The 288,358-nt window shown below is 40.6% G+C and overlaps 6 protein-coding genes across 13 annotated transcripts in view; 4 read left to right on the forward strand and 2 right to left on the reverse strand.

Moving 5' to 3' along the window:
* Positions 1–6,657: 6,657 nt before the first annotated feature.
* Positions 6,658–70,125, forward strand: slc12a2 (solute carrier family 12 member 2). Of its 2 annotated transcripts, XM_029515308.1 has the most exons (27): positions 7,074–7,643; positions 31,557–31,676; positions 33,456–33,531; positions 35,196–35,291; positions 35,656–35,795; positions 36,601–36,711; positions 36,821–36,929; positions 37,021–37,148; positions 37,255–37,339; positions 37,430–37,584; positions 37,672–37,779; positions 37,880–38,003; positions 39,554–39,655; positions 43,235–43,390; positions 45,043–45,142; positions 46,294–46,405; positions 49,996–50,136; positions 51,109–51,215; positions 52,460–52,539; positions 53,299–53,442; positions 55,773–55,820; positions 57,642–57,764; positions 58,195–58,306; positions 63,742–63,828; positions 64,247–64,382; positions 64,592–64,659; positions 66,019–70,125. In XM_029515308.1, the coding sequence occupies exons 1-27, from the start codon at positions 7,074–7,076 to the stop codon at positions 66,152–66,154; spliced, it is 3,474 nt and encodes a 1,157-aa protein (XP_029371168.1). In that variant the 3' UTR covers positions 66,155–70,125. The 2 variants fall into 2 exon arrangements, with proteins under 2 accessions (XP_029371169.1, XP_029371168.1); XM_029515309.1 differs by lacking the exon at positions 55,773–55,820 and having other exon boundaries at positions 6,658–7,643; positions 66,019–66,154.
* Positions 70,126–70,717: 592 nt separating this feature from the next.
* On the reverse strand, positions 70,718–75,087 carry minar2 (membrane integral NOTCH2 associated receptor 2). The gene is made up of 3 exons (XM_029516397.1): positions 74,941–75,087; positions 72,442–72,690; positions 70,718–71,108 (listed from the first exon to the last, which is right to left on the reverse strand). Exons 1-3 carry the CDS (start codon positions 75,085–75,087, stop codon positions 70,908–70,910), a joined length of 597 nt encoding a protein of 198 aa, XP_029372257.1. The 3' UTR covers positions 70,718–70,907.
* A 15,773-nt stretch (positions 75,088–90,860) lies between these two features.
* On the forward strand, positions 90,861–94,127 carry ajm1 (apical junction component 1 homolog). Its single transcript, XM_029515313.1, has one exon. It carries the CDS (start codon positions 90,861–90,863, stop codon positions 94,125–94,127), a length of 3,267 nt encoding a protein of 1,088 aa, XP_029371173.1.
* A 7,949-nt stretch (positions 94,128–102,076) lies between these two features.
* On the reverse strand, positions 102,077–113,409 carry mapkap1 (MAPK associated protein 1). Of its 6 annotated transcripts, none has more exons than XM_029515331.1 (13): positions 113,278–113,409; positions 111,621–112,105; positions 109,927–109,968; positions 108,885–108,974; positions 108,569–108,714; positions 107,976–108,148; positions 107,700–107,876; positions 106,930–107,039; positions 106,210–106,317; positions 105,018–105,158; positions 104,225–104,362; positions 103,791–103,888; positions 102,077–103,198 (listed from the first exon to the last, which is right to left on the reverse strand). In XM_029515331.1, the coding sequence occupies exons 2-13, from the start codon at positions 111,901–111,903 to the stop codon at positions 103,076–103,078; spliced, it is 1,629 nt and encodes a 542-aa protein (XP_029371191.1). In that variant the 5' UTR covers positions 111,904–112,105; positions 113,278–113,409; the 3' UTR covers positions 102,077–103,075. The 6 variants fall into 6 exon arrangements, with proteins under 6 accessions (XP_029371191.1, XP_029371190.1, XP_029371189.1 ...); XM_029515330.1 differs by having other exon boundaries at positions 102,078–103,198; positions 108,569–108,717; positions 109,927–109,965; XM_029515329.1 differs by having other exon boundaries at positions 102,078–103,198; positions 108,569–108,717.
* A 457-nt stretch (positions 113,410–113,866) lies between these two features.
* Positions 113,867–221,296, forward strand: wdr7 (WD repeat domain 7). Of its 2 annotated transcripts, XM_029515305.1 has the most exons (30): positions 113,867–114,008; positions 115,419–115,590; positions 118,591–118,697; positions 119,139–119,217; positions 120,120–120,294; positions 120,527–120,603; positions 120,861–120,980; positions 121,090–121,235; positions 121,361–121,463; positions 128,722–128,872; positions 129,443–129,558; positions 129,764–129,896; positions 130,501–130,721; positions 131,795–131,990; positions 133,755–133,969; positions 142,356–142,589; positions 142,764–143,057; positions 145,889–146,085; positions 152,403–152,500; positions 161,650–161,768; positions 162,529–162,652; positions 167,738–167,851; positions 183,995–184,222; positions 192,784–192,970; positions 203,762–203,879; positions 204,438–204,587; positions 204,729–204,811; positions 205,711–205,810; positions 216,683–216,787; positions 217,700–221,296. In XM_029515305.1, the coding sequence occupies exons 2-30, from the start codon at positions 115,432–115,434 to the stop codon at positions 217,901–217,903; spliced, it is 4,353 nt and encodes a 1,450-aa protein (XP_029371165.1). In that variant the 5' UTR covers positions 113,867–114,008; positions 115,419–115,431; the 3' UTR covers positions 217,904–221,296. The 2 variants fall into 2 exon arrangements, with proteins under 2 accessions (XP_029371165.1, XP_029371166.1); XM_029515306.1 differs by lacking the exon at positions 113,867–114,008 and having other exon boundaries at positions 115,432–115,590; positions 128,725–128,872; positions 217,700–217,903.
* Positions 221,297–280,554: 59,258 nt separating this feature from the next.
* The window catches only part of st8sia3 (ST8 alpha-N-acetyl-neuraminide alpha-2,8-sialyltransferase 3), a 13,707-nt gene continuing 5,903 nt past the window's right edge, over positions 280,555–288,358 (forward strand). Inside the window, exons 1-2 of the mRNA XM_029515340.1 lie at positions 280,555–281,165; positions 287,907–288,026. Coding sequence (XP_029371200.1) covers positions 280,912–281,165; positions 287,907–288,026 — 374 coding nt within the window. The 5' untranslated portion in view covers positions 280,555–280,911. The remainder of the gene's footprint in view (positions 281,166–287,906; positions 288,027–288,358) is intronic.

The raw sequence follows: 288,358 nt of genomic DNA on the forward strand, positions 1-288,358 counted from the left end.
TTCCTCAGTTTTCTGCGTCCTCTGGGAGCTTCTGTTGTATTGAAAATGTTTCTCAGTTCCTTTGTGTTACATATATTTGCAGTGTTCAAACCTGATCTGAAAAAACTCTTGATTTTCTCCAAACCAGACCTTTGCGCCTCCCTCCTTTCTGATTTAAACCAAAGGTTACTTTCTTAGCTCCAAAAGGATCACAACACAGCAGCTCAGCTTCTTCCTGTTTTTAACAGTTGACATCATGTGACCCTGTTCCTTTTTATTGGCTGCTTGTCCTTTTAAGTATTGATGTTAAGATTTTCCTGATCACTGGGGCTACCAGCTACATAACAGCAGCTGGCACGCAGCTTAATCCCTGGGTTATGGATCATTTACACTTTCACTCTGGAACAAATTTTTTTAGATTTTTTTCTGATGTGAAAGCCTCTTTTTTTCATCTGTATATACTTTTTACTTTAATTTACTTTTTTACTGTGCTTGTTTACAGTGCATTAATATGTTTGATATATTGCTTCTGCACCTATAATCATTAATATCTATGCTGCCGTATACTGTTTGTCCTTCCTCTGTAATTCCATATTGTCTTGTCCTGTTTTACAGTGCAACTGCTTTTACTGTATTTGTCAAAGCACTTTAATATGAATAATAAGTTGTTAGATTTTTTTTCTGCTCCTGTGTTGTCACATTAGTGCAGATATTTACCTCATTGTTTGTTTGCATTGACGTTTCAGAGAAGAAAGGAGCCTGTTGAGAGAAGTGAAACTTCCCAGTGACCCAGAGGTTCAATTTGGTCTCAACAGTCAACTTCACAGGTGATAACATAACAATCAGGACTGAGCTGTCAGACATCTTGCAACTCAGCCCCTGTATGACGCTGCCTCACTGAGCTGCTACAGTGCAGCGAATCACAGCTCTATCCCACTGCATGGACTTTAACTTTCAATAATAATAGTAATAATTCATTACTGAAGAGTATTTCAGAAACAGAGCAATCGAGAGACTACAATGGAAAATACTGGCTTCCCCCAATGTTTTTAACTTATAAACATAAGTTTAAATATAAATATTTTATTATGGCTTTCTGATATGACTGTTTATCCAGTAATAGCATACAATTGTGAAAATATTGTTATTATTTACATATTTATTGGCTAATCACACTTTTTTCCTTGATAAGTTGTTAGTGTATCCTGGGATGGAGTCAAATTCTCTGTCTGAATTTTCAACTCAGTCTGCCCCTGGGTTTGGCAACTTACTGTTTTGTAGTTTTCCTCCCCTCTCAGGCCACCTTATAGATATGAGAGAAGGGGCGAGGCCTCAGTTATTGTGGTGCAAATGACAACAGCTCCAAGGCGATTTGGTGAATGCTGAATATTTGTTTACAGTGAAACTTGCCTGCAGGCCGACTGCAGATGAGTCTCTTACATCACCTACAGTTTTCTATGAGTGACAGTTACAGTTAGGGCAAGATGAGCAAGAAGACCCTCAGACACTCTGGTCCCACAGTGAACTGAAGTGAGTCTACAGAAACAGATAAAATGTGAATATCTGCCCTGAGAATTAAAAATACATGCCAAGTTTTGTGTAAATGTTCTGTCCCACTATGTATTTTTGTCTCTCTATAGGGCACATAGCGGCTCCAGAATAAGTGTGGTAGTTTTGAGATTATAAGAAACAGGAGACAAGCTGCTGGACAAGTGACTCATAACGTTGCAGCAACAGCTCTTTCTAAATGCCCCAGTAATTACAAATTTGAGCAATTATGTTCACACACCAGAAGGCTTACTTACTATTTGGTCTAGTACAGTGTGTTGTGCCATTTTGGGAATCTCTGCACTAATTTTCTCTTCTTGTACTTCAGTTATCATGTCCGCCCAATCTACCTAAATCAAAGGCAGATACAAAAGTGAACAACACTGAGAGACACATGTTGGAGTTCCCACTAATTGTGTGTTTTATCTGCATTCAAATGGTATTTCTGTACTGTACTGGGCACATGATGCCCAGCAGGTTTATTAACCCTTTTTTAAAACTCAGAATATTGGCATGTCATGTGATGTCACTAAATGGCTCCTTTAAGCTTTATAAGCTTCAAATATAAGCAATAATCTCATACAAATGTTTGAATAACAAAATGTGCTTTTGAATTCTAGGGAAAGCATATCTTTCAAGAGAAGCCAGCTCTATTTGAAATATAACTGTAGTGTTCTAACTGTGAGTCAGGAAATAATTTTCAGAGCAGACCTGTCAACCCTTCAATCATTTAGGATGAAAGCAAGTTTCTTCTTAGTGTGCAATCGTGTGTTGGAAACGTACTATTCTAGAAAAATTATTTTAATTGTTCAAATGAGATTTTGGCAGGAGTCAAATTTTTTTTAATTATTTGAACACACATGCGCCATTAAAGTGTGGAGGCTGTTATGCTGTTGGTAATGATCCCTTGCTAGAGAGAACAGCATTAACTGGATTAGAGGTCTTTCTGGCTAATGAGCTGGAAAAACTATCTGGGGGGTTTGACCTTCCATGCTGCTGTGTGAAGATATAGCAGAGCCTGTCACAATGTGATTGTCAGCATGACACCCTGCTGCAGTGTAAGCAACCAACAGAACCAGGGAAGGAAACTGTAGACCTGATGGAGGGTCATGCAGCATCTTAGAATGGGACCTTCTATGTCCATCTGTGACTGAGTTATCTGTCTGACCAATGAAATGTGGATGAAAGAAATTGTACATGATATTATTCTCACTCTTTGAGAAGCCATAAGCCTGAACAACTTCTGAGCCACTGACATGCATTCATTCTTCTTTAGCACATCTACAGTGTGTGTGCTTACTCTGTGGTATACCTCCCACCGGCCGACAGTTTTTGCAGTACATCAACATTATTCTGGTTACATTTCTAAAAGGATGATAAGATCAGGGACTGTGTACCATGTGGTACATATGGCTTTATCAAATTGCACACTTTATTGATTTTACAGTGTCTGCATTCAGGGAATCTGTCATTTATTCTTTTTGCTGGTTTAACTAGGTTTTACCTTCTGTTCCCTGGATCAGACCTCCCCTGACCAAAAGGAAGCAGCAATAAAAATGGCCTCATATTATGGCAAGCAGGGAGTGGATGAGGTTGGATTTGATTATTCTTTTGTATTCAATCATTTGAAACTTTAAGCTTTGTTGTTTTTTTTTTTTAATTCGATAGTTTTATCTGTTAGTCATTTATACCTTGCCCAATATTGTCTATGTGTAGGTTAGCCTTTGTGTAAGCCCCTATTTGTCATTTGTTAGTTCAGTTATGTTTTTAAGCGTTTGCTGTATGTTTGGTTGACCTTCATTTCATTTTATGGGCCTTGTGACAAAGCCCATAGGGCATGAATCATGTCATCTTTATACTCCTCAAACTCTCAGTGACCTTTCATGGCCATTCATTTCATTTGTTATTTGGTGGTTTGATGTTAGCAACCTGGATATGAGACGAGATCATTCCATCACCATCTCTTTTAATTTTGAACAATCAATATAGTCTGCTACCTCAGAAAAAGGCATTGTATTAGTCTAATTCTCATTGGTTGTTGTCAATATAGCACTGATTGTACTGCCAGAAGCTTGTTTGTGTTGGAAATACTCAATGTGGCACAGTATAAGGAACATTTATGACATCACAGCTTATATGTTGACCCAACAGTTGTGAGCCACAAATTTTCACTAAGCATGACCAGCTGTGTAAACTTTGCAACGTACCTTGTTTGAAGAGCAACAAATTGCTTTTGGCATTTAAAGATTGCAGACCACAAAATACTTTATCATTTGTTTCTGTTTATTTTGACAAACGTAAAAAATCATCCTTTCATAAACGCAGTCCCTTGATCAGCCTTCACCTTAACTAAGACTGGTAAGACCATAGTATTTTGTATTAATGGCCTTTGTAATAGTATCAAGTTGCTCTGTGAATATAAAATCAATAATTCTAATTCAGTTACCACCAAAAAGGCCAAATCTGATAATGGTGATTCAATTTTGAAGGGAAAAGTGGTGATGACTCACAAGGTATAATTATAAGGTATGTCATTTTCCTCTTAGCTCAGGAGCACTGATCTTCATGGCTGCTATAATTGACCTGCTTTAATTTGGCTTTGAGTTATATCTGTGTGTTTTTATTGTTTTTCAGATGGTTGAGAATTTAATTACTTTTAATAGGCCATAAGCCATGAATCATAATCAAAATACATTAGTGTATATAACCAGAACAGCATTATTTGGAGATCAGGCTATACTTGTGTGGTAGTGCAGGTATATAACAGCCTCTTCTATCCCCTGCTATGTTGGAAACCTTACTGAAGGGGTTTGCTGCTATTAAGCTGCAAGAGCTTCCTGAGGTCAAACAATGGTTTTGGTGATGAGATTTGGCTCACAGTTGGTGTTCAAAATCCCAAATGTGTTGGCTGAGGTTTGGTTGAGTTATCTCATTGCAAACTAGGAAAGCCAGTTCTTTTGGGGAGTACTCCAGCAGTAAGTAGAAACCAATCATGTTATGATTCTCCCTTATATTTTGTTGATAATTATTTTACTTAAATACATTTTTTGACTGTAGAATTTCAACATGTGGGGACGTTGCATAATTGCATAATTGTGACATTTTGAAAAATGTTGGTTTTACTTGCACCTGAGAAAAAAAATCTGTACATTTCCTCCATCACTGGACAAAACACTAAAGGTCCCGTATTGTATCACAGTAGACATCCATGTGGTCTTTCATTATCAATCAGAGCAAGGTTCTATATTAATAAAGTGAAAGTCTCAAAGGTCTCGGTCCAAAGAGAAAGGCTCACAGCCCTGTTCAGAGACTGAGCCAACTGTCAGGACTTCTGGAACATAGTGGTGTCACAACAATGCAGTGACCACCCCCTCCCAGACCACCTGTGCTAGGCAACCTGCTTAGCAGGATTAGGTTTCTCTTGGTGTCTGACACAGAGACACAAATATACATTTAAAGTGTGCCATCTCATAAGTCCATCTCATAAGTCCTCCCTTTAGACCCCACCAGCTCCTATGAGGAATATCAGGCTTTTTAGTTGCTAAATGCTTTCCATGTTCCTCAGCTTGTCTTTAACTTTGTCTGGGGTGTAAAGAGCTGACAGCCTATTCTTAGTATCTGCTGCGGAATGCAGGAATATATATGAAAGGGGTGGGAACAGGTTACACAGACTTCTTTGTTTGCTTTTATGCTACTTTGTGTGTTATTTTAGGCACACACATGCACACAATTTATTTGTTCCATTAACCATAACCCTGGGGAAGTGCCACATAAAAGTGATTTGTATTCATTTAATAATTTCAATATTATTTCACATCACCCCCTTGAAACACTTCAAAGTGTATACTTTTACAGATACTTTTATGTATATGATTTACATATTTTTTTTATGTAATATTTCTTTTAATAACCATTTTCAACCATTGCTTAGCATTTGGAGCATTTTGATTTGGTCTGCTGCTTTACTTGTATTTTCTTTATTGGTCAGGTTACCACAGTTAATGTCTAGCAAAGATTTAGTTCAGCTAAATCATTCACCGCATGGAGGAGGTGATCTAAAGATCTGTGTGTTTACTGAAGTACTGAAATTATATAGACCAAACAAAGTCGGAGGCCGAGTCAAAGACTCTCCTGCTGCTCCATATTAATTAATGTGCATTGCCATTGATGCACATTTGGATATTGTAAAGATAATTTTTATAATGCAGTTTTTTTTTTTACATGGGATGTTTTCCCATCTCTCTGATCTCACTGACAATGCATGAAACAGTAGTTATACGGGGTGTCCATAAAATCTCTTTACAACTTAAAAAATGATTACAAAAGCATATGTGTGGGAATTATTACAAAATTTGGAGTAGATATTTTAGAAGTTTTTTGCCTAATTCAATACACCTGTACATAGGCACCATTAGTTGCACAAAGCACATGATATCTTTAACATAACCCCACAGAAAGAAGTCCAGGGGAGTGATACTGGGTGAATGAGGTGGCCAGGCAATTGGGCCATCCCTTCCAATTACCACTACCTATTTCAACAAGGTACCTGAAATACACATATGCAATGTGATTAAAAACTTTGATAACCACTGAGTACATACAACAAATCTCATCAATTGCTTTTTGTAGTAATTTTTTTAATTGCAAAGAGACTTTATGGACACCCTGTACAACAGCTGCTTTACCATTATTACAGCAGGAAGGCTGCTCAGAGAGCCATGTGCCCACATGTGCACTGCAATTCCTGAGACAGAAGTGTAGCCCATCTGCGATCTGATGTAGGGGTGAACATATGTTTGGGGGCCTGGGGCCGAAGACACAGGTGTGGTGAATAAATCCAACTCTGGTTAGAGCCCTAAAAGGCTTGGGCCAGCTTTGCATGAATACACCATAAGAGAAGAAGTGTTCCCAGAGCCATACACTGAAGACAGTAGGATACACACGGTTTATTGTTTGGTCTATTGGTGCAGCCTGAGCCGCTCCCCTTCACCGCCCCTTCCCACGGGAGCCCAACGACGTAACTTCTCCTGTTTGAGCGTTGTGATGTCTTCTCGCGACATTTGCTTCGCCAAAGGAAAACAAAGAGGCGATTGATAACATCTCGCGAGGTCGCTCTCAGCGGGAGCCCCCCCTTCGGTGATGCCGACTGCAGTGTGTATATTACCAGGCAGAGAGGTGTCGGGAGTCTAGGAGGAGCTGCGGCAAGGTCGACACCAGCATCCTTCTCCGAACATCGGAAAAACGACAGCTGGACCGGGCTTAGTTTAGGCTCCGAGCGAGGGAAGGCGACCGGCGGAAAGAGGAGGAAGAGGAGAGCGGCCGAAAGTTTCCAGTCTGTAGCCTCATGTTCCGAGTTAGCTAACGAGCTATCGTTCTCTCCAGTCTCTGCGGCGGCTCCCCTGCGCCCTTCCTGCCCCGCTCAGACGGAACAGGTCGTGCTTTTCCCTGGGCGTCTCCCGGGTTTATGCTCTGCCCCGGCTTGTTTTACGGGCCAGAACGTGACTTTATTGTCAACGGTCTTCGTGTTTATTGGTATTGCTTGTGCCATGTCTGCGCTATCCTCCGCGCCTTCCGCCCCGTCAGAGAACACTGCGACAGAGGAAGATTTTCTGACCCCAGATGCGGGGCAGAGGCCACCCGGTCCAACGCCCAGTCAGAGCCGCTTCCAGGTGGACCTTGTGGCTGAGGCAGCGGGCGCCACCGATGACAAGTCGCCGAACTCTGACGCCTCCTCCACTGTCCCATCCGGAGGAAAATCTTCTCAAGAGTGTGCCGCCGCAGACCCAGGGGCAGGTGGAGAAGAAGCCAAAGGCCGGTTTCGCGTGGTGAACTTCGCGGATCCGAGCGCAGCCGGGAGCGCGGCCTCCCCGGAGGCGCCAACTGAGGGGCTGCAGAACGGGGACACTGTGATGAGTGAGACGAGCTTGCATTCTTCCACGGGGGGCCAGCATCACTATCATTATGACACCCACACCAACACCTATTACCTGAGGACTTTTGGTCACAACACCATCGATGCCGTGCCCAACATCGATTTCTACCGGCAGACAGCAGCGCCGCTTGGGGAGAAACTCATCAGACCCACCCTGTCGGAGCTGCACGACGAGCTGGACAAGGTAAGCCACCACAAGACTGCGAAAACGCGGAGTGACACAGTCATGACACCAGGTGGGTTTGCTGCTCTTAAAGTCCGGACAGAATCAGACATAGAGAATTAAGTCTTGGTAACAACAGGGGTCTGCAGCCTTTCCTCCCAGACGAAGATCAGGTCAAGATCATCACTAAACAGCGCACACTCTTCAGTCTTTCAAGGCCATGTGTTGTGGGCAGTGTTCTCCATGCTGCTTCTAGGTCAGAGTAAACCTGCATTACTACCTTGTTTTTCAGCAGCATGGGCAAATTAAGCCCAGACACACAGTCTGTGAAGAACCTGAGGTCTGTTACAGGTGTTGGGCTGAGGTTATTAATAGTTGGTTTAGTCTCAGCTGGCACACTGACTGAAAGTCCAAGCCCTTTTTTAATTGTGTGTAGTGAAAACTACCCCGAAGCTGTCTCTGTTTTATATAATACACTCATGTTTGTTTTTACAATGTAATTGCTGACAAATTACTTGAGATATAAATTTAAAATGCCCATTTTGCAATTAGAAGCAATCAGTTTTCTGAATCCAGGTAAGGGAAAATGAATGTTTTGTGAAAATCCCTACAAGACATGATTATATTTTTTGTCAGTGAAAATGAGATGCAAAATTTTACAACTTATTCCATTTGCATTGTCTGTGAAAATTAGCACAATATAGTCTTTACATTTGGCTGATGTATGAGTACCTCAAAATGCCCCTCATTATATTATAGTTGGAGGGGCTCAGCAGCGACTTTTTGAATCAAATTAGATTTGTATAGCACCAAATCATAACAAAGTTATATCACGGCACTTTACATATCGAGCAGGTCTAGACCAAACCCTTTATAAAATTATTTAAAGAGACCCAACAGATCCCCCGATGAGCAGGGAAGGAAAAACTTCCTTTTAAGAAGCAGAAACCTCGAGCAGAACCAGGCTCAGGGGGTGCAGCCATCTGCCTCGACCGGTTGGGTTGAGAGTGAGTGAGTGAGAGAGAGCGGCGTGGGGGGGCACAAAGTTGGGTACAGTAGAATACGCAACTAGAGTAATTTTGCTTGGAGTACTTGTGAGGTTTTACACTGATGTTTGGGATGAGATCAGGTCCACAGTGGGTCAGGATAAGGTGGAGTGCAGGGCTCTTTGCTGGCTTAAACCATGTCTTTATGGAGCCGCCTTTGTGTAGTGGGGCATTGTTCCTGTCACACAGAAAAGTGACAAACACTGACACACAACTGCTGACACCAACATTGAAGAACATTGTAAAAGGCAGTATCCACATACACATTTTTACACATTTGACCTCATGCATGTGGGCCTCGGTGTCCACACACTTTCAGTCACATGGCATGATTAGCTTTCTTCTTCCAACAAGGACTCCAAACAGAGCATCAACAAACAATTACGTTATGAATTATGAATTAAGACAGAAGTGTGTGGACACTGGCTAAAAATTGCAGTGTAATTGCAAAATCATCAATACATGCCTGACTTCCTAGCATTATCCATCAGTTGGTCAGTGGGTTTAACGGAAGTCCTCTTCAAAGATCAATCAGGGCAAGTGCTGACCTTCAACACATGTAGGACCTAAATGGAGATTGTCCATGTCAGATGCGTTCATACCTAATAGAAACTCTTCATCTGGTTTTGGCGAGAGGTGGTGCCTGGGTACAGTGTGGAGGAGGCAAGATAGAAACTTCATCAACATGCCCACTTGCTCACTGTGAATCTTCAAGATCTGCTATTTTCACATAGTGAACCTCAAGTGAAAATTACAGTGACTTACAGTTGTGACATTTCTTTAATGTTCACTTCATTTCATTTGGACGTGTGTGCTCTGTCATTCAGCTCCTCCAGGTGAAGTCTAGATAAGTTGTAGTTTTAAATGCTGTTAGTTTGAGCTTCATTGTGCCTTGTCATACAAGTGTTCTGCCTAGGCGAACTAAACAGTCAACCTGACTGGTTAGTTTCTGCTCTGTGGATGTTGTTTCAGAGAAATCAGGTACTGTGTATGGCTGGAAGGACACTTGGGTTTACCGTTATGTCACCAACAACTGTTCTTGGGAAACAATCTGGCTGAAGTAAATCATGTATACCCTGATTTCTCGGTTTTAAGAGTCATCTTTCCTAGAGCGCAGTGAACTGGAGTGTGTTTCACTGACCCTGAGTTGCCTTTAATTTGTCAAGGTTAGATTTTGATAAACTTCAAAGTGACTGTTGGCAGCAGTAGCCTGTCTAATGCATGATAGCCCTAATGAATTTGCAATGGTTTCTCACTCAGGCATACAGAGCTCTTCTTCTTGCTGTACTGTAAACAGCAGCTATGAATAGTAGAAGACATTCGTGAAATGTAGAATATAATCAGTGGCCACCTTTTTTAACTTTATATGTGGCACATTTACCCACTGAGGGACTAATAAAAGACTATCTTATCTCGTATCCCAAGTTCTGTTTTTAAAACAGAAGTATTAATGTAAACCAGCTGATACCGCGTTTGAGGCTGGTACTGATATTTGTGTGTTAAAGGTCTTGTATTGATGTGAGAATGAAGAGCGATTTCCATGTGTTTGCTCATATCTTGTGTCTAAGATCTATGCTAATACAGTGAAAGTCTCAAAGGTCTCAGTTCACTTAGAAATGCTCACAGTCTTGTGTTCAGAAACTGAGCCTTCAAACTGCCTTTCAGGACTTCTGGAATTTTGTGATGTCACAACAAAACAAAGAAAGCCCCAAGCCCACCTAAACCCCCAATTCAGCCTACTGGATTTATTTTCTCCCTTTTTTATCTGATATCTGCTGTATATTTTGATCGCACAGAAAGCAGTCAGGCATGTAGAAAAAAGGCATTCTTCTGCTCTTCTGTACACGGGTGCCCTCAAGGCTTATTTTACACAACTAACCAAGTTTATTTAGAGGCCTGAAAGGATGCAAAGACCAGTCAGGTTTATCATTTAGTCAAATGCCCACCACTTCTACTACTACTACTACTATTCCTTAAAAAAAAAAAAGAAAAAAAAAAGTACATTGCAAGAGTCATCTTTAAGTAACTTCCTATAGGCGGATCTTGCTCATGAATAGAGTTATTGAGTAGAGTTATTGGCTGGGTGAACTGGTTAAAACTGGTTAAAATTGTTGACAGTGTAAACTCCTGATATTGTGAACTGATGTATACAGTAGTTGCTCAGTTACATCTGAAGACTGAAGGTCAGCCATTACATTAGGGATTAAATTCATTTTTTAAATTTACTTTAAACCAAACGTGCTTGAATGTAGAATGTTTAATGTAATCTGGAACAGCTAGTATTGCATTCTAACCTATTAGGAACAAAAAATACTACCTGATTTTAATATATTAATTGAGGTTTAACTACACATCTAAAGCAATAAAAATCATCAGGGAACAGGCACCACCAATACCAGCGTCATAAATGAAAAAGGAAAGTGTGGGTGTGGGTGTGGTACAGTTGGTCTATTTAACTTTGAATTGGACCATCATTTTAAAAATGTACATAATTGTATACAAATTGAATACTTCAAACTACAGACTGAGACCATAATCTCACTAGGAAAATATGGACTGAGCTAGTATGTCAAGTGAGAAATAGGGTAAATTCCCATTTACCTCAGTACAATCACATTTCACTCCCCGATATCTAATGATCCTAATTAGAGAGACTGAAGGTGTAATGCTTTGCAGCACTTGCCTCAATTTACAGATCCACTTTTATAGATAGATTAATCATCTTTTCTCTATTGGTATTTTGACAGCAGCTACATTACTGCCAACTTCTGGCGCTTAATTTAGAAAGCAATATAGAAGAGTTTATGGGAATATGATGGCTCGGTCTATATTGAGTGTGATAGATGAAGTCGCTCAGTCTTGAGTCAGCTGAAGAGCTTATTTTCATTGTGAAATGGTTGAAACAGGACAAAAATTAGGACAGATCCAATTCATTTTAAAAAGGTAATTTTAACTTTGATAATGTAGAGTGATTTAATACTTTGCAAGAGGCCCAGTCTGTCCCAGCCAAGAACGACTATATCACTGTAGTGATCACATGACGGGTGAGTCCACATGGTCCACATTCCAGCGCTGATGGTGTTCATGCAGGGGAGCATTAACCAGATACCGACTTCATTCTTTGTACCTATAAAAGTGCAGCTGATGGACACAATAATAAAAACACTTCAAATAATAGAGGCACAGGTATCGTATAAGATGTATAATAGCCACTAGAAGATCAAAAGTGACTTCTAAGCGTCAATCTTCAAGCCAGTTAAAAACTCTTTAAATAGTCTTAAAATGAAATCGGAGCTCCATTGGTTCTCTCAAGTCTAATAATGTGCTAATTGCTTCTTGCGAGGGTGACAGGTGCCTCACACTGGCCCTAGATTCTTTTACAAATTTTGGACTTTGAAGAAGTTACTTGAGTGTTATCCATTTGTGCTTTGAACTATTTAGTCTACTTACAATAAATCTGCCTGAAGACAAGTTTAGAAATTTTGTTAAACATAACAAAGGAAGTGATAAAATGTTTGGGATGGTTGCGCTGTATCAACATGTCATGACTGCTGTTCTCTGTCCAGATGTGAATGGTTGGTGCCTACAATATTAATGGGATTTAAAAGAGACATCAACAAATCTGCTGTCCACAGTCTGAGCCCTTGTGAGAACTGACTATTATTAATAAATCAGAAGTAGCATATGGAGCGGCTGAACTAGTAGTGTTGACCTTGTTTCCAGTTTATCAAATTATGGAGCTAATACTACTGGCTGTTCAAGGGAAGGCCATTGTGAAGAATGCCGTGTTCACATTCCAGACCGAGATATGACCTGAATTAATCAATGAAATACCCTAGACATAAACAGAAAGAAACAGGGTTATGCTTTCTTAGAATATGGTTTCTCTTTTACTTGAATTATCTCAGGAAAACATGTTGGCACTGAACCAAAGCCAGCTACAGTGCCACTTGACCTTCTAGAGGATCTTCTGAAGTCTGCAGTTTTGAGTCTCATCTGTAGTTGTATGTTTTAAAGATTGTGTGCTATTGGACTGGTGTGTATTTTTGTTTACCTTTATTTTGGAGAAACAGAGAAATTTCAACTGACAAAGAAAATACTAAATCAGTGAAGCAAATACATTACAATAAATATATTGACAATAATCCCAAACATGAACTACATAAGGTTAACATGTTACACTTGCATAGTTTAATTTACAAATCAAATCATCACTCCATCATTATCTTTCAGTTCTTTCACACTCTTGTACTTTTTGGACTCAACCAAGGACCTGGCTTGAATCCAACTGAAGGTCTGTCCAGAGAGTGGTAATGTCTGTCCACATACTGTCCCCAGCAGACCTGACAGGCCACAAGAGGGTCTTGATGTGAAGGGCTCTTAAACATCAGATCCAAACAGCACTGGAAGTTGTTATTAGTGCCCAAGGTGCTTCAACTAGGTCCAAAGTAAAGTGTCTGAATACTTGTATTAATGTAATATTTTAGGGAATCTGGTTTGAACTGAGGGTAAACTTTACGAACACACCGTCCTTCCCTGCATTACCATGATTTTTCCTGTGTATGTGATCAGTTAGATATTAATAAATCTAAAGTTTTACTCTTTATTGCCCGTCACTGTTTGATATTGTTTATTGATCAGCCTTTATAAATCAAAAATTCCTAAAAAAATGAAATTGAAATATTTCCTCAAACAGATTGGATTATATAAACTCAACAGAATTGTTTACCAAATAATTCTGCATTGGTCAGGTTAAATGGTTCCATACATACTGATGTGCATGCAGACCTAGGACATTTACTGCCCTGAGACTTTCTAATATTATTGGAAATGGTGTGACCATGTAATACATTAGCACACAGGGTATAATGCAGCTCCCTATGTATAATGCATGTTGCTGTAGTAAGGGTAGTAAAATGCAGGCAACAGTACTGTGTAAGATGTTTCTTTCCTGGACTCAATTGGTTTGATTGCCTCCTGAGATGTGCTGGATGTAGGTTTCATTTGCCATTTAATCAAGGAGCTGACCCAACATAGCCTGAATGACACTCCAAAAGTTTGAGACTGAATATAAAATCATTGTGTATAATAATATTAGTTGGGTTTAGCTGTGAAGGTTCATACATAAAGATATGTACAAGCACTAGGTTCTTGATTTCTACTCAGTTGAGTGGTGTTTCCTTCAGCAGACATCAGTGTCCAAGATCACTGTCTGCAGTCATTGTTATGTAAATGGTTTAAAAAAAAAAAAAGTAAAAAACTGCTGTCAGTGCCTCTTAATCTCTGGAGCAGTTTATGAGATGGTCCCATTTCCAGATATTAAGTAGCTTGTGATGAAAAGCTGGTCTCATTTTCTCAAGGTCATATACTTGACAGAGGGCTTCTGTTGTACTCCCTGGTCAGAATACATTGGGCCTCAATCGTAAGCAACTAGTACTCTATTAGAAGTCAAGCTGGTTTCATTATTGCTGGTAGCAGGCCGCTATCAGTGCAGTGACAACAGGATTTAATTAACTGGCTCACATTCCTAAAGGTTGGACTGTTTGGCTCAATATCTGGTAAATGACTTTGAAATTAGGAGGGTTTGTGGTGGTTTGAAGGTCATGGTGACTCAAGCATTTCCAGTTTATCTAGTCTAATGGTCAAGAGTTACCCCTCTCTCTATGGCACACCCAGGTCAAAATGTGGCATGGAATTTCCACTCTATCAATTGACTGTAGCCCATAGACTTTTTTCTCAGCAATCAATGAGTCATTCAGCGTAGTGTCAGTGCAGTTACAGACTGACTGAGCGTCCTAATCATGGCGAAACAATTCAGGATCTTAAAACCTTTTTAGGGCAGTGATGGTTGCGTCCAAAAGTAGTGAATTTGTTAGACCTGGACATCACAAAAGGAACAGGCAGGACTGTCCTGCTCTCATGGGCCCAGGAAAAGGAAATATTAACAGCCTCACTGCAATGAGCTGTAGGTCCACATTGAAAGGCCAGAAGGGAAAGGGTGACAGGGCAGATTTATTCAGTCTAGAGCGGCCAAGCATAAACGTATTGCATTTAAATATTGACGTCTTGGTCCAGGGTATCAGCTCCACTGTGTCTGAAGCCAGGACATCATGCACATTTGTAACATTGTCCTGTTACTTTCTGAGTTAATGAGGTGTTTGGAAGAGCTCATTCTGAACTCACCTTAGTTTGAAAATGGCAACATCCTGTTTGAAAGACGTGGCTCAGTTTTTGCATTACTTTTTACAGTTGCACTTTTCTGGCCATTGACCATGACTAACTTCCAGGAGAGTGGAAACTGAAAAGTGTTTGAAGGTGCCTTGGTTCACCCACATCTGACCTGTGCACAACTCTTACCTAAACACATAGACACTTAGATCGTGCCAGATAGCTCTTAACATCTTTACTGATAAATGGGAACCAAATATCAAAATCTAATTCCATTGGTTTTACTTGAATAAGGTTCTCATGATTTTGGAATTTGTTTCAAGTTGGAACAGGGTTTTAGTTCCTGACCTCACAAAATTAGCTGAATAGATTTGATATTCCCTGCCTGCCTGTACTGTATCATGCACAATGGTCACATTGTGACATTGTGTCACATCTTTTTTCATTAAGGCCTGTCCACTCAGTGCTCTTAGATGATGGCTATTCCTATCTTTTTCCATTGAAGAAAAGAAATTGTCTCCAAATCACACTAAAATTGTGACTCAAATCTTTCACAATTTTGAATATCATGTGCACACATAAACTCTTTGAATCTTTCTAGAACTGGAGGCAGCACTGCAGCAGGACGCCTTTTTTTTTTTTTTGCCTTTTTCTTCTAGGATATAAATTCAAAAGCACAGATTACCCCAGGGTGAGTGCATGTGTGCTGATGTGAAGAATCAGCCTATTTGACCAAGACTAATGCGTTCTTTCTTTTATGGTAGTTGTTGTGTCCTCTGTCTCTGGGTGCATAGTTAATGAAAGATGCTGCTGTGGTCATCTCTGCCGCTCCAGCTCCAGTGAGAAATCTTAAGCCCCTCCCACTGACAGGAAGCTGAGATTTCAGGTGATTTGTGTGTCTGGAGGGGGACTGGGGTGAGCTGAGCTACCACCTGTTTCTTCAACATGCATGTGCAGTGTCTTTCTGGAACTCCTGATTTCAACTAGTTGTGTCTCCACTGCAGTCAGGAGATATTATATCCTAACTGTTAAATATGCTTGTGAAAACAGTCTGTAGTTTAATGTTTAAAAATGTAAAAATTCAAAAAAGAAAGTGTAACCACACTTTTAATGACTATCAACTGGTTATAACACCAATTTCAACTCAACATAATGTACAATCAGTGGGAGCCATTAGCTAGCCATGACTCACCTGTTGCGAAACCGTAATTTAAAAAGGTGTCTTGATATTTTCTTTTAAATGCAGCTTTTTACTGTCTCTCTGAGACCCTTCTGGTATCTCCTCGTTGGGTCCTTCTCCCTTGTCCAAGAAACACTCGGACTTCTATTTGTGGGCCTTTTTTGCACGCGTTAGCTTCCCAACTTAATGAGGCATGAAGAACACCTGGGGGTCAAGTGCGGGAGTGAGGTGTGGGCGAATGTGGCAATTTTTAATTCCAAAACACCCAGAAAACTATTGAAAATAAAATGCATAAAATTTTAAACAATTGTATTCTTTCGTTGCGGTCTGGTACCGTCCGCGGCCCAGGGGTTGGGGACCCCAGCTCTAAGGGATGCTTGCAAGTCGTGCTTTAGTCAAATCTTCATTAGTTGGACTAGTGACATCTTCATCAAGACCAAAGATGTCAAAGATACCATCAGGCTACAGGCACTCTCAAACTTGGATCAATAGATATTGGAGAAAAATTTTCAGTGGAATGATTCACAAGCGATAAGGAAGATATTACATCAAGTCTTGTTTTATCTTAGATTCAGTTTATCTTTATTTAGTTTTTTTTTCTGTCAAACTCATCAACATGTATACTGGGTTGTTGTGTTTTTTATTTATTTTTTTTTTTTTTATGTGCATGCGTCATCATACATTTGGGATCTTAGTGTTTCCTGAGCAGCAGTAAATTACAACTGCTGCAGAGTTTGCTGCTCTTTCCAGGAGATGCTGTGAGATTAGCTCACACAATGAAACCTCTGTCTGGGTATTAGGAGTTTCTTTTCCTTTCCCTCCCTCCCTTCTCCGGCTCCCCATGTTTCTGCCATGTTCCCCCTTCTCTTTGTTGTGCTGTCTGTACACAGAAACAGGAAGCGAAGGACATCCTGGGCTTCTGGTATGGCTTTCGAGAGGAGAAGGAGTCATTTTGTCTCAGACAGCCATGGCTGATAGCCTTACAGCTGTACTGCCTTACAACAGAAATGGACACCCACACAAACCTGTAAAACTCTCTGTCTCTGTCTGCAGAGGTGTGGTCTTCCTCTTCAAGCCCCACTCAAAGTGTGTCACATGGAACCTGATGGCAGACATAGCAACAACCCTGCCCCCTACAGAGACCATTTGTACCAGCTTACATGTACACTTTTTAAACTGGAGGTGCACAGATTTTTTTTTTTGGCACCATAGTAGCAGGTTTCCACCCCGACGTCTGCCTAAAGGTGCATTTGCGCACTCAGACCTTGTCATGAATGTTTTTAATGTTGTCTATTTAAAAAGTAATTATATTGTGGTACAGCTTCATTGTGTATGCTCATCAGTGTAGGCAACTGGTGGTGAATACAGATTTCGTTAAAAACCCAGTAAAACTGGAGTTTTCAGTTTGTGTGGAAAGGCAGGGCTTTAAAAGAAGGTTTTAAATAGACAAATGGAAAGACAACTAGACAAAAAAAAATCACATAATGTATACGAAGCATATGGCATAAAGGTTGTCCAAAAATGGATGATGGCTATATGAGGGAGGGAGAGAAAGAGAGATGTAAATATAGAGAGGTGCAGAGAGCAATGTATGGCGAGATGGAGTCAGACAGTGGAGGGAGAAAGAGATGGAGAGGGATGGATGTAAACATGGAAAGATAGAAAGAAATGCAGACAGACACAGAGAGAGCCATGGAGAGACAAACAGTAGTAAAGAGAAAAAAGACTGACAGAGATGGAGAGATTGCTACTTCATTTATCCTTGAGAAGAAATTCTGGTGTTCAGCTTAGTAGTGATTATATCAATAATAAACAATAAGTAGAGATGAGACAGTCGCTGCAGCTGAAAATGTTGCATGTAATGATGGAAAATGAAACAGGAATATGTTTCCATCACATTTCTAGTCTGTGTGGTGACTACAATTTCACAACCCACCAACAAATAAAGTCCTGATTTTTTTAAGTCAAAATTAGTCTGTGTTGAGCTGATGTATACTACATGTTTATCCTGTGGAGTAGACGGTTGACCAATCCCTTTGTTAGACAACCCTGAGACACATGCATGCCAACCAGTCCTTCCCACAAGACAATAAATTTTATTTTTGAAAATTTAGCAGATGGCCTTTGTTTTGTGTTTAGAGTCAAACACTAACTATTTTGACATGCCCTGCCACAGGAGCACAGAGCTGCACTGAGTATGATCCCAATCTGGAAAAGTAGGAACTGTGCTTTTACAGAGTAATTTGGATGTTTACAATTTTGGTCCCTTGTCCTACCTCCCAATTCTTAACCAACCGGATGAATGTTGAACCAACCAGTGCAATGTTACTTCAGTTATTGAGACATTTCCTCTAACACAGAATTTATGTGAATAATTTGACTGTGTAAAGCTGGACATGTTTCATTACAGACCCACATTTTGTGTAGGTCTGTACATTACATTACACTACATTACATTACATTACAGACCTACATTTGGTGTAGGTCTGTACATTACATTACACTACATTACAGACCTACATTTTGTGTAGGTCTGTAATGTAACACATAAAGTGTTAGAGGTTCATACAATACAGTCAGTTATCCTTGTGTTTTTGATTATAAAGCAGATAAAACACTGGACTTTGTTCAAAGGAGGCATCAGTGCATAGTGTCCCAAGTACATTTCCCGTTGCCTGCAGTCCTTGCTCCTGCAGCACTCTGCCCTGCATGTCAGGCAGAGTTTCCACTGCCAGCTCCGCTGAGCTTTTACGTAGGGGTTCAATCACCAACAGCACAGAGTGGAACAACAGACTCATTACTGTGATATTGGAGAGAAAGCAAAGACATATTAAAAGAATAGGCAGCACAGAGCTGACAGCCAACTTTGTATTTCCTAGCAAATAAATTATAAAATAGATAATTATCTCTTACACAGATTTGCACAGATTTCAGTGCTTTTTTTTTTTTTTTTTTTTTTTTTTTGAGCAGATAGTTTTTCATAGGGGTTGACAAATATGTTTTTTCAGAATCAACATTGATTGTAACTAATGAAGGAGACCAATAATTGATGTGCTTCTACAGTAAAAAGACATTTATCTACCTGCAATGCAATTTTTAGAAAAAGAAATTCACTCACTCACTCACAGGTTTCTGCTGCTTTTACAGACTTCCTCATAAGTTGGTTACACACCAGCCATTGCTAACCGTAGCTGCCTTTGGTGATAGCGTATACTCATGGTGTGTAAATCAGATGGTGTCTTGCGTGGGACATTATCAGATATCAGTTAAAAAAAAAATAATAATAATTTAAAAAATCCCGAATTTTGGTCCTTGACTTCTGTTGTTCCTTGAAGAAAAAATACTTCAGCTATGCTGGCTCCAGTGTCAGAAAAAAATGTTGCCAAGCCCTGATTTTCTCTAAGAATAAAAAACCAATATCATGTGTGCACTCATGTCCAAAAAGGAAGAGTCCTTCCTTTATTCCCCCCAATAACGTCCTGAGAAGAAAGTCCAGGCTCTTAAGTTTTCACCTTGAGCTGAGGGCACTGACAATGAGGGCTTGTATGGATCAATTACGAGTCATTAGTTCATACAGCTGATGTGTTCAGAAGGAAACTGTTTGTTTGGATCAAAGTTGTTTGGAGGTCAGGGTGATGTTACAGCAGGAACCTTTCTGTCTATCTAAGCAGAATAATCAGCTTCCCGTGAAATGGCATTGGATGGCATCATGGAAAAAAGAGCTGACGTCTTTTTATAAATATGTTTAAGAGCTTCCACGTGTGCGTCTTTGTATACACACATAAGGCACATGGCAGGATGTGGCCAAGGTTCCCAAGTGTTTCATTCAAGATAAAGCTGTTCCTGGTGGCTGGTCTTTGTTACACATGTGCACAAAGCATGTGTGATGGAAAATTTGAAAATGAACAATTCATGGGAGCAAAAACGTCACAGGAACTTTACAGAGTTCTGTTGTTACTGTCTGTTCTGCCTACAAATATGGACATAGTAATAGCTTTATATTAGTTTGGGATTTAATTATAATAATTGTAAATTAAATTGATCCAAAAATAATTTAAATGAAAAAACAGACAAATATAGCAGAGAGGGTGAATGCCATCATGGTCTGCACAATTGTAAGCAAGAGTTTAAAGATTTCTCCATAAACATGTGTTGCCGAATTGTTCCCATTGTTGTCAAGTGGTCCAAAAACCTTTAATGGTGAGTGTAGAACCTGCCCACCTGATTATTATTCTCATTCTCTGGGACATATTGACTTTCAATCAGTTCCTCCGATCTAGAGATGTGGACACTGTTGAATTTGGCTAAGGTCAGACCAACAGGCCAAAAGCAGGGTATGCATTAGTTTATGGCTACTGTGTAATTGACAGACTGTACCAACCCCTGAATAAGGATAGAGTACAGAACAAATCAGATCAACCATCACTCCTCCTCAGTTCCAGTTCCTCCACCAGATATGGTTTCTACTAGTTACCCAAAAAAAAAAAAAAAAAAATCCAAGAAGGCCCATCACCAAATTACATGGTAATACAAACACAGAGGCTGTTTTGTGGTTTGTAAAAGGCCCAATATAACTGCTCCGCTGTCCATTGCTTAAACATGAGCACTCAAATGATACTTAAGACGGCAATGTGGTGCCACTCAAGATAACCCTCTGTTACATACCTAGTTTTATTTTTTTATGTAGTTCTGCTAATGTAGTTTGATAAAATAGCAGAGAAATTCTGGTGAACTAATAATGGGCCTATGCAAACACATACACTCCGCTACCCCAATCTAGAACAGGTAAAATCGCTTCTTACTCTAAGCCCATTCACAGGTGCTATTATCTTCCAGGACAACAAAGCTCCTCACTGTCTACAGGTGCCTCAGTCGTCGCCCCTTTCACACTAATGCCACTGTCAAATAGTAATTCGACACAATTCCATAACAAAAATCCCTGCAGTGTGAGGCCAGTCCATTTCAACTCCATCAACAGACCTCAGTGGGCAGCAGGGAATCCAACTCTGGGAGAGTTTCAGCACAGTAAAAGAATAATGACCTGAGTGGTGTGAGGTTTTCCCAAACAATGGTGAGATGTCGGAAACGGTGGACATTTGATCGTTCCTCTCAGTCATTGGTTGAGTCATGTGGGGAGGGTGATGGATTGTCGGTGTGAAGCGGATTTCAGCTGGGCTCAGAAGTAGCAGAGTAAACTCAATGTTGAAATAGCAAATACACCATGCCTGTGTCCCCGATTAAGGATAGTTTGGTCCATGAAGACTTAGCTGTGGTAGCCTGGGAAGGCTGAAAAAAAAGTTAGACCGTCTTGCCTGCAGATGTTCACTTTGCGTCAGCGCCTGTGCCCATGTCACAACGTGCAGTTTCCTAGCAACCTCTTTTGCCTCTTTTTAACATATGTAGAGTTAGCTGAGCAACACCTTCCCATTCAAATGCATAGGAAATTGTGTCTAAACTTTTGACTGGTATTGTGTAATCCAGTATTTTGTTGTTAGCTTCCATGTTATTTTCATTACAATGTGCAACAAATCTTGTGATAGGTTTGACCATGTTGGATCCCTTGTTCCCCCATGTATTTGAAGGAGCCTTTGAGGTAGGACGGTCTAGGTGTAGTGCTAAGACCTCCTCAAATGCAGCCTCTAAAGGACAGGGTCCCTGGTGGGTGACACAGCTTAGTCTTACTTTTACTGAGCTTCCCTCACGAGTGAAACTGCTCTGCTTTAACAACAACCCCCTAACTCTAACGCTCCTTCAACAGGAGGGTTGTTTTGCAGAAGAAAAACGACAAATTAAGAATAATCGTTGTCATGTGATCATATAATGAGCTTTATCATTGGTCAGAAGCAAAATAAAGAACTTTTTCACCTACTGAGTTTTGGTGTAGCCATGAAATTGGTTCACTTCAGCTTGTGGCCTTTAATTCACAAGTTCTCTGCTCTTACGCAACCCAACACAATCCCCTCTGTTCAGCCTGTAGTGAAGTCTGTTTTTCCATCATGTAGAGCGTAATTCAGAAAGAAGCTGTCAGCTCCAACCCTACTCACACAAGCATGAACATTATTTGCTCTGATTAGGTGAGTTGCGTCAGTCCTGATAATTTATAGGGGCTGAAATACTCATGGTTAAGTGTGGATAAATGCAGAAGGTGCCAATGATTACTAGAAATTAGGTACTGTTTGTTCTAAAAGGTTCCTGAAAACCTAACTCTAAGTGGACTTTTTTGAATTCAGCTGCATCATCATTAGGACTTTTTTTTTTTTGCGTGTGTGTAACAATTCCTTTGGTCGCAAGTGGTGGTACAATTTGCATTGCCATGCTAAGCACTCGATGCTCTGTCGTTGTTGTGTAAAGCCAACCTTTGTGTTGCTTCACCCATGTGGATGATGTTAACTAACTCATTCTGCGCTTAGCAGTGAGAGCTCTCAGCCACAACACATACAGATCTTGCAGGGCTCCAGACTACCACCAAAATGCTCCTATGTAACTACTTTGTGTAATTCAAATAGAGGCATTAGTTTGAGCTCATAATGATCAGTAGGCCATTTCAGATGCTGTGTCAGCTTGTTTGGGTGAAAACAATATATCAAATCAAATGAAATCTATTCAATCAATTTATTTGTATAACGCCAAATCATAACAAAGTTACATCAAGGCACTTTACATGTAGAGCAGGTCTAGACCAAACTCTATAAATTTATTTAAAGAGACCCAACAGATCCCCCGATGAGCAAGCACTTGGCAACAGTGGCAAGGAAAAACTTCCTTTAAGAGGCAGAAACCTCGAGCAGAACCAGGCTCAGGGGGGGCAGCCATCTGCCTTGACCGGTTGGGTTGAGAGTGGGGGGGGGAGAGAGAAAAGCTCAGTCCTTCCCCCAGCAGTCTAGGCCTATAGCAGCATAGCTAAAGAGTAGAGGACTTTAACTTTTTAACTATAAGCTCTGTCATACAGGAAAGTTTTAAGCCTGGTCTTGAAAATTACTAAAGAGTCCGCCCCCCGGACTGATGCTGGAAGTTGGTTCCATAGAAGAGGAGCCTGATAACTGAAAGATCTGCCTCCAGATTTACTCTTGGAGACTCTAGGAACCACAAGTAAGAGTGGCCTGCTAGGACAGTAAGGAACTATGAGCTCTCTGAGATATGATGGAGCTTGGCCATTAAGAGCTTTATATGTTAAAAGAAGGATTTTGAATTCTACTCTCTCTTCTATATCCTCTCCTTAAATGGCCCAGTCACTCCCTTCTAACCTTCAATCACCACTAATGAGGATGTGGCTTTAACAACCAGCTACTACTACTTCACAATGAGAAAGCAGTTTACTGGTGAGGGGGAAGGGAGAGAAAAAAAAAAAAAAAAAAAAAAAAAAAAAAAAAATATATATATATATATATATATATATAAAGAGGCTAAACAAGGATGGTGGCTAACTGAGACATCATGACTCAAGCCCATTTTTCACTGGTCAATAAACATGAAAGACTTTATAACTTCTGGCTTTTGTAGGGATAGCAATAGCGACATTCCACACACATCTGTTCTGATGCTGTTAAACCAGAAACACAGTGACTATACCTTACTCTGAGAGTCACCTGAAACTCTTTAACTAGTTGATTAATCCCAAAACCAGAGTATACCTTCTAAAATGGTAGAAAAAGGCAATGAAACACTAATCAAGAAGAGAGTGGTTGAATAGACTGGGTGACAGTGAAGCTGTTCTTCCACTGACAACAATGGACACCTAAAAAAGAAAAAAAAAAACTGTGTACAAGTCACCAGGTAAGCTCTCAAAATTTCAAATTTGAAGATATATATGATAGGAAACCAGCTACCTACCCATTTTTTCAGCAGGTGGATAAGAGAATCATCCAGCAGAGGAGAATGAGATGATCATTATGTTTACTAACTGTAACTTCACAGCAGAAGATAACGTGTGCTCCACATGCTCCTCCCAGATCACACAGAAATTGAATCTCAATTCCTCTTCTGATGACATCAGGAAACACACAGGTGAAAAAAAAAAATCAATGCACAGGTGAATACAACTGGCTGAAAACTCAAACTGTAGAAACATGTGGCAGTAGCTGTGGCTCAAGAAGTGGAGCTGGTTGTTGACTAATGAGGTCATCAGTGGTTTGATGGTGATGTGTCCTAACCTCCATCAGTGTAGAAGTGTGATGTTTGACAATTTAAAATTGGTGTTATGTAAGTTAAGGCAGCTGTTCACCAGCTTGTAAGCTCTTTCTTTGATGAAAATACCTGCAATGATTTCTGGACTTAAATATAAACAATTTGGTTTTATTAGCACTCATGAATTCATATTTTCACCTCTTCCATGTTCCGTGTCCATCCCCTGTGTCTCTGTTGCAGATTAACTCATTGACAGATCTGTGTCATTTCCAAAACTTCATGAACCTGAGAAGGATGCTGAGCAGCTGGCACTAGTCCATTCCTGAGCCTCTATGTCAAAGAGAGAATTCAGTCAAAGCATTACAAATTAAACTTCAGCATTCTTTGAGTCTGTAGAGGACAAAAGCACACTAGTTTATTATACTCATAAGAAGAGGAAAATTAGAATCATTAGAGAACATATGAAAAGATAGAAGCAGGTTAGAGCCTGCCCCCCTTATAGGAATAAGTCATCTAGATGCCATCCGTGATGCTACACTGTGGCAGCAGACCTTGATGTCAGCATTAGATAACGTCATCAACAGCCTGACCTGGAATCTGAGTTGCCCAGCTGTTTAATTAATTTGTGCCAAGAACAGATGAAATTGTGTTTAATTGTGAGGCTGATCTAATGCCACGACCAAGATGCTGGAGATCAGTTTGCTTTCAGCTCTAATGCCATTGAATAGTCTGAAAAATCCTCATGTGATCTAAGAACTGAAACTATTGTTCTGTATCAATTTGCACATTCAAATGAGCTCTTGTGCAGAGTATCCTGGATGAGACCTTGACAGCCTTTGGTTTTCATGTAGATGATGGGAAGCTGTCCAGGTCTGATGGCTGCAAGGCCCCAAATCATGGAATTCCCTCCACCTTGCTTCACCCTTGGGTTAATGTTTTTTCACAGATCTTTTTACACCATAGACAATGCTGCATGTTTTTTTGTTTCACTTAACATGGTTGTATCTTGTTGTTGCCACCTCATTTGACCCCAGTCTCAGAGGTCCTGCAAGTTTTCTTCCAGGAGGGCAATGTGTGAGACCGTGAACACGTCAGGTTTATGGATGGGGTGTCTGACTAAAAAATTTGATTACATCATGTGTGAAATGGAATTTCATTTCCTGCTTTGCACCAGAAGCCTGGTTAGCTGTTGGATTAGTGTCAATGCCGCTCTTGCCAAGAATCCTATTTTTACACTGATACCTGATGTTTAGTTTAACAGACTGTGTGTTCTGTTAACTCTTTTGTGTTGTTCCATTGTTGAGTAGCAAGGCTAAGGGGCGGACAACAGTTTGCATCCTTCTATTGTCTTACTGAAGAGAGTTGGTATGTGTTTGTTGCTATTTAGGGTGATATTCTAGGCTTTTGCCAGTTCAATCAGGAAACCCAGGTTTTGAGCACAACTGGTTCATCATTTCTGTTCTACCATGTTTTACAATCATCTTATACAGTTGGATGTTGTGCAAGGCACCTTTGAGACATTTTGATGTGCAACGTAATAGTTTTAAAAAGCAAAATAAGCCATAAGGGTGAATATTATTGAACTTCTTTACAAAAATACACCAGCCACATTGGTTTGATAAGAGAATGGAAAATATCTGAAACAGTGATACCAGTGGACTAAATTAGTAAATCTCATCAACATACAGTATGCTTTGACCAACATCTATTGATGGCAATGACTGGCTGTTCTATTTACAAAGACAAAAATTTTAACTGTGGTGAAAATTTAAATTTTCTTGGACAAAATTGTTTTGGATTCAAGATTCCAGTGCTGATAATATTTGATTGATGGATATTTTTATGAACACAATGATCAGAAGGTTTCATTTGGATCTTCGTAAAATTTCTATCTATCTATTTATCCATCCATCCATCTATGCCACTTGTCCATGCAGGACCATGCTGTAGCCAATCCCATCCCAGCTGTGACTGGGCAAGGGCAGAACAGATTGTTATATTGGATATTGAAATAAGTATGTAGTACATTTAAACAGAAACCTGTGCTGGAGAGGGATTTTAGGAGTTTTGCTGAGTCACTGGAAGGATACAGATGGTGTCGTGACAGATGGCCCAGGTGAAATGATGCTAATGGATGACCAGATACCGCTCCCTCAGCTTAGGGCTTTATAGGCCAAAGGCCTGGGCATCTTAATTTACACCACCAACTGTAACAGAGAGTCTCTGCTACAGTAGGTGGTCATTAATGTTTCCTTTCTTCAGCTAAGCTCTGTCTGGTTATAAACATTAAATTCTCAAACTTTATGGTTGCACAAAGCAACGTGGAGCATTAGCTTTCAAAGACAAGATGGTTGGGACTCAGTTTGGAAACAGAAAAATATGAACAGGACTCTGTCTGTAAAATTAAGCCGATCCTAAAGAGCACTAAAGCTGCATTTAAGCTAATGACCAACGAGGGGCAACTCCACTGGTTTTAAGGAGTCAGATTATATTGAAGGTTATGTGAAAATGCTCCCACTTTTCATGGTTTCAATCTCTAATTACAGAGACATGTTCAGTGGCCTCCTCCTCAGCTCCACTTTCTCCTTGTATAGTTTCCACTGTCTTAAAAAAAAAAAAATTATATAATTACAAACTGGAGGCTTCAAAACAGCAGCTCACAAACCATTAGGTGGAATCATGCGATCAGCTCCTCATCTTTAAGGGAGATGAGGGAAAATTCCTTTTGAATTTATCCTGTACAGTGTACTTTGTATTTTACTCATTTGAAAAACATTTCTATTGATAAATCCAGCATAATGCACACTCAGTCTTTGATTACTATGACATACATGTGATATCACTCACTATGGACATAACTGTTCTGATCAGCGAACATGAATCCAAAGGCCGCACCTACATTACTACAGATCAATACGCATGTCCCGCACAGCAGGCAAAACTGATAGCATTGCTTCCTGTCCTCTGCTGTAAAATGACAGTAGTGTGAGAGGATCCATAAATCCAAGGTCATTCATATCCAGAGGAAACAGTCTATATGTTACAAGCCCATGAACATGTCAAGTAACTGAAAAATTTCAAAGAGTAGAATTCAACATAAATTGTAAATTGTGTTGTTATGTCAACTACATTTGACATGTCCAGTAAGTTATAATGGTAGTAGTCTGAAATAGCACGTAGGCAGACTGTGTGGCAGGGGAAATGCAATGTGCATGTCAGTAAGCTCATGAGTGAATAGGTGAATGTTTCCTGCAAGATTCCATTCTGTTATGGCACTGCAGACTCTGCATCAAATGTGTGCTCCTTACCACAGGATTAGGGTTGCGTGTGTGTGTGTGTGTGTGTTTTTTTTTTATTTATTATTATTATTATTTTATTTTTTTTTTTTTATATGCCCAACTGTGCAATTTGCAGGTAGGTAGGAGGAGCGACACAAACAGTGGGAGGTTCAGTCAGATGAGCCAGCACAGAGTGGGTTTCTGGTGATTTGATAGAAACTGAATCTTGGGCTATGTGTTTGGATCCTGGTTCCTATTACAGCAAGTTAAAAAAGAAGTGGACAAATGCTTGAAATATAGCTAAACCAGATTCATTCAACAGTCCGGTAATTGTAAAATAATAATCATGACTACAGATGTAATTGGGCTCTCACTCTGCCCAGTTTTCGGGCCCTAATAAATCAGCAAATAGGAAAACTCTACCTACATGTTATCTAACTGCAAAATCTTTTTTGTTACTGTTAATTGTGTTTGAGGCTAAAGACTGATTGACACACACACAAACTGTTTGATTAACCTGAAATGAAAGCCCCATATTAACAAAACTGCTGCAACAGCAGCTGTATTCCTTCATTAATGAGATCCTATTCAGTGACACAGGATGAGACTCTGCAAAACTTAAAAAAATAAAAATAAATAAATAAATAAAATCATTAGTAGGCCAGTATTCAGTTGGCACTTTCTACTGGTGCACGCACGTGGTTGTGAGTTTTGTAGAAAAACAGGGATGCATCCAAAAGAATAATGCTTTAGTATCTGTGACATACAGGTGTTTCCTGGAATGCAAATTGTGGACCAAATAAAGGTAAAAGATGTCTGTACTCCTGGAGAATAACCAGGGTTTAAAATTTGCACCTGCCACTTGCTAAATGTGGATAAAAATAATTAGACTTACTCGCCATTGGCTTGCTGATAAAATATGCCGCATACTTGCTTCACTAATAAGTGATTACTGTACACATTAAAACACACAGACACTACTGGTGTGATCGCATTTAAAATTTTTAATTTGTCCCTTAGAACCTTAAACCTGCATTCTATCTAACAGTGCCTTTATTATATGAATCAATTTACAAATGTGTAAATTGATTCATTCTGTTTCATTAATTCTGCCATTTATTTATTTATTTACTCAATGTTTAATACACTGAGTGTTCTTACTTTTAACTTTTGCTGGACTGTGTGCTGCCAACAAAATTACCATATTTTTCGCACTATAAGGCACATTTAAAATCCTTACATTTTCTAAAAAAACGGTAGTGCACCTTATGTATGAATTGTCGTGCTTACTGACCTTGAACCAATTTTATGTAGTACGCTGCACTCAAATCTGTCAAAATGTTTCGGTGTGACTGTGGTCAGTGATGAAGCCGCTCTGCTCGATGGATTGTCGGGAGTGCTTTTCTGTTGATTTCTTGCTGGAAACTGCTTAATTTACTGTTTTTCACAGCAGTCCACACACAATTCACCATGTAGAGTGAGTTGTTCATATTTCAACAAAATGCAACTCAATTGCTGAAATCACTTCACAAACTACTAAATAAATGCTTTTCTGTTGATTTCTTGCATGAAACTGCTTAATTTACTGTTTTTCAGCATTCCCAGCTGACATAGGGACGTGGTATTAACGTTGGACCTTGGTTGGATATGGGTTGAAACGTCACACAATGTTAGATAACTAATTATGTAGTACTGGGAACCAACCACCATCCAACATTTAATCAATGTTACCTTACTATAATTGGACGTCAAGTCAACGTTAGGTTTTTAACGTAAACCCAATTTTCAAATCCACAGCATAATCCAATTATAATCAAATGTTGCGATACAAAGTTGTTCCAACGTCACACTAACTTCAGGTGTTTGCTATCTCTGGCCACGGAGTACGCTTACCTCCACCACTTTTTGTAATACGGTACGTACTGTGCTTCAAAAAAATATTACTGTACATTAAAATGTGAGTGTATTTTTCTGTATTTGTCACAACTGAGCAATATTCTGAGTTATTGTGAATGAGGTGAATAAAGTTCCACTTACCTGACAGTTATGTTTCACTTTAAATATGTTTTATCATGCGCCTTATAACCTGGTGTGCCTTATATATGAAAATAGACCCGTTCATTGATATTGTGCCTTATGGTCTGCAAAGTACGGTACATTGTATTGTCTTACCAGAGCAATAACATAATCCTAAATTACATCAAGGCACTTTACATGTAGCGCAGGTCTAGACCAAACTCTTAATAAAATGATTTAGAGAGACACAACAGATCTCCCCCAATGAGCAAGCACTTGGTGACAGTGGCAAGGAAAAACTTCCTTTAAGAGGCAGAAACCTCAGGCAGAACCAGGCTCAGGCTCTGTTATGGCAGATGGCTGCACCCTCTCTCAATTTGAGTTGAGAGAGAGAGAGAGAGAGAGAGAGAGAGAGAGAGAGAGAGAGACACACATGGTGGGGGGTAAAGTTGGGTAGAGTAGGGAGAGATGAGAGCAGGAGGAGAGGATATTCAAAACAGGTGCAGGCAGGAACATATGATGCTGCATGAAGTTCATGGAGATGATGCTGGATGGAGTTAATGAAGATGTGGAAGCAGCAGGCGTTGCAGGGACATCGGGTAGTGATGATTCACCACCTGCAGGTTGAGGAGAGGAACTGGGAGAGACAGAGACTTTGGGAAAACATGGTTAGTAAATACAGTGCACATGCTTAGAACTGGGACAGACAGGGATTTAGGAGAAGCATGGTTATTGATATGTCGGCGCATGCAAGGGGAAACAGAGAGAGAGAGGGAGAGGTGCTCAGTCCTTCCCCCAGCAGTCTAAGCCTAAAGCAGCATAGCTAAAGACTAAATGAACTTTCACATTTTAACTATAAGCTCTGTCTTACAGGAAAGTTTTAAGCCTGGTCTTGAAAATTACTAAAGAGTCGGACCAATACTGGAAGTTGGTTCCATAGAAGAGGAGCCTGATAACTGAAAGATCTGCCTCCAAATTTACTTCTGTAGACTTAAAGAACCACAAGTAAACCTCCATCTAGAGAGCGGAGTGGCCAACTAGGTCAGTAGGGAAAGCATCTATCTATCTATGGTTGGAAGAAGACATCAGATTGTTTTTAAGTCGATGTGAAATTGGCCCCCAGTTTTCAAATTGTTATTATTACCCTAACCCAACCAGTTTAGAGTCATCAGTTAGACTAATGTGAAGTAGTGTTTTGGAAAATGAGGATGAAGGCCCTTTTAAGCAGGACAGCATAAGAACATTTTCAGCATATGTTTTGTCCTCACATGTTTCACATGTTCTATGTGTTGTAATGAGCTCTGTAGCCTCTAGCTAGCTGACTATCATATAAAATTATGGCATAAAAATTATGCTGATGACTCATTTTTGTTCAGCTGTTGAAAGGATAGTTGGAGCAGTTCTGAAGTCATGCTGTTAGGCTTATTTTAGTCTGACACCTTTCTCTGTACAATCCTGCAGCTCAGTGGAGGCAGGTAATGCTTTGAAAACCTTCACAATAAGTGCAGAGGAATGCTTTTGATCATCCTGAGGTCATTGCTGGAGCTATAAATGATAGTGGCGCAGTAACTGAGATCTCACCATTGTCTGTGAAGAGAGCGGAGGCTTTGTGTATTTTAACTGTTGCAGTAACACAACACCAGACTTCCTTTCTTGGTGCGTCAGTGTTTTTAAGAGCTGCTGTTGCCAAGAGGCATGTGACGTGTGTCAGCCAGAGGACCACAAATGCATGATATTATTCATACAAGTCAAATACATTCATTAATGCATTAATCTTCTATCGCGTATCTGTTTGTGGGTCGCAGGGGGGTAAACGCATGACATGATTATTGTTCTTGTGCTTTTCAAAGGCTTATTCATGTAGTTGTCTGATGGGAATGTAATCAAGTAAAATCTTTGCAAACAATTTTCACTGAGGGCCCATCTATATATAAACTTCTACTTGTATTTGATTTTGACAAGAATGGCTTTGTTGGAGACACTGGATCTTTATGAATCATCATTCACCTCTTTTAGATTAATCTGGCTCTGGTTTCACTGAGCAGGAGCTGAAGGAGTTTTGAGGTCTAGATTTCACAATGGCTCAGTGGATTAACACAATTTATTTCTCTGTGTTACTCAGGAGCCATTTGAGGATGGGTTCGCCAATGGAGAAGAGCTGACCCCAGCTGAGGAAGCTGCGGCCAAAGAAGCAGCCGAATCCAAAGGAGTGGTGAAGTTTGGCTGGATCAAAGGGGTCCTGGTGAGTTCCTCCTGAACTGTAGAGTTTTTTAAACATTGATTTTAATGATTCCTGAGTAAAACTTGTTATCGAAATCTCAATATGGCCTGATTCAATACTAAAATCAGAGTACAGTATTTAATAAATGTAAAATGTGGCGCAACCCAAAAAGGTATTCTGCCTGTGAAGTAGACCAACTAAAACTACATCAGCATATGCAGATTTTTTTTCATAAAAACATTCATCAATTTATTCATTTTCTACCACTTATCCGTTTCCGGGTCGCGGGGGGTGCGACTCACACTGGGTGAGGGTGGGGTCATCCTGGACAGGTCACCAGTCCATCGCAGGGCCAACACACAGAGACAGACATACAGCCACTCACATTCAGACCTATAGACAATTCAGAGTCACCAATTAAAACATGATGAACATGATGTCTTTGGACGGGAGGAAACCCACGCAGGCACGGGGAGAATATGCAAACTTCATGCAGAAAGGCCCAATGGAATTGACCCCTCTACCTTCCTGCTGTGAGCAACAGCGCTAACCACTATGCCGCTGTGCTGCCCCAAATACACTGCAGATCTTCCTATTTCTACTGTTGTATTGGGAGGTGTCGATAGTTAGGTGGCCATGGGAGTTCAACTCCCTGCAACTTAAGGAAATGTGCAAAAAAAAAAAGAAAAAAAGAAAAGCATAGAAACACAAATAAATTCACATCTTTGTTAATACAACACAAAAGAAGTGTTTTCAGGGGCATCCTCTACAAAGTGGCTGACCTGCTGAAACACTTAGTAAAGTAATGCTTTATGTGTGGGACACATGACACCTTCTACAATCTAAAAGATCTTTAGTGTAGTATGAGAAAGTTAAATTCACATCCAGAGTGTATAAACTGCCCAACTCAATGTTCCCTGAAGTTTTGCAGCTCTAATGATGAGGCGGCCTCACTGTTTGCTCAGGCCTCTTCTCAGGTCTATGATTAGAACAGATTTTGGACTGATCTTAATATTTCTCTGTGACCAGTAAAGCTCATAGTAGTGGACCTGAGCTACTTATTGTGCCACTACATAGAAGAATGTGAACTGCGAGTGTGAGGAGGTGACACTCTATGAAGGATTGTGGACCATGCGAGTGAATTACTGGTGGTTCAGAGAGCAGTTTGCTGGTTGGATCACACTCAGCTGTTTGATGTGTTTCATTTTATTGAAAGAACAGTCAAATAAGGATGAATTTTTCACATCAAGATGTGTCTGGATTGGATCATTCCTGCTTTTATTTTGACAGAACTGTTACTTACTTCCCCTCGAATGTAAACTTTGCACTAATTCTCATGTCTCCTGGTTTCTAACGGATTTTTTTTAATTTTTTTGTGGTGTGAGAGTAACTTGTATAACAGTGGGGTGTTAGCCCACAGGTATCACTTAATTCTATCTGATAAGGTTAGTCAGCCCACAGACAAAGTGTACACCATACGCACATTTATTATTTGTCTATTATAGTTCATTTGTTCGCGTTGCTGCCTCGATAGGAAAAAAACACAGTAGGGAGATGTTCCAATGCAGTGGATGGATTGATTGATCAGGTTGAAGAGGTATATGGCTAGATAGATAAGTAGACATCAATGGATGGTTTTTAAATGCGATTACAAGTGTTGACTGTCTTTTTAGCTGTTAGTAGCTCTCATTTTTTTCTTTGTCATCACCTAAAAATGAGGATTGAAAATCCTAATTATCTACTCTTATGAAATTTTCTGCTAGTTGTGCACCAACAGCAACTCTCATACCCATACTACAGGTCCGCTGCATGCTGAACATCTGGGGTGTGATGCTCTTCATCCGCATGACATGGATCGTGGGTCAGGCTGGAATTGGTAAGTAGAGAGCTGAGTCTTTGAATTAGAAAAAATCAGCGGTTCTGAACCCTTCCCAGCTCTGTGCAAATTGAGTTTTGGACACAGGAAGTTGTGTGCAGTCAGATTGTGGTTAAAGATGTGGCACTAAGGAGTAGGCTGTTTGTTTCTTTTCAAAAGAATTTTGTTTCTTGCATTACAGTTTCAGGCTGAGGAGCTAAAAAAAGTTTAACATTGGAACTGCAGTGCGTTACAGTTACAGTTACAGTGTTATTTTGTTTTAGATAATCTGAAACATCAGTCTGAGAATGTCACTCGGCTGCAACGTAATGAGGCTATATGCTCACTCCTTTCCTAAAACATCCATTCATTATCTTTAACTCTTATCCTTGGGTGTGTAGTGGGTGACATGGGACATTCCCAGCTGACATTAGTCAAGGTGGGGTGGTCCACCACGGACAGGTCACATATAGAGAAAACAAACATTCACACTCAAACATTTTAGTCACTCATTACAATATACTCATTATACTAGATTCTATCTAATGATCAGGGGTAGACTCCACTTGTTTAAAATCTCGGTCTCAAAATGGACTCATAGGCAACTGGACTCGTATTTGTCTAAGAAGACGTTGAAGACGTTTTGCCTCTTATCCAAGGGGCTTCATCAGTTCATGTTGGTTGGTCTACTAGCCGCACTAGTCTGACCAAGGCAGTGCAGAAGGACTGGCGGGGGGGGGGGGGGGTGCCCACACAGGAAAAACATGCAAGCTTCACAAGTAAGTGGGGTCAAAATAATTTTTGCACCACACCATGTTTTCAGGCTGTCCTAACGTGTGTGTGGACCCTACTAGTAGTTAAGTTAAGTTTCCAAGAAATTTATGCAAGTCTTTGTTATGTGTTTTTTGTGCGTGTGCTCACCTTTCAGGCACTTTTTGATGAACGTCATTAGAGCATTAGATCTGAATCGGTCCTATGACGACTAAACACAGACCAAACCAGTCTGGACTGGTATTGCCCTGTGAACACTGTCGGACCTGTGTCATGAGACTGCAGAGGTGTGTCGTGTGTAGGCAGCTTCAGATTGGTGTGATTTGACCCCTGACTACTGAGTGTTAATGTGATAATGTGGTAATGACTAATGGGTTGGTGTCTCACCACGATCCCTTAGGTTCATACAAGAGATTGGCTTAAGTATAACAGGATTTTTCACTGCGATAACCACAGATGTTCATTGTATCCAAATAACAAATTTAATGTCAAAAATAAACAAAATCAAATTTTAAACTGACTAAAGATTCTATTCAGACAATTTAAAGAGAAAATAAAACCAATTAGCTCTTTTATTGGTTTGGAGGAATAATGAGTAAAAAATTTAGCCACTGGTGGTTTTTTGATGCTTCTCATTTTCACTGTTACGCAGGCCACACACACAGACCAAACAGTGACATTGTTTCACTTTGATGTGACAGAGGTTGCATGTAACTGTTAAATTCATCCATGGTTGTGTAGAGGGCTCAGTGAGCAGTGTGGCACATCGCTGGTGTTTGCTCACATCTTGGTGCTCACTGGTTGGAGTCACACTCCACACACAAGCAAAATATCACCACTGAGTGACACATGAGGCAGACATGGCAGTGGTGACTTCACACAAAATTCACACTGAGCTTTTCTTTCTTCCACAGCACTCTCCTGTTTGATTGTTATCATGGCGACCATAGTGACAACTATTACTGGTCTCTCCACCTCCGCCATTGCCACTAATGGGTTTGTACGAGGAGGTAAATGTCATTGTCTTCGTCTTTAGTCAGAGAAAAAACACGGCTCTCATAACCTCATCCTGCTTACAGGGAGTAAACCACTATGACCAGCTTTCAGTCTTGACAACAGAGTCAGTGCTACAGAACCTCTCTCAGCCACAACATGAGGAGAATCCATGTCAATATCAAACATTATTTATTTACATGTAACAATTTGGAACATAATAATAACTATCAGCTGTGTGTGTGTGTTTGTTATACTTGCTTCAAGATCAATCCTGTTTTATTCAATTTATGAAGTCAATCCTTCCTATAAATTCATTTCAAAGTAGCTCCAATTTTCCCAGCTGTTGGCCTTTACCACTGTCTTTTTTTCTATTCCCAGGTGGCGCATACTACTTAATTTCCAGGAGTCTGGGACCAGAGTTTGGAGGCTCTATTGGTCTGATCTTTGCCTTTGCCAATGCAGTGGCTGTAGCCATGTATGTTGTGGGCTTTGCTGAGACTGTGGTACAGCTACTTACTGTAAGTCTTGCACCGCTTCATGCCACTTTCAGATATTTAGATAGACTGTCTGAGCCCTGCCACCCAAGGTCATGCAGATGGAGAAGCTCTTAACACCACTATTATTGTTATCAGTGCTCGTAATAGTGACTTTACAAGCATTGATTATTGACACTCCAACTGTTCATCAACCCATTAATTTGAGCGTTTCCTGGAGTTGTCCTGATCAAACAGCAGCTATCCTGGAATTCAATTCTTTTTCACTGTTGTGCTGTGAAGCAGCTAGCAGTGACTGTTTTAGAGCAGTGAAGAAGAATTGGTTTCTAGTCAATGGTGTCACATTAGCCCTTAGCCCTTAAGTGTTAGCTATCAGGCAATGTGTTCCTGGGAAATCCAACCAGTAAAAACGCAACATGTGCAGGATGTAACTCATTTTGAAGGAGTGGAACAAGCACAGAAGGTCGTATGTATTCATTCATTCATTCATTTTTAGGCTGGCAGTTTAGATTGACCTGTTATTCATGATTTTGATTGTGTTTCAAAAGAGGCCTGAATATTGTGTCACAAGTACAGATTTGGTGATACATGGTTAATTAATTAGTAATGGACCCTTCTTTTGTTTGTTTTATGTTGTTGCCTTCATCGTGCACTAAAAAAGTCAATCATCTATTAAAGGACAGGCCTGACTTAATGAAGCAATCAGCAGTCCAATTTATTACTGACCTGTATTTACAGTGTAATATCCTCTAAGGCAAGTGATGAAATTAAAAAAAAATTGTCTTTATTTATTTTCTGTCTGATGCCTGGGGCTTATATTGTGTCTTAGGGTGCAGATGCTCTCATGACGGATGAAACGAATGACATCCGGATCATCGGGACCATCACAGTCATCGTTCTCCTTGGCATCTCTGTGGCAGGAATGGAATGGGAGGCCAAGGTAAGAACAGGACTAGAATCAAACTCCCTCAGCCTCAGGGCACTCAGTTGAACTGATTCATTCTTTGGCCAGTGGTGTCCAACTCTTGGGTCAATTTTGTTGCCCTTAGGCCCAGATCTTCCTGCTGATTGTTCTCATCACAGCCATTATCAACTACTTCATTGGGAGCTTCATCACCATCAAGTCAAAGGAAGCTATGGGCTTCTTTGGCTATGACGGTAGGAAGCATTTTAGGAAGACTTATTGTTTATTTTAGATTGATTTATCTGCTGCCTTTCTACTGTGTTTAAACCTTTGTTTCCCCATCAGGCTCCATAATGTGGGAGAACATGGGTCCAGACTTTCGAAAAGAAGAGACATTCTTTTCTGTCTTTGCCATATTCTTCCCTGCAGCCACTGGAATTTTGGCTGGAGCCAACATTTCTGGGGACCTTGCTGTAGGTTGCCTATACTTATTTACAAAATATAATGCATCTGTAGGTATACAACATCTGAAGTGTATGCTGCTGTCTATTTTTTTGTTTGTTTGCTTGTTTGTTGCAGGACCCACAGCTGGCCATTCCCAGAGGAACACTTCTGGCCATATTAGTCACAGGAATAGTCTACCTGGGTGTTGCTATTTCAACAGGTACTGTGGTATCTACTGTTTATTCTGCTCTATGGTTATTCCTTTATTACTGATCAGATTGACATGTACAAAATCCCTGTGTCACAACAGGCTCCTGCATTGTGAGAGATGCCACTGGGAGTGGGAACGACACTGTCAGCTCTCAGTTTATGTCCAATTGCACGGGTGCTTCTTGCAAATTCGGCTATGACTTCTCTTTCTGCAGTGAAAATAAATGCCCCTATGGACTCCATAATGATTTCCAGGTATGAGGGAGTTTTCAAGGGATGTTTCAAACTATGATGTTGGTTTCAAGGTGATAAGGTTCTCTTTGCATTGAATTCTGTTTGTAGGTGATGAGCATGGTTTCTGGCTTTGGGCCCATCATCACTGCAGGAATCTTCTCTGCCACTCTGTCCTCAGCTCTGGCCTCTTTGGTCAGTGCACCAAAGGTTTTCCAGGTAAGGCCCACCTAAAGCACATCAAATGTTCTAATTTGTTCTAATGTGTTCCATTGAAAATCAGTGAGCATGAAGAACCCAACTTTTTCACTCCCCACAGGCCCTGTGTAAAGACAACATCTATCCCGGCCTGAGCTTGTTCGCCAAAGGTTATGGCAAGAACAACGAGCCCCTCCGAGGCTACATTCTTACATTTTTCATTGCTCTGGCCTTCATCCTTATTGGTATGGCTGCACATACTGCTCATTCACACCTAAACGGTTAGGCATTATTACTGTGTGTGATCCCAGTAGAAATGAGCCTAAAGGCTGTGGTCTCACAGACTTATTGGACTGAATCAATAACATAATGATTAACATTTCATTCAGATGTAACATTTCATTTGACAGGTTTGTAATTATAGTGTAAATATAGTTCATTTGGTGCAGTGTTTTCAAGGATATGATTACAATTTTTATAAACTCCTTAAGAAATCACATCCCAGTAAAGTGAAATATCTATATGACAGACTAGAAATAGGCAAAACCTAGAGAAGCAATTTGAGAATAGAAAATGACTCTTCTTTAAAATATTCCAAAAATGTAGTGTTGTCTCTAACTGTCTGAGCATATGTGTAGAGCTCTGCAGCACAGCGGAGAGCTGAAGATAAAGCTAAAGCTTTAAAATTAAATCTCCACTTTACATAATCTGGTTTAAATGTACATACATATCAAAATTCGTCACGATGAAAACTAATAAAACTCATAGTTTCATGTTGACATTCAAGGTGTACGGATTGATTTCCAAATTATCAATTATGTGTCAAGGAGCACAAAGGAAAACGTTCCACCATTAACTGGTGGAACTGATGTTTGACTGATCCTGCGTCATATTCTCAACATAAATCCTAACATCTAATTATCTGATCAGCGTAAACTGATGTACATTAAACTCAGAGGCTGTGGTTGCATAACTTTAGAAAAGAGCCACACCTTTACTGTGATTAGGTGCCATACATGTGCATCAGTGTGTAAACAAACATAAAACTACACCCATACATTAGGAACAGAAATGTAACTGACACAGCTCAAACACAACAGCAATCACACTATGTATATCAGTGGTGCATGTTTCCTATCTATTAATTCATAATTTTAATAATGCATAAGGTTGAGGATTTTACACTATCATTTTGTCTGTGAAAACGTCATTGATATCCATGGAAAATTGGTGTTGTAACTGAAGTGTTTCAAGCTTAACAGAATCTGAACCATATGAATTTGAATCACGTCAAATCACAAAATCAGCAGCAGTTGCTGGCTCCATGTCCATTGACCAAAGTTTTAACATGTTGACCATGGTGAGGTCCATAATTTAAGATCTCTGGAAATCCAGCCAAATTATGATGGCACACAATATCATGCTTTTGTAACGAGAATATATGTATAATTATTCTGTTTTGATTCTTACCTTGTATTTCAATCAAAGCAATGAAATGGGGGAAAAAAAGTTACATATGGTAGGAAATATTGTGATATTTAATATTATTGAGCAGAATGCTTAATGGTCCTCTGAGGCCCTTGGTATTTCTACTACACTTGATGCCAGCCTTTTGAGCTGCAGGACCCAGTGTCTGACTGATGGTTCTGTACTAAGGACTTGATACCAACGGGCCTCAGGGTCTTCACCCAGTAAGAAGTAATGGAGCTTTCTGATCTTTTGTCTGACAGGGCTGGAGAGCAGGAAGAGGTAGACTGGAGTTTGAGATCTAACCCCTTATGTTTTCCCATTGCAGCTGAGCTGAACACGATTGCCCCCATCATCTCCAACTTCTTCTTGGCTTCCTACGCCTTGATCAACTTCTCTGTGTTCCATGCCTCACTGGCCAACTCACCAGGTAAAACTAATAGCCCAAAACAGGAGAAAATAAGTCATTAGGTCCAGGACTAAGACAACAGAGGAGATGTCCCTTATTTTAAAAACAGAAGTTCATCAGCTGAGTCACGAGTCAGACTGTGATTAACAGTGATTGTGATGGCTTTCAAAAGGAATTACTTGTAGCACAGAGACATGAGAGAGCTTAGGGCCGGGTCACATCAGTACATCCAGGGAAAATCTGATCTCAAAATGAATGTGAATTTCCTCTTTACACCAAAGAAGCAGACAAATTAGCAGTTATGATTCCAACAGGGACTTTCATCAACAATTTAACAGTTGTCTGTTAGCATTAGGGCAATGTTCAGGTGCTGTATCGAGAGGTGCACACACGGACAACATGCGGACAGCATGCACAAATATATCAATCACAATTTAAAAGATTTGGAGAAAGTTGATTTTTATTTTTTTTGCAGTTAAAATATCAAAACTGATTTAACAAATTGTCAAGCGTCAGCTGCGACTGCTTTACAATTTCCTTCATTACTACTGCAACTGTAGCTTTAAACTGGACTGAATATCAACTCTTGGCTGTTAATGTAACTCAGATATTTACAACAATGTTTATTGAGATGCTACTTTAATCTTTACTCAGTCATTGTACCATTGGATCAAAACAGTGATTTTAAATGGCCAAGTGATGATGACGAGTGACAGTTGTGTTTTGCCTTTGGCGCCATGAAACCCTGTCAAGCATTATGTCACTGTCATTTTGTTGTTGCATCAGACCAGTTTGCCAGCAGCTGTAATGTAACTAGGACAATACACTATCATGAATTATCTCTGATCCTAAGTAGGTCTTGTCACTAAGGTGAGGGTCTGTTGTGCACATTACTAGAAACTGCTTTGTTATATTGTTATATTAAGTTATGAGTATGGTTTGTTCATCAAAATTCTGGAAAAAAAAAAATCACTTAGCTCCAGCTGTGTCCATCTGTGCAGATTGTTTTGGTTTTTATGGCTCCATATTTTCAGATGTCTCTTCTTCTTTTTTTTTTTTTTCTTTTTTTTTTTTTTTTAAAGATTGGAACGTAACTTGGGATGCATGGAATGGTGGTATTCTGAACTGTTCACTGACTTTATTAGATGATTGGATGAAGTGGTTTGATCAACAGCCACGATGAAACCAGGATGCTCAGAATCAGGTTCTATTACAGCAGTTGAACACTCCTTCTGTCTACACTAAGCTAGGTTGCAACCACATGTTGTCTGCATTACTCAAAATCTAAATTGTTGCTTGTCCCCACACCAAAAATCTCAACTAAATGTGTGATTTAGTGATTCAGTATTGAAAGGAAATTTTGATAAGAGATTAAAAATAATTTGAGTTCAATCCTGACTGTGCAGTGAAGGATGTAGAGCCCATGTTCTACATCATTAGGTTTCTTAATATCAGCTTGAGCAACTTTGCTGTAGCTATTTTGACAAAACCTGACTCCACCCTTCATCTCCCAGCCAATCCAAAAATAATCAGAAAGGAGGGGCATGTGTAGATGTTTAATAAAATGTAACTAACTGAGTGATATACATGTTTATACAATTGTTCTTGTACAGTCATCAAAAAAAAGGAAATTTTATATTATAGAGACCACCGTTTTTGCTTTGGTCTGTAAATGTCTTTATTTCTGCTGTAAGGTTAAACATTTTAACATGAGACACTCACTGTTGGAGTAATTGCATTGGCACTTGGTGGGGTTCAGTAAGGGGCAACAACACTAGATTCCGCTCTGGCCTTTTTAAAACTGTGATGGAAACATTGTTCCTACTGTGTTGGTGTAGTGACAGATCTTGGACAAATCTATCCAAATATAACCTGAACAATCTGCATAGATTTTTTTTTTTTTTTTAATATAATTTGGGTGAACTGACCCTTTAAACTGAAGACTGAATCGCTGAATGAAATGTTTTTTTATATATTGAGCTCTGTGCTTCTCTCTCCTTCAATACCAAACCTCTAGCAGAACTTCAGGTACAGATTCTTTATCTGTTTCTTATTCTCCAAGCGGGTCATATAATTCCATGGGCTTAAACGGTACATGACTCAGTCAAAGGGCAGCAATAATACACGTATTCCCTGCCTCTGTAATCAAAAACTATAAACCACATTTGGTGTTCTGGCCTCTTTGGGGCTAATCCGCTTCCTTTCCTGGGGACATATAAAATCCCTGCATGGTGCTGAAAGAAGCAACACCATCAATGTACCCTTTATGTCTTGTGGTTTGTTTTAGACTTTTTCATTGTGTAACCACGCACAGTCCACCTGCATCCCATCACTAAAATCCCACTAGTCTAGTTTCAGTGGTACCCAGTATATAAATCTGGTCCCTAACAGTCGGTGTAACTTCCTGGGCTCCAGTCTAACAGGCTGCTAACTCCCATTCTTTGCCACAACTTAAACCGTAACTTCCAACTTTAAATCCATACTTTTTAACAACATTTACTGAAGACAATGTTAACACAGACAATTATTGCAGAGGATTTCACTTATTGAGGTTTCCCCCAGCATTTCCTGAGTTTTCAGTTTGATGTAATATTGTCAAAAAAAATAAACAAAGGAGTTGGACCTCAGCTGAACCTCAAAGTTTTACTGTACAGGATTTTCCAAAACAAGAAATTAGCATATGGCTGGACAGTGATGTAAAAAGCTTCATGACACCTGGAGCAAACCTGCTGTTGCCACATCACACAGGATAGATGAACTGCAACACAACCCAGTCAGAGACAGACTGGGGTGGGTGGATAGAATTAACATGGTTAGCAGTAGATCAGAGCCTGGGTCTTTCTGAGGTCCAGTTTATCAGGTCCGATCAACGTTATTGAAACATATTTGCTTCATTGCTTAAGCCTCGCTTCCGTTGGATGTGATATGAGAGGTTTGCTGCAAATGCCAGAAATACTTCTGTCTGTTATTGCCTGCTACTTGACAGTTCAAATGTCATCCAAAGGGTGATGTCCAACTCAGCGACATGGCATTGGGCACAACTCAGGGAGAATGGAAAGTATATGACTGGCCCCTGCTTTTAGGGTCAAGCTAAAAACAATGTGGGTAAATGTAATCATTCAGTGTCGTCATTAATGCCATTAGAGGAGAGCCAGTCCTCCTGTATTTGCTTATTGTCTGAGCTGCAGAGTTTGAGCTCTTAGGGCCTGTTGCCGCAGCTCTTAAAAAAAGGTAGCAACCAGGCTGCTTTCTGTGTCATGGATACATTCAGAGATACACGTCTGTGCCATTGTGTGTGATTGGGGGCAACTCAATGACAAGCTCACTTGCCCAGCACGTCATCTCTCTCCTGCTCCTGTTTATTAAGCTGGGGAGGTGTGGTCAAATTTGACTGGTGCATTTACAAACAGCATCTGACAAATCCTGTATGGTATATCTTTAATATGAGGTGTATTTCCTCCGTTTACCGTAATCAATAATGTAGTAAACCTTATAATCCCCATACAGTGTGTGATTAGCACTGGGTTTGCTACTAGTTTGTTTTTAAAATGTCCTTTGTGCTGGTTGCTCTGTTGTGACTTGTGTTCATCGGTGCTGCAGGATGGCGCCCCAGCTTCAAATATTATAATATGTGGGTTTCTCTGGCTGGAGCCGTCCTGTGCTGCGTGGTGATGTTTGTCATCAACTGGTGGGCCGCTCTCCTCACTAACGTCATCGTCATGGGTCTCTACATCTATGTCAGCTACAAGAAGCCAGGTGAGTTCATGAGTACACTCTCTCAACACCCTTCCTGGGATATTGTTCGGGCCTACTTCTCTCAAGGGGTTGATGTACTGCAGAGTTCTCCTGGCATCCACGGTCGACACAGTGAGGGACAGCTCACCTTGTGGAAAAGTCAGCCTGGAAGTGGGGGCCAATTTAGAGGCTTCAACGTGGGCATAGAATATTTTAAAGGCATCTGAGGGATATGGATATCAGGGCCATTCACTGTCCCATTTGCTACAGTCAATGATGGTTTTAATGGCCTTCCACATGTTCCAGTGGTCATCGGTGAAAAGTTACCCTGAATTTTAAGAGCATAAACCACCTTTGCTCTTTTAACTATGGCCTTCAGGTTTGACTTGCTTTCCTCAGTGCCAGCATATCTGTAGATCTGAAGGCTGAATCCTGCACCTTCAGCAGGCTCACCATCTCTCCATTCAGCCAGGGTGTCTGTTAAGGCCAGAATGTGATCCTCCTATAACTGTAGACGGCTGACTCATATTTCTCCAGATCAACCTTCCCTCGTTGCTCCAGCACCTTGCAGTCCTGAAACAAGGGAACAGCTCTACTGAGTCACAAAGTAATTTTGTTTTGTGTAAGCCTATTGTGCCTGACCACAGGACGATGAGGGGGAATGAGCATGAGAGAAATATGGTTGGAAAAGCTCACATTGGTTGGGCCTCTTGCCTGTTGGTGTTCCAGGTCCAGTATGTTGTTTCCGCTGGTTACTATGGAGACATGTCCATCAGCTTAGCGTGATTACAGTCCAACAACACAAAGAATGCCTCCAGATGTTTGTTTTGGAGTGGTGCTATTGGTGCTAGCACTTTGGGGAACATACACAGTCACATTAAACACAGCTTTAAACTTCCGCCGAAGGTAGTGTGGCTGTCACTTCAGCATCAGATATCCCACTGCCTCTGAACAATAGCTGATAATAGTACAGTTGGTACACCAATCCTCATTGATACAGGTGGGTTTTCCCCAACAGCTGATTGGACTCAGCTCAGATGAAGAGTAGCCCCTCATTCTGGTAAGCTCCATCAGGCATGTTGTTATTTGGCTTTAGAAATAAAGGAAACATTTAGAGGAGGAGTTCTATTTTATTTACGATGAATTAATTGATTATTAGAATTGTGATTATTATTAATTTTTGATATTTTGACAGATGGACTGAAAAGGTATAAATGATACATATGTACATGTAGGCAGGGGGAAGAATGAAAGTGTTTGATAATAATTATAATGAGTGAAGAAGTATGTTTCCAGGGAGTGTTTTCAGCCACAGATGTAGGTTATAATTTTATGCTAAATAGGAAACAGGAAAACAAGGATTTTAAGATGCCGCACGTGTATATCAACTCTCAACAGTGTTGGACTGTTTATACTTTTCCTAAGTGAAAAATATATCACACTATTTAGTCATACACTGAGCCCTTAAACACACATCTTGCACCTCTTCAAACAGAGCTGGTCTTGGGCATCTGTGTGCACTCGGTTTGACCTGCAGCTACACACACAGAAGAGGCCTTCTCAGTGCCTGTAAAACCACATGAGCCTGGTGGCCTTTGGCCTAGTTGGATGACCTGTAAACACTCTTCCTAATCGCACTGTGTGTTTCTGCCTGCATGCATCCTCCCCTCCAGATGTGAACTGGGGCTCATCCACCCAGGCTCTGACCTACCACCAGGCCCTGACTCACACTCTGCACCTCAGTGGAGTGGAGGATCATATCAAGAACTTCAGGTACAAAAGAAAAAGAAGCACACGCAATAACTAAATATTCCTGTATTTGCTGTCAATAACACTAAACCAAGTGGTATGAGTACTTAATGCGACTAAAAGTGTAGATGGCCGCTAAGTAATGCTGATGCTCTAGGCTTTACAAGGCCTGTAGGAAAGATTTATTGAAATTTCACACTTTCAAAATTGTAAGCTATTTCTCATATCTGTTGTCTATGTACCATTATGATGTGTAAGGCTTGTGAATGGAAAAACGCAAGGCAACAAGGGGTGCTTAATTTGTCATAGCAAACTAATAGCTAAGGTATCAGAACACTGTCTAGATGTCTTTGAACACAACACAAGTCTCTTTCATGCTAATGATATTGCAGTAAAACTTAAAACTTTCTGTTGTGTGTAAAGTTTTAGTTTAGTCTCTTTTTTACGTGGTCTAAAGCCACCAATTAGATTTCAATTTTGTCAGTGTTTCATAGTTAACAGGCTGCTGATAACTGAAGACCTTCTGCTCAATCCAAGTGCAGGTTAGGTGTTGGTTTCATCCACATCTCCTCTCTGATGTTAGCTGATCATTTCAAAAGTATATAATAAAACATTACCTGTGACTGATGAACCTACAGGGGGAGGCAGAGTTATTACACTGAAGTTCAACAATCTTGAAAATAGACAATTTAATCATTGTTTAAGATGCTTGATTGTTTGGTAAATTCCTTCTAATAATTGTTAAACTAAGGATCTAAGCATGTGAAGTAGATGTAGTTTACGTCTTCATTTCAGTGGTCATTCTCCAGATTCTTTCATGTGCATGTAATGGTGCAATGCTGTTTCTGAAGATGTATTAGTGATGATGTTCCCATGGCAGCAAACCAAGCAGGAGATTAAAAGGTATCTAATGGTGTCCTCAGAATGACTCTGGAGTTGTTCTTAGCTCCTTCATGTCTGCTCTCATCACCTCCATTAAATCTCTAGGTGCTTAACAGATTTGCTTTGATGTGCGCTAGCCTGTCTCTGGGTTGCTGTTTTTTTTTGGGTGGGGGTTTTACGATATTATTTTTTTTCTTCTGTGCTCAGAAGACAAGAGGCAGCTGTAACATGTTTGGATATAAACACAAATTGTTGCTGACTTACTGATGTTTTCTGTCTTCTGTTTTCTGTAGACCCCAGTGTTTGGTCATGACGGGTTACCCTAACTCTCGGCCAGCTCTCCTGGATCTGGTCCACAGCTTCACCAAGAACGTTGGCCTCATGATCTGTGGTCACATTCGCACAGTGAGCTTCTTTCTCAATTTTTTTTCCCCCTGTGGTTTTTAAAAAGCTCTTAAGCCCATTAACGGTAACATGGGGCTTTCAGGTCAGGCCAATATTATTGATTAAATACTGGTGACGATTTCACTTTCAGACAATCTGACAATGGTTGACATGTCACACATTGTCACTACTATTTGGAACTACAAGTAAATCTTGTAGTCTTCAGGGTGTGGTTCGAACACCTTTAATGAATTAAGGGACTTATGCCACTTTGGGAATACAGAGATTGGATGGCCCTCAACAAGGCACCCCTCACCCCATACTCCCGCAGCACCTCCCACAACATATCCTGAGGAACCCGGTCATACGCCCTCTCCAAGTCCACAAAACATATGTAGACTGGATAGGCATACTCCCAGGCCCCCTCCAGGATACGTCCAAGAGTAAAGATCTGGTCCGTTGTTCCATGACCAGGACGGAATCCGCATTGCTCCTCTTCAATTTGAGGTTCCACAATCAGCTGGACCCTCCTTTCCAGCACCTTGGAGTAGACTTTCCCAGGGAGGCTGAGGAGTGTGATCCCCAGATAATTGGCACACATCCTCTGGTCCCCTTTTTTAAACAAGGGAACCACCACCCCGGTCTGCCACTCCTTTGGTACTGTTCCAGACTTCCATGCAATGTTGAAAAGGTGTGTCAACCACAACAGCCCCTCAACACCCAGAGCCTTCAACATTTCTGGACGGATCTCATCAATACCCGGGGCTTTGCCACTGTGGAGTTGTTCAACCACCTCAGTCATCTCTTCCCGGGAGATTGACGCTGATCCTCAATCATCCTCCAGCTCTGCCTCCACCCCAGAGGACGTGCAAGTTGGATTCAGGAGTTCCTCAAAGCGCTCTTTCCACCTGCCGATAACCTCCTCAGTCGAGGTCAACAGTGAACCATCCTTCCCATAAGTGGCTTAGATGTTCCCCCACTTTCCCTTCCTGAGATGCCGAATGGTTTTCCTTGAACCACCTTGGTGCCTCCCAACAGTCCTTCTCCATGCGTTCTCCGAATGGCAGCTCTTCGGGCCTGTCGGTACCCTGCAACTGCCTTGGGAGTCCCCCGGGCTAGCATGTCCCGCTAGGCCTCCTTCTTCATTAGGACGGCTGCCCTGACCACCGGTGGCCACCACGGTGTCTGAGGGTTACCACCCCTTGAGGCACCTAAAACCACAGCTCCCCGCAGCAGCTTCAGCAATGGAAGCTTTGTACATCGTCCACCCAAGTTCAATGTCCCCAACCTCCACAGGGATGCTAGAAAAAGCTCTGCTGGAGGTGGGAGTTGAAGGTTTGTCGGACCAAGGCCTCCTTGAGACGTTCCCAGTTCACCTGCACTACATGTTTGGGCTTGCCAGGTCTGTCCTGAGTCTTTCCTGGCCACCTCACCCAACTCACCACCAGGTGGTGATCAGTTGACAGCTCTGCCCTCAGATCAGATGACACGATCACAAAATCGATCAATGACCTTTGGCCTAGGGTGCGCTGGTACCAAGTACACTTATGAGCATCCTTATGCGTGAAGATGGTGTTTGTTATGGACATTCCGTGACTAGCACAGAAGTCCAACAACAATCCACCACTCAGGTTCAGATCAGGAAGGCCGTTCCTCCCAATCACGCCTCTACAGGTGCCCACGTGCGCGTTGAAGTCCTCCAATAGGACTATGGAGTCCCCTACCGGAGCCCCATACAGGACCCGATCCAGGGTCTCCAAGAAGGCCGAATACTCCGAACTGCTGTTTAGTGCATATGCACAAACAACAGTCAGAGTTTCCCCCCCAATAGCCCTGAGGCGTAGGGAGGCGACCCTCTCGTCTACCGGGGAGAACTCCAGTGTAGTGGCGCGCATCCGGGGGCTTGTGAGTATCCCCACACCCGCCCGGTGCCTCACCACAAGAGCAACTCCAGAGAAGAATAGAATCCAACCCCTCTCCAGGAGTAGGCATCCAGAACCCCGGCTGTGCGTAGAAGTAAGCCCCACCAGATCCAACTAGTAGCGCTCCACCTCCCGCACAAGCTCTGGCTCCTTCCCCCCCAGCAAGGTGACATTCCATGTCCCCAGAGTCAGCTTCTGTCGCCCAGGTCTGTGTCGTCGAGGCCGCCCACTTTCACTGCCACCCAAGTGGCAGCGCGCCCGACCCCATCGGTCATCCCCGCAAGTGGCGGGCCCACGAGGTGAAGAGAGTGCCTCACACAGAAGTCTAACTATTATTATAAATATTTTCCAACACACAGTTAACACATTAATACAAGTCTGCAGGAGCTAAAATAATCCTAAATTAGGAAATGCTCCTCTGAAGCTCTAACAAAAGGCTAAATAAGCATTAAAATCACCTGCCAGTGCTCGGTTGAGGTAGCTGTTAGATTATTTTGTATATGATATATTGTAGACAATCTTATTCTGCACTAGTAAGCTGTGATCAGAAAGATCTTTATCACAGTTTTGCCACAGAATGCAGTCAGTACTGTGTCAATTTGGGGCAGGATTCATTCACCTGTTCCGGAAAGTCAAATTTAGCTGCATTTTTTTCCTAGCTGTAGCGTGAGTGCTGGGTTTTCAAAGGTCAGTCTTGAAAAAAAAATGCACTAATGCAAAGGATATTTTTCCTTTTTTTTTTTTTTTTTTTTTTTTTAGCAAATACACCAACAAACTCAACATTATGATCATCTGTCCCCCTTTTGCTGCCCAGACCGTCCTGGCCCTGGAGCCCTGGCCTCTCCCATACCTCTGAAAATTAGCAGCAGATACTTAAAGTCTCTGTAGTTATGTCTCCAAGGATCAGACTTTAATGAATTTCAATACTAAGTGTTCCCCTACTGCCTGAAATATCTCATCAAATTCACAGGTGCTATCGTAACCAGATATTTGTTTTATCTGGCAGTGGTCATAACGAACCACTCAGACTGATTGTTACATTACTATATACCCTATATTCCCAAATCCAATATCCCTAATTGGCTTAAACATACATCAGATATGTCCATGCTTTAAAATCACTTATTTATATCACTTATCACTTACTTACTAATTTAAAGTTGATCTTATCTTTTAGTTATCATCACAGATATGTGATATTATTTTTTGTCTATCACGCTCAGACTGACTCTCTCTGAGTGCCCCTAGTGGTGACAGGGTGATGTTTGTTCCTGTACAGACACGCACATAGTAAAAAGCTTCTTACGAGTCCAGGCCAGGAGGAGTGGCTTCACAGTGAAAGGGCAATTTTGATTGGATGAATTTAGGTTCTGTGCTGTGCAGCATATCCAGCCTCTATTAGGATTGAGAGAGTCCCCAGCTTTAGTTAAAGCGTATAAACATTCCAAGCTAATGGTGCTGCAGTTTCCTGGCTGGAGAACAGCTTTGTGAACTCTTCTCTGCAGAAATAAACAAAGTCCCTAATGAGGAGATTCAAAGCAGAGCTTTGTTCTACATTTTCACTTCTTCAATCTATGAATAACTGAATACCTCTGCCCCTACAATCTAGTTTGTTTCAAACTTTTAGAATGATGCATGCCAGACAATGGTGTTTGTTACAGTATATTGTCCATGTGTTCTGCTTCATAGGGCTACAGAAGGCCAAACTTCAAAGACTTGGCTACAGACCAGTCCCGGTACCAGCGCTGGCTGTTGAGGAATGAGACCAAAGCCTTCTATACTCCAGTGTTTGCTGAGGACATGAGGCATGGCACACAGTACTTGCTGCAGGTGAGAGCAGCACTGCTGTGGAACGCTACTGGGACTCAGATCTCAGATGGATTCAAGCTGTAGTATCACTGAGTAAACGACACAAAACAGCACTGAGATAAGTCAGCAGTCTGTTAATTATTAAGAGTGATTAAGATGAATTCCCAGGATACATTGCTCAAGCCTCATGTAGACCTGCACAACTGCCAAAAACCAACAGTGTTGGCTCACGTTTGTTAGTTTTAAGAAGCACATGCTCCTAATAACACATTTCTCATTGTTGCTCAAAGGCAGAAAGGTCCGGACCAACATTTGTTGCTTTTTTAATTTAATTTATTTAATAGGGATGATGTAATGTCATGGTTTTAATGTTGAACATAAGTGATGCGTTTAAATCACTATTAACTTTCCTCCCTAGTGGGTCTATCAACTGTAGTCTCTCTCTCTCTCTCTCTCTCTCTCTCTCACACACACACACACACACACACACACACACACACACACACAGACCCATGACAAAGTATGACCCTTGTTTAGTATGATCAGCATGTATGTACAGTCAAGAAAGTAATACCGAAATACCAATGGTGAAATGTGAATTGTTGTGGCTATGCTCTTTAACTCAATTTATCACTGATTCATCACTGATCCAACAGATTGGAGTCAGCTCTACTGCTTATCCTTTTATGCATTTGAAGCCCGAGGCCAAAAATAACTATCAAGCATTGAATATTTTTAAACAATAATTGCTGAAAAACAAGAGCTGGGTACACCCTGGACAAGTTGCCAGCCCATTGCAGGGCCAACACATAGTACACAACAGTGCTAACCACTATACTGCTCTACTGCCAAGTTATCATCAGTGCTACTAAATAAGTGAAAAGTGAACTAATGAAGAAGTTAATCAGTATGAGAGTGAATGAGGTGAATCAGTGAGAGGCTGTGAGAAATCAAGGGACTAATTTGATTGTTGTCCTTCCTGTCCCTATCAAGGCTGCTGGCCTGGGTCGCCTCAAACCTAACACCCTGGTACTAGGCTTCAAAAACGACTGGAGAGATGGTGACATGATGAACGTGGAGACTTACATCAGTATGATTCAGTGAGTACAGCGGCTTTAAAGAGGAGCAGGTTACCAGCGACCTCTGCTAATGCTCTACTGAAATAACCTCAACAGTCAGACTGAAGAAAGGCCGTATTTTTATTTTTGAGTGTGGAAAACATGATCTTACATTTAAGGTGATTTAATATTTAGCCCAGTACTGTTAAAATACAGGCATTGTGAGGCATGTACACACTGGGCATCGGGCAACAGGCACTGTTATCTCATACCATATGTTATTAGTTCAGGAGTTCTGGTCTTGAGGTCAGGCTGGACTGAAACACATCATGACAGCTTTATGATTTTCTTTAAAAATTCCCGACTCTCTGACCTGACATCTTTCCCATAGATCTACATGTAGATGTCACTCTTGTCATTATTGCTACGGAAATGCAGGCCAGTTGAATTGAAGTGTATTAAAGCTGAGTTTTCAATTTGGCTATCAGCAATCTTTGTTTCTTGAAATCAAAAGAAATATTTAATATTAATATATTTAAAGGAGAAGATGAAGCTGAGGAGGAGTGAACGACGGATCTTACCTGCTCTGCTTTGTCCTGATCATCAGGCAGTTCTCTGGGTTCCCCTCAAAATGGGACCATAATTTAAAAAATTATCATGTTGTGTTGACTAATTGAAACTACAGATTGAGACCATAAACGCAGTAGGAAAATTTTTAATGAGTTAATAAATCAAGAGAGAAGAGGGAGCATGCTTTTATACAATGGCTTCCTGATAGTCATCTAGACCCCTTTATCTATAGTCGATGGAATCAACTTAACCTTCTTATCTTTATACTTGATGCCAACTGCTTACTTACATCTGCATTTGTCATGTTTTGCAATAATTTATGCAAGCATTTTTCCTTTCCTTTTTCACCTATCTGTATGTTACTGTGAGAACTTGTTCTATCAGTTCAGTGGTTGTTCATGTGAAATCCTGTTTCCCTGCTGCAGGCACTATCAGTCATGTGAAAGTATGCGTGAAAGACTTAAGCCGAAGCAGTTCCTCATTGTAGAGTGTGGGGATTATAGCTTTAGAGCTGAAGGTCAGAGATGGTCCAGCCTACAATATTAAAATCGCAGTTAATACACTGAGCAATGTGCTCTTTCCTTTCCATCTATTGAAAACTTTACACACTAAAAACCTGTTTGGTACAGATCTCTCAACAGTGTTTATTTGTTCTTGTTACCATTTCTAAGCCTCTCCACTGATGTGAATCTTGTATTTATGTTTTTCCCTCTCAGTGATGCCTTTGACTTTCAGTTTGGTGCTGTTATTCTGCGACTGAAAGAGGGTCTGGACGTGTCCCATATCCAGGGACAAGGTATCAACCACAGACACACATAACACAGTTCCATAGAAAACAATGTTTTTCCAGTATTGCTGTATAACACAATGTGGCAAATTTAACCACAGTGAGATATATTATATCAGATGGGGGTCTCCTGGGTATCATGGAAAAGGTTGTTTTTGTGTGTGTGTATTTTTGTATTTTCTTCTTCTTCTTCTTCTTCTTCTTCTTCTTCTTCTTCTTCTTCTTCTTCTTCTTCTTCTTCTTCTTCTTCTTCTTCTTCTTCTTCTTCTTCTTCTTCTTCTTCTTCTTCTTCTTCTTCTTCTTCTTCTTCTTCTTCTTCTTCTTCTTCTTCTTCTTCTTCTTCTTCTTCTTCTTCTTCTTCTTCTTCTCTTCTTCTTCTTCTTTCTTCTTCTTCTTCTTCTTCTTCTTCTTCTATTCTTCTTTCTTCTTCTTCTTCTTCTTCTTCTTCTTTCTTCTTCTTCTTCTTCTTCTTCTTCTCTTCTTCTTCTTCTTCTTCTTCTTCTTCTTCTTCTTCTTCTTCTTCTTCTTCTTCTTCTTCTTCTTCTTCTTCTTCTTCTTCTTCTTCTTCTTCTTCTTCTTCTTCTTCTTCTTCTTCTTCTTCTTCTTCTTCTAGCATTGCTACCTCTGCTACAATGCATTTGATTGTTTATATAAGAATTTGAATGGAGAAGAGATACTGCTCAACTCTGCAGTAGTCTTCTTTATTTTCTCACTGTTTCCCTTCTTCCCCACTCTCTCTGTCTTCTTTCTCCTCCCACTTCCTTGTAGATGACTTGCTCTCTTCCCAGGAGAAGTCCTCAGGGATGAAAGATGTGATCGTGTCCATAGACACCAGCAAAGACTCTGATGCTGAATCCTCCAAGCCTTCATCCAAGGCCACCAGCCTCCAGAACAGTCCTGCAATACAGAAAGGTTAGCAAGCCTCGGTATCTTTATTTTCCCCTTACCGCCCAGCAAACTATAAGCAAAACTTTGTTAATGTGGCAGAAGAGAAATGGGGAAAAAAAATGCATTTATGAAGTTATATTCATTTATTTGCATATTCACTTAAAATTAATGTATTATTTACCACATCCATGACTATTTAGTCTGTGCATGTGTTTGCTTTTATCTGTGCTGCTCCAACACCATTGACATTTTCACGTTTTCATTCAGGAAATCAGTTTAACACCATTCTCACGGGCCCATGTTAATCCATCAATAGCTTTCTTTATTTTGTCCCTGTATACACACGCACAGATGCACTGAGCCTTGACAGGAAGTCGCCTCAGTGACTTTAGTTGTCCCACTGGGCCCAGTTTTAGTCCACACTTGTCTTGGGGGCCATTTTGTGTGTGTGTGTGTGTGTGTGTGTGTGTGTGTGTGTGTGTGTGTGTGTGTGCGTGCGTGCGTGTGTGTGTGCAAAATAGCAGTCTTACTGGTCCCACCCAGATTGTGGGAACCAAACATTTGCAACAACAACCTGATCCCCAGACCTCATTCAGATTGGATTTAAAAGTACTGGTAGGACATTTGGTGCTGGTCAAGCTTTTTGGAAACCAACAACTTCACTGCTGTATGACTATAATATTGTCTTAGAGGTTAACTTGAACAGCGACCAACAGCACAAGATGAATGCCTTGATTTTGGATAATCCTCTTTGTCCCAGCCAGAGTTCCTGCCTGAGCCATCATTAAGACAGAATCTGTGTCCAGTTCTTCTCTCTGAATTCACTCTGACTCCCCATCCTCGCTGAGATTTATTTGAATCCATGCACAGTCTCAGTGGACTAGTTCAGCTTCAAGAATTAGAACTTATTCATGTGTATTTAATACTCTCTCATGTCTGTAGATATTGCTTAGCAATTGAGTATATATAGTCTTGGCTCAGACCTGCTGGTCTAATTTTGGCTGTTTTCAGATTTTAAAATATTAAAAGGTAAAAAATCAATTTAGATGCTATTTACAAGTTTTCCTTTTGCGACAAACACAGAAACATGCAAACACATTAACACCATCAACAAGGGTCTACAGTATGTAGCAGTCTTGGTAAAATGAAGGTTAGTATATGCTACATCTTGAGGGCAGAGTGAACATTACAGGGACAAGGAAATTACACTTCTAAGCACAACATCTGCATTACAGCTGCAATGTCTGTGACAGGATTGTCATGGATACTCAGTGGGCAGATGCTTTTATCCATCAGAAAGGTTTTGAAGTAGTTTAGGAAAGAGACATGGCTAAAGTTGGGTAGAATGCTGTCAGTTGAGACCTGATTTCTGTTATGCTTTTTCAATGCAAAGCAGCACAATAAGGTGACACATACAAAATAGTCAGGAAAGTATAGCTGCTCAGTAAACGTGACGTGAACCTGGACCAAGAAGTGAATCCGATGGTGATAATGCAAGGGACAGTCTGATGATGACAGTTGACAGGATGACAGTTCATTTACGCTGATGTGACAGGGACAAGCTGCACAGAGACCCTGGGATTGTCTGTTAATAACAACAGATACAGTTGGGTGTTGTCTGCATGAAAGGCCATACATGCAATCAATTAAAACCAATAAAGGCGGTGAAATCACAAAAACATGGGATTGCAGTCTGATCTTCAGGACACAAGGATTTAGGATTGAAGCCATAAGCCATGGGCCATGGTCTGTGGTTTCAATGCTAAACCATGGTCCAGGGCTATTTAGAGACCACAGATTGTGCTTTGACTGTAACGCAGCACAATTTATCAGTCAGAATAAGGATGTACTATATAGATCTAGAAATGGGTAGCCATTTGCTGTAGAATCACACCAGCCCAACAGATGCAGTAGTTGTGCAAAATATGCAGTTAATGTTGTTTAAAGTATAGCTTAGAGTCAACAATATTTTAAAATCTATTGGAAAGGTCTTGCTAAGTGTTGACCTGAACTCCAGCATTACTATGTATCCCCTGTTACTGACCAGGCCAGAAATCGAGGAGAAAATGTTCAATCTGTTGAAATGTCTGCAAGTCCAAAAGTATCAAAAGTTTTTGTGTTTCCATGAACCTAAACAGTCCCCAGTTAGAACACAGCTCACAGCTAACTCTTTCCTTAGGTTCATATATGTGTGCTTGCTTTGTTTTTTCTGGGATCGTTGTTAAAATTTTGTGTGAATGTAAATTTTCTTGATCTTATTTCTTGACAAAGAAACATTGATACTCAATTGATCACATCAAACCCTCTCACCTCAATTGTCATTATTTTCTCTCCTTTTGTCTCATATTTCCCAGATGACGATGATGATGGCAAAGCTACCACTCAACCCCTGTTGAAAAAAGGCAGGAGATCCACTTTATTGAGTTGCCTTAACGTCTCTCTTCTTTCTTTCTCTGCTTTGTTCTAGCTTTCTCCATCTCTGTTTATTCTCTCTGTTGTGCTACTTCCCTCTGAAGCCTTAGTTTCCTGTCCTTGTGGCCTCTGTTTCCAACAGCTCATTTTTCACAGTATATTTTGAATTCCTCACGACATACCGTCCTACACCCTGCTGTCTCTGTCTTGTGTCTCATGCTGTCTGTCCCATGTTTCAAGGCCTGCTGGCTTCTCAGCTTTAGAGAATAACATTTTGTCTTTTCCATTCCTACCTCTGCTTTCTCTAGCTTGTAGCTCAAGTCTAGTCTCTGAACCCATGCTGTGATGGTGCCTTTAACTAAGTCCAAGTCCTGAGTACTTATTTGGCAAGAGTGTGCCAACATTTCAATTTTCAAACTGATTCATCTCACTCTCTCACCCCAACTCTCTCTCTATCTCTCTCACTCTCACTATCTATGATGATGACTTTGTGTTGCTTTCACTTCCAGGACGAAAACTGCTCCTGTTTCCATGTTTCTGGCCCTGTCCACTAATTCCTGCTAATTCACAGCTTCTCTCCCTGTTTGTTTGCTGATGGGTGTTGATAGTGTCTCCCCTTTGGTTCATTAAGCCACAGTTAAATATCCTACCTATTGTATTTCAAAACCCTAACCCTATCATAGCTGCATTTAGACATTTATAGGTGTTTCATTCCTTTGTTTTCTTCTAATAAACTTGCAATTCCCATATAGTTGGAATCAACATAAACTCAGCTCATTACATTAATTGTTCCGTATTTTCTAGATAAAATACTGCACAGCAAAGATATCAAAGAGAAATTCAACACAGAATTTACACACAAGTGTTTCTGCTCATTCTTTCAAGCACCAATGATGAAAAATCAGTGCTAAAGCCTCTAATGCTCTAAATATGTTATTTATGATCTCTCTCTGTCTGTGTTTTGTCACCACAAAAAACTACTACCAACTTCTCATTATTCTGAGAACAGAAAAATACCAGGTTGATCCCAGAGACAACACAAACAGCTGACAGCGAAGCCCCTGAATGAGACACTGATTATTTGTGACATCACCAACTGACGTCAATAGGATCGTGCTATGGAGAGACACGATGCTCAACATTACTGTCAAAGATGGAGAATGAGAATCAATGGATAAACACACAGAAGTAAAGTAGCAAAGGGCCAGTGGGACTGAACTTTGTTCATGAGTTTTTCCTCTGAAATCCCAATGATGAATAAGAACTTTTTAGGAAGAGCTGATTGTCCAGTTGAATGAGAACATGCCTCAATCATACCAAAATACTCATTCATGAAGCAAAAGTGCAGACTTGCTACAGGATTATCAGTCTGTCACTCTCAGCTTTCTGGACTTAAACAATTCAGGCTACAATTTCTTAAAATTATAACCTTTTAATTTATAATTTAAATTATAATTTTAATTTATAATTTCTATCATTTCAAGTAAAACCTGCAAAACAACTTCTACAGTCCAGATCAAAAAACATCTAGAGGGGAGACACTGATGCAGCTGCTTTTAGTTTTATTACAACTCTTTCATTTTTGAAGTGCTAATCATCACTCGCGCATCACAATTGTCACATTGTCAGAAGTGACACGTCTATACACACAAGACTACTGTCCCACATGAGTCCCAATTTCAGGTCTCCCAACTGGACAACACATGAGTGTAGTTTAGCTTTTACTCAAGAGTTTTAAAGAAGTTTTCTTGTCATGTTGTTTGTGGGTGTTGTGGTGCGTGTATGCGTGCATGTGTGCATGTGTTTTATAGACAAGAGGAGTCCAACAATGCCGCTGAATGTGTCTGACCAGAGGCTACTGGAGGCCAGCCAGCAGTTCCAGAAGAAACAAGGGAAGGGCACTGTGGATGTGTGGTGGCTGTTTGATGATGGAGGTGAGTGCACATTTTCATCTGTCCAGTCATAGCATGAAATTAGTGGTGTAGCTCTGAAAAGCACAAAAAGACTGAGAAAATGATCCTTCATGTTGAGCATGAGCATGTTTAAAGCAGAGCAACATGGAATTCTGAGTGAGTCTTTAGCCACTGGATTCAGTCTGTTGGAGATCAGGGGGGTTTGAAATATTATATTTGTAAATTCTACATATGTAATAAATCCATGACTTGATCGACAGAACAGTGCAGTTTGTTCTACATACAGTATATTACAGATTGGGCAGCAGGTCTGTATTTCAGTGTCACATTCTCAGCTTGTGGACCTCTAAATTTGTGGAGACTCTAAACTGGTCAAGTTAGAGCTCCTGATTACAGGATTTGGCAATGTACCAAACCCTGTACTGAGAAAGACCTGTTGTGGCCTGTCTAGGTCTGACCCTGCTCATCCCCTACCTGCTTACCAACAAGAAGAGGTGGAAGGACTGCAAGATCCGTGTCTTCATCGGAGGCAAGATCAACAGGATCGATCATGACCGCCGGGCGTGAGTACTGCACTTTCTCCTCATCCCTGTCACATTTTAGATCATGAGAGATTACTCAGACGACAAGATGAAGGCCCACTGCTTCTTTTCAAATTTTCATCACTGTCACCGCTGCAACACTTCCTCCCCCCACCATTCTTACACCCATAGGTGTTGTAGACATTAGAAAGCCTTGTGAACACAGAGCAGTCATCTGCTTTCCCCCTCAGCACCACACTCCTTTGTTCAGCTGCTGCTGACAAAAGAACACATTCAGTTTTTTTGCAGCTTCAGGTTCACTGTGCTCTGTATGCATTTCCATTCTTACCCACCAGTTTTAAAACTGACTCCTCCAAAATGAGTCTGATGTGTTTAGACTTGAGTCTGCTCCCACCATGATCAGGCACAGTCAAACTACAGAATATTACTTATGATTGAGTTACCTGTGCATCACAATTAGAATTTATTCGCCATATACTTATTATAATAATATTAAAGAGCAGTTCTTCTCCAGTGGTCAGATTTGACTCCTCAGGAAGTGGCTGAAAGCTACGGGAAGTGGATTTTGTTCCCAGAAGGATTTCTCTGATTTCCGTCCATCATTCCACCTTTAAAAGCCACTTGTTAGAGCCTTGAAACAACATTCAGATTGTCCAGGCAAAAGCCCTCCCCCGTGAGTTAATGTCCAATCACTGTTGTGTCTCCACCCACTCACGGTGACTAACCTATCACACTGTTGGAACTGGAGCCGTTGCAGCTCACACACATGACAACGACAACTTTACCTCTGAATGCTCTGGACTCGCCATTGCTGCAGGCTATCTCTGATAGTTTGTGTGAGGCTGCTGTGCACGTGTTTGTGTGTAAACAAAACCTGCCTCTGGTTGTCTTACCATGAAATCTTACTCTACCTTCCAATCATCATCATTTACCTGGTTGCACCTCACCCCCCGACCCTCACCAAAAGAAAAAGAGAAAAAAAAAAAGAAAAAGAAGAAAAAAAAATACCTTTGCAGCTTGTGGCTGGCTGTCTGAGCGCCAAGTTGCATGGCAGCTTCAATAAGTTGCTTCACTAAGTTGCTTCACCACTTAACCAATTAACCCAAACAATCAATGGACAGTGGGGAGAACATTCAACTGCACACAGAGTGCGGGAACTGAACCCACAACCTTCTTGTTGTGGGGCAACTAACCACAATGCTGCCATGCTGCTTGACTGTAACTTTATTTGTGTTAGATACATCAGTCAGGGTTTGGTGGGGGGCTGCAGCCAATCCCAGGTGATATTGGATGAGGGTGTGGCACAGACTTGACAGGTCACCAGTCAATCTAAAGGCCCATATATAGAGACACAAACAATCACCTGCAGGCGGTTCTAAATCACTAATGAAGCTTAACATGCTTGTGCATGTGAGGAAGCTGGAAGGAACACTCAAGGCACACAAGAACATGCAAACCCCACACAGAAGAATCCCAGCAGAGGTGATAGATGTATTTCAGTTTGTCTTGAGGGTTTTGTCTGCCTGCTTATAGTGTGTCTGTTAACATGGCCTTATCATGTGCTACTCCCATCTCTGAAAAAGATGCCAAATATTATCTTCATCTACAATAAACCAAAGCCTTCAGAACAGAAAATGCACAAACATCTGTCACCCTCCACTGTCCTCAACACTCAACCACAAACAACATACAGACACTCTCTCGCTTGCTTTCCCCCACTCTCTCCATCTGTCATTGTCCCTTACAGCTGCTTCCTACCCCCTTTTGTTGGATAAAATTAGCTTGGACCGAGCAACCGTGCCTTTTATCTCTGTGTGAGCACACAGCACTGTGTGCAATTTTAAATTCACTTAGTGTTGCAAAAAACTGCAAAACTACATACTCAATATTTCACACAGTTTCTTCAATGAACTGTTTCAATGCTATTTCCTGCTTTAGTTCAACCAAAGTGGAAAAATGGCCTGATATGATTCAGATCAGAGTAATCTGTACTCATAAAATCTTCAACTTTCAGTACAGTCTCTGCTCTGAATTTCAGCAAATAGAGGGACCTCATTGTTCCTGTGTGCACCTGTTGGTTCATACTGGCAACAATAGTGGGGTTGCATATCTCTCTATGAGACATCTAGATACACAGGTTATGATACGATTCAAAAACTATATATTTTTAATACAGAATGATTCGATACAGTGTAGTACGATAACAATTTGATCCGATTCAATTCTACTGTTTCAACATTTGTTGATGTAGATGAAGACATTAATGTTACATTATAAAATAAAGAGGCAAACACGTCAATGTATTTATTTTTAGACATGGACCAAAAAAGCATGATGCCAATGGACATCATTTTTGGCAGGTAGGCAGGTGGAACATTTCAGCCTTGAGCATAGTGTTTTGAACACTTGAGGTAGGTAATAAAGGTGCAACATTTCAATGTAAACATGTTACAAACTGAAAACTAAGCAACAGTTACTAACGTTACCGTTGTCTGTTTTCCGTCATGGTAATGCCAGCTACGGAGCATGCGCGGGAGTCATTTTGGGGGCAGTCACGGCTCTCGCGTTGTTTTAGAGACGCAAACTGTAAAGCCCGATTGCTGACGCAACCGTATCTCTCGCTTGTCAAGCTGAATAACCGGGTGTATTGGTTTATCGTTCACAACCCAAAACAGTAGTAGTGCACACCACTGGTCTATTGATTTTTAAGATGCAAGTCTGAATTATTGTTCACATTAACTTACAACTGCAACAGCTTTAGGTCTATATATAAAACAAACGTTAACATAATGCACCAGGTTAAACGTTGAGTTTACAGAATGAGCTCCCTGAGTATGATGTGTTAGAGCTAAAATTCTTCAAATCAGGATCCTGTAAATCAGAGGAAGTGATCTTTCTGTTCTGTTGTTTTTATGTGGCAGTTTTTAACCATTATTAATTTATTTATCAACACATTTATTGTCCTTTTATGACCAACGATTGCTGGTGGAAGCAAAGAGAACTGTATTAATTGTTCTTAGCATAGCTCTTGTGAAGAATATCTGGCTCTTGTATCTTGTGTATGTGTGGACTGAGACTTTTTTGACCTCTATCACAAATAAAAGTCCTCCCAGGAACCAGGCTGACCCCCCAGGACTTGACAGCCAGTGTTCCTTCTAGGTGCTTTACTTAGTTGGGTTAGATATTGGCCTAGTTGCTCTGACTTTACTGATGAATAGTTATAGCATCTGCTTCTAATCAGAAACCAACTCATTAATATCAAAAAGAATACTGGTTTTAACAAAAAAAAAAAGAAGTCAAGAAATGAAAGTTATATAAAGTAAATGATTGCATCAGTATTCACCCTCTTCAGGTCTGTATTTAGTAGATGCACCTTTTGATCAGGGATGAAACGATTCCTCGGATAATTTGAGTATGTCGATTACAAAAAATGGTGGAGGAATTCCCTCAAGGAATCGTTTTAATTTCCCAGAATCCCCAGAAGCTGCTGTGTGGTAGGGTGATCTACTAACAGGGTAAAGTACCCTGATCTGAGTTTTTAGAAGCTGCAGAACTGAAAAAATTAGACTTTAAGACGAGAGAAGTGGCTACAGGCGCCGTCAGCTAATCATCAGTCTTAAATAATATATAATATAGTATAATATATAATTATATTTATAATTATATAATATATATATATATATATCACATAGCTTCATTATCTTTTTATTAGCTTTATAAAATTTAAAATTTCAACCCTCATGTCACAAAATATTCTAATGAAAGCTTGGCATGAGAAAAGTATCTAGTGAGGTCTAACTGCTTATTATTTATATTCCTTTTTGTCACGAATATCCACTCACACAATAATGAGAAATTACAGATCTATGGATGCCAGTAACTCTTTTTGTACACCAAGTTGTGTTCCACCATAAACCAGTCTTCAAGGCTCATATTTCTGTTCTGCAGCTTCTAAAATCGTAGATCAGGGTTCTTTACCCTGTTAGTAGATCACCCTACCACACAGCAGCTTTGGGGCATTTTTTTGAGTTTGCTGGCACACACAGAGTGACAAAAGACACCTTCACACAATACAAAGTCAATGGAGAGATCGCGCTGGGCGGGGCTTAGATGTGCTGTCTCTATGGAGGAAAGATGTGACGACGACTAAAGCGATGATAAAGATAAATGTTGATTGTCTAAAAAATGAAACCAATTGGTCATTCATCTTCAGTGAAATGCCTTATTTTGTCTTGTATATTTATAATTACTCTTTAAACAAAAATATATTTTATCCAATCATCAATCAATTTTATACATCAATTCAGTAGAATACTCGATTACTAAAATATTCGATAGCAACAGCCCTACCGTTTGATTGCACTGAGTCTGTGTGGATATGTCCCAATCATACTGGCACATCTGGGCACTGCAAGTTTTATGCATTTTTCGTTGCAAAACTGCTCCAACTCTATCAGGTTGCTCGGGGATCAGGCATGAACAGCATTTGAACAGCTCAAGTCCAGCCACAAATTCCGGATTGGATTGAGATCTGGTCTTTGACTTGACCAATCCAGAACATTCACTTTGTTGTCTTTGAACCGTTTTGTGGTATGTTTTGGATCATAGTTTTGCTGGAAAATAAGTCTCTTGAATCAGATATTTTTCTGCATTCATGTTCCCCTCTACCTTTACAAGCCTTCCGGGGCCTACTGCTGAGAAGCATCCCCAGAGAATCAGATTTTATTGTCACCGTATGCTTCATGGTGGAGCTGGTGTGTTTGTGGTGATGTTCACCAAACATAGCATTTAGTCTAATGATCAAAAAGCTAAATGTTTGTCTCACACGACCAAAGAATCTTCTTCCAATTAACTTTGGAGTCTCCCACATTCCTTTGGACTAATTCCAGGCAAGATTTCATGTGAGCTTTTCTGAACAGTGGCTTTCTCTTTGCCACTCTCCCATTTAGCTTCAACTGCTGAAGAACCTGTGCAATAGATTTTGCATGTACAGTCACTCCCATCTGACTCTGAACTCCTACAGAGATCGTAGGTGTCTTGGTGGCTGCCCTCACCAGTCTTCTTGATGTCCAATCCCCCTGTTTGTGAAGATGGCCAGCTAGTAGATTTAGACAAATGCCATACTCCTTCCAATTCTTAATGTTGGATATTGTAATGTTGCTGGGACATACTGTAGTATAAAACTTTTCATATTTGATGAGTAATCCTCTCAGGTGCTTTGTCTCTTTGAAGTTGGAGATGGAGGAAATGACTCATACACAGAGAATGCTGCAGCGTTCCCTGTAAACTCCCACCTTCCTGCCCCCTTCCTCCCAGAGCCTCCATGATCCAACAGACAGCTAAAGAAGCTTGTTCGGAATGACTCAGTGCTCTTATCTCTGTCTACAGCTCCTTGGATTGAAAATTTCTTCCAGCTGGTTTCTATCTAAAAGCACTTTGTTTTTATGTCTGTGCAGGATGGCCACTCTGTTGAGCAAGTTCAGAATAGACTTCTCGGACATCACTGTGCTGGGAGACATCAACACCAAGCCAAAGAAGGAGAAGTAGGTCTTCTTCGATAACCCTCACCAACTTTTCCACAACAAAGTTACTCTCTCATTGAGTCCCATTGCTTCTTTGTCTTTTTTTTTTTATTATTTCTCAACAGTTGTTAATCTGCTTTCAGTGACATCGTCTCAGATGTCTGTTTCACATTAATTGCCCATGAACGAAAACTATGTCTACGGGGTCACTGGAAGACTTTTGACCTAACAACAGAAAACATGTTCAAACATGGTGACACTTTTGGTGTTACTGCAGATTTGAAGTAATCAGTGATTGTATTAATTGGTTTAATTGGTTTAACCCATCCCTTCAGTCACAAGCTTAACCATGGCATTCTGTATAAAGGAAGTTAATGATAGGAGATGATACTGTGATTATGTCCATCCACCCATTAATCATGGCACTGTTGTTGTGTAGCTTGTTGGCCTTTGAGGAGCTGATCGAGCCATATCGGCTGAAGGAGGATGACATGGAGCAGGACGCAGCTGAGAGGCTAAAAAACAGTGAACCATGGAGGATCACAGACAATGAGTTGGAGCTTTACCGCGCCAAGGTCAGCACCCTCCCCTCCTCATAGCTCCTTCTATTCAACAGTGTTACAACAAAGTTGTAAATGTCCATATGAATTCATCTTCCAAAGCCTCTATAGCAGAAGAAAATATTTGCTGCAGCACAGTTTACCTGCAGGTGGAGTCAGATCCACAGTAGCTGCTGAGAATAATCTGGAAAGTTGATAACTGAGTGTGTTTGTTTTGTTTTCAGACTAATCGTCAGATCAGACTCAACGAGCTACTGAAGGAGCACTCGAGCACAGCCAACCTCATTGTCATGTAAGCTGCTCTCTGTGTGTTCTTGAATAACTCAGTAGTTATGACATATATATATACATACACACACACACACACACACACACACTACTCACAATAAGTTAGGGATATTGTTATTTACATAAGTGCTTTTCCTATTTGGTCTGAATTTTAATGAAAAAAGTAAAAGTTCCATTTGATATTACTAATAATGAATGAGAAGAAACACCATTTTCATTAGTTTAATATTTATTACCCCAAAAATTTTGACAATAAGAAGGATAGCCCCAAATAACAAAAATTGACAATGTCAGTAGCAGGCGTTTCCACCATTTGCCGCAATGACAGCTTGACAGTGATGTCTCATAGGCATGTTGTTCTGAGGCAATGAGTTCCACTCTTCCACAAGTGCTACACGCAGTTCTGCCAGGTTACGTGGGGGTGGGGTACGATCATTTAGTCTCTGCTTCAGCTGGTCCCAGACGTGCTCTATGGGGTTCAGGTCAGGGGACATTGCTGGCCATACCATATGAGGCACTCCGACCTCCTGAAGTCGAGCTGTGACAATTCTGGCACAATGTGGTGGAGCATTATCATCCATGAACAGAAAGTTGGGGGTGTGCTGGCAGAATTGGGGGATGATGATGGGTTCTATGATGTCTCTGAGGTAAGAACGTGCAGTGACTGAGCCATGTACAAAAACCAAATCTGTTTTGAGCTGACTGGTGATGCCTGCCCAGACTGTTGCACCTCCTCCACTGACACCAAAACACCGCTGTGAACGTTTGCAGTGGGCACAAGACCATGTGACCTGGACAATGCAGCAGTGGTCTACCGTCCTGTTCTCCTGTTCACTGATGAGTGTCGGGTCACCTTGCACAGAAATGATCGTCGTCAGCATTGCTGGAGAGCGATACGCTGAGGTCAACATGGTCCCCGGGGTTCGCTTTGGTGGAGGAGGTGCAACAGTCTGGGCAGGCATCACCGTAAATGACAGAAAGTTCTTCATGACTAAGTCAAACAGTTTTTTACTCGAAATACGAGTTGTTACGCAGCACCTCAGGCAGCATCAAAATCTCAGCTCCTATTGTCTGGAGGCAGGAGACACTTAAGGACAGATGGACCAATGATTATGTGTCAGTATGGCTGAGCTATATAACTTCAAGTCATTGCAGCCAGTGGAAGTAGATGCCATACCAGGCTTTCTTTGAAGGGTGATAATGGAAAGAAATCCCAGACTGATCCCAGTTACATACCTACCAAAATAAATAGCATACAATAAAAATGACCAAAAAAGGTATTATCGAACATTTATTTTTCCAGCATCAAACAATATCAGTGAAATAGACTGTTGTTGTTCTTTCCTCCTCTTCCTGCTTGTAGGAGCCTGCCGTTGGCCAGGAAGGGCGCCGTGTCCAGCGCTCTCTACATGGCCTGGCTGGAGGTGCTTTCGAAGGACCTGCCACCCATCCTCCTGGTGCGCGGCAACCACCAGAGTGTTCTCACCTTCTACTCTTAAAGGCACACACAGAAGAAAATCTAATTTTTAAGTCATCCTTATCTGCCCCTGGGTGCAGACATACACACAAACACACACAAATATACACATCCAAGTTCTAGTCCACACCTAAAGGTGCACTACATAAACATCAGAGACAGTAAATGAAAAGCCGCTCACAGCCACTGGTGGAAGCAGAGCTGGTAATGTGAATAAAGCTGAAGGAAGAGATGCTGGTTGAGATTTGTAAATGCTCTACAAGGGGAGGAGGAATGTCAGGGTTGGGATGGGTGGAGTTTGTGAAATTTCCCACTCTGCTCCTCCTTTCACTTTTTTCCAAGCTGTCTGGATTTTCCTCTGTAGCTCTAGTTTCTTCTAATTATTCTCAGTTTTCATTCAAGTTAATTTCTCTCAGGCTCCAGACCAGTTGTGCACAATGTTCATGTTGTCCGCCTCATGAATATCTTGATGTCATACTTGTTGAGTTGGTCTGACCAGTTGTGTTTGTGATGCAGCAATAATCGCCCTGTTGTGTTTTCCCACGCGAATGCTTTGCAACACCTCCTAAAGCCTTATGGATGTGCCTTCCAGGTGAATCAGATGAAGTAATCCCTATCCAGATTGACAATATTACCTATTATTATATGGGTGGATAATAGTTTGTTTTATTGAGTTTTTAATGTGATTTCTTCTTAGTTGAAGCATTGTAGTAATGCCGGTGGATTGCATGGATTTAATGAAGGGTGTCCACTTGATTTCAGAAAGACTTTGTCATTTCTGTTTAACTCTAATCATCATATTGGTTTTGGGCCATAGCATTTACATTTTTTTGTTTTATTTTAAAAGCTGTTGAATATTTACTGTTGCCTCAACTATGTGACACAAGACACAATTTATCCTTTAGGGGTAGCACCTAAAATATCTTAGTAGAGGACATTAGTTTTTCTCCTGCCTCGTCAGATCAAAGATCAACTCTCCACATAGCTGTTGATTGACTGAATTAAGTTGTTTTTTTTTTTTTTTTTTGTCTTTCTTCTTCCAAATGTTCTTTCCCTGTAAAGAGAATTAGTTTGATCCAGCATTTTTGTTAAAACTTTGCCTTAATGCTAGAATTAACAATTGTCTTGAGCTCCTTTCCTATTATAAGCCATACTGGCTAGTGGTTTATGGGTAAACTCACAACAATCCATTAGTAGTGTTTCAGCACAGCTGTCTTCTCTGAATATGCTGCTGTATATGCACCTTCATTTTTCTTCCCATAATCCAACTATTACAGATTGGGTACGGCTGCAGCAGGCTACTTCTGTCTGCTACTAGACAGACTGCTGGTCCTCTGCTCAAACTGAGATGGGCAGAGAGCACGAGGCATGCAAGTTTCCCGCTGGATGAATGTTTCAAGGCTGAGTTAAGCTATACCTCTATGCACATGAGCTTGTGTTGAAATGTCCATCACTCCCCAGGCACCGCATAGAGACCAGTTGGGTTTAAAACACTGATGCTCTGAATAGGTCAAGGGTATTTTACTCTGCTGTGTTCAAAGAGAACAGCCACATGTCCACAGGGTGCAGATTATTTACTCATAACCACACAGCTCTGACAAAACTACTCTAAATTAAACTGGTTTCTGCTGTTACTGAGCTGCAGCTGATGCGTTCTGGAGAAGTAAAGTTACTTTTACTTTGAAGATGTCTTTAGACTGATCCCAAACTGAATTTTACTGGTGCAAGTGTTTATTGACACAAAGCAAAGGTACTCATGGAGGTAAAGACAAATTTTTTTCATGTGATGAAAATGGCAAAATGGAAAAAAAAAAAACAAAAGACCTGTGCTCTCAGTGAACACAGATCTGTTCAGTCTTAAATCCCCTAAAGGTTCATTTAATACACTCTCCATGATAGAAATGTTCTACATGCCCTGAAAAGGGAATAGTCCATTTGAATTGTGGGTTACCTGAGAAGCCTAGTTATGAGCAGGATGAAATTTTCCTTCCTGTCCAGTTAATCAGAACTGGGGATTATCAATCACTGGTCAGAAACTGCCACAGCACTGATGGAACACAGGGTTCTTTTTATTCGTAACCTCTATCTTTTATTTCCCCCCCGAGAGCGTGTTAGCATTTAGCTTTTTACTTTCACGTATGCTGTCTTTTAATGTATGCAATTTCAAAAGAGGAATGTGACACAATGCTTGGTTTAGTTGAATGTACTGTATAATAATGAACACTTGCTAGGAAGTAGCACACATAGTCTCCTTTTCTCTTGCATTTTCTTATATATGAATTGTAGTTAGCATGGCACAGTGAGCCTCACTGTGCTGTTAGCATTCTTAGAGCTAGAATCCCAGCAAGCATTTGAGTACATATATACATTCAATACATACAACTATATGCTCACTGATGTATTAAATATACCTTCAGTGCTTTTCAAATATGTGAGGAAAAGTCACGTTTTTAAAAACTGAGGGCACAGACCCTGGCACAGAAGTCATTGAAGACAAAAGCATCCCCCAAGAGCCAAAATGTCTTCCTAGCTGTAAGTATGAGCAGTGGATTCCTGGACCTGATCTGGGTGAGACCTGTGAAAAAATCTTCCCCAACCTGATCCAGACACAGATCCAGTGCCGATAAGAGTCCTGTCAGTCTGTTTGGAGTATTCTGCCAAATCCTGAATTAGGCCAAAAAAGCTATCTAATAAAATCTAAATCTCTCTACCTCTGTTACTGCTTTTGGCCATAAAAAAAGAAGAATCAGTTTTACCCCACTTAATGAAAGTACAACACAAAATCAGTGACAGATCCTACAGATATAATTACTGAATGACTTCCTGTTGGTACAGAGTAGTGCAGTTTCCTGTCTCCTAACTAAACCAACATGTGGACTGTAACTCACATTTGTGTCATTTCTCAGAACTTCCATGACAGAGAAAGTTTTTGACATTTAGGGCAGTTGTTGTGACCTATAAAAATCAAGGAATGTATCTTTAAAGTGGGTTGACTGCTCTGCTGTGAAGCGTTCACACTCCCTTGTTGTTTGAGAGAAATGTTACAAACAAGAACACGGGTTACTCTATATTTGTACATTAAAGAAAAAAATTATATCTATATACATATAAATGTATCAGTCTGAGCTGGAGAGGATCTTTGTCTTTAATATGTAACATTAAATGAAACAGAAGATCCTCCTGTCGACATTGTGCAACCAAATATTGGTGTTTGTGTCTTGTTTTCTTCATTTATGTCCTGATAGATAGACTCTGAAGCTCTAAGTCTAATAATATACTGTTCTCTGAAGAAACCAAACTTCACCTGTGCTCATACATCAGCCGCCACATCACGTGACGTGCTCTAATCATAGTGCATCAATTTTTCCTTCTTTCTTTTTTTTTTTTGCCAAAGCCCGTTACTCTCCAGCCCCCGTCTCCTGTCACGTGCTGAGCCACGATGATGGATGATTGTGTAATAAAAACCATTAACTGGTCTTAATATCTCATGGTGGTGTGCGTCTCATCCACACTGCAAACTTAATCTAACCTGTACATAAACTTTGTAGTCAAATGACGTAAATTAAGGGATCGGGAAAAACTGTCGAATTTCAACATGGAGCAAGATATTTATTTTAGTGTAGACTCCTCTCTGCTCTTCTTTCTTTAATATTTTGGTTTAGTTGTACGTTGATTTGCATGTTGATTTTTCTTCTCTTTTGCTTTTGATGCTTTTTGATTTTAGTTGTCTTTTTTCCTTCTCTGAGTCTGCATTTCTATTTTTTTTTCAATGCCTTTTGTAGAAAAGACATCATGACAAAGGTAGATCAGATCTGTTTTCTCCTGCTTTCACACAAATGTTGGTGGAATAGACCCAGCTAGTTGAAGCAGTAATGTTTTGATACACTGTACTGTTAACAGTTACCAATATGCTTTTTCTAACATTTTAACATTTATGATTACCAATACTTTGTACATCTTTATTGCAATAAATAAAACAAATGAAATCAGTCACACTTAAAGTCTCCTTTTGTGCTTGGTTTTATTTATAAAGTCAAGTTGTAAGCAATGTGGGGAAGGAGGAAGGTGGCCTCCCACAGCGACTGATATCCTCTAACATGGTGGTTCCCACCCTGTGGGCAGCAGTGCATCAGAAAAGTTATCAGTGAACCTCCATGCTGGGTCCCATGGCGGTGGGAACCAATCCCAGCTGACCCAGGGAGAGAGCAGGGCTCTCTCTGGAGAGACTCGTCGCCCTTCATCCATTCAATCAGCTGCATCTCTTCTTAAACAACAAAAACTAGACTTCATGGGTTTATGGCCTTTATAGACTTCTTATCATGAAAAAAGAAACACAATTCAAGACAATAGAGAAAAAAAAAAAACTTACATACATTTGCAAATTAATTTCATTTCTAGGTGACTGGTGAAGACCAAAGCAGCTGTTGGAATGGCTGTTTGGGCATCTGCTCCTAGCAGTTGTAACCACACAATGATGTCACTGTTCTGACATCACTGCAGGTCAGATATTAAACCACCAGAGGGCAGAATCAAATCAAAAATCTAATTAATTTAGCATTGATTCTGAACAATTACTTTTAGGCATTTTGCACATATAGCGGACAGTGGCAGAAAAAAACTTCCTTTATGACAGGAACTTTAGTATGATCGTATGCTAGACAATCAGCATCCAACATGAATCCACTTGTTTCCTGGAGTTCTCTATCAAAATAAGACCAGGGAACTATGACACAACTCTAAAAGGATATGAGCTGCAGTGACAGCATTGTCGTCCATCAGTTTTTCTTTTGTAGAACAACAACTGGTACAATAATAACAATGAGAATGGCACAAACACACAAAATGACCGAAGAAAGAATTTTACAAAGTCTTTTTCTTTTCAGTTCTGCTTCTGCCTTCTTCAGTAAGGAGTCAAACCCTGGAGTATAAATATCCTCTAGCCAAAAGTCCATGTTTTCAGGTGTCTTCTCTTCCTCCTTCAAGGACAATGAAAATGCACAAAAATGACAACAAATCAGTTTGAACCAGCCCATAGCCTCAAGTTTGTGTGAAAGCTTCTAAACAAAATTCAATGCAATTGAAATCTAGTCATAATGAAGTCAGACCCCAATTAAATGTTGTATAAAAAAAAAAATATATATATATATAAATGTTTTAATATAATAACAATATGATGAAAATAAATACCAATTTTTCCCTTGTAGGTTATATAATATTGATCTGTAGCCGTAAAATGTGATTTGCCACCACGTCAGTTCAACCTCAACATGCACCAACAAACTGGAGCAACAGTGAGGCGTAAAAGGCCTGAATGGCCAGAAGGTAACAGGGATTAATTGAATCTGAGGGCTCAAAACACATGCAAATGCACAAATGTGCTGCAAATTCTGACAACACAACCAAACCAACACAGCTGAAGTGAGAATGTGCCATAGACATGTTCAGGTCTCTCTAGGTTCTAGATTGGGCCCAGATCAGGGGCCCTCACAGATATTCACACAGTTGGCACCTGTCGGACCAGATTTTCATCAGGCCAACATTCCCAGCAGCTACACAGCATGATGCTGCCAGGACTGATTGGCTTATGATAGTCGGTGTCCTTACAATGATCAAATTTTCAAGAATTAAAACACTGAAGTTAAATTATTTAAAATATGTTGCAGTGGCTCCCATACAGTTGTCTGTCTCTTTCTGTAATCACCATTCTGGAGTAATGCCCCGCCCACAGCACCATTTGATTGTTTTTTTGTTTTAAGTCACAGCCTATCAATACTGAAGGCATCTGTGTTCACACACAGACACAGGCTGCAACAGGAAATGAAACAGCAGCTGCAGCATAGGAATAGACCCTGAGTCAACATCCCTGATGTCATCCATTGGTTGTTTAGCTCCTACTGAAGCCTTCAGTTTATAACATGGCCTTCAGCCATCAGCCATTCAGGAAGAGTGGGGGTTGGAGCTGACCTGCCCAGTACCCGACCCAGATTGTGTGGTACAGTCAGCCATACCCCTGAAACCTCTAAATGTCATCATCTTGATCATAGAGACTCAAACCATAAACTCATTAGAAAACAAATTACTGAGCTAATAAGTCAGAATTAGAGACATTTTCCCATAGACTTCAGTACAATCTGACTCCTTTTTCCCATCGGTAGATTCACTCTCTTAGGGTTATTAGATAGACTGAAGGTTTAAGACTCTTTATTGACTATATTTTGTAGACCCAGAGTGTTTTAAAATTTCATTTGAGTCAAGGGTTAGGGTTAGGGTTAGTAAAGTAAAGTAAAGTGACTTGTGTCTCCACATTACCTTTAAATAATTTGCCAGGTTGCCATGGATGGTTTGTGTGTCATACTCCTTGACTGTCCAGGAAGGCTTGGACTTGTCATTGTCCACCAGGTTCGTGGATCTCCCATCTGAGTACAGAGGGTTGTTTTTAATGTTGGACTTCACTGTGACAGGGGTGATGTGTTTCTCCAGGTATCTGTCCACAAACACCACAGGACTGCCCTCTGGGGATGGAGGAGCGCTGCTCTCAGTCCTCATGCGTCGCTCCCTCTGTGGAGACAATCAGCATATTTTATAAGAATAACATAAGACAAAGTGCCACATACACAAATTGAATATAAAAACATATTGTGTTCCTATATGTGATATATTTGTACATTTACAATCAGAAATTTGTAGAAAAAAAAAACATATAAAACCTATAAGAAATGTAGACACACACACACATATATATATATAAACAACAAAACCATACAATAAGAAGAGTGAAGAGTTACTATTGTAAAGAAACACAAAAGACTGTGAAAGATAGAAGAAGAATCATGGAGATTTTATTCATGACATCTCATTCCAGGTTTCAGGGCAGGGAAAGGAGAGTCGACCTGTAAGAGGCACGATCCTGGGTGTTTATTTAGCAAACACCTGAGCATACCCCTGAGATGGACTGAATCATGATCCCATGGCTCGTCTGCTCATTAATAGATCTGTGGCCCAGGCTACACACACAGACACCGTGGGCCTGTAGGTGGGCCTGTAAGTGTGGCTGGGGATTGTGACTGCTTTGTTGTGTGCTTGTTTGAAGGCTCTCTATCTGAATACAGACTGTGAGTATTTGTCTGTGGACTGAGAACTTTGATACGTTCACTGTACGCTACACACTATACAACCTTCATTTTTCATTTATCTTCTACCGCTTATCCGGGCCGTGGGGGGTGCTGGAGCCATTCCAGCTCACTCTGGACAATTTTTACAATAATGTCTCAGGGTGTGTGTGTAAAATAATTAGTCTTGTGTCTAAAGACATATGTCTGTCTGTGTATATTCTCATTCACACAGGTCACAGTAATATTCGGCCAACAATTGAACTGCAACTGAACTCAGGACTTGGGTTTTGTCAAAGACATTTTACCTTCATCAATTCCTAATGTTTCAGCCTGACTGGTCTGATGCACGCACTCCCGCGCACACACTTCTGGAACACTCACAAAATTTCTGCCAAGGAATTTTCTAGTTTAACTTAATAGCGATAACAAAGTTAGGCTAAATCCACATGACTACATCATAATTTTAAAATAGCTATAAAAATAGCTTTTTATAACATACAAATCTGGTTATGGGGTAAAAACCTGATTCGTAACAGACAGTGGCAGGGCCAGAAAACTTTCAGTGGGGTGGCCAGGATGGAGCCTGAAATAATTTGGGTGTGGCATAGAAATCACTACTGCACAAATATAAAAAAGCTGAAAGTACGGCGCTATATGCTTGGACTATACACATTTACAAATGCACTGCGATATAGACTCTTTTAATCAACAGATTATTTATATTTTTATATTCATACATGTTTTTAAACTGTGTAGAGTTGAGTTGATTGATTGTTGCTGACTGTTGTATATATGTTGTATGTAGGGCCTGCTCCTGGGAAGTGACACAGAATTTCAGCTGTGATGATAAGGCATTCTGTTCCATTCTATGATACATATAATACATGTAATAAATTGCCTGCTAAAGTTATGAAACCAAGACAGATTCATAAGTAAATTAAAATAGAACTATATCGTTTAGCACTTTAACTTTAAACTTTATTTTAAGCACGACAGATAGAAAACACGTACATGAAGTATTTTTAGAAATGATATTAAAATGCATTTAGGCAGTTCACAGGCTATCTCATTTATGTCTCCTCTTCGGTGAAACAATACATATGGTAAATGGGGAGGGGGGGGGGGGGGGGGGGCACCAGCAAAGACTTTGGGAATGTGTCACTTCCTGTTTCATTTTGTAGTCTATGTACTGTTGTGTTGTCGTTTCTTTTGCGTCCTGGTTTTTTCCCTCCTTTGTGATTGCCGTCTCCACCCTAATGTCTTTTACCTGTCTTGTTCCCTAGTGTATTTTTACCCGGCCTCATTCCCCATGTCTTTGTCAGAGTGTCTGCATCCTTTGTGAGTAGCTTTCCGCTGTTTTTACTTGTGTATGTTTGCCCAGACCTTTAAACTTCTTAAAAGATCACATAATCATAATTTGTTCGTAAACTATACTGATTCCTTATTACTGAATTCATAATTACTTTTTGGTTTTCAGACAAACCATCACAACTCTTCTTGTTGACCTACAGCTCTGAGGTCAACCATCCCTCTGTGTTTCGGTCCCTGTCTGTGTTAACTTCTTGTTCAGTTTGCACATCTACACAGATCCAGTCTGTGATGATTAAACATGTAAATCATTGATATTGAATTTTTCTGAATAATTCAAACATGAGAAGCCATTACACAAGGATGAACAGAGAGTTAGAGTCTGTACCTGAGAGTAGACCCTGTTTTGCCAGTGTCTTTGACCAGACATGATCGCCCCGACCTGGAACATGCCATGTGTGGCTGGCAGCATCCTGACATCTAGCTGGAGGAATTTCTCTGGGTGGTTGTTGTTGGGCAGAACAGAGATGTCCATCCTGCCTCTGATAGACTGACTGTTGCACTGAGCTGCTGCCAAGCTGGGTGGACGTACTCACTACAACCCGCAAATAATTCATGAAGAGCAAGATATTTATGACCCTGTATCACTTACAGGTGTGTTGTAACCCAACCCAGCCCTCAAGACTAAGAATCAACAATGTCAGCAAAGAGAGACAGAGAGAGAGAAAGAGAAGTCTCACCACAGCCACCACCGCTTCCTCATTCCTACTCTCTTATCGAGCAGTTGTTCTTATAAGTTGATGTTCATATTAGTGTGAAAACTTTATTTGTCCTTATTTTAAGTCACAGAATTATATTGACTGCCTTTTCCCATTTTGATTCATTAGCTGATTATTACATGCAAATATTTCAGTATTTCAGGCTGATTTTGAGAATATACTTTTGTCTGAGCCCACAATAGCAATTGGATTCATTATAGCTTGCTTTCTGTACATCCTGACCCGCTGCTTATGATAGTTCACCTCTGATCTGAGCCTCCTTCTTGACACTTGTGACATGAGTTGAAGCTGAAGACTCATCATCATGTTTCACTCCAGTGGGTCATCAGTTTCCTTCTCCTCCAGCGCCACCATCAGGTCAGAGTCTGTACTGAAACTAACAAATCTAAATCCAAACAGCTTCAGCTATAGAGTTAATGAGATATTTAGCTTTAGAATGTTTATTCACATTCAGTGTTTAACACGATTGAATTTTCTTTGTACTTTAGTCGTAGTAGTAAAGAGCTGTGATTTGCCCGGGGACTTAGTTCACGAGTAGAGAGTGCACACTTTGCACGCAGAGGCCCAGGATTTAAACCCCAGCCAGAACACAAAAGCCAGTGGTTGTGACCGTCCCACGCCCAGATAAATGGGAAGGTCTGAGCAGGAAAGCCATTTAGTGAAAAAAATCCAAAAAAAAACGGTGGGCAAATCAGTCATGGAAGACATGGAGCTGACTTGCTGTGGTGACCCCAAATAGCGAAAAGCTGAGGGGGGCGGAGCTGTGATTTGAAAAGATGTATAATATGGATCACATTTATCAATGAGATCACCATCTCAGTCACTTCATGGCTGTTTAATAGACACAAATGACCAACATTTGTACTAAAATCATTATAAAGTGACTGAGTATAAACACATAAGTCCTTTATCGATTGTTGCTTTACATTTTATTATATGTATATATAACATTATACATTCATTTTACAAGGTGTTTAACAAATGTTTTCACCGGTTTCCAATAATCATCATCTCATCATTGTTTGAAGTTAATCCTTATTTATTACAGAGAGTAATCTTGCAATAAATCCACATCAAGGTTATGTTGCATTCATGATAATCACCTGAACCTGAAGCCAACCTGCTGAGCACAGACCTGATCCTAAACCCGAACCAGGTCTTAATCTCTTTCTGCTCCCTGATGCTCATCACAGGAAGAAGGGAATGAGGGAGGGCGGGAGAGAGAGGGAGGGGGCTGCGGCGGGGTTGCGCCATCTAGGCTTAGCTCCAGAGATGTAGGGGTCGGGGGAGGACCGAGTCTCAGCAGTTACGCGGATATTTCACTTTCCCCTTCTGCACATGTCCGATGTCGTCATCGGGAAAGCACCATCCTCGACGGAAGCCATGGAAGAGCTGAGGCTGGAGCTGCGGACGGATGCGGTAAGAAGTGCAGCTTTTCCTTTGCAGTCCGTGTTGTTGCACTGCAGGGACTCACTTACCAGATGATGCGTTTTACCACCAAAGCCCGCACCGCGCCGTCCCCGTCTGTATATCTCTGATGGGTTTGACTGCGGCGGTCAGATCGTGCTCTGTCTGATTTCTGGTGTTATATGTTGAAGCAGGTTCAGGCTGAATGAAGGTGTTTCCCTGCTGGGTGCTGTTGGACTAACGTGTTTCATCCTCAACCCTGACATCATCCTCATCCTCATCAGGAGTCATGCTCCAGGCGGCAGCAGCTGTACGCAGCGTCAATGCGCCTGTCAGGACTTGATGCTCAGCTCTGATGCCAGCGTTGATTAGATGGGAAACAGGCAGGTGTCCAGCACTGCACTGGTGCAGTGACACACAGGTTGCTCAGCATGCTCTGGTTCTGTCACGGCTGCTAGAGTAGCCAGATGTTGCAGAGCTGCACAATATATACATACACATGAATATACAGAGCAGCCTGCAGCATCCAGCTGGCCTGGATCCTGCCGGAAGCTGCTCCAATAGGAGAAACACATTCATGAGTGAAGAACTGCAGGTGATCCCCTTCACTTTCACTCTGGCATTGACTTAGTGCAAACATGTTATGTCCAAGGGGGTGGGGGGCTGTTTTGAATCAATACTTTTGCACTAAGGCCACTATTACCTGCTGGAAGACAGCTACATGTCTCACTCGTGGGCTTGCTAACTGTGATCATGACAACAGAATAGATGGAATAGAGACAGGCAGGGTTTCCACAGAGTCCCATGGCACTTGCACGATTTCCATGGAACCACAGCACGCTAACATTCACTTAAAACAAGTGCTGGACAAATTGGAAATTGTGAAACCTCAAGATAAAGTTGTACACTGTCACCCAAATGTTCTAACACGGAGAACCCGCAGCACATTTCACAAATGTGCTCCTTCATCTGCATCGTTGTATTGCTGCTTTAGAGGGAATAATGAAAGTTGTTTTTGTCAGCACTGCCCTGCAGTTAGGTGGCAGAATAGTACAATGGTTCAATAATAACAGCCAACCGTTATTCATTTCTGTGTCTACACTGCATATATTATCAGTATAACCTACTGTCTGACATATGAACATGCATGCATGCACATTGAAGCTTTCTGATCACTTTTGTGTAGCTGTGTCCTTAACTCTTCCACATTCCTGCTCTTTGTAGATGCTGGGAATTATTTCCATCATCTCAGAGATCCTTCAATCTATTGCAGACATGTCTAAAACCTGGCTAAGGAGTCGCCAGCTGTCATCCAGCCTACACAGTTTCTACACAGGGTGTGGATGGAGGTTGGGGTTTATTAGCTTGTATGAATTTCATGTCCTGTGAAAATCCAACAGATTTATCACAGTCTTAAGTCTAACTTAAGTATAACCAAGCAGATCTGACTGGGCTTAACCAATTGTATCTACACAGACATCACACGGACAGAACACTGTCAACTGCAGCTACTGCATGTTAAAGATTACAGGGACAGAGTCAATTTAATATGTGTTTTTGTTTCATTTAACCCAGAGAAAAGATCAGATTCAAGGTTTGTCTCTAAGAAAGTCAAACAGAAAGACATGTTGACGTTTCATTCATACATGTTTAACTGTTAGTTAAAGCTATTATTTATCTTCTCAGTGATGATGTTCAGGTTCTCTGGTCTCCGAGGCCTGCCAAGGATCAGACTCTAAGGACTGGGCTTATCTGACTTAGACTTTGACTCGTTTCGTTGGCTCATAGGGCTGGCGTTGTTGGCATCTTCACCTCTATCTCTCTTAGGAGGATAGCGGCACTGAATAAAAAGTCAGTCAATTTTCAGGACCTGATTGTAGTGGCTTCCTCTCATTCAACATCTCAGCTCAACATCACACCAAAACACATTCCAGTGCTTAGGTCTGCATTTCCTCTACTCCGACGACTGGAGAACCTGATTGATTGACACCAGGGGCAGGAAAAGGGGGTGGGACAGAGCAGTGTCAACCAAAGTTAAAAAAGCTTAGAGGAAACTATCTGGCCAATCCCATTAAACATCCCTGCCCACCTCTCTAGCTCAGTACTCGCATAACGCAATGGGCCAGTCAATCGAGACACATAATCAATGTGCTGCTGTTTTTTGTCTCTTCTTGGCCCAGTTGTCCAGCAGCAAAGTCCCCTACCAAAATGCCCAGTCCACCAGTACTGGTGTAGTATTCATGTTATATGGAGAGTTTACAGTATCATAACCAATCACAGAGTGGACCCAATACTGGTCTGAGAGGAGAAGCCAACTGGAACCCAACCTGTATACGGAACAGGCCTTTATTCCCATCAGTGTCTAAGTAACTTGATGCTACATCGTGTTTCATGTCTGTTTTTATTAGTGGCGCCTACAGCAAGTAGCACGATGGTGCTTGCAGTTTCCGGTATCATTTATTTGAGCAGCAAATGTTGCTGGCAGTGTCAGCGTTGCTGCATAACATATGGTCTGGTTTGCACAGGGTGAATTTATTCAGTTGTTTTAATTGGGTGGTTGACAGCCACTTTCACTGAGTCTCATAACAACTTTTTCCAATCTGAGAACTTCACAGGTGTGTCCAACAAAATATCAGTTTTGGTCTGAGGTGCTGGTGGTCTAGTCTACAGCCTAATTTCTCCGAGCGTTTCTGCTATCTAACCTTGACCATAACTTCAAAAGCTGGATTTGCAGAATGATGCAAGAACAAAATGTGATTTTGCTGATGTATTTGTAGGCACCCAGCAAACAGTGAATATGATTCATACTTATGCTGAGTAATCCAACACATACAGAACTCAGAATACTACTGCTACCACAAAGATAAAAAATCTCACACATAACACACACAACCCATATCCAGAGCTGATGTCTGTCATCATGGCTCATGAGATGATGCAGCTATAAGTAGCTGCTGTGTGAGTCTCATCTGTTGTTGAGATATTTTTAAAGCGTTTTAGATTTTTTTTTTTATTTACAGGGAATAATATGCTAGCAACACTTTCAAATACCAACGTTGTAGATAACACAGGCCTTCCAACAAATGCTGCAAGGACCTTAGGCATCTTGGGCGGGACTAAACTACAGTGGCAGATTTATCTCCAATATGGCCACTACATCATGAGCTTCGAAGAGACTCGTGAGATAGTCCTGCAAATGGATACGGGAAATGGCGAAGGAAACAGCATTTATAGAGCTGAAGAGTCAGCTAGCTCTGATGTAATGGCATACTTTAGTCAAGAGGCCCAGTCATGTGATACCAAAGGCTGCTCCACTGGAATGAGGAACAAAAGCAAGAGATGGAGCACTTACAGACAGAACAAAGTTATCTATGCTTAGAAAGAGCAAACTCTTACCTTCATCTGGTCAATATAAGTTTTGGCCTTATTTGCCATGGTTACCAATATGTAGTATCAATTTTAATACAATGGAAGTAAAAGGAATTACACTTGTGTCTCTTTAAATAATCCTAGAAGAATTTAATCTAGTGGGGCTGTTTGTAAAGTCCCTTGATGTAACTGTTATGATTTGGAACTATAAATACATTTGATTTGTTAGTGCTGTTGCCCCACAATAAGAAGGTATCAGGATTGATTCCCGGACCTGGGGCCTTTCTGTGTGGAGTTTGCATGTCCTCCCACAGTCCAAAGACATCATGTTTGGGTTAACTGGTGACTCTAAATGGTCCGTAGGTAGTGTGAGTGTGAGTGGTTGTTGGTCTCTGTCTGTCTCTGTGTGTTGGCCCTGTGATGGACTGCTGACCTGGCCAGGGTGACCCACCCTCACCCAGTGTGAGCTAGAAGTGGCTCCAGCACCCCCAATGACCCGGAAACGGGTAAGTGGTAGAAGATGGAGTTAGTTTTGACACAATAACTGATCAGTCAAATCAGAAATACAAGTCCTTGTATTTCACTGTCACAGTCAAATGTCCATTGTTAGAATACAATCCAGAAAGTTGCTTCAATCATTAGATCATTGGTGAATACTAGTTGCTGGGGTTGAGCCGGATACTCGGCTGAAACGAGTATCCGGTTCGGATACAGCAATTTTGACGAGTACGGGTACTGTGATAGGACAGAGCGCAACGCGTCATACTCCGAAAGCCACGCCCACCGGAGGGTAACACAATCGGCAGCACAATTTAAAAAACACTGTCCAGTAGTTTAAAACATTATTTCAACATGTTAAATTAGTATTTTAACACGCTAGCTGTAGAAAAAACTCACATATGTGGGTCTTTCTCATTGTCCTTTCTGCTTGCCTTAATTTTTATGGAGAAATGGCCGGAGGTGACAAACTATGGAGTCCCGCGGTAAGATCATCATTTAACTTAATAGCGATAAAAAAAAGTTGGGCTACATCCACACTACGACATTATCATTTTAAAATAGCTTTTTATAACCCAAACGTTTCAAATCTGCCCCACTTTTTGGGATTATGGCGTAAAAATTAGATTCATCACAGAAGCGGTGCTTGTGTGACAGACAGGGCTGCAGGCATCCCGCATCACGTTTCTCATTCTCACTGTTTCCTCACCGAGTCAGGTGTAATACAAATGAAGCTGTAAATAAAAATACATTGAGGCTTACAATAAATATAGCGATTTCTGCCCAACCCATATCAATTTCAACCGCGCCCACTTTCAGTTTAAGTCCCACCCCCTGAGTACGTGTACGGATACAGATAATGTGGATGGTTGAACAGATACGGATATAGATAGCAGTGTACTCGCTCATCCCTTATAATTACTGATAACTGGCAACAAAACAAAATATTAGTATTAGCACTGATAACAATATTAATAATACTTATACTACCACTACTACTATTATAAACAACCACAATAATAATGAAAGACCAAGTCTCTACATGTAAATTCTCAACGGGAGCATGGTAAATAATCTCAAGAGAATGCAATGATACGCTCTCAGATGCCACTCTTAAAATCTGTGAGAATAAACTATACGCACCTTCTAATGGAAAGCTGGTGACAAAACCACACAAACTGGACATGATTCTGATTGTTGTAGAATATTATGTTTCTGCGGCAGAGGGAGACATTGTTGGTTGCCCTGCTAGTTGATGAATGATAATATTTCAGCTGGAAGGACATTTAAGCACATTCACCAGTTAGAGCTGATTAGAGTCTGAGGGGTGAAATTTGATGGCCAAGGTCACTGTGACCTTACAAACACAAAATCATACCCAATAACAATAGGAATAAGATTAATCAAATGTCTTACTGGATAAAACAATGAAGTGATGACATTTTATATGCAAAAAGTGAAGGTCACTATGACATCAAAATGTATTGCAAAAACCCTTCTGGCCATTTTCACTGGTATGATGTGTTTTGTTGTGATGGGATCACAACAAATGACCATCATCAGCAACTCAAACCTTCAAATGTGTAAAATATATTCAAATGGCTAAATTGCAACCAACACAAAAACCACTGAACCAGATGTCAGCCAGTATTCTGTTTTTATTCAGGGGAATAATCAACAGCTTAATAATGAGCCAAACAGTTAAGATTTAAGGCTAAGAACCAACCTTACGCTTCACTGGTCCATTGCTGAAGGGACTTAAATAACAACATTTCACATTCTCTCAGGCTTGAAAGACTTAATTATTTAACCCTCAACTAAGAGCTTCTTCAGTGCAGGGTGACAGGTCACAGAGCACAGAAAAGGTTTAGTTCTGTAAAATGGAGCTTCTCACCTATTCTTAGTGCAATGTTCAGTGTCATGACCTTTCCTCTGGACACAACGTACAAGTGTACTGCTGGTTGTATGAGCTGGAGAGTGGATGAGTGGATGAATTACATGTGACCTAATTTTTCCTGAGCAACAGAGTGGAAGACATGGTCAGCTATTTTTTTCTCTCCTCTCTGAACTTTGTTGACTCTAAAATGTTTCTGTGAATGGTCCATATTAGGTGGCCTTGGTACATTTGGTTACAAACATAACAGCTTAACACACCTCACTGTAAACATTTCTTTACCTAAGAAAAGGAAGTGAAATTGTGGGATCAAAGTAGAAAATAGGACAGACCCCTGGATCTGAAGGTTTAAACACTGTTAAATCCTCTCCTCAGATTAACAAGGTTTTTGCATATGAAACGTTGAAACAAGAAATTTAGAAAATTGTGTGGAAGCTAATGTATGCTTCTTTTTTCTATGAGGAGCCTTGATCACAACCATCCAATGCCTGCAGGAGGGAATTTCAGAACACTTAGTGTAGTTAGCTTCTCCTACTTGTTTTGTTGTTTGTTAGCTTGTAACTGACTGAACCAGTGTTAGTGGGTGTACTTGTGCTAACTCTGACCCTCTGTACTGTCAAGATTTCAAGTTTATTTAACCCTGTCCCTTGTCCCCACTGGTAGACAGGTTTACAGGATTGACTCCTTATTTTTGTGATGTATGAATCCCTGACTGTCTGAATCTCCTTTTTTGAGACTGTCAGTGGTTCTCAGCAGTTTTTATCACTGTAGCAATTATTTTACTTGTCATTTCTATTTGCATACAAATAGAAATATGTGACATCAAGGACCTGGATGTTAACAAGGGTTTAAATGAGGTTGAAATCTTGATTTTGTTAAAAAGAAAGCCTTGAAAGAAACATTGGGTGAATTCATGAAGAAAGCCCTGCTCCATGATGATCTGTTTTTTTCTCTTTAAGGTTTAGGATTGGCCTAGATTATGCAGCTCAGTGTAAAATGTTTAAATTCTAAATACTGTTGATTCTCTATTAATGTTTACTGCTTTATATGCTTCAGCTGAAAGAATATTTTATACAGACGGTATATAGGAGCTTAATACACAGATAATTGGTCCTGATTTGCTTATATACATATATTCCATTATTTTTTGATGTCTGTTGTGTTGCTTCAACAGACTAATTGGTATTTTAAAGGATGGAGGTTGCAAATGAAAGCAGGCAATCCTAGGATGCAGTGTGATATACTGATTACTGATACACCTGTTTATGTCATGTATCTGAAGTTAGTTTATTCAGTAAGTACTGACATTTTCATCCTCCACATCGCATCACAGCTTCCTGCAGTGTTCAGGGCTTTGGGAAAACTCAAAAAGATCAGATAAAAACACTTTTGTTCTGTGTGCTCATCATCTCACCATGTGATCTTGGTTAGTTGTGCCATGTGCTGTATGTGTCCATATCTGTTGGACCAGTCTGAGTCAAAAGTCCACTCCATCCCAATCCATCCCAAATAAGAATGTCCTCTACAATGACCCCAACATCATGGTACAAGAAGAACATAAACTGGTCCACGAATATTTCTCTGCTCCAAACTCATTCAGTTAATAGCACATGATATACTGGAATAAATTCCAGTATATCATGGAAAACACATGTATTATAGTAGCCTATGGGCGAATCACAGTGTCGTGCTGTGTGTTGGGGGAGGGGGAGTCTAGAGAGGATGAATTAGTTCTGCCCAGGGAGTCAGGCATTTTCTAGGGTGTTCAGTGCCAATGGTGCAGTATTGCAGTGCACTGAGTTGAGCTCTATAGAAAATAGCCACTATGCACAATAAAAGCCTCTGCTCTCTCTGCTCACTGACCATGAGTAAAACCACTACACTTCCACTGGAGACGTGACATCCATTATACTGGACAGTCATTCATTTTGTCTTGAGCGAAATCAGTTTTAGGCATTAACCAGCTCTTTGTTGTGTCGCCACGTTACAGATTGAAGAAATTATCCCCTTTATTGGGACTTTCAGTGAAAACTGAATCACTGTATCACTGTTAGGATTTTTACTGTCAGTAATGGGAACACAAACACTGACCACAGTGTAAAAGCAGAATAACATTCATGACAGGGAGACTTCCACATCCCTATATTATTGCTTTTCATTGGCTTTACTGACAGGCTTCTGAAATATTGACTGCATCTCTTTCCACAGACGTGCTATGTATTGTTTTCAGGATACAGTTGTGTCATTGCAAGTACTAAACTGTTTTTATGAGAATGTTTCATAAAACATGAATGAGCATCAGCACTTCAGGGATGTATAAACAAATCTTGATGTTTGATGGGAAATTCTGAGCCAAACTCTGGTCTAAATATGCAAAGGAAAAATAAAACAAACTAAATCATATTTAGATTTAGTCAATATCAGGATTCAACTTCTAGATCTGTCAGCAAAAGCTGTTTTCTTATTTTATTCCTTCAATGTCAGCGGGTCAGAAAGTTTCTAGCTGGAGTGGGATTCACCTCCTCTTCACACCAAAATGATCAGCTGATTTCAAACAGTAAGTCACTGATTCAAACAGATGAACCATGAGAATTATTACTGTTTATGTTTTTGGATCGACCACAGCAATAGGTCCAGACCTATGCAAAGGACTTGCTGACTGTCATCTGAATGTCATGTGACTGAGATGAGGCATATTTCATAATACTGGTAACAAAAGTTAACCAGTGTAATCATGCTACTGCAGCCACTAATTAAAACAGACGTAACTTTATGTACCACTGGCACATGGAGGAGAAGAAAAGCAGTTATCAGTAAAGAAAAAACTTCACTGTCTCCACAGACTGGGAGATAAATCCTGACTGGGCTCAGTTGGTGCTGGTCTCATCTATTTATTTAGTGGAGCCCTTTGAGATGAAAACGTGGATATTCAGTTGAAGAAATCCTGGGCGGTCTCTTTGAGGTCTGCACTGTCAGTTCGTGTGTGGGCTGAGCCTGTGTTTATAGTATATATCACAAGCACACATTGCCAGCCCAGCTGCACCTGACACAGAAGTCTGACACGTGACTTTCTTTCCTGGTTTAGGTTGCCATGATTATACTATTTCTTTACATAGAAAAGTATTTTGCTGCCGTGTAATAGTTTAAAACCTCATGGCTATAGCCTTTAAGGTCACAATACTTTGTTTGTTGGTTAGTTTGTTAGTAACTTTTTTCTTTAGTAAGTTTTTCTTTAGTTTATTTTTAGAATTTGATTTGACATTAAAATTTTGCAGGATTGCAGTTGAAAATTGACACCTCTCCGGGAGCCATCACCTTATTGTGGTGGAGAGGTTTGTGTTCCCCAATGAACCTGGGAGCTGTGTGGTTGAGAGCCATGTGCTGCTGATAGGGTCTCGCCGGGTCTCAGGCGAGGGGCCAGACAAAGAATGGTTCAAAACACCCCATGATAGATAGAGGAGGGATGAAGGTTACCCTGACTGGAGGAAGTCCAGGGCTCATGTCTGGGGCATGGAGGGCCCGTCAGCGAGCACCTGGTGGCCAGGTCTGCCATGGGGCCCGGTCGGGTACAGTCCAAAAGAGCGATGCGTCATCCTCCCCCATCATGGACCCACCACCTGTGTGAGAAACTGCTGGCGTCAGATACACTACCATATGGGTGGCCATGATAGTGAGGGGCCTCAGCAACCCAAACCTGGGCGATGTAGGCTGGCAATGGGGACATGGAACATCACGTCTGGTAAGGAAGGGGATGGAGCTTGTGTGCAAGGCGGAGCGCTACCGGTTGGATCTGGTGGGACTTGCCTATATGCCTAGTCTCAGCTCTGGATCCAAAATCCTGGAGAGGGGCTGGACGTTATTCTTCTCTAGAGTGGGTGGGGTGTGGGGATACTCAAAAGTCCTCAGCTGAGTACCACTATGTTGAAGTTTATTCTAGTAGACCAGATTGTCGCCTCCCTACACTTGAAGGTTGGGGGAAAACTCTTACTATGAATATGCACCGAACAGCAGTTCAGAGTATTTGGCCTTCTTGGAGACCCTGTCTGGAGCCCTGTATAGGGCTCTGCTGGGGGACTCTGTGGTACTGCTGGGACACTTCAACATGCACATTGGTAATGACAGAGATACCTGGAGAGGTGTGATTGGGAGGAACGGCCTCCCAGATCTGAACCCGAGTGGTGTTCTGTTATTAGATTTGTGTGCTAGCCTCAATTTGTTAATAATGAACACCGTGTTTGAACACAAGGATGCACATAAGTGCACTTGATACAAGAGCACCCAAGGCTGAAGGTCAATGATTTTGTAATCGTGTCATCTGACCTGAGACTGTGTGTTTTGGACAATCAGGGGGAGGCCCCTATCCATACAGCTTTTGATTCTCACCTCCGAAAGAGAACTTTTTATGCATTCCCTGGGGAGGCTGGGGGCATTGAACCTGAATGGCCGATGATCAAAACTCAAAAAGGTGCAGGGGAATCTTGCACATCCACATCCACATCCTGCTTCAAGGGGCAGTAACCCAAGGACACCTTTGTGGAGATTGGTGGTTAGGAAAGCTTTCCAGATGAAGAATGAATCTTTTAGGGATATGTTGTCCTTGGGGACTCCTGAGGCAGTTGTGATTTACTGACAGGCCCTAAGGGCAGCAACCATGGGTGTGGCAGAGGCAAAGCAGTGGGTGTGGGAGGAGTTTGGTGAGGCCATGGAGAAAGATTTTCGGATAGCCCCAAGGCATTTCTCATTGTCTGTCACTTCAGGAGGGGTTAATGGGGGACCATCCAAGCTGGGTACACCGAGGACGGAACACTGTTGAGGAGGTAATAGGATGGTGGAAAGAACACTTTGGGGTGCCTCTAAGCCCCACTAATCCACCCTCTGTAACAGAGACAGAGCTAGAGGATGATGGGAAATCATCATCAGTTTCCCTGGGTGAAGTCACTAAGGTAGTTGGACAGCTCCACAGTGGCAAAGCCCCAGGGGTTGACAAGATACGCCCTGCAATGCTGATGGCTCTGGGTGTTGAGGGGCTGTCTTGGTTGTCACTCCTCATCAACATGCGTGGAAGTCTGGAAAGGAGTGGTAGATTTGGGTGGTGTGTTGTCTCTTCAAGAAAGGGGGCCAGAGGGTGTGTGCCATTTACAAAGGCATGACAGGGGCATGACTGTGTGCTTTGGGCACTCGGGTAACGAGAGGGGCAGCACTGTCAACTGACCATCATCTGGTGGGGAGTTTGGTCAGATGGCAGGGGAAACATCTGGGGGAGGCCCCTGTCCATGCAGCTTTGGATTCTCACCTCCGAAAGAGTTTTGCTGAAAAGGATGCCACCAGAGTGCCAACTATGAGGCGACCTCATGGCAGACCCAGGACCAAGTGGAGTGATTACACCTCCGGACTGGCCTAGGAGCGCCTTGTGGGTCCCCCAGTCAGAGTTAGCTGAGGGTGACAGGGAAAGAGAAGTCTGAGAACTCCTTGCTAAAGCTCTTACCCACCCAGCCCGACTTCAGATAAGCGGTTGAAGTTGGATTGATGGATGGATGGATATTTGTTCCACTATACATGAAGTTTTTACAATACGGTGGACCAGAGCAACATATGCAGTCTTTGTCAGCATTATATTTGAATACTATATATAATCTTTGCTCATGTGTGAACTCCTGCACACTGATAACTGCATTCTTTTAAAAGAGCATTTACAAATGTGCATTTGGCACAGGATTTTATGAAGACATCATCCATGTCAACACCACAGTCAGTCTCCATCTGCTCCATTCTGAGCGTCTGCTCGACCAGTTGCTCGATCTGGGTCAGCTCCTTCTCTCATGGGTTACAGCAGCTTGTATTTTTCATTATTATGTAAGCTGTTTTGTCATTTCTGCATCTTTGTAACCTCAATTTTTTAATGTCTTACATTCTTCAGACAGTGTTTCAATAAATACAAATTAACATGTTGCAAAGAACAAATACCAAAATGCATATTTTGGAATTATCAAAGAATCGGTCAAACAACTTGATTTTATACTTTTTGATGAATTTTTATAGTTCACAATCACCAAGTGTCCTCTCAGAAGTTCCAGATTGTCGAAGATTAAATCTGCAAATTGCATATACCGACACTCTTTATTGCTGCCTTTTGAATCACATGCTCAATTCATTGCATGCTCAGTCACTGTGATGAGCGGCAGAGAACAGTCATCAATGGTTTGTGAGTAACTGACTTATATTTATCATGCTGTGTGTGGCACAGCCAAGTGTTGAACTGAAGCATATGGATCAGATCCAAAGCCTCTGTGCTGGCTGCTTGCTGATGTCATGTCTACAAGGCCAAGAGAATACAAATGAAGCCCTTTTCCCTGAGAGAGCTGCTTTACTGACCTTCCCTGCTTCTACATCTCTCATCATGTGTTTGCTGTCAGTCTCACCTGCTGCCTCTGCACAGACTGGCTCTCCCATAGCAGCATGATGGCCACTGACCTCGTCATCCCCTCTTCATTAGCATCCTCCCCTTATCCCCTCTTTAGCTGCCATAGCAGCTCTGGTTAAAGCCTAGAAATACCCAAAACATTAAATGGATCTGGTCTTGCACTGCTCGGAAAGTGAGGACATTTTCTGCGGTCTCACTTCCTCACACATCTTTATGGGGCTTAGTTTTAAGGTTCAGGTCAGAGTTAGCTTTGTGTTACCGTCAGAGGGTCAGCAGGATTATATTGAAAGCACTCAAATCAACTGTCTATCCATGATGATTGATTAGGTGGCTTTTTTTACCACCTTAAACTCTTTTTATTTGTGAAAATTGACTTTTCGCATATAAGACCAACCAACATGACTGAAGAACAACAGCCAGCTGAATAATTGGCTACTGTTACGTATTACACTAAATATCCCAGAGAAATGTGCAGGGCAATGGATTCTCTTATTTATCTAAATGAATTACCGAAATCATAAAAATTCAGGTGTGGACTTTACTGTGTAGAGTCAAAGTTAATTTAATAGTTAAGGTTTGAATAAGGGCTATAAAATGCAATATGTCCATCACATATTGTGAGTGTTGCCACAGAGAGCAGTAGAAGTTTGTGTGTGTTTTCCAATTTAGCAAATTTGCATTGGCCTGAATGTGATGAAGACACAGCTCTGTGTGTGCCTTCTGCTCACAGCTAATGAATAAACAACGAATACTAACTACAAATAAGAGAGTTGCGATGTTGTATTTGCATACAACATCCTCAACAACATAATCTGATGTTGAGGATGATGGTGCCAACAAAATTACCCCTCTTTCAATAATATGTCTCTATGGCACATATGGTATTTAAGATGTTGGCTCAATTATAGCAGCACAGGCACATACAATTACTTCATGTGTCTGTGCTGAATACTTTATTACAGATTTAGATATTTATATTTGGGCCTACTTTTGATCCCATTGCTATTATTGTAGAGCCCATGAACTCAGAACAGTAAAAAACTTATTTTAAACTTCAAATGAGAAATTCTGTCAAAATATGAGACGGATCACACCATAGTTTGTCCAAAGCTATTCAAGCTTCAGTGGCCCCATGAGTATTCAGCATTTTTGAAGTGCAGAGACTTTGAAGTTTGTAAATGCTTTTAGTTTGGGTCACTTTTCAGCAAAAGAGATCCCATTTGTATGGAGGTCACATTTTAGCACAACCAAAAAAAAAAAAAATAAAAAGATGCTGCGTGTTGTTTTATTTTCTCTCTCAAGTTCTATTTTATTTAATATTTCTGTGTAATCTCGATCATATGGTTTGAATTAGTTTCCATTCTTAAATATTCCTAGACATTACTGAATAACATACATAGCACTTTATGATTCATGGCCTGGGGACAGAGTTTCAGTAACTCCTGCATCACCTGAAATTAAATTAAAAAATATCTTCAGTGCTGTTTCCTAATAAAGGATAGTTGTGAGCATGAATACATTTGCAATTCAGCTCTATGCCTGTTTAGTTGCATGTGCAGTAAATCCATTTTTTCATCACTTCAAAATAACACAAATGTTAGAGGAAGTTTTTGGACCAGTTTCCGTTGTGTTTACATGTGCTTCGCCTTGACATCTCTTTGAAGAGATGACTGACATCATCATCATGGGGGGTTGCAGCTGCTCCTCCATTGCTTGATTATCTTGTGGTTTGTGCATATTTGAGTTTAGACATAATTTTCTCCTATATGCAACTGAATCCAAAACCATCTTTCAACAATGTAAGCCATAGTGAATTGTATTTCCTCTTCTTTACCGTGGGTAATTGGTCGAATGTTACTGACTGAAATTCTTTGTTATTTTTCCAGGCAACAACAGCATTAAAACAACTTAATGGAGAAAAGTAGAGGAGTCCCATTAAGATGACACGCACAGACCCGCTTGACATAATCGTATCAACTGTGCATCGAGATATAAAAGTGATTCCCATTTCTTCACACTACAAGTCCTTGCAACCCTCCGAACAATGTGATTCCATAAATTACAGCATACTGGAGGACAGTAAAAGCAAAGTCAATAAGAGGCACTGCCGTACCTTTGACTATAGGTCATTGGAGTACCCCAAATCAGAAAAATTCTCAATGGAGTCCCCATACAGAAAGGCTGATAGGCATGCTGCTAACCCAGATGTTGCATGGAATGCCTTGGGCCGCCAGCAGAGATACCGCTTTTCTGCTCCAGACATTTTTAGCCATAGGTTAACTCCTCAACCGGTAGCTGCTGATATGCCCAGTGAAATAGTTGCCCCTGAACAAAAACGAAGAACCAGGTCAAAAAGTGCCACTCGGGTTCAGACCAGTCTCACGCCTGTGTCTTTTGAAGGGTCCTCATCATCAGGCAGGAAGGGGAGGGAGTCTCAACGGGCTCCAAGAGATTCTCGCTGGAGACCAGAGGTATCACCAAGAAGGGAGTCATCCTATGCAGCTACTAGGGCTCACATGCATGAAGTACATCCCATTAAGTTACAACCTCAAATGAGTGACAACAGTAAATATTCACCTCACTTTGCTGCTGATCATGCAGAGGATGGAGGGTTGGATAAACCAGCAACTAGTCCTCATGTCAGGTGTCGGGTGGACATCAAACCTGATGAAGGAATGCATCACTCAGGACGGAAACAAGCTACACATCAAGCGGACATACCCTGGCATAAGCAGCACAGTAGGAGTCTAACTGTACCACGCCATTTTTCCTACTCTAGAACTCCAACTCCCACTGACTCCTTAGGTACAGAGGGTAGGCAAACTTATCAATATTCCCGCAGCATGCCAAATAGTTACTTGCAACCTATGGAGATTCCATTACAAAGAATGCCTTCATCAGGTGATTATTATGGAAGGGAACGAAGAGCTCATTCAAGTCCTAATGTGCCAACCAAGTTCTTTTATGCAGATGACCCAGGGAGATATGTCACCACTGCTCCTCCTCAACCAACTTCTTACTTTCACGATGAACGTTACACACCTGGGCAGACGTATTCTCCAAAAGTGCAGTATGTGCAAGATCCAAGGACTCAAATGATGCAAGCTGTATCTGCAAGGCCCTATTATCATGAGGTAGAGCCCTACCCTTACCCTGTGCAGACAGGTTACCCCAAACCCTATACAGCAACTGAACCAGGACCATACATCATACAGACACCTCCAACTAGAATATTTTATGGGGATGATCCAAGGTCTTATCAAATCCAGACTGCTCCTCCAAGATTTTATTATTCCAGCGACATGTATGCAATGCCACCTGAGCACCATATCCCAGCAAGGGCATATTACACAGAGGGCCGAAGACATGCTAGAGTTATTCAGGCACAAACAGATGACTGGTATGGCTCAGATGCATCTGGTTATTCCACCAATCCTGCCTCTTATGTATCTCAAGTCACTCCAACCAGAGTCCGGCAGGAGCCTGTATTAGCCACTTGGTATGCCAACCCATGTGTAGAAACTCAACGAATTGGTACAGATTCTAAATCTTACTCTCGATCTTGGGACAATATTCTCAACTCTCGTGTAGAAAGAGAGCAACCCATCCCTGTACAGCGAGGGCAGAGTTATGATGATCTGCTTGACTCCAGGAAGCCTGGCACAGCTTCATGTGACAAACCACAACCAGTAGTAGTCAATCTCTCCAGTTCACCAAGACGCTACGCAGCCTTATCAATGTCTGACAATTCACTAATTGACAAAAGTCCAACAGAGATGCCAAAGAGCAGTGCAAGTAAACTCTGGTTTGTCACCCCTGAGATAACAATCACTGACAATGATATTCGACCAGGAAACCTTAATAAGGCTGAAGGACGGTCTGCTAGTTGGGACATTCTTGACTCCAGAAGTACTGAGGGTCCAGAGCTTACTCAGTGTGACTTTGAAAGCTCAACCAAAGAGAAGACACACGACAACGCCTCACTACAGCAAAGCCTAGAACAACTTGACGAGCTTCTGGCAGATCTCGTGACTGACTACAAGCCACCCAGTAGAAGGGCAAGTGAGGATATTCTGGACCAGTTGAAGAAGTTAATTGATGAGGAGGAAGCGGTATCTCTGTCCAGAAAGAGTTCAAAAGCAGGTACGCGGGAACCACCTCCTCTTGACAAGCAGCCAACCTCAATAAGAATGAATCCTGATCCTTTTCGAGATATGGACGGGACCAGTGATGCAATGAAAAGTGCAGATGAGTGCTCCCCTGACCAGAGCCCAGATGAGGATGACACAATGATGTGCTCAAACAACAAATGTCGAAGGACAGAGACTCTGTTCAATGCTTGCCTATATTTTAAATCTTGTCACAGCTGCTACACCTATTACTGCTCTCGTAACTGTCGCAGGGAGGACTGGGATATTCATAAAGAAAGCTGCCTATATGGACGAATCGGAAGTACATGTCGTCACATCATCAAACACTGCCGGGAGACTGTTGAAGTCCACAAAGCCTTCTCCCGTATTGCCAAAGTTGGGTACCTTTCTCGAGGTAGAGGAGTTCTCTTCCTTGGTTTTCCAAATCCTGCGTCATCCAGCAACTTCCTGCAGTCTGGCCTGGATAGTCTACTTATGTCTCCAACATACCTGTCGCTTCGGGAGCTTGAAAGCTTCAAAGACAACCTGGGGGAGTACTGCAAGGAGCTGCAGGAAGCTGGTAAAGAGTATGACCCTAACGAATGTTTCATCTTGAATGTATCAATAGCTGTTGGTGAACAATTGCCTGATGGGCCATCACCAAGGAACCAAGCTCCAACTGTCAGAAAATATGCAAAAGTTGCCCTGGCTTCTTTCAGCCCTGAGAGGAAGGTTCACAAGAAAGAGAGTGACATGGAAACGCTGATCCTCACTCCACCACCAGGAACAGCAGATATAGACAAAGAAGGAGAGGAAGGGAGGAAGGCCAGGGAAATCTGTTTTATCAATATACAGCGAGAGCTGAGGATTCGAGGGGTTTTCCTACGCCATGAATACCCACAGGTGTATCAGCAGCTCTGTGAGTTTGTGGAAAGTAACCGAAGGTTCACACCCACAACTATCTATCCCATCGATAAGAGGACCGGAAAACAGTTTATGTGCATGATTATGGCTGCCTCCGAGCCAAGGACTTTGGATTGGGTTGGTACGCCACATCTCCTTGATGACATTATTTAAGTGCAGCTTTTGTTGTAAATATATATGTATAAAAATACATATATATTGTTACACATATTTATATATTAATCCAATTACAAACATTTGTAGATAAGTATTTTGTTATCAAAATGATATATATTCATGTCTGCTTGGTCAGTATTATTCATTATCAGAATATTTCCTGTCAGGTGCTGAATGAGTACAGTACATTATTTATTTTGATGTTTTTAACAACTACATACTTTTTATCCACCACAAGTCATTCATTTGTATCCTGGTCATGTACTGTTACAATACATTCCCTTTGGTTGGGATGATCTAAAATGACGTGCTGGTTTTCAAATGATTAGCAACTACTGTATGTTGTTTGTAACTCGGTCTCTTTAAATGACAGTCCATCACAGCATGACTATTTTTCATATACATACAGTGCATTCAGAAAGTATTCAATTCAATTTTTCTTCAATCTTCAATTTTTTCACTTTTTGCTGAACTTTCATGCTAAAATAGTTGTAACTATTTTTCTTTCTCAAAAAATTAACCTTGATAACTTATAACAAAATAAAAAAGAAAAATACAGGGAAAAGCTATATGATGTCCAAATGATTATTCAAACATTGATCGCAAAATGAGACTGTAGTCTTGGGCCTGATGCAAGAAGCTTTGCAAATCTCTCTGCAGCTTCTAGGAGCTGTCCCTGAGCCAATCCTAAACATGCATGTAATTGCAAATAACTTTCCCAATGCACTGTACCTTTTAGAAAATATGAAAATTATTTTCCTAACTACATAAATACTTTCTATGCAAAGTTGCTTCACAAGTCACCACCACAGTTCTCATTATATTATATTATATTATATATGTACGTTATACCATTTTTGCTAAATTTCAGATTTAATTTTGAAAATTTTAGTTGCAACATAAATCCTCATCATTAGAAAATAATGAAAAAACTGGAAAGAAATAGTTGTTCTACTTGAAACAAAATAAAAAAATAGACATGAAATCTTCTTGTTGATTAGGAAGGTGAACATATTAAGAGTCAACATTTTCCTCTTCACTGAGTCCAATGAGACACTTAGGATAGAGATTAATTGCAGTAGTCCTGCAATTCTGCTCTGCAGATCTGCTGGAGCAGTGTTGGGCTTAAGAGGAACCTTCACAATGGAAATTGAAATGGTGCCAGTTACCAGCCACACAGTAGGTGTTGGCCTGTACTGTTCAGTTTTAAACACTGTGAAAAGTGAGTTCTCTACAAAAAATCATGCAATTTCCTACAACACTGAAGTTGATGAGTGGTATTTTTAGATATATTTAAAAATTAAAATATATGAATTAGCAGCTGGAGTTACTGTACTTAGAGCAAAGTTTGCCATATTTGGCACAGTAGCTATACGGTACACAAATGCTTGAAGATGACTTTAGTTGTGTATTTGTGCTGCACTAGGTTTATTGTGTGTGAGTTATACTGTCCTTTTCCATTTTAGCAGATCAGAACCATATATATTGCTCACCGGGCGCAGAACATTTAGAAAGATCAATATATCATTTTATCAATGCAACTCAACCATGTTGCATCGTTCTTCTTTACATTTCCTCATTTTATTTTTGTAGCATCCTCAATCACTAATTTCCTGCTAGCATATTTGAAACTTACAGCTGAACTTTAGAAAAAGCCAATATTGTGTGATTGAAATGTTTGAAATGATTGAAAATGATTTAAAACTGAAACTGTTTGACAAATGAGTTAACTAATGAGGAAGAAGTGAAAGAGCAGTTTTCAAACTGTCCTCATTAAAAGTCAAACAAGCGGTTTCTCACAATCATTAATCATTCTTCCCTATTTAAACATTTTCCCTTATGAAATCAGATTTCCTTGGAGTTTTCAAGACAAAGTATAATGAAACTTGAAGCACATACAATGAAGTCCACTGTAGTTTGGCTGACAAGATGTGCTGTACAGAGAAATGTTGCTGCATGTGATTCTGTTTTTTATGCTCTGATCTTATTTAACAAGACACTGATGATAGAAACTTGCTCGATGAATGGATTTGTGAAAGTGAAAACTACTATGCTGTGTATGAAAAAAACAAAAACTAATGAATTTTCCATGTGTCAAAGGCAAAGAAGAAGAGACCTCAGCAAAATGTCAAGAAAAATAATGTAATCTTGTATTTTTTTATACTTTCAGCATATGTGTCTTAGTGTGTCTATTTATAGAGCATATCTAATAAATGGAATGGGAACTCAGCCAGTTCTTGAGGTGAATATGTTGTTATCAACAGGCCAATTTAAAATTTATATATTCTGTTTTTTACATGAAGAACTTTGTTGTCTTTGAGATGTGTACATATCATTTGTATTTTTCAGACAAAAATAGTGGTAACACTAGACAAAATTTTGCATGCAAATTTTGATGTTCATCTGAAAATTACTGGCTTTCGTGCACATGAGCGAGAAATCTAGCAATTTATTATTAATGCTACTTACCTTTTAGGGTTATTTGGTCCAAACTAGATGAGGGGTTTGGTACACCCTCTATTACAGGGCTGACATATTCAAACTCACACCCAGGAGGAGTCAGACTGTAGGATGGAGTCAAAGTACCCAGAGTGGACTTACACAGGCACAGGGAGAACATGCAAACTCAAAACAAAAACTGACTTCCTGGACTTGAACCCAATACTTTGTTGTTGTAAGGGAACAGTGTTAACTACTGCGTCACAATGTGTAGAAAACACTTCAGGAAAAGGAAGGTGGTTAGGAAATAGGGAGAAGTTTGTAGTGTAGGGAGGTGTTAAGGTTAAAAAGGTTAAAAGCATCTCTAACACCCAGGTACCATGAATGCTGCTTCGCTGTGTAGTTTTACACACCTTAGCCTCGGGTAAGATCAGAAAACACTAAGTGTTTCATTGGAAGGACTCTTGTCTGATATATAAAGTAATTTCCAGTTTACTGGCCCAGTCTGCAAAACTCCAGGTTACATTAGGACCAAGTATGCGAAGGCCACTGGTGTCCAACACTGCATACAGAACTGCATACAGTTTCTTTCAGCCTAATATTACTATCAGCCTAGTATGAATAGACATAGATATAGATATAGACATAAAAACTACATGAAAACGAACAGGTTCTCTTTTAAGCCTGTCTAAGCTATTAAAAAAGTAGAGGGCAATACTTTATGAATAATAAGCCCACACTGCACACCACAGCATTTCTACTGCCACACAATCCTGATAAACATAAAAATAAAGACGAGATAATGATTAGTTTAGTTTTCCTCTGCCCCTCTTCTGTCTCTCTTCCTGTTCTCAGGTACCTCAGTGGGACTTGATGGAGCCTTGGATGAGCTGAGCCTCCTTGTCACTGTGACCTCCATCAGTCCTACATCCCTGCACGCAGCACATTTGATCTCACTATCACTCAATAAGTCGTCGAACTTCCTTAGGCATCTGCCACAGTTGGGATGGGAGATGGGGGAGGGGGAGTGGTGGGCCTCATTCTGTTGGCTGAGTATCAAGCTGCTCTGCTCAGCATCTTTTGTGGCTGCTGGCAGCGTGACAGAGTGCATTCACATTAGCAGACTGTAGTTCATTCAAGAGAGCTGCTGAACTGTAGACACAGTCAATACCAGGACTCTGAAAAGCCACCAATGAATGTACGTGTTCACACAGAATGTAGGCCATGAGAGTGAAAGAGTCTAAATTGAGAGAGGAAGTGGCCAGGCTCTCACAGTTCTGGCTGAGCATTTCCTTTTAGTCCACCATAAGCACAATGCTTATCATTTAGAAAAGTCTTCATCAATTCAAAAGACTTGACAGTGGAATTTAACCAGCTTGTAACAAACCCAAAAAGTTTCAACAATTTCATCTCAGGAAAGTCATGTCCTCCTTTGATCAGATGACGGGGGGATGGACCCAATCCCTGCTGACAGTAGCTTCAAATTAAACTGGACATGGTTGCGTGAACGGTGGTGAATAACACATTCCTCTTGCTCTTGTCCGTTCTTCAGGTAAGTCATTGGGACATGATGGTGTCTCAGACTCTGATAATGCAAATCCTCCCCATTTCCTTGACGTCTATCATAACTGGCCACACAGTGGTGCAATTGCAACAACCTCACATGTGAAGTGACATGTGAACCTTCTACAGTCAGATTTAATGTTTGACAATTTGGTAATTTTTTTGTATTGGATTAAAAAAAATAAAAAAATAAATAAAAATAAAAAAATCAATAACTCTGGAACAGTACCTTGCTGTTTAAAAGTTAATATGGCCTTGTTATGCTTGAGATTTTTCAAGTAATTTCTACCCATCACTATTTGAGAATGGAAATGGATTGTAATAAGATATTTTTGGTTCTTTGCCACAGTGCACACCAACTGCATTTATTTATTCATATTTAAAATGAATGAGAAACTGTCTCAATATGATCACACTCATAAAGGTTTGCCAACCAATCAGTAAAGCAATACATAAATAATTAATCAATTAATCAAAAGCGATTCAGTTGTTCCTGTGATCAGACAATGATTTTTACCTTGACACATTTCCACTGCAGTCTGCAGTCTTCTTCAGAGAAGACATGCATGTTTAAATTGTCTGTAGGTCTGAGTGTGAGTGTGAGTGTGAGTGGTTGTTGGTCTCTGTCTGTCTCTGTGTGTTGGTCCTGTGATAGACTGGTGACCTGTCTAGGGTGTACCCTGCCTCTTGAACGTTGGCTGGAATTGGCTCCAGCACCCCTGCAACCCAGAAACGGATAAGCGGTGGAAGATTGATTGATTGATTGATTAATTAATTAATTTGCGGTCAAAAGCACCACAAGGCCCTTTTAGTAGAAACAAAACAAAACAAAAAAAGATAAATCCAAAATAAAATCCAATGAAATCAGATCAGATTTATTTGTATAGTGCCAATTCATGACAAAGTTACATCAAGGCACTAGAGCAGTGAGAGGGAGGGGGGACTTGATAGCGAGCAAAGTATATACCATGTGTGAGATATGTGAGATTTTAAAAGAGAAGAGAATTTCACGTAAGAATGGAGCTGTGCAAACCTGTCACTCACAAATTTGGCCCCATCAGGTGGGTTATAATTAAGGAAAGCTTCCTTTACATTACACCCTCCCTCACAATGTCATTACAGATATGTTTGGTCTGAGGCTGCGTCTCTGGGTCAGTCGTCTTTAAAGTCAACTCTCACTTAAAGTTCTGCCGATCAGCCAATGAACCTGTCATCAATATAAGCCAAGAAATTGTGTTGGTCCCTGAATACCTGTTAATCCATTGCCCATTATTTGCTTTATCCTTAAACTGGGGTTCATTATATAGCACACCAGCAGCAGTTCAACAGAGTTGTTTCACAGTCTTGACTGTGAGACCAGCTAAGGCTCTGCTAAAACTTTGTCAAACATAAAAAACAGCAACTATTTCTGCTATATAATGACATATGAACTCCTCACAGAACCAAGGACCTTTCAACTATAGGTGGCAGCGCCCCATCGTGCCACCCTTAATTGTTCATTTAATATTTATTCCTATTATTTTTTTGACTTGTAGCTATCCATAATTTAAAGCCAAAAAGAAGAGAATATTTTACATAAAAAAAACAAACTGGAAAGATTGTTGTGACAGGACCACAACTCAATAGGGGGAAAATTGCAAGGGGAATTAGAATCTTTTGAAATATATTAAAATTGTCTTAAACTGTTCAAACTGGAATTTTTAACCTTCAGCTCACCTGATTATAAAAAATGTTAACAATCCTGACTCTCTGAAATCAAATTATTTATATAGCGCCAAATGATAACAAACTTACATCAAGACACTTTACATATAGAGCAGGTCTAGACCAAACTCTTCATAAAATCTAAATCACTACAGTTTATCAGTTTAGGTAATGTAGCCAGTAAATCAATTCTAATAAAATTCAGTGAAAACCATTTGGTCATTTGAATTCAGGAGAACATCTGTCTCCAGATGATTTTTTTTCCATTGATGCTTGATATTTCCTGTAAAAAAAAATTTCTCATTCAATATAACAAAAACATTACACAATAAAAATACACACAACACAAAAGGAGTGGCCCAGTACTGCAAGATGGGCACTAAGCCCCTGCCCAGCTGTCTGTTGGCAGGTCAGTGGCCCAACCCAGCACCCAGCATCAGCACCAGGAGTGAGAGAGAGTGCAGAGTAAAACAAAAAAAAAAACAAAACATAACAGCTTCTCATTATGAATACATATCATAGTACATCCCCATCCGTTTGTTCCTTATTCAAGAGTGACATGACTTGACTCAATGATTTTTTTATGATCACTGCCCAGATTTTGCAGAACAGATGCTGCTTGTTCCAGATAATCTTTAAACCAACTTTCTCACCCTCCAATTGATGAGTATTGTTTGTTTAACTGAAAGAAAAGCTAAATCTAACAAATGCTGAAGTTCCTTTGAGGTTACTTCATCTACATATTTCCCAGTAGACCCACTGGACATAACAGAAAATTACTCATTTTAAGTAATTTGCACAAAAACATCTCGTAACATTTAACCAAAAATATCTCTGGGCAATGCCACAGCAAATGCATTAGAATGCCCTTCATCCCACACCCATGCCAACACTTATCTGAAACATTACAGTTAATTTTCTTGAGTTAATCTGGAGTGATGTAGGATCTGTTCAGAATCTTAATTACCTTACACATTTAGAGAGATCATTTGAGTGACTCAAGATTGCTTCCCAATGGGTCTGCTGTGAAGTGTAAACCCAAATCTCTCTTCCATTGAGCTTTTGTGGATGCAGTATATTTAGAAAAAATACAACATAATAATCGGTCATTGATGCTTGATCTTAAATTTCCATGAATGCATTACGTGATCTTATAAAGGTGTGACTGTTTGTAAAGCTACAATGTGAAACATCAACCAAAGGGCAGTGAAATGTCCTCAGCTGATCTTCTTTCAGGCTCTTTGAAGGCAGTAGCTTAGTGCCATTGGTTTGACCCCCACCTGCTGGCTGCTATGTGTTGATACAGGAAAATGTGTGGTTCAAAAGGACCACTCATTTAGTTACACTGCAACTATACACTGACATCTATAGTATGTGTGTAGTGAGCTGCACTTCCTCTACTGGCCATCGTGTTTAGACGAAAAAAAAAAGTATTCAGGTTCTCTCCTGGGTAAGAACCACACTGTTGGTCAGTGCAGGTGCAAAACACACTGAAAGAGTTAATGCTGACTCAAATTATTCCCCACTGTCATGCGCAACTGCAAACACACTCTAAGTGACTTATAATGACATCTACACTTCTTCTCGATCTGTGAATAAGAGTCTGCAGGATTCCAGATCAGTCAATCAAATGGATATCTCTAGGGATGGGAACCAACCCCAGTTCTTAATCAAACTGGTGGGGAGAGAACTCAGATATACCTAAACAACAGAAACCTTGCTGAGCAGAAAGAGTAGGTCTTCAACCACATATTTTCTCACTGCTCTGTGACTAACCCTGCTGACTGATGCTCCTTTTTGCTGTGAGGGAAAACGATTTTTCCTCCCCACTGGGAGATCACTGAAAATAGTCCTAATTCTATTTTGTTATTTCCCACGTCTGTATGTAATATTACTTAGGGTTAAAATTGGGATAAAGTTGATGGTCAGATTACATGAGCTTCATCACAGGTAGCTGGTTAAAAATGCTAACTTCAGTAGAAGAGACTTGATAAACAAGGCTAATGTTGGCTATGGAGCAAGAGCAAAAATCATAAAATGTGACTGTTAAGATTTGGGATAATGTAGGCTTAGGGTGAGATAATGACAAACACATCATACATGTCAACCTGTGTCTTCATCATCAGGTTCATGGTCTTCAACAGGTGGGTGCCTCAGCTCCAGCACCAACCAAAGACAGAGCCTCACATCACGACAGTGAGGCTGAAGGATGAAAAGCAATGGCTGTTAGCAGGGACAAAATAAAGACTACACCTCCATGTGTGTCAACATTGACACGTTTTAATATTCCTCTTATCTGTTGCCATCTTATCAAAGCTTTCACACAAACATATTGTTTAAAATCCTAAAAATGTGTTGTGATCACACCTGAATCAGCCCTGTCTTTACACTCACCTGACAGTTTATTAGGAACAGTGAGCTAAAAATCAGTGCACCCTGCCTATATCTATCTGCAATAGCTATTTTTGTTTGAGATGTGTTGAATAATTCTGTAGTCTGAACTGTTCAGCAGTGTTTCTATTACACTGTCCATCCTATGTTTACCATTTAAAAAACAGAAATTCCACTCTGTATCATACAACACAATCAAAAACTACAGATTGACCATTCTCCAAATGAATGCCTTAACTATTGGATTAGCTTTAGCTTTAACTTGGTATACCTAATAAACTGACATCTGAGTGTAGATGACAATCTGGCAGCAAAGTACTGATCAGTTTTTAAAAATCCAGAGTTGTTTCGTCATTATCATTTGATTTCCTGAATGTAAAATGTCTTTGTACAGAGCAATAAAAAAGAAAAAGGTTTTGTTAAATCTGTTAACAATAGAGGAGTGAAGCACAGATTGTGTTTTGCTTCGCTGTCAATGTGTTGAACCTGTACAAATTCATCCAGAAGCATGAAGCTTAAACTCAGATGAAGTGAACAAACAAAAAGCTGATGGCAACACGACAGCTGAAATCTGTCCTGCAAGTCCTCCACCTTTTTAGATGACATTTGTTTTTGCTCGTTCTCGCCTCATTTGCAGTTTTAGAGGCATCTGTTTCACTCAACTGAAGCAGAGATAAGTCTGTGTGCTCTGTTCACTGCCTGTTGCTCTCCGACTGTCATTACTGTCCAGTCTGCCTCCACATCCATTTCACCTGACTACGTCTGGGTATGAGACTCAGACCAGGCCTTGTTTATACGTCTATCTGTGCTTATTGAGACAGATGGGTATCAGAGCAGCTTCAATCTGCCTACTGGCTAGTCTTCTTGTCCTTCTGAAAGCTGAAGCTGGTCCGGCGGCTCAGTTTCCGCTGCTTCTGGGCAAAGTAATCAGCCCGAGAGCTGCTCGCCCGGGACTCCAGGATGTAGTTTACCTGAATAACAAAAAAATTTAAATGTTGGTGTGAAATGTTTATATCTCATACTTCCACCAAAGCAAAACAATTATTCACATCTCTCTACGTCTTGTCACGGAAGAACAAGATGAAGTAGCCTGATACAGTACTAGCACATATAGCAGCACAACTTGACTACATTTCAGTAATTCTACATTTCTTCCACATTTGCTTCTCATCTGTTTTCTCTTTTTATATACCATCTGTACTGGAAAAGTTTGAGATATATTATAGCATACACATCAGACTCAAAAACCACTGTTGACTAAGAAAGGACCAACTAATGCTTCTAACTTATTCAAACATCTTCCGGTCATTCTGCTTGTGTCTAACAGTGTATGTGTTGTTTGTACACCTATAAAAGGTATGCTTTATGCTGCTTTGTGGAAGAGTCTTCCAATTAACTGCAAAAAGGAATAGAGTTGGATCACTTCCTCTGTTTTTTGTTAATACCAGACTGTCTGCTCTGTCATGGTAGCTACCAACTATTGATCCATTTTGCCACATACAATGAGTTTAACAGATGTTTACAGTGTTCAGCCCTTTTCCCTTGAAAACAAAGAAAATTCACCTTCAGCACAATCTCATTGACAGTAGCAGCATCAGACTCAAAGTAGAGAGGCTTGTAATCATGGTTGCTGAGATAGGTAAGCTTAAATATTGCATGACCTGTAAGACAGAGAGGAAAATTAAATTATTTCTGACAACAGCAAAAATGTACAGATCACACTTGTCGACATTGCGTCATTGTGTGAATTCATAGACAAACTGTGGAAGTGTTGGTTCTCCTCAGAGTCACACCATCTGTTGACAAGGAAGTAATTGTGTTTCTGTTTGAATCATTCAAACTGTCCAGAATGAATCCCGGATTTCTACATTATTTCTCCTCTTAGAAGTGGTGAGGTTTATGAGTCATAAACTTGGAGAAACACAAACTCAATCTGTGTGGAATGGACTGCGTGAAGAATGGAAGACAGTGAGAAACTGTATCCTTGCTTGACTCACTGGGACTTCTCTCCTCCACCAGGTCACAGGCACAGAGGTGGTCTGAGTCAATTGAGATGGGTTTCTGCCGAATCCAAAACTTAGTACTGGCCTTCTGATTGGTGACAGGGTCGATCTCCACCTTTTCCCCTGAAATGCCTGAAGCAACGGTTGTGTGTCAATTCATGAATGATAAACACATTCCACACTAACCTAGCAATAAGTTAAAGAAGAATTGGAGGTTTATGAATTTCATCAGGGCCAAACAGAACTGCTTCACTACAATATAGTAGAAACATGTTTGGTGCTTTGGTGTCTCTCTGGATCTGTCTCACAATGTCATCCACATAATGGTTGTAAGAAAAATATCTCAACAATTAATGGATGAATTTTCATTCATTCAAGCTCTCTCTCATGGTGAACTATGATAACTTCTATTAACTTCCATTTTTATCAGATCAGATTTCATTTTCTCCTATACTTCATATTTTTGGTTCAGCATATCATCATCTCATCAACGTCTCTTCAGTAGTTATGAGACTAAAATGCTGAATATTAAAACAAAATGACACCTGTTTAACATCAGTATGTTATCATCACTGGAAGAATATTGGAGTTGGAAGTGGAAATAGGCTGGAAGTTTCAAGCCAACTGAGCTGGTGAATCTACTGTTGGCTGCAGCTAATATGATCTGCTAGTTTGGTTCCAGTTGTCATCACAGCTACAGTTTGAAAGTTGCCTGTTCAACTGAGATGCTATCTTTGAAATTTGTCAGCACTACAAACAATCTAAAAAAAAAGTGAGCATTATCTACCTAGCTGGACATCTGTGGTGAAGCGCAGTTTGTGGATCATACTGATCTTGAAGGACTTATAGTGGTGACTGCTCAGCATGTCCTGGACTGTGGTGATGTCAATAGGTGGGTCCTCCTCTGAACTCTCCTCACCCCTGGAGCCTTGAGACAAAGGGAAACAACCCCCCACAAAAAAAAAAAACGAATTAACAAACAAAAAACCAAAACAGAATTAAAATACATTTGCAGTCTTGAATCAGGCCTTTTATAGAATTTATTGTCAAAGATTCCATTGTGATCATGACTATGAGGAGGTGACTCCACTCAGCCAAGTCTTACTTCTCACTCGATTTACCTGCTCAACAAACATTTTCTCAGGTCTCAGTTTCTTCAAGTTTTCTTCAATGCAACATGGTGGAAATCTTATTTAAATTATATCCTGATTTAGAGGAAAATAGACCATAAAGCAAGGTATTGATTAGGGAATGTGGCTACTGTGTGATTGACAGACTGTACCACATAATCAGGATAGAGTACAGAGCAATTTGAAACCAGAGCTCACACCTCCTCAGCTCCATCATCTTCTCAGAATATGTTTTCTTCTTGTTTGGAGAAAAAAAAAAAACTAACATAGTGACATCATGGCGCTTTGACACTTGGTATCTTGTACCTGTCACAGGAAGAGGTGGGAAGTTCATTTAATCTTTTAAACCATAGATGGAGCAAAATATTCTGTGGGAAAAACCTCTTTGAATCAATTATATTCAAGAATCCAGAGATGCTGAAATATATCTATCCCCTTAGGTTGACAAAAATACAGTCAGTCTGATATAATGATGACAGTCAAAATCAACCTGAGGTACATACACCTGACAGACCACAAAAAGGCAAAAAAGGAGAAAACTCAGGACCACAATGGACAAATTTCAATAGCCAGACTGACTAATGATTATCAAGGACAGGCCATCTCTGCAGACTCTGTGGACCACTGTTAAACAACTCTCAATATAATTTGTTAGAAATTGTGTGGACCTAATTATTTTAGAGCCCTTTGTTCTGTCTTCAGACCAACCTATATTAAGATGTGAAACGTGAGTGTTCCATTTACAGATAAGTCAGCTAAGATATGGAGTTAGACCAGAGATGGATTGTTCACTGACAACATTAGTTATTTGTGGTAGAGGGATCCCACTAAGCCATTTGGACAACCTACTGTTTTCTCTGACCAGGCAGAACTCCAGGGTGCTCTGGGTCTCTAGTGTGGAGTCCAGGTCAACTGAGACATTTGGCTCTGTCTGCTTCTCCAGACGATACATGGGCCCTGTTGGAAAGAAATGGAGTGTGGTGATAGCGATACACCTCAGCTTTTCTTTCTCTGAGGTAATGTAAGTGTATCAATAGCTGCTGACTGTTTGTGAATGCTGATGCACACAGCTCTGTGTTTTTTTTGTTGATGTGTATGTGTGCACAAAGGCTGGGAGGGTTATGAACTGAATAATTCTGTACCTGCAGCTCTTCTCTTGTCTAAAATTTGTACAGGGACATACACAGTAGTTTGATAATTTCTCAATTTCTGTGTCAATTCAAACTAAAATAAATGAAATGCACTTTATGAATGAAATGTATCATTAGGAAAATAAACATTAAATTGTGCAGCGTTGTGACCAAGCAATGTGTTTGAATGCATATTACTAGTGTGCTAGGTGAGATAGAACCAAACTACCCAAGGACAAACTTAATGGAGTTTCTCAGGGAAAAAGCCAACATCACACCTTCCTGTATCTGCTATTGTCAGTGTATGGCAACTGCTGTTTCTGACCTGCCACAAAAAAGCAGTCTGTGTGTGTGTGTGTGTTTGCACCAGCAGAAATGAAAACCAAGACATTTTGCAGCTGCATCCCAGTGTGTTCTTGGTCAGAGGGCCTTTTCTTACCTGAGCCTTTCTGTGAGCCTTTCCTCTTCTTCAGTGCTTTCTGGAGGATTTCTTTCATGGTTACCTTCAAACTGTCCACAGGGATCAGAGAGAAGCCATGAGCAGCATTTCTACAGTGAGAAAAGCAGAAAAGGTTAATCATGCCTCTGGGTCTTTACCTCCATCATCCAGATGAAGAAGATTTGTGTGACCACTGAGTAAGCTTAGCGTACTCCTGACATCCACCCAACACATCTAAAATGGAAACTTTCAGAAACCCTGATGGACCTGTTTTCATTTAAAAACTCAAGCAAAAATGGAGACCTTTACAAATGGTTTTGTAGACCCTAGTCTCTCTGTGATTCTGTGTCCTCAGTCACAGCTCTAAGTAGTGAATACAACCATGGATACAAGTGTTCTGACTATTGTCGTCTTTGTAAATTTTACATTTTAACAACAGAGCTGTTTTAGCTGTTGGTGATTTATATATCCTGCACGTAACTAGCTGCAGAATTTGACACTCAAATTCAATGACAATGTTTTCAACGCAAATCTTCATGTAGGAGACTTTGAGGTTGAAACTGAATTATAATCAAATTGATTTATAAGACACCTCAGACAGTAAAGGAGTATTTTTTTTTTTTTTTTGGAAAACCTTACAATATCCAAAGCACTAAGTATTGTTTGGTTCAGCCATGATGTCAGTACATACAACACTCTCAGCAAGGCAGATGGTGTGCAGCATTACTCCATACTGTACCACAGGAGAATAAATGTCATGATCTACTTACATTCTGACAAACAGTGACTGTCTGGAGGCGAGGCCAGGTGAGGAGTATTTTTCCACCAATGCCAGAGTGCTGAAGCCAAACTTGTGGATTGGCTCATTGGAGTCGAGGGGAGGGAAGTCTGTGTCCACTTCGCCATCATCTTCCGCGATATGGAGGCAGTAGGCATTGACATTCTCACTTTGAAGGGACATGACAGCATTGAGAGAGGAGAGCATATCACACTTATCATCAGTACTGACAGTCCAGCAAAACTGGTTTTGCCATGTTTGTACTCACTTAAGTTTGGGTTCTCGCCCCTCGCTTGTGTATTGCCAACAGATGAGGCCGATGAGGTCGTGGACACGAGCATTGGCAATAGTCACCACTGTCATTGGATGTAATTTCTCCTGAGCCAGCTGCATTGACAGGTACACGTCAATCTTTTTTGTAGCTGTTGTGCCAATGTGGCCCTAAAATAAACCAGAAACAAACCAATTACATACAGTAAAGTGGCCAAGGTGAACATCAGTTAATCATAAGAGAGAAACCATTGCCTGTACATGAATATCATTTATCCTCATTCATAAATTCATATGGGGACTAGTCTATAGAAACTGAGGTGGCATATTCCAATAGCTTTGGCTGCACTGCAAGGCTCAGAATGTAATGACAAACAATTCCACAGCAAGTATAATCTCTGTTATTCTGGTCATGTTGAATGACCTTTGTCATGAATACTGTTTAAAAACAAATGGTATCTTTCTCTGGGAAAAAAAACCTTCTTCACTCTCACATTGTGTGAGGTGAAGCTGCAAAAAAAAAAAAAAGGTAAATTGAAGTCAACTAATCCCAAAATCAAAGAAACAGCATTTTAAAGTTTAGGAATTCACCTTGCCATCAAATTTGGAGTACTCATTGAAGGGGTTATTGAGCTGCTGGGGACATTGCTCCAGCCGCAGTGACAGGGTTGATTTGGTGCCAGTTGTCCGTGGCCTGTCTTTAAAATCCCGTTTTTCAAAAAGGGACCCCAGGTCCTCTGCTGGAATGAGAAGATTGGTGCAAAATAATTAATTATTTGCAATCCGCTGAACTTGAATACATCATATTTTCAAACATCATATTTTGTTTTTGCAAAACTAGTCTTAGTTGCAGCTTTGACATTATTAGTGAATATTTTGACACGTATAAAATTTGAATCAACATTACCTGACTGGGAGGAAGTCCTCTCTTTCCACTGAATGTTTTTACATTTGATTTGGTTTTGCCGTTCTTTCCTCAGCCGCTCAAGTCTTTGGGCTGAAAATAAATAACAAGCATGTTTTTATTTTTTGCCACACAAAGGAAGTAAAACACTGAGAACCTGATGAAAAAGAACATTTTCATTGTTATGTAAAATACACTATGAAAATATGGGTACATTGTCCAAGATGCCCTTGAGAGAAAAGCCAAAGAAAAACATTTCATTTGTCATGTGAAGTTTGACTGACATGCTTCACCTGATGAAGTCAATCAAACACACAAACACCATATCTGTGTTTGCATACATCTTGTATGTAAGCACCATAGACTTCAATTTATACTCTGCTTAAAAGGAGATGACTTGGCGTATGTGCAGTAGAAGAGCATCGCCCATGAGTCTACGTGGTTGTAACAATTGACAAATATGCTAATTATTTGTTGGTGGACAGGTGACAGCATGGACACTCTGACCAGTCTGCAGCTACACAGCCCCAAACGTAACAAACTGTGATGCTCTGTGTGATCTGACATCTTCCTTACCACTGCACACCATTAACATCCCACAAAGCTGCTGTGTTAAGGATGCTTTGATCCAGTGGTCCATTTGGTTCTTTTAAAAGTCACTTCCTCACACTTTACTACTTTACTTCTGCAACGCATCAACTTCTGGACTAAATGTTTATTTGTTGCCTGATATGGCAAACAGATAACCAATGTTATTCATTTCACCTCTAAGTGGTCATAATATTATGGCTCGTCAGTGTGGTAGTGACATTGAGAGTGTTCTTAGTTTACAATATTAACAGGGAGAATGGATGCTTCCATCCAAGGGTTAGGGTTACTCACTCCAGCTGTAACAGTGAACTGAGAGAGTTGAGAAAGGCACATTTTAAGTTACATTGCATACACATAATAGCAATTTGAAAAAGCCAAGAATGTATGTGAGATGCTACAGATTCTCTTATATGGCACTATTGGTGAAGATTTTTATCCATCCTGGTTATCTTACCAGCAGCCCCAGGCTTCCCACGGCTGTCTTGTTGGAGTCCTGCTGAGACAGCCACTGCAGGTCAGTACTCAATCTCATATCTGAAAGTCTCAGAGGATTTCTGCTTTCTACCCACAACCCAGAACCATGACCAGCACGCCACCCGACCTAATACAATGGGGGTGGGAGCCAAAAGGAGATGCACAGTTTTCCTTTGGACTCCCTCTATCACCAAAACCACAGCCAGCTTCAAAATAAAGCGTCTGGACCTTAGAATAAATGTATAATCAATACACTCAGCTACAACAAATCATATAATACACCCACATCCCAACATGAACAGTCAATATTTATTTCATGACTGATTTATTGATTTAATGGTGACAAACCTTGAGATTCAATAAGCTATCGGAAGAACATTGTTAATAAATCTGTTTTATGATAAACATGGTCTGTGATAATTAATAGAAACCAATACTTTATTTTAGAGTTGAATATTTTGCAAAATAAATCAAATTGTGTTTGTTTCTCTATCTTCAAAAGGTTCTTGAAAACCTCTCTTTTCAGAGACCACCTTTTCTTTCAAAAACCTTCATGTGACTAACTGGCACTTATGTTGCTCTCCCTTATTTGATCTCCTGCACTTACTTTATACCTACACTAAGGCACCACTGATGTTCCTCATTGTAAGTGGCTTTGCAAAAAAGCCTACAACAAATGAGTACACATGATGCAATTTTGATATTGTGATTATGATAAAAGTCATGATTTAAATTGAAATGACAATTTTAGTATTTTTTTCACTGAAAAAAATTATACTGATATAATTTTTATTGGGGCTATTATCAAAAAATATGCAACTTTGATTTTTCTCTGTACTTTTCAACTCATTTATAATCTGGTGTAAACACAGAATATATTGAAGTTGGGGTAACTGTAAGTAACGCTAAGTTTGCTTTGCCATTTGAAGCAAACCATTGTTTAGTTTCATAATTCTGTCTTCAAAATAAAAAGTGGCTCACACAAGGTTTGGTTGTATCCAAACGTCCTTCACCTAACAACCTGGTTGTAGCAGATTGCTGATGCTTTGTCTGATGTGAGCTAGTGCACCTTTCCACTCCCCATAACCCTCCATGACTCTTGGCTTCCTGTGACCCTGACTGTGGCTCATTGATTTTCCTTCTTTGGACAACTTTTGGTAGATCCTGACCACTGCAGAACAGGAACATCTCAAAGAGCTGCAGTGTTGGAGATGCTCTGACTAAGTGGTCAGAGCATCTCCAGTGGTGTAGGCACATACCATGTTACGTCAACAGCTTCACTTCAATTCCACTTTCTTTTGAATGTAATTCCTTGATTTATATTTAGTTCTACAGTGTCAATTTTCTACTCAAGGGCAGACTAACAAGAGCAATCAGACATAAAAAATATATATTGGCATATAAAAGGTGTATTAATCATAGTAAACAATTATTAACATTCACAATGAACTACAATCTAACCCCATGCTTTCCACCCATACGGCAACAGCCTTAAATAGCACACACAATTGGACTTGAGCCTCACTAAACCACTGGCCCAGATTTTACACACAAGCCCCCTCCAATCAACAGCAGAACTGGCTTTCTGGGTGCCCCAGTCATATTGACTGGAGGGTAGTGTGCCTGACAGAAAGCTTGCACTGCTAACTAGCTACACCTGGGAGATGAGCCTACCTGTGTTAGAACGCCGCCGAATACCAAAGTCCCAGCTGGAGGTGATGTCCATGGACTGGGAAAGGTCACAAGCATGATTGTCTGTCACACTGCTGCCCTCTTCGCCCATGGAAACTGACCCTGCTGGCCCACAGCTGCTGCCGGGCACCAGAGCCAGCTGGCATTTCTCAAGATCCACATCCTGGTCTATTAGCACCATCTCACACATTCCTGTATCATCACTGGTCACATGAGACTGTCTAATATGGGCCAGGATAATGGCTGGATTATCCAAGAAAGCCATTTTCTCTGCTTTATGAAGTTCAGCTTCTATCTTTGGATGTATAATCTTTGTCTCACGTCTTGCCTATGCCTGAGGAGCTGTAGCACTTTCTTTTTAGTCTCTCTGTCAAAGGCTTGAAACAGTGGTTGACAAGGGGAAAATGGTCATCTTGTCCATCTCTGATTATTCTCTTGCTGCTCCAAGGTAGGAAAGGTGTCAGTGCCTGTTTGGGGGCAGAGCAGTTATTACATTGTGCAGACTGAAGCTTGAGAATCTGATTAAAAAATGAATGTAAACATTTGGCACTCCATAGTTCTAGAGTTCACTTATGTATAGGAGGAGAGAACTCCCTTGATGGTTCACAACATGAAATGAAAAGCATTGTATGGATCTGGAAAGAGCAACACAAAAACTAGCACCAGTCTTTCTCAAAATATGGGCTATTCTATGTTGTCTTAACAAAGAACTAATAAATCGAACTAAAGAAAAGCCTGACAGCATAGTCCTACTAGGACAAGCTTGGAGTCACTCAACAGTCAAAATAATTTTGTAGATCTGTTATTGAGATAACAATGGTGTCTTGCCATTGACTCCCTGAACTAAGTGTTAGCCATTTAACTGTAAACAAATGGTTTTTTTCACTTTCATAAGTATTTACACTGTGAACACAAGGCTGTTGATATTTTAGACAATGTGATGAGAACTGTGACGGACAAATCAAATCCACCCAACGGTGTTGAATTAGCCCGTTTGATACCCACGTTAGCATGACAAAGACAGGATGTTATAGCACTGTTTATCATTTAATGTTAGCAAACAAACATCAAATTACCAGTAGTATAATTTTACAACCATATCAAATAGCCCTCATTGTGTGCAAGGCCTTTAATTGATGTTTGACAGCCAGTTTCTGCAAAGAACTTCTTCGACTGAGTACTCCAGCTAATGCTAAGTTAGCTTTGTCACTAAAAACAAACCATGCACGTTTACAGTCTTACGGTCCTCGTCTTTAAAGCAAAATGCGCTTTCCAAACATATCCAAGTCCGGATATGCTTTAAATACTATCACCAAACAATACATGTGGACTAAATTCATTGTAGGTAGTGTGACGTTAGCTGGTATAGCCATTGTGTTTGTTAGCTATTCTGAACCTTGCCATCTGCCAATTTAAAAGCAGGTTAAACTGAATCGCTGTTAACTCGGTAAAAGTAGCAGAAATGTGTGCAACAAGTAGCCATTCCTTTCTTTGCGACAAATGTTTGTACTTATTGTATTGGCTGCACCTAGGTAGCTCATAAGCTTGTTAAGGGTAAAGTCAGTAAAGCTTGGTTAGCTGGCTGTAGTTAGCTGTTACTACAGCTCCACAGAGTAGTTAGTTCATGACGACGTCCCACCTTTAGACATCCCATCCGAAGAAATTTCCACACAGCCTCATTTTATGAAGGGATACTCCCCATCGCGACAATTCCTCTCTTCATTCGTCGTGATGCTACATGGCTGGATCATCTGTACTTTGCCTTTCTGTGTTGGCTCGGTTTCACTTCCGTTTCCATTTCTTCAAAGTCAAAGACGGTGACTATCACGACGGTATCACATTAGCTTGAAGCTAATGTGCAAAATAGAGACAGACATTTTTTAACGTTTTTATGCTATATCATATTCAACAAAATGCACTCCTTTTAATCAGTCAAATGATTTGGTTAAATGTATACGGTATTCACTTGACAAACTCACATGGACGCTTAGATTGGATCACCTGAGACAGCTTGCGAGATATAACACGTTACGTCCGTCATGAAAACGCTGAGGGGACGTCTTATTGAAGTTTATATTTTTGAATGTAAAACATAGCAAAAAATATGATTGTTGGGCAAAATTATCCTTACAATGAAAATTTGTACTCGGAACATTAATGCTGCACGTTTTTTATTCTGAAAATTCGAAGCCGGAAACGTCACTGGATTCTCTGGTGATCAGCTGACTGAGTAGATCGGTCAGTCGGTGGGACTGCAGCTAAAAATACGCCAAAAAGAATAATAATACGTGTTTCTTTCCGTCCGGAAGGACGCCCTCGCCGCCAGGCTACCAGTCGGAAGGCAATGTTTCAGTAGGACTCATTTTTTTGGTATGTTATCCACAATTTTCAACGTTATGTTTTGGTTCTTTTAGTCGTGTTGCTAACCTCGGAAGTCGCGACATTGCAGGTGTAACTTAGCCTTAGCGCTTCCTAGATCAGCGAACGCGTCCTTTAGCTGCCCATAATTCAGTATCTTACTCCCGGGGCTCTGGGGTATGTGACCGGTCCGCGGTGGACTGTGCTTTTAATGTATGCTGAAAGAACTGTCTTGTCTGTAGACCTGGATTAAACACCACATGTAATCATTTAAATACAGCTGTAAAACACTAACTGTGTGTACTGCGTGTTGGTAATTTTCATGAGGCTCACTTTGGGAGAGCACAATGAGAGTTGAGTAGAGATTTGAGCCTCTGTCCCAAAGGTTGCGCGTGTCTTTTTACTCTAATTTGTATTGGTATAACAAGCATGCTAAATGTTAGCATGTTAGCATGTAACATCTTTAGTGTTAGACTAGTCCTGCTGTCTAATCACACTGACCTAGATGTAATGCAGACTTACACTTCAGTCTGGAACCCAAATGAATGTGTCATTCTGATTCTGTGTCAGAGGTCTTGACTGACTTCAACCCTCTGGAGGTTGAAGTTAGTGATTTTCTTGACGTGTGTTGAATATTACAGATGGAAGCGTTGTTAAATTTTACAGTTGGTTATTTAGCATGATTAAGGACAAAGACTCAATCAGTTTGCAGTTCCTTTACATACTTAGGAGCAATTCTTATACGCTGATATGGCAATCACGCCACGTCTAGTGCCTCACAGCAAGAAGGCTGTGGGTTTGAATTTGAGTTTCTGGCTCCTTTCTCCCTAGACCCATGTAAATTGCCAATAGGATTGCTATGGGCAATTGATAAATATCCAATCCGTCTGTACAGTACATGCTGTTATTGCATTTCACGGTGTTGCACTGCCTAAAATTAGCATCTCTCAGTTCTCTTGATGAAGGTGCTGGCACCAGGTATAGCTGTAGGTCAATCTGTGCAAGTAATGAGAAAGTTAAAGTGAGGAGTGTGTCAAATTTCAAATTCTACAAGAGAGGAAAACACAAACTTTAACAAAATTTGTGACCTGATTGTTGCTATCAAAAAGGTTGATATTATGTCGAGTAAGTCAATTGGTAAAGTAATCAGTCTCTTCACTCAGCTGTACACAAATCATATGGCATAAAACTTGTTGCCCTTTTTCAGTGTTCCTTTCCAAGACTGAGACGAGCAGCTCAATGCCAAACTTTGGACTGACATATAAAGATTAGCACATGATTTATTTTTGGTCACTGTGCAGAGCTGTTGTCAATGCGGCACCTGTGCTGCTGGTCTTCAGATCTATGTTTTAAATTTTAATCTTTCTTTCTGTCTCATTGTGTGCAGGAACATTGTTTTAACTGACCATCTCTTTTTTCCAGAAACATCAGCAAAATGTCCGGAAACAGCCTGGTTCTACCCATAGTGCTTTGGGGCCGCACCGCCCCCACCCACTGCATTAGCAGCCTGCTGGTGATGGATGACTTTAGCACCATCATCACTGGCTGCCATGATGGACAGATTTGCCTTTGGGACATGACACCTGAGCTAGAGGTAAGGGTAGTGCTGGGCGGTATATGGTTGAACTGTTAAGCTGAAGAGGGATGGAATAACACCATCTCTGAGTCAAATTAACCAATTTTGAATGAAATTGTGAGTAAGCTTCTTTGCAAACTATTCTGAAGTCAGATATTCTGTTGTCTGTATTTTTAAGTGAGGTGGGTATGAGACATGACAGGCATCTTACTTTTGTTAGGGTGCATTACATGTGAATAATACAGTCTGTGGCAAATTCACTGGTCAGTGTTAGACCAGGAATATTTGTTTTATTTCTACAATAGCATTCTTGTGTTGTAATCTAAGTCAGCGTTATGGAATATAACTAAAAAGAGTCTCGGTTCATAGCTGGGTGAACCGGGTGATATTAAGCATAGCCTAGCTAGCCGCCTAAGATTTTGCTGGTGGACATAAATACAGTACAAGAATATTCTATTCACAAAATACAGCCAATAGTAATGTTCAATGTTACTTGTGAAAAGTAATCTCCCGAGCCATGTTTTCAATGGTTTGCTGATTTAAACAGGAATATTCTGCACAGTGCTCTGGGGAGGGGAGTGATACAGAGCGCTGAGTAGAACTGTGTGATCATGGAGAGACAGAAATCATATTCTGTTGCGTAAATAAAATAAATAACATTTCTAGGCTGTTTAATAAAAGCACAAGGTAGCTATGGATTAAACTAACCTTACGAATGGGGGGCGTGTGTGCGTGTGTGCCCCCCCCCCCCCGGAACAGTGTAATATAATGGTAGGGGAAACACTGCTGCTGCTAGGCATCTAGTAGGATGACCCATCCAAGATGGCGGCCACATTTCTTGTACCCCAGCAGCCAATGCTGCGTCTGCTCTGTATATGTCTATGGGTATGGTGACACATTAGTGCCAAAAAACACTTGTGCGATAAAACATACATTTGGTTGTATTATATTATTTCACACATGTAGATATTAACTGCGAGCGCGCAAATTATATCTGTGCATGTGCACTCAGAGGAAACTGCTCCTCCAGTGAGGAGGAATATGTGGCTTGCTCTCTCACTCAAAACCCTTGGCACAATGGGGGAGGGAACCAAGGGCCAGTGAGACACCCAATTTGGTTCCCACATTGGAATTCCCGTTCCCCCTTGAAAAGCCATCTTAACTGATGCCACCCGCAGGACCAATCCAGAACAATTCTACAATTCTACGGAAACCAAAGCGGTACAAAATGACTGACGATTTGCATGAGATTGCAGCGAAAATTAGATTTCCCTATTGGTTTGGTCTTTTGTTATTTCAATCAGTATTGCCAGTCATTGTTTTTAATGGAAGAGTTAATTATATATTTGTAATTTGTAAGCTCCGAGTTGACGCCTATTGATTTGTTTAGAATTTTGAATGAATGAATAAATACCATGCTTTGTTGTTGAATTGTTATTGTGTCTATGCAACAGTTCAACTTGTCAATCATCACAATGACAATTATGGGCATGTCGTACAACATAGGCGGGTTTTTAGGAAAAAATATTTTAAGTGTTCAATGAATGGATCATTGATTTTTGTATAATGTACTTATTAATCATGTACTTATTTGGAGCTAACCTTGGGTGTAACCTAATCCCCAACCCAATTTCCCAAGGGGTGCAAAGTTGATAAATTTGGGTGGCCAGGATGCGCGTTGGTCACGTGAATGTGTGTTCATGCTGATAAAATGGACAAATTTATGTTTGATGCGTTTGTGAATTAAAGGAGCAGAAATATATAATTCGCAGGCGCTCCACCCGTTTCCGAATGAATGGTAAGCAATCGTAATGCTACACGTCAAAAGCAATGTCATCAATTTGTCAGTTGAGTATGCTAACCAGTAAACCAGCAGCCCATTTTGAATCGACTAACTAGTGTAAGTGATTCAACAGTGAGGTTTACTTAACGTAGGCTACTCTCGCATAGCTAGGCGAGCTGGCATCCATTTACACAAATATTGACAATGAATGGTTCAACAACTGCAACAACAAAAACGTTTTTGAGCCTACACAGCACAGTTTAAACCTTTCCCAATACACAGGCAACAATTGGCAGGTGTCTTAAACTCTTAGACATAATAGCATTTCTGTCACACTTCACTCTCTGAACCTTTTGATCAGTTTCAGTAGGAGCTGGTTTCCGAAGTTAACAGAGTCTATCCGGCTTCGTTTGGTGTGACTATTATGAGGAGTGTAAAGAGTGTAAACACATGGCACACACTGACTCCACAAGTCACAACATTCCAGTCAGCCTCAATTTATCCAACTGAAATACTGTTGAAGGACCTCAATAAGCAGAAATAATAAAATAGAATAGGCAAAATGACATAAATACCGCATGCAAAATAACTGCGTGGGATTTGCACAAAATTGCAAGAGACTAGAGTGAAGTGGATGCATCTGTAAAGGGTTAGGCCTGACACTTATCATACGAATACATTTTCATTCAGGTATTTGCCCCCTTGCTCGTCAGCCTATTTTTGCACTATTTACCGACGAGCTAACATGACAATTTTCAAAGGAAGCTAGCTCTGTCTCATTTTAATATCAGGCTAACCAATGGCAGTGACAATATCTTTGTGGATTTATTTTAGCCAAACTTATAACCTTAACACCTCTTCCGAGGTTGAAGGGAACATCTCAGTTGTTGCTATATTATATTTATCATGATATTTATTATTAGAGCAATCCTGCCCTGATATTGCTTGATTCCTCAAATATAATCCAACAAATGAGAATCATGTAATTCCTTAAGAGTAAATGCCAGTTAAAGTTCCAAAGAAGGTCTAACAATTTCAACACCAGGAAATGGTCTGGTCTGCCCTTGGTCCTCTAAGAATTCTGTTACATGACTATAGCAGTAAAATGGCCTCTTTATTAGAACAAATACGTAAGTTAGAATAGATGTGATGAGGATTTATGTGATTGTGATGGAGAGTGAAGGGACAAAAGCTGGAAAAATGCTCTCTACCTTTCTCCTCTCCTCTCTTCTCAGATTTGTCCAAGAGCCATGTTGTTTGGACACACAGCCTCCATCACTTGTCTGTCCAAAGCCAGTGCATGCAGTGACAAGCAGTACATTGTCAGTGCATCAGAGAGCGGGTGAGTACATGTTCATCATACATGTATGCACTTCTTAGAACATCCACAGCTGTGGAGCAAACTGTTGGGTATGTGCTTGTCATGTTAAGAAAGATTTAGATCTTATTTTATTATTGTTATTACATTCATTGTTACTTTTTTGTCACTCTTTTTAGATTATAGTCATCCTAGTAGTAGGAAAAAATCTAAATTTTACCAATTTTGCATTACTGGTTGATGATATTGAATCATGGAGATTGTCAAAGTAGGAGCTAACTGTAAGTCAAGTGACTTGTGAGTCTCTTGGCTATCTTACCTCGGCAACACTGAAAACATTCATTAATTATTATCAACCGTTGAGGGGAGAAAACAATAGTTGTTGATAATTGTCTTTATTTTGCAACAATTTTGTAAAAAATCTCTCATTATTGAACTGCAGATTAGTTTTTGCTCATGTTTCAGGGAGATGTGCTTATGGGATGTGAACGATGGACGCTGTATCGAGTTCACCAAGCTGGCCTGTGCTCACACAGGCATACAAGTAAGACACACACTCTCGCCTTGCACCGTCTCAAATAGAAGCTTTGATTTTAAATACAGGCCAAGTCTAACATAAACAGGCAAGTGTAAGTCTGTTACTGATGAAGGAGAGGCAGGCAGTTGGTTCTTCATTATTACATGAAGTCAAATGGTCAATTAATCAGAATATGAAGTGCACAAAAATATAAATGCTGCACTTTTGTTTTCGCTTTTTCATGAGATAAAGTGAAAGGTCTAAGACTTTATCCAAGCCTACAAATATCAAATCTTACTCATAAACCCCAACCCCAGAGATCCACCTTTTAGTCACAAATGTCTTTTTTTTCTGCTTCTTCCAAATAAAACCTATATGCATTCAAGTGGTCATTCATAGCGACCACACCAGGACCAATGAGTGGCTCCTGATCAGACTTCAGCAGAGCTTGATGAGGAGCTGATCATTTGAATCAGGCGTGTTGGAGCAGGAAAATGTCTAAAACATGCAGGACAATGGTCCTCTAGGACCAGATTTGGAGACCTCTGCTGTAAGCTAAAAAAAACAAACAGACAAACAAACCAGATGGCTGACTGCCAAATTAGAAACTGGAAGCTTCAAAACTGCTGTTCACAAATCAATGGGTGACATCATGCAACCAGGGAATGGCCCCCTCATGATTATTAGATAAAATGCATTGGTTTCACTTTGCAGCATCTGTTGTTTTATTATATACAGTCTAGGGTGTAGTCGCATATCAGGCCTTGACTCTGTTTCTACCCCGGAACTATTATTTAATGTGTTTATATTAAGAGGCTCAGGACAGGGATTTGCTGGAGGCCTCAGAAGGGTGGTATTTGATTGTTCTCTCCTTGCCTGATTTTTTTATTTTTTTTTTTTTTTGTCTGTATTCCTCCATCATTCTCCAGTTCTATCAATTCACCATTGGCACTCAAAGGGAGGGACGTCTGATTTGCAATGGCCATTACCCAGAAATCCTTGTGGTAGATGCCACCAGCCTGGAGGTCCTGTACTCGCTGGTGTCAAAGATCTCTCCTGATTGGATTAGCTCCATGAGCATAATCCGTTCACACCGCACGCAAGGTGAGAGCTGCAGGTGGAGATGAAAAAGACTACCGAAGGCCAGACTGTCACACTTCTAAACCGCATAATAACAATAATAATACTGTTATAAACACCATGAAATAGTTATATGAGCACCGCACAGAACATCTGGAGTTTAACAGAGATATAATGCAAATATTCCATTACTGACCCTCCTTTAATATTAATGCTGTTTGTTTCATTGACACTAACTCAGTCACTCTCTCTGTAGAGGACACAGTGGTGGCGGTGTCAGTGACCGGGATTTTGAAGGTCTGGATCATCACAGCTGAGGTCAGCAAGATGCAGGTACACTGCCATTTGTTCAGCGTTGTGTCACATGTCTTTACTGCTTGAAAAATTTGTGATTGGATGTCAAGATGAAAAAAGGTCTTTACAGTATTATTACAGTAAAAAAAAAATTTGCAGATTTACCCTTGGTCAAAAAGAAATGTCTACATTTGCAAATTCTGGTTTCTGCCAGCTGGATATAAACTATGTTTCCAGTCTCAAATATTTGTGTCAGCTCATGTTTTAAATTGTAATCAGTGTGATTGTGTGTTCAGGACCTGGATCCAGTGTTTGAGGAAGAGTCCAAGCCCATCTACTGTCAGGGCTGTCAAAGTATATCCTTCTGCACCTTCACTCAAAGCAGTCTGCTGGTTGTCTGCTCCAAGTACTGGAGGGTAAGAGTCTACAGGACCACTAAGTACCTGGATACTGGCCAGGGCCTGATATGATAGTTTAATTGATACAAGTCTATGTGCTCCTCTCTTCTCACTACGTGCGTGCCAGGTATTTGATGCAGGTGACTACTCGTTACTTTGCTCAGTGCCCAGTAACAATGACCAGACCTGGACCGGAGGAGAGTTCATCGCTGCAGATAAAGTCATCATCTGGACAGAAGATGGTTGCAGTTACATCTACAAGCTGCCTGCCAGGTAAATCTTAAGCAGCTGATGCCACAGCTTGCTACCATACATCAACAGAAGAGCAGCACAGAGTGATTGGGACTGATCTGATCGTGTCCTCAAAATACTTAATATTTAATGCGTTTGCTCCCCAGTTGTCTGCCTGCCAGTGAACATTTCCGAAGTGATGTTGGGAAAACCAAAGAAGGCTCGATCCCCCCTCTGGTCTACAGCATTGTTAATCGCACAGACAAACAGGTTAGTCCTCTGCCCTTTACTCTTTCTGACTCTTCAGGGCACAGATAGAAGGTAGGAAGCTTTCACTAACTGTGTGATATTATTTGAAACTGAAGGAAAAAATAAAAATGGGATAACACTTCACCACAACACCACCACCAACACAAAATGCACATGCACGTATGCATACATAACTCTACTTGGCCAAATTGTGAAAACTGTAATATCTTTTCAAAATGTTTCTTGGTAAAGATAGAGGAACAGTAGTGTGGACAATTGTAGTGAAATCCACAAATTCTTACATTGCATTAAATGAAATCAAATCAGATGTATTTGTATAGCACCAAATCATAACAAAGTTACATGCTCTATATGTAAAGTGCCTTGATGTAACTTTGTTATGATTTGGCGCTGTACAAATACATCTGATTTGATTTTGATTTTGATTTTGATTTAATTTGATTCTTAAGCCTGGTCTTGAAAATTACTAAAGAGTCCACCCCCCGGACCGATACTGGAAGTTGGTTCCATAGAAGAGGAGCCTGATAACTGAAAGATCTGCCTCCAGATTTACTCTTGGAGACTTTAGGAACCACAAGGAAACCTCCATCTAGAGAGCGGAGTGGCCTACTAAGACAGTAAGGAACTATGAGCTCTCTGAGATATGATGGAGCTTGGCCATTAAGAGCTTTATATGTTAAAAGAAGTCCAAAATTACTCCAAGGTTTCTAAAAGTGGAGCTGGAAGCCAAAGTGATGCTGTCCAGACTGATGAGATGATTAGATAGTATTTTTCTGAGATGCTTAGGGCCAAGTACAATAACTTCAAAATAAATAGTTTCTGAAAATTCAAGATTATGAAGCAACTCAGCAAAGTGCTAATTGCTAAAGTTTGCTGCACACTAGCAAAAGAAAAAGGTAGTATCTGAGGCTGTGGGGGCATTCGAAATCTTATATCGGTATAATACAATAAAATATATTATACAACATGAAAAGATGCCATATTCTAGCTTTTACTTCAAGTTAATTCATTGCAAACCAGTCTGTATTCACCTGTTAAACAGCTAACTAACAGCTAGAGCAGCATCTTATTCTGCTATGCAGGCTTTTTGAGTTTGAGGGAGGGACACATGAACCTGTTCTCCATCTGACCGTAACCATAACCATTGTTATCAACTACAGTCCAAGATAGTGTTTTTCCAGTCTCCCCCTGTGGACCAGAGCCATGGTAAGTCAGGGCAGGCTGGCCAATAGTGACTGATCTTTCAAATCCATAAAGCATCACACAAATAGATAAATACTTCATGTGAACTGGAAAAAAACTGATCGGATGTAACACAGTTTGTAGAGATAAGAGTATCAGCAACCAGAAAAACACCTGAATCAGAACTTGAGTTTGACTGTGACCTCCCTTGTTTTCAGATATGCAATGATACATGAAGCTGAACAATGCGATCATATAGCATTCTCTAGCCACAATTTTTAGGCTGACGTAAAAGCACACCAAACACTAACAGTTGCAATCTAGATGGATTTTACATAATTCCAAAGAGAACTGTGATTAGTTTGTTGATGGTAGCAAACTGAAATAGTCATATTGCCAGGGCTCACTTCAGACACATGGAGCAGACCTATTTTTGTGAGTTCCACCTCACATGCTGGAGTCATAAAGAAGACCTGAGTTAACAAATCAGCTGTGGCACAAATGCAATATGACATGTATGAATAATGAATAAAAATAATGAAAATAACCAATAATAAAAAAAAGTTTAAGTAGTAATTGGGGAATGAAAACAGCTGTTGTGTTAAAGTGCAAGTTCTGGCAGCAGAGTGATAACTCTTGTATGACTGCTTCGGAAATGCACATTGTGCATATTCATTTGTTGTACAGGTAAATAAAAACCCTGCTCAGAATTCTTGAATGAAACCAGAGTCTGCTTTAAGTATCTGTGCCTTTCATTCTTTGATTATTATCTTTTACATAAAAATAAACCAAATGTCTAGTCTTCAGATTAGTTTTTATGAATTTTAGTTAATCAGTAAGTTTTTCTTTTAAATCAAGGATTGGTTTAATCCATGTATATGAATCTGACCCCTGGTGTTTCATCTATATTTCTGATTGCATTTTGGATCCTCAGTATGTTGTTATGTATGTACTGTAATTTATTGTCTTGTTGATTTATTGTCTGTGCCTTCGTGTTGTTTTTGTTTTTTCATTCTGTCTTCTGATACCACCGTGCCCCCTCCCCCTTCTTCCGACCTCCTTACTCCTCTCAAAAGGAAGGAGAAGGGGGTGAGGATGAAGTGGCTGTGGAGGTGATGTGCCTCCCTGCCAGCGGGTGGGACTTGGAGCTCTACGCCCCAGAGCTGCTTTACCACCACCAGCCTCTAGAGGCGCCAGTAAGCCCAAGAAAATGCATACTGAAAAGAAAAGACAGGAAGAAGAAGATTGTGACCCTCTTGGCTGAGTTGCAAAAGATAAAGTTGAAATACTTCTAGTAATTTAGCCTTTTTTAGTTTCAAATATTCAATTCAAATGTCTTCAATTCCAAACTGGCGTTTTTGTTTCAAAAGAAAACATCTGGTTTACACAAAGTGGTTCTCATTAGATGTGTGTGCATGAAATAAACAGCCTGAGAGAGTTTGTACCATAACACTGCTTTAGCATATTTTAAAGCAATAACTACAAATTTCATTCATATTTCTTGTTCTATAAGCAGCGTTATTTCGACAAACGACAGCCAAAGGTGGACATCATACAGTACAGGCCAAAAGTTTGGATACACTTTCCTGTTCTTTTGAATGAGAAGGTGTGTCCAAACTTTTGGCCTGTACTGTATAAAAGATGTGAAATTAGTTGATGATGTTTTTGTTTATTAGAGACTAAAGCACAGAGGATACAGTATTCATTTTTTTGCCAATAAATTAGTTCCATTAGATTCATTGCAATCAGATGAAGAAGAACAAATCATTTTCTGTTGAGTGAACTCCCAGTTTTATGATATAGCAGGTTCACTTCTTTAGTGAGCTTCAGTCACAGCATCGGCCATTAGCAACATTTTACAGTTGGACACACTTTCCTATTAATTTGAATGAGAAAGTGTGTCCAAACTTTTGACTGGTAGTGTATTTTTTTCAGTCATTGATAAAAATCTTTCAGTTAATTTATTGATGTAGAATTCTTTTAAAATCTATATCAATAAATTAATATATGGATATCGTGAACAACCCAGTACTGAGAAAATATAAAGAAGCTTAGAAGGCTATGTTTCTTGTCTTACCACAGCAGGCTATAATCTGACACAACTTAAACTTGAATAACTAGAATTAATTATCGATCTTGTTCAACTATAAAATCATATGAAATCATCAGTTGCATGAAAGGAAAGTGCAGAAGCAGTGGTATGGTGTGGGTGGTTTCAGATTGGGAGAAACGTTGGCTCTGGGGTGAGCTGTTAAATTAAAGAGGGTTAGTTAAAATATCATTGTGTTTAATTTTTCACATAAGAGATTTTTTTTTTTTTTTTTAAGTTATGACTTTGCAGCTCAGCCAGAAAGTGATGGTTGGATGAGAGGAACAAACTGAGAGAACAGCACCTGTCATACTTACATCCACTCTGTGGCTCACATTCCCCCTCTACTGTGCTAGAAGACAGGGGACTCTTCCATGGTAGTGCCACAGCAATTATGTTTGTGCATAAAAAAAAAAAATTACATAAGAAAGTAACGAAAAGATAGAAATTAAAACGTATTTATTGTGTGATAAATTGATCAATTGCAGCAAATATTGGCATGTTAAGCGTCTGACTTAAACGATGTCCGCAGAGCTGAGGCATCTTGAATGTTTATGTCACAGGCAAGGAGCAGAGAAATGAAATGTTTCAGGTGTTATATTTTCCATCTTTATTATATAGATATCTTTAAAATAACACATTAACGCACAGTCCAAAGCAATACTGCCCCTAAAAAGCAAATCGAAATTTATCAAGCAGTTAGATGAGGGTTGAACTCGATTCTGTAAAATATTTCATATAGCAGCAAATATCTCAGACAAAGCCTTTGTAAATTACTTAATACCATTAAATATTTTCAACAAGCTTAATCCAGTTTTTCTTGATATCACAAATAGGTTCAAAGGTGACTTGATTTAAAATCTGCAGATGCCTGTGAAAAGGTGAAAAACAGGTAGTTAGCAGATTAGAGGTGTTTGTGGAGTCATGCTTCAGTTGTTGGAGTTGGAGTGTGAGCCGCTGAGTGGATGACATGAAGGTGAACTGTTTTGTTCGCTCCTCTCTCTGTTTTCCTTCCTGCCTGTCTGACAAACTGAACTCATTCTGGTTCACCTGGTTTCATGCTCTCCTCCCACTAAAACAAATGTTCCTCCTTCAAAAACACCATCATCCTCCTCATCTGTCTTCATACTGATGAATATCCATGCAATGTCCCCATGCTGCTTTTTAACAAACAATGCCTTGCTGAGTCCCTGAGATGAAGGCAAACCAAAGATACACAGTGAGGACTGACAGGAGTACTTGACATTTTGGATTGAATGTTTTCTTATATCCACCAGCCAGCTTTTGCTTTGGATTCCAAACTTTATGTAACTTAAAGGCAACATTCATGATGCTAGATAAATTTAGAGATGCGAAACCTTTGAACCAAAGAAATCTTAGCTTGTGTGATTACCCCCTCCCTCCGAAATCGCACACGCACACTCACTTGCTGACCAGAGCTGATAAAACACAAATAAACAAAAAAAATAACTTCTCTTTAAGTCCCCTCGTGTGGATCCTCTGTTTCCCCTTCTCTTCTGCTGTCTACTCACCTATGTATTAGCATCTTACATCAAGATGTGTTTTGGTTTGTGTGTGTTGGTTTATGAGTGGTTGTGTGTTTATAGACAACATCCGGTTGCTCTTTGCATACACTGACTGACCAACTGCTTGTTATACACACTGGACACCTCACCCAATAAATTATGTAGTTGCCATGGTGATAGCAGCCCATCTCACTCACACACACAAAGGTTCACTAGCTATCACCTAGTCCACGATTAGCATAAAAACAGTGCTTACTGTCCACTGCTGTTTTAGGGTCACTGGATAAGGGCTAACCCAGGATATTTTATTATATATTGTATATATTTAGATTTTAGATATTTTATATTATTTGACCCTCTTGACTCTGGCCACAGTACCTGTGTGTCAGAATGGCCTGGTGTGAAACCTCTCAGGTTATTGGCTATAAATAAACAGAGGGATTAAGAATCGAACTTAAGACTGTTTGCGAGTTATCGCAAAATGTAAGGAAATCCACAGTGAAGCAGAAATGCTGTTGACTTTGGCTCCAAATTCCCCAATATCCAAATCCAATCCAGCATCCATGGAGGCTCCACCTCACAACTTCTAGGACTCAAAGAATCTGCACTTAACTCATGATCAAGACACCACAGCTCACCTTCAATGGTCTAGAGGAGTCCAGACCTCCATGGTCAGGGAAATTTTGGCGGCAAAAGGGATATTAGACAATGTCATTGTGATGTTATGGCCAATTGGTACGATTGTCACCCCCTACACCTGTGACCCAACTCTAAATCACTGAGCTTTCACTGCTTAATGCCACCAATAATAATCAATAATAGTAAAGTCAGTCCAGTTAAAGTCACATCTCAGTATCTTTAACGTGTGATTCTGTCTGTAAATGAGGATTTTAGCAGAAGATACCATTTGAAACCCTTGAAAATGACAAGAACCATATATGTTGAATTTTTAAACTGTATTAAAAAAAACTACGTTGGTGCAAAACCAGACAGATCAGGTCTTGACTTGAAACTCTGCTACCACTGAGACAAATTTACAGTTTGGGAGATTCATGAGTATATCATTAGTCCTGCTCAGTTCTGTTGTCCATGGTTAGGACCAAGACAAGCTAAGCTGTCCCCTTCATTATTCCTCAGTGACTTCTGAACTGATCTTGTTGCCTTTTACAATATTGGAAATTATGATATAAATGCAGCAGTATGTGTTTTCTCCAGGAGAGGTCAGCCTTATCAAGAGTTCCAGAATTGGTCTGACCTCTGATTGGGCCCAGAGATTTTAACGATGCCTCTCTTGGCCACTGCGCCTGTGAGCATGTTCTTGTGTTCTCATGAGTTCTTGTGATCCTGATCCTGACAGAACTTACACAATCTTTCACTTTGTCCTACTTACACCCCGAAGCCCTGGTGAGTTTGCCACATCATGTCTAAACCTGGCTTCCATGTATCCAGAGTGATAGCTATGATGCAAGTGTCCATGCCTATGGCTATTGATTTTGTCCATGCTTTCCTTCAATGGATGGATGTTTTACCTCACAGTGCTACTGAACTGAGCAAAGGGAAGCTCACCTGGTAAGAGGTCAGAGATAGTCAGTGTAGAAGACACTAGGGGCTGATTTCACAATGCTGACTGGCTCAGATACAACAACTAGTCAGACTTCAGATAAACGTCTACATTCATCAACTGCTCATAGCACTGAAGGTCTTGACTTACTTTAACTGGATTGTGGTAGAATCTATTCTATGTTAATTAAATCCTAAGAAGAACAAAATATGACAGAATAAGCAACCACATCCAGCCTCTGAGCTCCATTTCATCAAGCAGAACCTTTTTTAGGCATATCATGTGACCAATATGTCTTTGTGAAGTTGGTCCCTGATCTAGTCCAGGAGGGGAGTATTGGGAATGTCGTATGACTTTTGATGGAAGGAATCATTTATGTTGAAGTTAAGTAGTTCAAATATTAATTTTTTAAGGGTCAAAGTTAAGTGTTATTTTGTCGCTGCAGCTGGTAACAGATAGTCACTGGCCATTTGACCTATCTGTACCTGTAGATGTAACCCTTCCAAGGCAGAATACAGTGAGGGTGGAATTTTTGTCACCTACATTTGCTTTTATCTCATCTTTACACTTCATGGCAATGTAGTGTTTCTCCATTTTAAGGCCAGTGAAAGGACAAATTAAACCTCAACATTGCCTGCAGACTAGTCAGAGGTCTAAGTAATTTAGAGAAAACTAGCTACTACTTTTCTGCAGTTTGTTGTATGTTATTTCTTATTGTATGAAGACAACTAGGCAACTACATAATCAAAACACTACACTTATGATAAACCTGGACCTCTGACATAGAGCCAATAGGCTTTGGGGAAAACACTCAAATCCCATATAATAGTGCTAGTGGTCTGATGGATTTTGGATTTCACGTTTTCAGTGGTGTTTTGTTTTTTTTGTCCTGCCATCCAGCAGCTTCTCATCTGTGCTCCTGTGACTCGGTTCTTCTTCGGCCGGCGTGAGCCCTTCCACAAACTGCTGATCCAGGGAGACTCGGCAGGCAGACTGTCCCTGTGGAGCATCCCAGACACCTCGCCTCTGCAGCCCCTGTCCACTGCTGCTGGTGAAGACACTGTCCCTTTTTTTTTTATTTTTTATTTTTTATTTTTTTTGTAGTATTACTGTACTAAAGAAGCACACCCTGCTTATAATTGAAAGGCGATGCAACAGTGATAATACTGTGTAGCTCTGCACTCAAAATGGTAGTCCAAAAAAAAAAAAAAAAAAAAATGTATTTATTTATTTATTTATTTATTTATTTATTTATTTATTTTCTTTTATTTGGTATACAAAATATAATATACCAAAAACTGCGTGCTTTGCATGCAGAAGCCCCAGGTTCAAACCCCAGTCACAAGGCAAAGTGGTGATAGGCTTGTGTCAGTCCCAAGCCCAGATAAATGGGTTTGCAGGGTTGCTGCAGCATGGGTATCCGGTGTTAAAACTGTAGCCCAATCAATCCTTTTCCTTCCAACGCCTGGTGACAAGCCACCCAGATAATTGTGTATCTCACAATGTGAGCCATTTAGTTAGAAATTAAGGCCCTCAGTAATACACAGCATTGTTATAATACACCTTGGGTTAATGCCTTCTTAAGCCATCTAATGGTCTTTGATTCTGTCTCTCTCTGCAGAGCTGCAGGTGTCTTCCAACATCAGTCTTCAGGAAGCATTTGATAACTTGACCCCTGTGTCTGCTGGGATCATTGACCAGCTCAGTGTCCTGCCTGGCAAAGACGAACCCATTAAGGTTTTAATCCAGACTGCACTTTTTTTTTTTTTTGAGATTCTAACCAAACTGAGGTGTTTGAGGAGTCAAATATACTCTAGAAATTCACAGATTTAAAATTTGGTGCTTGTCTTCAATTTTGTTGAATTTTCATTGAGAACAGAATTTCTCCATCCAATGGTTGTCAGAGGATTTTTACTCAGCTTATACTTTTGGTGTCCTTCAGGTGACGGCCAGCGTATACATCCCCTCTCAGGGTCGACTGGTTTGTGGCAGAGAAGACGGAAGCATCATCCTGGTTCCTGCCACTCAGACCGCCATCGTTCAACTCCTGCAGGGGGAGCACATGCTGCGGAGAGGTGAGGGATGGACACAGGGAAAGCAGAAACCATAGACAGTAGATGTGGTCTAATTGTTTTCCTACTGAGTCTATGACATCGGTGTCTAATTTCAAGTCTTCTTTAATGCAACAAAGAAAGTAATTTTTTGACTGAAGGTCCCATTTAGAGGAAAACAGACCAAAATATAGGGGGATGTATTAGGGTCGTGGCTACTGTGTGATTGACAGACAATCAGGATAGAGTACAGAACATGTCAGATCCAACCCTCACTCCTCAGCTCCACCTTTTCCACCAAATATGGCTTTTACTGGTTTTGAGGGAGGCTTCAAAACTGCACCTCACAAACAGGAGGAAGATGCTAATAGGTGACGACAGGTAGACAGTAGGTTGGAGTGGAATCTCTTAATTAATTAGGAATTTGGCTGTATCTGGTATTTCAGGGCCCACTTTACATAAGAGCAAAACAATAAGAGCAAAACAATAAAGAAAATACTCTGTAAACACCCCTGGACACTAATGAACTCATTTCATACACAAAGTCTAAATCTCTCTGTTGGTGACTCGTCCATCACCAGTATCTGCCTTATGTCCAGTCTGAATGTTATGTCTGTCTCCCTTGCAGGCTGGCCACCCCATCGTACCCTGCGAGGCCACCGGAACAAGGTGACGTGTGTCCTGTATCCATACCAAATCTCCCCCCGCTATGACCAGCGCTCATTGGTGTCTGGAGGAGTGGACTTCTCTGTTATTGTCTGGGACATTTTCACTGGAGAGATGAAACACATCTTCTGTGTTCATGGTGGAGAGATCACGCAGCTAATCATTCCCCCTGAAAACTGCAGCGTAAGACACATTTCTTTTTCTTTCTCATCTTCTTATGTCTAATGATTGTATTTTTGGCCTCAACCCTTTCATTTTCTTTCTCAGTTTCCTCATTTTGAGGTGCGTTTGTTACTTTACTGAAAAAGTGGTGTTCTGCTCCTGCATTACATTTAAATGTTACGGAGTTGATGTCGTTGATGTGGAAATAACTTTCATGTGCAAAACACTGAAAGGGCTTGTTTTGTTTGAATTACTTTACAATCAAATGAGAACTGTGTTGTTACCATCAAAATCAAGTTAATGCTGGTGTGTTGTTGGAGTGTGCCCACAATGACTGACCTATCATACTGAATTTAAAGAAGACGGCTCTTTTGAGTTTTTCAAAATCAGTGAAGGCACACATAAAATATTTAAGTTTTGAAGATGGGTGTCCTCATGCAGAAAACAGCTGGCCTACTGAACATGTGCAATTAGTTGTGTTTTCAAAGTAAAATCACTGCACTGGTGGTCAGTCACTGGCATAGTGAGAACTGTTTGGTAGGAATGTGTATGTATAAATTAAGTATGATGCATGATACAAACAAGGTAGGGACACAATCATAGACCCTGTGCAGACTAGGTTTTAATGTCTGATCACAAGTAAACAGCTCAAAGTTTGCAAGTGGTAATGCACCTCAGACCTGATGTTGAGAGAGAGTCAATCACTTGGGCCATCTGTAAGTGTGGACTACATCCGGACACATTGTTTCTATGGTGTGAAAACATATCCTACCCCCTCTCTTCCCGTCCCACTCTGTCTCTTTCTCAATATATATCCCTCTTCCTCGTACTTTTTCCTCCCTCTCTCATGTCTGGATAGAGGATTTTAGAATTTTGATGTGGTCAAAGCAGTGAGCTGCTGTCTGGCCAAGTGTTTATATTTCCACTAGGGAGCACCAGAGTCATAAATTCATAATACTGGTTAGAAAGTTTTGAGGTTGGCTCCAGATTCGATGAAATCATCACCTCATGATGTAGAGTATCACCATCTTATCCTCACACTTAGGTACATTAGTTTTAATGGTTATTGCAGCCTGTGTTTGTTTCTACTGCAGACTCGGGTACAGCATTGTGTCTGCTCAGTAGCCAGCGACCACTCTGTTGGCCTGCTGAGTCTCCGGGAGAGGAAGTGCATCATGCTTGCATCCCGACACCTTTTCCCCATCCAAGTCATCAAGTGGCGTCCAGCAGATGACTACCTGGTTGTCGGATGCTCTGATGGCTCTGTCTATGTCTGGCAGATGGATACAGGTGAGAAATTAAAGACTGGGTAGGGGATGGACCCTCTAGAGTCTGAAGATTTATTAGAATTGTTTTGTTATTCAAAACAAGCCTATCTCTGTCTGATGGAACCACATCCTGGTATCATGTCTGCTCTTGACAAACAGACTTGCAACTCATAGGGGTTGTCTCATTTCAGTAAAAGAGTACAGTTGTGGAAGTATTCCTTTAAATCTTGGGTCTCACTTTACTCCTCTGCGCTCTCTGTATTTTGTTCGTTTTTACCAAGACAAAATAATCAGCAGTGAACATATACAGCGCATGGCACAGCGGTAACATTAGCTTGAATCATGAGCAGCCACGTGGGCCTGTCTGTCTGTCTGTCGGTCTCTCTCTCTCTCTCTCTCTGTGTGTGTGTGTGTGTGTGTGTGTGTTGTGTGTGTGTGTGTGTGTGTGTGTGTGTGTGTGTGTGTGTGTGTGTGTGTGTGTGTGTGTGTGTGTGTGTGTGTGTGTGTGTGTGTGTGTGTGTGTGTGTGTGTGTGTGTGTGTGTGTGTGGGGTTATGAGGCCTGCAAGCCATGGCCCTATTACATGTCCAACGCCTGACTTCACACACACATTGCTCAATTTCACACTTAGCTAACCTGCAATCTCCCAGGACCCCACCTCATTCAGGTGGCGTGTGCACACAAACACACACAGAGACAGACACACACACACAGGTGTAATGGACCCACTTCTCTACTCACTCAATACCAGAGATGTCAGCTGTGTCTGTCTCTAATGATGTCTCTCTCTAAACCTTTCTCTCTGTCTGTAAAGGCAGAGGGAGAAGACTCTGTCTGTGACCTGAATCATAGTCAAGAGACAATAGGTGATGATACTCAGCATCAGGACAAACTGGGTGAGAGATGGTATGAGAGGGGGTTTGAAAGATTGATTAAATAGAAAGGAGAGAGCAGGAATGAGACTAGAGAGATTGATAGAAGCAGAGACAAGTGGAAATCAAAAGACAAAGCAGGGATGAGATGAGGCTAGCCGGCTAAACTCTACTTACCCTGTTACACTATACGGCCAAAGGTATATGGCCATACAAATCAAATATACATGATACTATATTATCAGTGAGGTCCAGTACTGATGCTGGGTGATAATTACACCTTCAGACCCATTTAAGCCCTGACAAAAAATGGGACGCACCAGCAGTGCATTTAATTGGCGGATGGTTTAGGTCAGGATGGTTCAAGCAAATGTGCAAAGTTGATGTTTTAGGGTGAGAGTGGCGTTCGGAAGTGTAAGGTGATGTCTGAAAGTAAGTTCATCCCCCATCCAGAAAAAAGTGTCAATTCTTATTCATTACCTGGTGTGAAGTAGACAGTTTCATTGTTTTAATATAGGGATGCCAATTATTGATGAATGATGAATGATTAATCGATAAGCAGCAATTTTCCTGAGAACCTGAATTTTCCTTAGTAGTAATATAGTTGTTCTATCTAAAACCTAAAAAGCTAAATATTTTTGATTATTTATGATGCACTGAATAAAAAAAAAATGCACGTCATAGTCCCTAATCAATTATTTATTACCATTTAAGACACAGTCATATCCTGGACGATGTTTTGACCTCTTCATATTTGTGCATTTTTACATGTCTGTTGCATTCAGGTATGTCAGGCATGCAGAATGGTCAATTAATTGACAGTTAATTTAATTAATTCTTTTCAGAAATTTACTTATAGTCGATTAATTACCATCCTTCTTTCACTACCTTTGGTTCACTTGTTTCTGTTCTCAGGAGCCTTGGATCGCTGTGTGATGGGTATAACAGCAGTGGAGATCCTCAACGCCTGCGATGAGCTAGCTCCAGCCACCGTGGATGCTCTGAGCCACCCTGCTGTTAACTTGAAGCAGGCGATGACTCGCCGCAGTTTGGCAGCACTGAAGAACATGGCCCAGCACAAACTGCAGGCACTTGCCACCAACCTGCTGGCTGCTGACAACGCTGATAAGGTACACACTCCCTGTAGGATGACTTTATGGTCTATGAGAACTAGTTTTTAAGATGCCCTAACATGTTGGTAATTAAAAGTGTTTATACATGACCTCATCACTGCTGAAAAGTGAAGATGTTTAAAAAATGGCACAAATAGTTGTGTATGAAGTTAAAAGCAAGAACCAGAAGTTCACGGGCTCACCATCCAGGCCATGGGTGGTGCTGGACGCAATTCCAATTAACGTTACTGGGGGCGGGGTACACCCTGGACAGGTTGCTAGTCTCTCGCAAGGTCAGTACGTATAGGAATATTCATTCATTCATTCATCTATCTTCAACTGCTTATCCATTTCAGGGTTGAGGGTGCTAGAGCTAATCCCAGCTCACATTAGGCAAGGACGGGATCACCCTGGACAGTTCGCCAACGCACAGAGACAGACAGAGACAAACAACCACTCACACTCAAACCTAAAAGACAATTTAGAGTCACCACTTAATCCAAACATGATGTCTTTTGGACAGTGGGAGGAAACCCACTCAGGAACAGGGAGAACTCTGCATAGAAAGGCCCCAGACCATGAACCAAACCTGCAACGTGCTGCCCCATATAGAGACAGACAGAGATGAATGACCACTCACACTCACGCCTATGAACAATATAGAGTCAAGTGGACAACGTAGACATGCATGTCTTTGGACTGTGCGAGCACCCAGAAACCCATGCAGGCACACAGAGAGCATGCAAACTCCACACAGAAAGGTCCCAAGCCTGGGAATCAAACCCGCAACCATCTTGCTGTGAGGGAACAGCAATCATTAATCAAACTACCAGTAATTAGTTATTTGAAATCCATCCAGCATCCATTTGGTCATGATAACCAATTCATGAAAGCAATGATAAACTGCTGATGTTGACAATGTGAAGTTTACCCTCACCATGTTATATGAGCATGTTGGAACAGTTTACATGTTTGGCTTGTTTCACGTAAACCCTGAATTCAGTTCATTTTACCTGAAAGCTACTGATTAAACCCCTGTTCAGCCAATACCACACAGAGCAGGCTAGTTTTGAGCAAAGAGTGTGCATAGAGTAGTGATTCTAATGCAATGGCAGCATGGTGGAACAGTGGGTACTGTTGTTGCTCCACGACAACCTTGTGGGTTCGGTTCCTAGTTTGCTCCCACCGTCCAAAGACATACATGTTCAGGTTAATCGGTGACTTTACATTGCCCGTAGATCTGAGTGTGAGTGGTTGTTCATCTCTGTCTGAGTCTACATGTTGGCCCCTTGATATCCAGGGTGTACCCCGCCTTCACCCAATGTGAGCTGGGTTTGGCTTTAGCACTCCTCGTGACCCGGAAACAGACAAGCAGTAGAAGATGACTGAATGAAAGTGGGTCAAAGAGATAAACAGCAGTAAAATGCTTCTGAATCAGGATATAAAAAAAAAGAGAAGCTTTTCAGAGCTATGGTAAACTGTGGCAGTGCAACTAGAATGCGAGACATTAAATCTAAGTCTGTGAGGTGCCTGCGTCCATATGAACCTCATGGTTCGTTGGGTTGGTTGGTTTGTTTGTTCTGAGAAACGTAGGTGTGTGCAAAAGTAGGATTTTCTTCTCATTTTTCAGCAGTTTGTTTGTTTGGTATTGAAATCTGAGTTATAAGATTTCAATGCTGATCAAAAAAAGCTCAGTACTAGAGAATCTCCTTTTCTGTAACATAGGCTGGTTTGATTACACCAGCCTGCGTGCCAATGTTCCTACCCATGTGTAATCAGACACACTTAATCTTAGTGGGACAAAAATTTTGTGACTATGCAACTGTGGCGGTAATTGTCCAATTCAGTTACTCAGTCAACACCTTGCTCAGACGTTTTGTGCTGCTTTTTCCTTTAATTTGCCCCTAACACTTCACTTTCCATTACAATAATTTTCTACATGACCAAATTTTGCCACAATGGCAAACGCAAACAGAGACACACACACAGGTTAGAGAGGTGATATCTTCCAATGCTGGGTTAGAATTGATTTAGATCTGAGTGATCTGATAACTGTGACCAATACACACACACACACACAGGACAGTCATGTGGGTCAGATAGCTGGCTAGAGTCACAGACCAATTAAAACACTGCTGGAGATGTACCTAAGGCCAACACTTCAGCTACTGTGAGACTACAAATGTCTCCCTGCAAAGGGTGAACATGTTAAATGCCAGAAAGTGTGGTGCTTCTTTCCTTTGTTTCTGACTTTCCAGGCAGGCAGCGGGGATCCAATGCTGCCTGCTGAATGGATTTTCAGTTTGATCCACTGTTTTTACCAGGTAGCAGTGTCCACTGCTCAACAATGAAAGCAACACTGAATAGCTAAACCCGATAGTTCCTTTAATGACCACTAGACTCATTAGTGAATCATTCACCAGAGAGTCCCATGTGGGATTCAGGGGCAGATTTAGGCACAGCCAAAATTGAACAGCTCCTCATAAACAAGTGAGCGACATCATAGAGGCTATGTACATCTAAATTTACAGTCTTTGGTTTTGTGGGGAAAACAGTTAGCTTAGCTTGCTGTATTGAATAAAACTTGAAACAAATGACTGAGACCATAAAGCCATGAGAAAAGAAAGAAAGAAAGAAGAAAATAAAAGAGCTCACAGTCAAACAGATTTTTCTATGCTCAACTGTTTGTAGAGCCCAAGTCAGAAAGGAAGCAGAGTAAATGTTAGCCTTCGATTAATGTGGTAGACGCAGACATAGATCCAATGGGATGATGCTTTGTTTCTGCTGATGTGGATGTAGAAAAGTGTTTGCTGATGTGAGCTGTAAAAGAAATCAAGCCTGAAAGTCCTTTTTTTTTTTTACATGGTGAAGTCAAGACAGGTATTCTCACCGTTCTCACTAATGTCGCTAATCTGAGGAAGAATAACTTCTTTCAGGTCATATTGAACACTTGATAAATAAACACAAGAAATGAGATCACTGAATGAAGAATACCTTTTTTTTTTTTTAACATGGGCCAGCTTTTCTGAGTTGATGTTCACTTGCGAGACTTGGATGATGTGATCTGTCCTGACAGAGCAAACCCTGCCCACCAGGACCTCCGAGCATAGAAAACAAACAGAATGAATAATTTAGAGTTTGGAGAGCGTTTAGTTCAGCTGCTATAGTTCGTCTTTTACAGTTTCATTTTGCTCAGCATCCTCTCTCATCATGTGTTTGCTTTGCCCCGTCCTTCCCTCCAACAGGTAACCTTTGTGTTGTTTCTTTCCCCCTTTTTGTGTGTTTGATTTATTGTCTGTTTCTCCTGGATTTTTCCTGCCCTAACTGCCCATAATCACAGCTCTTCTCCGAAAACAGCAGCAGCTGCAATCTTTTCTCTTTCTTCCGTTAGAAATGCATCACTCTTTTCTGCCTCTCACCTCTGTGTCTTTTCTCCCTCATATCTACTCAAATTATGGGTCCAAACCACCCACTATCCTTTGTGTGCGGGTGTGTGGAGGGTTTGTGTCCTCCCCTGCTGGGTGTAATGACATATAATGACCATGAAATGCCAGACTATCAACCTGAACATTAAACCTGTCCAGCTGCAAGTTATCTGTTTGTGTTTGTTTGCTGTTCACAGATTTCAGGTTTGTGTGTGAGGAGGTGGATGTGTGACTTTGACTTTGTCCTCTGGCAGTTCTGCTGAACTTTCTAATCTAAACTAATGTTTGTATCATGGTGGTGACAAACAAAACCAAAGCTGAAACGAATGGCTTCTTATAATGGGATTATTATTTTAATAAGCAAAGACTGTCCTGTTGGTTCATCTGTTCCTAAGTGTGTGTGTGTGTGTGTGTGTATATATATGTATTATATAAATACATATATCTGTATTTTTTTCTCTTCACAAAGGAGGAGGGGGAAGTGCCTCTGTCAAGCTGTGATCTCACACACACACACACACACACACACACACACACACACACACACACACACACATATTCCCTCCTCTCTGGGCAGCCACGTTACTTCCTGGTTCTGTTTTTCTGTTTTGGCTCATTGGTTAATCAGCCTGTATCCGGTTGGAGTTTGTGAGTGCACTGTTTTCAGCATCAAGCTCTTTGGTCTGTTAGGTCCAGAATGTTATTGCCTGTTTTTCAGTAAAGCAAAATCTCTCTCTCTCTCTCTCTCTCTCTCTCTATCTATATATATCTATATATATCTATATATATATATATATATATATATATATATATATATATATATATATATATATATATATATATATATATATATATATACACACACACACACACACACACACACACACACACACACACACACACACACACACACACACACACACACACCTCAAAAGACACAAATGAGAAACATAATAGATACAGCAGCTAGAGCTCAAGCTATTGTAGCTTTCAGAAGCAGCACCATGCTGCCAACAGAAGAGGGCAGTAAATTCATGCACAAACATTTCACTGCTTTTTATGGGCACTGAGATCAGGAGTAAGGAGATGTTGATGCCAGTGTCTAATTGATTTTGAATTTCAGCTTAAACTCATCAGTCACTGTTTGCCTCTCTTATTCTGACACCATATTTGAAAAAGAAAATATTTGAATTTTATTGAGGAAAAAAGTTGTATTTGAAGACTGTTCATACATTCATCTGCTGTAATCGATAAATTTATTTGAAAGGAAAACTACATACACATGGATTCTACTGTTTTTATTAAATTATTTTATTTTAATAGTAATAATAATAATGCACTATTAAGTCTGGGCGATAAAATGATAACAATAATTCTCGCCAAATAACTTTTCTTCGATATAAATATAAGACATGGTCGATAGAACTCATTCCGTGTTTTCACAGACAACATGAACAGCCAAGGATAATGAGAAAAGCTCCGTGCCGAGCCAATCATGCAGCTGGAATAGAGTTACAGCCACGTCAGGCTAGGTTGACTCACACACAGAGAGAGTAGGTGATGTGGCCGGCTTAAACGTAAGCACGTGCTTGGAGTAGGAGCAAAATACATGAAAATGGCAGAAAATGTTAACACGAGCGACAGAGTCCCAGAAGAAGACACCCCAACAGACACAGCCAAGGCCCAAAAGATGAGGACATTGTTGAGAAGAAAGGTCCAAGGAATTCGGTGGTGTGGGGGGATATTTTGGCTATTTAAAGTCTGACAAGAAGCAGAATAGCATGCACGGCAAATTGTGCCGAGCTTTTGACTGGCCAGAATTTAGACTTTTCAATTTTGTCATACCTATTTTATTTTTTTGTATTTGACCAAATAATTTAGTTGTTGATTTGTTTGTCTTCTCCTGTAACACTTAAAGCTTCTGACTGGTCAGAATTAAGATTTTAGTTTATTATATAATTATTTTATTTATTTGTATTACAGTTATAAGATCTGTAGTACATTTCATATTTTAATTTCTGACAAAAAATAAATAATATTTAAACCAATATTAATATGGCATCTTCACATCTCACATACTGTAGGAGTAAAAAGGAACCTTTAAAATTGACAGAAATAGTAAATAAATATGTACTGTTAGCAGTTGATAATAACAGTATATGCTTTTCCTTTTTTATGTGTAAGTATGAAATGGTTCTAGGTCTTTTCCCTTCAAAGGGGAATCTGGGTTGTTTCAGATTCAGATAAATGTTAACTTCATCACAAAGATGAACTGCCTGTCACATGATGAAATCCATCCTGAACTCAACTCCTACCTCAAACTTCACACTTTTCATGTACATCCCATCAAATTAATTGGATTTCAAAGCTACATATTTACTCCAGGCTAGACCAGTTTCTTTTTCTTATCCTTAAGTCGATTGCGCCCTTCCTTTACAGGATACAAGATACAATATTCACTGACACTAGTAGATATATATATACAGTAGATAGAGAAACTATTTACTGCATGTTTGTATTCAATGTGTTAATTGGATATAAAGGATATGCAATGACAATGTGTGTATTTGTGTTTATGTGTGTTAGAGTACTGTCTTGACACACACAAAAAGAAGGGCCCTGCAGGACAAGACCTTAAGGGTTACTGCCCAATGGCTATAGGATGCTGCTATTCTGGATGTGAGTGCATTTGAAGTGTGTGTTTGTGTGTGTGTGTGTGTGTGTGGAGGTAAGATAAGATAAGACAAGACACTGAATTTGCATTATGATTACATCCACATTTTCTGCTTCCTTCACTAACAAGATCTTAACTTTTTAAAAATGTAAATCTTTTTTTTTTTTTTTTTTTGTCCAATTCTGATTTACATCACCAAGTAACCAAGTAATTCTATTGCTTCTACTTCTTATAATTTTTATTTGGCCTCATAGAAGGTTTGCATGTCCATTCACTCACAATTTCTTCAGAAACACATTTGTGTGTTTGTTGTTCTCGTCCCCATGTGTAATATGGATTTTTCCCTTTCGATGGCAGTGTTCATCCACCAAAGGGAGACACACAATTGGACAGACTCTCACACACACACACACACACACACACACACACACACACACACACACACACACACACACACACACACACACACTAACACACAGACACATACACACTGGGTAAAGGCTCAAATATCTGTTCAAAATCCTTCAAGCAATGATGCCTTAGCACCTTGTATGATCATAATGGTCGCTGACGATCGGTCACAGACAACATGTCAACTGTTGTTCACCAGCTGCACCCATCACAGCGTGCATACAGTGTTTTACACACACAGTAAACACATGCATATGTGTTCTGCTGCTGGCATATTGTGTCTCTCAATTTCTGTCACACTTTTTCATCCAGCTCAATTCAGTAGCTTTGTTGGTGCAAAAGCTGAAAAATAGAAAAAGCAATATATTGAAATATATTGAATTGTTACTGTAGAATTTAAATCTCAACAGTAACAGTATAAACAGAAACTGACAAACAAACAAAACACTAGGACAACAGCAGAAGCCTTTAGATCTGGGACTATTAAAGTAGTACATCCTCATTGTTAACACATAGTTATAACAGTCTATAACAATCTATCAGTTGATTGGCTGATTGAGCAATGATGCTTTGTTTTAACTGAACTTTGTGTACACTGTCAGGCCAATGTGAGACCATCTAAACCCTTATCATCATATCGTCTTTTTTTTTTTTTTTTTTTTTTTTGGTTCCCTCCCTTCCTGTCCTCCCTCAGTCACAGTCTTAACTGGATCATTGTTGATCGCACTGATCAGGCAATTAACATGTAAACAAGCAGCATTGTTCTGTGTACGGCTCCACACAGGGGCCTCTGCTAATAAGATTAATATTGAAGGACTTGTTAGTATTGGAACCATTTACATCTAATGCGTCTGTTTGCTGTGTTTCTTTTGTATGCAGCGTGTTTTGTGTTCATAGGAATTATTTATGTTATATATATTTTAATATTGACAACAGGTCAAATGAATTTATTGTGTAAAAGATGTCCCTGACAATGACCTCTTACATTCTTTAAGAACAAACTTCACCTTTTTATTCCAGGCTCTAGAGCATTCACCAGACTGAGTAGAATCTTAATTTAGAAACTTATCTCAGGAGCTGATCGAGACAAAACCAGAGCAAAATGGAGAACTTGCTTTGATTTGGCTGGATGTGGTACATTTTCACAAACATGTTTGCCATAACAACTGGCGATCGTGTGTTAGATGTTTTCGGTGCTCCCTATAAAATATAATAGAAAACAATGTAAAGTTGGGGTCAAAAAAGAAAATCAGAGGAGTTGTAAGCCTCTATCCCTTTCCTGTAATCTGTTAGGCTATAGATTCAACTTTCCTCCAATACAAGATGATATTTTTTTTAAATGATGGTCCCATTTAGAGGAAAATAGAAAATTCAGCAGGGGATACATTAGGGCAGGGGTGTCAATGTTAATCTTACAAGGGGCCAAAACTCAAAGCACACTTTAGGGGATGTGGCTGCTATGTGATTGACAGACTGTACCACACAGTTTGTGAACTGCTGTTTTGAGGCTTGCAGTTGGTAGTTTGACAGTTACCATGTTTGTTTTTTGCAACCATATTATATTATAATACCGTATTACACCATAATCTGCCAGGTTTTGCTGAGGATGCAAAGCAAAAATCCTTTGCTGAAAAAACTGTTAAAATTTGTTTGACTTTGGTGGCCTACAATAGCAATGAAGGCCCACGCCTTTGTAGACTGTGTCCTCTGAAGGATATAGCCCCTGAACGGGACACAGCTTATATCCCAAAATGGAGTGCCACCATCTGACTCATGAATTGACTCTGTGATATTTTCCTATTTCGACGGGAACAACAGCCTAGGTGAACACAGCCAAAGTTCGTAAATGTTCATTACTGTTCCCTACAAGTCTTATTCTCTCTCTCTTGTCTAGGGCAACCTTCCAAAGTACTCCCATAATGCCCTGGTGGTCCAGGCGATGAAGACCAATCTGACAGACCCAGACATGCATGTACTGTTCTTTGACGTAGAGGCAGTCATCATCCAGCTGCTGACGGAGGAAGCCCAACGACCAAACCCCACACTGGTATCACCAGAGACGCTGCAGAAGAGCCAGGCTGGAGCTGAAAAAGGGGGGTCCTTCCTGGCAAACAAGATCTTTAAACAGGTCGGTAGGCAAAATGAGTCATTTCAATACTGCTTTTCTGTTTTTGGTTGGCTATAAAGCTAAATATTTTTAGGAAGGGAAATTTTTATGCAAGTTGTGCATCATTCTTTTGTGTCTTTCTTCTCTTTGTATTATTTCAGTATTTATATTAAAATTGTCTTTGGTCCACCCCAGGTGAAGGAGACAATGAAGGAGACCATAAAGGAGCACCTGCTGGATGAGGATGAGGAGGAGGAGGAGGAGATGAGGAGGCGTGAGGAGAAGTCAAAGTCTTTGAGTCTGTTGGAGTACAATCTGACAATGGACACGGCCAAACTCTTCATGTCTTGCCTGCATGCCTGGGGCCTCAATGACCAGTTGGACGGCATCTGTCTGGAACGACTGGGCATGCTCAGACCGCACTGCCCCATCTCTTTCGGCCTGATCTCCAGAGGGGGTCACATGTCACTCATGCTCCCCACCTTCAAGGTAGTACAGCTTTCATACACTGAATGGCATGAGGCTCTCATTTGAAAACTAACAATTAATGGTTCAAAAATAACTATTTATATTATTGTAAAATTTATTACTCAGAAATTATTTATATTCCACCACATTCTCCCAAAGTTCTATTCATTTGAAACACGCTGTGGGTAAACTGCAGATGATTTCCTTCTCAGATTTAATGATGTCTAAGCCTCAATCTGAATCTTGAAAATGAATAGATATACTTGCTTCATCTGATCAGAATCTCTTGAAAGTTTTTCAAAGGTCGCGGTCATCGAGCTCTGTTGAATATCCAGCATTGAGCTAAGTGGAGTTCACTGCTTCACTTCTGGGATGTTCTGAATTAGAATCAGAAAGCTAAGTTAGAAATGCTTCACTTAAAATAATCAAAGGTCATTACTTCATTCATTCATCTTCTACCGCATATCCAGTTAGATTAGGTTAGGTTCCTGGGCCTGGGGCCTTTCTGTGCAGAGACTGTGTGTTCCTCCCACCATCCAAAGACATCATGTTTGGGTTGATTGCTGACTCTAAATTGTCCATAGGTCTGAGTGTGAGTGGTTTGCTTGTCTCTCTGTCTGTCTCTGTATGTTTGCCCTGCAATGGACTGGTGACCAATCTAGGTTGTACCCCCCCCCTTGCTTGAATAAGAAGCAAATCCTATAGAAACAAACTAAAACTGACAAATGGATCAACACTGTAATTATCTTGTTCTTTTTAAAAAAAAAAAAAAAACCCAACCCTGTTAAAAACAGGGTTGGGGTCAAAATGCTAAAAATAATAAGCTATATCAAACTTCTTGGCTCAGTGGCAAAACCTCTGCAAATTTAACTTAAAACCAAAGAAAGTAAACTTTTTCCTCTGCACTCCTCTCCATTCCTTTCCCTGTCTCCTTCCTCTCCTCTTTTGTCCCTCCACTCTTCTTCTCCCTCTCCTTTCTCCTCTACTCCACTCCTCCCTCTCCTCCTTTTAGTCTACCACAAGCTGGTTATAAAAAATTATGTGCAGTAATTTTTCCCAGTCTTGGAGTGAAGAAACATCCCTGCAGCAGAGGCCTGCAGGGTTGTGTTTAGCTTGACAGACAGGTTGGCCACAGCTGGGAAGGAAGCTAACATGTAAAATCCAAATTTAATAAATAACAAATTTAAATGAATCATTCTTTAGCTCTTTGGGTTCATACATGGAATTCAGGTATGGCCATGGATGATCATGGAAAGAGGGAGCAGCCAGCCAAAGCCATGACTGGCAGTGCACAGCTACAGCGGATCCCCTTTCCTCTCCTGCTTGAATATTACCTGTAAGCTCACTCCCCAAACTAAGTGGCACATGCGGAGAGCTATGGCAACATCGTAAGAACAGAAGAGATGCACATGAAGGAATTCTCTAACGTGAATGTAACAAGTAAAAAATGTAGTGGAGTCAAAGTACAATGTTTTAAAAAAATAAATCACTCAAGTAAAGTACAGATCCTCAAAAACTGCACAGTGCTCAAGTAAATTTACTTGGTTACTGTCCACCACTGACCCTGCCCTTGCCCAATGTGAGCTGGGATTGGCTCCTGCGCCTCCCTTACCTGGAAATGGATAAGCGGTTTAATATGAATGAATGAATGAGTGAAGAAATGCATGTCTTTGGTGGACTGTGGGTGGATTCATCTTCTTTCCAATGATCACAGAGGAGCTTCAGATATTACACTAAGTGGTGTGTCTGGAGCACCTTCATAGAGAAGCTTCACAAAGTGCTCAGCCATCAGTCAATAATATCAGTTCTGTCTGTCCTTTGATACTATTTGTTGTTTTAGTCAGTGGCATATAAAACCTAACAGAGTGTTTGAGCTGAGTAACCTCCCAGGGCCTAGGTTAGACAGATTTATTTACATGGCGACAAATCATTCCAAAGTTACCCCTGGCACTTTACACAGAGCAGGTCTAGATCAAACTTTTATTTGAAAGTGGAGGAAAAACATGCAGAAATCTCTGACAGAACCAGACTCATGGTAGGCTGAGCCATCTGCCTTGACTGGTTGAGTTGAGAGAGATTGAGAGGGGGAGAAAGCGGAGGGACAGAGGGAGAGCAAAAGATAGAAGAGAAATGAAGAATTGGGAAATTTACCTTTCCTGAAAAAAAAATTACACTCTGGACTTATCTTAATTCAATTCCAACAGAGAAGGGGAAGAGGGAGAGAGTGAGGAATGAAACGAGAACGATGGCAGGAGGAAAGAGAACATAGTAAAACACAAGCAAAAAGTGCAGATGTAAACGGAATAAATGAGTGACATTACTAAACGTATCAGCAATAAGTTCAAATAACACTACTGTTTTAATGACAGTAATAGTAAAAATAATAACCAAAAGTAGCAGTTGCAGGAACAAGGAACAGAGAGGATCTACCATCTATATGAAGAGATAACGAGTGGTTCAGGGTCACATGAGCCAGCCCTAACTATAGGCTTTCTAAAAGAGGAATGTTTTCAGCTTAGTCTTGAAAGAAGAGAAAGCCCCCCCGGACTGATACTTAGAAGTTGGCTAACCCTAACCCACATAGGAGGAGATTGATCATTGAAAGATCTCCCTCCAGATTTCCTCTTGCAGATGGGATATTAACCTCCACCCGGAGAGTGACGTGACCAAGTAGGACAATATGAAACTATGAGCTCTCTGAGATGTGATGGAGTTGCATCATTAAGAGCTTTGTATGCAAGGAGAAGGATTTTAAAGTCCTCCTTCATGTGACAAGCCACGTTGACTTGTTCACACCACACACTAGTATATCTAGGGCTCAACCTTGCTTTTTGCTCTGTTTTTTTTCCCAGGAGTCCTTGCTGTGTCAGTTGTCCCTGGCAACAGGCCGTAAGCTGACTCTATCGGACATTGTGGGGAAGGGGACGTATGGTGTGTCGAGGGCCGTCACCACACAGCACCTCTTATCTGTCATTTCACTGGCGAACACTCTGATGGGAATGACCAACGCCACCTTTGTCGGGGAGCACATGAAGAAAGCCCCAGCCAGGTAGCAAACACGAAAACACACACAGGGACTCACAAAAGTGAATATAGTCCTTTTTCTTGCTAATGTTTACCTAGTTCAAAAAAGCTCTATGTCTGAAATTGTGGGAGTTAGTGCCAAATGCTTAGTGGAAGCTCTGCTGGACATGAAAGCAGTTTACTTCCCATTAAAAAAGAGACAAAATACTGTCTAAAAATTGATACAAATAAGAAATGGATTCAGATTGAAGAGATCTAAATTTTGATCATAATCTCCTAACACATACATTTTACAAGAGTGAAATTAGCTTTTAGGTACTAAATTCCTCTTGAAAACCTTTGCTTAGTTGTTGGAGATTTTCTTATTTCCTTAAACACAGTCAGTTTTCTAGCATCTAGTGGTTGTTAGATGAACCACAGATCTGATGAGACTGGATTATCTTGATTGACCAAATTTCTGAACTGAAGCAAACTGTGTGAAATCTTTTTGAGCCTGCTGGACGTCATCAGTCAATGAAGTCATTCTGAATTGGGGCATATGTCACAGACATACAACCACATGTCTGCTTTAAACACTAACATGCGCTTCAAACATCTGCACCACAGATTACCCACACAAATGTCCATATGCAACCAGATATTTGTTGAGAGCATCGTAAAAACTATGAACGATCTTGATTCAGGCAGCAAAACAAACCCTTGATCCAGCATCAGTGAGTCCATCTGAAAAACAAAATAATAACCCAAACAAGCAATAGCAGACACTGAATTTGAAGCACAGGAACACTCAGTTCTCATACACAATGATGTATTCAACTCCTGTCAAGCCTGTGTGTGTGTGTGTGGCTGATTGTTTAGTCCTTCTGAGCTCTCATTGTGCTGTGAAAGATTTAACATGGAGGTCATGGTCCTGCTGCTGTAACACCAACACACCAATACACACCAACATTTCATCATTTCGTCAACCCTACACAGAATAACCCTGCAGGGATGGAGCGAGAGAGAAGCAGTGTGTGTGTTTGTAATGTAGGAAAAAAAAAAAGACAGCTTCCTCCGTTTTTGATTTTGCTTTGTGATTAATCTCGATGTTCCTCCTTTAGTGTAGTTCTTTTAAACAATCCCCCTGATAAACATCCAGTGTTTAATCTTATTAATTTCTATATAATTATTCAGTATAATATTAACATGGGGTGCAAGAAAAAAAAAATCAGCCAACACCATGAATGAGTATTTCTCATTAGACTGCAGCGAATAAAATATGCAAACTATACTAACTATACTGTTCTGATACATCTGCTAGACTCAGCAATCGCCTGATCAGATCAGACATGAAGTTGAGTCTGATATATCCTTTCCATCTTGATGCTCTCTGCTCTTTCACACATTAACCTGGAGCAAGCAGATGGTGGGCGGGGCCCAAAAATTCTTTAAGTAAAAATGTTAAAGGTTCAGGTTCTCCAGGCTGAGTCTGTTAAGGCTGCAAGGCAAATGTTGTAAGCTCTGAGTTAAAGTGCTGAATCTCTTCCAAGGATATCGAAGTAGAAGCTCTCAAAGAAAAGTACACATCCAAGGTTCAGGTCCTAAGCCAGCAGAAGGATTTTCTAGCAATGCTGAAATCTATTTGGTGCCACTGACCATTGTTGCTCCAACATTTTAGTGTCTCAAATTCTCAGAACAATAACAACTGGCAGGGGCACCAGGAGACCAGTTTAGACCACTGCCAGCCATGTCAGCACCCACAGTTCTTGTGTTCAAAGCAGACAAACAATGAAAAATCCACTGTGTCTGTCCCCAGCTGAATTTTTCATCTCATGCTGCCTTGCCATTGATTTCCACAAAACACAAATGATGAAAAACATTTTGATGCTCCGTAATTACAACATGGAGGTAAGCAGAACAGGAAGTGACACCATAAGATCAAGCACTATAGAGCACCATAGCCAGAGGAAGTTCCAGGGGTGTTTACTTGCAAAGAAATATGTCTGTGGTGAGTCTGGATCAGAAGTAGTGTGCAGCTACAGATGCTGGAAACTCTTTCATGAAGTCAAGCAAACGTCCGGCTCTCTTACCCTCAGCACTCCAAACCAGTGGCTTTGAATATTTGAAGGTGTTTGGGTTTTTGACTATTCCATGTTCCCTCTCTTACATTTATGATGATGGAAGCGGTTCCTCCTTGGGTGCTAGAGTTTGAAAAGAAGTTTTCCTGAAGTTTTAGTGTTTAAGTATTTCATTGCAGCTACCACAACAACTAAATCCAACTCAAGCTTGTGCTTTTCCATGTGAGTAGAGCAGGATACCCTTTAGATTGGAAAATTACCCACAAAATAATAATCACAAGAACATCCAAAGTTTTTCCTACTCCTTTATTTGCTAATGTCAGTGTTAAAATGGCTGCTTACTGTAGGAAATGTATAATGAACATGAGCATTAAAGATGGAAGTAGACCCATTATCCACACACAGCCGTGCACATTGTTTATTGACACACTCTCCAATAAATGCATACACTACCTGCCTGATATGATTAAATGAGTTTGGTTCTTTACCATTTGAGCTCCAGTCACAACTGAGATGAATTTTTTTAAGGTATATATATATATATATACATAAGTATTTTTGTTTTTTTATTTATTTATTTATTTTATTTAAATAAAACACACCCAGTCTTCAATTTCCAGCTAGCATCAGAGGGTGTATTGACAGTGTACAGGGAGCTTGTCTACCCCAATGACTTTGTGTGATGCCTTTACCTGTCAAAAATAAAAAAAAAACAGTAATTTCTTTGATCTAAAAGTCTCTAAAATACGTTGACTGTATTAAGTGCACAGATTTGTCTATAATCTATACAAATGTGTGCAGTACCAGTTACAAGTTTGGACAAATGTTTCTAATAATTTGAATGCGAAAGTAGGTCCAAACATTTGACTGGTGCTTTATGAATGAGTGTCTCATTCAGAGCAACAAAAATAGCCAATGCCAATTAATTAAAAAATGTGTTTCTTTGATCTCAGAGTGAGGTTGTGTTGTACTGTCCATCCAGTGGAAACACAAAACAAAACTTGCACTGAAAATGTGCTATCTGTTTCTGGGTCAAAGGGGGTGCTGGAACCAATCCCAGCCAAAGTTCTTGGTGAGGGCGGGGTACACCCTGGAGAGGTCAGCAGTCTATTGCAGGACGAACACACAGAGACAGACAGAGACGAACAGCTACACACACTCAGACCTACAGGCAATTTTGAGTCACCAGTCAATCTAGGCATGCGTGTCTTTGGATTGTGGGAGGAAACTGGAGTAAGGACCACTAACCTTCTTGCTGTGAGGCAACACTACTAACAACCATGCTTGAGAATTTCTTCCCCCTGTACCTTTTAGATTAGAGTAATAATACCTTGGGGGCAACATCAGTACTGGAGGGGTGATACAGTAACCACTGAATCTCTTCATGTACACACTGTGACAGAGTTGGATAGAAAATGTTAAGCACTCACACGCATAAATACCTTTTCCTGGGATGTATCAGTGAAAGCGTGTTTGCATTTCTTTGTTTTCCCTGCACCACTACAGACCAATGTGATTATGTGAGTAAGGGGTTGTTGCTGTGCTTCTTTGTTTGTCTGTTAAAGTGAAAGGCAGTGAGAACAGGTGTGCGTGCATGTGCGTGTGTTGGGTGGGAGAGTAAGGTGCACATGATTTTGTGCTACATTTCCTGAATGGATCTACCTTCCTCCTCTGTGTAAAAGAAAAGGACAGTGTGTGTGTATATGCGTGTTATCATTTAGACAGAAGCACATACATTATCTGTCTGTGATCATTACATTCCAGGACTTATTTATTTTCCTTTTTGGATTTTGTCTTCTTCAGTACAAAGGCTTTTAGATTTTTACTTCGAAATAACACTTCCAGAGCTGCTTTTTGACACCTTTATCATTTCACATTTTTCTGATTCAAATGAATTCATTCCAGAACTTGAAAGTAATTTTATATTTCTTATATGAGCCCCCCCTCAACAGAAACCAAAGGCTGTCTTGTATATAGAATAATTGGTTTTACCAAACTAATGGGGATACTAATAAAAACCTTAAAAACCTTTATATGGAATGGAGTAATAATAGTATTATGTAAATATTACATGTTTAGTAATGCATATTAAATATATTGGTGGACTGAACAAAGCGTGGGTTCAAAATTAAAATTGCCAAATGTATATTTGGAAAACTAATGGAGGATCCATCAAGCAAGAATGAAATGTCTGGTTCAGGGAAGTGAGGTGCAGCACACAGGTCTTGTACCTGGTGAGATGCATGAGGAGCCCAGCCAGGAGGCAATCCACCGTGCACAGTCCCTCCACATACCAGAGCCTCCTAATCCTGGCAGTATACTTCTGCAGCGGTGGATTAAGTGGCCCCCAGCCAACCAAAGGAGCGAGTGGCTGCATTTTGACTAGGTGTCCAACATCAGAGGTCAACAGTTGACTCCGAACACTAACCACCATCATCATCAGCTATGCCTCAGAGAGATGTGGCCAGATTCAGAAGGGATACACCAAGACCACCTCATACACCATGAACCACAGGACCACCAAAATAGATCAACTTTGTCAGGAGCTTAAGCCCTCAAGAAATGGTACAAAAAGTCTGCTGATGAGGAGAAACAGTTACTAGCAGAACTGCAAAACATCATGCAGAAGAAGCCAATGGTCCTCTGCAAAGCAGAGTGGCACAGGAGGTCGAGAGAGAGAGCCAGGAAACAGGAACCTTTATTACCTGGTTTACCTTGGCTTTATGAAACAACTTCTTGGGGACTCAACAGAGGAAGTGAATCGCTTCCTCCAAGACACCTTGAGAGACCCAGTGATTGGGCAGGAGTTGGGCCCCAATTGGCCCTGACCAACTCTATCCCGCCAAGAACAGGGTGCAATCAGGAGGAACCAAGCCTAAAGGAGGTGGAAGAGATCATCAAGGACACTCGATCCACATCTACTCCAGGTCCCAGTGGTGTACCTTACTTCATCCATGTGTGGTGCCCAAGGCTTCTCCGGCACCTCTGGAAGATCTTGAAGGTGATCTTGAGCTTGAAAGATACCACCGCTATCCAGAAGTGCACGCAACAGCTTAAAATGTGGCTCACCAAGGTTGACAGGTCTGGTCTACCTGGTAGATTTAAAGCCTGGATCTAGCAGCATTCCATACTGGCCAGAGTATTGTGGCTCCTGCTGTTCTACACAGCCCCAATAACAACAGTTGAGTCCCTCGAAAGGAAGGTAGGCGGCTTTCTCTAGAAGTGGCTGGACTTTCCATGCAGACTCACCAGCACAGCATTGTAACGGACCAACAACACCATGCAGCTACCGTTCAGTGGACTCAAAGAAGAGTTCATGGTGGCTCGCACCCAGGAAGTCCTCCAGTACAAGGCTTCCAGTGATACTAAAGTGTCAGCAGCCAGAATTGCGGTGAATAGCATAGAAGGCAGCGGAGGTGGTAGAGTCACACCTGAGACAAAAGGCATTGATGGGCAATGTGGCAATTGGCAGAGCAGGTCTGGGCTACCTCCAAAGGACCAAAGTTGGCAAGGCCTAGGGCAAGGAGAGACATCACCTTCTCCAGGAAGAGGTCCAAGGTATGGAGGAAGAGTGAGTGAGAAAGGCAGTGGGACTCCAGCAGCAGGGAGCGTGGACCAGATGGTCAAGCATGATGCTTGACCATCTACAGTGCCTTTCCAAGCCCAGCAACCTCCATATCTGGAGAAGTACCGAGATGCCCTCCTGCCCACTTTGCTCTGGAAAAGGCTCGTTCAAACATCTCCTCAGTGGCTGTCCAAAGGCTCTGGCAGATGGCCGCTTTCCGTGGCGACATCACCAGGTGCTTAAGGCAGTTGTTGAGAATTTAGCACCAGTTACTGTCGCTGTTTAAAGTTTGTAAGCTGTAGATTTCAGACTGTAATGTGTTGCCTGGCAACAGTTATTGATCACTCCATTGATTGTTGTATTGGAAGTATTTGTGTGTCTCTGAAAATTTAGACGCCTCTAGTCTGTTCAGACTCCGGATTGTGTCCTCCACCCAAAATTCAATAGGCTGGAGCCTGAAAAGAGACACAGACAATCTAACACACACACACACACACACACACACTCTGTGAGATTCAAGTAGCTGATTTCAGGAAACTGAAACACAAAAACATTGTTTTTATGGAGTCCTGGTTTTATGTATGTTTTTCTGAGAGTGGGTTTCTTTGTTTTTGCTTTGTGTGTGTGTGTGTGTGCGTGCGTGTGTGTGCGTGCGTATTGGTCCTCCTCTCTCCTCCTTCCTTTAATATTTCATGCCCCCTCTTTGTGATCCTCCTCCAGGCCTCCCAGACCAGGAGGAACCCCAGAGTCTCAGCGCAGGACGCCAGCCGCCCCCTCTCAGCCCTCCTGCCCGGCGCTACAGGCCCAGATCAAACAAGGTAACTACAAAAGAGAGGGGCACTCACTTCACACATCCCAAGGGCCCTGTGAGGGAGGGAGTTGATAATGCAGCCCACTGGCAATAAAACCCTCAGAGAGTTACAGAAAAAACTGAAATATCACAGGAGGAAGATGCTGCTGTTTCCTCAGTCAGCAGGTCTATACTGCTGTTTTTTTAAACCAGAGCACCGTTGAAACTTGACCTGGATTGAAACAAGCTCAGTAACTGGTCTCTCTCCTAAATTAGATGAAGCCCTGACTTTGTAAAATTGCCCTTTTAGTACAGGGAATTCTGTAGTTTAACCCCAGTCTCTGCTGTCAGCGACTCAGTTATTTTGATTGTTTCAGATTTCATCACAGAGAGATTCATACCGGAAATACTGAGACTTTCATCATAAAGGACATCAGTCTTTTTAAATTGCTTTCGCAGTTCTAATATTGTCATTATACTGTTAAAAATCCAGAATCCAGTCAGAAAGAGTGTGTACAAGGTTTTTCTAATGGTTTGTGGAAGATACTGACAGTGGGGTATCAGGTCAGAGAGCATGTGTATGGAACATGCGCTCTTGGTGTGAGGACTTTTGGCACAATTTTTACTGTGGAGAAAGTTGAATGAAATTTTAATTCTTACATGTTTTTCCTGAGTTTCTATGAGTAATGTGCAACAAATACAGTAGCTTTTAAATTTGTTGTGACATTGAATATGAGGTTCTCTGTTTGTGTGACAACACATGGTAAATATTATTGATATTGATGATTTGAAATCTGCCACAACTAACCAGTTGGTGGTAAACTACAAACACATTGCAAGTGGAAATTGTGATTGATTCTGTAGGCTATGAGTTCAGGTTACTTTTCAAGATGGAAACAGTAATAAGTGAGAGTATAAGAACTCTGGATGAAACAAATTCAACAAGACAAAGAAAGAAAAATTAAATGAAGAGAAAAAGAATTTCACTTAGTAAAGGTAAGAAAAGACGTTCAGTTTTTCATTGTGGAAAGAAATCTACTCTGGGTCACTGTAGGGGACATTTTAACCAGCCGTTACCATCTGCCCACTGCACACGCGCGCACACACACACACACACACACACACACACACACACACACACACACACACACACACACACACACACACTCTCTCTCTCTCTCTCTCTCTCTCTAACTAACTACATGTAAGACAAGCACGTACAAGTACAGCAAGTACAAACACTGACACACTTGGTCTGTGAAAACACATGCACGCAAATACACACGTGCGCAGCCTTCACCCTCACTCTCTCACACACACACACTTGTGTCATGGGTGGCACCCCCGGGTGTTGGCTGGAGGCGGAGTTTCAGCACTATTGTCACGCCTTAATGGAGGCCAAGCGTGACAAGCGTTTGGACTTATTCATGCCACACGCCTATTCAGCACCATTCAGAGGGAACCCTTGGCCATGACCTCTGCTCAGCCAGATACTCCAAACTGGCACGTGTCTCTCGCTCTCTCTCTCTCTCTCTCTCTCTCTCTGTGTCTGTGTATGTGAGTGTGAGTGAGACGGTCTTTGAAGGAGAGTGCTTTTAACCCTGCTCACCATCTTTTCACATGGAAATAAATGAGGTGGTCCCTCTAATATACTGCAGCATATAGAGAGAGATAAGCAGAGATTGTTGGTTGTTTGACCTTAATTTAAAACACTTATACTGTCATCAATAAATATGTTTTTGTTTTTCCAGGGCAGCTTCAGCTAATTATTGAGGAATGGTGGCTCATGGAATAATAAATGAATAGGATATGGGATGTCATTAAATTAAATAACATTCTAAATTACTGCAAACCCAAGGCTTGTTTTATAAGTTTAATTTTCCTTCAGGTTCACAAAGAATGGAACACACTTTGTCAACGGCGCTACTAAGATTGAATTGCAGCAAGTATGTCTTCACAACTGACACTTAAAAATGATTTTCATCTTTGAAAAGAAGTTTGATGTTTCCACATCAATGCCTTTTAGCAGTGATGTTACAGATTGTAGCCAACTGAATACTTCTCCCCTCTTCCCTACCTTTTTGAGAGGGTAGGAAAACATCCTGTGGTTTTCTCTCAAGCAAGTGTTTGGTTTGTCCATTCTGGGCTACTGTAGAAACATGGCCTTGCGGCATAGCAAGATCCCTGAAAGAAGACACAAAATCAAGACTCCTGTAATGTAATGTAACATAACGTAATGTTACATGACTCTAACCTAAGGAGCTTACGGTGTCTTGAATTCATCCTGAGCTAACAAAAACACTAATATTCTTCAGTTCAGATAATACACTAATGAACACTTAAATACAAAAATGGCATTGCACCTCCCCCAGTATTTCCCCCTAAGTCCTACACAGTGGTTCTTTAAATAGACCGCGATTATAAATTATAACAATTTCTTTACATTTGAGCAGATTTTGCATGTAGATCGAACATATTTAGCTTTTTATCATTTATTTCAACAGTAATACTGCTTTTTGTTTTTACGCGTTAAAAGTATTGAGCCTGACTTGAGAATAAACAGCAGCACTTGCATTGATGTGCAGAGAAAATCTATCAAACTTTTAGAGAGGAATAGTTTATTAACTTAAGGAAAAACAAGGAAGTAATGTGTACTCTTCATGCACTGTGGTGGTTTTGGACTTAGAATGTTATGTTATTTAATATATACTACTACTACTTGTGTCTTTTAATACTTCTCAGACTTGCATTAATAAAAGTGCAAGTTTTGGGTAGTATGGTTGTGATTTATTTAACCACTGGACATGTACTAGCATGGGTGTGTTAATTGGATTTACATTCTTTAGTGTGACCGTTTGTAGGAAGAATCCTCAGAATAGATAAAAGTACTTAAGCATCGGCTGCATATAAGATGATGTTATGATGTTGCTGAAGTAGATGCAAACATATTCAATCCACTCATACAACAAATATCCATTTCAATCTTAAAGTTTAGCCACCTCAGTGCTATGAATCTCAATGCGATCTCTCTTCTCTATATCTTCCCACCTTCACACTGTAGTTCACTGCATGGCTTCAGTGTGCTGCCTGTCTACAGGAAAACAAAACCCACTTTCTTCAGTGCTTCTTTCAATGTACTTTCACTTGATCTCTCCATTGTGTGCACATCTTTATATCACTCATTCCTCATTCCTCTCTTTTCTCTCTTTTACCACCAACTGATATGATGCTGCTGTATCTGTTTTCTCTGTTGTCTCTGTGCTACATGTTTTCTCTGTGTTGGTTGAACAGTTTGTTGGCAATGTTTTAAATAGTACCTGTTACATTTTGTTTCTTTGCAGGTTCAGTGTGAACACAAAAGTTGTGCACTATCTATTTCTGTAGTTAGGTATATTGTCCTATCTTCGTGAGAAATATAGGGATTTCAGTATTTCTCTGTCAATTACTGTCAATGAGAAGCACGAGAAGTGTAATGTATCAAATATGAAATGTCATACCAAATTACTTAATCATTTCATCTCCACAGTCTTAAGTTTTCAGGTTTCATCAAGAAACATCCATACTATATTTTTTTTTTATTTGACACAGTACTTTAGTAGAACAAGTACTTTGTTCATCCAGAAAATTCAAGGCAATTTATTCTGTTTGCAAAATAAGTCATTTTTACTCTTTTTTTTTTTTAATTATTATTCCCCCCAAGTAAATTCCCTGATGATTACATGCTAATAAATTTCACCCTACAGCCTGAAAACTTAGTGTCATGGTCCAGGATTTCTTTTCAGTATAGCTTTGTTTGGGTGCAGTTGGGCTTTAATCTTTGAACTCACAGCTAACTTTTCATCTCTTTACTAAATGGTTGCTGGAAAATTAAGTCTTGTATTGGTAGTTTATTTCAACAGGTGATTGAAAAATATGTTTTGTTTTGTTTTTTCAGGACATCTCTGTTGTAATTTTGGGTTATTTATTTATTTTCAAAGTTTCCCTTTTTTTTCGTATTATTCTCTTCAGTGTATTGTCATTTTCATGTTAGCATTTTGGGGTTTGATTCACCTTCCTGTGAGAGGACTGTTCGCTTAAGGAAGCCCAGATCAAATATTTACTTACTACTACTACTACTACTTCATTCATCCGCATTAGAACACAAATCCTGGATACGCATGTAATTATTTGTATCACTAACACACACATAATGTGTTTGACACATGGGTTTTCCTTAAACTAAATGATATACAGATATACAGTATCATGCTTATCATTTTGTCTTTTCACAGAAGTAAACAGGCTACATTAAACTGAAATATCATGATTAGTTTTACTTATTTATTTTTTATCAATAATATACCAACTTTTTACTTGATATATATTGTGGAAAGTCTAACTGTGAATTTGTCAGTCATGTTTTCTAGCCAGAAAAGTTGGAAATCTACAGTCTACAATGGCATGCAACACACATTAGCATACATCCATTTACTGTAATCTTGATTTGGACAATTATAAACAGTGTCCACCAGATCCTCCTGCCAAAGGTCCAGGGGGAAAATTTATCAGGTGACTGATTCACCTCATGAAATATGTGTCATGTACACACAGATGTGGAAAATAAAGATGTAGAGGTCAGTATGCCTGACTTGCAGTTATTTTGTATATTATTTTATTTTTATTTTTATACCATAACAAGTATGTTTTCCCTGTAATTTTAACCTGATCATATTTTCAACAAGGAGGAACTGAAAGAATGAAATGCATATTTTACAGAATCATTCAAGATTCTTGTCTTGTTGAGTCCAGGGCTTATTTTGAAATTGATTATTCTTCTCCCAAAGACAATTAAAATATGTTGTATCTGTTCTTTTTAGAGGAGGTCTTTTCAGCTTTGATGAACCCAATATATTAGTAATTCCATTGCCAAAAACAATTTTATGCATTGTTAATTTATTTTATTACTATAGATTTCTCATGCAAAGATTTTTTCCTTTTTTTCTGTTCTTTATTGTATTCTTCCCTGCTGTCTGACTGCTTGTGTCTCTTCTCTGTTTGATATTGTTTCTATTCATATATTTATCTTCCTAACCTGTTCTTTCATTCTTGACTATCTCTCTCCTTCTCTTCCTTTACAAGCTGCTGTAGCTGCCGCAGCCAGCACTGGCACTGCTGCTACTACTTCTACTGCTGGGGCTCTGGGGGCTCCTTGGGGCCTTCCCCAGGGGGCCCCTGGTTCCCCCAGCCCCGTTCCTGCTTCTCATAACGTCCCCTCAGTCAATGAAGGTACAGACTGAACTGACGGATACCACTTAGGAAACGTCTAGCACCCATACTCTTTTTTTTTTTTTTTCCCCCAGTCTCTTATCTATGTCTTTGGAGATCTTCTGCTTCTTAGATCCTCTTTCTGGCTACCCTTCCTCTTTCTTTATATTTCTTTCTTCTCTCCTCCACATATATATTTTTTAGTTATTCATTTTCTACTCCTGTTCCATTTTTCTGTGTCCTCACTTAACTGTCTATTTCATCGTGATTTTTCATCTTCCTTCGCTTCATACTATTAGCTATTCACCTTCCTTTTTTATGTGTTTCTTCCTGTCTTCATCACCTCATTCCCCTTCGATTGCATCAGTCTTGTTTTTCCCCTGCAGCCAGTGTTTGGTTTTCATCTCAGGTGCCTCCAGTTTTTTTCCAGTGTCTTTGTTCTTGTTTTGGTCTATAGCACTGTCTGCTTTTCTGTCTGTCTATCATGGCTGAGTTCAGTTCACTTTCCATATAGTTAGTTAAAGAAATGAATGGCTTTGTGTATCTATATTTATATGCTGCAGAAAACTTGGTAAAGGTGTTTTTATTGTGGTCATAAGAAATTTAACCAGTCTTAAGATTTATTTATGTGTGTGTGTGTGTATATATATATACACATATTGAGATATACATATACACACATATACACACACACACATATATATATATATATATATATATATATATATATAAATATATATATATATATACACATACATATGTGTGTGTGTATATGTATATCTCAATATTAGTTATTCTCTGATTCTATAAAAAGAAAAAAACCAACACAAATTATCCTTAACATCATCATTGCATTTATTATAAACACAAAGAGGCTGGGACTGTTTGTATCAAACCACCAGGCAACCACTAATACTTGGTATGACGAAATGTTGAGAAGCAGTCGTGTCAACTGCAAGCAAGCAGGGTAATGTTTGGAAATGATACAGTTGAAAGTGCATTGACCCAGTTGTTATGTTCTGGTCTTTTGTCTTTTTTTAATACATGTGTTGTGCACACCTATTGTGTTTTCTGTCTGTCTGAGTGTACATATGTCCTGATGTTTCAGTGTCAGTGTGGTTACTGTTTGCATGCTTGCTATTTCCACCTGATGAGGTAGGCACTGTCAGAAAAATTACTTAAACCAATCAAATTTAAAAAAGATAACAAAATGTCCATAGCAATGGCCGTTAGCTTTCCAGCTGTTTTCACCTGCAGCACATCCACCTTATAGTGTGATGATTATGATACAGACTTTTTGTATTAACCATTTAAAATTTTATTGTAAATGAAAGACATCATTATAGGATTTAATGTTATTTAGGATTCTTTTCTGATCATTTCAATTAAGGCTGATGTGTTTTGTTTTTTTTTTATTTTTAAACTGAAATTTAAATGTTTTGTTAACAGGATGGTGGCTTTTACCATGGATGGCTCCAGCCCTGTCTGCACATGTAATGAATGTGTTCTCAAATTCACATTCTCAAAAAAAGCCATTTTTTTGGTTTGTGTAGGGAAATCGAGTGCCTTTCCAAATTAATGATCCTTTGTTTGCAATTTTCATGGACAAAAATAAAGCAGATTAGGATATTTAACATTTAGTTTTATAGCAGAAAACATTTGAATCATGAAAAAAAGAGGCTTCCTTACTAGACAGTACATGTAAAAATCTCTTAGAACAAAAGTGACCTTCAATTTTCAGTAGAGGTGAATAGCACTGGTAGCCAATATGTCAACAAAACACTGCCCTGCAGAAACCCAAGTATTGTTTTTACTACTTTGTGTAATCGTCCTAATACACAAAATCAATCTGGTATCTGTTCACAACAACTGTTTTTAGGTGACTTGTAATCTTTTATGGTACCGTCTGGGTTTTTTATTTTTCATTTACTTTGTTTCTGTTTTTATACAATGCAATTTTTATGCTGCAGGGTAAACAAGTTCTACAAGAGATTTCTGAACTCAATGGGATCACCTCCTTTAATCAAATTTGAAATAATAACTAAAAAAGGTTATTTGTTGGCAACAACAGTACCTTTAGCTTTTAGCAGCTTCTGCAGCTAAACAGCAGTAGTAACTAGTACTTGACGTTTGGGCATCAGTAGACATACTAGTAGTTAGTAGTAGTTGTGGAAGCTATATTAACTGTACAAGTTAACACTAGCTGCAGTGGCAGTCTCAACAAGGGTTGTTGGCAGCACCAAAAGTAGTAACTGTTGTTAGCAGCAATATTTGTTATTGTAGCAAAGGACACATATTTTGACGCATAGAATGGTCATGATAAAGCACATTTTTATCTGGGGATAACAATTTAAGCATAAAATAAAAAATACCAGTAAAACATCTTGTATTGCTACAGGGAATAGCCCAGGGAATGAAGTATCCTTACGGTCTGGTGAAAAAGCAGGTATTGAAAAGAATGAGTAAAACAAATCTCTTTTAATCCCACCATTTGAGTTCATGGTGGTATCATAACTCATTTTAGTAGTAGTAGCTCAAGAAAGCTTCCTGGATCAGCAGGTGGACCAACTGAACTGCTTCAGTATTTGTGGTGGAAATTTGGGAAACAGCCTGAATAGGATGGTGAGGTTAAGTATTGTAGGTGGAAATGGAAGGTAGGACTTCAATGAAATGAATAAAATTTTTGAAGGTTTCTGCACGACAGTGATGTGGCTAGAGGTTGACGGATTATCATGGGTGTTATGGTTAAAGAAAGGTGCATAACACTTGGCAAAATAATTGATATTTTATTTTCATCAGAGTCGTCACATTTGTTAATCTGTCAGCCTCTATATCTAGTCTTCCTGAATGCAGTACTGTATGTTTACTCTACAGTTTGTATTTCACTGGTAGAGGTAAGTTTACATGGTTTCCCTGGCAAAGAAATTTGTGTGGAATTTCTTTCTTGCTTAAAAGCCTTTCTATGTTTATCACACGCTTGCATCTACATGCATCTCCTCTGGAAAACATATATTGAACCAATATATGTGAATAAAGTGCCTTGTTTATGTTGAGTATCAGCAAATGAACATTTCAGTCCATTCTTTGTCACACACTTGTAAAAGCTGGTTTGTATATCTCTGGTAGGTGTAAAATGTGACTGTACATCATTTTGGCTCAGACTGATTTAGCCAGTTTTCTTTGTCAGCCACTCAGGGTAAAACAGTACGTGTACATGTGCCAGTTGTTCTGAATACGCTCAAGGTTTTCAGATGTTTCTGTCTGTCCCTCCACTCAGTGCAGTGTTGTTGAATGATATGACACACTTTAATGCGTCATGCCAAGGTGTCATAATTTCGCTTCACCTGACATAGTTGTATATCTGTTGTTGACACAGCCAGAAACACTCAGGCTCTGGTTAGCAGAATAAGAACTTCTCTCTCACCAAGACTGTAAATAATAGCGTCAGTAATATTCCTATCCTGTGTTTAACTTGTTAGTGGGTTTTTTTTTCCAGAGGACTCATGAATACTAAATCGGTATGCAGAAGGATGTGAGAAACTCACTGCTGTCAAATGGAAACATGTTTTCTTACAGCATGAATAGAAAATCTGACAGAAACATGCTAACAAGTAATGATGATTTACTTTGACAAACATTCATTGGCTTTCATTCTGATTATCACTGAAGAAGATAGATCAGTTTGCAGGTGAGAGATGGTGCAGTTTTAACATCAGATATAAGGCAACACAAAGCACCTTCAGTCACCTTTTCCACCAAGATTACAACATAAAGTGGTTTAGCACTTCAATCCAGGGACATTGTTGCTGTCAGGGAAGTGCTGGTAGAGGTTGAGCAGAACTCAACAGGAGAACAGCTGCTTTCAGGTATTTATAGATTTATTCACTGACCCTCCATATACTCTTTCCTGACATTGTGTCTTTGTGTGTGTAGGTTGGAGTCAGCTGGCAGCCATGCACTGTGTGATGCTTCCTGACTTACTGGGCCTGGACAAGTTCAGACCTCCACTGCTGGAGATGTTGGCGAGGAGATGGCAGGACCGCTGTCTGGAGGTAACACATACAGACACACAACACAGTGTGTTTTTATTTTTTATTTTTTATTTTATTTTTTTTAGACAACTACAAGAATTGTTTTAGGTGACAGTGGTTATCCCTTGTTATGTTTTTAGGATCAAGTCATTTATGTTTGTAATAAGCATATTATATACCAGCCTGGAATATAATGTATCACCATCATCAACACCACCACCAACATAATAATGTGCCAAAACATAAACAGATCCATCAAGGCCAGTGTCAATATACTGATAAATGAGTTCAGACTAGATTTAGGCTGTCTTTTGCTGCCATTTAAACCTGAAACAGTAAAGTTAGAGGTACGCTTGTCTGGTTTGTGGATTAGTACCCACTCTGACCTGTTAACATGTCCAGCTGTGGTCTTGGACTCCCTTTGCTCCTGTTTCAGGATCAAACCTAGTGTGGTTGACTGGGGAGGCAGATGATGCCCACATACGACCACAGTGGGGTTCACTGTCTTTTTCACTTGGGCGATCGCTCTGACACAGCAACAGCGATCTTTTTATTCTTCCCTCACGACCAAACAACCAGTACAGCCCACTAGGAAATTTCATACTTCCTAATAAAATAAAGATTGTTCTTGAGTCCAAGCCAAGTCTCAAGTACAGTCTCTGTACAGTCACTGTGACATCAACTTATGTTCACCTCAAGTCCCCAACATGAGACCTCATACTGTAATGCTTAGAGTCTCTGCTCCAATTTGTACCTGTACTCTGTCTACTCTGATTTTTAGGTACGTGAAGCAGCACAGGCCCTTTTGCTGGCTGAGTTGAGAAGGATTGGCCAGTCAGGACGCAAGGACACCATTGACATGTGGGCTCCCTACCTCCCTCAGTATGTGGACACCGTCAGCTCTCGTGAGTGTCCCACACTTTATTTGACGTAGATAGAAGTCACTGTTTGGTTGTGATGGTGATGAGCACAATGCAGCTTTGTGTCATTTTTGCTGACTGAATGGATGACTGTCTTATTTCATCACTGAGTTGTAGTTTTTGGTACACATTTGCGAGTTACAGTCTCCAGTGTTGCTACCTTAGTGCATCTTGCCAGATTTGATTATGTTTCTAAAGAGACTTGGTAAAACCCTGATCCAGGTCTGGACCTTGTTAGGGCTATACATCTTACAGACAGTCAGCTGGTTCTACTCTGGTTTCCTGGCTGCTTAGGGACTGTAGGAATTGCAGCAAATAACTACTTTTATTTGATGTATGATTTATTAATAAAGGAGACAGAGGAATAACAGAATCACAGAAGAGTCAATACTAACTGCTTAAGAAACAAGTAGATAAATACCAGCAACAGGAAATAAGACAATATCATGAGTTTTGCATGCAACTTGTAAGTTAGGAGTAAGAAAACTGTGTACTTAAATCCAGCTGTGCATAGCAAATAGTGACATAAAAACATGAAAAGCTGTTACCTTCTTGAGCTGAGGTGAATAAAGACTGTAACTGTAGTGGATCCAGACAGAGGCTTTGCTCTGCGTGAGGAGAAAGATATTCTGTCTCTTCTAACTTTCTCTCTGAGCAGTTAATACAGCTGGAATCACAGCTCAGTCTTGCTTTTTCATGAACATCAGCACTTGGACACAAGAGGTCCAGACATGTACAAGGTTTTGACTTAGTCTCTCTTGGTCCATGTCCAGCTCTCTTTATTCCCAATGGACTCTCTCTAACTCTCACTCTTTCTCTGTAGGTCTATAGTTAGACCTGCTGATGGGAAGAAAGGTGAATCTCCACCTTCTTTTACTAGAAACAGCCTTCTGAATTGTGTGTGTGTGTGTGTGTGTGTGTGTGTGTGTTCAGAAGTGCTCTGTGGTTGCAGAGGATGCTGGGGGTCTCTCAGGGGAACAGTTGCCATGGAAATGGGCACCGGTCAGTGTTGTATTACCATAGCAGTACCACAGGCAGGGGAGGTGGTGGGTGTGATGGACCAGTGACCTCAGGGGATGAGGGAGGATGGAGGGGGAGGGAACAGACACAGAGAGAGAGATAGAGTGAGGTTAAAGGGTCATTGAATTTGATCTGTGTGCTGCACAGCAGGACTGAAAGGAACAGTAAGATGATGCCCGCCGGTCCTGGAAATCCTGAATATCAGGGGAGAGTCAGGGAATTTGTTGAATCCCCTAGAGAAGTCCTTTGAGCGTGATTCTCTGCTTGGCTCTGTCTGTTGTTAAATGCAACATGTCATTCTTACACATTTCCCGCCCCATGAAATGGGCTGTGTCAACCAGTTTTTTTGTTACAGCGTTTGTTTTCCAACACATCCTTTATGGTTTCTAACTGAGCTCACATCAAACTGAGGCAACAATGAAGTATGCATTTGTTTTATCCTTCAGTCAGGGTCCTGTGGGAAAGAAACTTTTGGCCATGGTGATTTTATTTCAAGCCAGTAGAACCCTTATTTGGGGTAGAAGGTGGCAATAAGGAGGAGTGACAGCTGGATTTGCCCTGCTCTGTACTCTATCATGATTGGGTTTTAAAATTCTGGAAACTACAGACTGAATCAATTGATCAACAGTTGAAGTTGCACACAGCTGTTGTGTACTTATTGTGGCCATGGTCATTAAATAGAATGGAGGTTTAAGGCTCCTCAGCATTAACTTCACTTTTCAGACCCAGAGTCTCCAACCACTATTTATAGTCTCTTGCTGGTGTGTGAAAGAATGGGATTTTGTTTAGGTTAAATAGTCTCTTCTATTCAAACAACAGAGAAGACAGAAGCATCTTAATAAGTTTAGGTCAGCACGGTTAGCATGGTTGCTATATTAGCGAGGGCTGAACACATTCAAATGAAACCGTACTGAGTTTATTTTGATAGATAGTGACAAATGGATAGTTGGGTTTATCCTTTATCATCAACTCTGTAAAGGATACTGATGTGGTTGTTGATAGATGCATTTCTTTATGTCCAGAGAACATGACACACAGACTAGCTGGTCTTTAGCACCACAAAATTTTATTCCTGTCTGCTGTGACACATTTCACTCTTACAAGAAACCTGCTGCTGCCTCCTCTGATTTGTGTATTACAGTTTGTGTGATTTTTATTTTTTTCATAATATTGAAGTAATAAATATTCATCATAAACTGTTCTGTACAACACAACACAACTCACACACTGACTGTGTTGTCATTCACATGGGAGGATCAGTATAACTTAAGTGGAGTTATTTCGCACTGTTGACACTATCATCAGATAGGCACTCTGTAGTCCTCTTGAGCCTCTCTCTCTCTGACATACTCACACACAGCCAGCTACTCCAGCAGCAGAGTGTTTGGAGGAAAACACCGGTATTTATCCATTAGCTTTTAGTGCCTAGAAAATGTCAGTGAGTCCGTGGCAGAGTCCCACTGTCGCAGCATGGGGCTGACCACACACACACACACACACACACACACACACACACACACACACACACACACACACACACACAGCAGTGGCTGTGCCTGACCTTTCAGCTTTCATGGAAGTGTTTAAATGCCTTTAACACAAAGGAAACAGGAATTGTTAACCTGCACTCAGAGATAGAGACAGAAAGGGAGAGAAATGAGATGCATAGAAAAAGGAAGAATGGGACAGAAAGTGGGAGTAGGGCAGAAAGCAAGACAGCGAGTGAGAGACAGAGAAAAATAGAGAGACAAGAAATGAGATTGCTCGCATCCTGTCCATCATCAACGCAACTGTGTCTTTTGAAGTGTCTTCAACAGTGCATGGTGGGACCTGGTTCACTCGCATCAGATTATTCCCGTCAGTTTCCTGTGTGTATTAGTGCAGACTGGGGTGGATACAGCTTCCTGTAATGATGGGGATGGAGAAGTGTGTCTGGCCGCAAACCCATCGACATGCTGCTGTAGCACTGACCAATAGAAAACATGAGTGTGAAGCTTTCATCTTTGAGGTGTAAGACGTCCTCAGTAATGGGGGGGGGGGGGTGCCCAGGAGAAAGGACACAAGGCTGGGGAGCGGAAAAAGTCCGCCTTGGGGGGTCTGGACTGAGGGAGACAGGGTCCACACACTTAACGTTCTCATATTCACACACTTGATTAAAGAAAGTCCCTTCCATTGTCCACCTTGACACGCATGAATACACGCAGTTTTAAGGGCCAAACTGTTCATGAGAAGCAGCTGTTTCTTTGATCACTGAGCAGCAGTCCCCCCCGCCGCCCCTGCTTTTAGTTAACTGTGTAAGTCTATCACCAAATTCTGTGTTTTTCCCTCATCAAGCTGCTGCTGTTAAAGATGTGCCTTCTCCTCACTGTCCTCTTTTCTGCTGTTTACCTTCGTCATACATCTTTCTCATGCTGTTCTTCCTTTTATAGACATTTCTTTATCCTTTTTCCCTTTTTTCCTTCCCTCCCTCCTTCCTTCCTTCCTTCCCTTCTTCCCTCCTCCTCTCATATTTGTTCTGCAACCAATCACTATAATCTGTTAATTATCATATCTATTAAATATCTTTCCTTTATTTACATTCCTCCTCCTCCTCTCCCTTTTCCGTTTTCTTTTTTGTTCTCTCCTTTCCTCCTGACTTGATCTTTCATGTACTCTTTCCTCCCTGCTTCTCTCCTCTAAATGTTTATTTGTCTTTCCTTTGCTGGGAGGATGGGGGAAGTTGAGTTATTATATAAAATTATTATAGATGTAATAAGCTAAATGATAAGGAAGTGTGATTTTGAACAGAGGAGCACAAGCAACAGCCAGAAGAGAGAGGAGAAGGTCCTGGAGGTCAATAAGGCATGCTGGGAGCCATGTGTCATGGCTGACATGACAAGCTTGACCTTGGAGCAGTGCAGTGCCCCACCCCCCCACCCCCCACCCCCCATTAAGCGCCCCTCTTTTGCCTCCTTTAAATGAACCTAAAGAACATGGATGACTTAGCCAAGCACTGCACAGGGGTTTACAATACATTACACCAATGATAATTACAAAAATATAAACACAACTCTAGTTTTTGCTCCCATTTTTCACAGGTTGAAATTAAGATTTATCAGGCTCTGAGCTATGGACAGTTTAGTATAATAAAATAAAACTGCACATTTTTCCAGTATTACCTTTATTTATTACAATTTAACACTCCACTCCATATTTAATAACAACACAATTCTGGCTTATGTCAATCAAGCTCATTTGAATTGACCTGAAAGGGACCTGTTTCTATAGAAACACAGTTTGGCCTTTTATAGTCCAATCACAGAGATTATTTTAATTAAGTTCAATTAAGTTTTTATCACTTTAACATTTGAGATGGATAGTGAAGCAAACAGGCTGAGTCCTGGCTTCCTGTGTGTGTGTGTATGTGTGTGTGGTGATTTAAAGCTGTACGAAGTCATTTTGCTGTCAGCAGGGTGTGTGTATGTGTGTGAGCAGGTTAATTGGAACATGAAGCACCATGTTAACCAGGATAAATCAATGTAATTATACATAGTGTAATTACAGTTTTTTTTACCCCCCACCCAACACACACACACTCTGATTAGCTGGTTATTGTTTTCTTGCTTAGGGAGTCATAGGGTTTCTGTGTGTTTGCACAACTGTGCACGCATGTGTGTAATTCATTAATTAGCTTGTTTTCTCACCGATTAGTTTACCACTACAACTCTGTACCTTTAGCTGCCTCATTCATTAGCATGACATCATTCATTAGCCCTGGTCACTAATGAATAGCCTCTCTTAATTGGCAATGGAAAGATAAGGTCTAAATGAAAGCACTAAATATAGTGTGTGTCTGTGTGTGTTCATGTCCATTAATTCTCTAGATAACAAGGAGGCCCAATAAACCTTTATTGGCTTTTTAACCAAGACACTTGGCCTGATGATACAAACACCAAACCTTGTCTGACACAAACTGTGCCATCGGTCATCACCCTTATGGTCAGCCTTTTCCAGCACCGGCTGATATTTAATAATCATAAAAAATATCTTTCTCTTCCTCTCCTTCTTCAGCTGGGACGAACACAGAACCCTCTCCTCCAGCCCTGCCCCCTCCTGAGACTCAGCCAGTAGAAACCAAGGCTCCGGAGGAGGAAATGGAAGTCACAGATGACGACATCACAGCAGGTGCGAACGGGCAATGTCATTGAGAGAAGAAAGAGTCACTAAATCACTAGAGTTTAGTTTCTTCTAAAAATTTTAAACTGATTCAGGAACAGTTTCTTGGTTAAAGTAGAGTGCATTTTATCAAACACATGATTCGCGAGTCCATTTCTTTATCAGGTAAATGGCATGAAATTACACAGTTCAGACCTCATGAAAAGGCTATACATCTCTTCAACAACACAGAAACGTAGTTCTTTTAAACGGGAGTTTGTTGCCTTGTCACATCTTGTTTTCCTGTTGTCTCCATACTTTGATAACTATGTTTTCTGAGTGAAGACTACACTGATGCATCTACCATCCAGTGCTCAGCTTATAAATACAAACCACTCAACATCAAGAAAGCCTTCTATGCATAAAAGAAAATTGCTTGTTGGTCATGAGGAGAGTTTTTTCAGTTTTTCGAAAGTTCTGTTGATGCTAGCTAAGCTAAGCTAATGAATTTTGCTGCCAAAACAGCCCTGACCTGTCAAAGCCTAGATTCCACAAGACTCTTGAAGGTGTGCTGAGGTATCTGGTACCAAGGTGTTAGCAGCAGATCGTTTAAGTCCTTTAAGTTGTGAGGTGGGGCCTCCATTGTTCAGACTTTCTTATCCAGCACATCCCACAGATACTGAATTGGATTGAGATCTGGGGAATTTGGAGGCCACGTCGACACCTCAAACATACTGTTGTGCTCCTCAAACCATTCCTGAGTCCATTATCCTGCTGAAGGAGACAACAGCCATCTATTTGCATGAAATGGTGTACACATGCTGCAAAAAGGCTTAGATAGGTGGTATGTGTAGAAGTATCATCTACATGGATGGTAAACTACCCAGGTAAGCTATGCGCATGGCCATCCATGTGATGTAAAACGAAATGTGATTTATCAGACTAGGCCTTCTTCCTCCCTTGTTCCATGGGCCAGTGATGCTCGCTTGCCCATTGTTGGTGATTTCCAGGGTGCACAGGGGTTAGAATTGGAACTCTGCTTGTTATATGCTTATGCAGCCACGTACACAACTAACTGTGATCAATTGCGCACTGTGTATTCTGACACCTTTCTATCAGAACCACTGTTAACTTCTTCAGCAAATTGGGCAACAGAAGCTGCAGTTTCTGAGATGCTCTGACGCTGTCGTCTAGCATTACAATTCGGCCCTTGTCAAATCCTTACACTTGCCCTAATATATCCCTCCCACTAGGAGGTGCCTCAATGTAGAGATAATCAGTGTTACTCACGTCAATGTTATCAATGATTGCTGTATAGAAATGTTCTATACAAGTAAAAGGCAACTGAAAATGTGTTTTGTAGGAAACATAACTGAGACCAGATTATTTTCTATCATACGAGGATAGTCTGCTCTTCATTTACATATTTGGAAAGTTCCAAGTATTTCCACACTGCCTGTGCCATTCCAGGACAACCTGTTCATCACCATCATCATCATCATCATCATCATCATCTTCTTCATCCGCTTATCTGGGGCTGGGTCGCAGAGGTAGCAGCTCCAGCAGACGACCCCAAACTTCCTTTTCCCCGGCCACATTGGCCAGCTCTGACTGGGGATCCCAAGGCGCTCCCAGGGCAGTGTGGAGATATAATCTCCCCACCTGGTCCTCGGCCTGCCCTGTGGCCTCCTCCCAGCTGAACATGCCAGGAACACCTCCCTTGGGAGGCGTCCAGGTGGCATCCTTATCAGATGCCCGAACCACCTCAACTGGCTCCTTTCCATGCAAAGGAGCAGTGGTTCTACTCTGAGCTCCTCACCCTATCTCTAAGGGAGAAAGAAGCCAGCTATGAGGAAGCTCATTTCGGTCGCTTGATCTTGTTCTTTCGGTCATGACTGTAGGTGAGGGTAGGAATGAAGATTGACCTGAAAATCAAGATCGAGACAACATATCCTGAGGAACCCGGTCATACGCCCTCTCCAAGTCCATAAAACACATGTAGACTGGATAGGCATACTCCCATGCCCCCTCCAGGATACATGCGAGAGTAAAGATCTGGTCCGTTGTTCCACGACCAGGACGGAATCCGCATTGCTCCTCTTCAATCTGAGGTTCGACAATCAGCTGGACCCTCCTTTCCAGCACCTTCGAGTGGACTTTCCCAGGGAGGCTGAGGAGTGTGATCCCCAGATAATTGGCATCCTCTGGTCCTCCTTTTTAAACAAGGGAACCACCACCCCGGTCTGCCACTCCTTTGGTACTGTTCCAGACTTCCATGCAATGTTGAGAAGGTGTGTCAACCACAACAGCCCCTCAACACCCAGAGCCTTCAACATTTCTGGACGGATCTCATCAACCCCTGGGGCTTTGCCACTGTGGAGTTGTGCAACCACCTCAGTGATCTCCTCCCGGGAGATCATCACTGATCCCCTCCTTATCCTCCAGCTCTGCCTCCACCCCAGAGGATGTGCAAGTTGGATTCAGGAGTTCCTCAAAGTGCTCATTCCACCTTCCGACTACCTCCTCAGTTGAGGTCAACAGTGAACCATCCTTGTCATAGATTGCTTGGATGTTTCCCCGCTTTCCCCTGCTGAGATACCGAACAGTTTTCCAGAAACACCTCCGTGCCTCCCGAAAGTCCTTCTCCAAACTCCTCCCACACCCACTGCTTTGCCTCCCTCACCGCTGAGGCTGCAGCCCTTCGGGCCTGTCGGTGCCTTGAAACCTTGCAACACATGTAACACCATCATCTTTTATTTACATTACCTAAAATGCAACATTTGGACATACTGGTGCGTGGTAGAGCACGTACTGTCAAGACTTAGTCCTGACAACAGCAGCCCAAATTCATTCCCTCCCCGATCTTCTTATTTCTCTCACTGCAGCTACTGTTACAAGTTCTGCTTCTGAACATAATCCAGCCAGAAATGCAGTGCCACCACAATTTAATTGGAAATGAATATAAATCTGAGCTGGATGATCAGATCTGGGATGAGTATATGATCAGGTTGATAGTCTCAGACGAGGTCTGCTGCTCTACCTTGTTGGCATTTACGACATTTGTGCTGTAAATTCAGAGACTTGTCTCCCTAGTGGTCTATGGAGCCTCAGCTGGTTTCATATGAGAGACACTGGAAACTCATTTATCATTTATGTGTTGGACAATTCAGGTGTTTTGCTCTGGTGACTCTGAATGTAGGTTAATAATGCTCAGTGTGTCCGTGTGTGTATATATTAATCAGCGCCCCACTGCTCATGTGCACCACCAGTGTTCTGTGACCTGCATAGTGTTAAAAGCAGTTTGGTGTTTCATGTGCACCCATTCTCTTTTTCTTGTGCTCTTTCTCTTTCTCTCTCTCTCTCTATCTTTCTAAAGTGAGAAGTTATTTTCTCCACAAAACCTTGACACCAGGACAGATAGACAAACCACTCATTTTTCTGCTCCATTTATCTTTTGTCACGTGTCAAATGTGTAACCATGACAAAAACATGCAGGTGGGTCAAGCAACACTTTGCCATCTCATATCTGGAGAGTTTTCATAGGAAGTTAAAATGAGCAAAAGCTGCTGTGAATGATTACACTCTCATTAAGAAACATCAAATTATAACAAGGATATTTTTATTATTCACATGGTTTCAGTCATATGAAGTGTTGAGTGAAAAAGGTTCTTTACTGTCTCTTCTTTCTTCCTCCCTCCATCCTTCTCTCAGACCAGTCAATACCGCTGACGTGTGTGACAATTTATCATTTCTCACAGCTCATTTTTCTCCTATTGACAGCACTACTTTTTCATTCAGTCTCTGCAGTATTAAATCTGCTAGCAGACGGTTCACACATAGAGCAGCCTCAGAAATTTTCACTACTGCTGAGGGGAAAAAACCAAACAAACAAGTAGTGTGTTGAAAGATTTCTTTTTGTTTTGCTGTCCCTCTGCTCCAACCCTCCTTCGTTCCTTCCGTATCTCTGTTTTGGTGATTTTTAAGTGTTAAGAATCGTGGCTGAGGATGTGTTGTATGTGGAATCCTTCAGCTGTCAGAGGTCAGAGGAACAGCTGCTCGCATGTGATTTGTGATAGCACTAAGCAAGTGAAAGGTCTTTCCTATGTCATAACATCATGTTTGATCATGTTTATCAGCTGTTTTTTTTGTCTATTGGTTTGAAAAGAAAACAGTCATTGGCATAGTTTTAATTAAGGTAATATTTGCAATAACACTTTTACACCTGCAATGACGCGTGTTGAATATCTTCTTGTTAATTAAATAATTAGGTGTGGCGATGCTGTGAAAGTGTCTGTCACATGAGAACTTAAAAGGAGAAGCATGGCCTCACTTTGGAGAAGCTGAAAGCACAATGGAACCATACACATATTGAGATTATTGACTTAATTGACTGATAAATTAGGTGCTATAAACCCTATTAAAAAAAAATGACCTCCATCCATCGTCATCCGCTTATCCGAGGTCAGGTTGCAGACTTTTCTTTCCCCTGGCCACATTGAACAACTCTGACTGTGGAATCCTGAGGCATTCCCTGGCCAGAGCTGAGATATAATCTCTCCACCTGTGCCTCGGTCTGCTCCGGGGCCTCCTCCCAGCTAGACATGCCTGCTCTACTCTGAGCTCCTCACCCTATCTCTAAGGGAGAAGCCAGCTATGAGGAAGCTCATTTCGGTCGCTTGATCTTGTTCTTGTTCTTTTGGTCATGACTGTAGGTGAGGGAAGGAATGGAGATTGACCTGAATATCAAGAACTTTGCTTTCCGGCTATTTTCTTTACAGTGACTGCAGGACTAGTCCGGTCCACCCCCGCTTACACCCCCACCCATTTGGCAGGGTACCCGACACTATCTATCTTCCCTGCGGACGGTGGGTCCACGGGGTGGGAGGCGTAATCCATGTGGCTTTTTCGGGCTTGGCCCGGTTGGGCGTTGTGGCAGACCCAACGACCAGGCGTTCTTACACAGGCTCCCCAACTGGCCCTGACTCCAAATGGGCTTCCTCTGGGCAGGATCTTCTTGTTCCCTGTTGGGTTGCTCATGGAGTCTTTGTGGACCATTCTTTGTCTGGCCCCTCGCCTGAGACCATTTGCCATGGGAGACCCTACCAGGAGCATGAAGCTACAGACAACATAGCTCCCAGGTTCACAGGGACACGCAAACCACTCCACCATGATAAAGTGATGGTCCCCGGAGACGTAATGACCTCTCCATGTGAAGAAATTCATTATAAGTTAGTTAACACTTTGATAACTGATTCATCCTAAAAAGTTGTTTCTAAAGATGCGCAAGAAACAAATGGATGATCTACTGCTTAACTCTGTATTACATCATTGGGGACTACTGCTTGGACACTAGTGACGAACCATTCTCACTATGTTCTGACATTTTATCAATGAAGACAAAGGACAGACTGACATGCTGTCAGAGTAACATCTCACAGATGAGTTGACGCCAAAAGTCATGCAGCTCAGTTAGAGGATATTATACTTGCATTAAAACAGTTGTTGGTCACTCTAATCGTTCCTCCTGTCTAGACCGAGGGTTGATGAATTAATGGGAGGGGGGAGTAAGAGGAGACAAATGGAAGGGGAAAAATAGAGATGAAAAGAGAGGACAAAGGACACAGACAGCTATAGAATCCCTTGGCTACAGGCTGTTACCAGGGCGATAGACTCATCAACTCACACGTACACGCTCACTCACTCACAAACCTGTGTGTGTGTGCAATTATGTCCCTGCCAGTGTCAAGGGATGTCATTAAGATGTGCAGCACCATCCTCCTCATTCACTCACTTGCTCACTCACTTACTCACTCACTCACACACCAATGGAGAATCATTGAATCGCCACTATACAAATGATTTCCTGGTAATCGTCTAACATTGTTTTGATAAATGTCTCGGTCAAACTCTGTCATCTCTGAGCCATGTGTAAACAGATAGTAGAATCAAACACAACCTAAGGATCCACTAATTTGGAATGCTCATAGTTTGGATACCAATGTCAAAAGACCCCTATTTAATACATATATTTATCTGTTTATTTAAGCCTAAAAAATTATTGCAAGTTCAATCATTTGTAGTGATGTGGAGATGCAACGAATATAAAACATAGTTCGCATAATTAACTAACAATACTCTGTGAAAGCATTTGAGCACCGAGGAAGTGATTCAGATAATTGTTTGTTCATGGTCTGATGTGCCACAACAAAATTCATGACATAATTTTTCCATTCATGTTGGCAACTATGATCTTAGTTAGAATAATCACTTTTGCATTTTATTTCAGAGAAAAAATATAAAAATATTACTGCAGCATCTCAGTAGCAAACATTACCCAGCGACGTAATGACCCATTTTACCGATAAGAAATTGCCCTTATATGACCTTATTTTGATTTTGATTATATTTCCATAGCTATCTAGCTGTAGTGTCAGGTATGCCTTTTTTCAGTAGTGACAAGGGCATACTCAAACAGATTGAAACGGAGATTTCATTTAGAATCCATCAACTTCATTAATAATTGAGGGAGCTTCTGCAGAAAGATTGGGAAAAAGACCAACAAAACAAAGCAAACAATGACGTGTTTCAAAAGTGCCTTCTGTTTATTAATTCACCAACTAATGTTTGGTCGGTATTTGAGGCCTTTCTTTTAATCACAATACGCATCAGATCTAAAGTAATAATCAATGAACTGTACATATAATTTTGAACAAAAGGGAGCATTGGACTCTGGATCGGATTCAGTGTAGGGTGAAGCAGTTTGCCTGTTGTTTTTTATCATTCACTTATGCTTCTGGTTGTTCAGACAATAATCACATTGGTAACTACAGTGACTTCACAGCAACATAAAACATCTAAATACTGTTAAAACCTAATCCTATCAGTGTAAGTCAGTAAAATGCCTCTACACTGGAGGGGAGGCTGCCTCCACTAAGACCATACCTCCTCCATCCTCTCCATCACAGGCAGGGGAGACTGCAAGGAGGTCAAAGGTTGCTGCTGGACACAGTCTGAACTCCACACTTGTTCTGTCTGCACTTGCAGGCATTTTGTCTTCTTATGGATTCAGGATCCAACAGACAATCAGTTGATTGAATGTAGGCAACAGATGAGATACTAAACTAGTCTTTTAGTTTTAAGTTAATGTTTGATCTTTGTATTTAAAGTACAAATCAATGAGGTGTATATTATGTACTTTTCATTACTCGTACAGGAAACATTCAGTCAGATGGAAATGTAATAATTACACACTACTGAAGTTAATACGGAGGGATCTATTTTCTTTTTCACCTGTCTCTCTCCCTCTGACTTCTTCCACATCCTGCATTCACAGCAGAACATATAGAGGTCAGATGTCAAAGGTCATGCTGACCTTCACCTCGTGGTGTCATTAGTCCCGTTGTGATTTGGTTAGCTGAAACGCTAGCCTCCACTGTTAATCTAATATCAGAGCCTGGAGGTCATTTGGGTCAGATCACATTTCTCCTCAGAACAGATTGAACTTATGGAGAGAAAAATGTTTCAAGCTGCAATTCAGTATGCTCTGATTGTTTGTGATGACTGCGTTGCTGCTGTTTTACACAACCAGGGTACCAGCTGGTGTATGGGAACATTATAACATTACAGGCAGGAGCGTTCTCACCTGCAGGAGTTATTGTCCAAATGTTGTGAATGTACAGGAATGCATTTCTGGGGCCTTAATACAGAAATATCATCGAGGTAAGTGGAAGCATAGAATGGAATGGAATAGTGTGGTATGTTATAGTATAGGATAGTATAGCATAGCACCATACTGTATGGTGTAATGTATTATGGTAGAGCAAATAACTATGTGATGGACTATATGTTAAGGCATAGAACATAACAATATGGTGTGCTATGATATAGTGCAGCAAAGTATGGTCAGTTGTAATATATGTTTTTATTATAATGATCTTATAATATGACAGACACAGACAGATGGTGACAGAGAAACAGACAGGCACATACAGGGAGATACTGACTTAATGGGTGTTCTCAGGCCTGTGGGCAGATTCAGATGTTAATACTGGTCACATTGATCAGTATGATGCTCAGTTTTCACCTCAGAAAATCGCCTTTTGTCACCACATACTCATAAAACAGAAAACACACACTCTGTAATTAGCTGAAATGGAATTGGGGAATGGGACAAAGCCAGAGACAGAAAGAAGTCTGACTGTACACAATTCAGATGATCACAGTCGGCACACATAATGTAAAGATTTGTGTCTTTCCACTTGTCACTTGGCGAGTATTTCCATATACAATGAGGTCTCTCGAGCCCACCATCACTCCCTCTCTCTGTCTCTTTCAATCAAGTATAATGTTTGATGGAACAAGTCGTACACTGAAGGGGTTGATTATGAGTATGTAAATCTGAAGTTAGAAGGATCTAAAAAGCAGAGGACCATCCTCCATCAGTGTTTCTCTTCTTTATTACTCTCATACTCACTCTTGCCCAGTTGTCAAATTTTCTGTTTCATTTGCTTTGCTGTGAGCTATGACCCAGTTCAGAAAATATTGAGTTGAGATATTCTCAGGTTGTTTGGATTTGCACCACATAGACCTGCTTGTTATGTCTAATCCGATCAGATTAACCATCGGACATCTTGAATTGATCTAAGACTCCACAAAAACTATAAATCTCTAATCAGCCATCTCATTTGTCCTCCATTTCTTAGCAGGGAAATGGGCTACTTAGTCACTTCATTAGAATCTGTTGGATTCAAATAAAATATTTTGATATGTAACACGGCAAGGTATGTAGAATCCTGTATTTTCCTGTTTGTAGTTTAAACTCAAGCCAGACGAGAGAACTTTGTCGCTGCAGCATTCATTTACAACAAACAGCCTAAAATGCACATACACAGCAATGTATAATCAGAGCCAAACTACCATCTTTTAACTAGCAACTTAAAGACCCCTTAACCCAAAAATTTTGTTTTTCAAATTATTAACATGTCTATGTAGTGTTTGGGTTCTGCTACAAGACATTTCAGCTGCGAAGTCTTGAGTGTGCGCCATAACTGAGCATTTTAGATTTGAAAATGCAGTTTCAAAACCAGATCTGAAAAAGTTGGATTCAGTTTTTCAGCTCCTCAGTTGGATTTCATACGTCACATATCCTAGCAACCAATCCCGTGGATTTTCTTTACCAGTTCATTTACATAATATATTCAAAGATGTTTTTAGTGTTTTTAGTGTTTTTAGCTTCTTTGAGAGCTTTTTTAAACAAATTTTTTGTGGGAAAGCAATTTCAATCAAAAAATTGTCATAGCAGAGCATTTTTACACATTTTACATTTTTTGGGTTAGGGGTCTTTAACTCTCCACTCCCCTGCCACTGGGGGCTAAAAATAAGAATGTAAAATTAAAATGTCAAAATACACCTAATAGAAACCGAAATTCATTCCCTCAGTGTGTGATGGGAAGCTAATTTCCCTTTGCCTCTCACTCTAAATTATGGGGCTTTTCATCAAGTGGAGGTGAAATCTTATTTTGTCACATGGTTTCGATTGTTGTGAATGTAACTAAGCTGTGGCGCTTTGATAATTCCTATTTTTTGAAGAAGCATTGTGATGGGGGCCGTCACTGTCAAAGAACTTCTCTTTTGGAACAGATTCAGCTTAAAATGCCTATGACTGCCTATGACTCATAACAAATTATTGACCTTTTCATTTCTTCTGGACTGAGGTGATATTTTAAGCTTTGTGAATTACTGTAAAAACAAAAACACAAAAATAAGAGTTCAACAGTTTGGACAGAGATGGCCACTACTTTCAAGAGTTCTCACCTACTTGCCTTTTAGCCTTAAAATGCTAAAACGCCTGTTTTTGGATTTCAGTCATATTTTGAGAACTTCTGCAATGTTTGCAATGAGTTATGTCATTTCATCATGACACAGGAGGTTTAATCTCCTCATTCCTCCCAATAATATCCATGCAATCATGGGGAGCGGTCCTCCTCCTCTAAATTCCGTCAGTACAATCTTGGCATAATGAACTATCTACCAGATGCTCCCAGCAAACTGTTGGAGGATCTGTTGTTCAACAGAAAGTCTCATATAACACCCATTTTAATATCTCCACACTGACCTCCTTTTGATTTTACAATCAATTTTTTATTGTGAGTTCTCACTTTTAGAGCTTTGCATTGCCTGCCCACAAAGTACAATCACATACCCCCTTCATGCACACAAGTGGATTTCGAACCTCCTCAACACTTTAAAACTGGGGGAGATTGTCCCAGGAGTCCGTTGACTCTTCAAATGAAAGCCTCATACAGGGTTTTTAGTAACCAGTTTTGAGGTTTTCCACACTTTCTTTTGATGTCATGTCTTCCTTGATGTAGGACCCAAAACCAGCAGAGATGTGTGACTGAAGGTCGAGTTCGAGCAGCAGGTTGTTTCTGCCTGTTTTCCCTCTTCCTACAAACATATATTCACTTTGTGGTATCTTATGTGGCCCCCCCTCAGACCCACCACCCCAGTACTGCTGTAATTGAGGCATTTTTTTTCCAGTGGAGCAGATGCTCCATCTGGGTCTTAAGATGGTAAAATACACTTAACCTTCAGGTGGACTCGAACAGTTGGAAGGGCAGCAACTCAAATCTTTTTTCTCTATCAACTTAATTGTGTTTTCAATTATTTCCCCAGATTTTCTGTCTCTTGACATTTGCTGTAAGGACAGTGCTCAGTGCAGGACAGTGCCCCCCCCCTAAACCCCACTCCCTCCCACCGCCCCTCACACCCACCCCACTCTTTTGTTTTAGAGAGTTTTATCCTGATCCAGAGACATGGAAAGGCCTGTCTTTTGCTAGAAGCTGCCTCCACAGTTGGATGTGTTTGCGTGCTTGTTTTTGAGTCTTTTTGGGTTTGACCTTTTTTGCTAAATCTCTTCTCTCACAGAGCTTTTCTGTGTGCCGTTCATTTTCTTCTGCCCTCCTCCATCGTTCTCACATCAGTTCCCTGCTGGTATTGATCCCTTCGCTCAGTCCCTGGTGATCAGGTTTTACCAGTCTCCCATTGATTACCAATAGAGGCAGAGCTGAGGTGCATGATGGGAACTAGTGGGGTTGTAGTGTTAGAGGGTAGAGAGGGGAAGGTTGTTGGTTTCATGTCCTCAGTTGCATAAAAAGCAGACATCTCATAGTTTTTCTTATCGTATAAACATCCTGTAAATGTGTTTTTAGAGCAAATTTTGATATTACCATGTCTAATTTATTAGACTTTTCATTATATTCATTTTTCATATATTTCCCAACTACAGGGACAGTTTTCTGTTGAAAATATGTCAATATGTAAATTATACTCTGCTAGATAGACTAGGGATGTATTTCTATCATATATTAGATATTAAAGCTTCATAGGGGAACTTCCATAAGTTTTTCAATATGGACCGCTCACACTCACACTCACACTCACACTCAGACCTACAAACAATTTAGAGTCACCTTTGGATGGTGGGAGGAAACCCACGCAGACACAGGGAGGACATGCAAACTCCACACAGAAAGGCTCCGGGCCAGGAACCAAACCCAAAACTGTCTTGCTGTGAGGCAATAACAGATTGTGTTGTATTATATATGTTGTATTATGTGTGTTATCAGTTAAAAATGTGTGATATGTATGTAAATACACTGATGTATAGAAAGTTTTCTCTTTTTTTAATGATAAATTCATATTTTACAATGATAGCACAGACTCCACAGGTTGTTGCATATGGCCCCTTTTTTAATAGATTCCTTCCTTTATGGATAATGTCATTTCAGCCAGAAAGCCTTTTTATCCTGATCCATTTTTGTTTTTTATGAAGATTTAGCTGAGCAGAGGCGAGCAGAAAGGGGAGCTCATCCATCCCGCTCTTTTAGTTTATTGGGTTATGTTAGGGAGTAGGTTGGCCAACAAATAGGATTTAGATAAAATGTTATTATAATAGATCTGCTGGTCAAGAAGAAAGCAGATCAATAAGCTTCAAAAATCAATCAGTCTATCCTCACAGGCCAAGAGGCAGCAGGTAAACAGAAGTGATGCTACCTGCAGACTGTCTGGGGATAATGATCACAAGAACAAAAGTTTGAGGCATCTGTGATTCTTGAAAACATCTTTTATTAACAAGAGCATGACACGTTCTTTATGTGTCTTTATTCAGATGCTTTCACTTGTGATAATATCATATCTATACCTCTTCTGACAATAGTGCCGTCCGCCTTGTTTGTAATGACAGAACAACACCTTATATACCTCACCAAGTTTCTTCAGTATGGCTCTATATTCTCTATGCTCTCCATCTATCCAACCTGTTTTATGAGCCTGATATCTCAGTAACACCTTAGGAAATGTCGTCTTCTCTTGCCAACATTAATTTGGAATCAAAGATGAACAGATTTTAGTGCAGTTTTAATGGTCAGAGGTCAATGTGACCTGACAAGAAATATTTAAGACCATAACCCAAGAATTTATGCCGATTATGGCACAATTTGATCACCAAAAAGGTGAAAGGTCGACATAATGTTCTGCAACACTTATAGACATTACTTTAATTGTATAACTCAGGAAGCAGAGATATGGTCTGGGTCTGTGACTGTGGCTTGGCAGGTTGGCAGAGGGATACACCCACCATGTGATGAGTTTAGTTTTATCTTATATTTGTTCATTCATTTTCTACTGCTTTTCCATTTCTGTGCTGCGGGGGTTGTTAGAGCCAGCTCACATTGGGTGAGGGCAGGGTACACCCTGAACAGATCACCAGTCCATCACAGGACGAGGGAGAACATACAAACTCCGCACAGAAAGGTGACCATCTCGTTGTGGCGCAACAGCCACCACTATGCCGCTGTGCTGCCCATATTATGATTGTATAGAATTAAATGAAAACATGTTTATGAATCTGACTATGGACACATAAGAATTCCCAACCACACTCAGTCAGGACTAAACTCATTACTACCTACCTATCCATATTGATAAAAGGAGACTTTCAAACTCTGCCCTTTTCCTATTTAAAAATTCACTAAGTATGTTGAAATTAGGTGCTTAATGGAAAGATGGAGCAATGAATATAACTGAATATAACAATATACATGTGTTCAGAGCGAGACGCTTATCACACATAAGGTTTGGACCAATCTGGACAATGTGTGCACAATACAGAAGAGGACTTCATCCTCATGGCGATTTTCAATTGTTTTTTTTTTTTTACCAAGCTTAGGTCCTTGAATGGACACAAAAACAAAGCTGCTCCAATGCTTCTTCAGCTGCATTTCCTGAGACTCACGTCAAATTAACTGTATTGAAGGATGAAGGTAAAGTAGCATTTGTTGTCATTTGAACCATCAGTGTCCAGTCACACGTAGCAGATAAAAATATTCTGTAAAACCATAAACACTCTATAATAGACTTGTGTTTTGTTTTTTTTTTTGGGGGGGGGGGGGTTGAGTAAACACTTTCCTATTGAATTTATGGTGTCAGTCTCTAGTTTCAAGTCTTTTAAACGATGATCCCATTTAGCGGTAAATAGAGCATAAAGCAGAGGCGTTGCTACTGTGTGAACGACAGACTGAACCACTCAACAAGTATAGAGTACAGAGGAGGTAAGATCCAGCCCCCACTCCTCCTCAGCTCCGCCTTCTACTGGTAAAAACAAAAAACAAACAAAAAAAAAACAGGAGGGCTGGCCGAAAAAATAACAAACTCAAGTTCAAATAGGTAGCTCATAAACTGACTGGTGACGTAAGGTGGATTGACCGTTCATGATAAAAAGAGAAAGGTGTAATAGAGCCCCCATTTTCATCCGTCTGTATGGAAGAAGCAAAGGACAGCAAGGGAAGCCAGCAGTCAGTTGTCTACCATAACATCTGATCATTGCTTACCGATTATAGGTGGTAAAGACACCAACAGTCATATTTATTGCATCACACATTGAACACATGCTTTTCACATATTTAGCATATCTAATGGTTATCTAATGGTTCAGATGGATGCTCACTTAGTTATTCTACCACCTGAACCAAGTTTGTATGCCCCCCATCTGAATCCGTTTGTCTCTCCACTTTCTCATTTTCCTGTAAATCTCAACTTTTTACTAATTCTTGTTTGGAGTCTATCTCTAATTCTGTTATCTACTGGCCTAGTCTAGCCTGGGGGATGGATGCCATCTGTAATCCATTTATCAGAGCTGGCCAGTGGGCCTTCTTCCAAGTGACAGCTGGCCTTTAGCAATCTCATTATAAGAGCACCAGGATATAGTATGGAAATATAGGGGGAGGGGGCTTCAGGGTCTGAAAGTGGAACAAGGAGCGAACAAACTACATTTCTAAGGCGGTACTCCTGAAGACCCACTGTTTTAGTTTATCTTTTTTGCTGTATTGCTTTTTTTGTTTTTGGGGATTCACAGTTTGTCTCATCAGATCTTGAGGGTGGGGCTCTGTTTCCCTTCACACTGCACTGAGTTTAACATTCCAGCAGAACATTTATATTTAATTAAGGCCTATTTTCCTTCAAATGGGATCAAATGGGATAATTTCAAAAGTGAACATCATGTTGTATTGAAGACTTGAAACTAGAGATGGAAAACTGATCTACAGCTGAACTTGCACACAGCTGGTGGAACAGGCCGCTGCTCTGCTTCCTCAAGAGTAATATTATGTCTCATCGGAGTGCTGCAGTTTCATCTGACATCAGGAGTACTGCAGGAAACCCCACTGATGTCAAAAATTATTTAATCATCAGGCCTAAACATTTCAAATTTTTCCCCAAGCCGTGCTCAGCGTCTCTCTTTGTCCTCTGAGCAGTAAGCACTTCCCTCATCAAGGATCACTTTATGTGGACAAATCCAGCTTTTGTGAATAGAAAACTGCATGAATGAGCGAGCAAGAGTGAGTGAGTGAGTGATTGATTGTGTGTTTATCGTCTGATGTGTGTAGGGAGCTACTGCTTCCATACAGATCCATGACAATGCTGTGCTTGCTCATCCAGAGAGAAGTGAAATAAGAATTTAAATCAGGGCGGACTCTGTGTGTGGGCACAGTATCAGAGTTCCGTTCTTATCTTGGACCAAAAACCCACATAAAAAATGTGTGTGTGCGCTATGAGGAAACAGTCACATTTGAGTTTTCCTCCTGGAGCTGCTGCAGTCCCCCATTGTGTAGACACAGTTACAAGAGCACACACAAAAGAGGTTATTTTGGGGTCGTCTTGGGGAACACAAGTGAAGGACACACCCACATACATACAAACCGCATGTCCAAATCCTTCCAGTGGTCCTCTGTGTGTCCATCTGTGTGTGCATGGGTGTTTGCACTGTGACTAAAGGCTTTCAGTGGGACAATAAGGTGTGTGTGTGTGATGTGTGCTTGTTTTTTTTTTTTTTTACACTTTCTCAGCATGAAAAGGAAGAAAGAAAAGAAAAATAATTAAGGACATCTAGTCCTCCCAACTCAAACATCTGAAGAAGAAAATAAAATAATTTAAACCAGAACTAAACTGATTCTATTTCTTTAAGTAAAGTCACTACAATTTTGCTGAAACCAGCATTTACATGTCTGATTTCTTTCAGATTCTTCAAGTATGGATTTAAGTTATTGTGGTCTATTTATTTATTTATGTACAATTTCAAAGAAATGCTTGATATTTCCAGTTGAGTGAATAAATTCTTATGAGTAACTAACCTCACAAAGAATGTGAGTTCATCAGCTTTGAATTCATTGGATTGGACAATGTTTTTTATGTCTTTCTCTAAGTTGAACTTAGGCCTTTCTGTGTACTACTCCAAACCCACACCAAGGTACTTCCAAGTTCCTAAGAACTTGAAGCACCCAGCAGCACACAAACAACATTAGGACTGCTTAAGTCCAGCAACAACTGTGGGAATCCCACTTTTGACTAGAAAACACTGGTTGCAGTGTTGTATTGAAGGCAGGACACCAACATACTACATACAACAAATTGTTTTTATGTAGTATGCAGGTTTTGTCCAAGTGAAAGTTAATTTTCCATGTCCAGGAGCTCTGTCTATAGTTAAGGGCCACTAAAACCAGACTGTAAAAAAAATCTCATCACATTTAGCTCATCAATCATCAATTATGAATTGAAATATATACTAAATAAGTAAAGAATCATGTAACAAGCATGTTCTTTTCTCTGTCTCACCACCAGGTTGTTTGTCCAACCTTCCACCAAATGCCAAGAAGATCTCCAATTCCTATGAGGAGCGCCGTAAGCAGGCCACTGCCATTGTGCTTCTTGGGGTCATTGGGGCAGAGTTTGGTGCTGAGATTGAGCCACCAAAGGGTTCAGCACGGGCTCGAACCGGTGGACAGGCACCCGAAGGCTTTGGCCTGACAAGTGGAGGGTCATCTAACTATTCACTGGCCAGGCACACATGTAAGTAAAGGCAACACACACATGCACTGAAGAGTAAAGACCAACACCGACACTGCTGAGCAGCATGCCCACTGGGATGATAGAATAGAATATGCTTTATCATCATTGGACACTTGTTATAATGAGATTGGTTCGGGATACACCTATACCATAGTGCATTAAAGAAGGTACAGGTTTAGTTAGACAGCGAAACCTTGTAAAGGTTCAGTACAATTTTCTTGTGAACTTAATGTTTCTTAAAAATAAGTTTTGAGTATATGTGATTCAATTTTTTTCCCCTGCACTCTTTGGCTATGTATTGCTTCCCCACCATCCTGCTCTACCTTTGGTTTCTTACTGTTGATGCCAACTGCCTCTTGTTGAATGGATCCTAATAACTTTGACATTCCCCTTGGCTGGTCCTGTTTAGTCTTTTAATTTATGACCAGATACTTGACTCATCAACCTGAACTGAACTGAACAGTACCATTTAGGCCCAAGCATTACGACGGCCTGTCAACTGGTCAAACAACTAACATCAGGCTTCTGTTGATAAATCAAATCAAATTTATTTGTATAAAGCCAAATCATAACAAAGTTACATCAAGGCATTTTACATATAGAGCAGGTCTAGACCAAACTCTTTATAAATTTATTTAAAGAGAGCCAACAGATACCCCGATGAGCAAGCACTTGGTGACAGTGGCAAGGGAAAACTTCCTTTAAGAGGCAGAAACCTCGAGCAGAACCAGGCTCAGGGGGGGCGGCCATCTGCCTCGACCGGTTGGGTTGAGAATGGGAGAGAGAGAGTGAGGTGGGGGGGGTGGGCTTCCATCTGCTATCACACCCAGGTCACATGACTCTGCAGCAGATGTCAGTATTTATTGCTCCAGTTCTGATTGGCATTGATACTAACACTTCCCCCAGACAAATATGCTCCAAGCCCTACTCTCTGCTGTAACATTGCTGAGGACTGATACCCCAGAAACAAAATGGCTATTTATTTACTCAGAGACTGAGCTGCAGCCATGATTAAGTTTTTAAACACAATCACCAAAGTGTCTCACACCCAGGCTTCAACACACAAACTAAGGAATGAGACATGACATCTCTTTTAGCAGTATGCAGGATGGCTAACAGTTCACTCTCACTCCTCTGTGTGTGCACGTGTGCCCGTGTACCCACATTCTGTCGCTACATATGGTTACATCATGTGTGTCTTCTCTGGCAAAATAAGCTTGCAGTATAAAAAGAATCTCGGCTGTCTTACTTTGGCAGGTTTACATTGGCTATATGATACAGTTTGTTCTTGCTGTTCATGCCATGTTACTGTGGCTCTTGTTTTAAGCCCCCATTTGATTGGATCAAAGTTCTCAGACCTCAAATGTCACACCAACACGTCATGCCATACATACACATGCACATATCATGCCATGGGTATGTGTGGCCTAAAGTGTTTAGATCTTCATGTGTTGTTCTTGAATTATGGTTTGTCCAAAATCAGAGCTGCACAACTGAAAAAGTAGGAACTTCGGTCTTGGATTAGAGGTGAGGGGAGAGATGGAATTGATTTTCATCCACCAAGCTTGACACCTTAAGGAGCTCGGCACTGACTTGTACACTCACCTCCACGCGCACACACACACACACACACACACACACACACACACCAACTCACTGAGCCTGGCCTGTGCCATACTGTGCCTGCAGCGTTGGACCTTGGTGAGCATCAAACCTGCACTAAGCAGAGCTGTTCTTCCATCCCGCTGATTCTGAGCTCTGATTGGCTGCCTCTGGGGCATCCGCCCAGTGACACAGCCTGCGCCCTCCCTGATAGGCTGTGGAGCATGACGCTGCACAGTTGGACCTGGCCACAGCACTCAGCTCACCTGTGTGGATTCACACACACACACACACACACACACACACACACACACACACACACACACACTCATAGATAGCCTATGTCATCAGATTAAAACTATTTCTAGACTTAATTGATCCCCTTGAGCAGCTTTTTAAAATCTTCCACAGGCTGTGGTGATGATACCCAACCCTTTTTACTGAATAAACCAAACTGTTTAAAATTCATTTAGTGGTCAGTGTTGGGGACATTATGTTTTCTGGTAAAAACCTTGACCAACATTTATTCGGACTCATGGATCAGCACACTAATTATGACCTAATTATGACCCTGGAATGTCTGTAACCATAAAGAAATTATAACATTTCACATGTCAAAGGTCAATTTCAAAAATCATACTGCAACAGTGATTGGATTTTGTTTTTTTACGGAAGTTTCATTCACTGAAATGTCACCCAAGAATAAAATGCGGGATCTCAGAAATGTATCATATTAAAGCTGTCAGCATGGTCAAAAAATTGACAAACCAGGAGAGGTTTGATTTTGGGGTTAAATAAGTTGAAAATTAATTCTTTCCAAGTCAAAATTCAAGTGTTACATTGTAAAATGTATAACATTGTTTTTAAGTTGCGCAGAAGCTTCTACGGCAGTGGTTTGCTAGCTATAATATCTGTCCAACCAAATGGTTTTGATTTCAGACTGAGAGCCTTACTTTAATCTACAACATTCAAATAGACAGTCTGCTTCCACTTGAAGATGCAATGCTCATACACATTGAGAAACTTTTATTAAGTAGTCAGGCTGTGAGCTGGACTCTTAGTTGAAATCCATGGTAGTGCAATAGATTTACATAATTTTGGAAAGAGTTACCCATCAAAATTGCAAAATAAAATAGCCAGACAATTATTTCAATGCTAATTTTTAGAAGCAAAATTTGGTTTTATTCTGAAAGGTCTGATCAAATGATGCTGTTGCTCACTCTAAAAACCTCTGAAACAGCCAAAAGCAATGGACATTTAAAATAAGGAAAGAAAAGTGTCAAAAAAAATGTTGACTGCAACTTTTTGCTCATTTTATCTATAAATGAGCCAGAAAGGTGTCCTGTGAGTAAATGTGTTTGCCCATTTTTCCCGAACAGTTAGAGCCTTCAATATCTGGCAGTTTACATACTTTTAACAACAAAGGAGCTGATTTGCGGACTTTGGGCTCCAGTATGAGCGTGAGTATGTAGCGAATCTACATTGGCTGTGAAGTGCAGCTTCTCCGCTTTCATAAACCATTGGAATTACTCCAACAGAACAGACATTTGCGAACTTGTGGTATTAGGAAGTGCATTTGTGCAAAGGCACTGCTGGTGGCATGTTCACCTTCAAAACGTTAATCTTACCTCGACTTAACTTGAGATTTACATTGCTAGTTATCTTAAATATTAAACTTAAATGTTAAGCTGCAGAACAGCGAAAAACCACAAGACCAAACAGTTTCCCCAGTGCTATGGATGTTAGGATGCTTAGGAAAAATTCTGAGTCAAGTATTTATTATAACAAGACTAACAAGACAAGATGTAAAGTGAATGATAAATATTTATTACTCACAACATGGAAAGGAAACAAGTTTTCTTCTCTCCTGCTCACAGAGACCTAGTTCAGAAAAATTCAAATGTTTAATTACTAGATCAAATGATGTTTGTCTTCCTTCACGTAACACCAGAACATCACTGCGGCTCATAGCGTCTGACTGTCTGGCACAATTTGCCAATAAAGGGGGACTGACTCAGTAGGAAAATGAGAAGATCCTCCCCAATTACAGTAGCAATTTTATCAATGGTTTTTAATTAGCTATTTATCATGAGCTGACCCCAGGCCAAACTTACTTGATCACCTGTACATGATGTTTTATATTATATGCATAGAGACTTGGAGAATAAAGAAGCACCAGCCTCTTATAACCGTTGAATTAAACACTAATCTCTAAGTCATCGGTGTAGTGATTGTATTGAACTCCGTGGGAATTTTCTACTGAGAGGGTACTGATGTTTAAAAATACCCGAATTTTGCTTCAAGTTTATGGAAAATTAGGATTGTTGCTGGACATCATACAAGAAACAGATTCGACTGTGTATGAACAACAACAATCTCTCATTTCAGAGACATATTTTGTTGGCCCAACCATCTAACTGCACTGTCATCGTTCACACAGCTAGTGGAAGTCGCTGTCATTTCGTTGTAAACATATGCTGTATTACAGCTGTGAACAAACCAACAATAATCTACTAGCTGCTCCTTTAACCCTCTGTACAGACCCTTTACGATATTTTATTGCGAAAAGTCAAATAGACAGTAACAGACCATGACGAAAAGCTTGTTGCAGAGGAGTTTATTTGACGTTTACTCTTTCTTTTTCTTATTTCCTATTTCGGCTTTCATTTCTCCCTCTTTCCCCTTTCTTCCTCAGTCTGTCATTTCCCTGCTCTCATTCAGTTTGTTGTTTTTCCTTCCTCCTTCCCCTCTCAATCTCCCCCCTTCTCCTCTCTATTATGAAATTGAAAGATGGATCGGTATTGTTGGCATATAGCGCAGTACTTGATGAATGAGAGCTGTCCACCTAGAGAGAGGGAGGGTTCGGTAGTCTATACTGCAGAGTATAGATTGATGTTTTCATATTGCAATGGGGGGAAATGCAGGGGAGATGGTGGGAGACATGGAGCCTAAGGATGGAAGGAATGATGCAAGAACAGATGATGACAGAGGAAGGAGAATATGTGGATGGACAGGATAAAAGAGACAAACATCAGTCCAACCTCACAGGACCATGATGCTAACAGTACTGTACATGTCAGAGTACCTTGTGCAGCCCATTCAATGAACAGCAGCATTGTAAAGGTAAATATTCAACAAAGGCAGCTGAGGGGAGGAACTGCTCATGGCTGTGAGACTGGCTGTGACTCAGTTTATTTCATTTATTAAATTTATCAAAACTGTTACAGGACAAAATTAAGAACTTGTATGTCATTTTATACCACATATAGATATTTCTTTGATTTGTTTGATTTTCAATTAGTATTCTTCAAGCTGATCTTCTCCTGCAATGGTTAAATGGCTCCTAACAGAAAAAGCTCCATCAACTATTCTGATTTACTCTGTCCCTCTTTTGCTAATAATTGCTGATCATTAGTGGAGGGAAACATTTTGATGGACATTTCTCAAAGATTTCTGATAAAAATTTGTTGACATTGCTGGACAACTGTGACTTTTGGAAACTTCAAAGTGTCAGAACCTTGTATTCAATAATTATAGACACTGAAAGTGCTCATGATCATTTTGGGATCAGGTTTCTCTGGAGGCTGACCATCTGTCGCAGGACTTGGCTCCTCCTATCACTGATATTGTGTCTGGGCTGGTTGTCAGACAGACATTATTTTCTTCTCTAATTACACTGACTTAATTACAAATCTTTGTATCAACAAACTATTTGTTTTTACTGTAACGATGAAGCATTTGATCCTAGTAGTGTTCAATAACTGTACAGGGAGAGGATCATTGTTGTTTTTAAGAAAACTCTGGGCTTAAAAGTTGTTGAAGTTCTTCATATTTCAACCCACTCATTATTGCCTTGTGCCTTGATGTTAAACAAAATGATAGAGGGTAAAAGATAACAGGCTATATTCAAATATAAAATATACTTATTCCCACCTCAGCACCCAGTAATGTACTGGTTTTCCAAAGATGATGATCAGGCACATTTTTGGTATTTTGCTGTCTTGAGGCAGTAAAAAACAATCAACCAACAAACTTGTCTGAAGTCAATGGGCCAGTATTTCACTCTTATTTTAAGAGCTCATTATCAAGAGAGTAATATATGGCTACATAGGTGGACAATCAGGATCTCCCACATAGTATTTCTTACTCCTCGACAGTAAACACATCTACCCACAGAGCAATTAAGAGACAGAGGACCACCTTTCTACAGCTGTTGTTATGAGTTATTATGATCATTTATGGCAGATGCTTTAGGCTGAGCCCAGAAATAGGACCCTTTATGATCAGTAACATCTTACACATCGTATGATTCACCACCTTGTAGACTCAGCGCTGACAGGCAGTTGTGACCACCAACATCGTAGTTAGGCAGCAACATGCTAGTGCTGTCTAATTACCTTGTCTGTCAGTAGACAAGATACTAACAGATGAGCTAATGCATTTAATAAAATGTTTAATCATGGGAGCACTCAACACAGCTTCTCTTCCTCTTTTTGTAATATTCTTTCTCTTTTTCTCTCATTAGCCAGTCTGATCTGGCTCTCATCCACTAACCAAGTCCCCAACATTGATTTACCTTCACCTTTCATTTAGCCTCAAACAGAGAGAGAGCAGGAGTGGTCAGGAAAGAAAGGGAAAGGAAAGTAGAGAGCCTCTGGTTGGTTGACCTTGCTTGGTAAACTTAAAACGTGACCAATCTGTCGATACTTCAACTCTTAGCTTCTCTCCCTTCTTCCCCCCCCCACACTCTAATCACCCTCTGTGTGTTAATGTGACATTTTTACTGCTCTAACTAACAGCTCATTATTGCAGACTGATGCTTTGTCAATAGCTATTGGCTCATTTGGTCCTGTCCGGCCTTTAAACAAAGATGTCCACAGTGAGAAATGGACTGGAGTCCAGACCACCTCCCTCACTTCCTGTTCACTTACTAAGAGGGGAGGAATTGTAAATTTGAATTTGGCTCTATCCAGTTAGATCATTGATTGTTAATGGCCATCTGTAATATAAATCCTAACAAGGCTGCTTCTAACACCACCAAATTCACTACACACACACGTCCCACAACCACAACCACAACCACAATGGCACTGTCACCTCTTAACAAACATGCAACATGTGCAATTGCTGAAGTAGGTGTCTGTTTAAAAAAATATATATTTATTTATTTATTTTTTGCTCTTTCTTGCTAAAATGACTCAACAATCTCAGTACTTATTTGAAGAGGAGAACACTGGCCACAGAAAATGTGTAACTTAAGTATGTGAAAATTCATGATTTACTACAATCATTAACAAGAGGTCAAAAGTCACTCAGCCCTGCATCATCAATGTTACTTATACTCTGTTGTTTGTATGCATACTGATGAATTAACAAAACCTTGATTGATTTGAACATTTACTGGTGTTTCTTGATCACCATCTTAGGGTCAAAGGTCACCACCCAATCACTGACTCAGTCACAACACGTCGGCAACACACCCCACCACCTCATCTCTGTTAGACTCTTTGACTCAAGAGCATTAGCCATAACAGATAACCACATTAGCTAGGTTGACCATCGCCTATACTCCCATAATGATGTAGCACAGCAATGCTAACATAGTTAGTAGTATATTTGTCATTGCTCCTATATTTTAAAGCGGTCATAGCAGCTATGCTAACACAGTTAGCCTCTACCTATATCTTTCATAGTCCCATCCATAGGCTGTCTGTGTAGATATAAACCAATAAGGAAGTGGCTTTGCCGTTTAAGACAGACTGACGATAAAATGCCAGAAGATCCAGATGATGAGATTATCTTTGTGTGCCTGGAGACTGGAAGACCTTTAGAGTCGCTCCAGGATTATGAGTACTTTTATTCATAATAATTTACATTTAAAGTGAAAATACAATGATTCTCTGATCTGAGTGGATTCAGACAATAGAAGAAGGTAATATCCTTCATGATGAACAAATGACTGTTGACAGATTTAAATCGACAGTGAATGCCCAGTGCAATCTATACCGGCATCACCAACCTTAAAGAAATAAATAAATGCAAGGTACCTTCCTTGATTAGGAAAATAATAACGATTTCAGATGCTTCTTTTCTGCTGATGTTCCTGCATGTTTTTCAGCACCAGAGACCAGATCTTTAAACCAATGCTCTCTGTCCACTTTTTTCAGAGATTTTATCTTTGTGTAGCACATTGGGAGGAATATGCTCAAAGCTCTGGATCTCTCCTAAGGCTACTCTGGGTACGACCTGCATAGAGAGACAGACAAGACACCTAGTGGGGAAAAGGGAAGGGGGTGTATAAATGTGTATGTGGTTTGTTGAGGGATGGGGAATGTTTTCTGCAGTCTTAATGGTCAGTCCGTCCCCACAGAGACTGGCTCAAATGTCAGGTCAGCTATGAAGTGACCCCTCATCCTGCTCACTGTCTTTATCGAATGAGCGTGTGTGTGTGTGTGTGTGAGAGAGAGTGAGTGTCTGTAGCAGAAATGTTGTTCCATTTTAACCAAAGTGTCCTATTAGAAAGTTGTATTTGGTTAAAGTGATCCTTTTTTTTTTTCTTTTTTTTTTTTTAATAAACAGGTATAATGTCTTCATGGGAAATACCATAGTTTCCATTTCCATCGTGTAGCCCTGTTTCTGCCATGGTCTGAAACTCTACAGTGTTACTGAAGTCCCACAGAACTGACATGGTCTTGGGGATTTAACCGTAATCTGTCTAAATGTAAAGACAATATGAGGATGAGGAAGGGAATATGTTTTTTGTTTTGTTTTGTTTGAGATTAGAGGTGAAAAATAACCAATAAGATGATCTAAGACCATTGACATTAATTTTTCAGAAATTGTGTCTTATTTAGTCTGCAGAGAAACTATGAAAAGACAATAATGAAATCATGGTAATAAAACTGTTACTGCCGTTTTCATAGCAAACCCTCAGACTCCACTGTTTCTACCATTTACAGGTAAGGCACTGACCTTCCTGCTCCTGCAGCCCCCCAGTCCCAAACTCCCCCCCCATAGCACCATCCGCCGCACTGCAATCGATCTGATTGGTCGAGGCTTCACTGTCTGGGAGCCGTATATGGACGTGTCGGCAGTGCTCATGGGACTGCTGGAGCTCTGTGCTGATGCAGAGAAGCAGCTGGCCAAGTGAGTCCACACACAGACACACACACACACACACACAGTGCAGCATGGTGGTTAGTGCTGTGGCACCACAGTAAGAAGGTTGAGGGTTCAACTCCCAGGCCTGGAGCCTTTCTGTGTGGAGTTTGCATCTTCTCCCCGTGCTTGGGTGGGTTTCTTCTGGGTACTCTGGTTTCCTCCCACCATCAAAAGACATCATGTTTAGGTTGACTGTTGACTCTAAATTGTCCGTAGGTATGACTGAGTGTAAGTGGTTGTTTGTCCCTGTCTGTGTGTTGACCTGTCCCGGGTGACCCCACCGAAACCCAATGTGAGCTGGGATTGGCTCTGGCACCCCCATGACCCCAAAGTGGATAAGCGGTTGAAGATGAATGAATGAATTAATGATATGTCAATGATATGAATTTCACATCAGGAAACCTTCTGTCAAGGAGTGAACAGACTTCAGAATGGACTTGAGTTGGACCAAAGACCTGGTTTGAGATTGGCTTTGACAAGATGAGGGACTTAACTTTGGCTATTGCCGGTCACAGGTGCTTCCCTCACTGCTCAAAGCAGAGAAATCTCTAATATTAGTTGTGGTGTCGCTCCATCTCATTCGTGATGTCATAAGTCATAAGTGATGTCATAGCCTCTCCGCTGCTTATTTTGAAGTTTCATGTTTCTTATCCTATTTCTCTATCTTGGCAGTTTTGCGCTCTGTCTCTGAAAAAGTAGATTTCAATAACTAAATGTCTGGATCTTCACTTATTTTTTCACTGTGGTACTTCATAATCCTTGAGAAGTTTTTGTGATGTAAATAATAATTGCTTACTTATTTTATCCATCCACGCCGTCTGCAACCAAAAGTTAAGTAAAGGGTCTAATGACTAATGTATTTAAACAAATAAAATTAATGAATGAATCAATCTTATTAATTTAAACCAAAACTTATTTCATTTTCTCTTTTGGAGGTCTAAATAATAAAAAAAAATATATATATATTTGTTAGAGAAGGTGAAGCTGAGGATGAGTGAAGGGTGGATTTCATCTACAGTATAATCTCACTACAGACTAATTGAGAAGTAGCACCATTTTCACACAAATATGACACACAATGCACACACAATACAATTGGTTGTAAACACAAGTCAGATTGTATTTACAACCAATGGTGTCTCCCCCTGATGGCCATTAGATAGAATGAAGGTTTAAGGCCCTTCAGCTTTGGCTTCACTTTACAGACCCAGAGTCTGTCCACTTTTATTGACAGTCAGTCCTGTGGGGCTGGTTTGTTGTTTGTGTTTGTTTGTGTGTTCAGAGTTTGCCAGAATATAGAGCTCGCACACCAATACACACTCTCACACACACTCGCTCACAGACATACACAGAAACACTTAACCACTATAAAGCTGAAACACTGGCCTATGGCAGCCAGGCTGTAATCCAATTGCAAGACAATATGATGATGTAATGATGTCTGCATTACTCTGACATGTGAGTCCTCTGTCTGTGTGTTTGTGTATTAGTCTGTGTTCATGTGGTGTTGTGATCCGCTTTCTGTTTCTTCACTCCAAGGAAAACACCACTGACCTCGCACACTAAAACCCGACTATACACTCATGTAAGTGTGTGTGTGTGTGTGTGTGCATTGTTATGTAAATGTGGTTGTAGTGAAGCCAGTAGCATCTGCAGAGTGAGTCTGAAGTCAGAAAAAGTGATTTTGAAAGTGAAAAATACTGCAGGCATGGATTTGTGTTGTGGGTGATATAGGTGCCAGATTTCGACAAGGAAGAAGAATGTTTCATTTTTTTTCTTCCCAGGCTTTTAAAAAGGTTTAAAGGTCTAAAGAGGTGAAATTACCATAAAATACCAAAAATGAAAGAGACAACAGAATATAAACACTTGTTTCCATCATCTACTTTATAGCCATGAGATCTTTGTGTGAATGCAAAGCTGCAGTTGATTCATAGAATCAATTGATTTCTATCAAAGTCTCCAAAGCTCTCAGTTGCTTCAGTTTGACTCTCTCAGAAAGCAGTGGTTGGTGTTTGACGACAGATGTTGACAGTAGCAGAGTCCACTTCACAACCAACAGTGATGAGGTCAAAGGTCACAGCTCCCTTCAAACAGGTCAAATAGATAAACAGAGGATCTAAACACAGTGCTCCACATTACCATGTCCAACCTGGAGCAGAAAGGAGTGAGGTTGCTGTTCATAGGCTTTAGCTCGGCCTTTAATACCATTGTCCCTGGGATACAGGACCTGCATCTCCAAGAACACCTGTGTTTGTGGATCAAAGACTGTTTGACCAACCGTCCAAGAGCAATGAGACTCAGCACTCACACCTCCCCAGCCCTAACACTCAACACAGGATATATACTCCCTCTACAACTGTGACTGCACACCGAGTCATTCCACCAGCACCATAATCAAGTTTGCAGATGACATAGCAGTCGTTTGTTTAATCTCAAACAGCGATGAATCTGCGTGCAAGGATGAGGTCTACAGACTGACAGGCTCGTGTGCAGGAAACAGCCTCTCCTTGAACACAAAAAAGACAAAGGAGGTGGAACCAGGATGTGCACCTGCCTCTCAAGGTAGGAGATCAGGGGTGGAGCAGGTGAACAGCTTTAAGTTTCTGGGGACCTACATCAGCAGTGAACTAAAATGGACCACAAACACCACTGCTGCAGTTAGGAAGGCCCAGAAAAGACTTTACTTCCTCCGATCACTGAGGAAGAACCACATCTCTCCCAGTCTGCTGAAGACTTTTTATCTCTGCTCAGTAGAGAGCATACTGACTTACTCCATCCTGGCAGGGTTTGGGAACTGCTCTGAGGCAGACAGGCAGCTCTCCAGAGGGAAGTGAAGTCAGTACAGAAAATCATTGGACTCCCCCAAAAGGCATCTAGAGGTCCCATTGCTACAATCCCAGGGCTTGTAGGAACATCAAAGACACCACCCATTCCAGTCCCATTGCTCCCCTCCTGCCCCGTCCAAATAGCTTCATGAACTGTCACCATTAACTCCATTAAATGCACTTTTAAGGACAATTATTTTTGTATATCCACTTGTACTGTTTATTATTATTTATTATTAGGAATGAAAGTGTGCGTATGAAAGATGATGATGTTGTTACGTGAGCTTTTGTATTGCCCACAATGCAATGACGTTAAAGTCATTTCAATTCAATTCAGTTCAGCAAGAATGGGGAAGTTGTGGTTAGGATGAAGCAGCATTTATTAAAGTGAAGGTCACAGGCTCAATAGAGAGGGTTGTTCAGTAAGTCTGTCTCTGTGTGTGTGTGTGTGTGTGTGTGTGTGTGTGTGTGTGTGTGTGTGTGTGTGTGTGTGTGTGTGTGCGCGTGCGTGCGTGCGCCATCCTCCTTGCTGAAATCTAACTGGCCAAAATGAGTTGATCGTATTAAGGATGAAACTCAAGCCGGTTAAATGAGTATAGATATGTCTGCTGTAAGTGTGTATGTCTGTATGTACAGTACTGTATGTGTGTTTATGTGACAGTAAATTTTTACTAGAATAGAAAGTAACAAGATTTTCAAACCAAAATGTAAGCAGGATGAACACACTACAGCTTGTTTTACCAACGTGTAATTCCTCCTGAAACTGTTACAAGTGTTTCAACACCAAATCATTTTAATAATGAGAATAATGTAAATATAAGTATCTGGAATAGGAATAGTGTAGAGTGATATCTTTGTGTAGTTATTAAATCAATACAGGATTTTATTGCTTTATTTGTAGCTAAAGTGTTAGATGAGTTACTCTGTTTTATTGTTTAAAGTTAAACACACAGGCTGACACATCTGCTGCTGGTGTCTCTCGACCATACTCTTATCTGAATGTGGTGGTGGGTGATGCGGAATTGCATTGGCTTATGGGAGACGCTGTCTTCTCCTGGTCTGATTCCTTTGGGGTCAGTGGTTCAGGTGTTTTTTATTTATAGCTGAGGCCCCTAAAAAAAAAAAACGACTGATTTTTCCTTCTCTAATACCGACTGATCATTCTTGGAAGAAATCATTAAATATCAATATATCAGATGAAGGTGTGACAGTAGACAGTGTCATAAAATGGACAGTCAAATCATTGTGCTCAGATTTGGATATGAGTTGAATTACTGTTTAAAACAACACGTTCCCCTTCATTTCTCTGTAGCACTGTGACCTCAGGTGGTCAGCAGACCATATGTTGACAAAGGCTGATTTAGAAGGATAAAGCTAACAGGACCAGCAACACAACTGCCAGGCACACACAAGCAGTGTGTTCCCCATGTAGCATCAGTGATGGTCCTCCATAATTTCTGATTGCCAAAATCTCACACTTGCAAACACAGACACACAGATTTATGACCATGTATTATTGATAATATGCTGTCTGCAGCTGTGTGTTGTTGCCTCCTGGTGTTTCTGAAGTAAACAGTGAGAGGGCTGATCAATGGGGCACACAATAATCAGATCAGTGTATGACAAACAGAGAGAGAGAGAGAGGGAATCCATGAATACACACACACTGCCACTGTCTGTGTCAGTATTCCATCACTGGTAAATTTGATGAGCTGAATGCTTGATTGCCTAAAAATGGAGTGTTCACAAATACATGCAGACACACAGAGGGTGTATTTCCATGCAGCTGACTTTCAGTGAAGCTTTTTTGTTCCTGATGCACCCAACCAATGGTCAATACACTCCTCACAGAGCGGTGTGTGCGCTAATCCCCTCTCAATAGGCAGAGATTTTAAAATGCTCCTGGTGTTGAACATTTCAGACACACAGGGGGTGGGGGGGACAACAAAATGAAACAATACAGCTTCACCAGTATGCTCTGTATATGCATGCCCGTGTGTGTTATAACAACAATACAGTGTCTTAAGGCGCATGTTCCCTTTGAGACTTCCACCTTGTCGGTCTGAGTCAGTCAGGGTCAATCAGCCATCGTGATGGGCACATTACGCTTAATGGCAAAAAAACACTTCTGTCATCGGTTCCTCTGGTTATCAAATAAATAGAAAAAATGAAATGTCAGATACTTTGAAAACCTCAGAGTTCGCAAAAATGTAAAAATGTGTGACCATGTCGAATGACCTAATGGCTTAAAACGGCTCTTGTTGACTGGTCAATGCTTCCCTCCCTGCTCTCTTCTCAATGATGTGTTTCATGATACCACTGCAGGGATAAACGCATACTTTAATGTGTGTGTGTGTGTAAGGGATAAAGAAATCAGATATATATTTCACATGCAGGGGTAAATAGCCTGTTACACTGTGTTTTTGTGCCTGTTATTGAAGGTTGAATATGTGTGCTTATAAGCAACCTGCAGAGATGTGTTTATGTTGTCAATATATGAACGCAACAGGATGTTTCTACACTTCAATAATGATCACAAAGCACGCTGTAAGAAAAAAAAACAACTTTGTGTTTGAATGTTATAGTTCAGTTAGTTTGGCCTTTTTTGAAAAACTGTTTATTCAGCTGATCAGAGGTAAGCACCACTTAAGAAAATAAAGATGGCTACTAGTGAAAACCCGCAGTAGCCTGGGTAATATCTAAACATCGATCTGGATGCAGTCCAGTTGTGCTACAGTATATGATAACATCGAGGTAGAGGTTAGGGCAATAATATTGTTGCATCAAAGTTTGATCCATAATTATTATATTTTATTTTATGCATCAGGTATGGATGATGCTATGAAGCACTAACATTGTGAGTATTTGCATCACACGAGTTGTGAAATTGATGAAGATATTTTTATTTCTATGTTTCCATGTCAGTGACAGTCAGAGATATATGTACACACATCTGTCTTCGTGCCATGATATCTCTTACACATTGAGGGAAATGTAAAAAATGTGGCAGTTCAAACTTTAAATTGAACTCAAAGACAAACTGATTGGTGTCAAAGATTAGTGTTACCTCAAAAAAAATTTTTTTTAACCATTACTCAACAGGGATGCAGGCATGGATGTGTAACTGGTCTGAGTGGCAGATGGACATTACCACAAGGTGCTAATTCTTGGCTGAACTGGCTCTGTCGTCCTGCTTGTATGAATTTTCTGAAGGTTGCGGTGTGTTGAGCTCTCAATGACACTGTATAATTGTAGAGGGTGACAACTGAAAACCTAGGAATCAAAACCAAAAAATTCCAAATTCCAAATTCCAATTCCAGGAACTGCAGTATCATGACATTTGCTATTATTAAATATTCTATTATCCAAAATACAAAGATCAGGCTTAAAGTTCTGACCACTGACAGGTGAAGTGGAGGACACTGGTGATCTCCTCATCATGGCACCGTTGGTAGGTGGAATATATTAGGCAGCATTTTATCCTCAAAGTTGATCGGTTAAAGGCAGGAAAAATGGGTAGTGTAAGGATTCAAGCAAGTTTATCAGGTGGTTTATCAGGTGGTAACCCAGCCTTTCTTCTGTCAGTCATCCTGTTTAACTTGTTATCCATCTGCAGGGGTTATCCACCTCTGTTAGCCAGCCCCTATCATTATATGAGACATTCAGTCATCAGCCTCCATGTATCTCTAAAAACATGATTATTTACCTGCAGGGACACCTGAAGCGTGCCTCTGAAACACACTCAAAGCTGTCTGCTGCCATGCCAACTGTGCTGTGGTTTCTCGCTGATGATTTGCTTGTTGGTCTGTGGTTTGAGACAGTCTGGTGTGCTGCGTGGGAGAAAATACAGGATGTTTTCCATTGAAACAACTGAGCTGAACTTTTCATTTCAGATATACTGTGAAAGCACAACTTTAACGCCAATGTCACTTGATCAGATTGTTTTCTGGTGCTGCGTCTTCTTTGTATCATTGTGATGCTCATGAGGCCAAAGGGCATGGTGACTGCCACAGCCATAATACAATTCTAAGGCTAACACAAAGGTGAGCTTCATGCTTTAGGCCATCATCTTTAAGCCATCAGTCTGTCAGCCTTTTGCTTAGTCAGCTATCCAGTTACCTTGTCTGCGACTTGCTGAGCAAACCAGTCGGTAACAGCGTCCCTAAAGCAGTCAGTCATGTAGGTGAGTGGCTCTCATCATGTGACTGAGGTTATTCAGTCCTCCCTCACACACAAAAATCAATACTTCCAATCCTTGCTGTGTGTTTATGTCTGTGACTCAGTATTGACTGGATAATGTCAGCGTGATCAGGTTCACACACCCTGAGCCCTGTGTGTGTGTGTTGTCAGTTTTATCATTTCAATCTGAACTCATTCAGTTGTCCATTTTACTGAAATTATTTTATGACGTAGACATCAGCCATCATGTTAAAATATAAATTCTACATCAGAAATGGCCTGGAACAGTTATGTCTGTTTGGGTCAGTTGTCAATCCCAGCTCACACTGGGTGAGGGCTGGGTGCACCCAGCACAGGTCATCATTCCATCTCAGGGCCAACACACAGAGGCAGACAGAGACCAACAACCACTCACACTCAGACCTACAGACAATTTAGAGTTGCCAATTAACCCAAACATGATGTCTTTGGATGGTGTTAGGAAACACACACAGGAGAACATCTAAAATCCACAGAGAACAGCCCCAGGCCGGGAACCGAACGCAGGACCTTCTAGTTGTGAGGCAACAACACTAACCATGCTGTCCCTCTTTTCTAATGTATATACTCTGCTGCCACAAGCTAATCCAACCCAAGTGAAATTCCACGTTTATGAACACATTTTTTTTTTTTTTTTTTTTTTATGAATTAATGTTTTTGAGAGGCCTATTTTTTCTAAAATACATGATGGTTACAAGTTGTCTCTTTGTTTTGTTAATCACAATAAGCAAACATAATGCTCTGTAACACAAGACCAGACTCAACATATATACATAATATAATATATAATAATATAATATAATATAATATATAATATATACATATATACATATATACATAACATCAATGATATATCATGGTCATTGTTCACAAGAGAGAAAATGAAGTAAAAGAATGTGACAAAAGAAAAGCCTAGCCTTCAAATATATGTGGTCAAGATATCATAGATGATTAGTCTAAAGTTGATATAATTAAATGGTAAAATATAAACTGCTGACAAACATTGTTACCACTGTTTATTAGAAAGAAATGGGCCTTAAACTTCATTATATAGATCAATAATATGTTTTAGCATTGGGGTCATAGTCCTTTATGACCCTCTGCATGTATGTGCTTGATCAAAAAGAGTTGAAACGCATCCCAATTCCTGGTCACGTACAACACCAGTTCTACCTAAGACCTCAGTGACACTGTAAATTGTAGACATACATTAGACTTCATCGAGAAACTGTATAATGAACACTTTATTTTTTTTTTTGGATAAGACTTTTTATTTTTGGCCTTTCAGTCTCTATAAAATTGGAAAGGTGGAAGAGTGACAGGACATAGGAGAGAAAGAGTAGGGAATGACATGCAGCAAATAACACCGATCCAGTGTCAGTCACCTACGAGGGCTTGCAGCATCCTGTTTATGGGGTGTGGGGTCTACCAACTACACCACTGGTGTCTCAGTAGACACATTTTTTTCCTTTTATGACAGTGATAAAATGTGTAAGTGAATATCTGTGTGTGTGTGTGTTGTTCTATGACTGTAATCATAATCCAGATTATTTCATTACATGTTCTAAATGTTGGCAATTAACCTCACTGGTTCTCAGTACAATCAGCTCCTTGCTCTCCTGCTGTCTTATATCAACATGGTCAGTGTTTCCAATTATAGCCACCTCTCTAAATTAAATTAAACATCTCAATATTGTTGATATATTGCCAATATATTACCAGTATTAATTACAGGATCTGTAGCTGTGATCTGTAATCAGAGGAGATGAATCGTGTAGCACAGACATCCGTTCACCCATCACTCCCTCCCTTTTTCTCTCCACCTCACTCTCTCTCTCCCCAGAGTCATTTGTTAACAAGGTGGCCTTGCTCAGGCTCTCTCTCTCTCTTTTTTACACACACACACACACACACACACACACACACACACACGCACAATCACTCTTCGAAGGGTGTGTGGCCAGCTGTTAGGGTGTGTGTGTTTCTAATTCCTGTTGCATTGTGGGAGTCCATTATGCTGTCGTCCGGTGAATGGCTCCCATTGACTCGGCCTTGACATTATAAGCTGCTCGGTAATCTCTTCACTCCATATATTAGTAAGGCTGGATCTTTCCGTCTATGCCGCTCACTATCTCACTACCTTACTCTTGTCCTCTCTCTCTAAAATTATTCCTTTCAACTGTCTCTTTTTCTATCTGTTTGGGTTTTTTGAAATAAGTATGTTTAAAGGATAAGAAGAGTAGGCTTAGATTTTATACATTTCTTATTTCCAGCAAATCCTATGATAAAGATACAACCCAGCATTTTCTCCAGGATTCATCCTGGAGATAATGCTGTATCTGTATCAAAGGGTGATGAGTCTCATGTCCCATGGAGCTTCACTGTTATTCAAAAAATATTTAGTAACATGTTCCTTCAGTATCAGTTGTTTATTTTGAGTGCCCTTATATTTCACAAGGTGCCTAGAGTTAAAATTCATTATTTATTAATATCTTCCTGCATGTTGGGGCAGCATATGTGGTCTTATCAACGCAAATGTCAACCCCCCATAATGTGTAAGGTTCATGGGTTTAGGCTTCTGCTTACTGTCTTCCGTAGGAGACATAAAACACAACAAATACAATCCAGCAGACAAAATACAGTAAACGAAAACAACCATTTGGCATTTTTAAGCTATTAGAAAACATCTCTGGAGGAGAAGTTGGAGCTGAGGAAGAGTAAGGGCTGGACCTGACCTCCCGTGTTCTCTAATCTGTGTGGTACAGTCTGTCAATCACACAGTTGCCACAGCCCAATGCATATTCTACTCCATAGTCTCTAAATGGGACCATCATTTTGAGAAAATATCATGTTGTTCTGAAGTACACTTGAAACTAGGGAATTAAATAATAAACTAATTTGGAAAATATTGAATGAGCTAATTAAGAGAGAATTAGAGACACTTTTCCATTAACTTCAATACAATGTGACTTGTTTTTACAACCAGTGGACTTATCCTCCAGTGGTTATTAGGTAGAAGGCAGGCTTCACTTTTCAACTCTGGAGCGAACATATAGTCCACGAATCCACCCTTGAAATCATTAAGAAAAGTGCATTTTGCCATTCAGACCCCAAATGTGCACATGAAAACTGAAGATGTATTCAAGAAAAATATGTTACGAGCAACAGGAAAAACAGAGAGTCAGTTGTCATTGTAAATCTGCCACAGGAATCACAGACACAGTTGAGTTTGATTTTAAATGTGGCAACACACTGAAAGAAGCTGATTATTTTAATGATTTGAGTACATGAGAACATAGTTTAGGCCTTAAAAGCTTGTTGGTTGTGACTCAGTACATTAGAGTTTAGACTTGAGACTGACTAATGACTAGTTAAACAATGACTTCTGTTTCATACAACTATCTAAATAATGTTGAATAAAAGTGGCCTATTCTTTCAGGAAATTAAAAATACTTCAGAAAAATGAAACCATCTTGGTTTCAAACTTATAGTAGAAAATTTAGTTGAATGAACCAAAATTTCAATGTTTTTCATATAAAATGAAAATGTAAATACATCGTTAATAAGACTTTTCCTTTAAATCTGATTGTGTCTCTTGCCCCCCTTAACTTTCTTTTTGGTTGAGTGAATAACCTCTAAGTTTTCTAATGTACAAAAAAAAAATCCCTCAGTTGTTTCTATCTGCACTGAATTACAATTACATACTTTCTAATTTTGCTCCCTCTCTCCACAGTATCACCATGGGTTTACCTCTCAACCCGCCAGCAGATTCAGCTCGCTCTGCCCGCCACGCCCTCTCTCTGATCGCAACCGCCAGGCCACCTGCCTTCATCACCACTATTGCAAGAGAGGTGAGACCAAACCATTGAAATGTTACCGCAAAAATACACCATCGTCAAAATGTTCTCCAACTTCTTGTGTGTTGCAGTCACACTGACAAAATGTTCTTCTCAAGTGTTTGGTCAGATTCAGACATATATTCCTGTTTATTGATTGCAGATTGTCAGCTATAGTAGAAGATTTCTTGTTTTGTCATTTTGATCACACACTGAAAATTTAGGATTGCCTCAAAAGTCATATGTCATATCAGCGCTGTTATCAAAAACAAAACTAGATCAGGACCTAGTACAGGTCTGCAATTCCTGTGGTTGAATCCAGATTTTTCTAACCACAATATTATCTAACAAACATAAATGAAAGAAAGAGAGGTGCGATTCCAGCTTTGCTGAATTATTTCCTTCATGCCATTCCCTTTCCCACTCTTGTTTCCTATCAAGAAATATAAAACTTTAAAATACATGCAAGCCCAATTTAATGTGTCTTTCCATGTGGTGTTTTTCAAGTACAGACATCTCTCCTCAGTGATCACTTAAATGTATATTTTGTGCATATATATTTCTGTTTTCCAGGTTCATCGATACAATGCAGCACAGGCCAACTCTCAATCGCAGCAGAACGTTCACACCACTACTCTGGCTAGAGCCAAGACAGAGATCCTGCGAGTGATTGACATCCTGATAGAGAAGATGCCTGGAGATGTTGTGGATCTTCTGGTCGAGGTAACCAATTTAAAAAGTGAAAACTTGCATATTACATCACTGATATTGAACAGGAACACCGTGTTCCAAAGTCCCAGTGAAGAAGAGCCACATACATGTTCTTGATTCTGATATCTGACTTTAACGCACATTCTTCTTCAGGTGATGGATATCATCATGTATTGTATTGAAGGCTCTCTGGTGAAGAAGAAAGGACTGCAGGAGTGTTTCCCGGCTATCTGCAAGTAAGTGTATGCGCATGGATGCGTTAACAAGCCTCCTATGTTTCTATATCAGGTTAGCTGGAGTTTAGGCAGTGACCACTGGGTGTCTGAACTGACTGTCAGGTCACAGCTGACAGATATCAGCCTCAAGGCATGTGGCTAGCAACTTAATCTGGGTGGGAAAGAATGCATTTATGTCTCTTTCCTGCCTTCTCTCACCTCAAAGTGACAATATTGTGTGTGTTACACTTATAATCATGTTTACGACCAAAACAGTGCAGTATATGAATGGTTGCATGTAAATCCATTCAAGTTCAACAGAGCTGATAAGAAGCACAAAGTTAGTCATCAACTAGTTGAGTTCACCCTGTGCTCATCTGACAAGATACCTGCACATTCATGTGAGGCAGACTGAGGTTTTGATTATGAGCATCAGCATCAGAACCAGGATTTAAGATCAAACTGTGATACCTGGGCTGAAATGACATTCAACAAGGTGAAATGAAGTGGGTTGAATTTTCCTAGACGACTTAATCAGGTAAGTAATGGAAGTAATCAGGTTTTTCAATACAACTAAACCTGCTAATAAAAACCTCTTCCACCATTGACATGTTTGCTGCTCTGCATGCACAGTTAATACACACAACTGTGGTAAGCAGTGTCATCAGAGCATGGATGCGCACACACACAGAGAGAACCACAGGGCATGGAGAGTGAGCAGTGCAAACTGAGATGACGGGTCTGTCAAGTCTCATCTCTGGGCTGTTCCTGAAAAAGAGTTGTTTGTGAGACATTTCAATCAGTGATTGTGTATTTTTAATTTGAAGTTATTTTAGCACTTAAGTTCATTGAGAGGAAGGTACAGCTTTGCTGTTTTGGGTGAAACTGAATGTTAATGTGCCTGTCGTCCACTTCTCCAGGTTTTACATGGTCGGTTACTGTGACCGCAGTCACCGCATTGCTGTTGGTGCTCGCCAGGGTTCAGTGGTGCTGTACGACGTTCGTACTGGAAAATGTCAGGTACTTTCAACACATGACACGGATCATCTCAGCATCTCTGCTGTTCCATCACTGTTTAGTTTCTGATTGACACTAATGTCCAGCTCTCACCTGCTCCTCAGTTTTATCCTTTTATCTGTCATTCTTTTCATCCATCACTTCAATATGTCTATCAGTTGTCTATATCCATCCATCTGCCCATTTATCGGTTAGTGGGCCTGTTAGGGACTGGAGGACAAACCCAGATTCTTACTGATTACATGGACATGTGCGGACACGATCCGTGTGCATTGGTAGGGCAGTTGTGAATAGCAAAAATTTGGGAGTGAAATTAAAAAGCATAATTTTTAATGTCTTTGCATGAATATTGTCTGACCCGTTATTTATTATAGCGATTATTCAGCCAATATTGCAGTATTTTGGACTATCCCATCTTTGTTAGGTAATGTAAGGGAGTGAATGCATACTGCAGCTGGTGGCTTGCTCCAATAAAATCATGTAGGTGGTGAGGTGATGGTTAAGGTGGAAGAAGTAGACTAAATAAGTTTTTTCATTTTTTTCCCCCCATTTGTAAACTGTTTTGTAAACATCCCTTTGTGAAAGTTTTATTGATTTTTTTTTTTTTTTTTTTTTTTTTTTTATTATTATTCATATTATAGAAACCACATTTTGCTGCTCACTTCAGAGTTTCTTAAAGTATGTTAAGCATAACACCTCATTTAACAGTTAAATGTATCATGATTATGGGGTGAATTGTAATGTGTTGCATCTGTATCATTACTGTAACATATCATTGGCACTGTATGAGATATTTATCATTGACCTAAGATTCACAGCCTTAGTGCCTATGAATCATCTATCATTCTTCCCATTTATTCTTCCTTTTACTCATCCTTATTTCTTCTTTGTTCTTTTCAGAAATTGTGGCATGAGATTCTAACTGCCTTTAATCTGAGTATTTGTTCTTCACCCATCTTTACATCTTTCTAGCCATCTATGACAATGAGGCCCTCCTCACAGAGGAGAAAGGAGGACAGGGTTTTCCCCTCCTTACTTGTTTTTTTTTTTTTCTGCAATTGATTAATAATGAAGCGATGACTCTCTTATTCATGTTTTTCCCTTTGCACATGCTAACATTTTATTGTTTGTTTGATTGTGCAATGTATGTTTCTGCATGTTTTACCTGCCTTTACGTTTGTATGTCTTTCTGTGTGAGTGTGTCTGTTGGCAATTTGCTGTGTATTGATTTGCAGTAACCTGAGCAGTCTAGTCTGGTGGAGGGGGTCATTTATATCTGATAACAGCACTGTCCCCTGTTCACCCAACATCTAGTTTGATTGTGTGTGCATGCGCGCATGTGTGTAGAAGTTAGTGTGCTCAGTATAAAGACTCAAGATTGTTTATTAAGTGGAATAATTAACATCAATGGATACTGACTTTGCAAGAACTATGAGTCTGGGTGCATGTTGGAATAATTTCAAGTATTTAATTTCAAACATAAAATAAAGCTATGGTATGTGTCCTTTAGGTTCTATTTGCTCTGATTACAGTATTCATATTTATTTTGATACTCATTCTAACTTCCGGCCAATTAGTTCAACAGGAAAAAGAAATCAGAGTGTTAGATGCAACATTTTAAATCAAATCAAATCAGATTTATTTGTATAGCGCCAAATCATAACAAAGTTACATCAAGGCACTTTACATATAGAGCAGGTCTAGACCAAACTCTTTATAAATTTATTTAAAGAGACCCAACAGATCCCCTGATGAGCAAGCACTTGGCAACAGTGGCAAGGAAAAACTTCCTTTAAGAGGCAGAAACCTCGAGCAGAACCAGGCTCAGGGGGGGGCGGCCATCTGCCTCGACCGGTTGGGTTGAGAGTGGGAGAGAGAGAGGGTGACATAGGCATTGGGGGGGGGGGTGTATAGGCAGGAACATGTTGCTGCATGAAGTTCATGGAGTTGAGCTGTAGTACAGAATCCATGAAATATGGGACCAGCAGGTGTTGCAGGAACATGGGATGGCGATGAGTCACCACCTGCAGGATGAGGACAGGCAGAGAGAGGAGAGGAACTGGGAGAGACAGAGACTTTGGCAGAACATGGTTAGTAAATGCAGTATAAATGCTTAGAACTGGGTGAAACTGTGTTTTTTAAGGATAGTTCTTATCAGCGCATGCAAGGGGGGAGGAGGGAGAGCGAGCGAGAGGGAGGGAGAGAGAAAGAGGGAGAGGGGGAGAGAGGTTGACAGACAGAGAGAGAGAGAGAGAGAGAGAGAGAAGCTCAGTCCTTCCCCCAGCAGTCTAGGCCTACAGCAGCATAGCTAAAGGACTTTAACTTTTTAACTATAAACTCTGTCATACAGGAAAGTTTTAAGCCTGGTCTGATCTGCCTCCAGATTTACTCTTGGAGACTTTAGCAACCACAAGGAAATCTCCATCTAGAGAGCGGAGTGGCCTGCTTGGACAGTAAGGAACTATGCGCTCTCTGAGATATGATGGAGCTTGGCCATTAAGAGCTTTATATGTTAAAAGAAGGATTTTGAATTCTACTCTATATTTTACTGGCAGCCAATGAAGAGCAGCTTACACAGGAGAGATATGATCTCTTTTCCTAGTTCCTGTTAATATTCGCAGCAGCGTTCTGAATTAACTGAAGGCCTTTTAGAGATTTGTTTGGACATCCAGATAGTCAGGAGTTACAGTAGTCCAGCCTAGAAGTTACAAATGACCAGATATACTAGATTTTACCAGATGTATATAATTGCGACAGGACAGTCTGTAAAATGGTCACTGCAACATGCAGGTGACTTTCACCTTCTCTGCTTGAAACTGGAAAATCAGGCTTTACCTGACTCAGTGTGCACTCCAGCTCTTAGTCCAGGCCATCAACTGTATCAAGAAGTAAAATGGAGGGAGAGCCTGCACTCTTCACTCAAAAGGAACTAACTCAGAGTTCCTGTTTGGGCTGGAACGATTCCTTGAATAATTTGAGTATGTTGATCACAAAAAATTATCAAGGAACTTCCTCTGCCTCGAGGAATCATTTTAATTTTTAAAGAGCATAGTATTTCGTCCAGACCACAGTCTCCATGTGCCAGCAAACACGAATCCCCAGAAGCTGCTGTGTGGTAGGGTGATCTACTAACAAGGTAAAGTACCCTGATCTGAGTTTTTAGAAGCTGCAGAACAGAAAAAATGAGACTTTAAGACGAGAGAAGTGGATACAGGTGGCGTCAGCTAATCATCAGCCTTAAAGACCGATCAGTCAGAGTCGGCTGGTTTATGGTTCATCATTTAACCTAATAGTGATAAAAACCAGGTCCTGCATACGTTAGGATACATCCACACTACTACATCATCGTTTTAAAATGGCTTTTAATAACCCAAACGTTTCCCATCTGCCCTTTTTATGGGGTTAAAACATAGTTGGTGGATGTACGTTAGCCTTGGTTAGCTTCTGCTCCTACAGTTAGCCTTGGCTAGCTTCTGCTCCTACAGTTAGCCACGGTTAGCTTCAGCTCCTACAGTTAGCCTTAGTTAGCTTCAGCTCCTACAGTTAGCCTCGGTTAGCTTCTGCGCCTACAGTTAGCCTCGGTTAGCTTCAGCTCCTACAGTTAGCCATGGTTAGCTTCAGCTCCTACAGTTAGCCTTGCTTAGCTTCAGCTCCCACAGTTAGCCTTGCTTAGCTTTAGCTTCTACAGTTAGCCTTGACAATTCAGTAACCTTAACTTCGAGTTAAAATATTGAATGTGCATAGCTTCATTATCTTTTTATTAGCTTTATAAAATTTAACATTTCAACCGTCATGTCACAAAATATTCTAATGAAAGCTTGGCATGAGAAAAGTATCCAGTGAGGTCTAACTGCTTATTATTTATCTTCCTTTTTGTCAGGAATATCCACTCACACAATAATGAGAAATTACACATCTTTGAAACTCTTTTTTAAGTGAATGGATCCAAGCTGTGTTCCACCATAAACCAGTCTTCAAGGCTCATTTTCCTGTTCTGCAGCTTCTAAAATCGTAGATCAGGGTTCTTTACCCTGTTAGTAGATCACCCTACCACACAGCAGCTTTGTGTGTTTTTTGTGTTTGCTGGCACACACAGAGTGACAAAAGACACCTTCACACAATACAAAGTCAATGGAGAGATAAAGATAAATGTTGATTGTCTAAAAAATGAAACCAATTGGTCATTCTTCAGTGAAATGCCTTATTTTGTCGTGTATATTTATAATTACTCTTTACACAAAAATATATTTTATCTGATTAATCAATGGAGTTTTTGGTAGAATACTCGATTGCTAAAATATTTGATAGCAACAGCCCTAGTTGCCACATCAGGAGGTGATTTTGAACAGATACTTGTGTTTATCTGGCATGACATTGTGTGAGTCAGTCATACTCAGTCAGTGCATTAGCTCTTTATCTTCTCAGCTGTTGCATCAGATAGTCCACACTGTGACTGCGCTTGTGCATAGAAACGTAGTAGCTCAGCATTTAGGAAACTGCATTTCCAAAGGAATTTTCTTTCTTTACAAAAAGAAAGGCCTCTAAAAATATTTTAAATGAAAGTCCATTTAGATATTGGATTGTTTCACAGAGTGTCTTTTGAAATGTTTTCTGCTGACTCTGGCCTCAGCAGCTTATATGCTAAACTGATCTGAATCTGCAGCATATACAGCAAGAGACACATTGGATTTGTGGTGTGTTTGGCATGCCACTTCAGCACTGCATTAAATTGAATTTTCAGTATATTTGAATGGTGGATTTCTTTGTTTTAAAAATAATTTCCGATTCATTTTTCATAGTAAATGTCTCTGCCAGAAGCATTTATCAGATTTAGCATAGACAACTGCTCTGGAAAGCATCCGTTTTGTCTAATAATGCTGATATGAGGTCGTAGCAACATCAACAGGTCTTTTCTCTACCTATTTTTGCTGCTAGACGTGCATGACATATACAAGATGTAGACAAAATGTTGACTCTAGATTACTCACCAGTGGTAGCTGTTAACATTTATACCATATTGAAAACCAAGACCTCAAGCAGTCACTGTGCACCACTTGTGAGCAGCATAACACATATTATCCATGCATGACTACCTTACATAACCCCACATCAAATAACCCAAACTGTTCCTTCAAATGTGAGAAAACTCCCAGTGGTTGTGTCAACCCTAGCCATGGTTAGGGTGGGTTTTACAGGGCATCACTTTCTTATGAATGTGGTCTGCATTGATCTGAAGGGGACTGACCTGCTCTACTTCCTGGAGGTTAGTTGTTGGTCATGACATTTTGGGTAAATTCCATAAGAAAGAAAAATTTATGCGTAAATTGACTTTGGATACAGCAATTCAATCTGTTCAACCTCTTCACAAAGCTGTGGATAAATCAAAACATAAAATTAGCTTGCATTAAAAATCAGTCAATAACCAATCTGTATGATGAACCTTTATTTGTTTGATTAATTGCACAACATAAGGACAACGGGTCCATACTTGTATAATATTATGTAAGATCACATACAGATACAGTTGAAATGGTGTCATCAGCATTTAATTCACACTACAGTTTATAGAACAAACATTGGAGATGTCAACACTTGAGTGGAATAAATGAATGGATTTGTTGGTACTTGAGCAGGGGGGAGTGAGAAAGTAAGATAGTACTTTATTTATCCCACGTACAGGAAATTTGTTGTTTTCAGCAGCAACCACAGGTATAGAAAAAAAAATACAAGAATGGAAACAAGGAGTAGAAGTATTAGATAAAAATGTAAAAAATATATGAAGTGGCAGTGATAATGATAAAGTGAAAGTGAGAAAAACCTTCCAGTAGTACAAAAAAAAGTAACGTAAATGAAGTGAGTCCAGAGTGCAGATTTTATTGCAGCGACAGAGAGGTGTTATACAGTCTGAGAGTTGCTGGAATGAATGACCTGCATCGCAGATACAGCAGTCTGTTGCTGAAGGAGCTGCTTAGTTCTCTCACAGTGTCATGAAGGGGCTGGGAGGGGTTGTCCATGACCAACATCCTCCTCTCACCCGGCACCTCAATGGAGTCCAGAGAGCAGTCCAGGACAACTCCAGCTCTTCTGACCAGCTTGTTGAGCCTCTTCCTGTCCCTCTCTGAACTTCCACTGCTCCAACAAACCACTGCATAAAAGATGGCAGAGGCCACCACAGAGTCAGAGAAAGACCTTAGAGGCCTGCACACTCCAAAGGACCTCAGTCTTCCCAGTAGGTGGAGACGAATCTGGCTCTTTTTGTATATTGCGTCAATGTTTAATGACCAGTCCAGTTTGTTTTTGAGGTGAACACCCCAGTATTTATACTCCAAGATCTCTATGTCCCCGGATGTTCACTGGCACAGTAGGGAGTGGCTTCCTTTGTCTTACTGGCATGAATGTGAAGTCGGTTCTGTTCACACCAGTCAACAAAGTTGGTGATGACCTCCCTGTGCTCCGGATCGTTCCCCTGAGATACACATCCAACGATGGCTGTATTGTCAGAGAACTTTTGGAGGTGGCAGCTGCCAGTGTTGTGTCTGAAGTCTGATGTGTACAGGGTGAAGAGGAAGGGTGATAGCACTGTCCGCTGTGGAGCCCCCATGCTGCAGACTAGCACATCAGACGCACAAAGCCTCACATACTGCGGTGTGTTAGTGAGGTAGTTGGTGGTCCATGCAGCCAGGATACAGCCCACTCCAGCTCCTTTCAGCTTCTCCATGAACAGTGAAGAAGAGAAGAAATCTGAGGGGGCTTGAAGGAGGGAGGAAATGATCAGGGAACTGAGAAATGAAACAGGAATGAAGGTTAGGAAAAAAAAGTATCAGCAGGAAAGAAAAATCATGCAATGAGCGGTTTTGTTCATAATCCTTCTCATGCGTCCATGCGTATATGTGTGTCCAGCTGTAGCTAGCTAGTCCCTGCATGGCCATCTGCCACAGCTTTGATCAGCCTCCGTGAACAGTCCTTTGTCAGCTGCATCACTCTGTTTGTGTGTGTGCGCGCGTGTCTCCACCTGCTTGCTCTGCTTCTTTAACCAACTGAGTCTCTACTAATTGAACACAAAGAAACAATTTGACTGATCTTTCTCTCTGTCTGCATCTGTTTCTTTATGAAACCAGAGGAAACGCTCTATAACTGAAGGTGTAGCTCTGCCTCAGGCTTAACCCCCGCCCCACTGCATCCTATAGAAGGCTAACCAAGTGCGCCTGTGAACAGAAGCTGAAGGTTCACCTTAACTGACACTAGATTTGAACTGACTCTAGAAATGATCCCTACCTCAGTGTACATTTCATTGCTATCCAGAATTAAAATTAACTTGACATTTTACCATAACAATACTGTTTCAGCCACTATATAAATGTAGAAAAAAAATCCAAAAACAAATCTAGTGATTCACTTGTAATGTTGTGATTGGTGAGTTTTTATGTTGTATGCAAAAAAAGAAATGCATGAAATGTGGGAATTTTTTTACATTTATAAAATATATAAAATATATAAAACACGGGGGGAAACTTACAAAGCTGCTGCTCATGGAGCTGTGATTAGCTGGTTGTTATTTGTGGGTCAGAATGGGTAAGATATGTTTTTGTGTGTGACAGAGTTTTAAGAAAATATTAACAAATCTTAAGTCAAAATCAAAAGCACTTTGAGCAGTGAAGGGTTTCAGAAGTCAGGGGCTGTGGAGGTAGAAGATAACTTCAAAATCAGTGTCGTAATTGTCACGTAGGAGGATGAGGAAGTTGGTCAGTGTTACTCTATTCCAGTTGCTGAAGTTTGAAAACTGAACATTGATGTTCTTCAATGTACCTCATTTTGAACTGATGAGTGCTTACAGACAGACTGCATTTGCTCTGTTTCATCATTGTACCCTTGGCAGTGGCAATGGCTGGTGGGATCTTGGATCTCACCAAGGAGATAATAATGGATAAGACAGACTGGTGGAGGGGAAAGTAAAAAATTAAGAGATTCATTAGAAGGTAAGAGGAGGTGGAAGCCTGGAAAGAAATCTTTTTTTCCTGGGCCAACGCTGCTGGAATCTAATAGGATTTCCCCCAAAAGTAGGAGGGAGAAAATGATTTAAAAAGATGAGATTTTTATTTCATTGCTTTACAGTTTTTTTCTGCTTTAATCACCACAGACAGGTTATTATTTGAGGGTCTGGGTGCCTGAGGCGATGGATCTTAATCTCATCTGGAGGTGAGAGTATGTAATCCCAGTCACAAGCAGAGGCGGGGTGGGGATTTCTGGGAGGATTTTTATTGCGTTACACACCCTGCATCTGGTGGGACAGTTTATTGTGTTACACTTGGCGCAGTGTTGCCTTATTTTGTCCCCTGAGTTCTGGAAGCCACTTGCAGCATCTGTTAGACCAGAAGTTGGCCCCTCATCTGATGGAATTAACTGGTCCAAACCAAAACACGAAAACCTGGGCAACGTCCCCGCTATATAAGTTTCTCCAAGATGTCTCAATGAAATTTCAAAAGGACCTAAATTTGTTCCTCATCTTGTTTTCATCACAGAATAGAATTTATCGAATTTTGGGTTTCAACCTGCAGTCTGGAAAACTCTTAACTCTGCTCCTGATTTATCTGCTCTGGCTGATGAGAAATGATTTGATGTTGCTTGTGATACTTTTTGTTTGTATCGTGAATTTGGGGTTTTTGTTTTTGTTCGTTTTTTTGTTTTGTAAAATCCTTGGTCACATATTTCAGCGGTACGCATACTGACATAAACACTTTTTATTGCATTATCACATATTATTGCAATACAAACAAAGCAAGGTGTACATACAGAGCATCACATTTTGTTGCATATGAGGCTGTGTAGCTGCAGACCAGTCAGTGTCCATGCTGAGCCCTGTCTACCAACAAAAGAACCTACAATGGACACATGGGTATCAGAACTGGACCATGCATCAGCATTATTCAAAAAAGATGGGCTGGTGTGGCGCAAGGGTTCTGTCCAGACCTCCAGGGTCGGCGCCATTTTGAAACTTAAACAGTATTATAAAAGACCCTCTTTCACCTACACAATGTTTCCAAGATTAGAAACATCGTGTCTCCAGAGGATGCAGAAAAACTAGTCCATGCGTTTGTTCTACTGTAACTCATTACTATCAGGATGTCCCAACAATTCTCTGAAAAGCCTTCACAATTGAATAATGAAGGCTTTTCAGAATGCAGAATGCTGCTGCTCGAGTATTAACAGGAACTAGAAAAACCAGTAAAATTCAGAATAGAATTTAAAATCCTAATATCCCTCCCTCGCTCTCCCTCCCTCCCTCCGTCTCTCTGTTTCTCTCTCTCCCTCTCTCCCTCCCTCTCTCCCTCCCTCTCTCTCTCTCTCTCCCTCACTCTCCCTCTTTCCCTCTCTCCCTCCCTCCCTCTGTCTCTGTGTGTCTCGCTCTCTCCCTCACTCCCTTCCTCTCTCTCTCTCTCTCTCTCTCCCCCTCTCTCTCCCTCCCTCCCTCTCTCTCTCTCTCTCGCCCTCACTCCCTTCCTCTCTCTCTCCCTCCCTCCCTCTCTCTCTCCCTCTCTCTCCCTCCCGCCCATGCATATACCTTACAACATCACACCTCTAACTTTGTCTCTTCATGTCTCCGTCTTCCAGGTGCTGAATCATCTCCGTTCCATGTTTCAGGTCAACACCTGCTGCTTTTCCCTTATTATCCCTTACTGCTAATATTTAGTTGTGCACAAAAAGTGCTCCCAGGTTGCAATCACTGTATATTTTCTGTATGTGCTGGTTGCATTTTCTGTGGCATCCTCTCTCTTCTTGCTCTTCTTCTTTCACCATCCCATATCTGTCACTGCCTCTGCTTCGCTCCCTCTCTCCGTCTCAACCAAACCAGTCGTGGCAAATGGCTGCTCTCCTTGAGCTGGGTTCTGCCCGAGGTTTCTGCTTCTTGTAAAGTGCCTTGATGTAACTTTATGATTTGGTGCTATATACATAAATTTTATAGTGTTTCATAGTGTTATGGCTGGCAGGTGTGTATACAACCATTTAAAAGAAAGCTGAGGAATTCAGTCTGTATTCAGCAAATAAAATGAGCAAGAGGAGTTCAGGGTGTCTGAAACCTCCAGTCTGATAATGTTGTGGTTCATCGGCGTGGGTTCTCACAATGACCTGCAGCTGCATTTACAAAAACTGACTGGATTGCATGTGTAACATTTCGGATCGCCTCTGAAAATGCATCAGTCTCCTGATATTAACCTCTTGCTCCTGACAGGAATTTGAAGAGCAACAAGCTATGATCTGACAGAAAGTATCAGCGGCTCTACCTGATTCGATCATTTCAGCCCTGTAGAGAGAGATTTCCAGTATAGCTGTGATGAGACTCATATTTTCATGTCATGTTTGGATGTGACCTGCTGCCAACCTGACTGTTGGAGCTGGGGACACACAAGGGGCACTTTGTCTCTCTCTCCATCTCCTGTACCAACATGCACCACAGTTTTTTTTTCCCATCAGGCCTTTCAGTTGCCTCAGAAATCCACGAATCCTTTGCATCCTGGTCCTATTAATCTTCATTTTGTATCTATCAGCTTCAGTATTTCTACTGAAAGCATCACTTATTTTATACGCACACATACACACACTTTTAATAGAAAAAGGTAATGTGATGAAACAGTTTTGTCATCAATGTCTCTCTTTTCATTTATTTAAATTTGAATGTAATAATGGAATAAAAATATGCAAAAGTAGCAGCCATGGTGCTAAACTGCTTTTCATACCTTTTAATAATGCACATTTTTCCATCGCATCAGAACTTTCCGAACTAAAGTCTGACTGCTGAAAATTGTGTCTGTAAAATCCAGCTTTGCTTGAAAATGTTGTTTCACTTGTCATAACATTCCTCCGTCTTTCCCTCTGCAGAACATCCATGGTCATAAGGGTCCAATCACAGCGGTGTCGTTCGCTCCTGATGGCCGTTACCTAGCAACATACTCCAACGCTGATAGCCACATCTCCTTCTGGCAGGTAAATGACACAAGTACAGAGACGTTCTGAGTATGTTTGTTTATCACTTAATTTAAGACACAATTTCTCCCTATAAAATTAATGAATAAAACAACAAAACAATAGTTTGACAGCTATATCAGCTGTGTTGATCATAAAGTCTGAATTTAGCAGCTGTTTCCTAACGTTGGAGTTCTAGCGAAGAAAATTCTAAATATGTCTTTCATATTTTTTAGGTGCAATTTCAACATAAACTGAGTCTTAAATCACCATGTTTATTTCTACAAACAAGTTGTAAAAAATACTTTCTTCGAATTAATTAATTAAATTTTTATGCTTTTTGTCGGTTTAACTTCATGTATTTAATGTGCAATATTCCATTTTGAGTTAAGTGAATATTAAGTGAAAAAATAATAATACACATACAGACACAGGCAGACATGCATCTCTTATCTTCTTCCCAGAACTGTAATTTTGAATGAAAGGTCTTCATGAGCCGTGACACAAGAGTCTGGACATGGACACACACACACACGCACGCACGCACGCGCGCGCACTAATGGCATTACTGTAAGCATAAACCAGTGCTAGCGCGCCGGCAAGACGGCTGCTGTGGTAATGAGCTGGCAGACGTTCTGTCGGTGTCTGTGTGTGAGAATGACAGAGAGATACTATACTATAGTTTCTCCTTGTTGTTTCTTACACACACTCACACACTCACTCTTGCTGTGTCCACTGTGGGACTGTATCGTCTCTGTGTAATGTGGCGACAGAAGCCTGATGGGTGAAACTGTTTCCTCTGAGGATTCTTCGGTTCCATTACTGACAGGAACTGCTAATGAAGGTCTTCTTACCAAAATGTCCAAGACCTAAATTGTCATGCAAGCATGCCTGTGTGTTTTTGCAGCTTGATGTTTTGCCTGTCTTCCTCAGATGAACACCAGTCTACTGGGGAGTATTGGGATGCTGAACTCGGCTCCTCAGCTCCGCTGCATTAAGACCTACCAGGTTCCTCCAGTGCAGCCAGCGTCCCCAGGCTCCCAGAACCACCTGAAGCTCGCCCGCCTTATCTGGACCTCCAACCGCAATGTCATACTGATGGCCCATGATGGCAAGGAGCACCGCTTCATGGTCTAAACCTACTCTGTACATCCAGCTGAGCTCCTGTCTTCTCTCTGCACAGTTTTTAGTTTGTTTTTGTTTTCTGGCAGAATCAAAAATGCTGGAGCTTAGTCAGTTAACAGAGCATAAAATGATGGAGGGGAGTTTTCAAGGTTTTCATTTGTCACATGAAGTATTGAAAGGGCCAGGTCTGGATATAAATGAATGGTTTGGACAATGTCCCATAATGATAGTTGTAAGTGAATTTACTTAAATGTATTTAAAGGCCGTGATAGAAGGCCAGTTTACATTTTAGAGTGCATAGATGCATTTTTAGTTATTTCCACTTTCTTTTGATTCCTATTTATTTGCCGCATGCCACAGATCTCCTCTGTGGTTGCAGCTATTTCGGGTCCCACCTAGTTTGTATTTTATTTTAGAGCTAATGAAGAGTATCTTATTATTAAATGTTTGAAAGTTCTCTGCTCACATTTGTGAATTTACTTTGCAGAAACACTGAGTGGAACATGATATAACGATGTCTCAAAATTTCATTGGTCATTTGTTGTTTTTTGTTTTTTCCATTTTATTCTCTTTATATTAAAGTTAGTTTGAAAGCGGAAGAGTAAAACAGTATAAAGGGAAATTCTTCTGGAATGGCTCCTTTCCAACTAACTGTTGAGTGTTTAAAGAAATTCTCCACTGCTCTCTGTACATGCCGATCTGTCTAAGACTCTGCACATTAGATTGTGAGCTTGAGGTTGAGCACTTTTGTGCTTGCTTTTTGCTTCTGTGATACCTTAGCAGCTTCAGGGTTATCTTCCCAGAGCTTCACACAGAAATGTGTGTGTATGTGTGTACACCCAAGTGTATTTTCACTGTTAAACACACATTCTCACATCAAACTGCTCATCCTAAAAACATGCGTGCAAAATACACTACTTTGGCCACATTTTAGGTTCAGTTAAATAGGTTTTGGGATGCAGGTCCATCTAGTCCTGTTACAGGCTGCCATTAACTAGCTTTATATTGTAAAATGCATCAGGTTTGCAAGTATTGATTTCAACTTTCTAGTTTAGTCTAGTGGCTCCTGCGCACTTGGAACTATATGGTCAGAGAGAAGCACCAATGTCACAATTCACAATCATGCAACACAAAGTTTTTTCTGAGCGGCCAGTTTTGGTCACATGTTGGACAAAACTCTTTGTGTTGGATTTTTTCCAATGTCTTCTCAATATCCACCAAATCCCACTTCTTGTTCTGCTTTCACGTCTTCCAATGATGCCGAATAATTTCTCTCATGTCTCTGTCTCTCTCAGAAGTGAATTTCTCTATAGTCGAAGGAACACAGTAACCACCTCATTTTTAGACCTTATTTTTTTTTATGTGATTGTGAATTTCTCTGCAGGTGATGATGCATCATATTAGACTGATAGCTGTGAAGACTACACTTCTCCCCGCAGCTTTTCTCTTGCTTTTCATCTTGCATCCATCTGACATTTAGGCTGATACCTCTAAATCTAAATGTTTAAATATACAGTCAGAACTGCTGTGTTACGTAGCCTGGTGTTAATCTTGTACAGTGAGTGTTAATCCTGTTTTGTGTATTTATTGTGGCTAACGTGACTGTCTGCCTGGCACTGATTAGTTCTTCAGATGAACAAATTCTTCATGCAAGTCCAATTAAAAGCAGATATTTTGACATTTGAGTTTGGATTTAGCTCCCAGTTTATTGAAAAGCAAACTACTTTCTTTTGGTTTAAAAAAAGTAAAAAAAGTAGCCTAGTTCATATTCCATTTTGCAATTATGTCAAAATGACGATGCAGTCTTATAATATTAGAAATATTTAAATATTATAATACAACAGAAAAGAAGGAGAAAATTCAAACTGCTACATTATTCCATGTACATTTTGCTTCATAATGACGAGTAGTTGTACTCATCATTGAACTGTCCCAAAATCTGGGTCTCAACCTCACATCTGAAGGGTTTCATGACTGTAATTGACAAAACTGTCCAGAGACATTAACACCTGCCAAAGCAGTGAACAGTAGACGGGACAGTAGATGTGTCCAAGGACTCATTCTGTCATGATGACACAAACACTCAGACTTCAAAGGTGAGAATGATCCCCACATCACACTATCACAGCTTCTAATGATCGTTTTTCTTTGTTGTTGCTTTTTTAACGCTTACCATTACTATTATTACTATAATGGCTATTTTCTTTCTCATCTCCTCCTAAATGTTCATTCATTCTTTAACATCTGTTGTAATGAGTTATGACATATCCTGTTAGCCTGGACCTATCTTTACCCATCACAACTTACAGGGAATGCCAACAGTCTTAGTTTGTAAGCAGGATTACAAAAAAGTACTAATTTGCACCAAACTTGGTGGGATGGGATGAACCTCTCGCTTTAATAAGAATTCAATCTTTTATTTTATGTTGTGTGCAGTCGGCCTTAGTGCAGATCTAATGCCTGCTGACCCTGATTCATAGTATTTTAGGTTTTTGCCTTTTTGGACTCTCGAGGGCAGCTCACATACTTGTGAAGAGTTTTCACGCACACTTAGTTTGCTTCCATCGTTTGAACTCTTCCTTTCCTCTGCTTCTCTGTCCTCCCTCCTTTCCTTTCTTCATCTCCTGTCAGTTTCATTAGTGCAGCCATAAAGCTTCTAACACTGTCACACACCTGTAAACCTCAGCGTGTCAAAGCTTTTCACAAGTTCTAACTCTCTTGGAGGAAAAAAAAACTGCAGCTCATCAGATGGGCTTTTGAAAACACACACACACAGTCCAGCCAGCTTTGAGATCTTGATTTTACATTTTCTCCACCACTCTTAACAGTTTGAGAAAATATGTTTTTGGCAGTGTCTCATGGGAGGGAAGGTGAGAAAAATAAAGAAGGCAGAGAGGAAGAGTAAGTAACAAGTGAGGAATATCAGATCATCCACCCAGAAAAAGAAGGTTCTTTGGCAAAGGAAGTGAACCAAAAGGTCTTAAAGAACATTGTTTTTCATTGAATATGAGACAAAACGCATATGACAGCGTATCGAAAAACTGCAGCTTTCCCTCATTAGTTATGTGGCGTTAAACATGTGGAGCACCTTCATCTTCAGCCTGGAGAGGCCACTTTCTCTATGTTCAACATTGGTGTGTGATGAAAGAAAGTCTCTGCTCACTCACTTTTCTGAATTTCACACCCAGCTATAATCACCTTTTTTTCCTCATTTTGATTTAATGCGATTATCTATTAATTGTTTATAAAGACAGTGAATTCAGTCTAAATATTTGTGTGTGTGAGATGTAGTGCATGTATGTAAACCTTCCACAGTTGAATCTACTGTGTATCATTAACACAACATGTGTTTCAATGTGTTGTTGTTGTTGACTTGGTGCCCAATAAAGATGACCAAGAGACTCAGACGTGTCCTGTTTCATCCTCCATCTTCTTCTCTTCATGCCTCTCCTGGCATTCAGCTCTCTCTTACTTTGAGACGTAGCACTGAACATTGTTCAGACCAAGCCCAGCCCTGTTTATCAGAAGGGGTTTCACTTGACCCTGTAAAGAGACTTGAGGTAATATGGATTATGGCATACAAATTAAACTGAACTGGACCTGGCCGCAACAGTTCTTCAGTACATTGTGACTTTTGAAGTATGTGAATATACTCTAATACATGCGTTATCATGGATCCATGTAAGTCTGTCCCAGCCAGGTGCATCACTCTTTTGTGTCCCTTGGTGACACTTCTGTCTTGAGGATGGTTTCTGAATTCGTTTGTGTTGTTTCTGTTGGCATGCATGCTACTGTGTTGAGCCCTCAGGGCCACTATACAACTCAGTTTGCAGACACACTTTTGATGAGTCACCTGGATGACAGTTCACTGGATTTCCTGTGGCTGCTTCACAATAAAAGCGACCTTGTGGTTGGGCAGATGAAGGCTTTCAACATCAATCAGTGGTAGGAAATGTTAGGCTTTGCATTAGCAGTAACTTAATAGAGCTCTGATACATTTGCAGCAGAGTGAGGCTGATACCAATACGATAAAATTAGAAACATTAATGCTATGTAAACACTGTGTAACATAATTACACACAAGTTTCCTGTGTGTTTGTAAGTGAGTCCAGTGTGGAAATGGTCAGCTGTAATGAGAACAATTACTGAAGGTGAATAAACAAAATGCAGCATTATTATGCATTATATGCAGCAAAAATGCTGACCGTAATTAGTCTAAAATGTGAATGAATGACAATGGATGACTACTACAACAGACTTAGATTACAGAGTTATCTGACAAACTAAATTATCTCTCACCATCATAATGACAGCAGATGACCTGTTTTAAAACGACTGATCACAGAGGATGGCTGATCAATCTCTTCTTTTAATCTTACAGCCTTTTTTACTTTTGGGCTCTTTCTATTTTCATTTGTCTGATATTTGAAAGGCGCTTCATACTTTTCATCTAATTCAATTTAAAAACATAAAACATGAAGTCTTTTCATAATTTAAAGGTAAAGTAATGATTCAAGTTGTAGTGGCAGTACATGTAAAGTTAGCTGTGCACTCAATTATTCACTTTTAACTGCAGTGTAAAATATTAAGAGGGAGAAACAGCAATGAAAAAAAGCCTGACTTTGTGTTTTTATTGTTTTAGCTCAGTTTTTGCTGTTAATGAACGAGATTTTCTTCCACATTTTCTGCCATTGTTTTTTTTTACATGACAAGCAGCAATAGTTCATTGTTTGAGCAGCTACTGAAGGTATCTGCTAACAGTAGGCTGTTTAGCATGCTAACATCAGTAAAAGGAAAGACATGACACAGATGCGAGCACACGGGTTTGAAGACAGCTGCTGCTAAGTTAGGGATGCTGAACTAAACAGCTGATGCTAATGATGGCTATGTAGCAACAGCTACAAATAGCTAAATGTTTTCTTTCAGACTAAATACAGCTGAACATGGTGTGGGAGCTGAGAGTGAGCTGCTTGGCTCTGCCCCTAACTCCCAGCAAATACAAGAAAGGCAAGGGAGGGGGTGGAGCTAAAACCCCAGTGACACTGTGGCAGGATGAGGAGAAACACAGCAGACGAAGCTCCAAATCCTTCCACCTGAGAGCCAGGGAACCTAACCCACGCCCCCAGCTCACAGCCACTTAGTTCTCACAGTGATAGTATTTTACATTTAGCCAGTTAAAACTAATTGAAAGAGAAACACTGACCACTGGAAACAAGTGACTAGTGTTGTTTTTTGTTTGTTTGTTTTCTTTCTCAAATGATTTAACCTGTAAAATGTACTGTATATGTTAGTAGGTTAATTTTGTGTTGAATTTCACATTCCATTTTTAATATAACAGAAGCCAACAGCTCATTTATCACTCATTAATCGCTTTCAATCACTCCTTTGCCCTCAGACTGGACTTTCTCCTCTCCCCTCTCAGTCTTCAGTGTATTGATCGTATTGATCAGGAACTATAATCTGCAGTCACACTTTCATGTTTTTTCCTCATCTCCTCACTCCCAACATTAAATTGCTTCACTCTGAACCAGGACACAATTTGAGGACTTTTAAAAAGTTTGAAAACTAACTTGAGGAAGAATTTGTACCCTTTTTTTAACCTGTTCTGTTCATCAGCTGGGGCAAGCAGTCTGACATGCTCCTCCTCCTAACTTTACTGGCAATGGTACTGGTTTGATGGTAAAGCTACCAGGCTGAGGCTGTCATCAATAGACAGAAGAACGCAGAGATATAAAACTATTATAAACAAGAGCAGTCTCATGCAGGTTAAAAGCCAAGGAATAAAAATGGGTTTTAAAGAATGGACAGTGAGGGCGCTTGGTTTGGGTGCAGCAACAGAAAAAAGCTCTGTTCACTCTGAGCTTCCGTTTGGACCTTGGTACCACCAGGCACAGCTGATCAGCTCACCTGAGTCAACAAGCAGGAGCAGTTAAGAGGCGAGCAGCTGCATTTTGCACTGACTGGAGATGCGCAAGGGAGGACTGGCTGATTACAAAATAAAGTGCATTGCAGTAATCCATCTGAGAAGAAGGCAAAGTGCTGTTGTGCAAGGATGAGCTTTGCCTTTGGCAGCTGGTTAAAGTGGAAATTTGCTGGTCCAATTTAAAATCACTGTCCATCTTAAAACATTGGACTTTTAAACTGGACTATTCCAGCACTTGCAGAGTCACACTGACATAACAAAGTAGTGAACAGACTTCTTAAATTCATTTTCAGAACTGTGTAAATATAAATCGCTGTATGGTGTCTAGATCATTCTGCTGCTCTGGCCCAACTCTTTAGTTGTTGTCTGCTGCCAAATGCTGGTGTGGTTATAATTAGTTTCTAATTTTTTATGTTATATGCATCTAATGTGTGTGTGTGTGTGTGTGTGTGTGTGTGTGTGTGTGTTTGTGTTTTCTTCTTTTTTATGAACAAGTTTGTATTTTAAACCTCCACCCAGATCTTTTGAACTTCAGACAGGATAGGGATTTTCATTAGCATGATCGAGTTCGTCATATCCCTCAGAGATGTTCTTTAGACCGTTAGTTTTATTGGCCATTTCGGAGACAGTTAGAGAAACTATTGGCTCACTTCAGTTTGTGCGAACCCTGGTCCAACAGTGACCGCTTCACATACATCTTCTTCTCTGATCCCACGATCAGATGTTGGACTGGCTGTATGACCAGTTTGATCATGTTGACAATTTGACAAGCATCAGAAAAACAACAGCTCAGTAACATCAGACAACACAAGGATGGTTTAGGCAGTAATCAGTAGTTTGTATTGAATAAGTTCATTTAATTACCTGTGCCAAGTCAGTGAAGGCAGAAGCCAAAATAAACGGCCTATGCTATGAAAACAAAGCTAAAATGGAATCTTCAGTGGAAATTTGGTTCTTTACAGCTGCTCCAGAATAGAAATAGACGTATAACTAGAAATATGTACATACTTAAGCGTTCTAAATGCATCAAATGTAAAAATTGAAATAATAAACAAAAAAATTACAAAGGAAATCACAAAGGAATCCATAAAGGGAACTGGCCCATGAGTACTTGAGAATAATTGGAATTATTGTAGTATACAAATAATTATTAGATTCGGAAGGTGCAGCAGTAATTCAGAATATGGTCTGGTGGTCAGGATTCCTGGTTCTCTCCCAGGTGGCCTGGGTTTGACGCCCAATATGGGAAGTTAGGTTTTGGGAATTTTCCCATTGTAGGATAAAGATAAAGATGTTATTATATACATAGTCCGTCGTTTGGGGAGAATATCCCTCTCTGACACCGCCACCAGGGGGCCCAGCTCCTCCCACTCAAAATCACTGGTCCAGAGAATGAGTTTGTTGGTGTCGGCTACATTGGACCTGCTACCCCAGCATACAGCAGCACTGGCTGGCACTGGCGCCCTCAGACTGACATAACATCTCCAGCGTTGTACATCACATGTTGAAGGACTTCAGCCTCCTCACAAAATAGGGCTCTGACCCTTCTTGTAGACAGCTTGAGTGTTGTAACCCTGATATATTAATGTAATAAACTTACAGACTAGGCCACAATGGAAACTTCCATTCCAAGGAAGTGCTGCAGTGCAGACTGAAGCTAAACTAACAGGCTAAGCTGTGCAAGCTCTCTTTTTCTTTGGTCTTTTCTTTTGGTCTAACCGTCTTTCCTGAGCAGCTACCAGACACATTTAAAGTGGAATGTCTTGTTACTTGTATGATTGATGCGTAAATTCATGAATGCATGTTTAATGAGTTGTGTTTTCAGCTGTTGTACATAAAACTGTGTTTGACAGCTGTTTATCTATGTTCTCAATGTTCTTCTTCAGTCCGAAAATCAGCAGGAAGGTCAGTGTTTTGGTCTGGTGGAGCGAGGCAGTCAACCAAACTCTCTCTATTTTTATTACTGTTCTGCCTTTCTGTTACTCTCCAGCCTTTTACATCATCACGGTCATTTGTTTCTTTCCTCTTCAACCATTTTTCCTCTTCTTTCCTTCAATGGAATTCTCTTTTTCCATTCATCCATCTTCATCCACTTATCCGGGGTCAGGTCACAGGCTAATTCCCTTTTTATTATTCTTTTAAATTTTGCTTATTCCTTTTACAAATTACTGTTTCCATTACATTTTAATCTGTTGACTTGTCCCCACAAGTGTTCCTTTTAGTCAAACATGGATTAGAGCAACTTTTATTGTGAAATTAATCAGGATGTCCTACTTATCTTTACCTCACTCGTTTTTATGCTGAGGTGGTTTTCTGAAACAGCAGTGAAATCATGTTAGAGTCTAACTGCTATTTAAATTGCTGTTCTGAAAGTTTTGTTGAGATCAGAAAACAGTGCTGTTCCCGTTTCTGCATTTATCCATTATTGATGTTCCCAAAAGTTCCCGCATTTCAGCTGCAAGTGTTTTGTTTTTTGTTTTTTTGTTTTTTTTCTCATGATAAAAAGATTATCAAAAGATCTGCGGCTGTTTAAGATCGATGGGATCTCACAGTTTTGGGGGGAAAACTGAGAAAATATTTCATCAGTGAATGTTTTGTGGGGACCAAACTATTTTAGATGACCCAGATACATCTACGGCAACGCTGCTCTTTCAAACTTTGGAATAAAGAACTGGCATGCTGACAGCTTGTTGTTCTAAAAAAAAGTGTTACTTAGTGTTGCTTCACATATGAAGGTTAATTTGTATTTCTATTTACAATTCTGATGTTGTTAGTTACTACATCAGAATTGTAAATAGTCAGAATTGTAATAGTTATGGCATCAGTCTGCTGCCATAACAAATGCCAAAGATGCCATTTATTGTTACAGAATTTACTTTTTCCCATGTCCTATCATTTATAATCCCGTTATAAATAGTTTGATTGACAAGTTTCATTCATGAATATACTGATATGCTCCTTTAAAGGTAACAGTTGATCCATGTTGGCCTACAGTATATCAATTACAATTAATAGCATTAATAATAATTAATAATTTTTCTATTTCAATTAATAATAATACACAGAAACTCAACCAAAACATTATATTAGGATAGAGTTTATGTTACCCTTGATATTTTTTGTAGTTTTGTCTTGTAAGAACATGACAGAGTTTGTATTGTGCTTTTGCTGAGTGTGATGTAAGTACAGGGAGAGCAGGCAAATGTTAGATTCCTGGGCATGGTGAATAACACCACTTGACCTTTTAAATCCACCGTCACCCTGACTCCCCTCCAACATCTTCTGCACAGTATACGAACATCTGATCAACTGGAAAAAGAATTTGCCAATGAACATAATGCATGTGGAAAATTATGAGCAGAAAAATGCCAACAGGTTTATGCTTATAAGCAAAACCCAGAGGACATACTAGTAGAGTTTCTCAGTTCTGCACTTCTGTTCTCACTGAAGTGCCAGTTTTCCTTTTCCATATGTTTTGAAGTCAGGTTTCAGATTAAAATGTCTCACTGCAGCCTTTCAGATCTTTAGCCCTACAAACAGTTTTAAGTAGTCCACTTATCTGCCTGCATCGTTTCCCTGAGCCTTCTGACGGCAGCAGCACATTTCAACATCAGAGCTGTCAACTCTCTGAGTTCCCTTTAATCCTGAGAAAGTATCTGCGCATACTTAAATGTGGGACAAAGTCCTTATGTGTAGACGTTTAAAGAAAATGCAAAGGAAAGTCGATGTTAAGTGCCGAGCTGAGAGGAGATCAAAACAGTACAATATGTGTTTAGCTCCGGCAAGCTTTGAGTTTTTTGTTGAAGTTAGTGAGGAAGGAGAGCAAGAGAGAGAGGAGAGAGGTAAGGAGGGGGGTGAGGGGGCTTTAGGTTTCGATTAGTTAAGAGCAGAGAGGCTGTGATTCTGCTTGGGTGGAGAGAGAAAGTATTGACATGGAGTCAGAGAAGCCTGGCTTCCCCCTGTCTCCCTCCCCTTCAGTCCCTCAGGTAGGCATTAAAATCCAGCCAAGCGGCGAAGAGATGGAAGAATGGAGGAGACGGAGAGATAGAAAGCCCTGAGAGCTGGGTTTAAGCTTTGATTCACCGGGGTTTCTCACATCAACCTTAGGAGTCTGGGCCCTCGCAGAGGGGGAGGGGCCGCCCTCTTTAAACCACGATGCTGTCAAAAATTAATCGCTGCCGATTTACTTTTCAATTATCAATTCGGTGTTGAGCAGCACTGCAGCTTAAAGCAGGCTTAAGGTAACTAACGGCTGTTAAGACAGGGGTTTCTGGGATTGGAAAAGGAATGAGTATGTTTCGTGTTTTAACGAGGTGAGGACATCAGAAATGAGCAGCACCACAATCCTTGGATCCTTTGAATACACTTTAAGAAATGACGAGGCCCCAACAAGTTTTTATGTTTTAATAGATCTGGCTACATCCACTGCAGCGTTGCAGCCCCATACAGTTATGAAATCTTCTCTTCTTTTGATGAGTGTGCCAGAGCGTCAAAGACAAACTTTCTAATGTTACATATTGATCAAAAATTACTTATGCAGCAAATTTCAGCTTCATTCTTTCCCTCCAATTCTCTTAATTCCTTTAATCAGTCGGCATGAAGGCTTTTCTTCATCGAGTATGGCTCAAACCTTCTGATGAGGGGGTTTTATTTCCCTGCTTGATGGAATGACCTCATCATGTTATAAAGAAGCCAAGAAAAAGTGCACTTTTCTTCACTTTCCTCACAGAAATTCAAAAGAAAAGCAAACTTTTGCTTCCCTCACACTTTTAAAATTCCATTGTTTCTGTGATATTTGAAGTTTCTTCATTGGCTTTTTTGCATTGAGTCAGGAGACATTTGAATCTAAATTTTGGGAAACAACATTGTTTTAAACCTTAACATATAAAAGGTTTTAAATCCTTCATATTAATTATTTTGTGAACGTTTGTACAATGGATTATCTGCATGGTTTGCCACATAACAGTACAGCCATCTTTAAATTTTACCTACAATAGGCCCGGGGAGCGAGGCAGAGTACTGGTTAAGGCCTTTGCCTCACATCGAGAAGGACGTGGGTTCAAGTCCAAGCATTCCTACCCCCAACCCCCCCCCACAGTCCAAAGATATGCATTTCTAGGTTGACTGGTTACAGTAAATTTCCTGTAGATGTTTCTGTGTTGGCCCAGCGATAGACTGGGGGTGTACTCCCCACCCTCACCTGCAACGTTGGCTGGGTTTGGCTCCATGACCACACAGAAAAGCACTAAAAATGATTGAGAGAGTAGGTATTATTATTACTTATTTTATTACTTTTTTAATGAAGGACTCTTTTGGAGGTTATTTGGCCAATAAATAATTAATATCTTAACTGATTAATGGCAGCTGCTGTGTGATTTCATTTGCTGAAGGTGGCCTGAAATAAACATTGCATCTGCTAGCATTTAACAATTGCAACAAGCAACAGCATCTGAAAATTGTTTAAACTGACTCAGAGTGGAACAGTTTTCAAATCGTACACATGACCAATGGTAAAACTAAATAAAAATACCAGCATGGTCTTCAACAGACACACTTGTGGAGAACCCCCTTCAGTGACCTTTTAATCTCCTAAAGTAATCAATTTCTTGATGAAAATAGGACTTAAATGTTAGTTTTAATGCACAATGATGACTATTATTACAAATTAAATCAAAATATAAAGTCATGAGCCACAACAAACTGATTTACCTGGGAACAAATAATAGATTTAACAATAGATTTCAATAAATAACAGATTTAAAAGATTAGCTGTTCGATACTACCTGATACAAATTATATGTCACATGTAGCCCCAACAGAGACATCCGAAACATTGGAAAATTTTAAAGGGGACTTCAAAGATAAAGTTGTCCTCTTCATAGCTGGTGGACGTGCTCATTGTCCCACAACTGGGCCTCACATCTCCGAAAATCTAAGACAAGTCAATCCCTGAACTCTGGTGTTGATCAATCAACAAGCAAAAAGGTCGCTCCATGACTCACTTTGACTCACTTTCATTTGCATTACATTTCTCTGCCTGGGTTCACACCCCGGCCACAAGGCGCCCACAAACCAGTGGTATTCTTGTGCTGATCCCAAGCCCAGATAAAAGGGAGGGTTGCATCAGGAAAAACTGTAGCCAAATCAAATAATGCATGTCACAGGTATGACGTCTACTGACTTGCTGTGGTGATCCCGAACAGTGAAAAAGCTGAAAGGAGTAGAAGAAGAAGATATATGAATATTTTATTAATTTATTCATTCACCAAATAATTTGGCAAAGAGCCCTTCATTTAAAAAAAGGAAGAAAAAAAAAACTATTTTACTCCCTCACTCTCCCTCATTTTCTATGAATGTGTGTATAATCTGAACCTCCTGATGGTGGTGCTGCTTCCATCACTGATACAGTTGTTTAGATCTAATCTATGCTCTTGGTATTCTTTGCCCCATCCTCCACTTGGATTACAGTTTTTAACTACTGCTCCCATTTACACTGAACTCTAATACTAACAACTATAAAAGCAGTGTCATAATCACAAATTCACATATTTGGTTTAGTGTAACAAATTTAATGTTCTGGTAAATTTTCTAAATTTATAGCGTGTTCACGGGGACAATACAATGATATACGGAGAGGGGCTCTCTCCCTTGATATTGTTTCCTGTCCATCATGGGGACTATTACAATAAAAACTGTGTGTGTTTACTGAGTGCTTTATTGGCTGTATTGTGGTACAGTATGATAGCCATCCATTCCTACAGTGCAGTAAAGACCTTCCCTTTGCCTGGCATCATTTCTCACTAGAATCTGGTTCCAGCAGTGAGTCAGTCCGCATAGACTCATAGACACGTTGAAATGTTTAAATTACAGAAGAGATAAACAGGTTCATAACCTGGAAAAAAAAATGTTGCCAATCACCAGTGGAGTAAACGAAATAAAATGTTCTGTTTAATGTGTTTCTTAGAGTGGCTGAGAAAGACCACAGATCTGCTGAGGACTGAAAGTCACATGTTGTTTTCAGCATCAGATCACCTCATTATGCTGGCCTTCAGTGTAACTACTCTGTGTCCTCTTGGAGCGTCATCAGTCACAGGTGATGTTTAATTATATCGGTGAGAAATGATCAGCTGACACCAGAAAGGAGATGTGGAAGGATACTAACCCTTCTTACAGTCAGGGGGACAAAAGTAGTCAAGCTACTACCACTTATACTAAATCAAAAAACAGAAAATATTATATTTATTAGGCGAATTACCCAAAGGGAGTTCAACAACAAAAGGAAATACAAACAAAAGCAAAAACACTTGATGCCTACAAGAAATCAGCACAAACACATGAAAAAGAATTAAAAAACAAAACAAAACAGCAGATATTGTGGCACACTCATGATAAATCTGTTTCTCTCTATGTGCGTGAAGCTGTCAGTGCGGTGTGCGAACCATTGTCCAGTGAGCAGCTCAGAGAGAAACACAAAGAAACACCTAGAAATATATAAGGAATTTGAAAACCATGTTTGTGTATCAAATATACACACACACTGCTGTCTATTTTGACTGTCCCACCTCCACGCAAGTCCTCTGACCCTCTGGGGTCATCACCTTTGACCCCTGCTCTGCTCATCTCAGTGTCATCACATCCATCTGTGTGTGTGTGTGTGTGTGTGTGTGTGTGGTGAGTTTGAGGAGGGACAAAGGGGAGGAGTTCCTGGAAATGACCCATCTGTTCCTTCTAGCACAAACACACTGCCTCTCCATCCTTGTGAGGACTCTCGATGATAGAACCAAATGTCCTCAATGTCCCCATTGGCCATGTCCTCATTTTCTTCACTAAGATAAAAGCACAATGTAGTTTAAATGCGCTGACAGAATATAATAAAGCTTTTAATAAATGCAGGCACAGATCAGATTCTGGCCTCTGCTGTTCGGACTGAGCCCTATGTGCATTACCAGGTCACCGTGACATTTTAATCCATAATTTTTGCAGGTGTGAGGACCTTATTTGTCTAGTGTTCATTTTTATTATACCCTCAAATGGATCACCATATCCACAGAAATACACCAAACTGGTGAAAATATGTGACTGGCTCCGTAACGCCACCCGCAACATTTTCATGAAGTTTCCTTCACCCTTTATTTCATCCACATGTGGGAAATTCATACCCACATGTCCTACAAAAGCCACGAGCACCCCACAGCAGGGATTTCAGATGAAAATAAACTGTGGGCTATTTCTACCACTTATGCATTTACAGGTTGCAGGGGGTGCTGGAGCCAATCCAGGCTCACATTGGGCGAGAGCGGGGTACATCCTGGACAGGTCGCCAGTCCATTCCAGACGGACAGACAAAGTGAGCATTTTCGAATCACCAATTAATCTAAACATTATGTCATCGCACAATAAGAAGGCCGTGGGTTCAATTCCCGGCCAGGGGCCTTTCTGTGTGGAGTTTTCATGTTCTCTCCGTGCCTGTGTGGGTTGCCTCCCAGCATCCAAAGACATCATGTTTGGGTTAACTGCTGCTCTAAGTTGTCCGTAGGTCTGAGTGTGAGTGTGAGTGGTTGTTGGTCTCTGTCTGTCTCTGTGTGTTGGCCCTGTGATGGACTGGCGACCTGTCCAGGGTGACCCCGCCCCTCACCCAGTGTGAACTGGGATTGGCTCCAGCACTCCCAAAACCCAGAAACAGATAAGTGATAGAAGATGAATATTGAATGAATGATGTCTTTGGATGGTGGGAGGAAACCCATGCAGGCACGGGGACAACATGCAAAGTCACATAGAACCCCGAGACCCAGGAACCACTGCCACTGTGCTGTAGCCACATGTTCGAAAAGTACAAAAAAAATATATATATTTTTTAACACTGTCTGTGCTCTTCATCCACTTTCTTTTAGATTTTGAAACTGACATACTTTCTTGCTTCTTCTGTTTCTTCTACTAGTACTACAAAAACCTTTTGTTCTTCTTCACCCCCTGCTTATTGTGAAGGTAAAACTAAATAATAAAAAAGAAATAGCCCCAGGGGTTTTATGTGAAACCCCTGCCTTACCCTGCGTTTTGGCACCATTTCCTGACAAACTTCTCCTAAAAAACTGATCAGATCAGCATTGCATTTGGTGTATTGGTTTGCACTTCTCATGGAACAACTTTAATGTGCTTCCATTAAACAGGAAATTACTATATTACTGCTGCAGACCATGCCAAAATTGGCCCAAACTTTCTTTGTTTGCGAAGAGTCTTGGTGTGATGACATATAAATGTCACTGTCCCACTTTAACTATAACTCCACTTCATGTTGATTAAAATGGAAATGTGATGGTTTATAATTGAATGTACTCTACCCTCGACCACCACCTCAAACTAATTTTTTTCAGTCCCTGTGAATTTTGATGTTTTGCCGTAAAACAGGAATTTATTGTAGATCAGTTTTGTTTTGTCCAATCCAAACTTCACATGAAATTTCCATGGTCTGGCTTACATTTCATATATATCACCATAATTTATTGTGACTATTCCAAGTGGGCTTCTCCCAGAACTCCTAAGGTATGTGGCCATGCATGAAGGTTAATTTACACTCTAAACCTTTACATAGATTATATCTCTCATCTTCTCACTGTTATCAGATAAGAAATGTTAGCAGGATTTATTGGTAATGGACAAAAACATAGTGTTTTAATAGTACTCTGACTCATCTTTTTGCCGCATGTTTTGAAGTCAGGTTTCAGATTAAAATGTCTCACTGCAGCCTTTCATATCTTTAGCCCTACAAAGACTTTTAAGTAGTTCACTTATCCAACAGCATTGTTTCTCTGAACCTCCTGACGGCAGCAGCACATTTCAACATCAGAGCTGTCAACTCTCTGAGTTCCCTTTAATCCTGAGAAAGTATCTGCGCATACTTAAATGTGGGACAAAGTCCTTATGTGTAGATGTTTAAAGAAAATGCAAAGGAAAGTCGATGTTAAGTGCCGAGTGCAGAGGAGATCAAAAACAGGACATGTGTGTTTAGCTCTGACAAGCTCTGAGTTTTCTTCTTAAAGTTGGTGAAGAACGAGAGAAAGAGAGAGAGTGAGAGAGAGGTGAAGAGGGGAATGATGTTTCGATCAGTTAAGAGCAGAGAGGCTGAGATTCTGCTCTGGTGGAGAACTGAGCTAAGAGTGTGGTGCTTTGGAGAGCAGATCCAGCAGGTAAGCTGTCTATTCGTATCTGAGGCTGAAACCCCAAACCAATGAACTGTTGCCTCAGGGCAAACTCAGATCGGCCCCAAACCACAAATCAGAGAAAGACAAACAAAAAAGATGGTGCAAAACTAAATCATGAACATGACAGTGGAGAGTTGAATTTCAGAATTAAAGCAAAATAATAATATTTGATTTTTTGAATCATTAAATCACAATTGTCTTAGCCATGAGTGGATATTTACTTTAAAAAGTTAAAAAGTTAAAAAGTTAATAAAAAGTTATTTTAATCAATGCGAGGTGCTCAGGGCCCTCTGGAGCCCTGAGCACCAAGGGCCAAAGCCACATATCTGGTTACGATCTCGATCCATCTTAACATGAAACTGTGCAGTGGCGCTGTGAGTGATACTGGGCACCAGAAAAATTGCCGTTGCAGACAACTCATCTAATGTGCAGCTGATCTGAACATCAGAAACACCAGCAATTGGAGCGGCTAATGTTAGCAGTTAGCTCAGATTCAGTCAGTGTGAGCTGCCAGTCGCCTCAAGACACAAAACCCAAACAGATTGTCCAGAATAGAAGGACAAACGGAGATAGAAATATTACAAGAATATGTACACACATAGATAGAAAAAATAAATTGTAGTAGTAGTAGCATGGCGGCATAATGGTTAGCACTGGCGCCTCACAACCTTTCTGTGTTCAGTTTGCATGTTCTCCCCATTTTTGCATGGGTTTCCTTCCACCGCCTAAAGACATGCATGTTTAGGTAACTGGTGACTCAACATTGGCCGCAGATCTGAGTGGTTGTTTGTCTCAGTCTGTCTTTATGTGTTGGCCCTCTGACTGGGCCTCTCCCAATGGAAGATGGGATTGGTTCCAGCATCCCACGGGACCGGAATGGATAGGTGGGAGAAGTTGATTGAATGTAGTATAATATAGGTACTAGGTAGTATAATTAAGTGAGAATATCGAAAAAATAAAGTAAAAAGATCAGGTGACTGACGGTGCAGCAGTGAGTATTGCACAATAGCGTTGATCATAGCGTGGCAGGGATGATTTCCTGTGACGCTAAGTGGCTGAAGTCAAACATGTCACTGTCAATAGGATTTACCTCTGGACTCAAATGGAATGAAACAGTCTCTCATTCTCAGTCGTCCCACTCAGACAGTGGAAGTGACGGGTTGTTTTTTCTTTGTACTAAAAGGGCTGCTGACCAATATGTGACTTTATTTTACCCTGTTTTGTTGTTTTTTTTAACTTTTCAGGAATGGATAAAGAAAAGAGAGCTTTTTCTGACACCCAGGGCTAAACTACATGAGGTGGATGTGGAATTCATATCTCAGGAGACCGCAATGCTCCAGTCAGTGTGTCTACGGCATGCATGTGTGGAGCGAGATCAAAAGTTTTTCCAATGGAAACAAGTGTAATATGATTTTAAATAGAATAGTTGTTCAAAAAATATTTTTCGGCAGCAGAAACCTCCTAATAAGTGTTAACATCAGTTCCATGTTCCATTTGAAAAATGAGATCAATAGATTCTTGTGTTTGATGCCTTGAACAGGCTTGGTACAATTCCGCTCTTAACCGGCATGATTTGTACACCAGAGGGCATAACGATTGATCATGTTTCCAAACCAAGAGCTGCTTGAGAATAAATATTTTATATGTGTGTGCATCGATAAATGACTCCCTAACAACATGCGAGCCGTTGTGAAGTCATTCTGGATACAGATGATCTCAGTGAGGATATTGATGGACTGTTTATGAGTGGCTGATGGGAGATGAATTGGTTCTGTGGCATAGTATCCGCTCTGTATGTGAAAAATACAGCCCATAATCACAGCTCAGATGATTGACAGCTGGCTGTCTCTAGACTGTGAACCACAAATGGGAAAATAAATGAGGAGAGAAACCTCGTAACTCCAGTTTGGAGCTGGTGCTGTGCCCTGTCTCAGGTTTTATTAGTGGTGATTGTGAAGCAATAAGCCCTTTAAAAACTGAAATTACCGTTTTGTAGATAACAAAATGCAGAAGCTGTCAATATCAATTACTTAAAATGTTTTATTTAATTCAAAAGAAAAAAAAAGGGAGAAAAATCAACACTGACATGCAGAACTGCTTGTGGTTAATGTTTGAATGTGATGAGTTGAGTAACAACCTGTGACCTGCCATGATGGAACAGGACCTTCACTATGTCTCTGTCTCGGTCTTGACAGCGTGACCGTGAAAAGGGCCCTGATTTTCAGTTGCAGCATATTAGCTTGTCTCAATATGTGTAGACGTCATATTACCACAGGGTTACAATAAAGTAGGGACAAGCAAAATGATTTTTGAGCTGTTATTCATGGAAGTGGATGAATCTTGCACATATGATGTCCGGAATCAAATCAAATCAAATCAAATCAGATTTATTTGTATAGCGCCAAATCATAACAAAGTTACATCAAGGCACTTTACATATAGAGCAGGTCTAGACCAAACTCTTTATAAATTTATTTAAAGAGACCCAACAGATCCCACGGTGGGCAAGCACTTGTGAATGTATGTGGTCCTCAGCTGTTAGGCCAAAGAACAGTTTGTTCCTGCCTGGGTTCAGTTCAAAAGTCTATTTTTCTCCCTCACAGGGATAGCTCTTTGGGGTATACTGATGGCAGCAAAGGAAAAGGTTTGGACCAACCATACATAATTGGGTAGATGTAACAAAGGCGATTTATAGGATAGAAAAGGTTTCCTGCACTTTAACCCTAAGAATGGACATTTTTATGACATTGGGATATATGGGTAAAGTGTTGGAGACATGTATTGTCTGCGGTAATGTGTTGAAACATATGCTTGTCTAAAGTGCAGCTACACAGTTTCCATCAGTACAAAGTTACCAAACCATTTCTCAGAAACAACACCAGATCAGCTGGATCAACACCCACTGGAAACCCACCGTGGTGCCAGTGGTTGGTCTTGGAAATCACCGGTTTGTAATTTGGCTGTCAGCCATCTTGGCTTTTGGAAAGCAGAAGAAACCCTATTTGGAGGAGAGGATAGAGCTGAGGAGTCCTCTAATGGGACCATCATTTAAAAATTGTTGTGCTGTTGTGTTGTACTGAAGACTTGAAAATAGAGACAGAGACCATAAATGCAATAGGAAAACCTTTACTGAGCTAATACATCAAGTGAGAAGTAGAAACATTTTCACATTTATATCAATAGAATCTGACTTTTTTTTTTTTTTTTAACACATAGCAACATATAGCTAACAAGAGAGCTGACAGCAGAAGGCAGGACAACTCAGAGCGGTTGAGATTGTCCTTAAATCTGATGACTATTGAAAACAGCATACATCAGCGAGAAAGAGAGATGTCAACGGAAGAGGCATAAAGAGACTTCCTTATTACTGAGGATGTGATCTGTAAAGTATTGCCAAAACCTAAAATGCTGGTGGAGCTTCAGCCTTATGTCTGGGTGTCAATTTCAAATTGAAAAAAATTCAAATACATCCAATATGAAAGATGAAAAACTTCAACACCAGCTGGTAACTATTATCATCTTTCGACAGAACTGCTTCCTATACCTGAACAGCAGACATAAAGCCAGCATCAGGGCCCCTCAAAGCTGCACACACGTATGTATTCAACTACAACAAACTGATGTATTAAAAATTTTTGTGGAGATGGAGGTTCAGGGTCAGAAGAGGCCTCTAAACTGAGCATCCTTCAAAGACCAGTGGAAGTGAGGAAAGGTGAGAATTATTTTCACTCTGCTAAATGGCAAATGTCAATTCTGTGATGCCACCGCATCTGAAATACACTCAGGTCAGTCTGGTAGCACGAGTATGAGGAACACACAAGAAAACTAACAGCAAACAAACAAACAACAAACCCCCATCTACAGAGCCACATTGTGGAGAAGCTAGGTTGTCAAACTATGGCAGCAAATTGCCTCCACACCAGATTCCTCAGGTCTATTAAAGTCGGAAGCTGAGCAGGAGAGATGGCGGCAAGCAGGATGTGACCGGCAGGAGCATCGACTGGTTAAGGCTGAAGATTGGTGAGAGTGGTTGGATCAATACCCTCGGAGCCTGGACCGAGAGCTGGAAACTCAGAGAGAGAGACATGTGATCACTGCGGTGAAAGAGAGAGAGAGAGAAAGAGCTAGAGGGGAGAAATAATCATTGCTTAGTGTCATTTTCTTTTGCTTCTGCGATGACATGAAATTCTGATGGCTCTGATGGAGTTTTATTGGAGGGGAAAACCATGTGAAAGGTCATCATGGTGGAGTTTAAAAAGCAACAAAAATGGAAAGAAGAAGATGAAAACATATAAAAATCCAAATGTTTGGATCCAAAGTATTTGAGCTTGACTTCAGTTCATGATCAGACAAAACTGTGAAAAGACAAATGACGCTGAGGACAAATGTATGCTGGCAAAGCCACTACAGCTTCATGCCATCACAATGTCATAAATATAAATGATCAACTTCTATTTTAAAATAAAAAATAAGGACTTACCTGACACAGTCCTGCACCCAACTCTTCCTAGGCCTTGGTTATCTCTCACCTTGACGATTGCAATGCTCTTCAATCACCCCCTCCTCTTTCACCTCAGTCCAAGGTCACAACAATCCTGGGTGCCTGGATGGTTGATGAACAGTTACATCTGTCTCCCAGTTGTATTGCTCTATACATCAGAAAAAAACATATCAGCCCTTTCCTAACTCAGCCCTTCGTGTAGCTCAATGTGATCACTGTAAAGGCAGGTCTTCCTTTGTGCTCAGTGCAACCTTCAACAATGGTCCAGGATGCTGCAGCCTGTCCGGTCCTTAACTAGCCCAGTAGATCATGTCACTGCACGTATGCTGATTCTGGACCAGTGTGTTCCTCCAGGAATGTGGTCTGGCACCACCATCTGTGCAAACAATTCCATCTCAATCTGTTCTTGTCCTTGGTTCCCTGATGGTTAAAGCAGCTCCCCAATACTCTCAGAGCAGGAAGATCCCTCTGTCTTCAGCAGGCTCTTGAAAACTCACCCTCCTCTCCTAAAATCTAAGCGTGTCTACCTGGACCTCCTGTTACGCTGTCTTATATCCTACTATCTTTGAAGTTATTTAATAAATGTGGGAGTTAATACTTCAAGCCAGATTTTCTACTGCACTGAGGCGTCACTGATGTCTCTTGTTGTAAGTCGCTTCGGATTACAGCATATGATCAAATGTAAGTGCAAATAAAAATCACAATGTGATTTGTCATGATGTACAATAAATTAATTTGCTTGAGATTGAAGTCTCTATTCTGACTGTGAAGACCCTGGTGTTTGCATCTAGGTATGGATTATTGGCGTCTATAGCCAGACAAAGATTGAAGACTTCAGCCAATAATGTACTCCAATTTTGTTGCATTTTAGTGCAATTGTGTTGTATTTTAATGAGATGACAATACTTTGTCTTATCTTATCTTGTTTACTTTAACTTTGTTTCATGTTGGTGCCAAGTGCTGCTATGTACTTGATTGTATTGATGTGTTTTTTGGGTACAATGTTCACTGAAAAACTTACAGTGTCAGTAGAGAAAGTGCCAAATTAAGACTGGCCCAACAGAAAGAACTGGCCTGTGTGTGTTGTTGTTGTGAAGAAAATCAGCTTGAAGGTTCAGAACTGCAGTGTCAACCTAAAGCCATTGGTTTGTGAGCTGCTGTTTTGAAGCCTCCTGGTTGTAATTTGTTTGGTTGAGTGAAGGCTAGATCTGACCTGCTCTGTTCAGGTCTGTCCCCTTTCATACTTCTGTCCATGGCTGATTCTCCAATTTGTCTCAGGACTCCAGAGCTGGAGCCCAAACCCTCCTTCCCCAGAGTGGCTGTCTTCCTTATCAACCAGTTTCCATTCATCAGATCCGCCTCCAGTTGCCCTCACTGCCCCAATTCTAGCCCCTCCATGCCACACCCTGCTAATCTAGCCCTCCATTCTCCAGTCCTCCCCCATTTCCACCATCACTAGACCTCCTTTACTGCTCAACCCTCCAGTGTCTCTGTGCGCACCAGCCACAGCCCCCCAGGCCCAATTCAAGCTTCTCCTGTTATAAACCCATTAAATCCAGTCCCAATCCTGCATTACGTTCTTTCTGTCATTTGAATGATTAAAATACATTCACTGTGAGCACCAGTAAACACAAGTGCTGTCATTTCGTCCAGGATTAAAATCTTGAGCATAAAAGAAAGGAATAAAATACAGTTGATGTAAAAGGCTCAGGAATGTCTTTCAATATAAACGTCATTCTGTCAACCCCATTTTGAAGTTGCTTTTTTTTTTTTTTTTTTAACATGTACTTTGTAGAGCTGTTGAAAATGTGGCAAGATGTCTAACACCATGTAACTTGCATTAAATTAAAGGCCCCTGAAGGTTCTCATGATTCTTCTTAAAAAAAAAAAAAAAAAAACAGTTTCACCCAGTTGTAAGCATTTATACTGCATTTACTAACCATGTTCTGCCAAAGTCTCTGTCTCTCCCAGTTCCTCTCCTCTCTCTGCCTGTCCTCATCCTGCAGGTGGTGACTCATCTCCATCCCATGTTCCTGCAACACCTGCTGGTCCCATATTTCATGAATTCTGTCCTACAGCTCAACTCCATGAACTTCATGCAACAACATGTTCCTGCCTACACCCCCCCCCCCCCCCCTCCAATGCCTGTCTCTCTCTCTCTCTCTCTCTCTCTCTCTCTCTCCCACTCTCAACCCAACCGGTCGAGGCAGATGGACGCCCCCCCTGAGCCTGGTTCTGCTCGAGGTTTCTGCCTCTTAAAGGAAGTTTTTCCTTGCCACTGTTGCCAAGTGCTTGCTCATCGGGGGATCTGTTGGGTCTCTTTAAATAAATTTATAAAGAGTTTGGTCTAGACCTGCTCTATATGTAAAGTGCCTTGATGTAACTTTGTTATGATTTGGCGCTATACAAATAAATCTGATTTGATTTGATTTGATTTGATTACCATTTGCTCATTTAGGGGCAGATTTACTCTTGAGTGGTGATTTTCTTTTTTTAACTAACTCTTATGATGTCTCCATGACCATGATTGTCCAACATTGGACAAAATCTTTTCATGAATTTCAAGCAGTAAATTCTCAAAGAACTTGGTGGACACCAATCTGGGGGAAGCAGTGGAGTGTGTGTTTGTGCATGTGTGTTCCTTCTGGCCAAAGAACAGGCCTCAGGGTAAAGCTGTGTCAAGGTCACACACACACACAGACAGACACACACACACACACACTCGCTGTCTCTCATATACAGACACACTCACACACACGTGGCAAATGGAAAAATGCACAGAGATTTAAATGTGAATATATAAAAGCAATGAAGAAAGTATACACAAATCTAATTAGTTACACACATGAACACAAAGACACACACACACACACACAAGCACATAGTGCCCATTGTAGCCAGCAGGGCTGTGGCTCATTAATACTGCATTGATTGGACAGAGAGAAGCAGTAGACTGGAAGAACCATGACTGTGTGCATGCGTGTGTGGGGGTTAAGAGAGAAGAATAAGAGAGGAAAAGGAGTGTGAGCCAGATTTAGGTTTAGGATGAACTGGCAAACAGTGTGAAGAAGCTATTTCATGTACAAAGACTGTTACTGTCTACATGCACACACAGCTAGACAGACTTCACAAGTGAGATTTAATGAGATTTGTAAGACTCTTTAGTAGATTCTACTCCAATTCAAAGTGATATCCAGTCCTAGAACTGGAGGATTGAATCATGTGGTCCTGTCGCTGTACAGTAACCCTGGCCCTCTGAATCATCACTCCGTGTGGAGTATGCTGTGATTTCTTTTGTGTTGTTTGTTCCGAGCCCTGTCATTCACCCATGCCACTTCAGCCTCACTGTGCCACCACCACACTCCACTTCCAGCTCACTATTGTTATTCCAACATGTAGCACAGGAGAGAATAAAAGAACAATTGAGGAAGGAAAAATAGACAATACATGGAAAAGAAGGATGGTAGAAGGAGCGAAAAGGGATGAAGAAGGGCAAGGGGAAGGAAGGAAAAAGGAATAAAACAAGAAGAGAATTGAAGACAAAGAAAGTAAAGAATCGGTGAAGACGGATAAGATAAATGAAGATACAAGGGTGGAGGTTAAGGAAGGAAAACAGAAAGAAATTGAAATGGTTACATGAATGAGAAAAAGAAGGGGCTTAAAGAAAGTATTGATGGAAAAAAGGGATGGAGAGCTGTACAGCACGGTGGCATAGTCGCTGGCAATGTTTCTCCACAAAAAGAAGGTTGTGGGCTTGGTTCCCAGCCTGGGGCCTTTCTCTGTCTAGTTTGATTGTTCTCACCGTGCCTGCGTGGGTTTCCTCCCACCGTCCAAAGACATCATGTTTGGGTGAGTGTGAGTGTGAGTAGTTGCTAGTCTCTCTGTCTGTCTCTGTGTGTTGGCCCTGCAATAGACTGGCAACCTGTCCAGGGCGAACCCGCCCCTCACCCAGTGTGAGCTGGGATCGGGTTCAGCACCCAACACAACCCAGAAACAGATAAGAGGCAAAACATGAATAAGGAGGTATGAAGAAAAGGGGGAAATGTGAAAATGATAAGGAAGTATTGAACAGTAGATAGAGATGATTGTCAGGACGGGTGAATGAAGCAAAGGAAAAAGAAAGGATGTGAAGGGAGAAGTGATAGGAGATGGAGACGGAAATGGAGCATAAGGTAAAAAAAGATTCAGGAAGAATGAAAGTGGCAGAAAAGGAAAGGAAAGATCAAAGGAGGTCAAGAAAAGGTAGAGTGGAAGGAAAGGAGGGACCGATGGAGGGGGGCAAGAGGACGATTAAAACAGTCAACAGGCACTTTGGATTCCCCTGATTGCATTTCATCATTACATCACACAGACACACACACACGCACACACACAGTCTACAGGTGAAGTGGTTGCCGTGGGAAACACTTCCTTGTGTTTGCCCTAACACCCTAACGCCCTAACTTCCTATCCGCTGAGACGTTTAGAGAGCTCTCTTTCTCTCTGTAGTTTTGATGTTGTATGGCTAATTTTGACAGCATGGGAATGAGAGGCTAAGTAATGCTCCCAGCAGACTGTGTGCATGTGTGTTGGTTTGAGGGTGTGTGTGCGTGTGTCAATATGTGTGTGAGCCTGTGTGTGCGTGTCCAGAGAGTTCTATCCATTAGTGATAATGGGGAAACAGAGCTGCTATTAGCTGTTAATGGACAAACACAAAACCAAACTGCTGGCTCTTGCGCTCTTCTTTTCATGTGGGTAGATGTGCACGCACACACACACACACACACACACACACACACCTGCACAAACATACACACCCTATGTTGTTGAGCTCCCTCTGCTGAGTAGAATAACAGCTTTATCCAGATGTGTCTGCTGTTCCATCTTCATTATTCTACCTTTTGGATATTTCACCCACTGCACCCACAGATCCCAGGAGCCCTGAACTATCGCCCCATGTGAGAAAGTCCTGGCATCCCCAGCTGAACCATGATCTAACTTCATATCTGTCTGCTGAACTCTGGTGTGGACCCAACACTGAGCTTCAAGCAGACAGAGCAGAACAACCACAGGATTAACATCCCTCACGTTAAGCGTCTGAGCTGGAACTGTCCAGAAAGCATCAGCATGTGTATATTTTTATGATTTGGTTACCATAGGAACACACAATTGTTTGTTAATTGAAAGCAGCTAAAACAGTTTACAGTTCCTTTGTGTGATCGGAGATTGAAATATATTGAAATGTATTGACAACACAATAAATACAAAGCCCCCCCCCCCACACACACACACTCACTCATAAAATAAACTCCAGCTGGAGTGATGATATTAAACATCAGTGATTTCTTTGTGAATAGTTACTAGATAGATAGATAGTAGAGAACATGTATGTTCTGTAATCATCCTCACGTGGATGTGTGTGATGCTGTTGATGTGAAGCTCTATATTTATATATCTATCTATATATATATATATATATATAGATATATATATATATGTAGAACCTGACATATGGCAAGGCATCACACCAGATTGGGACATACACTACCAGTCAAAAGTTTGGACACAATTTCTCATATAAATTAACAGGAAAGTGTGTGAAAACGTTTGACAGGTATGTCCTATATGTGTGGGCATAACTAAAACCCCACTTGTATGGGTTTGCATGGCTAATAGTCCATCCATTCATCTTCATCCCCTTATAAACCTTTAACATTTCTGATCTTTTCCTCCTTTCTCATTTTCGTTCCTTTTCTCTATGTTTTCCCCTCATTCCTCTTCTTCTCCTGCCTTCTCCCTCCTGATTTTTCTTCAGTGTATTTCTCTCTTACTCTGGGTCTTCTCATGCGTCACCCTTCCATCATCCCAGTTATGTTTTTGTCTTACCTTTGCCCCCTTTATTGTCCCCCCAATTCTTGACATCTTGCCTTCATGTCTTCTTTTTGTATTTTCTTCTTTCTTTTATCTAGATCTTTCCCCCCGGTTTCTCTTGCTTTCCTCACCTCCTTCCATACTTGCATTCTCTCCCTCTTCGTATTCCCATTTTCTCCCCCCTCTTCACCCCCACCCCCATCCCTCCTATTAAGGTCAGGATGGTGCTAAGTGTCTATCAGTGCTGATGAGGCTCAGGAGACTCCTTTGTTCTCAATGAGGGTGAAAATTCAAAACAGCCACAAGAGCGAATAGCATAAACCCACTCCCCCACCACCTCCATCCCCACATCCTTCCATCCTTCATCCCTGTGTCCAATCAATCGCTCCTTCTCCCTAACAACTCTATTGATCAGATGCACTAACAACATCTTTCATTTATTAATTATGAGTGAAAGTCTTTCTGGGATTTCTCTCCTTCATTTTGTTCTTCTGAGCCCTCCCTGCCCTCCAACCAAATTTTATTTGAACCATATGTTTTACCTTTTGATTTTGGTCATTTTTGTTCTGCTGCTGTCTTTATCTCATGCTGAATTTCTGTACCTACAACGTGTTCCAGGTATTGCTTGTTAATTGTAACAGCAAAGATTACAAGATCACATTTGACCAACACCATGATAAAGGTGTATCAGCTGATACACTCTATCTGCAAATTAATGGAACGATGAAACAGAACACATCAATGACATATTTGTTTTTCTCCAGTGTTCCCACCTTTCAAATTCAATAGGACACACAACAGAAAATAGGGGTGTGCCATGCAACAAAGACTGGCAACCCACTGTGACATCACGTTTTTCAACAGCCGTCCATTGTAAGCCAGGCAGAGGAAAACCTGCAGTTTCCTTTCATTGAAGTGGTCTTAAAGTCCAGTTTTCACAATAATTCATATCAGTTTACTTAGATAGTTAAAGGTTGTGAATATTTTCATAAAAAGTCTATTACAGCCGTCCAGGCAACTTGACTTCTCACATCTTCAAACACTTTCTGGTTGGGGAGTTTGGGTTATATTTATTTTCATTAGCTTGCTGTCCAGTAATGATCATGCTATGCCACACTTATGAACAATGAGTATGCCAGCTCAAATTTTATCTGACTTGGAAAGAAAGTAAAAAGAATGATCTGATTAGATAACTCCATTTCTGAATGGTTTTAATTTCATATCTGAAGCAATGGCCAGACCCTTCTGCTCGTCAAAGCAAGAGCAGTAGCAGAGATTTGGGTATCTGTCCTCCTTCCCATCTTTCTGTCCAGTCTCTGTTTAATTCACAGTTTAAAATGTGGACATTTCCACAGAGCGCTCCATTGTTACCGTGAAAACAAATCGGAGTCTGTCTCTAGTTTAGAGGAAGAGAGGACTCAATTTTCAGAGACAGGCAAAAGCTCAAATCACCTACCCTTTATTAGGACTCGGCAGGCATAAGCTCTGACCTCTGATTGACACCCAATTACCAAAAGTTCATGGTACCAGTGATTTTGCCTGCCTTTTGCCTTTTTGGAGTTTTGGCAATTAGATTTTTGGTTTTTGTTTTTTTTTTCTTCAGTTTTTTGTGTTACTTCAAAGCAGACAAAAGAAACAATAATGTGAATGCCACAGTACTGGGAATTGCAATGTTTTCTTCAAAGAGGTGGTGCATTATTTGACAGACGTGTGAGGGTCTCCTGCTTGTTGATGTCTTATTGTTGACCCTTTCAGATGTTGGATCATCAAAGTTTTTTGATGTGTAAACAGCTAAACTTAAAATGACTGTAATAAATGCAGCTCAAAGAAGTTTTTGGTCTATGTTACATTCACAGTCTCTTTATTTTGCATTTTCATTTCATTGTATCTAAGTTGTCTTGCTCTGAAAAGCCTTCAAAATACTTTTTCATAATCTCCAATGAATGAGTGGTTTACGTGGTTTACATCATACATCTACACCCTGTTCATCTCCCTTTTGCTTCATCCTTGTTGTCCCCTCTTTGTTGTGTTCTCCTACAGTTGCATTTACAGACTCAGTGAGTCTTCATTGATTGGAGGAGTGAGTGCTGACAGACTGACAAATGGCCTTTTTATTAACAGCCTGTCTGCGTCTGGTAGCCAGAGATTGCAGAGAAGAACAATTCAGTTCAGTACAATGGACTTTATGTTTCCCTGCAGGGCTATTCTCATTAGAGGCAAAGAAACAACTTCTCCACATGCTTTACCTGCCCGCTCACAAGACTCATGTTGTTTATTGAAATGAAAAATGATGTATGTACACATACATGAGCAGACGTGTGGTGTGTCACCCCACTATCATGTGATGCTGTTGAACACGACAGTGTGCTCACTTGAAGACTTGAATGTGTTTTAAAAACAAGAAATCACCAACTTAGGCATTTCACACAGACACACCTGCACTACCACCCACTGCAACCTCCTGCAGACAGTGTGTGTAACTGTTTATATAGAAAAAAACAACAAAAAAACCCAAAACAAATAGACACCTCACTGATTTTGTTGTAAAATTGATTGCTGGTCTGTGATGTAGATGGACCATGACTTTATCAACAGCCTGTGTCTCTGTCCCTGCTAACCTCTTCAGGTGATGTCTGAGATTCATCTTCCACTTATCCGTTTCTGGGTTGTGGGGGGTTGCTGGAGACAATCCCAGCTCACTCTGGACAGGTCGCCAGTCCATCGCAGGGCCAACACACAGAGACAGACAGAGACAAACCTACAATTTAGAGTCAGCAGTTAACCCAAACATGATGTCTTTGGATGGTGGGAGGAAACCCACACAGGCACGGGAGAACATGCAAACTCCACACAGAAAGGCCCAAGGTCGGGAACAGAACCTGCAACCTTCTTATTGGGGGGCAACAGCGCTAACCCCTATGCCTAGATTAGTAATAATTAGTTGCAAATAGACAAATGACTATAAAACTACAGCATGTTGCTTGAGAGCACAATGAGTTCCTGTAATTAAACAGACACTAACAAACTAAAAGGATCTTCTGCTATCCAATTAAAGGTGACTGTACTCATGTTAGGGTTAGGGTTAGGCACTAGCTTCACTCTTAATCATTCTTTTATTGATACTAATTAGATTTGAGAAAAGAATTTCTCAAATTTCTGTGTGTTTTTTCTTTATTTCTTCTTTTTTTTTGCAGGCACGATGTTAACTTACTGATTAGTTATTCACCTTCAGGACACATGTTTGCTCTCTCTCTCTCTCTCTCTCTCTCTCTCTCTCTCTCTCTCTCTCTCTCTCTCTCTCTGTCCCACTCTCTTGCTTTCCCTCTGCTGTCCTCTGTCTCACCCGGGCCTCAGGGGTGCTGTCACACAATTGGTCAGTGACATGACAACCAATTAAGGACTAATTAATCAAGCTCAAGTTGATAGGTAATATCCTGAGCCACTCAGGGTGAAACTGTGTGTGTAAGTGAGAGAGGGAATGAGGTAAATGAAAGGAGAGAAAAGGAGATGGGGAGAGAGTTAGGGTGGAATGATTTTGTTTCAGCCCATGGTTTAAACACAAGTGTGTGTGTTGCAAAATTAAAACAGTTCTGGTCTACCATGATAATTCAATGACATTTCAGTGAATTAGTTTGTCTTATCTATTGACCCTTTAAGATGCTTTTCTGCTGGAGGCTTTAAGTTTGGTGAGGTCTCCATTTTTATCAAGTGTCTGCACTGTATAATCCCAAATCTGTCATATGCAAACATTCCAAAATATTTTACTTATTTAATTTTTTACTGTGGAGCAACATAGCAGCATAGTGGTTAGCATTGTTGCCCCACAGTAAGAGAGTCTTGGGTTTGGTTGGGGCCTTTCTGAGTGGAGTTTGCATGTTCTCCCCATGCCTATGGTGGTTTCCTCCCACCGTTCAAAGATGGTGTTTGGGTTAACTGGTGACTCTAAATGGTCTGTACGTGAGTGTGAGTGTGACCATGTCATGGACTGGTGACCTGTCCAGGGTGTACCCCACCCTCACCCAAAGTGAGCTGGGATTGGATCCAGCACCTCGGATAAGCAGTAGAAGATGAATGAATGAAGATTTTACTGTTTCTGTTCTTTGCAAACATTGTTTTTCTACAAGTCTTCAATCAAGGGTTCGCGTAGCTTGACTGACTTGGACGAGTCATGTAGCAGAGGTTAGTTTACTCATAATAAGAACTCAGAGATTCACAAATAAAGTGTAGAAATTTTAAGTAGCGCAGATATTAAATAAAAGAAATGGAAAGATGGGATTAGAAAGCTGTTGAAAATAATAGAAAATGCAGGAAATGAAAGGTTTTGTGGCCTGTCAGACAGGTTGCTTCCATTCTTTGGACAATAAACTCCGATCATCAAAGATCTACAATCTCTCACTGAATTTTTTGTCTTGCTTTGTGACAGGCACTCTGATTCATTGCTGGTGAATTGGGGGATTTTTCACCTCTACAAACATAATATGCATATGAATATATCACTGATTCTTGAGAGTCAGGACAAAAGGCTTTCAGAAAAAAGTTTTTTGAAAATTGGCATTATGTTGATTAGGGTTTTATATTCTTGTAGATAAAGATCTTTGCTAGTTAACCATGTAAAGGTGCAAGCTGGAGGTTAAAAAACATTTTTAACAAATTCACATGCTTACCATAAAGACTTGATTTGACTTGATTTGTGGCAACTCCATCAGACACAGTTTATAATTATACAATAACACTAATACCCCAACAAAAATCTTAAACTCTGATCTATTAGTAATAATATTTAGTGCTTTAGTTACTCCAATATGCAATAAAATATAATATATAAGCTCCATCAGACATAAAACCTGACTGAGTTGACAACATGGCACGCTTTTCCCTCTGCAGAACAAAATTACTGCAGCTAGCTAGCAAATTTTTTGGCTATTGCTAGCTGTTGCCAAAATCTCAATAAAATGCTTTAATTGATTCCACTATGGTTTAAAAAAAAAACAAATCATAACAGAGGGATGGTGTTGACATACTCCAGCTGTGATGATAGGAAAATGGGCATTTTTCATCTAAAACATCGCAAAATGTCAAACTTAGTGGACCATGTGTGGTACTGCTGCATCCAACACAGCCAGGAGAATGAAAGGGGGTACTTAGGGATATAGCTGACCATGCTATTGCCTGATTTAATGAGGTTTAATGAGATTTTCATGACATTCATTGTTTACATTTTACATTTATAACCCTTATCTTTGATTTGATATAAAGGATTATATATTGTGAGCTCTTGCTGAGGACAAGAAATAACATGGGGCGTCTAACCACTGGTCATACATTTAAACAAATATGCCTCAAAAAAGTAATTATCTATGCTAAAACATAACATCAGTATTCACAATTCCTTTAGATGTGACTTTATGTGTATGCCAATCATTATTAATTTCTTTATTTTATATATAAATAAGACTTTTCTATGTGGGACATCTTTGATACAGACTCAGAAGCCTCATGAGGGTGGAAAATTTGTTTTTGAACCAATGGTCTTGAGACTCCATAGCCCAAAGATTGAGTGTTAGATGGATTCAAATGTAAATGTAGCCAATCGACTCCTAACACTACTTCAGTGTTGACTGGGAATGAAGGTGGCAGGACAGATAGAGCCACAGCTGATTTGGTTTGGGTAGAATATCATCCTCCTCCGCAGAGATAACATCTAACAGGGGATTATTGGTAAAATGAACACTCAGTCTGATCAACAGGCTTAAACAAAGTGTTGCCTTCGCTGTGATTCTGCTGCATAAGAGGCATAAGATCATTTCTCTAACCCTCTAATAGATGGATGCAGAGGAAATGCATTAGTGAGCTTTACAGTGATAGTGTACAGTGCTGCTGCAGTCCAAACACATGGAGCAGTAATCATCCCCTACAGTGAAACTCTGTCGGCCCTCTAAAAATAAATGTGATCACCAAGGGGGGGCCCGGGGCCCTTGGGCTGACCGAATAGAGGTATTGATGAGAGCAGAGGAGAGAGAAACAAACACACACACACACACACACACACACACACACACACACACACAAGTTGAGTGTTAGAGCCGCTGGCTAGAGGCCACAGTAAACCTATTGATCCATTGTTGTTTTCCTGCCTATCTCTACACACTAAACACACACACACAGTGAATTGGTATTGTTGCAGGTTGTAGTCGTTCAGTTTTATTTTTCTCACAGTCTGGGCCTCGATGTTAACCTTTTTAATACTTGTGACCAGCTGCTGGATAGGACTTAATTCTCCTGCATTAATATATATATATATATATATATAGCATCAAAAGAAAGGAAATTTGTGTTTTGTAGATATTTTTTTTGTTGTAAAAATACTTCTTGGTAATAATTCTTACACCATTGGAAAGCCTGTTTATTTCCCTTTTAAATGGGGCCTCATTTGTAAGTAACAGACATTTGTGGGATGAGCAGCAGAGCTCAGTATGTGGGTTATGCCCATGAAACATTTACCAAATCTTCTCTGTCAATTCCAAACAGCTTATTCTGCCGTTGACTCTTGTTTGGTGTTTGGTGGATTGGATGATTAAAGTTTGAAGAAACAACAATTTAACAGTTTATTCATTTAACAAACAGCAGCCTCAGCAGCTGCAACATCCTGAAGTCTCCTCCTCAAGCTGGTTACCAGCCTGGTCACACACTGCTGAAGGACGGCATCCCATTCCTCAACCAGCATTTGTCGCTAGTCAGCCAACGTGGTTGTGATGGTCACTATGGCATGAACAGCACTCCCAAGCTCATCCCACAAATGTCGATTTGGGTTGAGGCCAGGACTGCTGGCAGGCTATTCCATCCTCTCCACTCCCAAATTCTGCAGGTAGTCTCTGATATGCCCTGTCATGTAAGGGAATGCAGATGAGGCAGCTTTACGCCCACTCATGCAAATGCTTTGCCCCCTGAAATCAAAGTTTTAAAAGTTGAGAAAGCACATTTTAGCCTACCAAATGAATGTATTTCAAGTTGACACACGTAACTACTGCCCTGCAATACCTGAAAAATCTGCACAACAATGATATGAACTTAATCTCATCTCTCAGTTGGCCGATGGACAGAATTTGTGTCACGTAAAGAAAGTGGGAAGAGCACTTTTGGATATTTTGGGTTGGCAATTTAGGAAGTTTTTGCTTCTGTGTTCTTAGTCAGAGATTTCATCCCATAATTGTTTTTTAAGGGGCAGTGATTGATGACCTTTGTTATTTGTGACACTACCCTTTTTGTAATGTGAAAAGTGTTGTGTGATTGCCAATTTCACCTTGTTTTTGTTTCCATAAAAATGCATGTTCCTCTCAGTTCATAATGACTGACTATGTTGGAAGAGCTTCTGAATACAGTCTGGGAGCATATTATTATTATTATTAATTAATAATATTACTATAATATATTATTTGCATAATATGCAAAAGCAGGCAGGCAGGATGCGGTGCTCATGTGCCACCGCTAGAACACAACCACATTTAAAATCCCTTGCTCCTTCCCTGGCTGACAGGGTGAGTCTTCCTCGGGCCCTCTTTGCGGCCTATCTGTGGCATCCCCTGTTACTGTATACGGAACTTGGCCGTCACTTTGGAGGTGGTATTAGGGCTCACTCCAAATAATGCAGAACACCAACTTGGGGCGTAGGAAGTTCAAAACAAGAATCAAAAGCAGCAACAAAATCTGTTATTTGGCATTGGCAGAGAAGATTTGGCAAACTTTTCATTGGTGCAATTCCCATACTTAGCCCTGCTGTTCATCCCACAAATGCATGCTCGTTACAAATGTGGCACCATTTAAAAGGGAAGTAAACAGGCTTTCAAATGATATAAGAATTATTACCAAGAAGTGTTGTTACAACAAAGACATAATCTCCAAACACAAATTTCCTTACTTTTTCTGCGTGTATGTGCGTGTGTGTAATATTAATATGTGCTGCAAGTTTTACTGTTGAGTGCTAACATGAAACACCACGACTGTTGCAGTACTTACCCCAGTTTAATAACCATTTAACAGTGAATCATAAAAATGTCAATCAAAATACAATGTAGAGCAAATAAAGCTAGAAAAACAGCATGCACAAACCAGGACCCAGAAGGATTAGGAGATGCAATGAATTCATCAGAATATCTGCTGCATGTATAAGTCATTTCAGACCTTTGGATTCCACTCTGCATTAATTCTTTCATTTGTGTTTGTTCACTGATGCAGTCCATGAGTGTGGTTGCACTGTTTCTGTTGGAAACTCGTTACTGGAGCTTAACGTCACTCTCAAGTTGAAAAATAAACTTGAATCCTCGAATTTTGACCCTTTCAGAAATCAAGAATCAAGCTTGTTCAGTGTTGTGCACATGCCCAAAACAATGTTCCAGTTGTTGCTTAGTAAAGGATCATTAGATAATGATGCTGAATATCAGGCATTACATAACAGAAAAAAAATGAACACAATGTTTTAGAGTCTCTTATCCAGACAGAAAAACTAGCACAAATTAGGTGCGTGCTGCACGTGTGTGCTGCCTCCCCTGTTGAGAATTCATCTGCCATGCTCTATTTGCAGTGATTTCATTGCCCCTTTCCCATGCCCCCTCTCTCTGATCAGAAATTAGCTAGTACGCACACACACACACACCTATAATGAAGATTTGGATGGTGTGTTCAACAATGTGAATTAAAATGAGAGGTGACATTATTTCATCTACTTCTCATCAGCTTTTATTTTCATCAGTTGAATTTATTCTTTTGAAAATATGTTATTTGACAGTAACACAGTGACATCATTAAATACAACTTAGAAAGGTCAAAGATGAAACTCTGATGAACCAACAAGTTATAAACAATCCCCCAGGATTAGGCAAACTGGTCTTAAAAAAAAAAAAAAAAATACAGAAGACTTCCTGCTTTAGCCGTGGGCTTACTGCCAATATTCCAGGTGTCCTCACTTTCACTTAAAAAATGGTGAGGTGTTTACCTAATGTACTATGACACTGATGCCTGATGGTCAGCTAGTTGAAGGGCCTGGTTGTGTTTCCACCTGTAGTAGGAAGAGCGGTGTCTCGCAACCTGACAGGGTCTGTTGGCGGCTTTCATTCAGATGGCACATGGGAAAAACACATGTGTAGGTTCTGTGGGGAGGGAAGAGTATCATAGGGTGCTTTAGTGTGCTGTGGCCTTCATATAGTCTCGTTCTCCAGGCTCGTTGCATGACGGTCAACAGCAACTTCATTAATGCCAGGCAGTTTTTGCAGAAATTGTAGGGTATCCCACTGGGTCCTGGGGCTGATGAAGCACTTGTCTTTCTTGAAGCCTCTCAGACTGTTAAAGTGGGACACAGGTGGATCTGGGCGAGGCAGGTGGCCTGGTGGACCTTCAGGGTCATTGTTCACTGGGTCACTCTTCCAACTCCTCTCTAGCAACCTCCAGCCTCCTAGAAGCTATTCAGCATTCTTTGAAGGGTTCCCGAAGAAGGCAGCTAATTCCCTCTCCTTTTCTCTTCCTTTTGGATGCACTCTTCCCTCTGCAGGTTGGTTAGACTTTACTTGACCTTGTTCCCCAGTACTGTAAGGTCTTCTCTCTCTTTTTCTTCCAGCACTTATGGCATTGATCCTGCTGCTGCCCTAAATGCTTAATCCCCTTCTCTTCCCTTCCTTTTGTCTTGGCATTGTGTATTTCTTGATGGTAATTGTGGCAAACCTGTCTTGGCACTTGCTGGTAGAGAATCTCTCATAACATCTTTTAGTGTAGCTTCCACACTCCCTTACGGAGGCCTCTCTAGTATCTCACTGATGTCTGAGTCTAGTTTCTGCCATACTGCCGCCTTGCTAGCCTTCAGCCAGTGATTTTGTGCCTTCTGGCCAGTGCGCACTTTTGTGTGCCTTTTGACTCTACTTTTTCAGGACAAGTGGGTGGGTGCTTATTGCCCATTGTGTGGGTAGGCAGGGCCTTCCTTCTTAACTAACTAGCTTCCCCTCAGCAAAGATGGGTCAGATGGTCTCTTTTTCGTCTCTCTTGTCTAATTTAACACTGCAGTGCAAGATTGCTGTGCGAAATTCCCTATTTACCTGATTCTGTCCTGCTGGATCCTCAGTCCCCTGAATGCAGCCATCTTTTCCCACCATCACTCATAAGTGCGCACGTTCTTCTGGTTGTCAATAATTGTCCCTGACGGAAGCAACATTTTTTACAGTGTCTTGATTGCCTGGTTGCTCATGTCTTGATAAATGTATTGATGTTCATTTCACTATTTACATTAACTTGGTGAGTAAAATTTTAGTATAACAAATAGGATGAAACTATAAAAGAAAAATTTTAAATAAAAAGGAACTATCATTTCAGGAAACATTTTCAATTGACTGTTGATGCCTCATGCAAGGTCACGAGAAACTTGGAGCTTGGGTGGAGTGTCTGACCATGCTACATTTCTCTCTCAGTCATGTCAGTTCATACATGAATAAAATCCTGCCTTATCTGACTCATTATGCCAACCAGCTCTTGGTCCGGGCCTTGCCTAAATCACAGTATGACTTCTGTAATACCTACTATAATTCTCATATAGACCGGTCAGCCTGATAGTCCTTGGTCTGTGAGGACTTTTTAACCTGCACTGAAAGATATAAAAGGCATAAAACATCTTAATAAATCTTAATACATCTTAATAAAAATAGCTGTAATGTGGCAGCATAGTAGCATAGAAAATTATCAGAACCGAGTGTTCTTGAATTGGGAGCGCAAGCAGAGATTATTTCAATTTAGAAATATTTTGTGTTGTCAAAATTTCAAATTAAATTCCTGCTAATTGGCTTTGGCTCAGGACGAAATGGAAGTTGTAAGCTAATCAGACGATTGGGTGTTTGACCCCAGGTGCATTCAGGTGAAGCAAGATACAGACCCTGATGGCTGTTGCAACAATATTTGATTGTAGAACAGTTTAATTGTAGAGTGTGTGTGATGCAGAATAAAGGTGAAACACTTTCAAACTCTTCAAACAAAGACTAGAAAAGTGCCATTCAAGTACAGTCCATCTGGATGGACAGTACAGTGGAAATTTGAGTCTGTGGATGAGCAGTTGTGCCATTCCGGATTCACCAAATGACTTTAAATATGATTGATTCTATTTTTGTCACTCTTACTGTCTTACTTTCATCTGTGCCACTCTCACTCTTTTGCTTCACTTTTGCTTTTAACTCTGTCCCTCCTCTTTCTCTCTCTCAAACACACACACACACACTTATTTTAACATGGCCTCTGGTCTGTTCTCTACTCACAGGCCAATCAATAGACAACATGTTGAGCTCTATACAGGCAGAGCTACTATGGATCCAAAGCCTAATTGCATGGCTGTAGAGCGAACAGAGAACTGAGAAACAGAGAGGGAGAGCAGGGTCAACCAGAGTTACTACAACCCATGTCTGTGTATACATGTAGGTTGTGTGTCTGAGCATAAATCTTTTTAGCTACATTAATCAGTGAGTTTTTCTGATTAGAAAAACATATTGTTTCAGCAGCACTGGAACCATTCAGTGATGTTTCCCCGTTAACTTTTAATATAGTATTGAGTCCAGACAGCTACATTGTCCTTATGACCATTAACTGAAACTGTTAAGGTGACAGAAAGATTTCATGCAAATGTCTCTTAAATGTTACATGTTCAGCTTAACTATTACCATTCATCTGCAGAGATGAACTCCAAGCCCGAAGTTATATACTGAAAATGAAAATGAACCATTTGCACAAGAATCTCTAAAGCAAGGTGAGGTGACCTTGAGCATCATTATGCACTCTGATCATGTCACACTGATGTGATTTGTCAGAAAAGAATTGGATGATGACCTTTTAATATCTGTGGCTCATTTAGGGATGTTTTCTGACCTTACCACCTAATCTGTTAGAGCTCATATTAAGACAGTGAAGAAGAATTGAAACACAGATACAGAAAACTGAAAGGCTAACAGAGGCAGAATACAAAGGAAACAGAATGGGAGGATGAAGATGAGACAGAAGGCTAAAAAGATAACTGCAGAAAGAAGAATTGAAATGTATACAAAGTGAAAAACATGGGGGGCAGGGAGACTTAAAGAGAGAAAAGGTAGAGATATCCAGCAAAAAATACCCACATCAGTTGCAAAGAAAGACAGAAAATATGAAAATAAGAAAAAGAAACTATTGGATAGATGGGTAAAGAGACGGAGAGAGAACAGGATGGGTGGGTACAGAGAGACAGAGAGAGTGAAAGACAGGTAAAAAGACAGTAAGATAGACAGGTGCAGGTGTTGACCCCTGTGCTGTCTCCCCATGTATCCATACTCCTTATCATCCCTGCCTGTAGATGTGAAGCAGGATGTGACAGAAACTTATGATTTGCCCTCTGCATCCAGGCCCTATAACTCACCAGCACGCCTGCTGTTTGCTGTCACGGCACCAAGACCCGCATCGGTTTGGGTTGACATACGGCCGCCTGGGCCCTCCCCGTGGTCCTCTCCCAAACAACGTTAAGATGGAAAAATTGCAGGGGGAGGCACGGGGTTAATAGAGTGATCCTCCTCTTTTAATTGAAAAAGTTAAACGAGGCGATGGGGCAGGGATGTTATTACAGGGAATGAGATGGGAGCAGAGAGATGAATGGTGGCTTCTGAAGTTAGGTTAATGAGGACACAGGGGAGCATGTAGGATAGTTGACATGAGGGTCAAACGTTTGTGTGTGTATGTGTGTGTGAAAAGCTGAGTGCTCAAGGATAAAAGATGATTATTTAGGAGTGTGAACATTTTCTACTTTTGTCAAAGTCAAAAAAATCCATTTATGTGCACAGTGAATATCAGGAAGGTTTGCGATTTTGTGGTGCTGTTACTGTGGTGATGGTTTTTCCCTGGAGCCCCACGCCAGTTGTGAGAGGAGTCTGTCTCTACACTAGTCTGATGTGGACAAGAGTCGAGGGATTACCAGGATGTGGCTGGCGTGATTGAAGTGAATGTGTTCAGACTGAAAGATAGCATGACAGAGAACAAGCCTTGAAACACACCAGGAATGGCGCAGTGAGTTAGTTTAGACCTGAATAAATTCAGTGAAAAAATCACAAGCAGGAGACAAAAATTTGAGTTCTTCCTTTAGAGGGCCAAGTTAAATACCAAAGTAGTGAGGCAACAATCCAGCAACAAGTAGTGAGTAGACCTGGGTAGGTGAATAACACAACAAAGTCTCACTTAGAGCTTTGAACGCATGATGAGTTGGAAAGGACATTTCTACTATTTTTCTATTTAGGTTTTTTGGCCAATTTGATGAGTCACCAGATATTTTATCCACCTGCCAATCTCCTCCCGTATCTTAGCCACACTACTCTAGAAGACCCTTCAGATTCTTCAGCTCCTTCCAGGAGTAGAGGAGGTACCATTTTCTACAGCATGTAAACGTGATAAATCGATAGAAACCCACAGAACCAACGTGTAAATAAAGCATCAATCCCTCTGCCGTCAGCAAGCTAATATTTTCTTTTATGAGACTAGCCCTGTTTACTCTTGTGCTGGAGCTGAGGTTTCCAAATCTCCACATCAAAAGGTGGGGAATGCAAAGTGGGACAGTTTAAATGATATCATGTTTTGTTTGAAACTGAGCAAAAAATATGGTTGATTTTAATAAAAGGAATAAGTAAAGGTGTTGATGTTGATTTAAATATAATTCAAGGCGTTAATGTGTGATCAAAGAGAACAAATGAGAGTATTTGACAACACATAAAGTACACTGATGGTTGTTTTCCCTCTGCAAACTGATAGTATTCAGAGGTAGGACTAATGATATGTAAATTCCCTACAGATTTAAAAAAAACAAAACAAAAACAAACAAACTCTCTTCTATTCTTCTAAGTGTGAATTCTGGGGCACCAATTCATGGTAAAAACAGATTTAATGGCTTCAGTGGCACAAAACGAGACAAATTGAACGCTAATTTTTCTGTTTAATATCTGAAACTGATCCAACTCTCCCCCTTTAGGACCCGTCAGCTCTGACTGCACCCCTCCCCCTTTACATACCATCATTTATTAATGGTAAGAGGTCTGCATAAAGCATTAGCCATGTTTGTGATAAACCATTAGTGATGTATTTCATTTCTCAGTAGGAAACAGAGGAGCGTTGGGGGCCGTTAATATCCGTTAATGTTAAGAGGCGGCGGAAGGGGAAGAGGTTCCTCCCTCTGAGGTGATTAGATCCATCCATTTATTTAGAGGAGGCACACATACACGTGCAAACACACACACATACACACACACTAAAGTATACTCACACATCTTCAAGCCTTGTTACATGTGCATATACCAAAAAAACAGGAGCTGATAAAATCAGAGATGATCTTTCTTACAACTGTGATTTAAAGAATGACCTGATCTTGGTTAAGTACCTTTGTTGAAATAATTAACTTTGAGTTCCAATGGGATGGAGCTCATCAGAGCTGTGCTCCGCCTCCTTACAAGCAAAGAAAAATATGAATAAAAATATAGATTGTCATAACACACTATTTACATCCACCTAAAAGCAGTATAGCATGAGTCTTGAGTAGATCACTAGACTACAAAGAGTCTGGTATCATTGATCAGATTATATCAAACACACACATGATCAGATGCAACAGGCACTTTTAGTTTGTAAGTATGCAGATAATTTTCAAAGCTTGTTTCTGAGTTAACTGGTTTGTATCTGCTAAGCAGTGTTGCCCAGGTGGACTATGTGCTCCCTTTCCCTTTTAGTCTCTGGGCAATCTAATGCAAGACACAAAAGCAGAACAGGAGCTGGACTGTACCATTGTAGTGTACAACTTTAATTCCACTCCATCAAGACTGACTGGAACATCCTCCTAACAGTCTAATCCACTGAAACATATGACGGGTAATTACGTACCAAACATAACGTAAAAAAACAATCTCTCGGGTGCCATTCACTCAAAAGTGGTTCTGGTGTTAACACATCCAAGATTGCTGAAGAAAGGTTGCTTCTGGGATTCTCAAGTTTTTTTCAGACCAAGGACTTTGAAATAAAACCGAAATAAAACTCAATGACCACTTAACTCTTGAAAATCCCAAAACCCAACCAAGACTTCTTTAGTATTACATGGAATGCTTTTTGTGTTTTGATGCCCTTACAGGTCAGACCAATCAGCTGTTCAACTGGTGGGGGAAGAAATGTGAGATCTGATTACAAGCTTTTGATTGTTACTTGTATAATTCAAGAAGGTCTTTTTGTGACACCTCATGGCTGTTGAGATAACTGGAGAAGTAACTGCCCAATCACAGCTTTGTGGGTGGGATTAATTATAAAGCAGCAATCTCCCGAGCTACACGCAAGATGTGAATTGATGAAGTTCAACATCAGACTAAATGAAGGGAGCAACACAGACATGGCAATGTGCTGTGACGGGCATTTCTCAGTATCTCTGAGTCCTTCACTGAGGGAGCAGATTTCATTTACACTTCTCTTGCATTAACCTGTTTTTCCTGATTCAGATAGAAGTCACAGCCACTACCAGAAAATAGAGAAATGGAGCCTGATGTGTTTCCTGTGGTTGATGAAATAGCTGTGCACGCTGTACTCTGTGAGTGTGTGTGCGTTTGTTGAAAGGACTTTTTCCATCTCTCCAGATAGTGTTTTAATGTTTAGTGTGGTCCTCTAATCACAGTGATTGTATCTCTCCACAATCAGCCCTGATTTACTCAGTTTAAAATTCTAAGTACCTTCGAAACATGGCAGAATGACCCTTTAATCTCTGTTTAATCTGGTGTGAATCTGGTGTGAGACAACAGAGAATTGAGAATAATCTATTTTGAGGCTCACACTTAATATTTGTTATTTATATAACATTAATTTAAATTTACCTGCTGATTATTGATTAAGATACATTAATCTCATAGTTTCGCTGCAACATTGTACAATTCTGTTTTAGTACACTGTGACACACTGCAGCACAACCTATAAGACTGTTAATGTTACACATTTGCACACGCAGTCCCTATTATGTCTGTATTAACTGACTACCGGTAATTCATTGTCATTTTATTTATCTACCTCAGGGGGCAACATTACTGGATTTAGGAGTTAGATTATATTGAAGTCTATGAAAAAATTCCCCCAAATCACTTAATCACTTGATTTATCAGCTCAGTAAATGTTTTCCTAAAGAGTTGATGGTCTCAGTCCCCAGTTCCAAAATGTGAAGTTAGTTGAATACTAAAAATTTTGATTTCTTTTCCTTATAAATTGATTTCTTCTTCTTTCTTTTTTTTTATATATGAAGCCTATTGTAGCTGAAAAACATGTGTGCCCAGCAAGTAAGATGAAATGCCGAACTCTTGTACATGGGACACAGTTGTGAACTTGTGTCCCATGTACATTTCATGCAGCTATTGTGTTTGCTCAAACATGGATGCTGAAATAAAAACCAAACCATACAAGCGACAAGGGACAGTGACAGCCATAATCAGTCAGTAAACAGACAGGATATGAATGGTTACACTGGCAAAGAACAACACACATTTAAGAGGGTTTGTGTGTGTGTTCTCCCCGTACCTGCGTGGGTTTCCTCCCACCGTCCAAAGACATCATGTTTGGGTTAACTGGTGACTCCAAATGGTCCGTAGGTTTGAGTGTGAGTGGTTGTTGGTCTCTGTCTGTCTCTGTGTGTTGGCCCTGTGATGTACTGGTGACCTGCCCAGGGTGTACACTGCTTCTCGCCCAACGTGAGATGGGATTGGCTCCAGCACCTCCCATGACCTGGAAACGGAAAAGTGGTTGAAGATGGATGAATGGATGTGATGTGCTGTGGAGTCCCAGTCAATGATTAAATAGTCTGAGCTGTGATGAGGTGTGTGAGCTAATATTTGGATAGATATTGATGGTCAGACGAAATGTAAGTATACATTAAGTCATCAAGTGTATATGTATCTGTCTCACAAGTGTTTGTGTCTCCCAAAGGCAAAGTGTCGTATTTGGCTGAGCACATGAAAAGTGTCAGAAATTGCTGTTTCAAGATGAGATTTAGTCTTCGCTTTTTTCTCACTTGCACAAAACTATGATGTGAGCCTGAACATCAGCTCCTGCTAGTGATGGGAAGTTCAGATCTTTTTAACTGACTCAGGTCTTTTAATCTCATTCAGTAAAATGAACAGAATTTTTTCAAGTCATTCGTTCATTTTGTTCATAGGAACCAGTGTGCCACTGCAGCTGTCATTTGAGTAATAACTGAAAAAGCACAGCTTTCAAACACTAAAGCACAACATCATCTGCCTCACTTGCCATTTAATACACAACTTTGCTTTTGTTAAGCTATTGAGCACGATTTTGGGCCACAGCCTACTGAGGTTGAAATTACTGACTACTTCATTTGCTGGTAGGAGTGCGCTGCGGCTTTCATTAAAAAAATTCTCTTTCTCCGATGATCCATCCTATAGCTACAGAGCTAATGTTAACTCTCCTACTAACATCAGATAGCTCTCCTCACCAGTAATAACAGCACTGGTCATGCTACTGCTGTAACCACATGAATAATGAACGAAAGACCTGAAGACCCGTAGTTATGAGTCGTGAACGAATCACTCATTTCTGCACTGAGCCTGCACAGCAGCCATGGGACGTGAAAACAAGCGACTCAGGACCACAAGACTACTTTTGAGTCACAAACAAAACAGTCATTTTTTCACAGAATATGCAGCAGAAAGACCCGTTCATGAATGAATCTGAGCCTGTGCACCAGGGAAAAAAGAACGAATCACCCACTGAGATGACTTGTTACTACTGAGTCATACAAAATGAACGAATCATTCATGAATGACACATCACTGGTTCGCACAAAGTCACAGAAACAGACACAAATCACCTGATTCAACAAGTAGTTTTGATTGAACAAACACAAAGTTTATAGGTTTTCCTGGCCAAAGTTAGAGGTAGAGGTGGTAAAATGTGATTGCCTTGCAGAATGCTCTCACCTTTACAGAAAGGTAACAAAGCAGTTTAGGTTCCAAATTTGCCACCATGCTGCCAATTTGGAGCCAAGTCAATATCCTGAACAGGTTGTTGTTTCGAAACCTTAGTTGCAGCGTGACAGGGAGCATTATCCTGCTGAAAGATGCTACTGAAATCAGGATAAACTGTTTTAGTGAAGGGCTGGATGTCTGAAGGCATCAGAGTAACATTTACATGAGTGAAGGACCCAGAGTTTCCCAGAAGAACATTCACCAATGCATCACACTGACTCCACCTGCTTGCCTTGTTCCTATAATGCATCCTGCTGCCACGTCTTCCTCAGGTAAGAGTGAAGCCATTTTCTCTAATCTGGTATTTTCCTCCTTCATTGTTGTTAACCTTTCCTTGCTTGTGGTCTAAATTGTAGTTGAACATGTAAACTCCATGTTCTCCCTGAGCCTCCGTGGGTTTCCCCCAGATACTGTGGTGTCCTCCCATGGGTTAACCGGTGACTCTAAATTGTCCGTAGGTCTGAGTGCGAGTGGTTGTTGGTTTCTGTGTGGTGAAAATATGTGACTGGTGGCCAGTCCATTCCAGATGGACAGACAAACTGAGCAATTTCGAATCACCAATTAACCTAAACATGATGTCTTTGTGGCACTGTTGCCCCACAATAAGAAGGCACTTGTGTTGGCACTGTGATGGACTGCTGACCTGTCCAGGGTGTACCCTGCCCTCACTCAGTGTGAGCTGGGCACCCCCTGTGACCCAGAAATGAATAAGCGGTAGAAGAATGAATGAATGAATGTATTCTGGTCAGCCTTATATTGATTTTGTCATCTTTTATGAGTGATTTCTTAAGGGACTTTGGGTAATACCTGATGGAAATGAATCAAATGTTAATTTCTCAATTACTTCATGTTCTCTTTTTCTCTGCTGTCCCTCTGCCACTGCCACATTTAATTTGATTTTCAATATCATCTTCTCATAATCAAACATATTAGATTACATTTTCTGAAATGAACTTGTGCAGTGTGCCTCATATCAGATTGTCCCTGTTTATTCCAAGTGATGTTGTGTACACTGTAAAAAATTCTTCCTACACAGTCAGTCTAAGTGCCAACAGTAAATACTCAAATACAACTGGTATATTCTTTATCTTCTTCTTCTTCGTTCAGCTTTTCCCTCTTTGGGGTCATCACAACAAGTCAGCTTCCTCCACATGGCACTACAGGCTCTAGCATTCTCTTCTATCACTCCAGCCTGGGTCCTTTCTGTGCAGAGTTTGCATGTTCTCCCTGTGCCTTCCTGGGTTTCCTCCAGATACTCCGGTTTCCTCCCACTGTCCAAAGACATGTTAGCAACATCAGTCAGGTTTCTCGCAAAAACTAGCAGCAACGCAGCAGACATGTGGCCAGTGTCTCTAACAATAGTGACTAGAAACAACATTGATGACCAACCTGGACACCACCTACTCAGGATGGCCACAAGCTCAAATAGGCTAAACCTTAAAGCTTAATGAAATGAAATATAGAGAAAGCCCCCCTACAGTTCTCATGAAAGAGGAAATAAACTATGGAGACCAAAGCAGTTGTTCTACCGGGCTGTGAACAATGAATTTCTGCTATAAATGTGGGTATTTTAACATCAGTAAACAAGTCTGACTGGAGCCAGAGTCTAGTGGTCTGTGGAGGAACTGCAGGAAGAGCATGATAGTGGTCGCGCGCACACACACACACACACACAGCAGCAGTTATTTCTGGTCTTCAGGAGTCGATGGAGTGAAATGATTTGTGGGGCCTTGTCATATTTTACAGTGCCGATCTCATGAGGTAAAATCATCCTAACAGTTCAGATCAATGGCAGCTCATATGAAGGAGAGATCAATACTGTTTAGAGACAGACTGATTAGTAAAACCGGTGAGTTCTGATGTCTGGGAGCATCAAGTTTAATGAAGGAGACAGACACAGACAGAGAGGGAGTTTTATCTAAAACTCTGCAACTACTACTGATAATACTACTCCAGTGGAAGTTACACTTTGACTTTGAATTTAAGTTAAAGTTAAGCAAAGCTGGTGAAATTAAAAATCTACAAGGAGGAGAGGATAATAACCCATGAGTGCTTTTTCATTATTTTTACCGAAATGAGATTGAAAATGTTACTAGTTAGTGTAATTACTTCAGCTTCATGAAGTTCTGTTGTACTTAGAATAATGTTACATGTTACAAACATGAAGTCATCTGAAACTGGACAGTTCATCTGTTGGGCCCATGACAGAAAGAACATAGGAGCTGCCCAAAGTCCTCAGAGTTCCTAATAAAGTCCTTATTTAGTGTTATATTTACATCGGTTTACTGAGATCTGTGCTTTTACTTTCACATTTTTGTTTACTGTCTTGATTTGATTAAGATGTCTCAATATTTAATACTAAGAGATGCTTTTTCAAACACTCATATTTTCAAAAATCATTTGAAGAACCATTTGATGTGGCTCTTCGGTCCCAGATGAATTCTTTTGATCCGCTTTAGCCGATGTAGGTGAAAAGCATCAAGAAATCATGTAACAATCATGTCTTGAAAGGTGATTTCTTATAGAATAAAGACGACAGAGACATGGACAATAAGATTTTTAGAGAATTAGAGGATTTGGAGCTGATTTCTCAAAATTACTGCTCAAAAGAATGAGCATAATTCCTGATCACATCAAGATAGAAACTTCAAATCAGATCCAGGACAACACAAATACATGTGTGGTTATACTGAACTTACTATGGTTAACAGGGGTTTTTTTCTTTTTTCTTTTTTTTTTTTGTGTGCCTTACTGAGTTGCATATATGATTAGCTAAGGTTGTGCTGGTTCTAAATACATGGAGATTTGGTGACATTATAATAAGAAACAACTTTATAAGCCAAAAGAGGCATTAAAAAACAGAAAAGCTAATGTGACTCTAAAAAGGTTAAAATGCTTTCTATGGGCATCATCCAATGGGGAGTTTTTTTTTTTTTTTTTATCCTTCTTCATGGTTGATTTGAGACATTTTCAAATAACTATTTATAATGAAAGGAACCTCTTTGTAATAGGTTCTTCTTATTTGATATGACTCTCAAAAACTATGTCATATTCAAATTCAGAATTCAGTCATATTTTTCTGATCTCTGTCTGTGACTCTCATTACCTGGGATTCCTGTTGTCACTGATACTATTTGTTCTTTACTGGAGTTATCCATATTGCAGATGGAAATTAATAAAAAATTATAGTTTGTTTATGATTGACGTCAATGTTTAACGCAATAAGGGAAATACAAAGAGTATTTAAATAACAATAAGCAGAATAAAGGGATAACATAGCAAAAAGAGATCTCATGTTAAGTAAAAAGTAGTAAAGTAATAGTAAGTAATTTAAAAGATTCTGATTCATCTTCTCAGGCAGGTCGTCCAGAGTTAAGTTCAAGTCTTGATTGTGGAACAACCAGAAGAGCGTTAAAAGTGATCCGTAAAACCCTAAAATCTATTTTAAAAGGTACAGGAAGCCAGTGGTTTGAAGGGAGGGTTGGGCTAATGTGATGCCCTCTGCTAAGACTCCTAAGAACCCTGGCTCATGTATTTTGGACTCATCGGAGGCAGAACAGAGAACTGGGATTTACACCAGAGAGGAGGGAGTTGCAGTGTTCCAGTTTTCAGAATATGAATAGATGAAAGCTGTTTCTAGTTTAATGTTTTCATGAAATAGTTGGTCTGGAATGGTTTGATTTTGGTAAAGGAGCTCATTTGGAGGAAGCAGCACTTGGTGCTCAAAGGTTAAGTATGACTCTGTCAGGACCACATAATGTCAACATGGGTTTTTAGTTGTCTTTGCCTCATTTCCTTCTTTATTTTGAAGTCCATGTCCTGCCCCTGTCTTCCTGTCAAGTGTTCCTGTCTTCCCCTGCCCCAATGTGTTTCATTGTCTCCCTAGCGTTGACCCGATTCTTTTATTGGAAGCACAAGAACGAGCTGGAGAAATCTTCAGTTCACAGTTGAAACATTTATAATGGTCACAGGCAAAGCAAGGTAGCGCTGGGCTCGAAGTGTCAAAGTTCCCAAAGAATCTCAGCCAGTAAGAACCCCGATATCTGGAAAAGTATCACATTTATCTTCTTGGGCTGGACCTGCCCGTACAGAGGTTGGACTTTAATGCAACAGGATATAACTGACCAGTCACAAGGGTCATGGACAGGCCAACCACTGTCCATACCTTGTTTCTAGAATGTGTTAAACAATGTGTGTGTGTTGTTGTGGGCGTATATCTAACAGACCTACTGTAGCTGACGAGATAGAAAAGTTTCATCTTCCTCCTAGTATGCAGACCAGTTCTATAAATGTTATTCCATTGGATAGAGCTAAGCCACTCGGAAGACTTACACTTTCTCCTCTACCACTCCAGTACACACCCACTGATATTGGGCTATCCCTGGCTTACAAAACATAATCCCATCATAGAATGGGCCACGGGATCTATCTTGGGGTGTGAAAAAGAATGCTCCAAGAATCGTCTCCCTATCTCACCTGACCTCACAGTTCCAAGAACTCCCATGCTCTCAGAACAAGGTTCTGCTCCGATCTGGTAGGGGTTCCTAATTGTCGGGCCACCTCTCTTCCTACTCAGGGACTATGAATGCACCATTGACCTGATGCCAGGAGCCCCCATCCAAAAAGGCAGCCTATACTCCCTGTCCGCTGCTGAACACCGGGCAATGGAAGAATAAATCAGGTGCTCATTACAAGCAGGCATCACTCGTCCCTCATCCCCTGCTGGAGCTGGATTCTTCTTTGTAGAGAAAAAGGAAAAGTCTCCTAGACCCTGCATTGATTACACTGCCCTGAACAACTTGTTGAACAACCAGTTATTTGTTAAAACTTCCTAGGGTAAATTATTTCTGAGAGTAAGATGGAGATGGACCCAACCAATGTCCAATCTGTGCTTAACCGGCCCACCCCCACCTCCTGCAAAGAGTTACAGAGTTTGGGTTTGTGAACTTCTATCGGAGGTTTATTAAGAGGTTCAGCTCACTGGCTGCCTCCTTCCAAACCCTAACCTCTAAGACTGTTTTTTAGTGGTTCCCCTTACAGATACAGCCTTCCAGCACCTCAGGAACTGTTTTGCATCAGCCCCCGTCCTGTCCCTGCCAGTCCTGTTAAACAGTTCATCATGGAGGTTGACACTTCAGACACTGGAATTGGGGCCATCTTATCCCAGAGGTCCAACAAGGATAACAAGGTTCATACCTGTGCCTTTATGTCCAGAAAGTTATCCCCTGCAGAAAGGAATTACTCTGTTGGGGACCGGGGAGCTATTGGCCGTGAAGGTAGGGCTGGACAAGTGGAGGCACTGGCTGGAGGAGGCGACTCATCCGTTGATGGTTTGGACTGACCACAAAAACCTCGAGTACATTAAGCGGCAAGAGGCTCAACTGGGCCCTCTTCTTCTCTCATTTTTATTATAACCTATCCTACAGACGTGGGTCTAAATATAAAAAACCTGACACTCTTTCAAGACTGCATTCACGAGAGAAAGAAGTCAAAAGATTTCCCCATTGTCCCTCTGGAACAAATCCTGGGAGGATTCACATGGAGCATCAAAGATAAGGTAGCAGAAGCTACCTGATCACAAGCGAGATTAGCTGGAAACCCACCTAACTGTTTGTTCCTCCAGAGCTCCAAAGTGAATCAAATCAAATCAGATTTATTTATATAGTGCCAAATCATAACAAATTTACATCAAGGCACTTCACATACAGAGCAGGTCTTGTCTGACTGGGGGCGACAGTTTGAAAGCCTCCTGCCAACTCATAGGCGCCCAACCCACATCTGGCTATCATCCTCAGAGCAATGGACAGACGGAGAGGCCAAATCAGGAACTCGAAACTGGACTCAGATGCTTAACATCTCAAAATCCCTTGGCCTGGTCTAAAGCCCTCATGTGGATTGAATATGCCCATAATACCCTGCCTTCAGTATCCACCAATCTAACCCCCTTACAAGTGGTTTTCGGTTTTCAACTTCCTCTCTTCCAGGCTCTCGACAAGGAAGTTGCTGTTCCTTCTGCAGCAGCCATGGTCCGCAGATGCAAGGGAATGTGGGTCTGGGCCAGGGCGGCTCTTCTCAAGTCTTCCCAGACTTACAAGATCTGCCGACCGCTGACGCCAACCAGCCCCAGCATATGCCCTGAGACAGAAAGTCTGGTTCTCCTCCCAAGATCTCCTACTCAAAGGCTTTTCCCATAAGCTGGACTCTAGGTTCATTGGTCCATTTCCCATCTCAAAAGTTGTTAATTGTTCCGCTGTGAGACTCAGACTCAGTTCATCCCAGATCCATCCAACTTTTCATGTCAGCTGCATCAACCCTGTCAAATAAACCCCACTCGTCCCTGCCTCCAGAACCCCTCTGCTCCCCCGCATTATCAATGGGGGCCCTGTCTACTTGGTGAAGAAGCTGCTGGCGGTACAGTGGCGGTGTCCAGTATCTGGTAGATTAGGAGGGATACGGCCCAGAGGAGAGGTCTTGGGTCCCCTCCCCCCATATAGTGGACCCACAGCTCATCCGCCTTCCACAGAGACTCCTCCCGTTTTCCAGGGTTGCCAGGCAACAGCTCTTGAGAGATTACTGTCAGGACCACATAATGTTTTAGTTGTGTTTAGTTGAGTTTCCTGTCTTTGCCTCATTTCCTGTTTTATTTTGAAGTCCATGTGTTTCCAATGTGTTTCACCTGTGTCTCATTGTCTCCCGAGTGTGTGGTGTATATATACTGTGTTCCCCATTCCTCCTGTGCCACATCATCTTGTCGCATCGTTGTGAGAGTTTCAGCCCTTCTGTTTTCCCTGAGTGTTCTTTTTGCATGACCTGATTCTCTGTTCTGGACCCTCGAGCCGACCTAGTGGATACCTGCACGTTTGACCTCACAGTATTGACCCATTTCGGAATAAACAAACTGTGATTCTACCAGAACCCTCTGGCTCAGTGATTGTGTTGTTATTGACAGTATCAGAACAAAAGGTTGGAAATTTGGGAGCATCTGTCTACTGCTGCATCTCTGTGAAGCGAAGTCATCACCGTGACTTACACAACTTCTCCTGCAGCTGTTAAACTTGTCAATGAGCACCAATGTTGTTTTGTTGTTCTTCTTTTCATCCACTCCCTGATTATTAATGCATTTTATTGTTATGGCCATGATTGATTAAACATAAACTGAATTAGTTGTGGTGTTCAGCTCAATGACAGCATGATGTTTTAAAGACACACGCATTGATCTGAGGCATCATTCCCAAGCCCTTTTGACCCCTCTGCTGTTTTCTCTTTTTTCCTTTACACAAACAATATTTTTGTTTCCAAATCTGTTTGTAATGAATGGGTTTCCCCTGTGTGTGGTTGTATGTGTGTGTGTGTGTTTGTGAGTGATTGATGTTGGACAGCTCTGGTCACGCACCTGCTGAAATTGATTGGCCAGAAGGAGTCCTGCAATCAGAGGGTAGTGACCACCACCATATCCTTCCACTTTTTTCTTCTTCCTCCCTCCTTCATCCTGTTTTTCCCCATCCTTTCCTCCCTCTCATCATCATGTCCCCTTGTCTCCGTTCCTTTCCTTCCTCCCTCCCTGCTCCATCTCGCCCCCCACCCTGCTCCTTGCTCGCCTTTACCCCTTTTCCTTCTCAACACCCCATTGGTCAGCCAGGTTGCCTGGCAACAGCTGTTCTATCACCCCCTCTACCCCTCTCCAGCACCCAGGTATTGTGGTTGTGTGAGAGGAGAAAGAGGAGAAAAGGAGAAAAAGATGACTGATAGGGGAGAGAGGATGGGAGAGAGGGGAGAGGGAGGGAGACAAGTGAGATGTGGGAGAAAAATAGATTAAGGACAGAGTGAGGAAAGGATGTAAGGGAAACTGGATCGAGTGGGAATGGAGAAAAAAATGTGTGGCAAAATAAAGAAAAACAGGGCCAAAGTCTGGGAAGTTGAACAGGGAGAAAAGGGAAAGATGGTGCAATTGAATGATGAGTGAGGGGAAGGGGGTATATTTTCTGCTGCACAGAGGCCATCTCCTCTCACCTAATTCTCCCATTTATCTTTTCACTGCATTGAAATAGAAAGAAATTGACCTTTCAGCCTCTGGACACGTGGAGCTGCTGGACTCAGACAAGAGCCCTGCAGAGACAAATTTCAGCCAGTTGGCTCATGGCAGAGGCTCCAGCTGCTGGAGTCAGCTCTGGATAGCAGCTAGATTTGCCAATCGAAGGTAGGAATATGTAATAAAAGTGATCTTTGTTGAGTCACTCCACACTGTGTTAAAATTGATCTTATTTCATGGAAACCTTTTCATGTGCAAATAATGAGGTCCCATCCGTAAGCAGCCAATGTAGATGGTAGTTATGTGGTCCGCACCTTTACCTTATTTTAACTCACTACATGATTAGAATGATATCGATGTCTTTGGTTGGCAAAATAATCCATATACAAAATCAGCTCTTCTCACGGGAGTCTCATCAGTGTAAAAGAACATTTTTCTCTCCATGTGTGTCTTCACTGTCCAATTAGATGTGATAGGAGATAGGGTGAATCTGAAATCACTGCCACTGTGAAAAAAAAAATTTGGGGAAAATGATAATAATGACTGTTATGGGTCTTTTTTTCCAAATGACAGTTTTCTATTTCTTAAAAATGCTATTGTAAAATGCACACAAGAACAGAACATCCAGTGTTTTCTTTGTTGATATGTCATAAGCTATGGTTACATTTATTTTTATTTATACATTATTTATAAATGATTTAAATCTAAGTGTGTCGATGTCAACATTGCAGGTAGAGAATACAAATGTAGGGCATTACATGTGAATGGGTTATTATACATGTGCAACAAAGTCACTGAAGTCACAACCTGAACAAACTCTGACTGTAAGGCTCTCCCAGTTTGGCCTATTTAGCCTCACAGCACAGTTCTTCACTGCTCCCTGAACACACACACACTCACAAAGAAGGCTGAGTCCATTGCTGTCTGCTGTCAAAACTATGAGTGATGTACACTCTGTCTCCTGTCCTCCATCGATACAGTGGACATAACAAAGGACCACAGCCTACTTCATTTACACACATACACACACACACACACACACACACACACACACACACACACACACACATACACACTGAGACCTCATCTTCAGAGAGGAGCTGGTTCAATCTTGAGGTTGGGATGATGAATTATGAAATGTGGGAAGTGGATTTTTCAGTGTGACCTTGGACATTCGACTCAGGCTTCATTTACACTCACTGTCCCCTCTTTAACTGCTGAGTGTCGCCACAACTGACATCCACCCTCAAACAGGAAATAAATAACAATACTGAAAACAGGACAGAAAATGAAACTGGGTTACATTCACTTCTCATTCTGAAAATGATGTATGTGTAAAGTCTCCTATTAATCACTTACTGGCCAGTTAATGTATTTATGTTGCAGACAGTGTCACTTAGTAGGCATTTCATCATTAACAGTGAGAACTGCAATTAAAGAAAATTCACCTAAACCTCACTATAACCTTGGCCTGAGGTCCAAGGATCTAAATTTAGTGTGCAGAAAGTCAGAGGTGTAAACTGGAACTCGGGTGTTTTAAAGATATGAAACACCCAAGATGATCGACCTGAGAACTCAACTCTTTATGATCTGTGGTGTATTTTGTAGACTGATAATGCACAGCTCTAAATCAAAATCAAATCAGATTTATTTATATAGCACCAAATCATAACAAAGTTACACTTTACACATGCTGTACACTGTAAAAAATCCCAAGTTTACTCAACTTGAAATAATTAACCTTGCTGCCTTAAAATTTTTATTAGAGCAAATTATTTCATGTCATTTCAACTTAGTTGTTAGTTGAAATTACCTTAAAAAGTTTGTTAGCCTGAATCAAAAGTGAGTTGTGATTACAACAAAAAAACTTGTTTATTTGACTAAAAAAAGAAAGTTCCCAAAACAAAGTAATGTGAGCGTGCTCTTTTATGTTGGAGAAATGTAGTTGTGAGTTGAAATTACCTGAAATAATTTGCTAGCCTTAATCAAAATTTTAAAGCAGCGAGGTTACAAATTATTTTAAGTTGAGTCAATTTGGGATTTTTTACAGTATATATCATAAATGCTTACTCTTACCTGCAGTGGTCAGGGTTCGAATCTGACACAAATCCTTTGTTGAAAAATGCCATCTTCATCAACTATTTTATTTGAAAACAAGTGGCTACCAAATGGAGCATTGGATTAAATCATTAACATATCGCTGTAAAAAGAAAAACAATATGACAGACTGCGTGTGTTTCTTACCATGTGTCAGTGTGTGGGGTGGGAATATTTGTGTGTGGACACTTGAAAGTTCTCATTCCTTGTAATTCCTCGCAAATGTACCGGAAAAAGGTATTGCTTTACTAATGCAGGAAATGAAATAACATGGTGGCTACTCTGTTGTGCAGAGCATCTATGTGTGTGTCTTGTTATGTGTAAACAGGACACTTAAAACATCACTGTGAATTCCTTGCAAATATACAAGTATGAATCAGGTATATATTAAAACAGGAACCTAGAATAGAAACATCTCTACACTGTGCACTGAAGCAATTTGTTGCGCAGTCCATGCACCCGAGCAGAGCAGGTACTTTCCCCAATGTTCATGATTACCATGATTACCATGTTCGTGATTACCTTCTGCATGACCTCAAAGGTGCACTTCAGTCCCTTAGGTGTTGCCTCAATGTTGAGGTAGTAATGTAGTCCAATCAGGACTGCAAAGGTACATTGGTGCATCTCACAACTCACGCAAAACAATGCACTCCCTCAAAATTACAGCAACATCCACAATGTTCTTTGATTGGGCTGTCATCTCCACATTTTGTGGTATTGTGGTGATCAGTTGGCCAACATCCTCTCAGTGTATTCGGAGTCAGTGGTCTGAAGTATAGTAGAACAAACAATGTGTATACCTCGAGCATTCAGAAGGATTCTGTTTGTTGATGGTGTAGTTCTGGAGAGTTTCCTTCCTTCTGAATGTATGAATTTTGTCGTGGTTCATTCTTCTGACATTTGGGCATCAGCCTTTGGGCTGCGGGGCTGGGACAAGGATAGCCCTCAGCCAATAACCAAAAGACAGCGAGAGGGAGGGAACTCTGCCGATGTACACACCACTACACTTTGTAGTGGGGCCTAAATGATCACTGAAATTGATTATTTTTTCATGAATGCACTTTCTTTTTGAGATAAATCCTATAGTTTCTAACATCAAGTATGTCACACATTGCATTAATACAGGGTGAGTTTCAAACACACCTTGGAGAACTTGATGAAGTTCGAGGGATCCTCTTTCAAGAAGAATGGAAGTCCAAGAAGTGCTGCGGGTCTCTTCTGTTCTGCAACACCATCAAAACAGGCATTTGGGTTTCCAAAACACAAATCTGACCACAATTTTCACATGACAGACAAAACCACATGAGAGCCCATGTCTGACATCAGGTTTGTCATTGCAGTTACAAAAGCAAAGTGCACAGTTTCTGGAGTGAGGAGTACAAAGGACTGGACTGTGTAGGTGTAAGTATGCCGGAGTATCAGAGGTTTGAAAAAGCTGAAGATTTTTGGGGATTTTCGCCATTTCTCATTAGAAATGAATGGAGTTTTTTGGCCAAGTTTTCAGCAAAATATTGTATTCTGCCCAGAAAATCGATAGCACACCGATCGCAAACAGGCCCCAGATGATGGGATTTGGTCCGTGGGCCTTCAAAGCCCTCTGATGAGTTTGAAATCAAAATTCTTACGGAAGAGGAATAATAATATTAAAAAGAAGAATAACAAAGGCTCAGGATAACAATAATGACTCTGTGCAGAGCCTGAATCACTAATAATAATAGAAAATTCCATGGCAGAAATTTTAAGAGTGACTCGGCGGGGCTACTGTCGTGACGGGGACGTTGACTTGGTGGAATTCCCAGAAGCGTGTATATCCGCACAAAAGCTAAGTCCTGAGTTCAGTTGATGGTCATAGTCATATTTTGTCAACTGCGTGTTTGTGTCTCTGTTTTATTGTGTGTCTGTATGTGTCTGTGTATGTGTTTCTGTATGTATGTGTGTCCTTATGAATAGGGCTGTATATGGCTGCCTTTCTGTATATTTGTGTCTGTTTGTGTATTTGTGTGTCTTTGTGTGAGTCTGTATATCAGTCTCCGTGTGTGTCTGTATATCAGTCTCTGTGTGTGTCTGTATATCAGTCCCTGTGTGTGTCTGTATACGGGTCTGTGAGTGTTTCTGTATATCAGTCTTTGTGTGTGTCTGTATATCAGTCTGTGTGTGTGTCTGTATATCAGTCTCTGTGTGTGTCTGTATGTCTGTGTATCAGTGTCTGTGTGTGTCTGTATATCAGTCTGTGTGTGTCTGTATGTCTGTATATCAGTCTCTGTGTGTGCTTGTATAACAGTCTGTGTGTGTGTCTGTATATCAGTCTCTGGGTGTGTCTGTATGTCTGTATATCAGTCTCTGTGTGTGTCTGTGTGTGTCCTGCAGTCTAACACAAATGTCAGTAGTAACAGCTGATCAGCAGTCTGATGACATCACTGACTGCAGCTGTGTGTCTGAGCTTGGATTGCATCATCCTTCTCAGAAAGCCCATTAGCCTCTCACTCTGAGGCAGTTTGTGACGAAACGGTAACTCCTATCAGAAAACCGAGCAGACGCTGAGGACCACAAGTGTCTGAAGCTGTGTGTGTATTTTGGTGTTTCTAGGATGAAAAATTTGGACACAGGAGCGAGTTAAAAACACATGAAAATGTGAACTCCTCTCCTTCCAGCCAGAGAAAAATACATGGGGAGTAATAGGAGAGAGGAGGGGTGAACATGTCCTTTAGAATTTGGTTTGTCCGACAGTTAAAGTAAAGACATTTTTCAAGAGAGGACAAGATTCTTTACTACTTTGGAGAAAATGACGCGCGTACCTTAAACTATGTGCCCGTGAGAGCGATTTACAAATAATTTTTTCGATAATCATCACATCAATCATCAGTAGTGACTCAGAGTCTTTGGATGCCAGTAACTCTTTTTGTAAGTGAATGGATCCAAGTTGTGTTCCACCATAAACCAGTTTTCAAGGCTAATTTTTCTGTTCTGCAGCTTCTAAAATCATAGATCAGGGTTCTTTACCCTGTTAGTAGATCACCCTACCACACAGCAGCAAGAGTATGTGTTTCTCACTGTGAAAAAAGACGTTCGGTAATGGTAAAGTTGTCCATTAGCATTAGCTGTTGCTCAGAGAAGTCATCATCTATCAATACATCCCCGTTGTACATTTTCCTGCCTGCAGGACTGAATTCATTTGCCAGCTAAGGTTAGCAACAAAGATTACACCAAGCTAAGCTAGTTAAGCCGGGAAGTTAGCATAGCACAAGACAGAGGGAAGACAGCCACCTCTTTAGGTTTATCCAAACATTTGAACACTCATATGGTAAAAATAAAATTCTGAACTCACCTTCTACACTTACTGAAGTCCACTTCAATTTTCATAAGTAAAATTCCCTGCTTTAGTCAAGCATGACGTGAGGATGGATCATAGGAGTGAAGGGATGCACACAAACTTGCACGTACTGACTTTGCAGGGGCCTGTTATGAGCATGTGTGCAACCCGTCATCTTATTGGACAAGTTGCCCAATCCCATATTTCTGAGTTGGCACATTTCACATAAGTGGAATGGATCAAAACCTAACATTTCTAGTTGTCTCAAATTTTTTTTAACCTGACTCACAAATAATGAGTTTATTTTTATTTATTTTTTTTACAGTGTAGAGTAGGACCAGACCAAACTCTTTATGGAATTGTTACCCAACATATCCCTCCAAGAGCAAGTACTTGGCGACAGTTTGAAGGAAAAACTTTAAGAAGCAGAAAACTTGGGTTCAGGGCAGCCTTGACTGCTTGCATGGGTTTCTTTTGGGTACTCCGGTTTCCTCCCGCCATCCAAGGACATCATGTTTGGGTTAATTGGTGACTCTAAATGGTCCGTAGGTCTGAGTGTGAGTGTGAGTGGTTGTTGGTCTCTGTCTGTCTCTGTGTGTTGGCCCTGTAATGGACTGGTGACCTGTCCAGGGTGACCCCGTCTTCGCCCAGTGTGAGCTGGAATTGGCTCCAGCACCCCCCACGACCCGGAAACAGATAAGATAAATGAATGAATGATGTTTCTTCCTGTGGGGACTTACTTTCTGTTTCCTGCGATCCAGGTAAACCTGTACTCAGTTTGTTTTGCTGCTCACATGCCAAGGGCCATAAAAGACACCTTTTCTTCTTCTGACGTTTCTTGGTGGTTGCCAAACAGCCTCTTGGTACTTTACTGTCACCTCCTGGTGCAAGACCATCATTGATTCTTGCGAGAGTTATCCAGATTTTTTATGAATGTTTACATGGATTTGTGTGTGTGTATGTGTACAGTATTGCAGTAATTTCACGCTCCTTTGGCTCATGAGGAGCTGCAGTCTCTGATTGTCCACCCTCCTTCCACTCTAACAACTGCTGATTATTAATTGACTCTTGACTCTCACAGTCCACAACCATGGACCAGAGAGGCCCCCTGAACCAACCACTGCAAGTGGACCAAACACAGCTCCCAGTGTGCAGGGCTCCCATAAGGAAAACACTGGAGCTGAAAAAACCCAAGTTAAAAATGATAAAGGGATAATAGAATTGCATGTAAAACAAAAAAAAATGCATAAGAAGAGATAAAATCTAAGTTAGGAACGTGATGAGAGCGAAAAGATCAGTTAAAATCTAAATTAAACAGGTGGGCCTTGAGCCTACTTTCAAAAACTTTGACCTTCGCTGTGGCCTGGAGGCCCTCTGGCAGCCTGTTTCAGAGAGAATGGCCATACTGTTGAAACTAGCCTTCACCACAGGTTTTTGTTCTCACCTTTGGAAGAATCAAAAGGCCAGTACCAGCGGACCTGCAGGTCTGTGAAAAGGCTCATAATGAAAGAGCAGGTCAGCTAGATAAGAAAGCCCAAAACCGTTAAGACATTTGTAGACTAATAAAAGAACCTTAAAATTAATCCTGAAATGCATGGGGACCAAATGCAGGCATTCTAAAGGGGTAATGTGCGCCCCCCGTCTGGTCTCTGTCAGCACTCGTGCAGCTACACCTACGTTCTTGCGATAGAGAGGAATAGGGCTATCTTTATGGGGTGATGAAATCCTATTTTTGGTGCACTTCTGATATGAAAAGAACGCCCAGGTTTTTTACACATTATGATGATTTAAAATCTTGAAGTCTCTGGCCTTCAGAAGTTATAATTAAAACTTTTTTTTTAACTGTTTTGTCCTGGTTGGCCTGTGGAAATTATTTGCCATCCATGACTCTATATGTGAAATACAATTTAAAAGAGCATCATTTGGACCCGTGTCATCAGGAGAGAATGTAATGTAAAGCTGTGTAGCTGTGAAAATGTATGCAGTGCCTCCTGATGACGTCCCCAAGTGGAAGCATATATAGAATAAAACATATTGGACCTAAAATTTTACCTTGGGGGACCCCACACTTTATTTTATAGGTTCTTGAGGAGAATGTATTCATACTTACAAACAACCTATGATCAGAGACATAAGAATAAAAACAGTTAAGAACAGTACCTGAGAGGCCTACCAGGTTTTTTGTCCTAAGAGATGTAGTATTCTACTGTGTCAAAAGTAGTGCTTAGGCACAGCTGCACCAGAACTGAAAGTTTTTGAGTCCAAGTTACTGCTGATATTATTATAAGATAACAAATCTTAAAAGGGCTGTTTCAGTACTATGATTTGCTCTAAAACCGGATTGATGTTTCTTTAAAATACTGTTCTTGTTTAAAAAAAAAAATAAATAATGTGAATGAAGGAGGGCCCAAATGATGGATAAGTTGCGACACTGAGATGATGAGGGTGTGCAGGGAACAGTGAGTGAGGGAAACTAGTTTTCATCCAGGAATAAATACTTGTCAGAAAGCTGGAGGGGCTGAGGCAGGGAAGAGACATGGGCAGGCTGTCCACTGGGTTTCTTCCAATGGGCAGCACTCCTTCTCGGAGTGGGAGTGAAGCTAATCAGAACCAGTGAACTTCCAGACATGAAAGTGGGACAGTTGAGTTCGACTCTGACGGTTCTCAATTTGGTTGCTGGGTGACCACCATCAAGTCCATGATCCGCTCCTCTTCTTTCCTGTTTTATTTTGTAGTACTTCCTGACTTGTCTCTTGTTGTTTCCCTCCTGTGTAATCACCTCCTCGTTTTCCTCATACCCTGCACCTGCCCCTTGACTTCTCATTTCCCTCTCTATATATATACCCCTTGTCACTGTTTTGTCTCTGCCAGATTGCTGTATTACCTTCATGCCCTGTTTCCCCGCCCTGACCTTCTGGCTTTCTCTGTCTTCTTTGTGCTTTGTGTCCCAAGTAGTTTCCTGCTCGAAGTGATTATTATTATTTTTTTGTTGTTGTTTTATGCTTCTCTCCTCCCTGCAGTGGCTTTTGGTTTGACTTTGCTTAACTGTTGGGCTCTGCTTTGTAGTTTGTTTGTTTTTTTTTTTTTTTCCTTCCCCTGCCTTATGGAGTTATTTTTGCCATCTTGTTTGGTGTGTGTGTGTGTGTGTTTGTCAGATGATGCATTGAAGCTTCAGGATTTAACTTCTTACCCACTTGACAACCTTTGTCAAGCCTCATGACGACTCTTTTTCTATTAGTGTGTGTGCTACTGACCTTCAGACCAGTGGAAAGGTCACTGTTGAAATGCCAGCAGCCATGGCAGCCTGTCTTTCTGTTTGTGCACCTGATGCCTTTACAGAGTCTCTTCGTGCTCTTCTCATGGTGTCTGATGGGCAAGCACTTAAAATTATTGAAATTCAAACTCTTTCAGGAGGAGGTGATGCCATGGTGAATTCTGGCCTACATCCGTGGTCCCATAATGGGGTGAATTGGGAATCACACATTGGACTTGCTTCATCACTCTTTTCAACACTTTAATAATCCACTGTGTGTGTGTGTGTGTGTGTGTGTGTGTGTGTGTGTGTGTGTGTCAAGAAAAAAGTTAGCCAAACCGACCTTCTCTCAAGGAGCCACAGTGAGGATGATGTGACCAAAACCAATGTCTATTGTGTCTCTGACATTTTTGAAATTAGCATGCTCACCAGCTAGCCTCACCATGTCCTATCTTGTAAAACAGCTTTGTGACACTGCATGGTATGTGCATCATAGTGTCTAGCCTGCACTAAGCCCACATGACAGGAGGAAGAACAGCTTCCTCTGGACTCCCTGCTCCTTCATAGCCGTCTGCAGAGGTCTGACTTTCTGGTCTTTATCAATAACAGCAGAGACAATGACAGGTAGAAAGGGAAACTGTGGGACAGAGGGATGACAACATCAGAGCCCAGGCTGGAATCAAACCTAACCTAACAGTTAGGGCTGAGCCTACATGGTGTCTACTTTCCCAAGTGATTTATTTATTTATGTATTTATGTATGTATTTATTTATGTATGTATGTATTTATTTATTTATTTATTTATTTATTTAATGAGGTTCCAACCAACCAGCAGGCCACAGGTGGATTCAAACCTGTTAGTGCATGGCATCATTGTGAATGATGCCATGCACTAACATGCAGTTAGGTTACAACAGTATTACATATTCTAATCCCTATTTCCCATTTCACCCACACTTCTTAATGATTTCTAGATGTCTTCACCCGATGACTTCCTTCTCTTTTAATTTAGGATTTTGAGACATAGAAATAAAACTTCCTTGATTGTCAGCATGTTAGCATTGTTACTGTGTAGCTTGTGTTAGCATGCTAACATTAACATTTAGCTCTAGCGTTTGGGGCAAATTAAATTGCACAGCTTGGTTTCCATATTGTGCTTCTCTGTGTTGACTCTTAATGACACTAGTGTGTCGCCATATTGTACAAGAACTTTCAGACAGCCTATCAACAGCATCAGTGTGCTTTAAAGGGTGCTTATAAATACATTTTTATTATATCTTGTCACCAAGAAAAAGCATTTCTGAGTGTGAGATGGGCCGTCTCCTCCTCCATCAGGACTCGGGGCTCCGCCTCGGATGCTGCTGCTGCTCATCTGATGACCGCCAGCCTTAACGCCACAGTCGGCCTGATTAATGACGGGGGGGAGGGGGGGGATGCAGATGCAGAGAGGGGACAGCATCCGGCCGCCGCCTCCTTCCACCAGCTTGAGGTTATGAAACCGGCTGCAATCTGATTCCGCATGCCTGCAGGGAAAGCTCCAGGACCCCCACCCTCTTCCTCCTCCTGTCCACGGACTCGTTCTTCCTGCGCCTTTTCTGCCGTTTCTCCTGTCCAGGTTATCAAGCCGGCTCGCTCTCTCTTCGCCTTCCGCACATGGACTCTTCAAACTCCACGGCCTTGGCTAAGCTCGTCGGCAAATCAGCGTCCTTTGTCGCGTTTCCGCCGAAGCGTCGTCGCAGCCGCGCAGTTTCCCGGCGGAGAGATAGCGCTTCCGCATCGTTTCCTCCTTAGGTGTGCTCTACGTGACGCTGCCCGCCTTCTCCGTGCCGCTGATGCGGTGCGCCTGGGCTCTCGCCTTCTCGTCGTCGTGGCCGGTCCGTGATCGCCTGGTCCGGGGGGGCTGCTTCCCGCAGAGAGGCAGGATGGTGCGGATCGCCAGTGCGCTGGGGCTCGTCATGTTCAGCGTGGCGCTGCTCATCCTGTCGCTCATCAGCTATGTGTCCATCAAGAAGGACTTCCTCCTCAGCACTCCGAGATACGGACCTAATGGAGGACCTCGGATGTACATGTTTCATGCGGGGTTTCGGTGAGTCCAGATATGTAAATGCTGACTGCTGAGGTTCTACTCTGGTATTTCTGGGCTCAGTGGTAGGTGGAAAAACGTGTTTGACCTACTGACGTGTATATTCTGTGACAGATTAGACTTTGAATGAAACAGTGTCCCCATAAATTTTGACTAAAACACTTAGTTACTGCTTGTGTAAAGAAGATGAGGTAAAAGACTACCAGCTGTGCTGAGGGGAACCGGCTGAAGGCCTCAGATGTAGTGTGAGGCCCGACAGCCCACACACTGCAGCTATTGTTACATGCAGTATTTTCACTCGACTGAGACAGTCATCACAGTAGGACAACGCGTTGTCTTTCAAAAACCAGAATCAGAGTTCACTGTCATCCTTTGGCATTAAATGGAAGAAAATATTCTCCACACGCTGCAAAGTCAGCGAGTCCTGGTTCCAATCAAAGGAAAGCCAAATGGAGTTGTGATATTGACATGAAAATATATCAATACAATTTCCACAGGGCACATGAAAGTAGCTTCAGGTGTAAGGCAAACTCCTGGTTGGCAGGGAAGATCTTGGCTGACCTGCACAGACCCCTGAACTCCTCAGGGGTCAGCTCAGTGTTGGCTCTCGCAGCTGAACAGAAGCAAAATCTGCAACTAATTTCCCAACATGTGTTATAAATCCTTCCTTGACACATGGCTGTTAAGAGTGGATTATGTGGTTTTGAAACAAGGTCTTCAGCTGTCACACATGCCCTGACAATCCTGACACAAACACACCTTCAATACTAGAAGTATCCATGACAACAGACAGGAAGATGCTTAGAATGAGATGATCAGTTTTTGAATAACAGTGAATAAATAAGCCCAGGTTACAGATGACTAATTCTTCTGCACAGTTAATAAAGTTAAATCCAATAAGAGATAAATAGAGATGGATAAAATATTAGAGGGATGGAGAAGTGGAGATGTGTTTTCCTTGCTATAGCTACATGTGTTTGTTTGGCATGCAGAACTGAAATCAGAATGTGTAAAAACCTAAAAACTGAAAACACAGGGAATCAGCAACACTGGCTCTGTTTTAAAGTACACCAGCACTTGTTTATATGCTTTATCTGATTATTAACACAAACACGCACAACAAAAACTTTGGTTTTATGGAGATAAGTATTCTCTTATAGCAGTTTTTTAGAGAAACAGGACTGGTGAAATTTGGAAATCACTGCTGGTATCCCCATGGGTCATGATCCCTGCAGCTGGCTGCTCCATCAAGAAAAAGTCACATCATGCAACTTCACCCTAAGCCACACAGATACTTCTATATTTCTGTTTGTGCATTGTTGAAAGAGGACCAAAGCCAGGCTAGCTGTTCCTCCCTGTCTCCAGGTTTTATGTGAAGCTAAGCTAATTGGCTTTAAGTTCCAGCTCTTTATTTCATGTCCACTCGTTTATTTAAACTGTATCACTACTACTGGACCCGCTGTTACTGCTCCATCCACATGATACTCTGCTAAGACTCAGACTGATTTTCCTATTACCAATACATGCAAGAACTCTTGTGTTTGTGCTCTTTTACTACAGTAACACTATTGTTCCTGCTCTAATTGTTGACATTATTATTACTCCTACCAGCATTTCTATTTTTTTTTTCCCCCTATATGGGAGCCATGTGAATTGACAGCAGCTCCAATGGTCACACATGACGTGAACATCTGTGTTGAACCAGTAAATCTCAAGTCATCACCAGCTTTCTCTGTCTTTTTCACACCAGTGTTGAACGACATTGATTTTGAAGCTTTGTTGTAGTGAGCCAACCTAGATGCAGAGCAGTACATGTCAGGGCATCAGTCACTCAATCCCACAGCTGTGAACTAGATCAGCCTATTAGTTCACAGCTCTTGTGTCTCTCTCTCACTCACTTTCTTGTCTTCTTGTGCTTATTATGGTGTAGTCTGTAGAAAAATATTAAAATGATTTAAACTGTGAAAACTTAATAAACTTGATAACTCATAAATAAAAGGAAGATTAGAAAGAATGATTAATAAAGCAAATTGAGTCAATGATTCGCTGGTTATGTTAGCTCCTTTAAGATGATGTGTAATGATGCTAACCCTGTATCTGACCAAAGCTAAAGCTGATATCAATGTGATGGTTCTCTATTGGTCTTCCACAAAGGTTTGGAGAACGTAGACCTAAAGTATATGGGTATGTCATATTTTAATCATTTCATATTTTTGAAGGAGAGTAAATCCTCCTAAAATTTTTTAAATGAGAAAAGGTATTTCAATTTTAACTGATAATTTGCCATTTACACAATTTTTATTGAAGGAAAGTGTAAATTGTAGCTGTTAAGTATAGAGGAACTTACAGCTCTGGGTAGGGATTTACTCAGCGTTTTTTTGTTTTAATTTTTGTTTTATCTGATGTGATGTATTCTTCAAGAATTGAAGATTCAACCTTAAGTGTGTGTGAGGTTTGTTTATACTTCTTATTCTAGTCCAAAGAGAGTATCCAAGTCTGACTTGACACTTCTGAGCAGGTTTTGGGGGGCTCAAGATCGTGTAAATCTTGACTGTACAACATTTTGAGGCAGGTGTGTGATTTTAAACTGAGTTTGGTTGAAGCAGGTTCTGGAGGCCAGCAAGCCGTCATCGGCTGTGAGTTAGAGCACAATACCTGCGCTCATTGTCCTCATGCACGTAATAATTTTCCTCCTGGCCGGCTGTCACTACAGACCAAGGTTGCACTTCGGAGTGAGTTAGATGGGAAGCAGAGCAGCATTTTGAAGAGTGAGAGTTTGTCATCAGGATAATGGTGATTTGGGGAAATTTATAGTTTGGTCTGTCAAGTGGTGTAGACAGTGGATGGAGACGATGTAAGTCAAATTGATAATATGTCAGTAAGGAAACAGGTCAACACAGCTTAGTCTTCGTCTCTGCTGTTGTCTAGTATTGTTTAGCTTTTCAAATTCTTCCCAAATATTTTTTCATTTGAATTATTTTGAACTACTACTTCACACTCCACACAGCAAAGAAATTGAAATCATGAACACAAAAGTAGCAGTAAGGACTTTGTTTTTGCCTTTAATGTTATAGAGGGTCAAGGTGCAGGATGGGGGGAGACAGAGGACTTGGATTCAAACCCAGGTCACTGTGACAGGGACTGAGCCAAAGTGGTACATACTTTGCCAAGTGAAACTGCCTAAAAGCTTCTTTTTAAAAAAATCTGTGTAAAATTAGGATTACCATTTACATATTCACTGAGTGATTCACTTTTCTTTTTTTTTACATTTACCTCCCTGAAAATCACGTTTCGTTTCTCACATATTCTCAATTGAATACATCAATGTGAGTGTGAACAGGCTGACATTGCAATAAAAGGGTGAATGGACCGAATCTGTCTTTAACTGTGCTTGACTGTCAACATGTTTGTGTTTGTATTTTGTCACCTCTCTGTAATTGTTCAATTTCAGGTGTGTAATATTACAAAAGTGTATTATTAATATAAAATTACATTTTACATCTGCATGCCAGGCCTCCAAATTTTTGCTCTTCCCTTCTGTCAGTTGAATGCTATTTTAAAGTAACTGATAAAGATAAGAGTTTTGTGTTTTGTGTTTTTTTTATTGTTTTTGTTTCACGTCCCTGCTGCAGTGAGAGGCCGCCTCGCAAACCAGACCTGAGGTGAATACAGAGTGCTTAAGTTTCAGTTAAAAAATCAAGGATGTCTCTGTCTTTTACATTTTGATTTGTCTAAAGCACTTTGGTCTATCTATCTGTCTATCAGTTTTAAGACATTGAGTATATACTATATTGAGATATTTGGTCATTTGAAGTGTGGAGTTCTGTAGAAGTGATACCTTAAAGCTTATTAAACTCAGTAACTTTTGCTTCAGCTTTTAACATGGGTTGAGACAAGAAGCCATCCAACTGTTTGTGCCACTAGCAAAATAAGTACTGTTTTCGTAAATCCTCCTGGATGATGTGGTGTTGGATGTGAACAGCATGAACTAAAATATTTTGAATGGAAAAAATAATTTCTGTTAAGAATTTAGAATTATACTTAGGGTGAGTCTGTGCATCTGTCATCTATATTTTGATTCAAACTGAGAACTGTTGCCACAAACATGTTTTCCCAAATCTAGAAATTTACTCATCTGTGCCATTTTTATTTGGGAAAGTTGGGATCAGTATTTTTTTTATTTTTTATTTTTTTTTTGCCAATGGATTGCATCATGGTAGATGATGCAACAACAAAACAAGGCTGCTTCAGTTTTAACTTCCATCAGATCCAGGTCAAAAAGTATTTATTGATATAGTTTGTGGGTTGTTTTTGTCTGGCTTGGCACCATGGAGGTGGGGTTTGCTGTGCAGGACAGTATGATAAGGTACTGATTAGGTGAATGATCACATAAGTTTTTGTTGTTGGATTTCATCAAAACCTCAGTGATCAAACTTCTAACAGCATCTCAACTATCTTGATGCAGTAATCTCCACCTGACTGGACAAACCAAATTTAACTTCCAAATACTGTTAAACCAGTTATGTCTGCCACAGCAGAGCTTTGACCAGAAAGCTTGACATTTTGAAATTCAAAGTTCTCTGACTAAACCACGATAATTCAGAAAACTCTCTCAGTCAGCCTTTCTCAGAGTCACATGAGAAGAATGTTTGCATTTCCATGTTTCCATCCAGGATATATTTATCCTTGCTCATACAACGACATGAAGAAGTGGGAAACTGTTATCGCTATCAAAAATCTATTATAAAAATACTCTCTGAGGCAATGTTACTTGATTTACTGTATCTTTATGGCTAACATCTCTCCCTGTAGAGTTATTGGTGGTTCAGATCCTCAAGTAAACAGCTGCTGCGTAATTGGCTGTAAACCAATTACACGGCAGTCACATGATCTGGTGTTGGCATCAGGCCTTTTTTCACAAAAAGTGAAAACCTAGGGAAAAAAAAGACCAGGGTTTCTGGACCAGGGACTTATATTATGCCATAGTGTAAAATGTGAAAACATCTTGAAATTATGTTGTGCACCAACTAACTAAAGTGCAAAAAAAATTCAAACAGGACAGGAAGTGCTGAAATGCAACCCAATAACCCAAGATGTTGGTCTTATTATTGCAGCACTTCAAAAACTGTAACTAAAATTAAGTTTTGTTTGTGTATTTTAGATTTCCTGTTGTGTTTCTTTGGTAATAAGTATTAGTCACCTATCCATCTGGAGTTTAAATGCAGCTTAAAACTGCATCCTCACTGACTACAGGAGTGATGAAATGCTCTGTGTGGTGATTGCACTATGGATGAGCTGATCAGCCAACAACTCAGCTTCAAGCACAAGAATCTTTTGACAATTGTAAAAAGCAGAAATACAAAAGTATGTATGCTAAGCTAAACACGGTGTGAACTTTTCTCTGTGAGAGATATTCACAGATAAAGTTTATCTTCTCATGTGGCTCTGGGTATTAGTCAGTGTTGTTTTTTACTGAAATGTAGACTGAGTGAAGTTATTCCATCAATAACAAAACCATTGACATGAAAAGCAAATTTTAAAATGTCAAGATTTCCATGCAACAAATGGATGCATAGAAAAACTTTCAGAGTAAGGGATATAGGAGATTAATCTCTTGGTTCAGTCTTGCTTAGAAAATGGAAAGATTTAGGGATCTTGCACTGCAAAAAAAATGTTCATCTTAGCAAGTAGCCTGATTTCCGGCGTTAATTATAAATCATCAGCGATTTCACAATATCGTGAGACTTACCGTCTTGATGTGAAAGGCATCAATCAAGATATGACCAGCTGCTTTAAAACCTGAAAATAAAAAAAGTAGTCACTATTATAATTTGAATTTTTGACTTTATCTAGTTCAAAGACGAATGACTTGCTAAGATGGACAAACTTGCTGCATCTCTTCGGCCTAGTTGCTCATTTACCGCAATGCTCTAAATTAGATACAAAAGGAGGCTGTAATTTTGCATTACGCTGGGCTGATAGCATAAATAAAACTGTATGATTCATTTCAAGTGCAGGAATAAAACTTCTAGGAATAAAACAAAATCCATTTTCTGAATGGCTCCTCACACACTTGCACATTGAAATCAGCTTCTTCTGTATGTATTTTCACTTTGTGAAGAAGTTGGTACTGAAAGAGAAGGTCGAGAGCGATCATTCATTTCTTTTGAATATCCAAATTATTACCATCAGGGCCATTATTTCTAAAACATCACTGTATATGCAAGGTCTGGTCAGACAATTGGACAGGTTTCCCACGGTGCATTTATTGGAGAGATAAAGAAAGGCCTACACTCAAATTATTATCTAACTTTCTGTTGGAAACATCTGTCACAGATCAGAGTTCCTACTTCAATTTTGACTGTACTTACTGTGCAATTCAAGCAAAGCTAAGCAAGTAGTTCGATGTTTCTGTTGTCTCCACAAAGGGGTGATGTTTGACTGATTGTATGATTGTAGCACTACTTTTTAACACTAGGAATATGGTTTGGATTGTGCATAATCTTTGCATCTGACTCCAATGATTTAGATAATTTGGTTCAATTTGGTTTATAACCTGTCTGATTATCTGACTGTGCATGTTTCCTGCCTTGGTTTTCAACATTTTTAAAAGAGGATGCCTCCAGCAGACCTTTTTTTAGATGAGCTAAAATGCTTCTCAAAATAAGTGCAAGTGGATGAAGCCAAACTCCTCTTTGCACAGGACACCTTTGTTAACCTCATGCCTTCTCCTGCATTTTGCAGCTCCCAACTGGCAATGAAGTATTTGGATCCAGCTTTCACTCCTCTGACTAATGCTCTCAGTGAGGACCTGCAGAACTCCTCCAAATGGAGGTACAACAGCACTGCCTTTATGCAGCAGAGGTAAGTTGTGCATGAAAACAAACACAAACAGACACACACACAGGGGTCACCCTGGACAGGTCATCAGTCCCTCACAGGGCCAACACACAGAGACAGAGACCAACAACCAGTCACACTCACACTCAGACCTACGGACACTTTAGAGTCACCAATTAACCTAGACATGCATATTTTCCAATAGTGGGAGTGAAGTGTAGTACCCTGAGAAACCCATGCAAGCACAGGGAGAACAATCAAACCCCACACAGCAAGGCCGGAGGCCTTCTTATTGTGGGGCAACAGAGTTAACCACTATGCTGCCATGTGGAGGATGTTTTGTATAGAAAAAGGAT

Source organism: Echeneis naucrates, chromosome 12 (genome assembly GCF_900963305.1).
Source record: "Echeneis naucrates chromosome 12, fEcheNa1.1, whole genome shotgun sequence".
Classification (NCBI taxonomy): Eukaryota; Metazoa; Chordata; class Actinopteri; order Carangiformes; family Echeneidae; genus Echeneis; species Echeneis naucrates.

Excerpts from the sequence above, each read along its gene's own strand:
- slc12a2 (XM_029515308.1), top strand. The coding sequence starts at position 7,074 with ATGTCTGCGCTATCCTCCGCGCCTTCCGCCCCGTCAGAGAACACTGCG. Across the intron at positions 31,677-33,455 it reads GCTGGATCAAAGGGGTCCTG|GTCCGCTGCATGCTGAACAT; the intron begins GTGAGTTCCTCC and ends CCCATACTACAG. Across the intron at positions 51,216-52,459 it reads ACTTACATCAGTATGATTCA|TGATGCCTTTGACTTTCAGT; the intron begins GTGAGTACAGCG and ends TTTCCCTCTCAG.
- minar2 (XM_029516397.1), bottom strand. The coding sequence starts at position 75,087 with ATGGACATCTCTGTTCTGCCCAACAACAACCACCCAGAGAAATTCCTC. Across the intron at positions 72,691-74,940 it reads AAAACAGGGTCTACTCTCAG|AGGGAGCGACGCATGAGGAC; the intron begins GTACAGACTCTA and ends TTGTCTCCACAG. Across the intron at positions 71,109-72,441 it reads ACCTGGCAAATTATTTAAAG|GAGGAAGAGAAGACACCTGA; the intron begins GTAATGTGGAGA and ends TTGTCCTTGAAG.
- ajm1 (XM_029515313.1), top strand. The coding sequence starts at position 90,861 with ATGACACGCACAGACCCGCTTGACATAATCGTATCAACTGTGCATCGA.
- mapkap1 (XM_029515329.1), bottom strand. The coding sequence starts at position 111,903 with ATGGCTTTCTTGGATAATCCAGCCATTATCCTGGCCCATATTAGACAG. Across the intron at positions 109,969-111,620 it reads TCGGCGGCGTTCTAACACAG|CAGGACTCCAACAAGACAGC; the intron begins GTAGGCTCATCT and ends TGGCTGTCTCAG. Across the intron at positions 103,889-104,224 it reads GGTGGAGGAGAGAAGTCCCA|GTCATGCAATATTTAAGCTT; the intron begins GTGAGTCAAGCA and ends TCTGTCTTACAG.
- wdr7 (XM_029515305.1), top strand. The coding sequence starts at position 115,432 with ATGTCCGGAAACAGCCTGGTTCTACCCATAGTGCTTTGGGGCCGCACC. Across the intron at positions 115,591-118,590 it reads ACATGACACCTGAGCTAGAG|ATTTGTCCAAGAGCCATGTT; the intron begins GTAAGGGTAGTG and ends CTCTCTTCTCAG. Across the intron at positions 142,590-142,763 it reads CAAACAAGATCTTTAAACAG|GTGAAGGAGACAATGAAGGA; the intron begins GTCGGTAGGCAA and ends GGTCCACCCCAG.